Source organism: Lacerta agilis, chromosome 3, assembly GCF_009819535.1.
Source record: "Lacerta agilis isolate rLacAgi1 chromosome 3, rLacAgi1.pri, whole genome shotgun sequence".
In the NCBI taxonomy this organism is placed as follows: domain Eukaryota; kingdom Metazoa; phylum Chordata; class Lepidosauria; order Squamata; family Lacertidae; genus Lacerta; species Lacerta agilis.
In genome coordinates, this window is record NC_046314.1 from 36,072,376 (window position 1) to 36,316,168 (window position 243,793).

At 41.6% G+C, this 243,793-nt stretch overlaps 1 protein-coding gene across 1 annotated transcript; it reads right to left on the bottom strand.

Moving 5' to 3' along the window:
* Positions 1–135,891: 135,891 nt before the first annotated feature.
* COL12A1 (collagen type XII alpha 1 chain) lies at positions 135,892–241,036 on the bottom strand. The gene is given in 67 exon segments (XM_033143254.1): positions 135,892–136,947; positions 139,947–140,117; positions 140,999–141,067; positions 141,374–141,562; positions 141,881–141,947; positions 142,044–142,079; positions 147,338–147,409; positions 149,914–149,967; positions 151,386–151,439; positions 152,060–152,113; positions 152,703–152,798; positions 153,727–153,780; positions 155,104–155,190; positions 156,794–156,871; positions 157,998–158,147; positions 161,292–161,401; positions 162,570–162,712; positions 164,173–164,311; positions 164,434–164,472; positions 164,933–165,097; positions 165,664–165,807; positions 166,229–166,352; positions 167,322–167,461; positions 167,874–167,948; positions 168,902–169,048; positions 169,945–170,061; positions 170,402–170,548; positions 170,717–170,836; positions 171,237–171,366; positions 175,057–175,199; positions 175,429–175,558; positions 176,836–176,978; positions 177,707–177,836; positions 178,702–178,841; positions 180,114–180,243; positions 181,284–181,426; positions 182,417–182,437; positions 182,440–182,442; positions 182,560–182,692; positions 184,237–184,370; positions 186,250–186,379; positions 187,346–187,485; positions 188,945–189,074; positions 189,314–189,459; positions 190,449–190,578; positions 190,988–191,130; positions 191,961–192,107; positions 192,426–192,590; positions 193,354–193,473; positions 193,555–193,704; positions 197,186–197,307; positions 198,135–198,327; positions 200,232–200,498; positions 201,950–202,219; positions 215,066–215,338; positions 216,098–216,370; positions 218,131–218,406; positions 219,178–219,780; positions 220,715–221,005; positions 221,119–221,292; positions 221,764–221,928; positions 223,050–223,313; positions 224,700–224,756; positions 225,710–225,853; positions 226,562–226,678; positions 235,249–235,356; positions 240,967–241,036. Coding segments are annotated over 66 exon segments (9,366 nt in total). The 5' UTR covers positions 235,322–235,356; positions 240,967–241,036; the 3' UTR covers positions 135,892–136,765.
* Positions 241,037–243,793: the final 2,757 nt, after the last annotated feature.

The window sequence follows — 243,793 nt, forward strand, 5'->3', positions numbered from 1 at the left end:
CAGCTCTATCTCTTGACTCACACTTCAACTCCCCGCACTTAACTCTAACTTCCTCCTGCCCACACTTCAACTAACTTACTGTCCACTGGGAGGGGTGTTTTATACCCAGGCTAAGCCCGCCCCTGAGGGTTCTAACTGTCAGAACATTTAACCCCTACCTGGCATGAGGCTAGTTCTCCACATACCTCCCTCCTTTTTAGGTTTGTATCAGAGGAGTTACTAGCCAAAGTATCCCTCTGATACAAACAACATTTTTAAACATTAACATAAACAATACATTTTATAACTCTTACCTATATTACCTAGCTATGGCATAATATTACATCTTCAGTAAAAGTACATATAGTTGTGAACATTATATACAATAGTTCATGCAGCATAAGGTCTTTATTGCAGGAAAAACCGTAACTGTCCTTTAACCTTTGTCTTTGGGTCTTCATTATAAGGCGTCTGCGATGATGTTTAGGATCCTTTCACGCTCCTTATCGTCCTTAACCGTCGCAAGAAGTATCTTTCTCTGGGCACCAGTCTTTTCTCTGCCATACGTGATGGAATGTAAGCTGTCTTCCCCGGCCAGATGACACCGTCCCATTCCGATCTCTGCACTCGAGGCGTCTGTAACGATTGTGGATCCCAAGCTGGGTAGAGTCCTTGTTTCTCAGGGCCAACAGCGCTCTTAGTTCAACCTCTCCCTCCTTCAGGATCTCTGTTAAATGTTTAAGCTCGCGGACTTGTACACACATCTCCAGGTCATCATAAGCTGCATAAACACTGGTTGTCTGGCTTTTAAATGCACTGGGAACTATTTGCAGAAGTTTGTGGATATCTTCTGTTTTAGTCAGCTTGCTGAAGCTTTCTAGACAAGCGTGATCTCTTAATGAAAGTAGGCTAACAAGCTCTGATTGCTTATTGCTCATAGCAATCTCCCTTGTGGTCAGTTCATCTTTGGTCTGTAGTGATTTATTAGTTCCCACTTCGAGCAATTTTAAGATTACTTTTGTATGTCTTTGACGTGGTAGTCCTGTTAATGCTGTGTAACCACATTCATTTTGGACATTTATTTGTGTTGCATGAGCAGCAGGGTACCCATCCTCCCACCACACAATCTCTAGTGTAGGAAACACTTTCACTTTCATAGAAAGTCGATGGGACCCCATGCCAGCTATAACTTCTAGCACGTCTTTCTTTCTATCTTTCCAACTGATGAATGGTTTATCATAAATTTGACTAGTTGTTCTAACTGATCTCACAGATAGGTCACTGGTCACATTGCAAGTAGACACTCCTTTACCAATATCACAGGCTTTTTCAATAACGTGACTACTGTAGTCTAGATTGGGTTCATGGTTTAGTGACTGGGTTGGGTTTATCATATTCACCTGCATGACCCGCCTTCCTTCACCATGCTGAATTATATTGTTTATATCATTCATTTTTGAATTGATCTTACAAGGACCTTCCCATGTCAGTTGTAACTGGTAAGTATGGCACGTTCGACAAAATAACTTTATTTGCTTGCCCATCCCAGGCCAAAAGAAATTTTGGGACACCCTTTGTTTGGTTCTGGTGATTCCCAAGTGACCTCCAAAGATACTGCCATGTGCATGTTGTATTATCTTGGTTCTGAATTCAGTAGGTACTATCAGTTGCCTGTGGATCTCATTACCCCCTCTATTAGGCTTTAAAAGAATCTCCCTGTATAGCAACCCATTGTTGACTATAAACCGCTCCGGGCTTTCAGGGGTTAATACTGTATTCACGGCTGTGGCTTGAAAATATTTCTGTAAATCTGTATCTAGTTTTTGCTTGGCTGCAAAACTAGCTGCTTGACTATTTGTAACTGGCATTATACTTGTATCTTGTGTCAGTTCAGCAATTGTATCAGGCCTTTCCTCCTGAGGTAACTGTCGCAGTTTTTGTGCCCTAGTTATTACAAATGCACTCTGTACATGGTCAAGGAGATCCCACCCGATTAACATTGGAGCTGGGATTTCTGGTGAAACTGCTACTTGCCATTTTCCAGACCATTGTTTATATGTCAGATTAACTAATGCGACTGGCAAGATTTCTGGCTGTTTTGATATTCCTTTTAAACTGAGTGTTTTGCCTTTAATAAAGTCTTCTGGCTTTAACAAATCAGGATGTACAATACTAATCTGAGACCCTGTGTCTTTTAAGCCTTTATATGGTTTACCATTCACCCAAATTTCTTCTCCTGTTTTGTGTAATAGCATGTCATCTTGTTGAATTATATAGCACCTCACAACTTGGGCCTCTGGTAACTCATCAGCCTCTGACTGGGCCTCGGTTGTCGTGGCAACCATGTTGGCAGTTGGCTCTGTCTCCACCGTTTGGACACAATATGTCTGCTTCTGAAGGATATTATTTGCACTCCTAGTTCTGAGTTCAGCTCTACAGTCCACCTGCCGATGGCCTTTTCTCCCACATTGCCAGCAGGTTAATTCAGGCCTTTTACCCTCACTATATTTATTTACTTTTCCCTCAGTCCCCCCCGTTGTCATAGGCGTGTTATGGGGAACATTTTCATTGGCAGGAAAAATTTTCTTGGCAGTTTCTGTGGTAAACTTTGTGGGCTGTTGCATTCTCTTAAACTTATTTGTTTCCCACTGTTTGTCCTTATATTTTGGGGCATCATAAGCGTGTTCTCGGATTTCATTTATTTCATCTGCCAGATTAGCAGCTTCCAGGATGGTTTTAGGGCGTCTTTCTTTAATTAAATACTTCAGATGGGTATTAATCGTGTCATAAAATTGTTCTAATGCGAACACCTCTTTTATTTTCGCCACAGAATCAGCACCCTCCTGTTCTAGCCACTTGTTTAAATAATTTGTTGTTTTAGCTCCTAATTGAGCGAATGTTTCCTCACGCACCTTTTTTATTGTTCTAAACTTTTGTCTCAGTTGTTCTGCAGTAATTCCGAATCTAACATAAACCAACTGTTTAAATGCTTCAAAATCTTTAGATTGATCAGATGGCATTTGAGAATAAATCTCTGTTAATGTTCCACTAATACGCGCTCTCAGTATTTGCATTTTCTCCTCATCTTTTACTTCAAAATCTTCGCAAGCCCTCTCAAAAGAAATGATAAACGCTTCAGGATCGTCTTTATCTTTGAAGTCAGGGAATCTTTTTAAATCCACCCTGCTAGGATTTTGTGTGGAACTATTGTTGTTGTTTCTATTTTCTACAGCTGATAATTCAAGTCTTTTCATTTCTAGTAAATATTCTCTTTCTTCCCGTTCTCTTTCTCTCTCAATAGCTAAGGTCATTTCTTTCTCTTTCAGTTCTCTCTCTTTTGCCTCAGCTTGGAACTTTAATTCTCTCTCTTTCAGTGCCATTGCCTCCCTTTCTCTCTCTCTCTCAATATTTAATTCTCTCTCTTTTGCTTCAGCTTGTAATTTTAATTCTCTCTCTTTTGCTTCAGCTTGTAATTTTAATTCTCTCTCTTTTGCTTCAGCTTGTAATTTTTTCTCTCTTTCCTCAGCTTGCAATCTCATTTCTAATTCCTTCAGTTTATATTCTTGTTCTAGTTTCCATTTCTCAAATTCCTCTGAGGCTTTAAAACTCGTCCCCTCAGCAGGATTTTTGTTAACTGTTTCAGTACTGGTTTCTTCCATCTGGGAAACCCCATTTTCTTCTTCAGAGCTTTCTACTTGTGAGTCCCTAAGAGCTGTTTTAGTCTTTCTAGGTGGCATTTTCTAGTTATTTGGTGGTATTATTTCTGTACTTAAATCAAGGATGTTTCAGTTAAACTATTTCTTCAGGCTCAGTTTCCACAGTTTAGGTCCAAAGTCACGCCTAAAGTTACCTCAGTGCACTTTGTCCAGCGTACTTTTCCGACCTCTCACTATAAACCTTTCTGCCTGAAATAGTTTCAAACGCAAAGTATCTTTGTAACTCTCTCACAATCTCACAGTCTTAGGCGCTATCACACCACACCCTAGGGCCAGGTAATTCCTCTCTGAATTCCCCTTCTCCCTTTCCAGGTGTATGCGATCCCCTTCCTGACTAGATTGTAGAGTCTCACAGAAGTTTGCTTAAATCCTCTTTAAGCCTCACACTTCACACAATGCGTCACCCTTAAATCCTTCTTGTACCTTGGCACTTCTTGCCAACACTTTAGATCTTTGATCTCAATGTGACCACCACTTTAAGACTATCTTTCGTCCCGACGCTGCCACCACTTTAATGTCGCGGGCCCTTCGCCCTGTACAGCCCACCCCCGGACGTTTTACGGTCTATGAGTGCTGCACCAACGACAAACAGTCCCCCAGCTGCAGCCCTTCAGACTACTAGCTGGATCCTGCTTACTTCATTCACCACAGACGAGGATATTGTGAACTAAAAAGATGTTTATTGCGTACAAAGCTTGTGGTTGCTGATAAATAAAAGGTTGTTCAATAAGCTTAAAACAGTTGTCCTATACCGGCCTAATACCTCTAAAATGTTACCGGCCTAATACCTCTAATAGTAAACTAAATAGCAATAACAATGCGTTTCACAATCTCTTTATCCTCTCTGCTAACATCCACCTAAGACTCTAAACTCCCAGCTCTATCTCTTGACTCACACTTCAACTCCCCGCACTTAACTCTAACTTCCTCCTGCCCACACTTCAACTAACTTACTGTCCACTGGGAGGGGTGTTTTATACCCAGGCTAAGCCCGCCCCTGAGGGTTCTAACTGTCAGAACATTTAACCCCTACCTGGCATGAGGCTAGTTCTCCACAAGCCTGTCACAAACTAAACCAGGGGGAGCTCTCACATCACAAGAAAAAATATATAGTCAAATACTCAACAACCACAGTCTGTAAATTGAGAAATTGAAGAGAGACAGGTTAGCTTGCCAGGGGTAATATTTGAGGCAATCAGAGGAGTAAAAAACATAGGCCTTTTCCAGTTTATGCTAGAAAGGTTCTCTCACCTAAATTACAGATTTTAAAGCAATACTCTGAATCCTTCTGCTGTGGAATCACAGGGCACTGAAGCTATTTCACAAATATCACACTGCAGTCTGATGTGTTGCTCTACCTGTCCTGTGTCCAACATAATTTTTGTTTCAGATGTGGCCTTCTGCCTACACACAAGCTACAGGGACTCTTGTGTTCATGTTCCCAAATGTTAGCCAGCTTTTCCTTTTTCACTCCTGTGGACATTGCCGCCACCCTCCCACCTTTTGGAGTCAACAAGCTTTGGGGATATGCTTTGATTCCTTCAAAATCTCGCCAAGTTTGTACTGCTTTTTTACTGCGCAATATTTCAAAATCTCTCCCTGTTCCCTTTCTGTTCATACACCCAAACACATCTGCGAAAGTTATCTCCCATGTTCTATCCCAGGATATCATGATATTACTACTAAGTGAATACCCATTATTCACCTTGTTAAAACTAGCTCTTTATCCCTGTCTTCAATATTTTGGATCTCACCTCCCCCCTACCCCACATCAAACTGGACATGTGTGGTTTGGAAACTGCAAAAGCAATGTGGTGAAGAAAGCAGCGTATCTGTGAGGCCCAAGGAAGACAGATTGTTAGAACAATTTCCTCTTCTTTTTAATAGAATATTTAATAGCAAAACGTGCAGGGGCTGTACACAATTTAAAGCAAAGAAGGCCCTCAACAGCATGGTAGCAGGTCTGGCAGAATACGTAGCTGCCTAGAAAGACCCAATTCACTGCCCCTGCTGTTCATTGCTGTACAGGAAAATACAGTGAGGTACAGCTATTGTCATGGCAACCTTGCCTTTGGATTTGCTCTGAGGCAGCAGCCGGGACGTATCTCGGTTTTCAAAGCATTTTATTGCACTAATTATTTACAGAGCTACAAAGCGTGTCTGCATACTTCGGTTACAACCATCTCAACTACTTCCTTCCGGTTCCCACTTTTTCCAACACAATAATCTCCGGGTGTTCCGGAAGTGACGAGAAAACTTCTTCCGCTCTCTTTTGCTTCCCCCCCCCCTGTTTATTACTGACATCCGCACACCCCCTTTCTTCTGGCGATAGTTCTAAGAAAGGGCTGTCGTCATCGGACGTATCTGTGGAGATTAATGGGGTCGGTTCTCGATAGCCCGTTTCCCTCACTGTTCCTCCCCCCACACTCCCTTCCCGATCCAGGCTTGTCTCCGTGACAGCTATGTTAATGTAACATCTTTAGTGTAAAAGAAACCTGGAGCCCACACTGAGTCCTAATTTAATGCAATCTTACTTGCTGGAAAACTCAAATTTTGCGATGAAGCTTCTCATTGAAGTCTTTTTTGCTGAAACATATTGCATATGCTTGTATTTCTGATCTCTTATTAGGTGTTGTACAAGGGAATAATAATAATGAGAGTAGCCATATGCAAGTCATACTGAAACCCCGGGGCAACTCATGAATATAGATATGTATTTCAATAGATCTTCAGTAACGGAAAAGCAGGCACTGGAAAAGGTCAAAGGTGTAGCATGAGCAGAAACAGTGGTGACAAAGGCCTGTTTCATGTGTTTATTGATTCCCCATGTGGTTGCATGTAGATCTGTCACAGGGCTCATGAACCAATTTGGATGATGTGAAACCTTCAGTTGTGTGCGCCAGTGCTCCTATATATGAAGGACCACATCTCTCCATGTGAACCTACCTGGACCCTGAGACCATCCTCTAAGGCCCCTCCATAAGAGGCCCAGAGGGTGGTAACACAATAACAAACCTTTCCTGCAGTGGCTCCCCATTTGTGGAATGCTCTCCCCAAGGAGGTTCATGTGCCACCTTCATTATTACCTTCAGGCACCAGGCAAAAACGTTCCTCTTCAACCAGGCCTTTGACTGATTAACATCTTTTAAATGTGTTTATGGGAAGGGGTGGGGGAGAGGGAGGTTTATTACTTTGTGTTTTTGTTCTTGTTTTTATCATGTATTTTGTGTTTTTATATTGTATTTTAACGTTGAGAACTGTCCTGAGATCTACAGATGAAGGGTGGCATACAAATTAAATAAATAAAGTATAAGAGGTGGTTGGGTAGCTAAGCAACACTCCATCACTACAGCATTTTATATGAATTTGAAGATTATGTACCGATCCTCACCAAATTTGCAGCGTTGCAAGTTTGCAAATGTCAGAAATGCGGTTAAAACCACTTGTCCCTTGTTACATAATTTTACTACAGTTCTAGAATTCTGGAAAAAACAACAACCTGTAAAATAAAAAGCGGTGTCAAAAATGTGGATTCAATTGACACGGGGAACATTTGTTTGGAGATGTGACTGGCAACTACCACGATAAAGACTTTGAGTTAATGAAAGCCTGATTTTATGAAAAGACAATATGGAACTTTTGTCCCTTATTGTGAAATGTTTGGTAGTTAATTTGTTTTGATTTGTTACCTTTCCCATTCCCGGAGATCCTAGGTGATCAACTAAATCAGGATAAATAGGATCACTTTAACAGCTATGGTTAAATACTTTTCAACAGAGCAATCCTATGTCAATGTAAGGGAATTAATGATGCCAGTTCAGGGCTGGTGCAGTCTGGGAACCATTGTGTGTGTGTTTTTGTGTGTGTGTCATGGAGGAAGAAGGGTAGATCCTCTGACATCCTCTGACATCCTTGACACACCTAGTTTTAGCCAACACCACAGTGGGCTTCCCTCTCCACCATACGAGTGATCATTGCATAATTTCCAATGACTTCTCAGCTGCCTTTAGGATTGCTCCTTAAGGCTTGTTTATTTCAATGGGAAGGCTAAAACACTTACTCAGATTTCAGCCATTGACAACCATGGGGACTGGAAAATGCACAATTTAATTGGTATGTACAAATCAAACAGGTGTCATGTTCTCTGGCCATGATCTTCCATCCAGCTGATAGGTAGACTCGGAGGAAGGGGAGTCACCGCCTGGAGAGTCATTGTCCCCTACTCCCAGACTATCAGTAAGATGTGGACTTACTTAACACCTCCAGCTCAAAGGACACCCTTCCAATTTATCCCTCACTGTCTCCATGCTGAGGGAGTCGGCAGTTACAAAAGAGGGCAATGACACTTCAAAAGAAGAAAGAGATCCTCAGAGAGGGAGGGCTAATAAGTTCAGGCCAGGCAGCCTTCATAAACCCTCAGAATGAGTGCTGCGGACACAACAGCTTTTCCGGGATAAGTCCTTGCAAAAATTGCCTACCGTGAGCTCTTCAGGGTGCTGACAAACTGCCTTGCCTCACATCTGGCAGTGGTTACTGGATTAGAGTGCACTACCTGCTTTGTCTCAGTATGGCCTGCTCTTTGGAATATGGCTTCTGTCCGATCTGGTGTGCAGCTTGTGTCTCCTGGGAACCTAAGCCAGAACAAGAAAATAGTTTTCCATAGCTGAACCAATATATTGTCTAAGCTTTCGAGGGATATAGGTATTGGCACATTCCTGAAGGAACCTGAGTGATAGAGTCGCCCGCTTAGTAGCACATCCTTATTTTGTGCGGTGACAGTATCAAGGCACAGTCAGCTGTTACCAGCACTTGCACAGTGCAAAATGAACATGTTGATGTTACACACTGAAAATGGCATTTGAAACATGTTCTAGGCATGCATGCCAAAGGTATAAATCCCTTTACCTGAACAAATGGGTGGCTGTTTGATTTGTGCTGATACTATATGGCTGTTGTTAGATATCAAATGCTAACAAATGCTTTTAAAGTACACTGGATTTGTTTTTGCACTTGGATTACTTCATCCAAGACTGAGCCTTTAAAGCTTGATTAAAATCTTCCCCACACACCTTTATCCCAAACTGCAGGTATGGGGAACTTGTAACCTTCTAGATATTGTGAACTACAACCCCTATCAGCCCCAGCAAGCATGGCCAATGGTCAGAGATGCGGCAGTTGTAGTTCAGCAACATCGGGCAGGCCAAAGTTTTCCCCCAACTACTAAAATATGAAATGATGTCCCCTCAAAATGTGAAATGATGTCCCCTTAGCTAAAGCAGTGTGTATTAGGCCTTATGTCTTCAGAAGGTTTGCTGGCACGTAACATGGGCCAGGTCTCTTTTTATTAGTTGTCACCATTCATATACATCAATGGATGTATGATATTGCATCCAGACCCTCTTCTAAGAAGCTCTGGTGTTCCCAGGTGATCATTTAAATTAGTCCTGGACTCGCTGAGCTTTCTGATAACATAACTTCAGCTGATACTACAACACAGATTTTCCCAGACTTGATTATAATACAGTTCAAATGAATCACAAAACATTTTGCCTGCCACTCAGCTGCAGGTGAGAAAGCCCAGCAGTGCTAATAGGAGCTATTTCCCAGCACATAGCTGGGTAAGCAAAATCACAACCATCAACAGAACTTCAGAATAGAATATGTGACAGACATATTCTTCTTTAAAACACAAAGATCCCAGAAAATCAAAGTTGATTGTTTACTGAAATCTTGCATGACCTCAACTTGGAAGAATGGATTGCTTCACTTTCTAGGTAACTCTGTGATATGCAACTTCACTAAATACAATGGCTTTAAAGCAACCGTTAATCTTTTATGGAAAAAGTACACTATGAACTGTGGAATGCATTGAATCTGTTCTCTTTGAAACCTCATCTTTGTTCCTAGCAATTACCATCTGGTTCTGATTTTGGACCGGCTGATTCAGTGACGGAGGCTATCCGAGCTTCTGTACACAGGATGGTGTTGTGGTTGTTTATTTCCCCCCAACAGATCAACGGCTCTTTTTATTTTTTTATTTTTAAAGAAGTAAATAGAACTTAGTCAATTTAAGAGGGTATAAGGCAATCTGTCAAATGCCAACAGAAGCAGAAATAGAATCAAAGCAATCTTTTATAAAGCCCCAGTCAATGAGTGCACACATTTTACTTCTCTAATTCATGTGGCCTATAATCACAAGAAGTTCTTACACGGTAAATTTTGTTAATTTTTTGTGTGTGTGTTTTTTAAAAAAATCTGATGGCTCCCAGTCAATTCAGTTAGCATTTCAAAGTAAAGAGCAAAGTTTTGATTTCAAAACTGCACTGGAAGGTTAAACACACATTCATATATTGGAAGAGTTGCCCACATCAGTGATCTCCAAATCTTTGAGCCAGCTGGCTCTTCTTTCAGACTTCACATTGGCCTACATTGGATGGCTAAACGACAAGACTTCAGTGATTCCTTTACAAATTATAATTTCTTCATTGGTTTGGCTTAAGCTTCTCCTCTCCATCCACAAATTTATATTGTTTCAAAGGTTTCCCCACAAAGGATGTAGCAGACTGATCTGCAGGTGGCCTTTGCTTGTGGATTTATTGTTCTGTTGAAATGTCTACTTGATTGGTTTTAGCTAAATTTGAAACTGCCAAAAAAAAATGCATTCCACAATTTTTATGGTTTCCTTTCTTTTGCCTTCGGCATTGTTCTGCCCAAGGAAGAAAGCAGATTCTTTAAGTACTGTTTAAACACAGTAGTAGACTTTAAAATCCCATGATCAGCAGTTACTAAACCATATGGCAGGAGGAGGGGCTCAAGAGCCTTTTGGGGAGGAAATCACATCACTATGTTGAAATCATTTGGATGTAATACTAAACCATGGTTTAGCACGATGTGTACAAGACAGGAGATTGGAAGCATCTACCTTCCATGTTTAAAGTAGTCAGAGTTTGTTTTTATGTCTTTAAACTAGGATGGAGGACAGATCAGTCTGTTCCCAGTCCTTGTCATTTTTTTATATGTCCTTTCACAAGCACATTCCCTCCTCTTCCTGCATTAATCTGTCTATTTTTAAAAAAGAAATCTATATATTTAAATACATATTTTAAAATGCTTTCTTGAAAAATTTGCACTTCCAAACATACTTTGAGAAGAGAGCATGCATTTCCACATATTTAAATAGGCATTTTGACACATTTTCCAATAACTAGAATGCAAAATTCATAGAAATGTGAAATCTGCAAGATTACCACTTTATGAGCCTCACATTGGTCCAAAAGCTGTGGATCAGGTCAGTTCATAACAGAATTCACAAAGAGTATCCTTTCACCCTTAAGCATCCTGACTTTGGCTTATGGGGAAAAACACAATGGTTTTAAATGTATTCTTTCAAACTATTCCTCTGGTGTCTGTTCCTGGGTTGTACCAATATACCAAAGTTTAAACTAACTGAACTTCCCAAACCATGGCTAGTTTTAACTGGGAAGTGTATTCTTCCAAACTATTCCTCTGACAAGCACTAGAGGGAGAAAGGAGGTTAACTGTTATATCTAAACTAGGCCTATGCTCCTCAGAGCAGGCATTCCTCATGTGGCATTAAATCCTTCTCTCTGCCAAGATATAAGAGGTGGCACCATCATATGGAAGGAAGGAAGGCAGATGCACTGAAATTTTCTGATGCAGTTTGAGCTACAGGTGTGTGTGTGTGTGTGTGTGTGTGTGTGTGTGTGTGTGTGTGTGCTTGGAGGATCCAAGAAACACCACCATTGCCCAGAAAGTATGACCGTGATCCCTGAAATCTGACATACTGGGCAAAGGAGGGAACAACAGACTAGATTGCAACATTTGGCTTTTCAAGTGCAGGAAGTAAAATGCCTGCACTGTATTCTGGGATCCAGTTGCATGTGTGTGTGTGGGTCGGTGTGTGGGTGTGTGGGTGGGTGTATCCAGGAGAGCTGGTGCAGTGGGGTGGTGCTGTTGAGCTGCCCTCCTGATGCCAGCCTTACTGCTGCCCACCAGCACGGGGAGTGGGTGGGCAGAGGAGGGTAAGATTGGAGAAGCATGGACACACCAGCAGGAGTGCTGAATTGGCTCCACCAGTGTGCCCGTGCAGCCCTGACTTCACTCTCACCCTGCCCTGCTCATACACCATCCAGGTAAATGGCTTTGACACCTGTTTTGGAAGGGTAGCTTCACAGCTCTGCCCCACCATGCCACTCACTCCTGTGTATATCTGTTTTAGTAATAGTGAGTACCTTGAATATCAGTCCAGAAAACAACAGTGCCCTAAATACCAAAAATTGGGATATACTGCCCTAGAGCCAGTGTTTTTTTTTCTTCTTAGAAAATGTTTAGGGATACTCTCATATTCCTACTCATATTGAAATATTGCCCCTCAATGAGGCCAAACTTAGATTCGCAAAATGTTTAGGGGTATGCGTACCCCCGCGTAACCCCAGAAAAAAGCACTGCTTAGATCTATCTGTCATCTATCAATCATCTATCTATCTAGAAGCTCATGGTGGTTCCTTCTCCTCTCTCTTTATGTAGTTATATTTTTTACTCCAGGCTATAAAGATCTCCAGATTAAAATTACCTCCCTTATCATGCTTATTTGAAAATACTGTCACTCTGGCACATGTGTCAGCTTGGGAGACACTCCAAAGCCCACAGAGGTGAATGGAAACACTCCATTTGACTGCAGTGGGTTCCACTAGGTATTGCCATTGGTGAAGTCGTCCAACTGGCTTGTCTAGCGCACAGAGATCCCAAAGCTGTTATTAATCCTAAACTTGGTTGAAAACTAAACTAGTCAATAGCTGCATTCAAAAGCTATTTTAGGGAAGTTTGGACAGCAGCTATGAATTCACATATTGGGCAGGGAAGAATTCCATATAGATGGCTTTATTCCTCTAGAAGAGGAAAGAAAACCGAGGGGGAAATTCTTTGTACCAACAGAAAGTATATCTGCAACTCCCCCCAACCCCCAGGTAGTGATGTGCGAGTTACCCTCAGTCCAGATTTTAGAAGGATTGCAAATTTTGAGCGGCAACATTGGCTGTTTGGAGAAAAGTGAAGTTTGTTTCCCTGTCCAAGAGTTCTAAATTGGCCGACAATGTTTTGTGCATAGATGTGGGAGTCGTAGCACAAAGGGGGTGGAAGGTGGTGTGTTTTCTGCCTCAGCCTGTGAAGACAGCTTCTGAAGGCCTGACAAGAACCTGACAAGAATTCTAGCCTAGCATCGGGCAAAGTTTTCTTTTCTTCTGAGTCTTGTTTGAAGTTTTGTGATCATGCTTGCAGCTCACAAAAAGAAAGAGCTGGGTGGCCGATGGAGGTCATATCTTGATCAGATGCTGACAAGTCACAATTAGTTTGAATTAAATTGTAGAAAGACCTGCAGTCAGCATAACTTGGAACTTTAAGACAAAGAAGTGGTCTTGGGTATATGAGAGAGAGAGAGGGAGGGAGGGAGAGAGGGAGGGAGGGAGGGAGGGAAAGAAAGAAAGAATGAAGGGGGATGTTAATTGCTTTTCTTTTTTAAAAAAGCATTTCTATGCTTAATATTTCAAAAATCTAAATTCATACTAGATTACATGGGGTTCTAGGAAAGCAGATTAATACTGGGACTTTTGTTCCATATTTTAGGGAGTCTTGGGGGACAGTCCAAACCCAAGATCCACAACAAATAACAACAAAACAGGAAAAGCAAAGCAATATAAAATCCTCAGATATTACAACTAGAATCAGTGGCCTGACACAGCAGAGGCCTACATTGTATAATAAATTGCAATAATTAAAAATGGAATAAGCATTTCAGGGCATTGGAGTTTGACTTATAATGAAATGAAGTTTTGCCATATGGGAAAATTTGCATCCCAGTCCTCTTGTAATACATTATTCGCACTTTAGCAGCATCACTGGCCCCTGCATCTTTAACAGATAACTGACAAGCAGAATTTCAGCTGGTCTTCTTTTTTGCAGCATGCTGTGATTGTTAAATGCAACCCCTTTGGAATTCCTGCTTGTCCCACAGCTGTGAGTTGCAAACTTAGCAGAGTGAGACTGGGCAATCCAACCCTGCAAAAGGTGTTCCCCAAAACCTCGACTAATTTGTTTCTTTTTCTTGTTTACCTTTACCTGAACCCTTTTAAAAAAAATGTAACTGAGCTCGAATACAGCTAGGCCTTTCTTTTTCCACATTCCCATTAGTGAGCATTGTAAGAAATAGTGTTCCTTTGCCTTGCTTCTAGAGTTACCAGCTTTGGTGTTTTGGCTCTAGTTCAGTGCTTCAAACGGCATCCTGACATGCAAAAATAAAGTAGGTGAAGCGTTTCGAAGGACTTCCTCTCCGTGCCAAGAAAAAGTGGCTTCATTTATTAACAAGATGCTGTTAACAGCCTAGGAGCAGGGCCATTAACCTGTCGGTTCTGCCTGTACCACTGTTCAACCTTGTGACACAATTCCAAGCATTTTTCTGTATGCATGCTTTTTACAGAAATAGTCCCAGAGATAAAAACAGCTGGAGTCCAACAAGTTAAGAGTGGACCAGACCTCAGTCCTTGCTTGCTCTGCATGGAAAAGATCCCTCTCATTCTTCCATTGTAGGACAGCCTTTCCCAACCTGGTGCTCTTCATGTCCTGCTAGACAACAATTCCTGTCATCCCTGACTATTGGCCATGCTGGCTGGGCCTGATGGCAGCTGTAGGGAAGCAACAGGATGGGGAAGGGTGCTCTGCAAAGTGGAAAAAATCCTAGCTGTTGGCATTCAGAATGTTTTTTTTACCGGAATGCTCAAGACCGACATCTTCAAGATTCTCTGTGAAAAAGGCATTGATGAAGTCAAAACACTTCTCTCCCCCCCCCCTTCAAAACTGAGCTCTCTCTGACATTTAAATCATGGGCTTGGTAAAGCCAGAGCTCTGTAAATAAATAAGGCAAGCTTGATGTATCCCCCTACACACAGCATTTTCACAGGCAAGAATGTCAGAAAATGTGCCTAACTGGCTTATTCTGTTGGTAGTTCATGGAAAAATGATATGTAGATGGTTAGCATTCAATGCCAGGATCAACATGCTTTCTTTTCCTAGAAGCTGGAGATTTAAAGATCCCCCCCCCAATCAAATGGATTTATGCAAGGATTTATATATCCTGCAAAACTTGGCTTGACCTATATTATTCCTTACCCCACTTTGGAATTTTTTTTTTAAATACCCCCCTCAATCTGTCATAAAAACAGAAAAGATGGGCCTGCTTAATGAAATATAAAGAATTCATTGCTGCCATTTCTTGTTCCCACCTTTTATTTGCAGAATATTTAATTAGTATAATTAGCCAATGTTTCATAATGCTGCTTAATGTAAGGCCACCCAAACTTTGCCCGGCAGGCCCTTTTATGAACACAAATGACCTCTGAAAAAGAAGAAGCAAAAATACATATTGCCTCTGCAAAACCTGCAGGTGTTAAGGGGAGGAAGTGTTTGTAGGAAGAAAACAGCTTGTGGACAAATTAAGCTGCTGTATACTGACTGAAGCTATTGGTCCACCTAGCTTAGGGATGAGGAGCCCAGTACCCCTCCCTCATCCCATCAGGCACAGCTAGCATGGCCATTGGACAAGGTTGATGAGAGTTTTAGTCCAGAAACATCTGGAAGGCCACGGTTCCCCATCCCTCCTCTAGACCATTGCTCTCTGTGACAAGCAGCCACTCCTGACATAGCCGACAGTGAGGTAGGACTCACCTGACCTCCCTCTGAGTTGCCGTTGCATACTAGGGAGGGATGGTTCACACCTGCTGGTGGAGTGAATCCGGTGAATCTGCTTCCATGTTCACACCATACCAACCTCATTGCTGCCTCCCTCTTTTTGTCCTGGTATGCCTCAGTGACTCATCCAGAAGGAGGTCAGGTGAGCGGTGCAGCCCCATCATGGTGTCTGCCAGTGCATGGTGGTGTGAAGCGGAGATCTTCCCTAGTCCTGTAAATACATCTCACATTAGCAATATGAGCCAAGTGGAGTTGGAAATCCAATGTGCTTAATGCCTTAGGTAAAAAATGAGAATAAGTTCACACTGCAAAAATTGCTCAAGTTGCACAATAGAAAAACAATGTACCGGTACTTTCCTGCTTCCTACTTTCATTAATTTAGAATCAATTTAATGCATTTCATTTTAGCCGAGTTAGTTTCATTATAATGTAGGTAAAAATCACAAAAGATATTGGAGGACAGAGCTGCCCTGTGCTCCCTAAGCTAGCCCACTGCTCTCAGGGGCAGTAGAAGACATAATCCCTTTGCTAGTATTCAAGATAGATTGATTCAGATTCAATAAAGATTCAGCTGACACTAAAGTCTGTTTTCTGCTCATGGAACTGAAGGGAAGGGTGCCATCTTGTACTTTGCCTCAGGCAGCAAGCTGACTGGGCTGGTCGTGACTGTGGTTGCTGGAATCGCTGAACTATCTCTCCCACTTTTGGTTCCTGTTTTGACAGGAAAGTGTGTGGTGCATTTTGAAATAAATAAATAAATATGTCTCCTCACCCGCAAACTATTCCAATCGTTTCTGAGACTGACAGAAAAGCATGTTATAAATAATAAACACAAGATAGTTTAATCTTTAGGAACCGCCTAAGGAGCATAAACAACTGGCCAGCCATGTCAACAGATTGTCTCCCAACAAGTTTTTGTGGTAGGGGTTGTCACTGCATTTAACCGTAGAGAGGCAATCTAGTTATGAAGTCTCTGTTTGTGTGACTACATTGTGGTTGGGAGTGCTTGTGTGAGTATTCTGGGAGCGACGACAAAAACCAGCTCCGAGTTCACTGACGCTATAGCACCAAGTCCCATTACAAGTTAGGAAATGAGGAAGCAATATAACAGAACAACAGAGTTAGAGAGGGTCTAACTGGAGCAAGCTAATTGGATTTATTTTTCTAGTCAGCTTTTGGAGGAGAGGGAGAATTGGCAATCACTCTGCTGTTGCCCATGCTGTTGATGGGCGCCTCCTCTTCCACCCCTGCCAGAAAAGTTGCTTTCTGTTAGCAAAACCCTGTCCCCACCCCTTTGTTAATTTTTAGCCGATTATTGAGTACTCTGGTTAAAGTCCCAGATACTGAAAGAAGAATAAAAGTGCCCTAACAGGCACTGATTTGTTGCTTTTGGTGACTACATGAGAAATGAAAACAAATAAAGCTACTTGCTTTTCTAAAAGTAGCTCTCTTGTGGTGTTTGCGGTGGTTATTCCCCTTGTCCAGTTTCACTGAAATTCATGGTCTTTGCAGCAAGCAGTTCCAAACCCCTCCCCGCAATTCGCACTCAGGGGAGGAAGACTGCACAACTCATCCTGTATATCCTCTCAGACTTTTTTTTTTTTAAACACAACACAGAGAAACGCAATGTTCCCAAACTCAAGACTACAGTACATAGTTTGGTTACTTTGTCCATTAAGAATTATTGTTTTCCATTAGAGTCTATTACATTACAGTTGGTAATGGGTGACCACAATCTGTGGGCATTTCTTAGCTCTCCTTAACAACAACAGCATAGCTGTGTTCTCTGAAGCAATCTTTGAACAGCAGGAATAGTTGAGAACTGGTATAAATTATGAATGCTTTTGGCTCAACACCCAGGCCCTTTTCCCAATATAAGTCTTTTTTTATATATATAAAAAAAAAACCAGCCCCTTTTACAGTCACCTCAGAAATATTGCTATGTGCCATACGAATGTTCGTGTTTAATGTGCTTTCCTTTGTTTTAATATGGTTTTGCTAAAGTCCATAATGAAACACAGAGCAGCTGTTTACAGAAGGATACATTAGTGCCTCCATCCCAGGACGACTGCCACTGGCATTTCCATTTTGGCACGAATCTGCGAAAAACTGTATTTAGGAAATTTTAATTTAATAATTGATTCAATTAGGTTTCAAATTAGAATGGGGGCAGTGGTTGTTTTCCTTTTTTCCTCGAAATAGAACACACCTCTCCTGGCAGTTCAGCAAGCACCGAATAGAAGCCAGGCTTCATTTGGCGTACAGGCTTGAATCCATTACAAAGATGACCCAAGAGATTTCTGTTCAAGCCTTACCTCTTCCACAGAGCTGTTGTTCAGCACTGGGCAAGCCACTATCTCTTAGCTTCAGCTCATCTATAGATTGCACTCTACATCGCAGAGAGAACACAACAAGTGACAGAAAGCATACATTGGCAGCTACAGTCTTCAACAGACACATCCCCATTGGACGGCACTTTCTGCTAAGCACACGCAGAGCTGGAATCTTAATATATAATCTCTGTTAATATAAAATGTGGTCATCCCCAAATATTTTAGCTCTGGTGTGGCCATACCAGCATTTCCCTTTCAAAACCAACTTCTATGGCACATTAAGACATAAATGAACATTATTTTCCATGTTCCATGCAATAAGAACAAGACTAGAGCTTTTTCAAAAATCCTTTTTCTTGCTGTCCTGCTAAATAACTGAAGCAAGACAGGAAGCAGCATGTCTTGGGGTTGCTTTAGGGTAACCAATGAGGTGGTCTGCCACCACAACCACTTTGTATTTTATATAACACTAGCTGGCCTGGCCACGTGTTGCTGTGGGTTTTTTCTTTTCTTTTTAAAATTCTCCTGACCCCGAGAGTATTCTGTAAGCTCCTGTTTTCATTCTTCCCTGTCCCTTTAGGGCAGGGGTCAGCAACCTTTTTCACCCATGGGCCGGTCCACTTTCCCTCAGACCATGTGGTAGGCCGGACTATATTTTTTGGGGGGAAATGAACTAATTCCTATGCCCCACAAATAACCCAGAGATGCATTTTACATAAAAGAACGCATTCTACTCATGTAAAAACACCAGGCAGGCCCCACAAATAACCTAGAGATGCATTTTAAATAAAAGGACACATTCTACTCATGTAAAAACAGCATGGCGGCCATTTTAAGTGAGGGCACTGGGGTCCTTAAAGAGCATTCTCTCCCACCCTAGTCCCAAAATTACGCACCCCAGCGACACAATCCCCTCAGAGCTGGTCTTACTCAGTGCGACCTCTCAGGCATGCCTCCTGCTCTGGTTTTTTTTCCCTCGGCGCATGCGAAGCTGCGGCAGCCATTTTAGGTGAGGGCACTGGGGACCCCCCCACCCCCACCCCACCAAAAGCAAGTTCGCCTGGGCCACGTTTCCACTGAGCGGTTTGTGTCAGAAAGTCCTCAGGTGCTTACATATGGCAGTTATAAAATGGTGGACAGGGCATTGTTGCTCTGGGCAGGTCTGATGATGTCGGCGGGCAATCCGCCTTTCTATTGGATGCTGTTGGAGTCTTCATTCCTTTTGCTGGTGAGGTATAATAGGCGCGCCATTTTTTGCCTTTATTCTATATTTTAGGCATGACAGGTGTGGTTTTTTTTTTAATTTTTATGATGCCAGATCTTTCCTTGGTGGTCAAGTTACGCTTTGTCCTAATTTGATGCTGTTTGGTGCAGCGGTTACGGAGAACATTGGTGTCTGCCGCGCACACAATGAGAACATTTATATATATATAGATTTTGAATTTGCAATAGATTTGCTTTCCTTCATTCTGTTTCTCACTGAAAAATGTCACAAGGTGAATCATTATTATCCACATAGAGTACAATTCTATGCATGCCTCCTCAGGGCCTAAGTTCACATGATGCTAAGTGCATCACTCCCAGTCATGATGTGGTTAAAGAAAATGCACCTGAGGGCAATTTTAATTGGGGTACACAGCATGCAGGGCAGGGATGTTTACTGCCCCCACATCACAATAAGAATCTTCTGCACTGGTTCCAAGGGCACTACCTGCAACATGGCAGGGTTTTTTTCATTGAAATTGGAGTGAGGGCACCTCCCCCATGCTGCACTCCTAAATAAAATCACCTCATGCCTGTAGTTAAAAACAAGCCACAATGTGATTTGGCATGATTCAGTTAGCATCACAGGCAGGTAATTCCATGTAAGTGAGGATAGGATTGTAACCTTACAGTGGAATCCTACGCATGTTTTCTCATAAGTCCTACTGAGTCCAATGCAATTTACTTGCAGGTAAGTGTGTTTAGGATTTTACCCTTAATCTTCTCAGCTGCCAGCTCAGCACTTCATCTGAGTTGATCCCACAGCAGAAGAAGGAACTGAGTTCTCTCAACCAGATTGTGATGCACCTCTTGTTGCACTCTAGCTTTTCTGTTTCTAGCAGTGCTTATAACTTGTCTTTCAGTATAAAGTGGGTGGGGATTGTGTTGTAGAGAAGGGCTGGATATATTCAAGGCGGCTACATTCCAGCTCAGAATCCACCATGTCGGGTTACTGTTGCAGCTGTCTTGAATCAATAGTCAATATACCACCACTCTGTGCATTTACAAGTAACGCGTCACTGAAGTTCCTTCACACCTTTGACTGGTAGTGATGTGTCATTAGCATTGACTGCAATTTACCAGAAGGGCTGCTGCTTTTCAAAATGTCAGCCCAGTCTGTGGTGGGAGCTTTTTTTTTTTTAACAAATAAAAAAATTGTGCCTCGAGAAAGCTGAACTAAAAGAGATGCAGCTGTCCCTAACTCTGCAGACATAGTGCAATATCCCAAAGGAACACAAACATATATTTCATAGGGGCATGAGGTTTTTAAGAAAGCATCTTGTAAAATGGGAAGGTAGTTTCCAATCCATTATAAATTACTGGCCATCATTCACTAACCACAACATACAGTAGTTGTGTACATAAGACCAAGATTCTGTTCTCCGTCTCCTATTCACAAGAATCCAGACAACCACAAAAATTACTGAAATACTTAACGAGTCTTTTACTTGCATCACAACTGACTGGCTTGCCTCCTGTAAGTTTTTCATCTAAGTTCTGTGGTGGATTTGCTGGTCAGATTTTGAATGTCTTATCTGCTTGCATTGTCTCAGTGGCAACCCTTTTGAAAAAGGGCAGATGTAGACACAGCAAGAAACCTGTATTAATCCCAGATTATCTTTGATTTGCTGTCTGAAAGCATATACAGGTGTCCTCCAACTTGCGTTACGTTCCGAGCCCCTGGGGATAAGAATAAAAAACAAAAAAACCAGCTGGATAACTTATTAGATCCACCAGTCTTGTCCCCATATATCCCATAGTGCCATAGAATGAAGGTTACCCTCCCAAATGTGCTTTGGTGTCTCTTAGGTTTCATCCCTAGAACTGTGCATGTTCCTGACATCAGACTTGCAATTTTCAATCTGTGGTGCTTGAACCTGCAATGACTCACAACATATTGATATGCTTTCTCCATTTATCTCTCTTTTCCTACTAGAAAGGTGGAATTATTCAGTCTTTCATTTAAGTGAGATTTATGCATAGTTTTCAAATAAGGTTCTGCCCCTGAACCTTATATAGGTCCTGGAAGTCAGGGAAAACCTGGCTGCACTTCATCACCAGCGCATGATGTTCATTCATGTGTAAAATGGATAAATTTCTATTTTTACCCTATCCATTGTTAGTGATATTTAAAATATTAGGTAAAGTTTACAAACACGTTGCTGTTTGAAAGCATATACAAGTGTCTTCCAACTTGCATGGGGGTTACGTTCTGAGCCACTTCCAGGACTCAATAAAGTGAATATGGACCAATATGGAGAGTTAACAATTCATTTTTTATGCTATTATAGTTGCTTTTCAGAAGCTGTCACACGTTCATTGCTACCCTTTGTTAAGATCGTTTTAAGCTTCTTCTTTTTATGGATCTTTAATTGAGTTTCACATTATGAAGTAGTGGTAGCAGCAGTCCAGACTTGATGATTAGCATCTTGTGAAAAATCCTTCATGTATAATATATTAACTCAGTCCAGCCCTACGCAAAGTAATTTCCATTGAGTTCAATGGGGTCTCCTAGTATAGGACTGCATCCTAAATTATGAAACTTTTGGGCAGTTCAACTTCTTTAGTGAACAAATGCAGGTTTGGACCATGAGAATGATGTATGTGCTGCTCAACCTTTGGAACAAAATGTACGCCAGCCAAATGCTGTATGTTTTCTTTTCATTGTTTGCTTGACTCTCTCCTCTGCCCACTTCATGGATTAATATATTTTTCCTTCAAGTCATCTCTGGCTGTATCTTCTAAACTTGCTCAAGTCTAAAGATTGGGAAAAGAACCAGCTTTCTGTTCCCTTCATCAGTCTGATGTCTACATTAAGCAGGTGTTTCAAAGGACTGTGTTTACTGTGTGTGAATACAAGCAGTTGGCTAAAAACCTGGACTGTATTTCAATATGAATTAAGCTCCAAACCCTTTGTTGTGTTTTGTTCTAGGTTTTTATCCTGAAGGTCTGCACAAAGTTTGCTAACAAAACAGTTCTCATTTTGCCCCTTGAGAATAAACAGTTCCCACTGCTATTTGCCCACTAGAAACCAAGGACTCAGCTATATTAGTAAAAACACACACCCAAAAACAGTGAACTGAATGTGCTATAAACATGCAACACCAGATGGTGCCAGAGAGCAGGAAATTTTAAAATACGGTTTTCCATAGAGATTTTTTCTTTCGTTAAAGAGATCTAATTTCTGACTTATTTATAGTGGTTCTCTCTCCCCCGCCCCTGTGTGTTTAGATCTACCCCAAGTGAGATGCTTCTTGTGTTTAATAAGGAATTGCTGTTGAGTCCAGTAGAGCTGTGCTGTTACAAAACATAGCAATAGCATTTTCTTTCATTTGTGCTGTTGCTAGGCTTTGTAACAGCATAGCTGAACTGATTAGAGCAGGATATAAGACAGATATAAAAAAATGCTATGTTCTCCTTTTATGGAGTTCCCTGCATTTCATATATACTGTTATAGAAACAAAGAGATGGTGGTGGTTTGTTGGTATTGATTTGTAATGAAGCAATTGGCTCTTGCCAGGAATTGAACTTATAACTCTGTCCAGATAGCGTATCAGCTGACTGGTCATTTTCCACTTTGAACCTAAGGTCATTTGATCATTTTGAACCTTAAGGTCATGAGAGCTTCTCTGCTTTCTTTGGCTCCAGCCTCCCAGTAGCCCTTAGAAAAAAAAAGAATGGGGATGCAGCTACTGCTAAGCTGTTCAACTGCTCCAGTAAGATCCTATTCCTTGAACACATCCTGCCTGCTGCCTTGTTTGACTTGCTCTGCACCGACCCATTCCTTCCTGAACCTAATCAGCAACTATTCTGTCAGTTGTTACCAGTCTGCTTGCCCTGATCTCATTCCACTTGAGCCTATTCATTGGTCTCCGATTATTTGCCTTGTCCCCTAAAAAACTGACTGTTTGGACCTTTCACTGCTATCATTCCAAAATGAAGAGTAAGGGTGGCACATGGCACAGAAAGCTCCTTCTCCAGACAGTTCACACCAGGCAGGTTGGCACAATGATTGAAATGTGTGTTACCAGATGGTAGCTCAGAACTGCTACACAGTGCAAAACTAACTGGTCATCCTAGCACACATGTTTTCCTCTCCATCCATGGCCAGGAAGTGCCCTGGAGAAGCTCTTATGCAGGGCAAGATATTGGTAGCCATCTTTTGTTTCTAGCACCTGGGTATTTGGGACCATGGACTTAGTGCTTCTAGAGGGGCACTCCCTCTGTAGACGGCAATGTACTTGACTTCAAAATGTGATGAGCCAGTCCTGATGTGCTTAGGGATCCTCTTGCTCATTCTGCCAGGATGATATCTGCCCTCAAGTTCTGTCCTGACAGCAAGTGTGGTACCCTCTAGTGTGGCAATTCTATATTGAAAGCCAGACCCCAGAATGAGAAAGTATTAGTCCCATTAGTACAACATGCAGTATTCTTGCCTTCATAGAAGCACCAGCAAGGTAAAGAGGGAAGGAGAGAGAAAATTTGCTTCAGATTTTTTAATTTAAAAAGTCAAAAGACAGTGCTGTGCTTTTTATTTATTTTTTCAAAAAAAGCATAAACCTCTAACATTTGAGCCTGCAAATCCAACCACAGTGTGTCAAAGGGATTGCCAGCCCTGCTCATATAGGCTTCCTTTTTCTCCCTCATCCATGTGGTCCTAATTGACCCTTTGGCACGAAGTCTTCCTGAACTAGTTGTAGCATTTGCAGACTTTTACTCATCCACTAAGTTTTTAGATGGAAACTCTGTGTCTTTGTGCTTAAAAAAAATTGTGTGAAAACAAAAGGACATTGCTGAGGCTATTTTCAGCACTTACGGCAGACACTTTCCTATAGCATTCTCTTTTATTAGATATCACCAAGGGGCCAAGTTTACTTCTTGATTATGGACACACTGCTGTATCAAGTCTGGGCTCATGACCAAGCAGCTGATGGAAATCTAATTATTACATTGAACAGAATATAGGGGCCATGAGTAGTGCATGCTGGGAATGTAATTAGAAACATCCAGGCCATCGACTGAATGCTGTTTACTCTGTAAGCACAGTTTTTCACCCCTCTACTGCTTCATTTACAGCAGGGATGGGGGACCTGTGACTATCCATATGTTTGTTGGACTACAACCCCCATCAGCCCTCGCCAGCATAGCCACTGGCCAGGGATGGTGGGAGTTGTAGTCCAACAAGGAAGGTTTCAGGTTCCCCCTGCTTGATTTACAATGAAATCCTATGCATTGGAAGAAAATCCCCCCCCTCAGTGTTCAATGGGGCTTACTCCCTTGTAATTGCATTTAGGTCTGCAGCTTTCCTGCCCAGTATTGTGCTTCATTTTGCTGTGAGAGATCAGGAAATAACCTAATGCAGCTCATCAGATATATAATTACAATGTGGAGACAATTTATATAAAACTTGAATTTGTATTTATGGTATGTAATCTGAGCCTGGATAGTTAATTCCATTCAGCTGCTCTAAATAAATGGAACAGTTTAAAGATCTACCTGGGTTCGTGTCTTAAATCTCACACATTTCCTGTGCCAGTTGTTAGGGGGAAGCTTAGTTCAAATGTGCATGCCCCAAGGCTATATATGTAACCTAGCTTTGCTCTGAGCAATGAGAGTATTACTGTGGTGAATGGGGAAAGCCCTTATTGGATGGGTCAGCAATAATCCCAGCACATGCCACTCATAAGCAGGAGGATGCACCTTGCCCCAGTTTATTCCCAAAGTCAGCACCACATCTGAGGCAAGCAATAAATCAGCTAGTCAACTGCATAATAATATAGGAACTGGACTTTTATTGTTGTGGCACCTATCCTTTAGAATTCTGCCCCGTTACATCTTAGAAAGGTGCCGCCTGTTTTTGGCACCTGCTAAAGAGCTTCCTCTTCCAACAACTAAAGACCTTTACCAGTCTGAATCTGTATTGGAATTGTTTTAAAGATGTTTGCATTGTTTTATCACTTGTGTGTTTGCTGCCCTGGACTCCATTTGGAAGAAAGGGGAATATAGAAATTTAATACATAATAGCGTGAGGACATAATGAGCCGCTAGCAACCATTTCAGCACAGGCTTTTCTTGAAGCCACTATGCATTGAAAGGACAATAGGGAGGCTCTGAGAAGGACAGAACTTGCCATGAGGTAGAATAAGACCTCAGGCAGCAGGGACACAGAGTGGATGGAGTTGAGTGGGCCATCTTGCCTGCTCTGTGCCCTGACCTAGGCACAAACTCTGTGGGGCACCCACAAATTTTCAATGAAGGTAGCTGCCCTTCCCCCCAAGGTTCTACTCAGCGGCACGCACAGTTGCTTTAAAGCACATACTGTGCCTGGAAAGGTTAAGTTGAATAAGCTGAATTTTAGTATGTGAGGTCAGTTAAAAGGTTTTTAGAAGAATTCTGCTCTGTATTCTTCCAGGCCAAGAGTTCTATGTTGCACTAGTGAAACAGCATAAGACATGCAGGCTGATCAGGTCAAAGCACAGGCTTCATTAATTATCACTTTTGAAAGTTGGCCTGTACTAAACTCACAGTGATGATACCTTTGTTGAGTGCAATTTCCTGAATGCCTTTCCTCTGAAAGGGAGACAGCTAAGTCTGGAGTTGCATTCACCCATCTGGACCTGTACTGACGGAGTAACAAGATACTGTAGCTTTCTTTTTTAAGTCAGTGCAGAAAGTGCTTCCCGTGTCAAAAATACTTAAGACATAACAATACAGTAATTAAAAGTCCAAACTCTGTTAAAGGAAAGGTTATCCTAGAAGTAATCCAACACTTTTCAGTGTTTGCTTATATACTGTCGTCATTGGAAAAAAGGAAAGTCCTGCTGTGGACTCAAAGGTCCCACAGAATAACAGTGTGTTGTACCGTCTATAGGAAAACATTGGCTGAAGTGTGCCTACAAGTATTTACAATAGCCTAATATGGAATTGATTCAATGTAGCTTCTGATACGGCGCTCTACAGATGTTCCAATGAATACATGTGGGTCTGGGGCGTATTTCCTCTCTCGTGTTGCAGGCATGTCATGGGAAGCTGGAAGGAGAAAGGAAGGTGGTGGGAGGCGAGGAAGAGGAGAAATGGAGTTGGGTAGGTCAAATGGCACAATATATTGCCCTAGTTCTGAGCTTTTCAACCCATGGTTGTGCAGAGATAGCTGCACAGATACACCCATAGCTATCTCTGTGATTGCAATGTTTGGCCACATGAGTGTCAGGCTTCAGATGTCACATGTTGAGGTATCAGACTTTATGAACCAATTCTTGGTCTCCATGCTTGAGCTGCCTTGACTTGGCATGTCAGCATGTCAGACCAGTTGCACTATAAAACCTGAGTAAAGCTGAGTACAAGCTGTCCCTTAGGCAGCTAATGAAGTTAACGGTGTACATTTTTCTTCTTCCTCGTTTTATAGTGTGAATATAATCCTTAACAGACACATTATGAATTCAGCTGGCTTGCTTAATGGAACCCTGGAATGTTTTTGTAAACAATTTCAAAGGTGTTTGGGGTGGGGGTGGGGGGGTATTTTGTCATTTCAGTGATTACTTTTGACAGGGCCATCATGATGCTATGACTTTGACAGGAATCCACGTTCCTAAATGGCTAATCCCCTGTTCAGTCTTGGGATACAAAACATGTACAATGTAGTGTGCAACGCCTTTTTCTCTCTTCAATTGCAGCACTTCCTAAAACCGCAAATGAAATTGCCAAAATGTGGTGTGCCTCATCACACTGAGGGTGTTACTCTACAGAAGCACACAAGTTTGGGCTGTAAAGGCCCATGGTAGAGCACCAGCTCATTTCTCCTTACTATTGGGTTTCAGGTGGAAATTTCGTGAGCCAAGAGAAGCCCTTAAAGAAGATTATTTTAGAAGCACATTGTGGCCTTCGGTGTTCCAAAAAATGGCACGTTTGGGTTTTTAAATATTATCTCTTTTTTTGTTTACATTAATACAACAATAACAACAACAAAAAGAATATTAGGAGGTTGGCAGAAGCGAAAAGGGGACAAAGATTGGTCAGTCTTCATAGGTTTTGCTAATTTAAATTTGTATCTAATTTCTGTAGTTTGCCATATGTAGCTAGTTCATGTGTGGCAAGTGAGGATAGGTCATCGGTCAGTTGGTCAATTGCAAAGTTTATTTTCTAAGCATTTGTCCTCCAGTTGTATGCTAGTCATTTTAAATATAAGCAATTTTAAAAATATCTCTCTTGAAGTTATATATTCTATCACAGATCCTTCTTCTCTTTCTCTCTGTCCCTTCAGCCCCCCCATAAAATATTTGAGGGGGCCAGCCCCTCCCCAGATGATAAGCATTTCCATTTAAATGGTATGTGTGTGCCACGTCTTGTGGTTGATTATGTGTGGTAGGACTTACCTGGACCCCCCAATATTTTATTCAAGTTGGCACCCCTAACTTAAATGCTGGCCGTGCCTAACATGCAGTGTTGAAAACAGTGTTGGAATGATTTTAGATCTGACCTTAATATTCTTTCTCAGAATATTCTCATGGCAGTTATAATTTTTTCTCATGGAGAATATTGGGAAGGGTGTTAGCAGTCTCAGTGACATGGTTTATTCCATGAGTGGAAAGAGGAGATTGAAGGGGAAATAGCTTTAGAGAGCAAAGGGTGGTGTTTTCCTAACTCATTTTATCAGTGCAAGGATTACTACAAGCACAATGAGACTTCTCCCCCTCCCCTGCCACCCTGTGTACTGCTCCAGAGAATTGAGGAAGCACCTGGAACAGGTTTAGGGGGGACATGTGGAGGGAGGAGGGTGGAAGTCCTTGAGCTGAAGGGACCAAGACTAACTGCTACATTGAATACAACCGAAAGTGTTTTATCTGATCACCAGATCCAGAGGTCTACCAGTGCTCTGTGGTACATGAACACTGATCAACCCAAGGCATTCACATTCAGTAGAATTTGAAAAGAAAGTATTGCATACATTATGAAAATACATGAAGCCAGCAGGAACTCATTGGAACTCAGTTCCAGCAGCTGTCAGGTGGGCGCCATTGCCGTTCTAAGAGAACGAGGGAGGTGTTTGTGGGAAGTTCCAGCATCTCTTTTTCTAGAAAATGAACATTGCATGAAGCTATTCCTGAGATATACCTTCGCCTGCACAATGTTTTAACAGGAGAACCATGTGCACAACAGAGGTACTGTACATGGAAGAACCCTTTTAACTGGGGCTAGTGAGAGCAAGTATTTGTTCAATGTGCTAGACAAGATTCTTTATTATTATTATTATGCAACATTTTGTCTCTTTGTAAAACTCTCAAAGAGTCACGTAAGTTATCATGCGAAGAGGAAGGGAAAATCTGCTTGCTGGAAGATGTACAGCATATTTCTTTAAACTTATGCCAACTCAGTCTTTGCACTGAATGCTTATGTAGCCATTATGGATCTGGTCTTGGTGGAAGCAGTGACAAAGTTTAGCTTCACTAGTTAAATTTATGAGATGAATTTAAGAAAGATATTGTGAGATTCTTGCTAATCAAAAAGGTCTGAATAATTGCACTTATCTGCAAATGTTTCTGTTTTATGTCTAAGTATGTAATTAAGGTCCTGCAGTTCTTGTATACTTGTATGATTTTAGGATATGTGAGCACCATTTCTAGAGTAATTCTTGAAAATTATGATAGCTGTCACTGAAAATTCTAAAGCAGTACTGAAATTAAATATGTCAACAATTCAAGTTTCTGTTCAGAGAAAATCATGAGAATTCCAAAGTAATCTTCTTGCAGTAATTAAGGCAATATCAAATTGCTATCGAAATCCCTCTAGAAAAAGAGGTGCTGGAACTCACCATTAATGCCTACCTTGTTCTTTTATAATGGCAATGGCGCCCACTCAGGGGCGGAGGAAGGGGGATGCAGTGGGGGCAGGCCGCCCCGGGTGTCACCATGGGGCCTGCAGTGCGCCCGAGCCACGCATCTCTCCTGGGAGTGACGCGGTGGCTTGGGTGCCCGCAGGCTCCGCTGTACCCCAAATGGCCCGCCCACCACCTCCCCCTCAGCTGTAGGGCGGCTGAGTGGGAGGAGACAGGCAGACTCCTTGGAGGCCCCACGGAGCATCCTGCCCCAGCTCGCCCCGTCCCGTGGGCAGCTGGCCCTGCCCCTGGGTGCAGGGCACGCATGCTGCCCCAGGCACCCGATCGGCTTGCTACGTCACTGAGAGGTGCCAGAACTGAGTTCTGGTGAGTTCCAGCTGAAAAAAGCCTGCCTCCACTGCCAGGAAATATGGCCCCAATAAAAGACCCTAGTAAAAGAAAGAAAGAAAGAAAGAAAGAAAGAAAGAAAGAAAGAAGCAAAGAAGCTTCAAACTGAAAGTAGATTCTAGTAAAAGACCCTATAAATGACTCTAGAGGAAGGAAGGAAGGAAGGAAGGAAGGAAGGAAGGAAGGAAGGAAGGAAGGCTGTGAAATAAAAGAAATATACATTTTTGGAACTTCTGATATGGTGTTGTAGGGGCATTATGTAAGTGGAATGGATGCACTTGACCAGGGTAGATGAAAAGATCAGGAAACATATGGTTTCAATTATTTCAGTTGTGTTGCACTTATTTTATTTCTTAAAAACATATCTATACCGCCTTTCCTTCCAAAAAGGATCGAAGCAGTTTGCAACCAGTAAAATAGCAGAGATAATATAATCACAAATCATATCACTAAAAAATATCAATAAAACACACCAGTAAAATATTAACATCAGTGTCAGTAATCAGGGTGCTAAAAACTGGCATGAAAGGCCTAGGATTGCTTGAGTACAACAGATAAGAGAAATTATAAATATATTCATTTGTGAAATGGCCTAATGCTTTTGAACCTACCAAGTGGAAATCTAAAAATATATTCTAGTTGAACAGTGCACTCAGGAATAGTTTCTAACTTCCCAGGCATATCTAAAAATAGAGAGGAAATGCATATTCTAAAGTTCAAGCGTGACTTTATGTCTAGTCTTGCAATTTTTAAGAGAAATAAACACAGATGAATCTTTTCCTTCAGCTGCATGTTTGAGGTTTATATGAGCAAATTAAGCTATAAATATACCTTATTTAACCTCCATATCTTCTCCAGTGGAAAGTTGGTTGCTGCCACAACTATTCTTGCCACATTGTTCTGAAACTTTTTAAATTATAAGATTCCCTCCATTATTATTCCCTCTGTTATTGCACAGGGATTCCATTTTGTAGCTCTCGTGCATTAATAAGTCTATAAAAAGTCGCAGCAGAGATGGAAAAGCAGTTAAATATGCACTTTGATTTTCCAGTTTGTATAAGGCATGTTGGGAGTGCTCGTACTTCTCAATAAGAATTCTTTCCCCAGTGGACAGTGTGCTTGTGTTGTCATAAAGGAGAATAGAAAAGTGAGCACACACAACAAGTTCCACAATGGCATTCTACCCTCTTTAAGAAATAAGGAAAAAAAGCTTATTTTGGCATGATTTACAGATTTTCTAAAAACTGGCTATAGGTTGGAACCAGCTTTGCTCCCACAGGTGAAGGGGAGAAGAGAACTTTTGCTGATATTTCTTCCTATTATAGCTCCCAGCAATGCCTCTTGCTCTGCGTGGGAAGTACTGTTGGGAGTTGGAGGAGGAGGAACCAGAAAATACTACTGCTCCCTCCCTTCACCAGCGAGACCCCTCCACTGGCTCAAAAGCCTTTTGTAGACAGAATGACATCTTCTGTGTTCTGAATGTAATCAATTCCCATAATGCTTTCATTATAGGTAACTCAGTCTTTTGGGGACATTAACATATTTATTATGGCACAAGCTTTCATCGACCAGAGTCCAGCTGCATAAAGCGTTACCCTTAGTTGGGAGGTGTGTGTGTGTGTGTGTGTGTGTGTGTGTGTGATCCATTCTGGGAAAGAGAATGGAAATGGGGGCAAAATGGCTGTGAAATGCAATAAGTGACGTCTGTGGACTTTGCATGTTATGTTAATAGTGTGCAAGGTAATCTTGTTGCGGTTTTCTTAAAAATTAAATATGAGGCCTAAAGGGGAAATAATCATCAGCACTGCAGCCCATGGGAAGGTTTAAGACTTCCTTTCCCAGCCATGAGCTCAGTAAAAATCCTTCCCCAATTAGTCTTGAGGAAGAGGGGGCTTCCCATTGGTGTCACTGTGAGTTTTCTTTCTCCTTTAATGCTAATTAATGCAGTTTAAAAAAAACAAAACACCCTGATATTGTGCCTATTTTTATGCAGTGTGGGCATAGATTTTTATAATGAAGAATAGCTCAGGGAGAAATTCAATTTGGTTCACATTTTAGCAAGTCACCAAAAGAACACAGATGGAGTCCAGAGAGAAGAGAAATCCCAAGAAGTGGTGGGAACTGAATGAAAATAGTGTATAGTTCTCTGCTGTGCTTGCATCTTGGTTTTCTTCCTTGAATGTGTGGGGATAGGCAAAACAGTTCAATGTAAAATTGTGTATAACTCAGAGAAATTACACGGCAAAAGTACTTCTTAGTCTGTAGCCCTCTTCAAGTGTTTAGCCTAGACATGTGAGGCCAAAAGTGTGTAAAGGGATTGGTGCATGTATGTCAGACTCAACCTCTGAATGTATGGGAAATGTTTGGTTTTTGGTAAGTCCATTGACACTTGCCAAGATCAATTCTAAATGCTGCATAAATGTAAACCAGATCATTTTATTAGCACCATACTCAACACTAAACACTAGATGGGGAGCCAACACACTGGAAGTTGTGACATCAGTTCATTGGCTCTCTTCCAAGAGATGTTCTTTTAAATCTTAGTATAAAGCAGAAGATAGACCACTAGGCCCTTTATATTGGCAAATGGACTTACTGCTGAATGAGATAAATGAACAGAGAAGGAAAGGTAAGCCAAAAGCCATCTTCATGCTGCAGACCTTTTCTTCCTCATCTGGAATTTCCTGACCTGACAATGAATAGGGGATATCCAAGAAAGGCAGCAAGTCTCTGCTCATCTCCAACATTATTTGCCAACTAGTTTCCAATTTTTATATTTGTTTATTTAGTAAATATTGTAGGCTCAACAGAGCTTCAGACAGACATGCATTCATTTTCAGTTCCTTCCCCCTTCCCACAATTTCCAGTTGTGTTGTTTTAGGCGTATCTCTTCCCACCTATAATACTGCACAGAGGGTTCTCCCTTCCCCTTGTGTACCTTCCTGTTTCCCACAGCTGAATGTTGCCCCTGCATGAAGATCCATATAGGCATTTGCAACGTAAGAGGTAAAAGTTTCAGCTGTTCCTCTAAACAACCAGCACCCTGGACAACTTCCCAGAAATACTGGGTGGTATCATTAGACCTTCTCACTCCCTGCCCTACTAGATAGAAGTGATGGATTGCTGCTGTTAGCAAGGAGGGTGAAGAGAAAACATAAAATTCCTTAAAGAGGTGAGACATTGATCTCTTCCATAGAATTGTGTTCTATTTTACAGTGGTTGCCAGTGGAATCTGGTGGGAATAACCACAGGTAATTGTGCTTTGCCCAAATCCATTGTAGTATGCTTCTATAGGTTTATGTTGCAAGATACACAATAATAATGCTGTCCAGCTGTAGCATTTCCAAGCACATTTCAAAGTGTTGGTGCTGACCTTTAAAGCCCTAAACTACCTTGGCCCAGTATACGTGAAAGAGCGTCTCCACCCCCATCGCTTAGCCTGGAAACTGAGGTCCTCTGCCGAGGGTCTTCTGCTGGTTCCCTCATTGTGAGAAGCACAGTTACAGGGAAGCAGGCAGAGGACCTTCTTGGTGGTGGTGCCCTCCCTGTGGAATGCCCTCTCTTCAGATGTCAAGGAAATAAACAACTATCTGACTTTTAGAAGACATCTGAAGGCAGCCATGTTCAGGGAAGTTTTTAAGGACTGATGTTTTTATTATGTTTTTAGATACGTTGTAAGCTACCTCTGAGAGGGAACAATCAAACCACCCAACTTTGTCTGAAGGGGTGGTACGCACCTCCACTTGCCTTGTGATCTCATTCTTCTCTGGAACTTTCAGGTTCTACATGTCATGAAGTAGTGATCCTGTGAGCAAGTATCGCTGGGTGGCACCCCTCAGGCAGGTGGTAACAATTAGTCCCCAAAGTGGGAGCATGTGGTGGGGCTGGCTGGTTGCCAGCATTCCCCAACCCCTATAAATCTTTGAGTTAACCTGCTGGGGGAGGGAGAGAACACACTGTGTTTAGACTTGCTGTTTGATGTTCTGTAGCTGGTGCCAGAGAAAAAGCCAATAAAGCCTGGTAACCTGTTCAGTGCCTGCATGTAATTGATTAGTAGCTTGAAGGGAGGACTCTGGAGAGCGACCCCTTCCTTGACACTACATGCCCTGTAAGTAGTGTGTGTGTGTGTGTGTGTGTGTGTGTGTGTCATCAGTATTAGAGACAATTACAATATTCAAGCGGTAAATGTACACTTAGTTTGGATCCAAAGAAGCATGAGTAGTACTCTGTTCACACAATGGGGCTTTCTGGCATCTCTCTCTTTCTCTTTCTCTCTCTCTCTCTCTCTCTCTCTGCCTCTCTGTCTCTCTCTCATTGCAGCCTTCAAAAGCTACTCCTGAAGACTGAGGGAGTCTCTGGAGCAACTTGGGGTGGTGCTTGAGGGACCTGCAGCAGAACTGGGGAATAACAAAATGGAGGGGGAGCTGGTTTGCGAAAATGGAAGTGACTTTCTGCTCATGCAAGGCATTTGGATCCAAGCCCACATATATACAATATTAGTTAACCCCTGAAGATGTAGTATTTCCAGTAAGAACATCTTTTGAGAACATGCAGTGAATTCACTGATGTCTTGTGGACAGTGTAAGGTTATAAAACAAGAACATGGAGCAATTTTAGGCAACAGTCTGCAAACAGAAGAAAGGTAAAAATGGCTGACCCTTTGAAATTTCATTTGGTCAGTGGCCAAGATAGATACTTGGGATTAATATATTTCTAATCACTGAAGAGCTGACAAATTAATGGAGGATAAAGTTATCAATGGCCACTATGGGAGAACCATCTGGGCCAAATAAGAAAACCTGTTTCATATTGTCTGAAGGTTTGGAATAAGTTTAGATAAAATCTGAGCCTGTATATCTTTTCAGTTTCATCAATCAAAGCTCAATTCCTATTATATGGGGTTTTGAGTATTACAATTTTGACATGTTTTTTAAATGATTCATTATCTTTTTACTCTTTGTGTTTCTATTGCAGGTAAAGTAGATGTTGCACAAGAGGTTTTCTCCCCAGGATTCACACTAGAAGGGAAGAAGACTCAGAGGCAAGTAAAGCAAATCAGCACATCTGTATTGCTGTGCTTTTTGCACACGATGGAAAAGCTCAGACTCATATTAGCCAAGCTTTGAAGTTTCCCAAGTGCATTGCTTCAGCTGAGTCAATCTCTGAACTACTTCCGTGGTCTTTAGGGACAGCATTTCCTGATCTCTGTGGCTTCCCAAGTCACATAGCTGAGCAAAGCACATATAACCACAATTGTTGTAGCCAAACAAAAAAGCTTAACTGACTATTCTACTGTGCTTATTTTGTTGTGCTTTTCTTCTTTGAATCTGCACCCAGTCTGCAACATTTACTTAGCCCTGGGATTGTCATCCCCACATCCAAACTTTCCTTTCTGAATGAGTATCTGAAGCTTTTTCGTAAAGAGGGGCATAGGAAGCTGCATAATACTGAGTCAGACCATTAGTCCATCTAGCTCAGTATTGTCTGCACTGACTGGCAGCACCTCTCCAGGATTTCAGACAGGGTTCACTCCCAGCTGTACCTTAGATGTTGGGGATTGGACCAGGGTCCTTCTGCATAAACACAAAATGCTCTGCTGCTGAGCTATGAACAGAGCAAGACCACTGATTCTTCTAAGTTCAGTACTTCCTTCCAACTGGTGGTGGCAGCTCTCCAAGAACTGAGCAGAGATCTCCCCAGAAATACTGTGTAGTGAATCTGGCTTCCAAAAATGCAGACATTGGCCTCCCCCAATATATTTTAAACAAAACCAGGAACCAAAAGATAGATATACTAGTGAGCAAGAGTGACTAGCAAAGTGGACCAGTGCCTCACTCCTGATCCTAACGTCACTCTGACTTACCTGGATGGTGTGGGGGTAAGCAGAGCTTGTGAGGGGCAGTACCTGCTGAGCCAATTCTCACTTGCAATTCCTGCTCATAAGATAACCCCCACCCCAACATTGAGACATCTCTGATCACCGTTAACAGCTCAGATGTTTTGATGTACCAGACAAATCAAGTGTAACTTGAAAGAAGTATAAAATGTTCTCCCCCCTTTTTAGAATCTTACTCAAAGGAAGTGAGTGGAGGAAATGTATGAGTTCACCATCAGACAGCAGAGAAGGGGTAGCCATCTGGAAGCAGAAATGGTCGGTGGTGTTTCACCGTCACCCATGAAGGTTAGTTATGCACAGCCCTGTAGATGTTCGCTGTACAGATAGTACATGACGCACTGAAAAAAACTAACACAAAGCAGCTGCCAGAGCATAAACAGACTCTTTGAGTGATTGTTCCTTTTTCCCTGGGGAAAGGGCATGTTTGTTCTGGTTGGCATGGTCACAGTCTTCTCAGTGGCAATACCAATAGGTCTGAGCAGCACATGTTCTGTTCTGCCATTGGCCCTATCTCTTCCCCTTCCTTTGCCGCTGCTGAATTGTGTCAGTATGAGAAGTAGTGTGGATTGAAGGATGCAAACAAGGTCTGTGGAATCTGTGGGCACATTCCAGCTAAACACTTTGTATTGATTTCAGTGGGAGAGCAATGCACCTGCTTAATGGTTTCTCATTGAAATTGTGCTGAATTGTGTGCCCTTACGTGCAAATAGAAAGGCTCCAGTGTATGGGGAACACAACAATTCTGATTATAATATCATTGGTGGAATTTGTATTTGAATCACCTGCATTGGAATATTATTTATGAGAAAATGAAAGAGCAGCGAAAATGTCTCCTGCCTGCTGTTACCCAGAAGGTGTGGGGAGATGGGAACAAAAATGAGAAAACAAACCACATCAGTAAATGGGTTTGGAGATTCAGAACCTGAAATGAAAAAAACCAAATTGATGGCAGTTTGTAGGTGCTCCAGCTGTAACCGAATATCAACAGAAACACTTGGCTGCACATGTAGCACTATACCCCTGGGAAAATGTGGTTGTGAGTATCGTGTCAAAGAATGGTATATATTGCCTTCTGGGTAATATACTCCTGGCAGGATTTCTCTTCCTCTGTGAAGGGAAATCATGTTACCAAAAGTTCAAAGCTGCCAGCTATGAAAATGTCAACACGGTTCACAACTGGCACATGACAGATTTCAACCTCTTAAAATCAACGTACAGGTTATATTATGAACTCTGAAAATACATATGAAAACAGTAAAAGTACTGCTGCAGCAAACATACGATAGGTACTGACCTAGGAAAAATGTCTGCTCTGATGCTTTAACTACAGAATTTAAATGTGCAAAAGTCATTAAACTATTTGGTTTTTTTAAAATCTATTTTAGGATGAATTCTCAGTTCTTATATCTATCATATAGTTTCTTATGGTTCCATTCAGAGAATTCCCAGATTGGTCTCTATCCAAAAGCATATTTAATACTCAGGCTGTACTGAATTCTGTCCCATGTGGATCTCTTAGCCAAAAATAGCCATTTCTCTCTCTCTCTCTCTCTCTCTCTCTCTCTCTCTCTGTGTGTGTGTGTGTGTGTACGCATGCAAAAATATATCCAGAAAGTCCTTTGGTTGCAAGAATATTTACTTTAAAGAAATCTTGTCTGGTGTTCCAGTTGCTGCTGCAGCAGCATTATTCCCCACCTTCCAGTTACTGTTTCTATTGGCTTCCTGGCTGTAGCCACTGGCAGGTGGTAGTGTTCCTCTCCCACCTTCAGAATTAGTCACATGACGGGAACTAGCCAATAGGCGTCATATAGTGAATGCAACAATACATCACTAAGTAGCCAACCAGATTTGGTTACTATGGTGACATGACAAAAGATAAAGGCAAGGCTTTTGCCTTAATGCAGAGCTTTCCAAACTTTTCATGTTGGTGACATACTTTTTAGACATGCGTCATTTCATGACACAGTAATTCAGTTTTACTGACAAACCGGAGGTTAAACTAACCCCTTTCCAGTCCTGGGAGGAGCGTGGAGAGTGTTCACACGACACACCTACACACTGCAGCCAACACACTAATGTGTCATGACACAGAGTTTGGAAAGCTTTGCCTTAATGTGTAAGGGCAATGATTTATGGATTCATCAGATCAGTTCCAAACCAGCCAGACCCACTCAGGCTGCATATGCAGAATACATTTAAAGGACCCCCATCCAATAATCCTGGAAAATGTAGTTTGTTAAGGGTACTGGGAAGTGTAGCTCTGTGGGGGTAGACTATAGTTCCCAGAAATTGGGGGTTTGTGCTTTAAATGTATGGTGTTTCTACAGCTTCAGTGAATGGGTGAGAGCTACACTTCATTTAATTCTTCATTTCAAAAGACTCTGTCCTGATCTGGTGTGTTGTTGTTTTTGTTTAAAAAACCAAGCATTTATTAATATAAATTAATTTTGGACTTTTTATGTTGGTTTTAGTGATGGAGTAAGAATGCCTCCCAATATTTCAGGGCCTACAGTCAGATCATCAGTACCCCAACATATATCTTGTCTGGATTAAGATTCAATTTATTTACACAGACATTTGTTGTATAAATTTCCTGGGCTCCCTGGGATTAGAAGATGGAAATGAGAGATAAGAGCTAGGTATAATCATTGGGATGATGCCATCCCACCCCAAATCTCTGAATGACTTCAACCACTTGTTAGATGGGAGGCAAAAAAGGGAGACTTTCTGTGGCACCTCATAAATCAAAAGGCTACCAGATAATATTGATCTTTCAGTGCCTGATAAATGGAGACTTTTTCCCCATCAAAAACTTTTGAAAGAGTATTTTCTTAGAGTTTGCATAAAATTCACAGATTTTCACTCCTCCGAAACAGGGTAGACTGACATTTTATACATTGGATTAATGGTCTATTCCAAGTGGTGTGGTATAAAGTGTTTCCTTCTCCTATCATTCCAATAACTAATACATTGATACATCACAACACACACGTACTTAATACCGCAACACAGTTTCTTTTGCTGCCCCCTCTTTATTCTCCTCCATTCTCTCTTCCTTAATTTCCTTTCTGGTTATGGTACAGGCCCAAGTCCTACATCTCAGCCATATGCTTTCCACAAAGATCCTGTTCATCACTGCTAACTTCATGACCTGGGCAAACTGTCTTCAACCCTGACCTCTAATTCACACTGTAACCTTGAGACGCTCTGATTGCCTCAGTACCAAACTGATCTTCCTCCCATGTTCCTTACATGATCCCAATGCCAATCCTCCTGTCCCAGTTTAGAAATCCGAAACTCTGTCCCTATTGGACCTTTCTGATTGAGTTGGATTCCATCTCTACCTGCCTTTACACCAGTAGTTCTCAACCTTTCCTGATCCATGACCTACTTTTATTTTTTTTTAAAAGATTTTATTATTTTCCATATATAAACAAAAGAAAATACAAAAATACATAATAGGCAACAAACAATAAACAACAACAATAACAATGAGAATAACAATAAACAATAAACCTAAGAAAAAACACAAATACATAACTAAACATACACCTATCTCTATCTTCTTCTTAATTCTATCTTCTTTACATCCTTTTAGACTTCCCCCATTCCCCCCCTGCATTCAAAACCAATATATAATTTGGGTAGCTTTGTATCTTTTTCCATAAATCTTAACCTTGTCTCTCAATAAAATTTAAATTAATTAAACAAATATAGTTTCTCACTTAAACTCAATGTCTTTAGATACTCTTAAACATTCATAACATTTACATCTAAACTTCTTCTACACTATTTTGTCTAACATACACATGCTAAAGCCAATTCTACTAGCTAATTCTGCTCAAATATTCAATTTTACACATTTAACTAAATAATCCTTGAATTTCTTCCAATCCTGCGACACCTTCTCCTCCCTCTGGTCTCGGATTCTCGCGGTCAGTTCGGCGAGTTCCATAAAGTCCATTAGCTTCATCTGCCATTCTTCCACTGTCGGGATCTCTTCACCTTTCCAATTTCTTGCCAGTAAAATTCTAGCAGCTGTTGTGGCATACATAAAGAATACTCTATCCTGACTGGGTATCTCATCATTGGTCATGCTCAAAAGGAATGCCTCTGGTTTCTTACTAAAGGTAATTTTCATTACCTTCTTGAGTTCGTTATAAATCTTGTCCCAGAAAGCATTTACCCCTGGGCATGACCACCACATATGATAAAAGGTACCTTTCGTAGATTTACATTTCCAACACAAATTAGACATTGTAGGATTCATCTTTGCTATCTTAACTGGTGTTAGATACCATCTATAAAGCATTTTCAAAATATTTTCTCTTAAACTATTACAAGCTGTAAACTTGATACCTTTCTTCCACAATTTCTCCCAGTCATCCATCATAATGTTATGACCCACATCTTTTGCCCAATCTATCATTGTCGATTTAACCAGTTCATCTTTCGTATGCCACTCTAGCAACAAATTATACATCTTGGAAAGGTTTTTAGAGTTTGATTCAATCAGTTCTGTTTCCAGTTTTGATTTTTCCATTTGAAAACCAATTTTCTTGTCTGCTTTAAATATCTCATAAATCTGATGATATTGCAGCCAGTCGGTGACTTCTCTTTTTACCTGATCATAGCTTTTCAGCTTAATCAACTCCCCTTCTTGCTGCAATATATCTGCATATCTTAACCATCTTGCAGACATATTAGGTCTCTTGTATGCCTTGGCCTCCACAGGTGAAAGCCATCTAGGAGTTTTTCTCTCTAACAAATCTTTGTATCTTATCCAAACCTGATACAGGGCTTTTCTAATTATATGATTCTTAAAAGTCTTGTGAACTTTTACCTTATCGTACCAAAGATAAGCATGCCATCCGAACATGTTGTCAAAGCCTTCCAAGTCCAACACGTCAACATTTTCCAATTTAAACCAATCTTTTAACCAGCAAAAGGCCGCTGCTTCAAAGTAAATCTTTAAATCTGGCAGGGCAAAGCCTCCTCTCTCTTTAGAGTCTGTTAAGATCTTAAATTTGATTCTAGGCTTTTTTCCCTGCCATATGAATTTCGATAGGTCCCTTTGCCATATTTTGAAACAGTCCAATTTGTCCACTATTGGAATGGCTTGAAATAAAAACAGCATCCTTGGTAACACATTCATTTTAATGGCAGCTATTCTGCCCATCAATGAGAGTTTCAATCTTGTCCAAATCTCTAAATCTTTCTTTATCTCTGTCCACAATTTTTCATAATTGTCCTTGTATAGGTTCAGATTTTTTGCTGTAAGGTTAATACCTAGATATTTTACATTCTTAACAAAGTTGAGGCCAGTATGATCTTGTAGTTTTAGTATCTGTTCTGAGTTCATGTTTTTTGTCAATACTTTGGTTTTCTGTTTATTAAGTTTGAAGCCAGCTACACGTCCAAACGATTCAATTAATTCCAAAGCTTTGGGGACACTGCTTTCAGGTTCTTGTAGGGATAACATCAAATCATCCGCAAAGGCGCGTAGTTTGTATTCCTTCTCCCCCACCCTTATTCCTTTTATCTGTTTCTCCGTTCGTATCATATTTAGGAGGACCTCCAGGACCGTAATAAATAATAAAGGGGAGATAGGGCACCCCATGACCTACTTTTAAGCCCAAATAGGAGCTACTTGATTTTTTTGTCACCGTATGCTTCCCCCCCCCCCTGTTCTTTTTTGGGCCTCACTCATCTGTTGGCCACTGTTACACATCCACATTCCTTATTCCCTCTGTGACTTTAAATGAAATGGAAGAGAAGCTAGATTAGTGAAATGGAATGAAAGATATATGAAAGCATCTTTTGGATAATATCCAGTCTATGCACTTCAGACAAAGATGTCAAAATTGGGAAGAAGGGTTGTGCTGTGTTGAGAACCAATGAAATTAAAGATTATGAGGCTGTTTCATGCAGTATTAAAACTGATTCTTCAAATAAATTCTTCAATAATTGCCTTCGAAGAATTCTTATCCAGATATAATAAATTTGCGCCCTCCTTGTATCTCATAAAATCTCTGGACTGTGTTGACAACAATGCTAATATGGCTTAACAGAAAGAAGGTAACAGAATAAAAATTGCCAGAAAGTTTATTCTTAGCTAACGAACTACAGCAGATGCATTTAACCATTTAAAACTATTTTAACCTTGAACTGTTAACAAATTATGAAAACATGGTTTTTTATGTATTTCACATGAGTCATTTATGTTGCCTCAAGACAGGTAGAGGAATTTTTTTAATGCAATTCTATTAAAGTTCAGTCTTTTTCTCTTTTGCTTCTCATAATTTCCTTTATTTGCTTCATCTACCTTTCTATGTTGCAATCTTATACTCCCTGAGAGGGGTTCCCAGAGGCCATAATGTTTTTTTTTGGGGGGGGGGGTTGGAACTCCTGCTCTCCAAGGTCAGTGAGAAGTCCAGCCTAGGATAAAGAAATCTGACCTTATACACCTCTGTGAGGTTGCAGAAAGATATGCAGACAGTGCTCTTCTGATGGTGGAGACAACCATGGAGGTATGCTGGGAAATTCTGTGGATCCATAGGATCCCAAACCTTCCTTTTCTCCAGGCACCACCATTCCCATGAGAACTGGGAACAACCTTATTAGCCCTGGAGTTGGCATACTTTATCTCTTTTTGAAATCAGTGGGAAATAAGCTCTTTTTGAAAGTAAAAGCCCCCTGAACAATGAAGGAGGGGAGGCCTCACCACAACCTCTGTCTTGCCAGCATAAGCTGGCATGGTTCCTCCACCTTTGCTTCTCCCTCCTGCTCCAGAGCTCCACTGGATCACTCTTGTCCAAGAAAGTAATTTGGATTCTTCCAGTTCAACACTCAAGAAACTGTGGCCCTCCAGAGTTTTCAGGATTACAACTCCCATCACCCTGATCAATTTTTGTGCTGCCTGGGGCTGATTGGAGTTGGAATCCAACAACTTCTGGAATCCAACTACCTTCTTGTGGTAAAAACATTATTATTTTTGTTTATCATAACCTTTCACTAAGAAGCTTGGGGTGGCATGCATAGTGTTAGTAGAGAGTGGTTGGCAACAGCCAGCAGGGATCAATCTTCTTCTAATCCAAGTTCCTCAAGAAATGGGGGCAGAGGGCCATCCATCTATATGTCACCTGGCTATTCTTAGGGGAATGGCAGGATAATCCGATCAATCAGCCGTCGGTTTCTTATCTATCAACTTCAAAGAGATGTGTAAATATAAACGCAAAAACACAGAAATAATAGGTTGGTATTTTTGCTGGGATCAGCAATTAAGAATGTCAAAACCATATGACTGCAAGTGAATTCCAATACCAGGAATCTGTGTTTATGTGAAATTCATCAGGAAATGAACAAAGAGACAAAAGCTTTTCATATAATATTGGCTGTCTTGAAACACAGTGAAGTGCAATTCCAGATTACCCTTCATACCCTTTATTTAACCCGTTTGAATTAGATTTAAAAAGACGGAGGGGGTGGATTGTTTGTCAAGTGGATTATTTAAACTTTGCAGACTGGCTTCTTTTGCAAGTCAATAAAATAAACTTGCATCTCCTTCTAGAAGGGAAATTCCCCAGACTGCAATACCTTTACCAAATGTGTGTCGATTTATACCTGCCTTGCATTCTTAGTAGGGCAAGTAGTGACCAGTAATCTAATTAAAATGTCAAAGTGAGCAGTTCATTGCGTACATTCAGCTGGGCTGTGAAGAGAAGGGAATTCTATCTGTTCCATTACGAGGAGCTTTCATCACATACTTCCTTCCAAAGTAATTCCATTTGTTGGCTAGTAACCTTGCAGAAGAGAAAACAATTACAACCAAAGAATCACTTCTGTGTCCTGGCTGGTCTATTTATCTATTTGTAACAGGGTTATTCATCTGTCATTTCATCAGATTGTTTCCATCATAGTTGGACCTTCTTGATAGACATGTTTTATGCGTGTGTCCTTCTAAACCGCACCCTTTACACACACACTCCATTCCACTCCTCTCCACCAGATTGTCGCCGCCATGTGGGAAACATTTTATCGGCGTGTTCCTCAAAGTATCCAGCAAGAGAGGAGTAGTAAAAACATCTGAAAAATAATATTTCAAGTACTTTTGGAATTCAAGCAGCCTGAGGCTGGGACTCACATGGTCAGCCACTAGCTATCAGATGTGGGTGGGTAATCAAGTTACAAGAAAACATACTGCATGCATATCTGTGAAAATTGGCCTTTCGATTGCAGCTCATCCTCACTTAGGGAAGTTTCTAACTAGAAAATGGCCTATAAGCACCAAAAGTGTGTTCAATCAGGTTTTTACAATTAATAGATACTAACATCCATTCAGTCTCCCTTTTGCTTTATCTCATGAAGGCTTGTTCACAAATAGGGATGAGAGAGCCTGTCAGTTGTGGCTTCTCTCAGCTTCTCATTTATACAGTTTTAAATTTGGTTCTCTTTATTTCCACATCAGTTTGCATTTTTTAAAAGAAAAAACCCTAATAAATATTCATCAGCATTTTAGTGTGAATTTATTCTAGCAAACATGTTTTTGCGAAGCAATTTCCCCTACTGTAATGCATTTTTGTTATTTTCACCAATGCACACCTTACCACAGTATATGCATTTTTGTGCACATTACTTGGGTGAAGAATGGCACTGCAAATTTGGAGAAGTGTGAATTTTGAAAGATGGCTGTGTTTCGGTTTTCATATTGTTTCTGAATGTGAACTGAATGGAGTATTAATTCTGTCCCTGCATCCCTGCTCACAAAGGCCTACAGATCACTTGATAAAATAGCAAAACTCTGGAAGTGTCCTGTTCATACTTTGGAAATGACACCTTTAACACCTTTTGATTTTGCTCTCTTAAAATGGTCTAGCATCCTGCAAAGCTTTCTTTCTTCCTCTCCACTCCCATCTTAACCAATTGTGTGTATTTTTTTTTTTACTGTATCACATCTTTTCCCCATATGTTTATTTAAACAATTGCACTGAAGCACAGCTTTCATACTTTGATCCCAGCTTCCTTGCAGTCTTTTATTAGATTTTTTTTAAGGAGGCTTGAATGTAAGCTTCAATTGTTATTGTTAATTGCCAAGGCAATACATGTACCTCTATGCAGTGTAGACTGTCAAAGGTTCAAGTCACTTGGTTATGGCTAACATTTATGCAGCTCATCATTAGCCCTGTGACTTCCTGAAGGAGCTCATAGTTTAAAAACTACAGTAAACACCCCAGTGTTTACAGTGTTCAGAACTGTTGTGAGATCCCACAGAAAAAGCAGCTGAGCTGGAGACATGAGGTGAGGCTTAGAGTAAAGTTGCTGAACCAAGTCAGCCACCATTGTTTAAGTAAAAATGTTCAGACCATCTTAACCAAATAAAGCAGAAATGGCACAGAATACGTATGAATGAGTACATGCAAAATTGATTTAGATTGGCTATAGACTGACCTGCCCATCCCTTGTGTGGCCTCACAAATTGAAGTTGTACAGTGAGGGGAGTTTGCTACCTCAGTGAAAACTTGGCTATAGTTAAAATGGAGAGCCTTTTGTAGATTTTGTGAGTGCACAAAGGACAAAAGTATGTTTGCATTCTTTGCATTCATTTTGTGGCTTGACATTTAAGCATAATCCTTGAATCAGGGCGACTGTAATCTGGTGCATAACAATTTCACTTCCTTCCTGCACTGATTTTTCCCAGGACATAGGGTTGAAACTCTGTGTAGGTTTGAGATGCTGCTGTGTTGCTGAAGATCTAATCAGATTAATGTATTACCCATTGCTACTAGGATTTATTTTATGGACTTTGATCTTTTATTACAACATTGTTTCTTCAAAGGCATTGTTTCTTCAAATGCATTTCCCCACAAAATCACAACAAATACTTAGTCAAATAAGAGCACTTGGTGTTAAAAAATACAGGGCATATAGTGCCTTTTATTGGGTTCATTAATGTCCAAAATGCTGGAGGTGCGAGCTTTGGAGTCACATAAAACTCTATCAGATTTAAGTGTTCAAAGCAACAGTAATGAAAGTAAAAATAAATAAATTGAAATTCTATAAAAGAAGTCAGCATGAACTTTTTCATTATTCAGTAAGAAGCAATCAATTGTTCAACTTGCCTACTGATGTGTCCAATTTTATTTTACCTATATCAAATGCTAATTATATTCTGTTAACATTTGCAAAAGCAGAGCCATAATATTTTGTAGCTTCTGTTTTAAATGCAGTACAATAAACCAGAACAATGCTGATGAATTTTAATCAGCACCTTTTAAAAAATAATAATAACAATAACCACAGACTAATATGGGCACATGAAGAACTGAATTTAAACTTGGAAAAATGAGAAACAGAGAGCAACAAAAAATGACAAATTTGCCCTTCCCTCCTAGTGGGGATCTTTGTAAATCAAGGTGGGTGAAAGGGATGAGGCAGAGGAAAGGAAGTTGCCTTCCTCCATTTTTCAGATACCGCAAAAGGCTGCAGTTCTTTTCAGCATTTGTAATACCAGGAAAAATCCTGTGAATAGAGTTCTACATATGCAACAGGGCTATCCTGCATTCTGCTCTGTACTGCAGCTTTTTGCATTGCTTCAGAAGTCTTTCCTGATTATTGAGGGACCCTCCAGAATGTTGTGGGATATGGCATGGGAAGCACAGCAGGAGGAAGAGGAATTGCCACAAATCAGAGACCTCTCTTGTACAAACTAGGGTGTCTCCAGTATTAATATGTTTAAGGCTGCTGTCCTATAGCCATTCACCTTAGCATAAGTTGTCTTCTTCGGTGATCACTTGTAGCTGAGTAAGATTGTCTTCCATGAACACGGTCTTAACGGTGTGTCCATAGTTGACTGTGGAGGCCAATTCATGTCCTTCCACAGTGGGGACATAGGTTTCTGGGTGGGAGTTGATCAAACGTGCCTTCCTCTTAGCTTATTTCTCTCTTTCATCCTGAGTTTGAGGGTCTTCAAAGTCCATGACACCTTTGGTAAAGGCTCTTCTCTAACTGGAGCACTCATAGGCCAGTGTTTCCCAATTGTCAGTGTTTATACTATTTTTTTTTTTTTAAGATTTGCATTGAGAGTCTTTAAACCTCTTTTGTTGACCACCAGCATCACACTTTCCATTTTTAAGTTCAGAATAGAGTAGTTGCTTTGGAAGATGATAATCAGGCAACATGACCAGTTCAACGACGTTGATGTTGAAGAATCATTGCTTCGACATTGGTGATCTTTGCTTCTTCCAGTACACTGATATTAGTTCATATATAATGTAATTCCCCCCCCCCCCCGAGACACCATTGATGGAATCTTTTGAGAAGTTGGAAATGGTGTTTATAAGTGGTCCATGTTTCACAAGTGTACAGTAAGGTTGATAGTACAATAGCTTTGTAAACAAGCATTTTGGTTTCCCTGTGAGTAAGTAAGCCTCACTGGACTCAATAAAGGACTGTAGCTCAGTATTAGAGCACTAGGACTTTGCATGTGAAATCTGCTGGGTTCAGTTTCTGGCATCTCTGGATAGTACTTAATGATAACTCTGAACTCGGTGTGAAATCTTGTTCTGAAAGATAACTCAGAACTCTGTTTGAAATATTGGAGAATTGCTGCCACCCAATGTTGATAACTACCCTAGATGGACCAAAGACCTCACTTGAGATAACACCTGTTCCAAGTAGACATGTATAGGATTGCATTGTAAAGCTATTGTGACATGCTAACAGTTTGCCTGCAATGCACCTTTGCGCATAGCTCAAAACACGACAATAAAATTTGGGAGTCCCAAGGACTAAGGAAGAGTGCAAATGCCCTGGTTGCTTGTGGAATCATCATTTTATTTCATATGTTTTTAAGAAGACACTGTAGGCAAGGGGATATTTCGCTGAAGCTGGGCCTGTCTTTTTTTACTGAATGCCTTTACAAATATATTTTAGTTATCAAGACCTAACCCGCTGCTCACTCAGATATGGCATGCTGGAGAAAACTTGCAAAGAAGGATTCAGACTTCAGTGTAGATGTGGGACATTCAAGATGCTAAATATGCTTTGATTAGGAAATGGCACAGCAAGCAACAGTTTACGCTAACATAATTTTGTCTGGGTAGCACTGTTCATATCAAATTAGTAGTCATGGGAATTACACATCCAATTGCAGCCTTAATTTTTATTGGTCTAAGGAATAAGTTGAAACTTATTGAGCAGATGACTATTTAAAAAGAAGATGCTTTAGCCACACAAAGCAGACCTCCATTGTAAATCCATCCAGAAATAGTTACCATACAAGTCCCCAGTGTGTCATTTTCTTGCCGGCATGTGCTTTTTCAGACAATTATTGTTTGCATGCTATTCTGGAACACCAAAAGTTTATGAGCTGTGGCTAAATACGTCATCAAACTGTTAAAATGTCATTAATGGGGTTTTCTTTGAACAATGCAGTTCTGAAGCTTGCTCTTGGCTCATGGCAATGACCAGGATCTGCTTCGTTAGTGCAACATAATCAAGCGTGAAGTGGTGCCAGCAGAATTATGTGGCCATGTGTTGTCAATGCAGCACTGATGCTATGGCAGTGTGACATGCTGATAAAGCAACACCTTGGATCTAGACTCTGCTCCTGCCGATGGAAACATGGAAGTGACTTGTTCCAAATTCCCTTCCTCACTGCATCTCCTTGCACTCCACAAAATTGTGCTGCAGAGGGATGGGGGACTCTCCAAAAGCATGCAGGAGGTTGCACTAGGTTGTAGGGGGAAAGGAGAATCTGCCAAAGTCCCCCACCCCACTTGCTGCCTGTGGAACCTCCTGATTGGATCAATAACATTTTGTAGATGAAAGGAGCAGTTCCATTTGTGGAATGCCAAGTTTGAATCTCACCCAGTTATGGCACATTATTATGCACATCTATGCAGAAGGAAGGTAAGAATATAGGGTTTCAGCCGGAGCTCAGCTCTGGCACCTTTCAGATGGGCACCATTGCCATTCTAAGAGAACAAGGGAGAAGTTTATGGGGAGCTTCGGCACCTCTTTTTCTATAAACATAGTACTGGGATTCCAGCATAAAAGGATTATGACTCTGATCAATGTTTCAGAAGGTATTTTGTGCACTTTTTTGATTCCAGGACTGTACAGAGAAGGGTCCATTTCGAAGTATAGCTGTGTTTTGGATCATGTACCACTTTGAGAAGTGTTAATTAGGAAGTTTCTCATTAAAATGTTAACCAAACTGAAATTCTACTCCATCCGTGTGAGAACCAGCATGATTAACACTCAGGACTTGTGCTGTGAGCCTTCCACAGAGTCACCAGCAGCTTCCCAGAAGTAGGTGAAAATGACTTAGAACAGCCATGCGAAACACTACCAGGAGGCTGCTACGTGGTTTTGTCCCCAGGGACAAAAGGGAATAGTGTAAATGTTGCTATTCTAAAATATGTAAACATGCCCAAGGTGGACAGAAATGTCCTAACAAGCTGTCCAAGCCTTAAGAAAGTGGGCTTATAACAATGAACAAACCCTGCCAATGTTAGGTCCTTCTCCCTGAGAAGCTGCACTGAATTTAATGAGATACATACATGTGGATTAAGATCCCGAGTGACTAGTTTTCTGTCTTGTTGCATTTTATTGAGTTGTTCCGTAACTCAATCTCAACAAGGCAATTGTCCAGTGGGTGGCGAACAGCATGTTAACCTTTCTACAAGTAAAATATACCCCCAAGTCTCTTGCCTGTTATAAAGGCAGTTGATCTGGCTTGGTTCATTTTCCACTCAGCAGAATGTCATACATGGTTGAACTATAAGAAGCTGTGGAGGGGAGGGTGAAGAATGAGGAAAGCAGCCAATAAAAATCAAGTGAGGTTTACTCATTTTCCCAAAGAGATACTGCTGACCTGCCCTATTCAACTCAACAAGTCTCCTTTACAGTTCCCATCTGATTTCAGTACTGCATATGAATGAACAAATGTGTTATATCTTGCCACTAGAACGTTCATTTAAATAAACATGCAAGGGAGAGATAAATACTGGGCAATTGATTGCATACCATAAACTCACTGTTAAGTCATTTAACTGTTGTTTTGATAGGATGGTGTTCTGTCAAATCCTCGTGTTTATTCTTGGAAGAAATTTCATAGACTTTTCAAAATGGAGACGTATTTGATAGGAACATTACCATTCTTCATAGCCTACAAAAACAATAATTACAAGGAAGGATGCATACTTTGTTCCAGCCTTCAATTTCTTCAGCTGCTTTGCATCCCTTATTACCCAAGTGCATGGGTGCATGGATAAAACACTGCAAAACAGTCATCTTAAGGTGACACACTGCAAAAAAATTAAAATATTTATGTGCGATTACATGAGAGAGAGAGAGAGAGAGAGAGAGAGAGAGAGAGAGAGAGTTTTACAGGTGCACATGTGCTCCACAGTATAGGTAAGCCACAACTCATGAAATACCTTGATATAATTGTACATACATATTGGTTTTGTGGTCTTTTAATGCACACACAAACATTGGTGAAGCAGCACACAAAAAATAATCTTGTAATCACATGTACAATCAAATCAAATTTACTAATGTCTCCCATCTGCAACAGAACTTTCTTCCCCCATCCTCCTTCATGCATGCCCCTCCCCCTCCCCAAACCTGCTCCAGAGGGTAGAGGGACTCCTAGAACATATTTGGGGGTGCATTCAATTTCATAAGAACTAATCCTTGCATTGATGGAATGTTCGCCTGGCGTATCTTGGATTCCACCCAAGATTGGTTATTTTTTTGCTGTGTTTTGTCAATGTGCAGGTGTGCATTGGTAATGTGCAGTGGGGGAAGACATGGGTGAACTTATGACGTAGCCGCATGTGCCCAATGATTTGTATTAAATTTGGAAGAACAACAACAAACTAGAACAATGGAAAAATTCTAATACATCAGCCCTACTTCAGAAACGAGATTGGGCATTTTAGGACTTCAAACTCCAGGGAGAAATTCAAAGGCATTCCTGTTTTAAACAAGACTACAATTTTATCAATTTCTAGTGTGATTTATTTATTGCATTCTGTGCATGTTGAATGCCTTCTGTATAAAGTATCCTGCTAATTAATCTAAACGTACTACATATACAGGTATGCTTCCCCCCTCCCACATTTGCCTACCGTGATCTTATGATCATATTCTGAGTCCCCCACCAAATGAGGTGTAGTGAGTGGTTACTAGAGATAGGGTGCTATCACTGAAAAGTCCCTATCTAGAATGGCTTCCCCAGAGAATACTACCTTTCAGTTTTTGGGGCAGCAGAATTTTTAGTTTCCCAGGATTTTCAGTCTTTTGGTTTTAAATATGTGTTGTGACTTAGTGGCCCTTGGGATATTTCTGGAATTTTAAGACCTGTGAATCTTTGGTGCTGCCATGGGTTTGATTTATTGATGTTATCTTCTGTTGCTGGACTGATGCGGTATTAGATTTCATAGTTTTAGTTTCGTCCACAACAGTTTTTAACTTTTACTGTCAGCTGTCCAGAGAACTTTAGTTATGGGTGGCATATAAATAGTGTAAATAAAGAAATACGTCATGCAGAATGCTATTCAGAATTTATATTCCTATGCACATAATGGGAGGAATACTGTAATGGACTTCCTTTGCACCCCCATGCTGGTAATTGGAAATGAAACCGCATAATATTGTGCCATCCCTTGAAGTAATTTTCTTTGGATAGATGCACAATAATGCTCCAAACTCCAGGAGGCAGTGAAAGACAGGCGTGCCTTGCATGCTCTGGTCCATGGGGTCACGGAGAGTCGGACACAACTGAACGACTGAACAACAACAACAACAACAATGCTGTGGTGATTCACATAATGGCGCCTATAGAAAAGCAACAAGAGTGATACTCACCATATAATCTCAACACCATATTCTCTTCCTCCAAAATGCTGGAGTGGAATCCTAAACTGCTCAAAAACAAATAAATGCTACTTTGTTTTTCTCTTCTGCAGGTCATAAACAATGGGAACACTTGCAGTCAGTTAATTAGGTAAGTTAATAGTTACCCTATATATCTACTGTTGCGGGGGAGGGGAAGCACTCTCTTTACTTGTGCCATTTTAGTAATATATTCAATGCGATCGGGCTCTTACCAAACGAAACCTCCACGGTGTAAAGTGTTTTCCAACCTTCGCAGGGTTTTACCAAATTCACTTTAACTTTAAGGCAAGAATGAACTAAACTCATTTCCACCTTCATTTTCTTATCTTCCTTCTGGTATCATATATTGTTCACTCCCTAAGCAGGTATTGAAAGTATGCAAAGCCATTAGAGAACTTTTCAGAATATTAATGGCTTGTCAACACAGGGCCAAAATAAATGTACTGCTATCCATTATAAGTAATGAACACTGATCAAGAACTATTCTAGACGGCCAGAGATCAAAAACTGTAGCTAAAAACATAACCACAGAACAGGCTTGTGTGTATTCAAGCCTAGAGACACACACAGCCTATGGTAAACCATAGTTCAGGGTTGCTTGTCTGCTTTTGCTTTCTATTTACTCAGCAGCAACCTCTTGAGACAGAGCAACATCTCTAACAGTTCAGACGTTTGATGCCAATCCACAGTTAGCACAAATCATTGTTTGTAAATCCACTTATAACCATTGCTCCCTACATTGGTTTGCTGGTCCTTTGCAAATCATGGTTTGTCAATACAGACCTCACAGTGAACCATAGTTAAGGTTCCTTAACAATGATGTGATGTGATGTCTGAACTGGGTATGTTCTCATGACTCGACCATGCCCAATTACTTATTTGTACACTGAGGAGAATACTGGAAATTTCCACATGACTGGTGGAAATTCTTTATTATTTACTTATGCAAGTGGATGTATTTCCTGCCATATCCCAATAGTTAGAGGTTTGGCTACAACACTAAGATTAAAATTTGATTTAAAAAAACCCTAGCTACAATGCCTTTTGAAATACCAAAATACAATATGAGACTTACAATTACTTGCCGTTAAAAGCCAACTGCAAAGGAAATGTCTTGTAATGTTTCTTGACAATGCTAATTAAGTCCCATAGTTGGACAAGTTCCCTAAGAAAGAGAGGCTCCACCATGGAGAATATCTCTTGTCATGCTCTTGTGGAACAGATGACTTGTGGCAAATGACATCACCTAGAGGTTTTTACTGATTGATCTTTATCATGCTAAAGTAGACCATTAGAAGGAAAATCATCCCTTTGGCTTGGAGAAACACTTAACGACTTTACAGTTTATTGGACCAAAAATATTTTTCTCTTTGTCCATGATTTTGGGAGTACTATTTATGTTGATTTAAAGTTTCAAAAAGCTGATGGATGTAATTTAATGCTTAATGTCGGTTTAATGTTGCAGTGCTCATTTTACTGCAGATGACCTGTGTATTCTCTCTTAAGGGCCAGATTCAACTAAATAGTTCTGCTAGCAGAAGCCAGTGCAATGAGTCCCACTAGCATAATAGGGTTCCCCCCTTTTTTCCTTTGACCACCCAAAAATTGACTCAGGGTTTTGGGATAACCTTCATGGGGAGGAAGAGGGGAGATGGTTTTGCAGTGCAATGATAGTAATAGTGCAATGTTGAATTGCACCCTAAGTCCCCCTCCTGGTATTTGGAAGAACCATTTGTGCTACTGATATTATCATTATATACCAAGGAATGCACAGTGCCATGCATGAGGATTAATCAAAATACTAGCAAATTGGTTTCAGTGTGAGATGCACACTAGTCTTTTCTCTACAACATGTGTTCTTCAGAGCTAGTATCCTGATGACTTGAAAATGTATATGACCCACTCTGAGCCTTTAGCCTTTAGAACAGGGCAGGTTATAAATTTTTTTAAAAAAAGAATTACAGTAGTGCTGGTAAATGAGGCCAGTGAAATCCCTTTCATGAAACATGCCAATGGGAAAAAAGCCTGCCAAAATATACTATATAGCACAGTTTCTACCTCCTTAAAGACATTGTGCAGGACATTGATGAACACAAGCAGTGAGATCTCTTTTAAAGACATGCACAATTAGCATTAGTGGCATGAAAAACTGGATTAAGACAGTGAAGAAATGTATCATCCTACTTCCCCCTGTGGCTTGAATCCATAGAACTTGCACTTTCAAGCCAAGTGGCTGACATCATTACTCTGTCATTAATCCCTGGCTTGTGTTACAGACTTACAATGGAAATAAAACATTGTTCCAGAAAATAGTTGAGCATGCAGTGATCTAACCTTGAAGTTGTTTACCAATTAGACAGCTTTCCAATACTCAAGTACATGTGTGATTACCGGTAAATATCCCAGAAAGGAAGGCAAAAATGTAATAGTCATGCACAGAACTTAATACAGGAATGGGGGAAAGGTAAATATTTAATTGGATCATGGCCATGACATGTAAGATGGCTGGGGCAACCCAGTCAGATGGGTGGGGTATTATTATTATTATTATTATTATTATTATTATTATTAAATATTTATGATAATGACACCAAGCAAATTGAGGAGAAAAGAGAATGTGGCCAAGTTTCCTAACCCCTCCCCGCAAATATGTGTGTGTGTGTGTGTGTGTGTGTGTGTGTGTGTGTAATTAATAAACAAGAGACTCTTGTCTTAAACATCAAATAAAAGTCTATGTTTGATATAAACATTTTAAAGGGGGGCAACTAACCTCCCTTTACCCATATGCAGTTGTCATTTTCATCAGTCTTCCCCCAATGGATCCAAGGGTGCCTCTGTCTTCCTTGCTGTTTAATCTAGTATAATACCACTTTTTTACCTCTATCCTCAGCTAGCAGCCTCTCATAGAGTAAGGATATGGAACCTCTGTTCTGGAGGCCAAATGCAGCCCTCAGGACCATTCCAGGTCATGCCTGACCTGCACCGCACACCCCTCGCCCCTCACCTTCCTCCTTGAGTGCTGTTGCTTGCCTGGAATATGTACCTGAATTGATATAATGCCTCTTCCTTGTCTGGATTGAGAGGTGTGCATGTAGAAACATCTGAGCTACTGTAGTACTTTAGTACTGTACTTTAGATCTATCCAATTACTGCCCAGTTTTGAATCTTTCATACCTGGGTAAGGTGATTGAGAGAGCGGTTGCTGAACAGCTTGGTAGGTTTCTGGATGAAACATCGGCTTTGGATCCATTTCAGTCTGGTTTTCACCCTGGTTATGGGACCGAGACAGTGCTGGTCGCCCTAACAGACGATCTCCATAGACAGCTGGATCGAGGCGGGTCAGGACTGCTGTTTCTTCTAGATTTGTCAGCAGCCTTCGACATGGTCAATCACGAACTTTTGGACCACCGCCTTCCTGATGTGGGGATTCAGGGCACAGCCCAACAATGGCTGCGCTCCTTTATCTCAGGTTGAGGACAGAGGGTGGCGCTAGGGAAGGAGTTGTCGTTGTGGCATTCCTTGGTGTGTGGAATGCCACAGGGTGCAATCTTTCCCCCGATGCTTTTTAATATCTTTATGCGCCCCTTGTCCAGATTGTCTGGAACTTTGGGCTGTGCTGTCATCAATATGCAGATGACACCCAGCTTTATCTGCTGATGGACAGCCATCCTGACTCGGCCCCAGACACACTGACTAGATGCTTGGAAGCTGTGGTTGGATGGCTGCGTGGGAGCCGGTTGAAATGAAATCCTTTGCAGACAGAGGTCCTCTGGCTGGGTCGGGACGAAATGGGGTTGGGGGGCCAACTCCCATCTCTTGCGGGGGATCAATTAGTGCCAGTGCCCTCTGTCAAGAGCTTGGGTGTAACCTTTGATGCCTCCCTCTCTATGGAGGCGCAGGTTGCAGCTACAGCAAAGGTGGCATTTTTCCACCTCCATCGTATTAAGCAGTTGGTCCCTTACCTTTCTCTCCACAATCTGGCCACAGTGATCCATGCGATGGTCACCTCCAGGCTTGATTACTGTAATTTGCTCTACGCGGGGCTGCCCTTGAAGCTGACTCAGAAACTCCAGCGGGTACAGAATGCTGCGGTGAGACTCCTTATGGGGTCCTTGCCACAGGATCACATTCATCCAGTGCTTTACCAGCTGCACTGGCTCCCAGTGGAGTACAGGGTCAGGTTTAAGGTGCTGGTTTTTACCTTTAAAGCCCTATGTGGCCTAGGACCCTCGTACCTACGGAACCCCCTCTCCTGGTATGCCCCGCGGAGGACCTTAAGGTCCATAAATAACAACACTTTGTAAGTCCTGAGCCCCAAGGAGGTTAGATTAGCCTTAACCAGGGCCAGGGCCTTTTCAGCTCTGGCCCTGGCCTGGTGGAATGCCCTACCACAGGAGATCAGGGTCCTGTGGGATTTGACATCTTTCCGCAAGGCCTGCAAGATGGAGCTGTTCTGCCTGGCCTTTGGGATGGACTCAGTCTAACCCCCACAATCTTTTTTTTTTTTAATGGAACCCCTTATATGGGATTTTGTATATAAATTTTCCCTCGGCTCTTTTTGCTGGCCCATGTAGGTCCAGAATGGATAGTTGGCCCCAGTGAATATTTGACGTTTTCTCCCCTTATAGGCTACCACTAAAACGAGGCTGCATTTTAAGCTGTATTCTAACTTATATTTTAATCAACTGTTTGCTTTGTTTTGTTTTTAATGTTTTTACTGTATTTATATTCAGAGTTAGCCGCCCTCAGCCTGGTCTTGTCCGGGGAGGGCAGGGTATAAATAAAAATTTATTATTATTATTATTATTATTAGTAGTAGTAGTAGTAGTAGTAGAACCTGCTGTGCAAAGGTAAGAGTCACATCCATTGCTACACCCACCTTTGCCTCTGGCTGCACCCACTACTGGCATGTGGCCCCTGAAAGGGAATGCAGCTTTTGGACTGCAAAGGGTTCCCCACCCCTGCCCTAAAGAATCCAGTATTAAAGGATTGCTTGTCTCTATCCCAAGCATTATGAGATGAACTGCTTAGGAACTATGAGCACGATCCAGTGGAAAGTCCTGCCTCTTGCATAACTCCCGCCCATTAATATGGAGCATGCATAGAACACCTGCCTGGTGGACTGTGCTTCTAAAAACCCATCCATCTATTTAAATGGGCCTAAGAAGACATTCAGCTCCACTCTGCAAATCTTCGCACCACATAATTGTCCTTGTTTTAAAGATATTGACCTTGGGTGCATTTAAAAAAAAAAATAGCTCTCCAGGATGTTCTTTGAAAAGCAAACAATGGTTTGCTTTCATATCTGGAATCAGGATGTGATAATGGGGTTAATGGTGCATTGCTCCTGCTGTTATATAATTCAGTCAGATGGAACATCCAGTTGGTCTGTGAAAGGATAACCTGGTCCAAGGAGGAAATCATAGTGCTGGAAAATATCTCTAAGATTGTTGAATTCAATGCTTGTCATTATGGACAGAATTCACCTTATCTAAAGCATACCAACAAAATATGGTCTGAAGCTCAACATCAAAAAACTAACATCATGGCCACTGGTCCCATCACCTCCTGGCAGATAGAAGGGGAAGAAATGAAGGCAGTGAGAGATTTTACTTTATTTTTTTTTATTTTTTTAAACAGAATTTATTAGCATTTTCGTAATATAACACAAACCCAACCCCACACCTACAAATACAAAAACAAATACAAATACACATAATGTCAGGATTCTTCTTCTTATTTGTATATCTTACAAAAAAAAAAAATTCTACTTCTGAATCTTGACGTTAGACTTCCCCCGCCTTTTCACCTTTGGTTTTAAATCAATATACTATTTCCTTAACAACTTTTCTCTATAAAAAAATTAACTTTACTTAAAAATAACACAATTATCTTGATCTTTTTATTATAACCTAAATCTTAACCATATATTCTTATAACTAAACTTATTTCTTCTATCCTTTATCATGCTGCTTTTGACTTAAGATTCAATATCTCCTTACTTATTTAAAATAAACTTATAATTAACAGACTTCACACTCTGATTTCGGATACCATGACAGACCATTTGGATTATACATTTAATGCTTCAACCCACTCCCCCTCTGTCCATTGTCTTTTTCTGTCTTTCACCAGAACCGGATCTCCAATTATCTTCTTCTGAGTGTCCACAGATCCAGGCATTCACAACAAACCTAGCATCGAGCTTCAGGGTGTTCATCACTTCCTTTCTGGGCTCCTCCGTACCTTTGTACCATACTTCCTCTTCTTGTAGAAATCTTAATTCCATGTCCCTTGCCCCCGAGCTGCCACCTCGGAGTCTGGATATTATAAATTTTCCCGTTCCAGGGCTGCCACCCCCAGAAATCGGTTCCTCTTCCCGGAGTTGCCCAGCCATTTCGAACCATCCTTCAAGCACCCCTCCCAGCTCTTTGCCAAGGTTTGATTCCATTGTGTAAAACTTTTGAAAAGCCTCCTCTGTGGAAAGTGAGTCCTTTTTATTTATAATTCCACTCAAGACTTGCAGTTTCCGATTAAGCAGTTCCAGCTTCAAGACAGTGAGCATTTCCTCATCCTTTAAACCAGAGTTCAATACCAGTGCTAACACATAGTCCAGCATTTTAGAAGGGAGGGTGAGTGTCAGATTTCAGTTCCTGTCTCTTCCTTCCTTTGTTTCAATTTTTTCCCACGACAGTCCAAGTCGTCGCCATTTCTCCGAAGCCGGAGTATAAAGACCAAAACTTCAAATGGAGATATTTTTTCCCCAGTTAACCCCCGAAGGGAAATCTCAGCAGTCTCAGTTTTCAAATTCCAGATACTTTCTATCGATTGTTGTAGCAGCAGTCACTTAAACGGTTAATTTCTTTCCTCTCCCGAAGGGAGGGAGGCGGGCTGCCTTTCTTCTTTCCCCCAGATCGTTCCAAGAATACAAAGAGTCAATCAAATACTCACAGCCACTGGGTTCTTATCAGCTCGTTAAAGACAGGTAGAACTTAGACGCTCATCACAGGCTTTGTCGCCGCATTTACATCCCGGTTGGGGCATGTCCCCTATAGCCCGGCTCCGTCGTCCCTTCACCCCCACTCCCCCTTTACAGGGGGAGTGGGGGAAGGGTTCGGAGCCACAACGGGCACAGCCGGGGAGCCCAGGGTGCGGGACGCTCTTCCCGCACCCCAACCGGAGCCCCGCTTTGCGGTAGCAGGGCTCCTAACCCCCGGGATGGACTGGGTGCTTCGCAGCCGAAGCAGCCCACGACCACCCGCAATGGCGTCGCCGCCGGAAGTCGAGAGATTTTACTTTATTGGGCTCCATGATCACTGCAGATGGTGACAGCAGTCATGAAATTAACAGACGCCTGCTTCTTGGGAGAAAAACAATGGCAAACCTAGACAGCATCTTAAAAAGCAGAGATATCACCTTGCCGATAAAGGTCCGTATAGACAAAGGTTTTCCCAGTAGTGATGTATGGAAGTGAGAGCTGAACCATAAAGAAGACTGATCGCAGAAGAATTGATGCTTTTGGATTCTGGTGATGGAGGAGACTCTTGAGAGTCTCATGGACTCCAAAAAGATCAAACCTATCCAATCTTAAGGAAATCAGCCCTGAGTGCTCACTAGAAGGACATGTCCTGAAGCTGAAGATCATCAGAAGTCATTTATCTTATGTCAGAGCCAGTGTGGTGTAGTGGTTAAGAGTGGTAGACTCGTAATCTGGGGAACCGGGTTCGCGTCCCCGCTCCTCCACATGCAGCTGCTGGGTGACCTTGGGCTAGTCACACTTCTTTGAAGTCTCTCAGCCCCACTCACCTCACAGAGTGTTTGTTGTGGGGGAGGAAGGGAAATGAGAATGTTAGCCGCTTTGAGACTCCTTAGGGTAGTGATAAAGCGGGATATCAAATCCAAACTCTTCTTCTTCTTCGTCAAAGGTTGACTAGGCTAGAGTGATTGTGCTTATGCAAATGAAGAGACAGATGTGCATTTACCTAGATTCAAACCTTCTGGTGAATTTCTGCACCAGCAACAGGTTGTTTTGGCCTCTTCTTTCACATAAATCCAACTCAGAAAAGGACAAAAATGGGAGGGACTGAGCTAATAGACTGCCAGGCCTCTTGCGCTGAAGTCTTTATGATTTGTAATATTCTATGAGCCAAATCCAGATGGACTTAATTAAAAATTATTTCCACTGGTTTTATGAAAATGAGTCTGAAGAAGGATCAGAGAGAGAGAAAGGGAACAGCATAGTGGTCTTGAGGCAATGTATGCTCATAAGTGGGTCACCTTTCATGAACTTCCAAATTTCAGTGCATTGCCTCTTGATATGGTGTAGATTTTCTAACCAAAGTCCTAGCTCTGCAAAGCAGGATTGGACTCCATTCTGAAACTCCAATCCAATGATTGTTTTCTCCTGCTTGTAGCCATAGGCCATTGAAAAATTTAAAAAAAGATGAAGTGTGTGTTGCAAATCAGTAGGAGAGAAATCAGTAGATAGATAGATAGATAGATAGATAGATAGATAGATAGATAGATAGATAGAAAGATAGATAGAGGCCCACACCTGACCATACATTTTGAGCACTGTGCATCACAGATACCACCTGTCTGTCACTTGTGTACTGCAGGTACTAAACACATGAATGAGGATAAGATCACATGGAAATGAAAAAGTTAAAAGTTTTAGAAAGGAGAGCAAAGCATTCAGGAATTTAGGACTTGTATGAGTTGAGATGAACTCTTAATCTTCTTTAACTTGGAAAACATTGTGGGAACAGAGTGCCAAGATAGTGGCAAACAAAATAATGAATGGTTTTCTCTTTCACACAAGGCAACCAACTGTACCCAATGAATTTAAACCCATGCATTAAACACGAATCCACACCTAGGAAAAGGGTAGGAACCGAACCCAGCCATTTTAAGGCTGTCACACACCCAGGTTGCTTGTGGGGCCCACAGGAGCAGTCTGCAGCGTGGTGAACTTGCGATCCACTCATGGTAGCGCAGCAGGAAGAGATGCATTAGTCAGTAGGTGGGCTACTGATGGTGAGACCCTTACCACATGCCATGACCAACTCTGGCTGTAACCAGATGACGCTGTGGCCATTTTCAACCCATGATGGACTATGTGTGTTCATTGCTCCCACACAATACATCACTTGTCGCTTGGGGCACAATCAGAGGATACAAGTGCGTTACTTTTATTTCTTACTGAATAAGTGCATTCTGTCCAGAGGTCAAACTCAGCAAACTATCCAAAAATTTAATGTTGCTAATTTGAAATGTGGTCATGTGCATTTCGAAAGTCTATCACAGATTCCCATTCTTCCCAGTTCACTTTTCAAATATTATGACACCTTCTGAACTTGAAAGGAATTAACTTCCATTTCCTATTGCAAACTTTCTGCTTCCAGCTCAGCACACTTTAATTTGAGAGCGGGGGATGTATTGGCTAGAAGCAGCTTCTGAATCTGACACAGTAATTTCCTCTTTTTCCCCCTTTTCCCTTCACTCAAATGTCCATGTCTATCCAAGTTTTCATTAAAAGCATTCTTTCTGTTTACAGCACGGTACCATGACATTTAAATTTGTGTATGCGCGATGCCATCGAGACTGTTTTTCATTGCAAGTTTATTTACTCTCTCCAAGAGTTTGACATTTGAAGTGTTGACTTTTGTCAGTGGAAAAAAAATTAAAGGGAAATTGCTTGCAGGGTACCCACTGCTGCCTTTTAGTCATAGAAAACAGGCAGGAGCTGCTGCGATAATATGAAGTGGAATAAAAACCTTTTTATGGTTCAAAGGCACAAATTAGACCTTTCCCCCCTGATGTTCTGACATATGCTGAGAAAGACAAGCATCGTGTCATCTTATCCCGACCACTTTCTGTACTCTTAGAATTGAGCAACTTCAGTGACGAGCTGCCTGAGTGGCACAATGCAGCACATGTTCTCAAGCTAGAATGAATCACCAGTCAAAATGATACATGAGGCCAACTGAAATTAATGTGGTCTGTTCTTCCAGCAAGCATGACTGTTTTTGCAAAGTGTTCCATGGCGAATACACTTAAGTTTTCAGTAAATAGGGAAATCCTATTTACTGAAAGTCATGGCACAATAGTGAAGCTCCGTACATTCATTGTAAAAAAGGAAAAGAAAAAAGAAACATTTTCTTAATAACTAGATTTTCAAATGCAGAAAAGGTAACTCTCTCTGAGGATAAATTTTACATTAATATAATATAATATAATATAATATAATATAATATAATATAATATAATATAATATAATATAATATAATATAATTTATTATTTATACCCCGCCCATCTGGCCAGGCCTTCCCAGCCACTCTGGGCGGCTTCTAACAAAATATTACAATACAGTAGTCCATCAAACATTAAAAGCTTCCCTAAACAGGGATGCCTTCAGATATTTATTCAATTTTGATCCTCCCCTTCTTTCAAAAGGAGCCCAGGGCAGCAAACACATGAATAGTAAAAGGCATCATAAAAACATTCTAAAAATTTATCTCAGCTAGTGATTTCAGGGTTGTCAGGAACAGAATATCTCAGCTATCAAATGCCTGGATCATCCAGAATGTTTATAAATCACTCCTGAATTTAATAGTGAGGGATGCACCGGGCTAGAAAGGGCATTACACAAACAGAAGCAAGTTGATATTCCTGTGACGAGTTGGAATCCAGGAGTATCCACAGATTATGAACATTTTCTTTCAGGGGGAGTGCAACCCCTCCCAGAACAGGTCATGCACCTAATCCCCAGACATGGGAACTACCAACCCATAACATCCCCATCCCCATCTAGTCTATCACTGCTTCCAGACACCCATCCAACACCTTCACATCCTCTCCTGATTCTGATGGAATTGAGAGATTGATCAGCATGTTACCAGCACACTGATCACACCCTGCTCCATATCTTCGGATGACAGCCTCCAGCAGCTTTATATGGAAGTTAAAAAGCATAGGGGGCAGAATGCACAGCCCAAAAACTATGGAGCCAAGCAACTATCTCCTAGTACTACTTTCTGGTAGCAATCCTGCAGGTAGGAGCAGAAGACCAATCAACATAATACAGAGGAATTATGTGGTTAGGGAGATTCTGTTCACTTCTGTATGTCTGCTTTTCAGTATGTGGACCACATTTCGCCTTTGATCATTCCTTCTGTGTTTGACAATTTTTAAGATGCTCCCAGTAAATTTCTGCCAGTTGCTTTGCTCATCTGATTCATCCATTGTTTTATCATCTTTCTTCCAGAGAAAATATGTTTGTCCCAACATCTCAGTCTAATTCTTTCCCCAGCTCCCATTTACAGCCAGTTATTTCTAAGCTTCAAAAGCAACTGATTGCATCCACATCCTTTAATGTTACTGAAAAAGTGGTCAGGAGACAGCTTTCATAATGTTCAGGCATCTGAATCCACTTTATGAGGCACAACTGTGGAAGCTGATGAAAGTTAATACATCACTTAACTAAAAAGTTACTAGGGCATGGAGGACTGTGGGAATTTTTCCCAGTACAACTAAGATTTAGGAATAAACCAAATAACTAAAATGTCTATGATTATTTGCACTTTTCCCATCCAGCGCACACGTAAGGCACAGGAGCACACCATTGAACTATGGTTCGGGTCATATTGAAATAGTATGAAATAGCATGTGGTACAGAACTTTGACTTCCAACTGCATTCGTGTGTGTGTGTGTGTGTGTGTGTGTGTGTGTTTGTGTAGATAGATAGAAAATCTCCCTGTTCATAGAAAATGCAAATGCGTAAGTATGTTTGAGAACTGGGGGCTTGAGTTGTGAATTCCCTTCTGTGAACAAGATGAGCCTAATTCAAGCCAGGTAAAGGCCCCTTTGAACATGGTTTGACTTAAATTGGGACCCACACCCTGCTTCTACCATGATCTATATTGCCTGTTGTTCCCTCTCCTTTCCCAAGGTAATGTTTTTGGTTGTTGGGAGGTGGTGGTTTGGGAAGCGCTAACAGGCAATGGCAAACACCTAGCCAAACAGCAAAGGCCATGTGGAGCCTCACTTCAAGTAGTAAACACTGCCTGTTGTTTGAGTGTTCCAACGAGCATTTTAAAAAAGCTCCCGGATTTTGCCATAGCAAAATTGGTTTGCTTCTAAGGCACAAGGTACAGGACTCTTTGTTGTTATACCTGAAACATGCTAACGCATATTTCCCTCTGGAAAGTTGGTTTACTCTGTTGGCTATTTGGCAGTTAATGAAAACTTGATGCTCTCTGAATATTATTGAATCCAAGAATCATATCATTACTGTGTCGTAAAATTTACACTGGCTCCTCATTTTTCAAGACACTGAGCTTATGGTGTTTCTCTGGTTTACATCCCATGGCTGCAATCCTTGTTTAGACAGTTTTGACCTCTCACATTTGCTATTTGTGTTCATGGGTTCTTGCCACTAAAATCTACTTTAACCAGATGTCGCCGGTATGCATTAGGCCTTACCAACATGGTCATGGAAACTTCATTTCCAGCACGTTCACGGAGACCTCATTTTGCTCAATGTACCAAAACTCCCTTGGATCCCACAAAAAAAAAAAATCTCAGATCCCCACCCCAATGGCACTTGCTGCACTCCTATAACTTTCCATATTGGTTCATCGTTAGTAAGCTTCAGGGTGACTATATTCTCATTTTCTGAGCATCTCCCTAGCTCAGACAACTATCCCCAAACACAGTAAAGATATTCACTGTGGAAGGTTTCATAGCTCTGCCGTGCACCCCGTTTATTCCAGCCATTCCTTTTATGAAAATCATGACTTGCTTTGGGTGCAGTGGGCATCATCTAGTGACAAACACTATGGAAAATGGACTGATCATTGCTCTGCTGCATGCATGCTCAGCTAGTGTAGCACAGAGACTGAACTATGAATCACCTGAATCAGGAAACACCTGATTCAATTCTCATCTGTTCTATGAACTAGACAATCTTATAGGCAAGACACTCTCACTTAAACTTCAAAATCCCCAGTTCTGGAATAATGTAACAATAATAATAAAGACCTACTTTACAAGGCTGCTGTAGGAATTACAATATGATTGTGTTTGTGAAGCTAATGATTGTTATTCATTAAAATGCATGTTTGCTTGCAGTTGCATAGTGTGTGAAGGAGCCCTAAGATAGGTTTGGGTGCATGCGTGCCACTTATGGCAAGTTCACTGGCAAAGACTCTGTGTCAGGAGTAATGTTTGGTCCCCCACACTGAAGAACGAATGCCTAGAGTGACTTCAACTTGTGGAACACCATCAAACATCACCGCAGGGTTGCAGAGTGTTGCGAGCCAAAATAAAAAACAAAACTCGCAAACATGCAGAGCTTATCCACACATAATTTTGATAGCGTAAAGCCAAGGAACACATCAGCTATTGGCACCTTATGTGTTGTTCACATCCAGATGCTACTGAAAGCACCTGCTAAGCACATATTTGTTTCAGTGTCCATGGCCTGATTTATTTCTGATTGATGCACTGCACTAACTACAGCAGGGGTAGTTAACCTGTAGACCTCCAGATGTTGTGCAATAAACCCCATCATCCCTGAACAGGCTGATGGGAGCCCTGTAACATCTGGAAGGCCACATGCTGGCCAACTCTGAGCTACAGATTCATTTAACACCCATACAGTATCACATTTCTCAGAAAACAAACTCTAAAACCAATACTGAATTTGAACATGCAAAATTAAATTGAAGAATACTGAAAGTTGTGGAGCACTGGCCAACTGTCATCTATCCAAAATACTGGGAATTGTTCTATAGCTTCTGTTTCATCAAGCATATTCTTTTTAGTTATGGCTTGTGTTAGGAAAAGGGTCTTACAGATAAGTGTGGATTGCAGCTATTTAGAGATGCTATATAGAATTATAGAAATTCCTCATGATGGTGAGAAATTTTAGGCCCATGGGCCAAATGCAGCTTTCTTACAGACCTCAGGACTCTCCCCAGGCCATACCTGTCCCTGGCCACTCCCTTTCTTCCCAGGTCACACCTCCCCTCATCTTTACTGGCCATGAGTCTTTATCCCTATCTAGGGTTGGCATGTCCCATCAGAGGTGGTTTTAGGACAGCGTGGCCAGTTCCCCCACACTGGGTGCCGAGCAGAGAGGGCACCCAGTAAGCACTTGCCCGGCTATGGAAAGAAGGCACAAGGGCTCTGACAGGGTCATAGAACCCCCCCCCCTGCCACCTTTCCAAAGCCTAGTTAGCACGTGCACAGCTTTGAGAAGGAGGTAGAAGGCTCTAGGACCCTTTCAGAGCCCTCAAGGCATGAGAACTGGATGGAGGGGGAGGCAAATTTTGGCCTAGCTCAATGCACCATAGTACCAAAGTCTGCCCCTGGTCCCATTTTGCCGCTTGAGGTGAAACAGGAATTGCTGCCCTGTGCTGCCTACTGTGCCACCACCAATTTTGGGTGAGGTCAAAATTTCACAAGATCTCATCAGAAATTGGTGCTGGTGCCAGTGCCACTTTTCTGCCAGCTGGGGTGCAGCGGATGGTACACCAGAGCAGGTGCTGCCTCAGGGGCTTCCTCCAGCTGAGGTGGCGGCTTCAACCTGCCTCATGGCTGGGATGGGCCTGTCCCTAGTGTGAATGTGTACTTGAATTCTGAGAATGCTTCTTGCTTTCTTGGATGGAGAATAAAGTGTGGGTGGGTGTAGAAACAAGCCTACTGTCTAGAGCTAAAATTAACGTTTGTTGCTCCACGCTTCTTCTTCTGACCCTGTCCACCCCTGATATGTGGTCCCTGGAGGTTTGATTAGAAGGGAATGTGGCTCTCAGGCTGAAAAATATTTTCCTCCGCTTGCTTTGCTGCCATGGTCCTTATCTAAAGATGATTTCAGACTGTAAACAAGGATGGTTGTGTTAGATTTTTATTCCCACCCTTCCTCCCAAAAGTGTCCTGGGTGACCACACAGCATCTTAGTTTAACAACAACAACAAAAGCAACTCATACTTCTTGGGTAACGTGAGGAGGAAGAACTCAAGCACCTTCCCTACTGTGAGAGAAGCACACTTTGTGTACATAACTGAAGGTTATGCATTGCACCTGGGAGATACTTGATGTACTACTTCAAAGAAGTGATTTCCTTATTGCACTTGTTTGAATGTCACCACGCCTGGATGTCTGAAATTGTCCAAAGTTCACTCCTGAAATTGCACTCTATCCATTTCTGTTCATTATAATCGAAAGAGCCTTTTTCCTGTCAAATTTTGCCAATTATCCCTGTGAAGGCTTCCCTAGATAAGAAAACAGCAAGAGAAACTTTGGTGGTGAAACAAAAGTATCTCGTTGCATGTCGATATCCCGATCCCTCCCGTGAAATAAAGACACAAGACACCGTAAGTTAAGGTTAAATGGAGAATAAAAGGCCACAACTTTATTGGTTCCGGTTGTTGAGCGGTATTGGCTTTAGGCATTGGATCTAACTAGACTATATCCGACTCCAGTACGTCGTGCTGGCAGTCCAGGAAGGGTTAACCACTGTTGGGGTGAGCCCTTGCTGCTGCACATCAGCTAAGGACACACCCCGTGATCACCGATCCGGGGCGTGCCTTAGGCCCTCACCACCCACGGCTTCGGACACGGACACGCCCCCCGGACTTCTTTACGAAGTACCCTTCAGCGCTTGGGGGGAGGTGCTGGCCCGTCCTCCCCCCCCACATCCTGACCTTCCTGACCTTATCCAATGCCTAACCGCCAAACCAAAAGTTGTGACGAGTTGCTACGAGGTAGGCGAAAAAACCACAAGGCGGAGCCAATTTGCCAGGTGGAAAAATTCCTACCTGGCCCCTCAACGGCGACCAATCGTGATCCATAGCAAGGTCAATAAAACCTAACCTAAAAAAGGGGAGGGTGGGAAGGGAAAGCTGGAGCGTTTGGGAGCCAGGAGAAAAAGGGCGAGCTCTGGCTGCGTGCCCACTTAAGTGCAGTGGGCACGCCCTAGCCGGCTGCGCCGGTTGGCCAGCCAGCTGGGCACCGCACCCAGAGCTCGCCCAATAGTGTCGGGGGATGCTGGCATCCCCCGAGCACGTGTAGGGCTCGTGATTCACTGCAACCCCCCCTCCTCTCTAATGGCGGAAGGGGCTTTGCATGTCGATATCCCGATCCCTCCCGTGAAATAAAGACACAAGACACCGTAAGTTAAGGTTAAATGGAGAATAAAAGGCCACAACTTTATTGGTTCCGGTTGTTGAGCGGTATTGGCTTTAGGCATTGGATCTAACTAGACTATATCCGACTCCAGTACGTCGTGCTGGCAGTCCAGGAAGGGTTAACCACTGTTGGGGTGAGCCCTTGCTGCTGCACATCAGCTAAGGACACACCCCGTGATCACCGATCCGGGGCGTGCCTTAGGCCCTCACCACCCACGGCTTCGGACACGGACACGCCCCCCGGACTTCTTTACGAAGTACCCTTCAGCGCTTGGGGGGAGGTGCTGGCCCGTCCTCCCCCCCCACATCCTGACCTTCCTGACCTTATCCAATGCCTAACCGCCAATCGAGCCAAAACATTTGGCTCGCCGCCAATACCCTCACATCCGAAACCAATATCTAATTTCCCTGTAACCATTGTCTTATATCTAATATGACGTCCGCTAGCCACACATCGTTTCCTGCGTCAGAAAGGTGTACACCGTCATTCCTGTACAAAGCAGTCTCATTGAACTTTATAGCGGGGTGAGCGATGACCCGACCCCTCATTGCAACCACGCGGCGGGCCACCGCCTTATCCAGCAGCTTTCTGGCTCTGTTCACCGCAACCGGGCAACTGCAATCGCGCCAAACGCTCCGCTCCAGCAGCGAAGACCAGAAAATGGTCAAATTCGGATAAGCAGCCAACAGTCCATCAAAGTCCGAGAATATTTGCCATTGTAAGTCCACGCCTTTCCGATATGCCAAATCATTTTCGCCCAATTGCACCACCAAGGCGTCAGGTGGGCCGTGCGCTGCAGCTCTGGCTTGCACTGTGGGGAGGAACTCGTCCCAACGCATCCCCCTCCTGGTCAGCCAAGTGATGTCCGCCTGCGCAGGAAGCCCGAGATTACGACCCAAACCGCGGTGGAAGGCCCGGTCTCTGGCCCAGTGCACGATGCTGTGGCCCACTAACCAAATTCGCACGCGATGGCTACCTGGAAGAGGTGACAAGAGAGGTACTGAGAAAATGTGCTATCAGGGGAATGTGGAGCAGATTAAGCGTGTAAGTTGGAATAGGCTAAATAAGTGAGCAGGAGTCACTTGGTGTTACGTAAATAACCCTTGTATGCTTTAGACTTCCAGCGCCCCAAGTCTTTTATCCTCTCCACTGATAAACCCATGTGCATGGCTGTTGTAGCTGCGCCGATACGAAAGGAGTGTGCTGCGAACTTTGCTGGGGGAAGACCACAAGCTGCGACTGCCTTGCGCATCACCCTTGTAAACTGCAGGCGCGTCAGTGATGAGCCATCGTGATGTATAAGTAGCGGGCCCGGAGAAGGTGGTCTGAGCTGCAGGAAGCGGCGGGTGTCCTTTACTGGACACGGGCCCTTTAGACCCGTGGCTTGTAGGCGCATCCAAGCTCCGGACCCCTTCTGATCTGTTTTTGACTGCCGAATTAAGATCAAAATTTCGGAAGGAGATATTTTCAGGTCTTCAAGTCTGATACCCCGATTAGTTTGGTCCTCCCATACAACCTCGCCAATTCTGAGAGCTCCAAAGAATGCAATCGAATAGGCCGCAGAAAATAACCGAGCCTCAAATTTAGACCAGCAAATCTTCCTTAACTGCGAATGTATTTGTGACAATATATCAAATGTGATGGGTTGCCTGTCGTCTAATTTTGATGGCTGCAGCCTGCGCCAGCCCTCAAGAGCCTTCCTCACCACAAAGTCGGCGCAAGGGTCAATCGAGAAAAGTGTTTTACTAAAGAATGAAATAGCCGCCGATTGGATATTAAGAGTTCTGGCGGCTCGACCCGACCTCCACAAGTGCGATAGGTACTGCAAGACCTCCCGCTTGTTTGGGGGCGCTACCGGGCCTATGCCTGACGCCTTGACCCGGAAATTAATAAAATCAGCCCATGCTTTTTTATACGACTTTAGAGTGGAGGGGGCGACTGAAGCCGATACTCCCTTCAGGACGTCACACTCCCAAGGCTCCAGAGGTATTCCGGGAAAGGTTCCGGTAATTGCTGCGCCTCCGGTGCCAATAAGCGGAAGCGGTCCATCTGCAAACGAGATAAAGCGTCCGCGATATCGTTATTTAACCCTGGAATAAATCTAGCGCTGAAGCGGATGTTTAATTTCAGGCAGGTAAGAACAAAGGAGCGCAGCAGCGCTGAAACCCTAGGAGAGCGTGACGATTGCCTAGAGAGAACACCCACGACAGCCTGGTTGTCGGTCCAGAAGCATACCTGGTGGTTCCTAAGTTCGCTGGCCCACAGATGAACTGCCACTACAATTGGAAAAAACTCCAGAAAAGTGAGATCACGAGTGATCGGCTTGCCCTTCCAGTGCGATGGCCAAGGTTGGGCGCACCATTTCCCTCGGAAGTAAACCCCGAACCCCAATGAACCTGCTGCGTCGGATTGAACTTGAAAGTCGGACCGTAGCCTGATTGTGTCTTGCCACAGGGAAACCCCGTTAAAATCGTCTAGGAATTGCAACCAGTTTTGGAGATCAGCCTTCACCCCTTTATTAAGGCGCACCCTGTGATGGGGTTTTTTGAGGCCGGCGGATAGCCTGGCCAGTCTTGCGCAAAAGGGGCGACCTGGGGAAACCACTCGGCAGGCGAAATTCAAGTGACCTAATAGGGATTGTATTTGCTTGAGGGTGACTTTTCTCAGTGGTAGAAGCTCCTGTATTAACTCTTTTAGGGCTGTAAGTTTCTCTTTGGGCAATCGGGATGTCTGGGCGAAGGTGTCCAACTCTATCCCGAGGTAAGTGATGGTGGAGACCGGGCCCTCGGTCTTTCCTTTGGCTAGTGGGACGCCCAGTTCCTCAGATAATGACGCAAAAGCACTTAAAAGGTAGGCGCAGTCCCCGCTATTGGCGCTAGCCATGAACAAAAAGTCATCCAGGTAATGAGTGACCCCCTGTAGCCCGGTCCTGTAGCGCAGAGCCCATTCCAAGAAGGTACTGAAGGCCTCAAAGGCTGAACAGGCTACAGAACAACCCATTGGCATGGCTTTGTCAACAAAATATGCTTCTTTGAACCTAAAGCCTAGCCACTTGAAGTCCTGAGGGTGAACCGGTAAAAGGCGAAAGGCGGACTCTATGTCGCATTTTGCCAACAAGGCCCCTTTACCAAAACTGCGAATTAGCTTAATGGCTTGGTCAAAAGAAGCATACTTTACTGAGCACAACTCATGGGGGATTCCATCATTGACTGAGAGGCCCTTTGGGTGTGATAAATTGTGTATTAGCCGGTACTCTCCTGGTGTTTTCTTTGGAACTATACCCAGGGGGGATATGTGTAAGTCGTGCATGGGGGGGGGGTGGAGAATGGACCAGCTATTCTATGTGCTAAAATCTCTTTATTAATTTTCTTTAGCGCGACGTCAGGCATTTCCCTCACAGATTTTTGATTTGGTGGGTTCCGAGAGGTTGGGGGCTGTGCCACTGGAATCCTAAAACCTTGAGAAAACCCTTCCCATAAATACTTAGCTGCTTCCTTATTGGGATAGTTTGAAAGGAGTGATTTTAAGGGGGTGAGTTTTATAGGGGAGAAGGCGAGGTCCAAGGAGATGTTACTGGCGATTGGCTCCTGAGGCCTGGGATGGTCCAGAAGCACTTCTGGTACCTGCGTGGCCGCCACCCCTTCCCCCACGAAAGGACTGCTTCCCCTTGAAGCAAGAGGTGGAGGGGTGATTGCCCCAGCACCTGTCGCACTGATGAGCAAATTTACAGACGGGTCTTTTACACCACCCCTTATTATATTCCCAGCATACCTGAAGATGGGCTTCCTTTCTGTATTCTGTTTTTCCCGATTTATATGGGTCTGGTTGCTTCTTTTCCATGTAAGGGCCTACGTGCTCATTCCAGTAATTCTGGTCGACTAGGTCCCAACGTGTGGTAGCCAGGAGTGACGCATTTCTACGAAATGCCTCATCGTATGTTAGAGCTGCTGCTTCCCCCGCCTTCGCCCGCGCTTTTCTTATATGGGACAAATAGGCCAGGAGGTGCATGGCCCTCTTAGGGTAAGCAGCGACAACCACACCCATGAAAATCTGAAACCCATCTAACCAATTTTCGAACGTTCTCTCTACCCTGGGCTCCCTGTATTTCCGCCTCCCGTAAGTCCTCTTCCTTTCTCCCTTTGCGGTAACCTTAACCGGAGGAAGGAGGGTGAAGATATCAACATAATCCCCATTTAATATTTTTGTTCTTTTCTTATTAGTTAAGTGATTGCCCAGAATCACGTCGGATGACACAAAGGTGGAGGTTTTTACTTCTGGTACTAACGACCCCCCCTTCCACTCCAGAGTGCCGTTAAAGGTTTTTCTATGTGAATTGGCCCTCCTTTCGTGAGCCCACAAAGGAAGGCCAACCAAATCTTCACCCTCCCCCCAATAGCCTTCCATGGACGCGTCACTATCTGAATCGGAAGACGTACCTGACTCGTCCTCGGTCTCTGAGTGCTTACATTTTTTTGCCTTCTTGTGAGCACTCTTCTTAGACCTCTTCCTCCCCTTCCCGTCCTGACCTTGCTCTTGCTGGACCGAGGTCGTTGCCTCCTGAATAGATGCTGAGGTTGAAGGTCCTGACTGGACAGTTGTAGCTGCCGAGGCACGTTCCTGCAGATTAGCCGCAGTTGAAGATCCTGGAAGGGGAGCAGTTGTGAGAGCTGAAGAAGCTGCTGAAGGCTCTGGGCGGACAGCTGTAGCGGAAGCGTGCTCCTGCTCCTCCTCTTCTGAGGACGTTTCGGACAGCACCCTCTCCTGGGAAGCGGCCTCATTGGGCTGGGTTTCCCGAAAACAGCTAGGAACACCTGGGGAAGACTGAAGTACAACTGACTTAGATTGGTTAGAAGCGGATTCTGTGGCTGATGCTTGCGACCGGGTTGATACTCCCTGGGATTGCGAGCTGGCCGATTGCGAGGTGCTATGCAGAGAGGCCGAAGTCCCAGGACGCTCATCGTCATCGACTGCTGTATCCGGGATGCAGTCTGGTGTGCTCTGCGCGGGTAGCCCAGGAATGTTGGCATTCGGCTTAATCTGTTGATATAAACTATTAAAACCCGCTAGTAAATTCTCTAGCACCTGTGGAGAGATAGTGACTAGCGCCCCACCCTGTGGCTGCGGTGATACAGCCTTCTGCTTCCCTGAAGCAGCCTTCTGTTTACTTGAAGTAGCCTTCTGTTTACCCGAAGCAGCCTTCTGCTTACCTGAAGCAGTCTTCTGCTTATCTGCCGAGGGCTTGGCCGACTCCTGCTGCTTTCCCTTAGGGGCCATTGCACTTACCAAGATTGCGATGCTCCAATTCCTCGGGTTCAAACTCTTTTAGATCCTTTGCGCCTATTTATGTATTTTATATTTATTTATTTATTTATTTATTTATTTATTTATTTATTTATTTGTAACGTTAGAATTAAAAGTATTGGTTAAGGAAAGCTAAATTGAAGAAATTATGTGCTTGATTATTTAATTATCTAATTAGAAATACTATTATTATTCGTATCAACTATATTAATTGAAATTAATTCTACTGAATTTGCTATACTAATTAAAATTAATTAATTATAATTCTACTGAATTTGCATAAATTCCTTGCAGCAATGGTAGATGTTAATAGTTATAGCAGGACCCCCAAGAAATTGTAGGAAAATTGGTTGCGCAAAATTAAAACGCTAGGACTTTAGCTGAAATGAACGATCTTCACGATAGCCCCTTACCCCAATGATAGGGAGACTGTACGATTATGCTGCACAGCAAATAAACGCACCCACCAGGACCCTTCTTATCTGCCTGCTGGCCAAAGCCGCTGGTAAATTAGTGCCAGGGAAGGTAACGAGCTAACTTAAATTGAACTAATTTAAATCGAATTAGATTTAACACTTATGAAATCAAGCAAAACAATCGATTGCACGAAACAAATGCAGTATAATATCTTGCAACGCTGTTCTCCAATCTTGCCACCACCCAACCTGCGCAAAAGCACGCGTAAATCACTCAATAACGGTAACTGCTATCCCTCACTAAAGTAGAAATCAGGCAAAGCAATCGATTGCGCAAAACAAATGCAGTGTAATATCTCAATAACGGTAAACAAATGCAGTGTAATATCTCAATAACGGTAACTGCTATCCCCCACAAAAGTAGAAGAGGTGCGGCAGGCAAATGTGCTAGTCTGACTTAAAATGGCCGCTGCGGTGCAACCACGTGTCTCTAAAATTCAAAATGGCGGCTGTGGTGCGGCCACGTGGATTTTTAAAATGGCGGCGTGCCTGCAACAACAAAGGGAAGAGCAAACAAATTCAAAATCAACGGTAACCCAATTCCCCTGCAATAACCACCAATTTAGCTAATTCACTTCCTCAGACAGCAAATAACCAGTGGGAGTATTACCCCAGGGGAGAAAGCAACCAATCCGAAGGCAAAGATCCCCCCAACACTTTACCGATCGTCCCTGGCGATCCAGGGACGTGGCCACCAAACAGAGCGTGGGCTGTGGCAATCCCGCAACGAGGCTATCCCTTGGGGGGGAAACGGTTAGCCGCCTCGTCCAGCGGCTTCGGAGCAAAACCGGGCCAGCGACGTGTGGTGCCGCAAAGAGCGAGTCGCAGGAAGCACGTGGATCGAAGGGATGGCGAGGCGTCAGAAGAGCAAAGCGGCAGCGGCAGTAGGGGCGATAAAATTGAAACGGCACGGCGAAGCAGAAGGAGTCGGGAGGTTGCCGATTACCGCCGCCGTACAAGCCTCGCCACAAAAGCAATGCCCGGCGTGATTAACTGAGAGGCGGCTAAGCCAGGCGGAGGACGCAACTGCTGAGCGAGACAGCGAAGTGTGGCCGTGGAAGCTGCGCCGCGGCGAAGCCGAGGTCGGCGCGATCAGCTGTAAGGCGGCTAGGAGGAAGGAAGAAGGAAGCAGCTGGTGAACGGGAGCGAAGCGGAAACGCTGCTAGCGACGAGGCGCAGACTGCTGTGCGCAGGTCCCTTCGTCTCGTGATCGGCAGGGAAAAGAGAACCGAAAGCGGAGTCCCCCGGCGAGGAAAGGAGAACCGAAAGCGGAGTCCCCCGTCGTCTCCGAGCAGCAGCTCACGGATGAAGATCCCCCGACGCGCCTCGGAGAGCTAAGAAGGAAAGTTGGCGTTTAAAAACACCGTTTTTAAAGTGATTTCAGGTAAGGATTCCCGGGGCCTGGACCCAGCGGGAGAGATTTCAGCAGGGGCTTGCTCTGTAAAAGCAAGCGGGTCTTGATCCGACGAGGCGAGCGGGTCTTGATCCGTTGGAAGCGAGCGACGAAAAGCTGGAGCAAAAAGCTGGAGCGTTTGGGAGCCAGGAGAAAGAGGGCGAGCTCTGGCTGCGTGCCCACTTAAGTGCAGTGGGCACGCCCTAGCCGGCTGCGCCGGTTGGCCAGCCAGCTGGGCACCGCACCCAGAGCTCGCCCAATAGTGTCGGGGGATGCTGGCATCCCCCGAGCACGTGTAGGGCTCGTGATTCACTGCAACCCCCCCTCCTCTCTAATGGCGGAAGGGGCTTTGTAAAAAGAAAGAAGGGGAAAGAAGATCAAATGCCCCAAGAACTCTGTACTTAACACAACACTTTTGATGCCAAAGGGAATGTGTTAGGTCACTTCTTTCATCCAGCCTCTCTCCCCAGTTCTGCCTAGGCCAACTCCTTTTCAACACTTTCTTTGGTCAGTTCCTCACAAAAAATCCCTCTTTAGAAGGTGCAAAGCCAGTGAAGTCCTCTGGCTCTTATACCTCTCAGCTCACATAAGCAACATACACATTAGCAGTTTAAAACAGAGCATGGTAGTTTGCCCCCACTGCATTTCAAGTCACATTTGCATTTTGCTGTAAACACCAGAGAGGGGGCGGGGGCGTTATCACCTAATGCATATTACTTGCTTGGTTTCCCCAAATTTATGTGTGGTGGCTGTCTCAGGTGTTAATATCTCTGTTTAACTGAGAAGTGAATGTGGCTTACGTATTCCTTTTGATTGAAGCTGGTCTGAGGAAAAACGCAGCACACAGCAGCATTTCTCAAGAAACTACACGAAACTTTGCATCGTGGCAACATCATTTGTAAACAGATTCAAAAGCCAGCGGTAGGAGCACACTGGAGCCAGCGTAAACAGTAATGTGTACACAGCTTTAATTCACTCTTCAGTGACTTCAAAGTTTTACATTTACCTTACTTACTTTGAACTGCTTCTTAGAGAATAAATGGAGAGAGCCTCTGTTATTTGAGAGGCTAGTTTTATCCAGATACAAGTGTAGCCATACAATTGCTGCCTCTAATAGGCCTGATTCATACAACTGGTTTACCAAATCAGTTGATGGTAGTGTCAGAAATGCCCATTAAGTGTATGTAAGTTCTTGACCTCCTTTGACTTCAGTAACAACAAAAGTTATACACCAAACTCTATCCAGTGGATAAGAGGACGGTGGGAGGCTCCTTCAAGTGTGTAGATTCAGGACATCAAGTGCAGCCCCCGCTGGTCTGTGAAAAGGCAAAATTTAATCAGGTGGTGACATCCTCAAGTGCATGGATTGGCTACCTCAAGCTCTCCCCCAATGAAACAGCTACTCCCAAAACTTCACCAAACTCTATTGTTATCAGGTCTTTGTAACACTGGGACCACAAAGCTGGGTATATCTTTCCTTGGGAAAAGACAGTTAGTAGGCAATACAATAATCCTATTCAACAATTTGAAGGGATGTCATTTCAATGATAGAGCAAAGGTGGTTTTTGTTCCTCTAGAGGGTTGAACTGAACCAATAGGTTCAAATTACACCACAAAAAAATCAGACTAAACATTGAATGAATATCCTGGTGGTGTGAGCTGTTTAACAGTGAAACAGACAGCTTTGGAAGATAGCAGACTCTTCTCCGTTGGAGATTTTTAAGCAGAGGCTGGATGGCCAGCTCTCATGGATGCTTTAATAGTCAATTTCTATGGTGGCAGGACATCTGACTTGATGGTTTTTAAGGTCATCTCTATGATTAAAGATGCAGCGGTGCCGCAGGTCATAGCTTGGAGTTGGGAGGTTATATTATGTGTAATGCCTAGTTGTCTCCAATATATTCCCAAACCATTCTCAGAAGACACTGAATTTTGTTTCCATGACATATTACCTCTCTGTGAATAATGCATTTCAACACCCATGATTAAGGTAGTAAAAATGGAGGTTTTGGCATAAGAACTTCCAATCAGCTAAGCAAAATTGAATTTTCAGTAAATCAAATTAGAGAGACCTGTTAGTGTGCTGCAAGATTTCCATGTAATATCAAATCAGTCCCTTTGGTGCCATCATTTCAAGAATATTTTCACATGACTATAAATTTCCTGGGCATGCCCCTTAAAGCCCGTTCTAGCCAGCATGTTTGCCAAACTAAGCACTTCTCCTCCGCAGCCCACAAGCTTCAAACGATACAGGATAAAATAAGCCAACTCTCCTTTCCTGGCTTAAAAATAATCCACAAAAATCCTTCTGACAAACATTCTAGAACAGCAAGTGTCAGTCATCATTTCTTTCCAAGATTCTAAAGCCAAGCCAGAAGCAATGGAAAAAGTTGTTCCTTGTACTATGCTGATTAAGCAGACCCATTATGTTCCATCAGCAGCCCTAATAGAGATAATACATATCTGAAGTCAATTAATGGGGAGCTGTTAGTTTTGATCTCACCACGCAGGTATGCTATTGACTGCAAAATTATTTAAACAGCCATTTTTTAAAACCAAAGAATATCTTGATTACATCAAGGTTGGCAAAATAAGGTGAAAGATAATGTAGTCCTCAGGCTGCAGTTACTTAGGTAGTAAATAAGAGCTACTTGTGCATGCAGTGGCAAAAGTGTGGCTATTAAGAAGGCCGTATATGCAGCACTAGTTGAGGGTGGCTAGGAAATATCATTGCAGTTTTATTCACTGAATGCAAGGCATATACCGGTAGGTCAGACAGAACAAAGCCACAAATCCAGGTAAGGATCAGTCTGTACTCTAACTGAAATATAGGCACAGGTTGACCTATGGACCCTGCCTACACCAATATCTGAGGATGCTGTTTATACCTTCAAGCTATGAAGTCATTCAGAATCCCCCAAAGCTTCTCCACAAGTGCACCAATCCACTTGTCCCAGCTACGCTAAAATCCATGTCGAATGATAATTATGCTGCAAAATTTCCATGCACATCTGGGAGACATTCAGAATCCGTCAAACCAGCACCATTTAAGGTGCTTCTTAAAGTCTTCCCTTAATCTGGATAGGATGGCTAAGTTTCAAGTTGTTTATTGTTTATTGTTCAGCTCCATTGTTTTGCAAGTTGCCCTGACACTTTGGTGTAGGGCAACAAAATAAGCCAGAGGGAGGGAGGGAGGGAGGGAGAGAGAGAGAGATGTTTTGGGGAAGGGAAAGATATATATGTAATGCTTAGGATGGAATAGCTCTGAGTTAGAGGATCAAATCTCTGCCTGTGATTTGTAAATGGCAATTTATGCATGCAGATAAATTAGCGGTGCCTCTGGTTGGATCCAATGATGCCCCTATATAAAGCAGAAATTCTATGGGAGTTGATATGTTTCGTAGAGACAGCTTGTGTGGTGAGAGACTCACTAGAGATCAAACTGATAACGTCTCTATCTAGCCCTTCAGGAGTTTACAGAAGGATCAGAAACTGTTTGAATATCTGTGCTTTACATTCACTTCTGGTCTCTTATAAATAATATTTCACAGTCCAAAATATCTAGCCAGATTCAAATAGTTTTGGATTAGTTTAACAGAAGGGGCTATCTGGAACAATTCTGGCAAGCTCCCAGCAAGTAAGCATTATGATGTATTTCTTTAATTAAGAGGCTGTGTGCAACAGCTGTTGTAATCTTATTGGATCGGTAGTGTGGACATGCTTCACTGCCACCGCATGCTCTGCTGCTCTTCCTTCAAGCCATTTGCTTTCAGTAGATGCTGAGTTTTGTTCTCAGCACTTGATACATAACCCAGAGTATATTGGCTATAAGCAACCCCGTTACTCACAGCCCTCATTAGCGTGGTGTAAAAGATAAAATGCTTTCATTCCACCCACGGCAAAACCAGATTAGAATTTTGAGTTTGCAGCTTGAGGCCACGCAATTCACTTTTGCCAGTTATCTGACATACAGGTCATTCACTGGTGAATACTGCATGAAGAATTTACAACATTTCTAAAATAGCTCCAGAAGCATTGCAGAAATATCCCTATGTCGACAAAGCAATGGAATCTTGGAAATTGTGACATTAAAACAAGACTGAAAATAATCTTTGCTACAGAAAGCTCACTCTCAACCACTCCACCCACTCCTTAATGGCCAGAAAACCCCTGATGGATAGAAAAGTGTATGAGTTTTTCCTACATTTTTCATGGAAAATGCCAGGAAAATTTATACCTTCCACACTCAAACCACTGTTTTCACTTAGGCATGTGTATAAAACCCTAGGAAAGGAATAACTGCGTGTACATGCTTCTTTGAAAAGATGGCTCTTTTAATATCAATGTGATATGAAAGCAATTCAGGGAGATGATAACTCCAACATGAAGTCAATGCAGGACTGAACACATGTTGATGAGGGGAATGAAGCTTTATAAAAAAAAAACTGACGTGATGGACTGCTGTGACCTTTTGCTACTGCTAAACAAGGGTTTTGATGACGTAGGTGCACTAAACCATTTTTATTGAAGACATCTTGCATTGCTCTTGGCTCAGATTCATCTGTCTCCTAATGTGCAAGGTGCATTGTGACTTTTTCAAGTAAACTGCCTCCCCCTCCTCAAGCAGGAGCATTATATAAATGGGAATTTCATTTGAGATCAGTTGCAGCTCCTGGCTGCTTTCTTTCCTTTATGAGAACAGAGTATGGAGAGCAAGGGGAAGTCTATTTCTTAGCTGAAGTGAAATGAGGAAAAGTTGAAAAATTCCAGTTCCGTGGTCCGTATGCAAGACATGACCTCAAACAAGCAAGCCAAAATTTCAGTCCTCTAACTTGAGGTGTCATTTCACTAATAGGCAATATTTTTCACTCCAGGGTATCTAACACCCAGTGTAGTACTTTCCAGATGTTGTCAGACTCACCAGCCCCAGTCAGCATGAGCAATAGTCAAGGATGATAGGGATCACAGTCCAGCAACATCTTGACGGCACCACATTTACCATTCCTGATCTAACGCAAAATCTGAAGCCTGGATAACTGTGCACAGCTTTTAATAAAGCTGACTATTGAGTGTTATCCTGAACAACATGTTTCAGCCAAATTTACTCCCTTTCTTTGTTTTGGATATGACTACAACTTTCCCCCAAAGGCTGGCCAATTTCAACAAACATGTTTCAGCTCAGGAAGATGAAATGCTTTTAGCTATTCCTTTCAAGTTGGGGTTACTGCTATTAGCTTCAAACACACTTGCCTGGTTTCTTCACATTAGAGCCAGTGACCCAGAGTGAAATTTTAAATTTTTAAAAAATTACTCAAAGACACATTTTAGATTTTGGAACAACAGAAATTGCCAGAAGAAAAATGCTTGGCACCAACAATGGATGCAAATTCATCACGGTAATAATGTAGGCCGCTATATTTTATAGGGAAGGTGTGTATATCCGTATGTGAAATAAACCTTCATTCTGCTGTTTGCTTATGAGAAGTGGAAGTAGTTGAGTGCAAAGTGACACTGAGGAAATGAAGTACCTCGTGTTGGCGTCAACAAAGCCATAATCTCAAGTCATACGCAAATTATTAGAGGACACAATCAACAATTAATCTGTTCCTCATTCCACACCCTGCCAGCATGACAGCATCTGGTGACTTTTTGTTAGGTATAAAGGTAAAGGTAAACGGGCCCCTGACAGTTAAGTCCAGTCACGAACGACTCTGGGGTTATGGCGCTCATCTCGCTTTACAGGCCGAGGGTGTCCGCTCTGCAGATGTTTTTCTGGGTCATGTGGCCAGGATGACTAAGAAGCTTCTGGCACAATGGAACACCCGAGCATCACACAGAAACGCTGTTTACCTTCCCACCGGAGCGGTACCTATTTATATACTTGCACTTTGACGTGCTTTTGAACTGCTAGGTTGGCAGGAGCTCACCCCATTGCGGGGATTTGAACTGCCGACCTTCTGATCAGCAAGCCCAAGGCTCAGTGGTTTAGACCACAGTGCCTAGGTATAGTTTACATAACTATGTATATATATATATAGAAAGAGAGAGAGAGAGAGAGTTAGAGTTATATAGTAATATAGTTATATATAGGTATTGTTAACTAGGTATACCGGGGTAATTAAGCCAAACAAAGAAAACAAAACTGTGGATTGTGGGACATTACTGGAATTTCTAGATTGTCCCCCACCCATGAATTAGATGCAAAATATCCACTCAATAGAACCATCCCAAAATAGAACCATTTCTCAAAGCCAGTCTAAATGTCATTTGCACTGTGGAATCAACATTCTCTTGATGATGACCTGCCTGGAAGCAGAAATCTTTGTTGGAAACACTATGCAGTGTTTTCCCAAGTAAGTGTTGAGGGTGAGAAAACTCATTGTTCAGTTTTGCACTATGATGATACAACCTGAGACTGGGAAATCTACCATAGAATTATTGTGGCAATGTCTATGCTACTTTGTATGTAGCATAGAATGGTAATGAAAATCCTATTTCAACTTAGGTTATGATACTATTTTCACGGTTTCAGTTTAAAATATCCTTAAGTCACAAGAGTGCTAATATTTATTTAAAACACTTAGATCCCATCTTTTCTCAATGAGCCCAAGGTGGCTGCTGTGAGGGGTCGACTATAATTTCTGGGACCGTTTGGCGGAAGTCACGAGCTTTATATGTCCCTTAAATGTATGGTGTGGATGTGATCCCACAGTTTCTCTCTGGTGGTGTATTTAGCAGTAATTAATTTATATAGTAGGACAAATTCCATTTTCAAATTGCAGCTCGGAGCCATAAAAATGAATCCTTGGCTCATACAAACTATAAACATCCCTAAACTACTGCCTTAATTCCTGTTGCCATTATTAATGTTAGTGAAATAATAGAAATGATGCAAACAATTTATTTGTTGAATAAAATAGTGTTTCCAAAGTCTTTAGAACAAGAACAGTATCTGGATGGCACATATATTAATTCAAATGATCAATTGTGGTTGACATATGACCTGTTGATGGGAATTCAAAAGGAGTAGAATCGATAGAGGCTAAAGGGATTTATTAATAAATCAAACCCCAATGCTTTTCAAGGTGTTCTCTTCATTGTGGTGGACTTGTTTTTTTTAACAAAGCTGCCAATAACCAGTTCTTCTAAATGTATTTTAAGAGAATGGTAAAGGATCACACCATAAGAAGTTGATTATCCATATGCTAACTGTGACCAAAGCCACAGCAGCTCCATTTTGGAGGGAACTAGCTGGAGCAGTTATTTCTTATTGATACATATAACCTGAGAATCTCTAGAGGTCAAAAAGTAATGATAACTTTATTTCTGCCTGGTATTATTTTATTGTTTATGTTAATCATGCAGAACATAACCAAACACAAACCCATTTCATAAATGGCTGTGGATAATACAACAAACTAAGGTACAGGAAATGCAGATGATCCCCTTGGAAAATAAGGGATATCCATGTCAATTGGGTTTTTATTTTTATAATTTCTATTATATCAAAAGTTTGGAATGCATTCTGGATGTCTCTGGCCTCTCTCTGCTTTGATATTTTATACCTGTTTTCTGTGGTGATTTTGTTTTATGCTTGATTTTGCATTTTATTAAAAGAACAATAAAAGCTTCTAAAACATGGCCGAGTAAATCTTGCAAAAATATTTTAGGTTTGAAACAGTATTTTTGGCACTGAGTATAATAAGCTATTGAAGCAAGTAGACACAAATGTGGATGTGATTATGACCATCTCTCACTTTCTTTTCCCACTCCTATGCATTCAGGTTGAAATAGAGACCTGCCTTCACCACGTCTATGGTTGTACGCATATAGGAGTTTTTATTTGTGAATGGAAACTTTTGAAAGCAGGAATCCTGATAGTGCAAATATATTTTTGATGGCATACATGCAACTCTGTCCACAGTCACTTGAAACAGATTGATTGCAATTTCCTCCAACTTTTAACCTCTTTGCCTAACAAAAATAATAATGATGATGATGATACAGGAGAGTGTCAGCAGCTATTGCAAGTTTTATTCCACAAGGACAGCTGCAGGCTCACATTCTAAGGATATGGTGTTGACCCTTACAACACCATATCCTATTGCAGCCTTCCCAAACCTGGTGCCCCTTCCAGATGTTTTGGGCTATAAATCCCGTCAGCTCCAGCCAGCTCCATGCTGTAGTCCAAAACATGGGGCAAGCATGAGGTTGGGTTGCCGGTGAGCCCTATTGGCTCAAGTGGTGGTAGGCACTGGGTAAGCCTTGGTCTTGGATGGCGGGGAGGTTGTTGTCTCTGCCTGCCCTTCTGTGGGAAAGGGTATCCTGTTAAGAGGATCCGTGAGGAGTTGCTTCTGTCCGGATGCCCAGGCAGGGGCTAGGGCCATAGCACTCCTGTAACGGAGACTCCTCAGGGGTCCTATTTGATGTAAGTCATAGGATCCCCCGCTGCCACCAGGTTGGGTTGAGCCTAGAATACACTTCAAACAGACGGGCTGGAGTTAAAATGGTACACTCAATGCCTAAGCCAAAAGCGTCACATCTCTAATCAATAGAGTTGTGACCTATTGCATACATTCTTCACATACACTCATCGTACTGTCTGTTTATTTTATTATGTCGGGGGTGAGTGGGGTCACAGGGCCTTGGCACGCAAGGATATTGACAAGTTGGAACGTGTGCAGAGGAAGGTGACCAAGATGAGAAATGATATGAAAACCAATCCTTAGGAGGAACAATTGAGGAAGTTGGGAATGCTTAGCCTGGATAAGAGGAGACTGAGATGCAATATGATAGCCACCTTCAAATATCTAAAGGGTTGTCACATGGAAGATGGAACAAGCTTGTTTTCCTCTTGCTCCAAAGGGTAGAACATGAACCAATGGATTCAAGTTACCAGAAAGGCGATTCCAACATCAGGAACAACTTTCTGGTGATAAGAGCTGTTTGACAGAGGAACAGCCTCTCTCACAAGATGGTGGACTCTTCTTCCTTGGACATTTTAAAGCAGAGGTTGGATGGCCATCTGTCGTGGATGCTTCAGTTGAGATCCCTGCATTGCATCTAGTTTGACTAGATGACCCTCAGGGTCCCTTCCAGCTCTACAATTCTATGATTCACTGGAATTTAATCCCAAGTAAAGGGCATAAGGTTTATGCTGGAGTCCTAAAAGTTGCCTTGGAGTAATCCCCACTGAACACAGTGATACACCCAAATAAATATACACAGAATTGCACTATTAGGCTGCAATCTGATGCACACTTACATGGAAGTAAATCCCATGGAACATAGGAAGACTTACTTCTGAGTAAACGTGCCTAGGATTGCACTGTTTTTCTCTTGGTTGTACTAATCTCTTCCTCTCATGTTTTACTGGTTTCTGAAGCGGTCAAGTTTTGCAGTAAAGCAAAGCCAGCTTGCAAAAGTAGCATGAGGAAAATGAAGGCAAAGGTTGTGACCATTTCATCATTTTGGTAACTTAAAACAGAAGAGAAAATAGTGGAAGGATGAAAGGCTTTCATTTTGTTTCCTTCTGTTTGGTTTAGATCTTCAGCTCTATGTATTAAAAGTCCAGGAGGAAAATATTAAGGGGAATCTAAATGTTGGCTAAAAACCTGACACAGAATCACACTACAATGCATTCAAATTAGATTTCCGTGCAGCTGGAGAGAAATATTCTGAGATTTGAATAGGTTGGACTCCACTCTCCCCTTGATCAAAGACTGCACATTTGCCAAATAGTTGAAGCACTACTTGAAAGCTCCATCCAAGAGGCACATCATAAGCCCTTTCCAAGAGGCACATCATAACTGGTGATGTGTATATAAGTGTGTGTGTGTGTGTGTGTGTGTGTGTGTGTCCGTGTGTCCGTGTGTCCATTGTATCCATATTTTACTCAATTGCATGATATCGCAGACTGGCTGGACATAGAGGAATGGTGGAAGGCACCAGCTGGGTAGAGCAACTTACAGAGGAGAGTAATAATAATAACAATAAATTTTTATTTGTACCCCGCCCTCCGTGGCCAGAGCTGGGCACAGAGCAGCTAACATCATATAAATAATACAATATGCATAAAACAATCAATTGATTAAAATACACCCCAAAATTAATTCAAATAAATTAAAGTTAAAACTGGACAAATGACAATACTTAGGTTAAAATTGAAAGTGGTTAATACTCGCCAGGATCAACTGTTTCCACTGATATTATAAGGACCTGAGAGTAAGAATGGGAGAAGAGGCCTGTTTGTCTCGTCCCTAAGGAGGTAGGATAAATGTGATAAGGGTCACATTTAAATGCAAGCCTACCTGATCTGTACTTCCCAAAACAATATGTGAACCAAAACACAGCCATCCAACCATTTTGATGCAGCTTCCCAACCAGATAATGTGTACAAAAATGCACATACTAGAAGAAAGCGTACATAAATGCATGAAGTAGTGAAAATAGTATACAAAAATGCATTAAATTAGGGGGAATTGCTTGTAAAAAGATGTATATTAAGCAAAGTTACATTAAAATGTGCATGTTAGGAGAAATTGGCATTATAATGCTGGTGAATTTTTATGAGGACTTTGGAAAATGGAAAATGAAAAAAGACTGAAATGTGGAGAACATAATTTAGAAATTGAGAATATGAGAAACCATATCTGACACATTAGCCCATTTATCCTCATCCCTCTCGTATTTCTAATTGTGTGGGGGTGGGTGGGGTGGGGTGGGGTTTAAAATACCCGAATAGAATTCCTTTGTTCTTGTGTTTGAATATCAGAGGGAGAACCTAGGGCAAAAATAGAGCCAAGAGCTAGACGTGTGTGTGTGTGTGTGTGTGTGTGTGTGTGTGTGCTGAAAATCCAAGGAAGCATGAGGGTTTAACTATAAACTAGCCTTGAGTTCCACATAGACCTGATTATGAAAACATTCAGAATAGTTAAACCCCACCCCCATCCCATTCTAGGCAGCATTTTTCTGGGTTTGTTGGATGTCCTCTTACAATGTAACGATGCCATTGTCTAACTATCGAATATATACTCTGTATGATTTAACCAAGAGAAAAATGTTTTCGAATAATATTCCTCAGAGGAGAAATTGCCTCACTAAATCTACAGAGAGGGTGGGGTGCCTGGCTCCGTAAAATTATTGCAATAAACTGCTTCCTTTGATGAAACTGGGCTTGTTCCACAAGGCCCTCTAAATGGCGCAATGCCACTGGGGTCCCCTTGGGGATTCTCACAGCCAGCTCAGACACACTGAATAGAATGATAGTTGGGAGCAAAAGCCACCTGGAGAAGATAATTTGCAATACATATTATTGTGCTGAATATTGTACTTCTGACCCTGCCACACTGTTTGAGGGAATGCTTCCTGCTCTCTTTGTTTTGTCTGGCTTGTGGAATTCCTATGTAGTTATTGCTTGTCTCTGACAGCTTCAAATGTTTTGAATACATAATAGGGCAACGTTCTGTGGATGGTAGGGGTCCTATATTCAGCAATATCATGTGAAGTACGTCTTGGCTTATATCAGTAAACCGACACGGACATTGTACGTTTTGAGGGCTATATCCAATGTTAGCCATGAAATCAAAGAAGTCAAGTCTCATAATTTCAATGGCTCTACTCTGAGTATGGCTTAGCTGTCTCCATAACACTGTAAATGTTATCCGGCCTGCTCAAACCAAGTCCTTGCTATCCAAACTCATATTCTAATTCCCTGCCCCCCAAACCAGCATTTTTGTTTCGAACAATGGCAGCTCTCTGGCTCTAGCCATCATGTGGATACATGTGTGCAGATTATTTAATAAATAAATATGGAAGCACCACCAAATTTCTGTGTCCAAGTCTCTCCCCCCCACCCCTGTTTCAATAAAAAGAGCAGCAAATGTAAATCCCCTTTTCGTAGTACCAAACAAGTGAGTGACCATGGCTCAGTGGACTGACACTTGCCCTAGCCCATGACACCTGAGATATGTGTTTTCATGATTCACCCTATTCTTGTGACTGTAATCTGTTTTAGCTATTCTTAATTCAGAATTTTAAACTGTTGTAATCTGCCCTTTGAGCTGCTAGTGAAGGGTAGGTAATGCATGTAACAACAACAATAATATTTTTATTATTATTATTCATTTCATAAAATTCATTTACCACTTGGCTGTAAAAAAAAAAAAATCAAAGTGGTTTATGCTGCTGCTGCTGCTGCTAAATGTTTGCATGCAAGAGAATGCATATTGAAAACTGAAATGCTGACATTTTCAGGATGGGATCTAAGTAAACAGAACTAGGGAAAATCTCCAAACCCTGGGGAAGCAATGCCAGGCAGAGTAGGGATGGAAGAATCCGACAATTTTGGTTCTATTCGTTTTTTCATTTTCCAGTCTTAAATTCAGTTCTACAGGTTTCTTCAGCAATATGCTAATGTCATTTTTTTAAAAAATCCTCATGGGAATTCATCAGAATTTTAATACAAATTTTTCCAAATAAACACATTTTTGTCCACAATTTTGACTAAGGTATAAAATTTTGCATTTTATCCTATTAGAATACACTATGGCATGTTATTTCCACTGATGTGTTCATTTCTATACACATTTCCCCCCTAACATAGACTTTTTTGTAACCTCTGTTTAGTTGGATAACTTCAGTGCAAAATTCAGATTAGTGCACATTTTGAAAGAAAGCTGTTTCAGACCACGCACATTTGATAAACATGACTTTAAATGCAAAGTGAACTGAATTTGTCTCCCATCTCTAAGTCATAGTAAAGGATACTGAGCCAGACAGACCAGTCCTATGACTCATGAGGAAGGCACCCTCATATGTTCATAATCATTTTGCCATCCCTTTAGAAGTCTAGTGAAATGGGTGAATGCTCTGATGTAAATATATCTGCTTCTGAAATGCTGTCTAAAATGCATGAGGCTTACTCCCAAGTAAATGTGGTTAGTCCAAAAATGCAACCCACTTTGACAAAGATTAAACCCATAATTTCACAGCTGTCATCACCCCAAACCGAGGGGTGGCGGTGGAAGGGGACACACAGCAAAGCAAATATATCATATTCTCTGTCACTTTTTCTAAAATACTGAGAGTGAACATCTTGTTCAGAACTTCTTCCCCTTATACTACCCGCTCTCCAGCACATACTGTGCTCACAGTAAAAGAACAGACAAAAAGGGCACTTATATTGATGCACAGAATTTGCAAGCAGAGCCTGGATGTTTATTTTATTTTAGGAAGAGTTATACAAAAGGAAACTTTGAATTGTTTTTCCACCCCTGACTTCAAATGTGTGCTCTTTTGGAATGTTTTTTGAAAGTGCTAAGTGCAAGGTGCCAGATATTTCCATTTTCCTTTAACATAATCTCGTAAAATCGGACCAGCCATGTCCTTCTCTGTATTTCCAATAAAAATTCCACAAGAATTCACCGTTTTCGAAACTTTCACATTTATTTCCCATGCTAAACCTTGGAAAGAAGTTTTAATTAAGGGTCATCATCATAACCGTAGTTCATGAGGGGGTAACAGTAGGGAGCGGTTGTAGTGGAGGAACACAGTCTTCATTGTAATAAATACCCCCCCAACAAATGCCTATCCCTAGATCCATGCCTTTAAAATGCTGAGATCACACTCTGTACCAAAACAATGATACTCTAACCTATAAAGCCGTTCCTCATGTGCATTGAACTTACCTAGACAGCTAGGCTCTCTCTAACAAGGACTCTTAAATCAAATTTCCATGTTTTAAAATCACTTTTTGGAGCATATGCCAAGGATGGGTAGATTTCCGGGGGGGGGGGGATCCAAAGCTGCCTTTCTTGGCCAATGTCCAAGATACCTCGCAGCCCTGCTGTTCCCTCATATGTGAAGCATGTGCAGTCCACAAAAACCGCAAACTACAGAATGTGACCTCTACATGGGACAATAGGAAGTTCCACGCTGAGTCAGACCTGTAATCCAGTAAGTTCATCATGCCTTTTTGACAGCAGTGATCCTCTACATCATCCTGTTAGAGGAGATGAAAGGCATTCCTCTTTCTGCCATTAAACAGATTTTGAGTAATCTGCTCGATTAGTAGCTATCCTGATGCGAAGCACAAACCCAGATAATTGCCTTTTCCAGATAGGGTGGCATCGAGTACATAGACCTAAGGTGCAATCCATTGAACATTATGGTACTGTAATTAACATAATTAAGGCTGCAACCCTATACCCACTTACTTTGAAGCAAACTCCATTGAATTAAATGGTACATCTAAGTTGGGCTCTCCACTGTTTCGGCTTGTTTATTTTTGTTTAGTAGCATTTTTGGTAAATGGTATTTTTCATTTCACTGTTTATGAAAACTGTCCACAGAACCTGCTTAGGTGGATGCGAAGGAAAGAAAGACAGAAATACAGTCTAGGACTGCACTGCAAAACAGTAGTGAGATAAAATCATGACAGTCCTGGATTGAGACCTTGGTATTTTTTAGTGCCCTACAGTTTTAGAAGGGAACACTGTATTTGTTTAGGCTTAAAGACCACCTGACAGATAAGCCTCTGCATCTGTTTATTTACCTATGAAGGAAGCTTTGGCTGAATCAACAGGATGTATTACTATCCAAATAGAGCAAACTTTGTTTTATCAATTGGGTAAAGTAATTTAATTGTGATGTGCAAATACGTGTTTCTCCTCTTGGGAGGCAGCTTGTAGGGCTATATAGTAACCAGAGCTTTTTCTGCTGGAACTCGCTGGAACTCAGTTCTGGCACCTCTAAGGTGGGTGCCATTATAAGAGAACAAGGGAGGTGTTCGTGGTGAGTTCTGGCACCCCTTTTTCTAGAAAAACAGCACTGCTCATAGCCTATGTGAATGAGGGAGGGGGAAGGAAGCAGGGTTGGCACCAGGTTTGATAGCACCCTGGGAAAGGTGGCCTCTGATCCTCCAGGAACTACCAGTCCCTGCCCCCATCATAAGCATACCAAGAAGCTGCAGACAGCAGCAGGGGTGGGTATCCCATGTGCCTCTACAAAGAGCTTGTCGGCTGGCAGCTTCACATCTGCCAGCAGTATGAACTGGGCCTTATGAGTGCTGACTGTATAATAGGTAAAGGTAAAGGGACCCCTGACCATTAGGTCCAGTCATATCCGACTCTGGGGTTGTGGCGCTCATCTCGCGTTAATGGCCGAGGGAGCCAGCGTACAGCTTCCGGGTCATGTGGCCAACATGACAAAGCTGTTTCTGGCGAACCAGAGCAGCGCACGGAAACACTGTTTACCTTCCCGCCAGAGCAGTACCTATTTATCTACTTGAACTTTGACATGTTTTTGAACTGCTAGGTGGGCAGGAGCAACAGGAGTTCACCCCATCGCGGGGATTCGAACTGCCAACCTTCTGATCAGCAAGCCCTAGGCTCGTACTTGGAAAAGCTGATACCTTGTTTGGAGACAGCAGTCAAGATTGTCCTAACACCAGACAAAGACCTAAATTCCTGGTGCTTTTAATTTGGTTGCATTAAAATAAAAGGGAGATTCCTCATTTAATTTGTTCCATTATATTCTGTTTCACCATTGAAATCCTAGCCAGAAAACAAAGGCAATTTAAAGGCCACCAGGCTATAAAATATATTAGTAACTGAGTCATGTAATCAGTTAATGCCCTGGCATTTTCATGACTGTATTCCAGGCAGATGTTTCTACTATGCAACAGATCAGATAAAGTCTGACGTTTCACTCTTTCTTAATGCGCTGTTGTGCAATTAAAGCCTAAAAGAATCTAATACCTAATAAAAAAAGGAGCAGCATGGAAAAAGATGTCTTGTTTCAAAATGTTGTGGTCCGACTTAGCACTGTTGCTCAAATTAAGAATTGTACTGATAACAAGGGAAACAAGCACTAAAGACAGTGGAAAATAGTTTTTGAAACTGATACTCAATCTGTATGTGGTTCAGTGCAGTTGGCATCTTGTGTGAGATTCTGCATGTGCTCAGAGGATTTCTTGAGCCCTTTGATCTTACCCACTTCATTTCAACCACTGGGAATGCCTAAGTTTCAGCAAAGTGCTAACTTGGCCCAGTGAGAGGACTCGCCCTGCCTGGGAGCTGTTCGCTTTCCCCTCATACCTGGAAATGCATGGAAAACTTGGAGATGTGGGTAATCTTCAAATGGAAGCATGTGGAGGTGCATCTGTCCCTGTCCTACCTGTGAGCCGCCATCTCTTTTACCACTCCAGATTACATCCTGTGGGGCTCTGTGTTCAAAGCATATGTAATACCGCATTTGAATTTTAGAGACTTAAACCTTTATCCCAACTGGGGTATCTTTTCCAAATCACACACAGGCTTCACCTGTGCATTGAAAACCCACGCAGGGCAATTTGCAGTGATAGGCAGAGAAAGGGTTCTCCTTTTTTCCATTAAAAAGCCTAAATTAGAGATTCCTCCAGTGCCTTCCCACTCTGGAAACAACAGCAAGTGTTGTTGGGGGAAAATAATCCTGTTTATCTATCAAGTTTCACTCAGGATATTGCATAGCTGAATTCAGAATCCTTATAATTGTGGGGAACTTCAAACAAAGAAACTTATTTGTCTCTGTGTGATCACTTACATGACCTCACGGAGAACCTTGAGTGTAACTTAGCCATTTCATCATGCAGATCTTCAGTCACCAGCAGTTTGATGGGGGAAAGCAAGCCTTTCGCACGGTTTCTCCAGCCATATGCATCACCATTATTATAAAAAAGTGTGTTTTGTTTGTGGGAACTTGCCCTGTGAGTTGATAATGCAAATGGTCATTTTCATTAACTGAGCAATTATAACAGCATTCTCATACGTACTTCCTCTTTGGTTTGGTTTTTTCAGTCTCTTTAGCCTCAGTCACCTTTGCCCCGTTAGACCATTCTAAACAGTTGTCTCTTTGAATCCATTTACATCTTGAAGTCTGTTTTGAATTTACAATTGAATCTGTGCAGACTGTGCTTTCGTCTGCTCAGATTAAAATAATAATGAGAAGAAGCTTTACCTACAACATTTTAAGGTGTACTTTTCTGACAGCTAAATCCCTTCCAACTCTTTTTTTCCTAAACAGATTTATTTTAATAGTACCGAATGCCAGAAATCATCTCAAGGAAGTAATCTTCATTATCTGAAAAAGAAGAAGGGTGAACTAATTTATGCAAGGTATGTTTTGTTTTGTTTTAAATTAACTTGAAAAAGAACTTACCGGAGGAGCTTGGTTTTGTTTGTTTTTTAATTGAGATGCAAGCAAGCATTATTTACTGTGGGTTGTTGGGAAAATATTGGTATGATTGTAGTAACAAAAGTACCAATATCTCATTACATGATGGTGGTGGAGTGACATCAATTCTGGGCATGTGTCAGGGACTGGCAGAGCTCTGACGAGAATGTGACAGAGGCAGTAGGTCAGGGGATTGACCCAAGAGAATGGATACCAAATCCTGTGAGGGAGGAGTCCAGGCAGGGGATAAGAGGAATGGTCAGAGCCATCAGAGATGGGGTTGGGTGTGTAGGATACATCGAAGGAAGAGGCTGTTCAGGTGACGGACAGGCCAGTTGAATCCCCATCATCCCCTGCGACGACTTCTCAGACACTCATTGGACTATCTTAACCGATATCCTTGCCTATCTAATGATGTATTCTTTAACCTATTCTGAGCCATTTTTCATGAATAGTGTAGAGATCTTTGAGGTTATATGTCTGCCATTCTTCATAATTAATTTCTCAAACTCTGCTAAACCTCCTGTTTTCTGGTTGCCCACTAAGATATTCCCATAAAAGTGATCTACTCTGGAAATATTCGAACAAAGATAGATTTCCCCCTCAAAATATATTAACACAATGTTCTCTCCTAGACATTTAGACCCCTAGACTAGACCCCATTTATTCTTCTTTTCAACACAAAACATGTTCTGTCCTAGACATATTTACCCAGGACTAAGTCCCATTGAATTCTTCTGATGAGATGTATTTGAGCTGGTGCTGTTAGATTCAATTTGTTGCTGGTAGCAGGAATAAGGTTGCAGTCCAAAAGATACATGCTAGGGACTTGTGTTTAGGCTCGGGCTGCATGTCCCCTAAAAATGAAAGACGCCAGGGGCATACCTAGGGGTTGGCCAAGGGCACAGGCACAGGGGGCCACAAAAATCATGAAGAAAAAGGGAGAGAGCCTGTGATTGCCAAGAGCAGAAGGGGCTCAGATACAGCTCTTGGCCAAGGGTGCGAGGGAGCCTAGGTATGCCTCTGAAAGAAGCACAGCATAACTAGGTTGTAGGTTTATACTTGAACTCTAAAATAATGGGGGGGGGGGGAATTCCACCCAGTAGCACCTTAGAGACCAACTAAGATTGTTATTGGTATGAGCTTTTGTGTACACAAAAGCTCATACCAATAACAAACTTAGTTGGTCTCTAAGGTGCTGCTGGATGGATTTTTTTTTATTTTTTATTTTGTTTTGACTACGGCAGACCAACACCCTGTATCTAAAATAATGAGTTAATACAGTGGCTAAAACTTTGCTGGGGTTACATGTGGAATCCTTTTACAGACTGATTCTCAAACACCCGGGGGAAAGAAAGCAGCTGTAAAGTAGCTAAAGTTATTGAACGATTGAACTGATAGCTGAGACTTGACTGTGGGAGCAGACCATAAAAAGAGAAGCTGAGAGGATGGGAGGGCCTTTCACTCTTTTGCAGGCGCTACAGGCAGCTGGGAAGGCACCTCATATTGCTTTGAATTAAGAGAGACCTAGAAATGTCAGGGGCTGTTTCTACTTTATTAATTTCCCGAGGTTAAAACAGGAGTTTGTTTTTCTTCCATCTTAAGAAAACTGTCGCCCTGTTTCCCTTTAGGATGCTAGTCCTGTCAGAATGAGCATCATTAAACTGTACGGAGGGGGAAAGACCTTGAAGCTTTAAATAAACTAGGAACATAAGCTCATCAGCTTCCCCTAGCAATTTTCTTCTCTCTTTAACAGCACAATTATATGCATGCCTACTCTGATGTAATACTCACTGGGAATTCACTAGGGATTAGGTAGGGATGGGGCAGAAATTCAATTCAGTTGACATTTAAAAGCAAACCTGTCCAATCTGCACTTTCTTTCCAAGACAAGATGCAAGGGGTTCCCATACAGCGGGTTGATGTTGCCAGCCTTCATGTTCCGTTTGTGCATAAAGATGCATATGTAAGTGAAAACAACATACAAAATTTCACTAAATTAGGGGAAATTGCTTTGAAAAAATGTGCGTCGGGCAAAATTCCACACAGAAATATGCACATTAAGTTTTTGATTTGGAAATGTGGAGAGCTGATCTTAAGATTGGAAAGCTGGGGAAAACAGATTTGGTTCCCCGCTCCTGAGTAAATCTGTTTAGGATTGCAGCCTTCATTAACTAGGATTGCCATATTTTGAAGAGTCAAAAAGAGGACCCACTTGCTGACTTCTACTTTTAACTATGGATTGCTATGACGACTCTCGCTTTACATACCCATGAAAATGTGGCTGTGTCCTGGAAAAAGAGGACATATGGTAACCCTACTTTTTTTTTCATTGTTCAGTCTTTCTCTCAGTTTTATCTGGGGTGTAGTCACTAGCACATCACATAGAAGAGAAGAAAAGTGTTAGCCAGAAAAAGAGGATGAAAAAACTAGCACAGATTTGCATATAATTCACAGGTGCCACACACACACACACACACACACACACACTCAAATTCATATTGTTGTTGTTGTTCAGTCATTCAGTCGTGTCCGACTCTTCGTGACCCCATGGACCAGAGCACGCCAGGCACGCCTATCCTTCACTGCCTCTCGCAGTTTGGCCAAACTCATGTTAGTAGCTTCGAGAACACAGTCCAACCATCTCATCCTCTGTCGTCCCCTTCTCCTTGTCCTTGTGCAATACATTCATATAGAAGTGCAATATATGTCACCACAGTGCGGAAGCTTGTGATCAGGTCACCTGTGTGTCTGCTCAGTCAGCTGTCCAGGTATGAATTACGTAGGAGCAACTTCAAGATTGCTGCTCCCCATCCTATGGTTTCTTTCTTTAAACCAGACTTGAGCCAGGCAGCCATTCAAATGCAGGACCCCTTTCAATACAGAACTATCCTCTGAAAGCCCTTCAAAAGACAGGTGTATTGCATGTTCCTGCTCTACTTTTACCAAACCAGACTCCACTAACAACAAAGTAGTCATACCCAGCTCCAGACCACTGATGGTTTTGTCCTTTATCAGCTTTCCAAATGCAAACAGACTGAATTAGTCCTTCTATATAATGGCTGTATAATGGGCTGAACCTCTTAGTATAGGGCAGGGGTCCCCAAACTATGGCCCGGGGGCCAGATGTGGCCCAATCACCTTCTAAATGTGGCCCACGGTCGGTCTAGGAATCAGCGTGTTTTTACATGAGTAGAATGTGTGCTTTTATTTAAAATGCATCTCTGGGTTATTTGTGGGGCATAGGAATTCGTTCATATTCTTTTTCAAAATATAGTCTGGCCCCCCACAAGGTCTGAGGGACAGTGGACCAGCCCCCTGCTGAAAAAGTTTGCTGACCCCTGGTATAGGGCAACCACCACAAACCATATCAGTGTCAGCTGATTATCTCCAGAATACATTGTAGACTGGAATGTCCAGTGCTCCAAAGGTGGTCTTCTCTACAGATTACATTCATCCTCGAAGGGGGAGAATCCTCACAGGACCGGCCTTCAAGTGAGTGTTTATAATGAAGTAATGGCAAATAGATAAGACACAGGAAGGCATTTGTAATCTCTATGTATTGTTAGCATCCAGTCTCAGGTTTTGAGAAACTTTCTTTAAAAAAGGGTGAAGAAAGGATTCTGTAAGCATGCAGAAAGCAACAGGAATGAACCACTAGCTAGGACCAAGAAACAAAAGCATCTTAGAAATAGATGAGGTTAAGAATAGCTGTGTTACATCATTTTTTATACAATGTAGTAGTAGGAAATGGGAGGAAATGAGGCCTTGGGAGTGAGATAAATCACAGCCAGATTTGGTAGGAAATTCCTAGACAAGTAGCTTCTCAGAGAAAGTCTAGGAGAAGTCAGAGTTGTGTTCTGGTTTCAGTTTAAATCTAGGTGTAGAAAGAACAGAAGATAAAATGACAAAAGACATACTGTTAAGTGTGAATACAGCATAAACACAGGCAGGTATTAAGGAACTTAAAATGAAGCAAAAGGATTGCTTCTTAGGTTTTTTAAGTGAAACACAGATACTCATGTTTCTATCACACTATGGAAGCCATGGCAATGGAAGAGGCACCAACCATTCAAACTCTGTAGACTTTGCCTTAGAAAATGTTAGATGCTTACTTTAATTGCAGAATGAAAATGTGTAAAACAAGAGGGGTTAGGTGGCTAATTCTGAAATCCATACTATGGGCAACACCTGCATTAGACCACCCAAGTTGTGACAAAACAGTGAGCAGCTTTCAAGCTCTCCATAACTTTTCATTTGGCACATGAAAATTTGTAGTCCAACTACCTCTGGAGGGCACCAGCTTGGTGAAGGCTGGAATAGATGTTAAATGATGTGGGGGAAGCAGGAAAAGAGCCGTCTGATGTAGAAGCCCATGGGAGTAATTCAGTCTAGTGCTAACCAAGTCTCTCTGTCAGCACAAGAATTTCTGCTTGCCTTATGGAAAAATTTCCCCCTCTCCTCTCCTTCAGGAGGTTCTTCCAGCCAGTTTAGGGGGACATGAGAGGAGGAGGGGGAGCCCTGTTGTGCTAGCGGACATCCATGTGCAGGCTTCCATTAGGAGGGTCAGTTAGTTGAATCCGGCCCATGGAATCTGCACTAAATCATAGTCTAAAATTGGAACATGGAAGAAGCAAGCAGATGACTGGATTAGGTGCCAGATTTAGGCTGCCATTCTAATCCCACCTACCAGGGAGTAAGGCCCATTAAATCCAATTGGATTTACTTCTAAGCAGGCATGGGGTGCCTCCAGACTTTGAGGAAGAAATGCAAGTGCATACCAGGAAATTTAGTTTTGCACAATTAAAATGGCTTAAAACACTCTGTTGCCATAGCACAGTATATCCACTAAAAAAAAAGAAACCAAAGCAAAACATGGACTCTTCACAGTTAAAAAATTGAAGAAGAAAAACACTGAACAAGTTATTAACGGGAATACATATAAATACCCCATATGCACGTCAGGTTGGATGTTCATTGTCATATAATTGCCCTACAAACAAATCAGAATGAAACTGTAATAAAAACCAGGCATAGTCCAAAGGTACTAGCATTACATAGGATTCCTGTTTAATGGGTGATGGCATGAAGATGTACTTTGTGTCCCGAGGAAAGAAGCTATTTATCTAAGGAAATAATTTGGAAGAATATAAGCAGACAGAAACAGCTTATCTTGATAATGGCTGTATATCAAATAACATTAAAGGGTAACTCAGGTATTTGCCTGGCTTTACTTGCCAGTACTTGATCCTCAGATTCACATGTTTACAGTTTCTTCATCATTCTCTGTTTCTCTGTGTGGGAGCCAAAACCAACAACAGAAAGGAGTGATCTTACAGAGGTCTCAATAATTTTCTGTCAAATGTGAAGTACCTGGGAGGATTAGAAAAGGGAAAAGAGTATTTGTCACAATCATTTTCATTTAGAATAATAAGAAAACCCTTTGGCAGTCTGTTACTTATAGAGCAATCTAGAAATAACATATATTGAGGCATCTTAGTTCCCTTGACGGCTGATTGCATAAACTATATAAGGTAAAACAAACTAAATATATGTGTGTGTTTCTGCACATATATTTACTTAACGCAAGAACAAAATCATGGTTTGCATTCCAGATTTTAATTCACCAGGATAGTGAGAAGAGGAACTCATGAAGCTGAAATAAAGCTATCAATGGCTACTAGCCACGATGGTTACATTTCCCACCCAAACTCACGGGCACTATGCCTCCTGCTATATATTTTTATTTCTTCTATTTCTTACCCACCCTTTGGCATAAGGTCCCAGTGTGGGTAACAACAACAGTCACAGCCATAACAAAAGATAAGTGTAAAATCAGTTCAAAACAGTTCAATATCTATTTATCATCTATCTATTATCTATCTATCTATCTATCTATCTATCTATCTATCTCACAATCTGTCAACTACTTGAAGTATTCCCATATGTATCTGGTTGGCCACAGCACAAAGTAGGACCAGAGTGTGAGTGGGTGCTCTGGGGACAAGATGTGCAGCCCGGGGAGAGTTCCAAGGGCCAGATAGAAAGGACTGAAGGGCCGCATTTGCTCCCCAGACTTGAGGTTCCCCACCCATGAAGCACAGCATCTCCGACGGACGGCAGTTCAGGCTGTGCTTCGATACCTCCAGCATCCGACTGGCTGGGTGGGTGCTGGATGTGATCCCCTTCTTCTGACAGGGCTCGTCTTACGTTCTTACTGTTGACATGACATGAAATGCTTGGGTCAAGCAGACAGAAAAAGCAAAAAGCAAATGGAAAGCAAATGAGTATCCATAATGTGTCTGCAGGAGGACTCCTCATCGACAAGGGGGACTAACAGTTTGAGAATGGTTTGATTGCCCCCAGAGCTTGTGCAATCCTTTGAGTATATTGAAAGATGAAGCAGTTGAGAACAAAGCCAGGGCTGCTCCACTTCTGATAGGTCTAGAGGCTACCACCTCCCTCCCTGCTGGAAGGCATCCGTTGCACCAGCTGGAACCTCACCCCACTTAACCTGCCCAGAGATAAGGAGTGGTGCTAACCACAAGCCCATGGAACATGGAACAGGGTGTGTAGTTAGTTTACTGCTGCAAGCCAGCTGTGATTTAGACATAGGCACCTGCTGCTTGGGATGGAGAGAATCCAAGTAGTAGCCCATATTCACCCTTCCCTTCAGGGCGATTCCCCTTGACCTAAAGACAGCAAATTCTTGGGGTTAATGTTTCAGACTTTTTAGGCATGCAAGTCCTGATTGTAATCAGCAATATCTCTCTTTTCATCAAGCGGAGTATTAATTTTCTAAGAGTTTAACATCCCAAGTGGGCTAGGTTGAGCACATTGTTAACATTTTGTATTTCAGTATCAGTTTGCAATCAAAGCTCTGGGTTTTCTTCTCCATGCTTTAACTCACACCAGATTTGCACACTGTGCACCGCTAGCCACCCACTTAGAAAGAAAAGGAAACCCAAAACCAAATGGCACTGTTGCCAGGTGTTGACCATAAGCCATTAGTCATTGATGGAAAACTAGGTCAAGTGGTGGAGCACCTGATTTGCATGCAGAAGGTCCCCGGTTCAGTGCCTGGCATATCCGGTTCAAAAGGGTCAGGTAGTAAGATGGTATGATCTGTGCCTGAAATCCTGATGAGCCACGCAGGCACTCAAAGTGAATAATGTTGGGCTAGATCAGGAATAGGAAACCTTTTTCAGTCAAAGGACAATATTCCATTTGGGGAAACTTTCCAGGAACCACATGGCAGTGGTGACACTAGTTTCTACACTCTCTCACACACAAATGCATGTCATGGACTAGGTGGACACAGAGGAATGGTGGGAGGAACCAGTTGAGAAACCACCAAGGGAAGAAGGCTCAGAGCCCAGGGAGTGGTGGTAGTGGTACAACGATGAGTGATCAGATGGAGAAGACTGAGAAGAAGAGGTGTCAGAAGCTTAGGGGGTAACAGGGCTTAGTGAGCAGGAAGAGGCTGTGGCAGAGGGAAGTCCAGAATCAGTCAGAAGCTGAGATGGGAGGGTGGGAGGAGGGAGGCCAAGAAGAAGAGATTACTCTGGCTGATGAAGAGTCACAGGTGTCTCCTGCTCCTGCTGCAGCAAGCTCCCCTGCCTCCTGATCTCCCAGGCCTGACACTCCTGTGCAAAATGTTTTTTTTGTTGTTGTTAATAAAGAGTTAATGCCAACTTGTGGTTTACTGCTGGCTTGCTTCTGAGCTCTCTATGCTGCCAACCAGGCAAGCAAAGGGCACTCTCAGTGTTTAAGAATACATTCCAGCCTAGCAAAAACACTCAAGGAGGATGCAAAGCTGGTGAGGGATATTGCCTGGGGAGAAGGGGTATGGCCTTAGGAAAGTCCTGAGGGCCAGACAGACAGAGAGACTTGGAGGGCTGCATTTGGACCCCAGCCTTCAGGTTTCCAACCCCAGGCAGATGGATACATAGTGTGACATGCTATAGGAACAAGTCCTCTTCCTATGTTAACCTATGGTGGTGGGGTTAAGAGAATTGTAGCAATAAGGTGCCACTAATGAAAGCTTCTCCAGCATTTAATCCAAAAGGAACTGAGTCCTGCATCTTTCTGAACAGAGAAGTGTGCCTGCTCGGTGCCAGATGGGTGGCTGCAGCTGGCTAGAGCAGCGTTTAATTGTACAGACAGGCAGCTGAGACTGAATGTCCATGATTCACACTCAAGGCCTTCTAGTGAATCCAGGATTTAAACTCAGTCACCCTGATTGCAAGACAGCCAAGTGGAATTTGGAAATGCCTAGGCACTCTTCTTCATCGTAAAGGAAAAGGAAAAGGGAGAGGATGGCGAGAAATTTGGTTTTGGCCAGAGTAGCAGTAATAACATTCCACGAATGTGCTTCATACTTGCACCTCTGTTTGGGGATGCTCCTGAACATTATGAACCAAAATAAAGTGTGGCATGGCATTTGTTAGCTCTTATTTCCCTCCTCTGAAATCACTACAATTGATTCATTTTCATTTTGCATATTATGTTTTGTACATTCCGTCTAATGGGGCGGGGGGAGGAAGGTAATCTAAACCACAATTAAAATCTGGGTGGCTCATTGGCTCACTGTTCTTTCATCTATGTGCTCTGTGCATGGGGGAGGGGGAGAGGTATCAGAACTTAAAATGATTAAAACTTCATTGCGCGATAAGTACAAAGGCAATTGCAAATGAGTGCTTGCTTGCTGGCATCTGTGTAGCAACATGGTGAAGATGAAATCCTCCAGGAACCAAAATACTAATGGATTTTGTAACAAAAGAAAAAAAAATTCTTTCCAGTAGCACCTTAGAGACCAACTGAGTTTGTTCTTGGTATGAGCACACTTCTTCAGATAATGGATTTTGTGTTCTACCTGGGTTCGCCTAATTTCCTAATTTCCCCTTCTTATGTAAGATGCACTTTTTCGAAAGTGGCTCTATGGCTAGTCCTGTAAGCATGGGAAACTGCTTTATATTGAGTCAATTATTAGCCCTGTGTTATCTGTGTCTGGCAGCCACTATCCATGGTCTCTGGTAGAGGCCCACCTACCTGAGATCCCTTTAACTGGAGATTCCAGGGACTGAATTTTTAACCTGCATGAGAAGTATGGTCTGTCCTACCACTGAGTTAGGGTCACCTGTTCCCAGTCAGGATGATGGCAAATGAAGACACAATTAAGTTGGCCCACACACAACATCCGGTACCTAATTTTTAGTTAAAGTGAGAAAGTTAAGGGCAGCTCGCTCTCTCTCTAACCAAAACAGTATTTGCTGTCAAGGGAATTATTTCAATTTCAATTGTTTTGGGAACAATGTTACAATCATAAGTTTGACAAGCTGCATTTCTGAAAATAGACGTGTTTAATTTACTCTAGGATTCCCCCCCCCCGTGAGTTCTATTTCAATGGCCATTGACCAAAAAAAAAAAAGACTACGTAGGAATAGGAGAATGAGCATTCTAGCAATTAACAATCAATGGAGCCATTTCAAAAACCCACTAAAAGAAAACTGTTAATGAAAAGGACAGGTCCAATGTTGTGTCTGGCTTCAAACACTGCTATGCTCTATTTACAGGGTTCAGAAATCAGGTCTGTAACCTAAATTATCCTATTGAATGCATCTGCTATATATGTTCTGTTGCAAGGGAATCACAAAGACATTATGTTCTTTCCATTTCCTTCAAAATCACATTGTAGTAAATAAGAACCCTAGATAGCCTTCTGTCTCTGGTGAGAAGCAGTAAGTCACCTTTTAAGCTGTCAAGCAGAAGTGTTTGAAAACAATAAAAGCAGGAAGGACACCACTGAGAAACAGTTATGATTCCAGTTCAGCCCTGCTCTCACAAAATACTTTGAAACATTTGAGTGCTAGGGAGATCAGATTTACTCAATATTTATCAAATAAATCATTTCACCAGACACAGAACACTGGAGTCTTATTCACCATCCAATTTTTGCTATAGAATTGTATGATATATTGTTGCCATTAAATTGGCATTGGATGAATTGTCTGTATGCTTTCCCAAGACTCCTGGAACGGGGAAAAAGACCACCCCAATTTGTTCTAAATCATGCCTACATAAATCTATCTAAGAACAAGTGTGAGTACAGTTTGTACCAATGCAAAGATACCCAATGACACAACCTCACGGGACTTCCTATATCTTCCAAAGCCAAACACGTAGCTGTCAATTTAACATGATCCTGTGCATGTATGCTCAGAAGAAGTCCTCATTAAGGAAGAGTGTACCCCAAGTACAGTGGTACCTCGGTTCTCGAATGTAATCTGTTCCAGAAGCCCATTCGGCTTCCAAAATGTTCTAAAACTGAGGCGCGGCGTCCCATTGGTTTCAAGAGCTTCTTGCATTCAGCAAAAGCGACATCGCATGTTCGGGTTCCGAAAAATGTTCGAAAATGGAGCATTTACTTCCAGGTTTTCGGCATTTGAAAACTGAAACATACAACAACGGAGGTGCTCAGGAACCGAGGTACCACTGTATCTTAGAACTGGGAAAAGTGGCTGTGTTTTGGTTCAGATATTGTTTCCGGAAGTGCCGATTCAGTAGATCCAGAGTTGTGTGGCCCCAGAAGTGGATTATGAAAGTCCTTTCAATACACCTTAAGGGTGCAGCTCAGGTAGCGGGACTATGACAGGGCAGGTTGGAGGGCTATGTATGACACGCCTTCTGACCAGGGCAAGGATGACTTGTCCAAGGCAGATTGTGTTTAGTTTTCTCTTGTGCTGTTCTTTCCTGTTACTGAGATCTGGAACAATAAATGTGGACCTAATTCAATCGATATTTCTGTGGCTTTACTCTTTTCTATTCCAGAAGGCGGAAAAAAGGAGTCCCAGCTATCTGTGTTTTCATCCTCTTTCCTATCAGCACTAGTACAAATGTAGCACACACACACACACACAAACGTAATGGATTAGGTACAAAATGTTCCTTCAGAAAAGAATCAGAAGAAGCCAGAGACAGAGGAAGAATGTATGGAAAGTAGTCAAGGGGGGGAAAGAGAGGGAAATTTAATTTAAAAACCAAAGGTACCACTATAGAACAATGTAAACTACTTGGCGCTGAAGGATCTGGAACACATATGTATACTGTGGGGGTAAAAGCAACAACACAATGGAGCATTTTTGGGGTGTAAATCCAACAAAATTTGGGGAGGGAGTTCTTGTTTTTTCAGAAAATATACTCAATTTCCCCCTTCTGTGAATTCTTCATAAGCTATTGAACTATCAGACATAGCAGTAGGGACACTTTCAAATGACTCACAGATAGACATTTCTGACCTATGAGTCAGCTATTTGTTACTGGAATAAGTATTGATTCTGTGCCTAGCTGGGTTTTAGGAAGCCACTTACAATTCATTACAAAAGATATCATTGCTATGTTTATGGATCATCACGGTTTTTCACTTGGAAAAAAAATATCCCCCAGTGAAGACTCTGATTAGGTCAAGGAGTTGGAGTAGAATCTGTTCCCTTGACTTCAGCTGATCGAGCCACATTCTTGAGATTCAGCAACCTTTAATTGTTATTTTCAAAAAAGCATTTCATGCTTGTATTTCTCATGACTGGCTCCATTACAAGTTCTTGTGCATTCTTTCCAATAGGTTATTATCAATCTCTGGGACCAGGCACATTCGTTCTCTCCACGGTTGAGTGAGCCTTGGTTGGAACATTGGCTAAAGGTTACAAAATCACTGCTTTAGTACAACATCTTTGAGGAATTAAGGTCGCTTTCATGAATTTGTCAGCCTCCCTGGTTTTCTGCCTGTTTGTTTCATGTGACCAAACAAAGGTGTCTTCAGAAAGTTCTTGTTTTTAAGCGGTAACCACATGAAACAAACGTTTGGGACAAATTGTCCACTCAATTCATGTGTACGAAAGATGAAATTTCATTTCATTGTCCATGCGCTCCAGTCAGAATGGTGTGGGAGAAAGAAGATATAACAGCCCCCTTACACTGTAGTGTAGACTTAATATGCTTGTAGAAATTACTGTGGTGAATTCACTGGGGGGTTTTAAAGCAAAAAATGGAGTGCACTTTTAGAAGGTTCTACACAGTCTCATGAGGAGCAGCATCAGGTGATTACAACCAGCCCTTTACTTTTATTGTTACTGGTCATGATGGAATATATATTACCTCCTGTGTCGAAGAGGGTATGCCAGTCGCTGAGGGTCACGAGTGGAAGATCCAGGAGTGGCTCATCCAGTGGGACAGAGCTTCAGCAGTAGCCTTCCAGCAAGAGCATCACTGCCAATTACTGGGAGAGGCAAAGTGGCAGTGAGGTTGGGGTTGTATGGGTGCTGCAGCTCTACCCACTAGGCAAGCTGTTCCTGTGTTGCCCTCATTCCTGCTGGTGGTCTTCCTAAAACAGCGGTGGGAATCTTGGGAATGGAGACCAACTGTAATCCCTCCCCACCTCAGGCCTTGCTATTTGACTCTTGGAACTCTCCCAAGGTCACATCCCTCATGAGCCCAAGGTTGTTGTTGTTTTGCCTGTCTGGAATGTGTCCACTTGCTTGACTGGATGGAAAATAGAGAGGGGTGCATGAGTGTGCATAGCAACTACCGGTACATTACTGTATAAAGGGTTTTTTTTAATGTTCCATACAGTTTTGCTTCTGGTCCCATCTGCCATTGTCATGTGGCCTCCAAAAGGTTGCACAGAAGAGGCAACCCAGTCAGATGGGCAGAATAATAATAATAATAATAATAATAATAATAATAATAATAATAATAATAATAATGTGGCAATCAGACTGAACATAAGAAGAGCCTGCTGGATCAGGCCAAAGACCCATCTAGTCCAGCATCCTGTTCTCACAGTGGCCAACCGTATGCCTGTAGGAAAGCAGCGAGCAGAACATGAGCACTACAGCACTCTCCCCTCCTGTGGTTTCCAGCAACTGGTATTCAGGGATGCAGGTGGCGCTGTGGTCTAAATCCCTGAGCCTCTTGGGCTTGCCAATCCGAAGGGCGGCAGTTTGAATCCGCACGACCGGGTGAGCTCCCATTGCTCTATCCCAGCTCCTGCCAACCTGGCAGTTCGAAAGCACGCCAGTGCAAGTAGATAAATAGGTACTGCTGTGGTGGGAAGGTAAACGGCATTTCCATGTGCTCTGGCTTCTGTCGCAGTGTTCTGTTGCACCAGAAGCGGTTTAGTCATGTTGGCCACATGACCCGGAAAGCTGTCTGTGGACAAATGCCAGCTCCCTCGGCCTGAAAACTAGATGAGCGCTGCAACCCCATAGTCCCCTTTGACTGGAATTAACCGTCCAGGGGTCCTTTACCTTTCTTTACTGTGGCAATACAGCATAGCCATGGTGGCTGGTAGCCTTTGGTGGTCCTCTCCTCCATGGATTTGTTAAATCCTCTTTTAAAGCCATCCAAGCTGATGGCCATCACCGCCTCTTGGTGGAGTGAGTTCCAAAGTTTGACTATGTGCTGTGCTTTCTTAAAGAAAGAAGAAGTACTTTCTGAAATGGTTCAGTACCCCTGTCCTCACCCATGTGGGAACAGAATTCTAAACTAAAGCCAGCATTGGAAGCCTTCACTCCTTGCTGGAGAAGACAACTATTGTGAAACTCCTTTGCAATGCCATGCGCATGACATCTCTGCCCCCTTTTCATATAATCCAAGCCTTATGTTTCAGGATGGGAACAGTTATGTGGAAAGCCAATACATCTCCTCAACAGAAAACCTCCGTTCCAGGGAAATGAATCATGTTCCTTCCAGACTCACTAGGTGGCAGTCTTCACAGGGCTAAGAAAGCCAGCAAAGCTTACAACATGAAGGGAATCCGTAACCAACCAGGAGGCAGACACGAGTATTTGCCGAACAATCTCTATATTATAGTGGATAGCTCCAATTTCCAATATAAATCCCAACACTTGGAACATTGCACAGATACTCTGCTTCATCAGCAACTTTCAAGTTTCTACAGTCTTCCAAATGAATACTTTTCGCCACTATCCCTCATTCCTCCAAGAAAACATTCAACACTGTTTCTTCCAAAACACTAGTATCTCCGAAACACGCCTAGTTTGGAGGAGGCAAATTTATGGGGAATTACTTGGGAGACTCTAATGGCAATGCATGCATTGGACTTTTTTGTTTTAAAATTAATACAGTTTTTGTTACTCTTGTGTAACACCTAAGCATTAAAAGAAAAAATAGATAAAAAACAAATGAGAGTTGATATTCTCCCCACCCCACCCCCCAAAGCAGAAGCTTCCATTCTGCCCATTGTGAAACATGATACCTCTTTGGATAAGGCTGGTTACATTTGCTCTTGTGTTCTTAAGAATAATAGAATTGTACAGTTGGAAGTGACCATGAGGGTCATTTAGCCCAATCACCTGCAATTCAGGAATCTCAGCTAAAGCATCCAGGACAGGTGGCAATCCAACCTCTGCTTAAAAACCTACAATGAAGGAGAGTCCACCACCTTCCAAGGGACTCTATTCCACTGTCAAAAAGCTCTTCCATCAGAAAGTTCTCCCTGATTTACAAACTAAACTAAACTGGAAATACGTAGTGGAGGCCGAGAAGGAGTGACGAGAGGGGAGAGAAAACACAGCCTCCAGAGATGTTCCCTCAAGCTCCACCTACTAGTGTGGATTCCTGGCAGTGGAATAGCAATGTGTATTATGACTGAAAATGGGTGAAATATGTGAAAGCTAACTTGCCAAACACAAACACAGAAAATTCAGGTCTGAATTACGCATTTGCAGTATAAAGACTCGCATCTGGAAGCACTCCACATCTCAGTGAAATGACCTTGCAGATGGCAGCATACACCCAGTCTCATACTAGTTGCTCATCATGCATAGAGCATATCAGAGAATGAAAGGTCTTGGAGTTCTATGAAACAATTCACAACTCCCCCCTGCCCTGCAGATCTTATATATATATATATGTTCGCTCATGGTGTGTGGGTATGTATGAGAGAAAGAGGTTGATTTAAAAAGAAAAAGGTTGCGGGGCGGGGAGGTGGAGAGAAGCACCAGGAAATCAAGAGGCCTTTAAGGAAAACCATTTACAGCTGCTGACAACTCTGTGAGATTAGCTTATCCTCAACAAGTGAGAAATTTTCCAAACATTATCAGAATGAAAGAAGCTGTGAAATATCAGCATTGTGTTTTCTGTAACATTAGCTAAACGGAGGCCAGCATGTTCACATTCTGTTGGGTGCTCCTTCTTTCCTAATCAATCAATCAATCAATCAATCATGTTTCAACAGTTTGGACAGAAATTCTGGCTTTGCTTCTCCTCTATAGGAAGCATGAGCTTGTGGCAGACACTAGAAGGCAGGGAGTCCCTAAGAAAGTCTGCTCCTCCCAAGGTGTGCTTTCTACTTGGCAATGTTAAAGCTTTAACAGCCATTCCAGCTGGCTTCTATATATAGCAGGGATGGGGAACTTGTGGGCCTTCAGGTGTTGTTGGACTGCAACTCCCATAAGCCCTAGCCAGCATGGCCAATGGTCAGAAATGATGGAGGCTCAAAGCAGCACCATCTGGAGGGCACCACACTGACTACCCCTGATTTTTCTGAACGTAAATGCAAATAAGTTTATTGTTTTATTGCTTTGAAGCTCAGCACTTGACTCTTTCTTCAGCAGGCAAAGATATAGACATTGATACAGATGCATGCACACACTTTAGTTACACTCATCAGCATGTGGCTACACTTTGAGAATATACCGGTACATGTCTGCTCACTAGAACAGAGAGTTAATTTGCATACTTGGTCATACTATTTAAGTTTGCTCTGAAACTGTTTATCTGCTTCATTGCAGTAGCAACAGAACATCTTGATCCACGGTAATTAATTGCTGCAATGAATATTTGGGGTGGGTTTTTTGGCTTCAGAAACTCTCTTCTTCAATTAAAACCATGGTTCATTGTCAGTGAATAATTGCTCTCATATGTTATTATGGAAACAAGGCCCTTCTTCAAAGACTGCATGAGTGTTCCACAGAAGCATGAAAGATCACCAAAGTTGAGCATTACCTTGTCCTCTGTTGATGACATACCAGCATTTCAGCGAACAGTTTATTCTTTCTCTCTTTCATTAATGTCATCTCTTTGGCCCTGCCTCCCCTAAGCCTCTCCTGCTTGGCCTTCACATATTAATGTGCCGGATAACATTTTGGGGAAAGAATCCAGGGGATGTGCAGTGTGCTCGGAACAAATCCAGAGAAACTGAAAATGGGAAAGGTTCAGTCAAGTCATCTGTCTATAAGAGGCAGGTTGTTCTGGATGATGCAGAAAGGAACTTCATTGAGAACACATGTCTAGTCAAAATACATGTGATGGGGTGGGAAGGACTGAATGCAGGCACTCCATGAAAGGGCAAGCCATGGCAGGCAAACTCCAGGGATCATCTAAGGAACAAAGGATCCCGGGAAAGAGAAAACATGAGGTATGCACATGTATTAGGGTGGGATATTCCTCTAGTACTGTTGTGTTTGAGGAGCTTCCAAATGAATTACAGGTGGGAGGGTTGAGCCAGTAGTACATCTGAAGAGAGGAATCTGATGCAAGCAAACTGGTATCTGACTGTTTAGTCTTTCCATTAACCTGAGCTGCCTATTTTGTCACTATGGACATAAATAAGATAATGATATTTGAAAGTTAAGGCTGTCTTCACAAGTGAAGTTTAAATATTCAGCAACTTTGATTTCTGCTGCTCCAGAGGGCACGACTCAAGCCAATGGAAAGAAATTACAAGAGAAAGGATTTAGCCCAGCTATTGCTAACCTAGTGCCTTCCAGATGTTTTGGACTACAGCTCCCATAAGCCCCCGCCAGCACAGCATCTGGAGGCTGCAAGGCTGGCAAACGTTGATTTGGATTAAACATTAGGAGGAACTTCCTGATAGTACAAGCTGTTCAATGGTTGAACATTCTGCCTCAGAAAGTGGTGGGTTGCCCTTCATTAGAGCAATAGGTAGATCATCACTAGGTGCTGTGCTAGTGGATTTCCTGCATCAGAAGGGAATTCAGTGGAGAGAAACTCCAGCAATATTCACTGGTAGATCTCTGGCTGATTTGCAGTAGATTACTAAGGGTTTCTGATAATAAATAGTAAGGGGGGAAAGTTTCCCATCTAAATTAGGCTGCTGAAATGACATCCACACCATATTTTTAAAGCACATAACTTCCCTCAGAGAGCTACAATTCCCGGCACTCTTAACAAACTACAGTTCCTAGGATTCTTTGTGCTTTAAATGCATAGTGTGGATGCCATGGACATTTGATTGCAAGGACTCTGGACTCTGTTCAGCTACAATACTGAAAACAAATTCTGAGGCTCAGAATGTGCTCAAGGGCACCCTGTTCTTAATGCTAACTGTAAGTTAGGATTTCACTTACAGCTAAGTTTGGTAGACTCTGGGGTTCTAGATCTGATGAGCCTAAACTTTGTGCACTCCTGAACCACATGACCTTTGAAGTGCTGTGCTGTGGATTTATAATCTGTGAGCTCTTATGTTGATGCATAATTGTTGCACAGGCAGGAGAATGCCTATACGCCTTTTGGGGAGTGAAAACAAACAAGATGGACACTTTATTTTTGCTGAATACAAAGAAACTAGAGGAAGCACAGGGTGGTTTTTGTTTATTAGCACATGGAAACGAAATGTAGCATTTTAAACACCATAATCTTTTTCTTCTTCTTTTTCTAAAACCATATAAGTCAGCACATTTTATGAGCACGAGCAGGGAGGCCATAGAATATAATTATTTGTTATATTATTTTATGTAAATATTTGTGGAGTGTAACGTTGCATGGAATTTGACTGAGAAAGAGTAACCTAATAACTGTTTGCCTGCATTTCTTGGTTAAAAAGTAGATCTATGCCAACACTCAAAATGTAATATTGTAACTGGGTCAACCATATTTGTAGGATGGTGGCATACTGTGAAGTCCTGATTTCAACCTGCCACTGCCTTTTGGTTACAGTGAATATGGTAGGAGTGCCTTTCAGTTCAAACCAAGTTTTTTGAGTGTGGATAGACTGCTTCTCATTTGTTGGGTATGGTAGTCAGTGTTTGAAAATTAGTTTTAACTTGCTTGTATGAATGTGTCTGTTTGCTCCCTTGGCCAAAACCACAAATATATTAACCAACAGAAAATGGGCCTTTGGAATATCAGGAAGCAGAAAACAACCTGTTAGCCACTCAAATTGGGAAGCTAAACTGTCCAAGGAAGAGAACAAATGCCCATTTTGCTCCTGGACTTATATTCATGGACTTTGCTCAGCATCCCCTGACTTCCTGCTAACCGTTTCTCTTCATCAGTAGCAAACCTATTTAACAGCAGTGATAATAGACACATGGGATTCATTAAATGAGTAATACACATTGCTTTATGTGCCATTTCAGCCCTTTGGGAAGTCTATTCTTCATTCCTGAGAAGGATTTCCTTTCTTGGATAGGATTTCTCCATATCTAATGAACACCACAACATTATTTGAATTTATCAGAACACACAAGTATTGCCACTAGAACAATTTCCATTTTCAAGTTCCTTCAACTCAAGAGGTGGCTGAAATGCATTGAAATGAACAAACATGACCACCCAGCAAGACAGTGACAGTCTGCATCTAGTAACTCTTAGGTAATGTATAAGGTACAGTCATAGAAAAGACAATGACCCTCTAGATATAGATAAGGGCAAGTGTCAGGGAACAGGCAGCGCCCAGTGGTGTGGTGGTGCAGGGGCTGTCAATGGATAGAGAGCCCCAGCACCGCAGAGATAGCAGGGAGTGACAGGCAGGAAAGCAGCCCAGTGGAGAGGGGGCTGGGGGATGCTCCAGAGACCCAACACCCACTCAGCGGGCACAGACAAGAGGGAGCAATGACAGTTCTGTCACCCCAATTACATAGGGGTGTCAAACGTAAGGAGGGTAGGAGGAGAGTGGGGGTGCCCAAGTTCTTATGTTGGGGGTGCTCCCAAAAAGCGCCACTTCTGGGATCTGAAAGTGACTAAGCTGGTCACGGACTTTTGAGCTCTGCACTGTACATATCTGCACAATAAAACCTGTAAATATACGTGATCTGAGTCGAGCCTCTTTACTCGCGAGAAACCACAGCAGAACCCTAACAGCAAGCTTATTGGCTGCATGATGGAAGCCCATCTCTTTATTCAATACAGGTCAGCAAATGATTTGTTGTTTGCAACTATGTCACAGCTCAGGGCTGCAATAACTCAATGGCTACCTCTCCCCGTATAAACCAACCCAGACCCTGCATTCATTATCTGAGGCCTTCTTCATGTGCCCCCTCCATGAGAGGTCCAGAAGGTGGCAACATGAGAACAGGCCTTTTCTGTGGAGGCTCCGTGTTTGTGGAATGCTCTACCCAGGGAGGCTCGTCGGGCACCATTATTGTACATCTTTAGGCCCTGGGCAGAAACCTTCCTCTATAACAAGCTTTTAACTATCTGCGGCCTTTTAGAAGTGGGTGGGATGTTTTTAATGTATTTCTCTTTCCTCTTTCTCTTTTAAGGTATCTGTATGGGGTTTATTGTCTATTTGTTTGGTTGTAAGTGGCTTTGAGTTGTCCTGGGCAAGATAAAGTGATTGACAAATTTAATAAATAAATAATATCAATTAAAAGAGAAAAGCACCTGGATGATTTGAAACAATTGAGATAATAAACAAACAGCTTAGGTTGTCCCATAACTTAATAGTAAGGAGCAGTGGCGTAGTGTGGGTTGCCAGTGCCTGGGGTTGCACAGAGCAGGGAGGGAAACAGAGGGAGTATATATGCACATTCAACTGCCTAACAGCATCCACATCACCACACCCAGGATATCACAGCCACATAGATAAGAAAAGACCTTGTTCCATTGTCTGGAGAGGTTACTTCCTGGTTCACATGGAGAAGCCGTTTTCAACAGATCCCAATAACAAAAGTATGCACCTGTATTGAGGCAGCACCGGGTGTTGAAATTTGCCCTCCTAACAACTTTGCGCTCGGAGCAACTGCCCTTGTTCTCCCCTACACACACACCACACCACACCACACCACACCACACCACACCACACCACTGGTAAGGAGAAGTCAACCAGATATAGCTTCCTATGGGCATCTGGTTGAGCACTGTGAGAACAGAGTACTGGACCAGATGACTCAGCTGGCTCTTCTTAGTTCTTTTGCTAGAATGTCAGATAAGTCACTTCATAATATACAGTTGATGGATGTTCCTCTGTTTTCTCAAATTGCAGCACTTCAGTATGAAATGCAACTTACAACTGTCCTATGAGGGGGGAAATGAACATGGAAACACACTCTTCTAATGGCAAGAGGAAGCATAGTTCCTTTGAAGTGAACTGCATTGATTTCAGTGAGGCCTATTTTCACATAAATATGTTTAGGATTCTGCCTAGTAAAAACCATGTAGTTATGCCACATGCTAATTTCTGCTCTGCCCAAGAAACCTGTAGCAAAATAACTGTACAAAGCCAAAGGAGAAGGCATGGTTTTTCCAACATACCAGGTCCCTGAAAGTGAGACGTTGGCTTTTATTCTGCTATAGAAACTGCTGACCCTCTTGTCAGCAACTCATGGGTTCATTGGCAGACAATTTTGAGAAGGCTGTGAAGTCCAGGCACACAAAGCTTCTTGCCAGTTGGCTATTTTTCCAGCGTCACCCTTCCCTATATCTCTCCTGCCTTTCTCTTCCTTCCTGCTGTTTCTTGCAATATGAAGGTGTGTTGAAGAACTATAGAATGTGAGGACATGATTTACCAGCAAGTTGTTGGCAACAACCATGTGTATCCCATTTCACACAGGCTTTGGAGTAACTTGAGGAAGAATCTTGTATCTGGAGTTCGAGAGAAAGAGTTGTATAATGTCTGGACCTCAGTGTCACTTGGTTGTTGATTCATACTGAAGGCATGACAGTTGGAGAAAAGGTTGTTCCATTTGCATTTTAGATTGTCAGAACAGATCGGTTTGAGCTTGTGGGTAGATTTATTCCCACTAGCTGTAGTTATGTCAAGCAATAATGCACAGATTATCGATAGCATGGTTTGTTTCTATCCTGCTGTTTCTCCCAAACAAACCCAGGGTATTACATGAATACAATTAAAACAAAATAAAATACTTTAATTGTTTAAAAATGTTAAGAACATCTAAAAATATGTAGTGCTTGTATGTTCTGCAGAACATTATTGCCCCAAGCAATCTCAAATATATCCAAGACATGTAATACATTGACTACTGTCTCCTCTCAGGTAGCTTGCATGTTCACACATTCATGCTAAGCCATGATTTGGCTTCATGTGACATCTGAACCAGGTCACAGCCAAAGACTCTTCCTCTAGATGAAGAATTTCTCCTCGCAGTTGAAAGAAACTGGCGCTGTGTGCATCACTTCAGATGCTTAAAGCTTTTCTATTTTTGCAGGTTTTATCAGAAGGAGGAGTTATCCAAAGGCAGTATTTGTGTTGGCAATTTTTGAGCACTGCATTTTATCTATTTTATTTTCTTCTACATTTATGATGTTGTTCAAAGCTTAGTGGTTAAAAAATATTTCTAATAAATAATATTCCGGGGTGTGGGGAATAGGCTCTGGGGATTCATGCCCGTATTTCTTTTGCTTCTTTTCTTTAAGCCCCAGGCTGAAACAAAAATGTTGATTGTTATCTATTTTATAATTTTATGATATCCACTTGCTTTTAATGCCAATTTTACTGGTACCTTCTTACAAATATTTTATACTGTTTTATGTAAACTGCTTAGAGGCTGCTTTTTTATTTATTAAGCGGTATATCAGTCATGCTAAACAAAAGATATAAATGCTCAGTGTTTTCAAATGCACTCTTCATGGGGCATATATACACTTATACAGGGTGAGTCTTTAAAAAAGGCCCCGTGGAACATGTGTACTCTGTGTCCACGGGGCCTCTTTTAAAGGACTCACCCTGTACATACATTGTGCACACCCACATACCCACACACCAACACCCACACACATTACATAAGTAGCCCAACTGATGGGAAAGAGAATTCTCATACTGTGGTTCTTTCTTCTTTCCACTGTAATACATAAGTATACTAGAGTAATAGGGAGTAACCAGGAGCGGAATACCACAGGTGATATAATTCAGTGATGCTGGTCAATGACTAGATTTCTGTGAATGTTGCTTTCCATCCCACTGGTTACAGTTGACATGTAAATGATTGTGGAAGGAGTGACCACACTGCTTCATTCCACCACTAATAGCTGTTGTACCACTTGAACCTACTACTCACATCTTCAATGGTAGTTATTAGCTAATAACTACACTGCTGGAATTCCTGCAGTGCTGTAATTACCTCAAAACCAGCAGACGCGGCTGACATTACTTTCTCTTTTTCTTAATGCTCATATATTCCTAAGAGACTCAGCAATGACTTTCTCCTTTAGAAGGTGTTTAGTACTTAAAAATATTGATGAGCTGCAGAACATCATATTTTCCTTCTCCGTAAAAGGCCATTGTAACCGATGGACAAGACTGAGTGGAGGAATAGGCCCTGATGAAGTCAGGAACAGGGATGTAGCCGAGGGCTTTTATCAGAGCAGAAACAATGACATCATCTGCTGGAGCGCTAGAGGAACCGACTGACCCTCCTTGCTCTGGAAGTAATAATGAGAATTTTAGCTTTGTTTGTGACAGATTGGCATAAAAAGGTGAAACAAGGCTGGACTTACCATTAGATAAAAGGTGGCAGCCACTTTTGGCAGCAGACACTTGCAGGTACAGAGCAATGATGAGGTGCTGGAGGTAGGGCTGTGCATGCCATATAGCCTGCTCTGGAGCCCTAAGCAAGCCTGTTCTCAAAAGCAGTGGAGAATCATAGAATTGTAGAGTTGCAAGGGACCACAAGGGTAATCTAGTCCAACCCCCTGCAATGCAGGAATCTTTTGCCCAACGTGGGGCTCAAACCCACGACTCTGAGATTAAGAGTCTCGTGCTCTACCGATGTCACCGGCAATTAAGTAAGAAGATTCTGTTCCCATCTGACCAACCTACGTTTGTGGAATGTGGAGACATTTAGTCCTTTGCGTCAGTCTCCAAAATGATCAATTAAACAATTTGAAAACATACCATAAATAACATTTAAAAATAGTTATAAAAACAGGAAAAGAAAAGAGCTGAAGAACAGGGTGTAGTTCTTCCAATTGTACAAATACAAAATAAACACCAAAGGTAGAGTCTTGTGGATTCTTTGTTAAAATGTATTTCACAAGTTGAATCTGTGCAGCCATAAGCAAGCAGCACCGTCAGTGAATCTCCCTCACAAGAAACTATGCATAAGACTGAAACCATGCTGATTGTAATAACCTGGGTATTATGCTATATACAGCTGTTCTTTGGTGTGCCTAATAATGGATCAGCATGGAAGCATGCATCATTTACTCCTTGGAAGCATGGCTATGGGGGCTTTCATGGTACACTTATTGGGAAGACCTACTTCTCCAAATGCACCCAAATGCAATGCCGTGTCATCATGGCTCATTGTTCATCCAGCCATCTCCAGTGGTAATTTCTTAAGACCACTTAATAGATTGCCCTTTCTGGAGATTAATCTTCATGTCACAAAAAGGCCATGCAACTACCCACCCATGTACAAAGCCCTTCGAATACTACAGGCTTTTCCATTCATGTCCGTGACAGGAAAAGGGATGTGTTACCAGCCCCCAAGTCAGAATAAAAGCACTGAATACATGAGACCAGCTGCCAATAATATCAACTTGTACTTTTATTTGTGGTGGAAAAAGACATGGGACACAGAACTCTTTATTCCTGGGTTGTAAAAATACAGGCTCTGATCCAGCTACAGTTCACTGGAACACAGTCCTGCTGAACGCTATAGAATTTAAGTTAGCTATGACTACTGTTTTCCATTGGTTTCAATGGAGTTTAGTAAAAACTAGCTTTAGGTGGCTCATGGAAACATTCTCATCCTTGACACAATTAGAATTTCTAGGATCAAAACAAGTTCTAACTCCAATTCATGATTTTGAAATCAATCATCACCTGTGGTAACAAATAACTCTAGTTATTGTGTGTCCAACACGTGAAGGATGTTATTGTCAAATCAACACTGAAAGTTGGTGGTGGGGCCAGCACTCAAGAGTTCCCATCACATATTGTTTATCCCTGGATTCCCTGCTATCCGCACAGAGATATATGATTGAGTCTTACATTATGGTCCAAAAATCAGGGATAGGGAACTTTTTCTTTCCGAGAGTAACCTTCCTTTCTGGGCAATCTTCTGAGAGGGCCACATGCCAGTAGTGGGTGGGGCCTGAGGCAAAAATGAGTGAAGCCGCTTATGTCAATGTTAGCTCTGTACAGTAGGCCAGTTTCTACTCACTTTTACATACCCCTCTCTTGTGGGAATGGTGCATCCAAAATTTATTTTTTAAAAGGGTCAGACGACCTGGGGCAGCTTCCGCTCATACAATTACCATATCTCTCTTCTGCATCCAGAAAAGCAAGAGTCATTATAAGAGTTCTAGTCAGGCAGAAACATCCACGGAGCACCAGCGAAGCAGGACCAGTGAGGGATGTGGCCCAGGCAGATGGCTGTTTAGTGGAGTCACTCAGGTTGAGTCTGTGTAGCTCAGAGACTGCCTACATTTCCTCTCTGTCCCCCCCTCCTACCACCCAAAATCCTTTACTCTACATGCAAAGAATGGATCGTTTAGCATGAGCTAAAACCCTGAACTATAGTCCTTTTAAAACAGCTGCCCTAAGCAAAATCAGAGTTTCCTAGGTTACTTGGCTCAAATTTATTAAAACTGTATTTACTTTCTGCTCTCCAGCCTGGAGTAATCAGCTTCTGATGTGTTTGTTTTGCTAGGTATTGTGATTCCAAGAGCCAGGAAAACATCGAAGAACACTGTGGAAAAGGGAGATCCAAAGGGTTTCAAGCAAGTATACTTAACCAGGTATATATATATACATACAAAATGCCATCTGAACAGAAAGGAGTATGGCAAGTGAACAAAGGAGCTTGCAAATTAGGACAGTCCCAGCCTGTCCTGCGAATTTGTGGCAGGGGTCAGTGTACAGGAACCAGAGCAGCAGGACCCATCACCAGAGCCAGAGGGACCCAAACTCCATGGACATGGTAAGCTCTGAGGTGTAGGGAGCAGTGGGCAGGGCACTCCAAGAGGCTGAGGCAAGCTAGAGCCCACAGCCAGCTCCCTAGCTGGCCAGGTGGGGCTCGCTAGCCCTGGGAGGAGGTCTGTGATTCCTCATCTAGAGTAGGTTCAGAACAGGTGAGGGTCACCTGCCTCATCAAGCCCAGATGCTGCAATCAGCATGCAAGGTACAAAAGGGAAGCAGAGCTGGGGTGCTGTGTCTTCTCAACTGCTCCAGGATATCTGTGGGACTATGCTTTGGTTTGAACATGTGAATTGACTCTGGACTGGGAACTTGACATACTGACTTGCTACAGGTAGGCCAGGGGACATTTGTCCCAATTACTGTAGTTTCCTATTCTCTTGGTATTTCTGTGGTAATTTTTGCTATTTTTTCAGACTGCAAAGATTCCCAATGACATAGAACTTTTGACAAGCACTTCACTCAGTGAGATTTGTCAGTGTTTCAACAATACTTACAACCTACAAGATTAGTGAAAGATTAAGGGAGAGAAACTTTAAAAGTTGACAAATATCATTAATGGACCCTGCCCCCCTTTTGTTAAATACTCACCCCCAAAGAGGCTTGCCTGGAATCTACTGTATATTTAGTGCTAGGCACCTGGGTCTTTTAATATGATCTTAACATTTCTAATTTTAACCTCTGTTTAATCAGATGTCAATGAGTTTTAGCTTGCATTTGGGGGTTGAGTTTGTGTGTTGATGCTGAAACTTGTCTGCATCTAAACATTTGTCCTTTTCTCTCATTCTACCATTGAATAATTGCAAGCAGAATTACCGTATATACTTGAGTATAAGCCTAGTTTTTCAGCACACTTTTTGTGCTTTAAAAGCTGCCCTCGACTTATACTCAAGTCAACCATTCCTTAAGAAGTGTACAAGAACGGCGGTTCTTTACTCTCCCCAGGCAGCTGGTTCCATTCCTGAACTGCTCACATAAATGCAAACTTTAGACCCCAGAAGGCAGAAAGCCTATCAGTTAAGGAAGTATTAAAACCCCACAGGTGCTCACTTTCCCTGGCTCCTGCTTAAACAGGACAGGACCCCAGCCTTCTCTGTATAACACAAGGGAACATTGCGCTGTGAGTTAAACCACAGAGCCCTAGGGCTTGCTGATCAGAAGAATGGCGGTTCAAAACCCTGTGACGGGGTGAGCTCCACAGCAGCAAAGGAGGAAGAGGAAGGAGCAGCCCAAAGGGCTGCTTTGGGCTGCTCGTTCCTCCTCTACCACAGTGGCAAAGGTAAACCGGCTTATACTTGAGTCAATAAGCTTTCCCACATTTTTGTAGGGAAATTAGCTGCCTCGGCTTATATTTGGGTCGACTTATACTCGAGTATATACGGTATGCAGCTAATCTCTAATTGACAACCTGGAGTTTCTTTTGAAATATCCAGCCACTGAGATATTACTTTTAGATGTGTAACTTTATAATACACTATTATACTATATTTGAAGATAACCAGTTTCCTATATATTTTAACATACCTGTATATTAATTCTGCTTGCTTTCATCAGATTTGGTTTAGTCACATATTTTCAGATTTTAGTGGGTTTATTTTATAACCAGTCAATTTTGGTACGGATTTTAAATGATTAGTTAATGGAAGCATTGCAACATCAGTGTTTCAATGGATTTTGTAACTCGTAGATTCAGAATTTAGCCCAGTTGCACCTTCTGTTGATCTAATTAAGGTCATTAATGGTTCAATGCATATAACAAAAAAACAGTGCTGCTAGGGGAAACCCTGTCTTGTTCCTCTATTTACTTGAAAATAATTTGAGTGCTGATTGTTTATACATAATACAACACAGAGATTCTAGAGTTTTAACATAATCCTGAAACTGTTTACCAGTACTGTATCTAATTTCTGTAATGGGGAATATGAATACATTCATTGTATAAGATCAAATGCTTTTTCAGCATCAATGTCAAAATAAAACTTTTTGATTTTATTTTGACAACTTCATTGATTAAACATCTTTTATTTTCAAATAGTAAATGATCCATAATAAAGTCTGCCTAGTCTAGGCAGACTATGGAGACACTGTTTTCCTTATAAGCGTCACAGTTCCAGGTTTTGAAAGGGTACTCATGGTGTGAGGAAACCTTGCAATGAGCCTGCCCTACCCTGTTTCTCCTAAAATAAGACATAGCCATAAAATAAGCCATAGCAGGATTTCTATGCATTTGCGAAATATAAGCCGTTCCCCAAAAATAAGCCATACCCCGAAAATAAGCCACAGTGACGTCGTACCTCCCATTAAAACAGCCTGGGGAGGCGGGGCTATGCAGCGTACCGATGTGACACGGTTAAAATAAGACATCCCCTGAAAATAAGCCATACTGTGTTTTTTTGAGCAAAAAAATATATAAGACGGTGTCTTATTTTAGGAGAAACACGGTAATAGGAATCAGGAAAACTTCAATAGCTGTATTTATTTGAACAACAGAGCAGCTGCTCAGCATAGCAGCTAAGACTTGTTATATATGTAAAACTAAGGTTCCAACTACTTCCTACTGTGCTATGGAGGGAACCACACTCAGGCTGGACAGTGGAGTTTCTATTATAGACCAGACATGCTTCTTAAAGAGACAGGCCACATCCACTACACAGCACTGCTAAACACCTTGGAATTTTGTGCTCCTTGCTTCTTTTAGGAACACGAACTGCACTCATTTTTAAGTAATTTCCTTGCCTTTTTTCATTTATAATTTCTTACCCTTTCTGGAAAACAGCATGCAGGCTTCTAAAAATAATCATTGCAACTCTTTATAAACACAATGGTCTACCCACAGCTGTATTCATGGTTGACGACAAGTTCACTCCTCAAATACGTCATTACTTTTTGTTTAGCTTCTTGGTGGGCTGGACTTCAGCCTAATAATATGCAGGAGATTTTCCAGTTATGATTGCATCTAGTCTGTAATCAAGTGGACTGGTGAACAGTAAATTAAATGGGAACCAAAACAATTAGATTTTTTTTTTTTTAAAAAAAAAGTCCAGGCTCTCTGCATTTTTTCAAAAGGAAATGTTCCAGCTGGTCATTGATGTATGGGGGTTAGTTGCTGGGTTTGTTAGCTCCGGTTTGAGAATTACTGCTAACTTTATCATATGGCAAAAGCAATGGTATGTAATTTCCTGATTGTTGCAGATTTACATCCACATCCATACATTTAGAGCACAAGGCTTCCCTTCCTGGGAACTATAGTTTGGTAAGGCTGCTGAGTATTTTAGGGGTTTTTAAAGGGTGTAAACTGTAGTTCCCAGGATTTAAAGCCAAGTTTTTCATTTTTCAGATACTTACTAGCGGACTCTAATCCAGAGATCACTAGGAGTGTAGCTAAATTCTGTTACATCGCGTCAAGATTAAGACATGCCGTGACGTCAGCAAATATTAGAGATAAAGAGTCCACTTAATTCCCTTAGGAACAATTTTAAAGTGACCGATTGTTGAGAGATCTCACCAATTTTTAAAGTCTAAATGTGCTGAGTATAAAATTTAAATGTGATTTTAGTATATAGATGCTATTTATGAAACGAGTTGTTTTATTGATTTTCTGGTCTCTGACAGTAATAAAGGCTATTCATTCATTCATTTTTCATGTAACTGTGCTTTAAAGGTATGGTATGGATGTGACTGTAGTTCTGCAGAGTGCCAAGGGGATGTGCATTCCATTTCTCCTGCATGGACTCAGCCAGGGCTTAAATGATCTCCGTTCATCTTCAAGAATGCTGATTGGGCATCACTGTAATTGAGATAACTAAAGCACAAATCTGAGTAGCACTGGCACCTACAATAAATTGTGCAGGGTTAAACTAATAAAGGTGTATGAGCAGCCATTGCTTTCCTTGTAAGGTATATAGTTATATATTTGTAGTGCAAATTATTTTGAAGGAGCAAAGAGACAGTCCCTTAGGGAAGGAATAAGTGGTACACACTGCTTATTCAGAACCTAAAATATCTGTTTGTTTCAGATGAGTACAGGATCTAATTCTAGACGCCAAAGTGTCAAATACCCAGTCAAGTGAACGGAGGTCCACAGCCATTCCAACTTTCTAGTGCATTTGTTCATAAAGCTGTATTATATAAATACACACACACATATATCCCATACCCCATACTGAGGGCATGGGAATGTGTCAGGGATTGTACTTTGGGCCCTGAGAGTGTCTGAATGAAAGAGACCACACAAACCAAGAGTTCCATAAAACTAAAAAAAATTGTTGTAGCTTTGGTTTGTTTTGCTCACCAGTGGCTCAAACATGTGTCAGAAAGGACCGTTTGGTACAGCACAGGGTATAATTTTGCCTCTGGCATTTTCACTACACCACAAAAATGTTTTGTTTTTTTATGCTGAGCCAGGAAAAGACAAACCCAACAAAAGGAATGCCATGTAGCTGAAGATCTATTTTCCTGTCTATATAAGGATTTGATGGCAATTGAGGAATCAAGGCAATCTCTGAAAATGAACCTTTAGGAACATGACTTATCAATGTACCTTACACTCAACATATAATATATATAAATGGCAAAGCAATGTTATATGCTGTGATTATGCTTAACATCAAAGAAAATGTTAGTTAGCAACAGGTTGATGCTAAGTGGACATATACACATGACAATAATGTGCCAATGTGATTTTTTTTTATGTAGCCTCTGCAAAAAAGAATGAAAATGTGTTGCAAACTTATCAGCAGTTGTCTAACGACTCGATCAAGTCTTCCTGAGCCCAGTTACTCAAAACCCTTTAATACAAAGGTTGGAAACCTGTGGCCCATCAGGTGGTATGTTGTATTACAACACCCATTATCCTTGATCATTGGCCATGCTGGCTGGAGCTGATGAGAACTATAACCAAACCACATCTGGAGGGTCACAGCACAGGTTCTATACCTCTGCTTTAACAGGAGATGCAGAAGAACAGGTTGCAAGTAAAAACATCCACTACAGTTTAGAAGCAAAGGTGGTATTACTGTTTTTTTAAGTAATAAAGCTCCTTTACATTTGCCAAGACAAAATGTCCCTCCTCTTCTCCCCTAAAATGACTTTTCCAACATTTAGTCACCACAATACCACATGGCTATTTATAGCCCTTTCCATCTTAGAACTGCTGATTTCATCACTGAAAAATACACCACTAAGTTTTCCCGGCATTGATTTCTTTGCTTTCTACTTTCTCCAATAATAAAAAAGCTGTCTGTTATTCTGAATCTGTATGCCTAGAGATGCCCTGCTTTTTTTCTGGGAAAGGAAATGCTTCCTAGGAAAATGGGGATTATCAGCTCTGGACATATTGATTTTATTCTATTTAGAAGGGTTCTATCCCACCCTCTGGTCAAATGATCCGCAGGGAAGCTTGCAACAGACAGCAATTAAGACAGGTATATAAACATGTGCTTAATAATAATAATTTTATTATTTATACCCAGCTCATCTAGCTGGATTGCCCCAGCCACTCTGGGCGGCTTGTTCAAGTGTTTCACGGAACACAGGTACAAGTTGTCTCTACACATGTTTGTGTGCAAGAATATGCACAGGTTGCTGTGAACAGCTCAGCTATTGCATATGCAACTGCACCCCATTGCAAATCCACTTAATCCCGCAGTCCCTTGTTGGATCAAAGAGGCCATTTTTTCTTCTGTTCTGCAGTCTTGGAGTAACTGAAAGTTGGGAGCGGAGTATTTGTTTTTGTAGAGGAACAAGCTCCTTGCAGCTGCTGCTCCTCAGATTGATGGATGAGGCTAGACTGCTCTTCCTTTTGCCATGGCCTGGCAAGCAGATTGCACAGCTGCCCAGTAGCTTTTGTTCCCTTGACCAATGGTAGTGGTCAGAGTGTGCTTCCCTCCAGCTCTGCAGTCCCAGGTCAACATAGCAAACCTGCATGTGCCAAACACCAGGCATGCAGTGAGCCATGGGATCTTTGCCCATTGTCTGCAAAACTGATTCCGATTTGATGGGGTCATATCTGAGCCAAGGAAGACTTGGCACAATGTCAACAAAATAGCATCACGGCCTTAAGTACATATAAATAGGAGATCAAAAGGAAAATTCCTATTGATAAACCCTTCCTGGCAGGAATATGACTCAGGCACCCAAGAATATAGAAAGCAACCTCATAAATGCATGTGTAGGTTGCAGTACTTGGGAATGCAAAGAGCATTCAGTCTAGGGACTCGGCTATACAGCTGCAAACAAAATGTTTTAAGCATGTTTTGAGTGCAATGTGACACTAGATGGCGATGTTGAGCCTTATGGAAAATTCAATGTATTTTTAAAAATGCTTTTAAAAAAGCATTTTCAGAATGGTTTTTATATGTGTGTTGATTCCACCCAAGTCATCCATACCACAAACTCCCTAGAACAATATTGAGGAATGTTCCCTGAGCAGAAATCCAACTTGCTTTAGGAGCCGAGTTTCATGATACCCAGAACAAATTTTGCGCATATTTGGAGTAAACCGGAATGTGTGTGATATTTTAAGATGGACTGCTTTCATTATTCACCAGGTTTGTTGATACAGTATGGCTGCACTTGAGAATTATTCAGAACGGGGTGATGCTGCAGGTAGTGCATGGCAGTTCTCAATCGCCACAAAGCAGGAGGGACCTGCCCACACCATGGAATGATTGCCATGCTGGGCCTGAATAGAGGCTCTAGCAGCACTTTCTTCCCTATAATGCCGTTACATACATTATAAGTACAGTGGTACCTTGGTTTAAGAACAGCTTAGTTTATGAACAACTTGGATTAAGAATGCTGCAAACCCGAAAGTAGGTGTTTTGGTTTGTGAACGTTGCCCTGGAAGCAGAACACATTCCACTTCCTGTTGTGTTCTGTTTGTAAATTGAGTCCTCCGCTGCTATGGGAAAGCATGCCTTGGTTTAAGAACGCTTTGGTTTAAGAAGGGACTTCCGGAACAGATTAAGTTCGTAAACCAAGGTAACACTGTATTGAATAAGGGCGTAATCTCTATTGGGAGACGTTTTAAAATGATTGATCTAAGAGAGTAGCTAGGAAACATACAAATCACATTGGTACAGCAATGAAAAATAGGGTGAAAGAGGACAGATGCATACTGTCCAACATTCCTCAGATGAAAATAGGGACAGTTCTTCCTCCCACAAGTGCACACATGCCAGGCACCCACCAAAGTTGGGCTGAACCTGGTGCATGTGTAGCAAACTACAGTTCCCAGGATTCTTTTTTCCCTGAAATCCTTTATTATCATTATTATAGACATCCATCGATGTACTATCAGTTACATAAATTACAAATTTCCCATATTCCATATTTTCCATATTGTTTGAGGGGAAGCCATGACTAATAGGGCTTTAAATGTGTGGTGTGAATGTGGCCTAAGATTCAATTGCCATTATGACAGGAAGGGGAAGCTCCAGCTTCTCCTTTGCTTCAAGCAGCCAAATGTCTGGAGCCAGCCCTACTCTTACAGCAATGCTGTGCTGTAGCGGGAGGCAGTGATTTGTCCAAGGTCATACAATAAGCTTTCTGGCTAAAGTATTATTTAGTCTTTGGAAGCTCATGAAGAGCTATTTATGTCTAGGTATCTCACAACTGTATGTTCTTAACCAAAGAATTCAACAGCAGCCATTTAAACTCATTTGTGTGTGTGTGTTTCACTTTTTTAAAAAAAGCATTTTCTGTGGATTACTTTTTGAGCCCTCACACGCCTTCTGACAGGGCCGTCTTAAGCTTATCTAGCGCCCTGGTTCAAAGATTCCTCCGGCGCCCCCCCCCCCCTTTTCCAGAGTTGTCAACCCAGCCAGGACCATCTTTAGCATATGAGGTGTGGGGTGTAAAGATCCGCCCAGCACCCTCCCCACCATATACTCCTGCTACCCAGATGGCTCCAAAGGAGAAGCAGTAAGGAGCCCACGGGCTGAGGGATCGGCTAGAACTTTTTGCCAGACTCCCCAGGATGAGTCTGGAAGGTCAGACGATGCAGGAGCGGGGTTTAAGGGGAGGGAGGAAAGGAAAGCAAAAGTTATCGCCCGCCCCCCAAGCCAGCACGCTCTCTCTCTCAGCACAAAGAGGAGGAGGAGGCAGCTGTCAGTTGCTGCCGCGGCAAACGCTGAGCAACGGAAGGGGAAAGGACACGGCTGCTAATTCATTCCTAGCCGCGATCTGAGCAAACACAGCAACCGAAAACACAAGACAAGTGGGTGGGCAGTAAGACCCTGAGGCAGAGGCAGGAAAGCTGCACACTGCAGCTATGTGCAGGGGGAAGAGCTGTGTCTTAGAGGGAAGAGGGATCGGCCTCTCCGCTCGCCTCCCTCCCGCTCTGGCCGCCCCTCAGGAGGGGGGTGGGCGAGCGGGGGATGAGGGGCGTGGCGCTGGAGCGGCGCTGGGCTTTGCGCGCCTTTCCAGCGCTCCAGCTCGGGCTTGGGGAGGCGAGGGCAGCTGGCTTGCAATCCGCCCGCCGGCGCGCGAGCGCCCGCCCGCCCACCTGCGGGAGCGGGGGCGGGTTGGGGAGGGGGCGCCCGGTATGCCGACGGGCTCGCGGGGGCGCCCCTGGGGGGCCCAGCGCCCTGGCGCACCGCGCCACCAGCCCCTATGGATGAGACGGCTCTGCCTTCTGACTGATTTGATGGGAGCCTAAGAAAGCTGTATGACTCATGTCAGAACTTTTGAAAACCTAGGAGAATATTCATGCAATTTCTTTCTCTCCTTTTTTACGAGTTTACTATAAAAGGTGTGAGAACTCACTTGACTGGCAAGGTGTCAGATGTTGGAGGAGCCCATCTATATATATATTTTTAATAAAAACCTCCATGCACTTGAAAGAGCTTGAAAGCTTGACAAGCTGTAGTATGGGCTAGTGCAGCTCTGCAGAAAAAACGTTGTGTAAGATTATAGGAGTCAATTTTGTGTTTCCTGCCAATCCAAAAGGGAGAAATGGTGTAGGCTCGTGTTTTAAAAGATATGCTTACAATGTTTTTCTGCTCCAATAAACCAAAAGAGTGATGAGTGAATGAAAAATTAATCACTTTGTGTGTAATAAACTGGGTGACACTTCCACTAACACTTGGCCACCTTCTCCTTTTCCATTGAGTCATCACTGGCTAGAAAACTCTACTGAAACTTGAGAATTATACAGCACACCAGGAAACCAGAAGAAGATGAGCAGTTTTAGGGACCCTTGTTCTGCTAAATGCAGTCTGTGGGGGATGAGAGAACCGTATGACCACCTGCACCATTTTCTTGCATTTATAGTCTTTAATCAAGTCTTTAATTAAGATGTCTATCTCTCACACAAAGTGTACAGTGTTGAGATATACCACTCCGTGTTGGAGTATGCCAGCTTCACTACAGCAAAATCTGCCCCCACACCTCAGTATGTACAAAAGAAACAATCTCAGGTGCTTTATTTATTTACACATGACATAATAGTATGCTTCCATAGGAATATTCAGAGACCAGTGTAAAACAAAGATGTGATCCATTCATATTCACATTAGTGTCTTAAGATTGCTGCTCAGATACATAATGCCAGTGTATGAACTTCTCATCAGACCATCCAATATACAACTACAACTACTACTAGATTTATATGCTCCTTAATGCCAAAGTAGGCTTCTAATTGGTTTACAAGTGCACAAGCATAAATAAAATATGCAATGAAACAACCACATTAAAACAATACGAGAGATCGGCTAACACCAGGGCCATCTTACCCAAAGGCGCTAGGGGTGCAGGGCTCTCAGGGGCACCAGGCCGAGAGTCCGGGGCCCAAGAGTTGAGTCCGGAGAAGAGCCCACCTGTCAGTCAGAGGGCCGTGCTGGGCTCTTCTTTGCTGTGAGTTCGGGGTGGCCAAGCCAGCGAGACAAAGAGGCGCTCACCAGCTCCGCCCTCCTGCGCGCCTGGGACTGGGCAACCGGGGGGGTGCCGGACAGATCTTCACACCCCGGCGCCACATATGGCTAACACAATATACTCCCAGCGAGGGCACCGGCTCCTGGGGGCTGAGGCACTGTCGGGGACCCTGAACTTCTTTGAGGGGGGCAGGGCTCCTCAATGTTCACAGCCCCCCCCCCCGATGTCAGAATGTTGTGGGATGTCACGAGTGTAATGTCAGGACATTGTGTCCAGCCCCTCTGACTCCAAGAGTCCCTTTTTACCAGGGACAGTCAATGTTCCCTGATGCATCACTGCTCTCAATTTCTCACCTGTACCCACAATTAAGCTGGGCACACACACAACATCGGGTACCTAATTTTTAGTTAAAGTGAGAAAGTTAAGGGCAGTGCTCTCTCTCTCTCTCTCTCTCTCTCTCTCTCTCTCTCTCTCACACACACACACACACACACACACACACACACACCCCTCTCTTTCCTCTGCTTTGTGTTGGGGGGGTTAGTGACATTTTTGTTAGTCTGTGTTTCCAGCATTTTCATTCTTCAGGGTTTACCTGCTTCCCAGGGTCTCTAGAAGTTAAACCGGGGTTGGAGGATAGATTTGATTTAGTTTGCATTTCAAGATGAATCTAATTTTCACTTTCCAAAACAATAAATGAACGAAAACACAGCTTTGAAATTTGTATGTATCCAAATTTTGCAGTGAAGTTCACCAGCCAAGCAATCTGTACCATTTTTTTAAAATCATACAGTAGGGTATAATGTGCATATAAATGCATGTGTTAGTGAAAATAACATAAAAATGCATTATGTTAGTGGAAACAGTCTTGCAAAAATGAGTGTATTTGGGGAAAAGTGCAAACAAAAAGTGTCTATTGGGATAAATTCACACTAACATGCTGGTGAATTTTTATGAGGACTTTTCAAATAGTTGCAGATTGATGGGGAACTGAAATTAAGATTGGAAAAATGAGAAACAAAAACTGACATGTGCACCCATCCCTGTCTAGCACAAATGTAGGCAAAATGTGTGTCCAAGAACTTTAAGATGTTATGTAGTGTTCTGCCTGCCATTTCACATACAATGTCTGCTTACTAAGATAAAAATGGCCGCTTACAGCTTTCCTGGGTGGGCAGCAGTTGCGTCCTCTTGCGTTTGGCCGGCAGCCTGAGCACGTGAGTTTGGCCAGCTGTACTAATTGATCTGTAGTATGGTGTGATTCAAGCATTTGTTTTATTTATTTAATAAAGTTTATATAATTTAAAAAGCAACCATTAAGCAGTTTCCATAAAGCATAAAATATTTATTTTAAAATGATAAAATCAACTGACTTTAAAAAGTAGATAATAAAATATTTCTAATTTCATCTGTGAGATGCTGGAAGATACGTGCCAGTATGAACCCATGCCCCCTTCCCTGCACACTCAGACACTACTGTGCATACATATATCAAGTTTGCAGCCAAAACCCTTTCCTCTCAAACAGGAGTGAAATCTTAGGTCTGGTCATAAGTGCAGAGTTAGTTTCAGGGTGTGGGGAGGTAGGCTTATTGGCAGTATATAAAGCCAAATATAGCTCAAGTTTTGAAAAGTGTTCAGTGGGTAAAAGAATAAAGGCAACTGATCTCTCTCTCTCTTTTTAATGTGGTCATGGTAGGAATTACCTCATGAGTAAGTTTCTTTAACTCTGGGGACTGTCTCTTTTGTATAATTGCTCTAAAAGCTTGGTTTGTCTGTGCTGCAAGTGAAATCACAGTGCAGATGAGTCTATTGCATCCCAAAGTACCATGGATAAGATTAGGCACAGTGCCTCTCCAGTGTATACAAATAAGAAGAGAAATTGGGGGTATGGGTTCAGTTTGCCCAAAGATGAATTGATTCAAGCTGTTTGAGATATCCATAATCATTTGGAACTCTCTTACGTAGACTGTGCTCCTGAAAAACAGATATGCAAAACTGATTCACTGGAGAGATTCAAATTGGCACTGCAGGTGGAAGTCACATACAAAATAAAAATAAAACTCGTCTCATGAAAGGACTGACCCTGGAAATACTGCCCTTTGAGTAAGGGTATAATATATTCATCATGTAATAAATAAGGAATAAACACATGAATTTGTGACTGAAAGGGGAAAGGGCCCAGTCTTCTATTATTGTTTTTTTCTCATTTCAGTGATGTTGAGCAAAACCTTCTTCCATTGCAAATGGTGTAGAAATAGGATGCCTCTTATTGGCAAGGAAAGGTTGGCCATTCCTTGGCAAATCCTCTTTTGAAAGTCACATAAATCATTTGAGGCCCATAAAAAGCTGTCTTCCATGCCCAAAAGACATTCCTGTGGAAAGAATCACAGCATTTTATGCCATCAGGAAGGAGGATGACTCTGTTACTGTCCCGACTACATGTATTCTTTTGGATTAAGGGAGTTTTCCTGGTGCAGCCCTTTGAGTTAAATATATGGAGGAGTAAGTCAGGCTTCAGAGGTGGGAATGGAAGAACACAATGGTTTACAGTGAGATGATCAAAATATGAGTAATCATATTAGATTAAAGAAGACACCGCATCATATACCCAGTGAATCATCATTTCAGAACAGAAGGCTCTCTGTATAAATCGTTATATTTATGCAAGAAACTTTGTAGTAGCACCATAAGCACAGCTGGGATTACCATTTTCACTGGGTGATTCTTTTGTGACGGGGTGAGCCACTTCAAAGAATCCATTGTTTAAGAACACCCCTAGTTTAAGCCTCAATTCCAAACAAATTTGCAGGAAGTCATTGTGTTACCAACATATATCTGCACCTCAGATTTATTACCTATTCATGATTACTAATTCTTGGTGATTAAGACAAAAAGTACCACACTGAATTAATGAATTCTGAGTCAAATGCAACCGCCAGACCAAGATACTGCATCTGTGTGCATGCAATTACCTGTCTGAGACAGGATCTGTTTTCATGTCATGTAATGTTTGGCTTGCTATTTAAATAGGCTGCCCTGTTTTATGTTATCTAAGATGATAATTTAAATTCCATGCAGTTCTATCCTTACGGGAACACTTACTGTATCCTTGAAAGTTGCAATTATTTTCAGAACTAAATTGGAAACTTGAATGCATATCTCCATCCCCACCCCCCATATATCAGCCCTGGATTCCATGACTCTCCAGTATCACACCAACAGCAAAATCAGCTGGTAAAACTTTGACTGGATGGTTCCACTTCAGTTTGAGGATGGATATGTTGTCTGAATGCCCCCACTGAGGATGCATTTACCCGACAAGAAGCCCCTTTGAATATAATACAGCTCGATGCTGAGCAATTTATTTAAAAGTTAAAATTCTGCCCTGCTCTTCCAGTGCTCCTGTACCACTCAGAGCAGCTAAACTGGTTAGGACTGCACTGTTACAAATGCTTAACTTTTCCTGGATCAAGCTGCATTAAATCTGCTTGAGGGTAAAAGTGTGTCAACAGTGGTTCATAAACAACAGTAAGCCTCCATATGTCCGTTGCTTAGAATCAGAAGTGGTGAGTGTGTCATTGAATTCTTGTCATGCTTGCAGGCTTCCTATGGACATCTGGCTGGCAATTTGGGAGAACAGGATTGCTGGACTATAAGGGCCCTTATCTAGATCCAGCAGGGCTTTTCTTAAACTTAATGAAAAGCTGAGCAGCAGCTGCCTTCTCATCCATCCCATGCCTTTGTTTTGCAGAATCCCACCTTCTCCTGTTTCTGCCACAGAAGCACAGGAGCGAACAAACATAAGTTTGGCCCTCAGCATAGTTACCACACCTGCAAATCTGATGACGCTCCAACCATTTCCGACTATTATTTGGAGAAAAATTGATGTAGACAAATCCTCCTCCCCTCCTGCAAATCACCCTTTGGGTAAGTTCTGCAAGCTCTTACTAGTATCTGGATTGGGGCAATTATATCTGGCAAGAAACAGTTGATAATCCTCTTGTTTAGATGTAACAAAACATGACGGTGTTCGCACCCACTGCATTTCCATTGTTGGGTTTTTCATGTTTGCTTACAGGACCAAAATGTATACGTAGCCTCTACTTTGATGCATTGTTTCTCAAACCAGCTTCACACCAATTGGAGCCCTAAAGCCATTGGGGTAAAGACATTCCTGTGTTGATGTGAACAGCTGGCCCCCTGCAAAAAGGGGGCAGCAAAAAGGAAGAGCTATGAAAGAATTTTTTTTTTTTTTACTATGCTTAAAACCAATAAAATGAACACGCCCTCTGTCTTGAGCTGATCATGTTGCATTTTGCAAAGGTTAGATAGGGTGAGCAACTGACAGCTTAATACCACCTTCCATAAATAAGCAGGCAGGGATTGGGGTGGAGCTTTGCTCCTCCTCTTAATGCACTGGAAAAGGGGGTGGCTATTTAACGTGCTTATATTGACCAAAGGGATGGGAAGGGAATGTTCTACACCTGGAAAAAGGACTGCAGCCCGCAGCCCGGAAGCAAGTTGAAGCAACCTTGGACTTGGTTTTTGTAGATAGGCACCACCCTTTGCCCTGAGCGCTTGACTGCTCTATATCTCTTGCTCTCTGACAGGAAGAAGCCCTAGTGCCCTAGGGAAGAATTGTCAAATCACACTTGAATCAAATTGCTGCATCCTATAGTTGATGGAGCTGTTTAATCATACTGTAGTTTCTTTTATGGAAGTGAAGCTCTCTTTAAGAAATATATAGCCGATAGGTACTTCGGTTTCTGCAGCTGTTTGGCAGTGGTAGAAGAGAGAACATTTAGTCTGGTATAGAAGAGCACTGAGGCAGTGCTCACTCTTTTCTTACAGTACATGGAAGTAGAGGGATGAGCTGGAGATCCAGCTGCCTGTCAGCTTATTTTCTCACGTAGCCATGAGCTGCCATCCTCAACAGGGATAACGTGCTGCTACTTTGCTGTTGTTGCATCTGCTGTTGCATCTGACCCAACAGATCTAAATTGAGCAGGCGAAGCTTTTCATGGAAGACAGTGAAATAGTTGCACTGCTAGATTTCTATGTGCACATCTGCACATAGAATGCAGGAGCATTTGGGTTTTCTTAAGTGACAACCATAAATAGAATGGATTCCTCATGCACCGGCCTGCGTGGCGTCAGGAGACACAGCAGGGACTGCTGGGTCACACCAGCCTGCACAGCACTGGCAGATGCTGTGGGGGTCAGGGCAGCCTAGCACTGCAAACATTCTTCTGGAACTGCCATGTCAGAAGTAGGAAGAAGAGTGGTGACGTGGAGTTTTCCTTCTGCTTTTTGGTCCTGCGTATGAGCACCTGACTCATGCTACAGCGCGGAACCAAAAAAACACCCGTCTTTTAGTCCTGCTCTCTGGCACGGCCAGGTGTCAAAACGGAACACCCGGCATTGGAATCAGAATTCTGATTCTGTCAATCTGTGATGTCACGCTTAAAACAGGACACTTGGAGGGTATGAGTTCACCTGGTGAGATTTCCCCATGCATGCAAGGAGATAAGGGACTGTGATTGTATACAGAACGTTTCATATGAACTTTTCTGTATACAGAGGCAACTGGCAGCACTATGCTCATGCATCATTTGTTTCATGCTGCCATGATCATGGGAATAATTCCATCTACCGTATTTTTCTGTTTATAAGACCGAGGTTTTTTTACCCAATTTTTTAGGTTTAAAAACGTGGGTCGTCTTATCCACAGAATATAGCAATTAAATATATAAATATGGAACTTGCTCTAGCAGTCGCAGCTCCTGCCAGTGGCGAGTTGAGGGGCCTCCATAGTCTGCTTGTCTCCTCCCACTCTGCCCGCCCTACAGGCAGAGGCTAAGTGGGGGAGGCTGCGTGCAATCTGTTTTTTCTGCGCAGTGTCTTCGTGCGGCTCCATTTGTGTGCGGGCGGCACAACGTTACATAGGATGAGCACAAGGTACGATGTTTCACTGATGTTAAAGGCGCAGAGGAGGGATATTACTTCAATCGCTGCACTCCTCCTATGTAACGTTGTGCCACCTACACACAAATGGAGCCGCATGAAGACACCACATGGCCTCCCTCCCAGCTGTAGGGCAGGCAAAGTGGGAGGAGGCAAGTAGAATACTGTACGGAGACTCCGCGGGAAAGGCGAAAAGTGCTAAAAGTAATTGGAAAAAAAATTCACCACTCTTCCTCCCCCCCCCCAAAAAAAAGCTCAACTCTAGCCCCTCCCAAAGCTCAGCGATTGCTGGCAAGGGAAAAGGTGATAGGTGGCTTGTTAGACGCATGGGGCTGTTAGTCTCTGAGCTATCCTCCCCCCAAAAATTTCAACAAGTCAGGGCAATTTCCCCCATTTTCTTCATTTGGAGTCCCCAAAAATTGGGGGCATCCAATACATGGAAAAATACAGTATATCTGCATGTATAGTGCTTGGCTTAGATTCAAGCCAATGTTTCCCTGTGCAATTGTGTGGCTGAGAAGGCCAAAGAAGGACTATAGCCCGGTGGAAGAACATCTGCTTTGCAAACAGAAGGTGGCATGTTCAGTCACCAACATTTCCAGGTAGCGTTGGAAAACTTCCTGACACTATGGAGAGCTGCTGCCTGAGGAAACTATACCAAGCCAGTTGATTGTTGGCCTGAGTGGGTATAAACTGGGGTCCTGTTACTGCTTTTGTGTGTGTGGGAAATGGACAGGATTGAATGGGCCCTTAGTACTGTACCTAGAATAGCATTGCAGTATCATGAGAAGAGTGGTGGATACTCTAAAGGCAACATGAGTAGGGAGGAAAATCTGCAAAGCTAGGAATTTAAGTGTAACGTGACTCCACATGCCAAGATAAATCTAAAGAAATAGGTTAAATATTTCTTATGAGAAGAATTAGGAATGGGTGGGGCATACCAGAAACTTAACTTTACGCCCAAAAGTAATTTCACTGTTACGCTTTAGTTTCAAGAATATTTGGGAGTTCAGCACTTGCTATGTTGGTGACCATTTGGTGTGAGACAGAGTGGAAGATCTTGGCCCCAATCCAGAGATCTTCATAGGTTGCTTGCACATAAGGGTCTCTCCTAATATTTGGAAGAGAACCAGTTTCGTGGCCTACAGCTAAGGTGTAATTTGGCATGAAGCTCTCAGGTGTAACTGTGGGTTTTGATCACTACAAGATGAAACAAGAGCAGCAAAGGTATAAACCTCTAAATCATATTGGCGGAAACTGAGCAACAAGCCTTAGATGCTTATGTTTCAAATGAGTGACTCTGGCTAAAACTAAAGGCTACTAGTCTCAGTCTGGATAGCTCAGTTGGTTAGAGCGTGATGTTAATAGCAGCAAGGTTGCAGGTTTGATCCCTGTATGGGACAGCTGCATATTCCTGCATTGCAGAGGGTTGGACTAGATGATCCTTGGGATCACTTGTAACTCTGATTCTGCTTCACTACTCAAAGGCAGTATGCTGCTGAATACCCATTGTTAAAAAACACAGGAGGGGAAAATGCTCTTGTGCTTCAGTCCTGCTTGAAGGTTTCTCATAGACATCTGGTTGGCTGCTGTGAGAACAGGATTGGTCTGATTCAGAAACATCTTCTTATATTCTTATGTACCCAATTCAGCTGGAGCCACAAGTGCACAATAAGGAATGAATTGGGAACTGTGCGTGGAAAAGGGCACTCCATGCCTTTGATATAGGTGGATCCTTAGAAGGAAAGAGGGTCATGGCCAGCTCATCTTTCCAATTGGCTGACAGCACTCTCACATCTGATAGCTTCAACCATCAGTTGGGGGGCTAGGGATGATCAGGGAAACCTGCATGTCTCTGGAACAGTGCCCTGCTCAGATTTCATGGCTGCAGTACAAGGCACACTAGGCTTCAATGTGACACTTTGTCTTCATGCCCTTCTTCCTTTGGATAGGTGAAGAGTGGGCTGGGAAAAGGGCATGTGTAAGATGCAGTCAGTTAGAGCAGGAGTATTGTTGATAGCAAGTGTTGCTTGATATTATTTTCCTGATATAATTGATAGAAGTCATTTGTACTCAGTCTTCCCAACCCCCAGCCCTACATAGCGTCCAAAGCAATTCCATGATAGCTGGGCAACCTCTCTCAGATAAGCTTTCCTTTGTTAGTTATCACCCACAGTTCTTCCACTAACTCATATTCAACATATGGCCATGTATGTCTATTGATTGCAATGCCTGTACTCCAAGTAAGATGAACTCTGGATATCACTCCATAATTGAGAAAGGAGTCACGTTCCCATATGCCTACTGTATCCACTCCGCAGATACACACACACAATTTCATTTATAACCCACCTTTCCTCTAATAAGCTCCCCTTTCTCAATTTCACCCATCAAAGGATAGCTGTGTTTTGGGTTGTGTATTGGTTCAGGAAGTGTAAATTAGGTGGGCTTGCATGAAAATGAAAACTGAAACAAATTTGCCCCCCACTCCTAACAGAGAGGCACAATTTTTTTACTTGGAGATTCCATTTATCTGTCGTCACTAATAGCCACTGGTAGATCTATTCTGTTTAATTTTTTTTAAAAAAAATATCCAACACCACACCTTGTGGCAGTGAATTCCATAAGTTTGTGCTCTGTGTGCAGCAATGTAGCATTTCTTTGTGAAGACTGCCTATGAATCTGTCTAATCCTTTATAAAACTAGTCTCGGAGCATAAAGGAAAAGTGTAACCATTAAGGAAAAGCAGCTTCAAAGGGGGTAATTTTCAATGGCGATACAATGAAAAAGGGGGAAAGAGTTCAATCATTTACACGTTTGCCAGTTTTGTTTTTCACTTTTCACCTGCATGGGATTCTTTTCTAAAGACTAATGTCTTGGAAATCCTGGCTGCAGAAGTGGCAATGTGAGAGCTATTATTGTTGTACAGAGGCCATGGGTTCACAGTTTATGTGAAAAATGTACATGGCCTGAGTTTGGAACCACTGTCTTAATTCTATCATGGTTGGGGCCTCCATACAGCAGGGAAATGAAGTATTATACCATCAGAGTATGGAAACTACTGCTTGATATATAATGCTGACCTCAGCCTGTAACACGATCTAGTATTCATTGTTCAACATTCTAAACTGCAATGTGCTGCAAGTTTTATATGTAAAAAGGTTATTCTGAAAGTAGTTTAATGTTTCTGTTGATTTATTTCCCATGACAATAAAACCTCTGAAGGTTGGAAGCCTCCCAGCAATAATACTCACAGCCTATATAAATTTTCAGTAGTTTTATTGAAAAATGCCTCTTTTGTTTCAGAAATAAATAATATAAGGCAGTGAAATTCACAATTTGCAGTTAAAATATAAAAGCAGCAATTCTATATCCATAGTCTTGCAAACAATTTCCAACTGCTTTTTTTGATAACTACGAAACATTATATTCTGTGGGGGAGGGGAATCATACTAAATATACAACACAAACATGCAATTCCATCTCTGCAGGATTGACTGCAATTTGGCATAAATGTTAATGTCTCTAAAAGGAGATTTAAGCCATTTCTTTTTTTAAAAAAAACCTGTATCCAGTTGATACAATGATGTCAGCTACATTATTTAAGATTTGTGGTTGTTAAAGAGATGTATAAGAGCAGTATATGCCCTGCAAGATATGAGCAAGGATAGGAGAAACTGAACATGTCAAAAGCAGAGTTTTTGTTTCACTAGACTGCAGATTTGTCATGTGACTGAACTGTGAGTTAAGTAATGGATGAGGTGAAAAAGTGTAAAGCAAGCTCCATTGCTGAAGCATCCAGGCTTTAGATCGCTGGGAGCAGCTGTGTATGGTTTTCTTTCTTTTAATTTACTTAAAGATAATGCAGCCCTGTGGTAATTTTAATGCACTTGTTAAAGTTCTATGAAGCTGCTGCAAGCTCAGGTATTTTACAAGCATTGTAAGAGCGAGAATGAAATCTATGATAACGTTTTATTGCTATTCCCACATAAGCATGATAACCTCAGAAGAAGCAATGGAAACGGTGGTGGAGAAATAGGCACACCCAACCAATTCCCGATGAATCTACATATGTAAGAATAGCAACAACAAAAACCACCAACCAAAAAGAGGGAAAAGGTAAGGAAGTCAATCATTTATGGTTTTGTTTTTGCTTTTCTTGATAACGATCTTTTCCAGCGCATATGCTCGGGATATCCAGGTGAATGCATATCAGCTCCATAGTCCTCATATTCATCATCTCTTCTTTCTGATTCCACTGGTACTATGTAGGGGTCACTTTCAGGCGGATAAGGTCCACTTTCAGGTGCATATGGCTCTGGTTGAAAATAGTCGTCCGATTGAACATTATAGTTATCAAATGCCTTTGAATCTACAGATTATTTTTTAATTAAATATTTTCACTTTAGTAATTCTGGGATGTAAATCTATATGACCCTAAGTACATTTACTTGTAAACTGAGTTTTCATTAAAAAAAATCAACTTATTTCCAAGTAAATGATACTAAGCCAGTGATTACTGCAGGAATTCTATACACAAAGATTTTCCCTTCAAAAAAAAAGGAGCTGCTTGTGCAACTGCCTTTGCCCTTGAAGTGAATGAGAAAGGCTTCTTGTGCGAGATCGCCCTAACTATACACCAGAGCTCAGATACAGCCTAGCCCAATCATATTTACTCAAAAGTAAGTCTCCCTGAGTTCAAAGGAACTTCAATCCCAAGCAAGCAAGCACAAGTCTGCAACTTAGTCTCTAACATTAATTGTACACATAGTACATACAACCATTATTTTTAGTTTCTTTGGGGTTAAGGAGAAAAGGTATAAAAGAAACTTGATGAAAAATGTAATGTGAGTTTCAAAAATACAATGCTATAAAAAGAAAACTAATAGTGGGTCATATTCAACTAACTTTTATTCAGATTGGACCCATTACAATTAGTCAAGGCCATTAATTTCAGTAGGTCTACTTTGGATAAAAATTTGTTAATATGATGCCTTGAAACTTGGGGAACTTTCTAAAGAAGCATTTTAGGTTTCAGTACAGCTTAAGTCTTAACTAAGTTACATTAAAGCAATGGGAAAAGTTAATCACAACCAACTTCTTGTTGCAATGAAACCTCAACGCTGCTAACATCAATTGAATCAGACCTTGGCGCACAATTTATTAATCCTTTACATTAGTACTTAACTGAAAGCTAATTAAAGAAGTTGGCAGGTTGAGTCAAGAGAGGAAAACTCATACATGTATCATTGTTTTTGTTTCTTAAAAAGAGTTTTCTACTATGGCAGGCATCTACAAAAATTTATGACTAGTAGTGACCATATTCAGTAAATATTATTTCATGACAGTGTTCCTTATATTGGACTGAGTAATAGCTGTGCTGGAGAAATACCTAACACTGCAGGACGACCAGAAGCAAAAGTAATTGTGCTTTAAAGAAGATTATGTATACAAAAAAACCCCTATGCCCTGAATCAGATAAGATGATGATGAGAATGATGATGACAAGCACCAGAGAGAGGTTTCAACAAGTTTCAGAGTGGTTATGGCAGCACACAGTAAAAAGAAGCAGCAGCAGCAGCAGGCTTAAATGCGAAAGCATGATGGTAATGTTAACTAATTTTAGCAGACATGATCCCATACAAATCATTTACAAGCCACAATTAGTTTACTATTTACATTAAGTCATTTCTCTTTCATGAAGTTAAATGTATCATGGTCTTATATTCACTAGTTAGTAGTTTTATAAGTCTCCAATGCAACTGAGTCTTCTAGGGACTTTTTAGGTATGGGGTTGGAGAGAAAAGTAAGGATAGGAAGATGGACTTTCCCTCTCTGGCATTACCAACATCTTTGTCCTTTATCGTGTTCAAGAAGACTTGTTAGTAAGTATATAAAAAAAGAATCTCCCCATCTTATGGTGTTCAGTTAGCCATTATCTATGTGAAATATCCATACAGATTCACTTCCTAATAAGCACGTGCGCAAACATCTCAGAAACAGGATTTTCATTGTTTTCAAACTGTAAGCAGCACTGGCGACTTAGAAAATGTGTTAGCCGGAACCTGAAACAGGTCAAAGAGGATGTTAGTTTTCCAAGGTCGAACAGCTGTGCAAATATATATATATTCATTCAGCTAAATCCATCTATGGAGGGTTAAATTATATGCATATATCTATATATGTATACAAGGCTTCTCTTGGGAAGGAGAGCACTGCAATATTGTTTCCCGTTTATTTTTAATTCACGTTAATTGTTGATCTTGTGCAAGTTCTGCATGATTACTGTATAACATTTGTTTCATTCATTAGCTCAAAGTCCATGAATTTGTGTGTACATATATATATATATTCATTCATGTATACATGCACATTACGATAGTGGCAAACAACATATCAAGTTTATGAATTATAAGGTGCTACAGTGCACACAACAAACTATCAATACCGTGAGCCTGAACTCCTTTCTTGAGAGATTCCCTAGATTTATATGGCACACACAATTTTTGGACTCATCCCCTTCCCAGTTTACAGTGACTTTGCCAGCAATCCAATACACAGTTATCTGGGAGTAAGCACCAATGAGCTCAGTGGGGCTTACTTCAGAGTAGACACGTATAGGATTGCTTCATTGGTTCCCCAGTGGCCACAGCTATCCAGCATTTTTGTTCCTTTGGCAGTTCACTGTCTGAAACTTCTTCTTCTCAGAAGAAATGTGTGCCATTGAGTAATATAATCATAGATGCCATGGAATTTAACCCAACACAAAATTGTGCTATGGTGACTTTTTTCAGTTGTCTGCACTGTACCAAAGAATGGCATTTGGTCTTGAGATATTAGATTTCAGGTACTAATTTTGTATAGATAATCCCAACATTAACCAGAAAGAAAACAAAATGGCAAACAACTGTGTTCTTTTTACTTTAGATGGAGAGGTCAACCTTGTTCAGAAGAAGTAGTTTGATGGGAGGAGGAGCACAAGGAGAAGAAGAAGAAGAAGAAAATTGTCATTTAAATCCTTTAAGCAAAGATAATATTCTTCTAACACTATATTTATTAGAAATAAACTGCTTCTGAAAGGTAATATTTTTTCTCTTAACACAAAACACATATCAAACTGGGGCAGTTCAGTAAATACCAAAAAAAAGTACTTTTAATAGCACACTGAATTATTAGTTCTAGGCTGGTTCAGTTACGACTACTGAACAGTTGAGCTGGATTCAGTTCATTATACTAGGTCTCCTTCCACAAAGCAATTCAGATGGAACTGACATATCAATCAGGTACAAAATTAAGTTTAAGTTCTCAGTAACCTACCTGGATATCCTTGACCATTGTAAGCAATGCTAGCACACTGGGATGAATCACAGTATCCAGGAGGCCCGGGGGGACCTCTGATACCTGAGTTACCAGGACGGCCAGGTGGCCCAGGTGGTCCCCGTGAGCCTGTAGAACCTGGAGGGCCAACTCTGGATTCTCCTTGTGGACCTAATTTTAGAAGGAAAAGATAGATAATATATCTATATAATTCGACATGCAGCAGTCCGATAAAGTGACTGGCAAAACTGAAGTCTAGACTCAGCATATGGTTAAGAATGTTTCCATTTGGGTTCTACATATGGTGTCAATGAAGCAACCACAAGGAACCCAAGATGTAACTCATCATTAGTTGCTTCCCTAATTTTAAGGTCTTTATGCACAGAAAACTGCTGTGGCAAGATTTGAGCTTAGTGGTTTATATCCATCCTGTGTACTGTACAGGGATCTCATGGGGCCCTTCTGCATTAGACAAGCACACTAAATTTCAGTTAAAGTGTAGGGCTGCTTCAGTTCTGCTACCCTGCAGCTTTAGAATGGATGAGATCATGTGTGTGTTTTTTTTTTTTTTTTTTTGGAACAAGTTATATTCATGGTTAACAGAAATGTTGAGAGCTTTAACAAAGTGGAGCTAAAATTGGTTGCAAAATTCTTATGGATCTTGTAATGAAGAAAGGTATGTTTCAACTAGTAAATTAAAGACAGAAGCACCAAGACAGTCTGACTGCTCTTGCCAGGACATCGGTAAATGATCAAAATTGTACTGATAGAAAAAGTAACTGCATTCTATCCTAAATTGTAACTATACTATAGAGTAATTTACAACTGAAAGAGAGCGCAACAATTGCAAATAAAACCTAATGGTGAGTCAAAAGGCTAACATAACATTTTGTTTCCCCTGAAATAGGAGGGGGGAAATGTAAAATGTTTGGCTGGATACAAGCTAAAAAGACTTGGTGCTCATTTTGGTCAAATTTTAGTTGCATAAATAATAAAGCCTGTCAATATTATCTTTTACAGTTTTTTGCTGCCATGTGATGCAGAAAACTCACCTGGTGACCCAGGCAAACCTCGTGGCCCTTGTGATCCAATCCCTCTTTCACCTTTCTCTCCAGGTAGCCCTAAAGCACACATAAAAAGAAAAGGGAAACACTCCATGTAATTGTGAAAGTGATACTGAAGAAATAATTGTCTGTGCTTGTGAAGCATATAATTAACAGCACATTTTTAAATATTGCTCTTCTTCATCCATTGAACCACTTAGCATATGCAGGCCATTTTCAGACTAAAATATTCTGTTTGGTTTAAAGGCTGTCCTGTGGATGTTATTAGACTGAAGCATTAGCAAAGGATTCCTCTGCTTGACAGCAGCTGACTAGGATGACGAAACATACACACACATTTTATATATATATAGTACAACTCACCTCTTTCTCCAGCTGGCCCTTGCATGCCAGGTGAGCCTGGGAAGCCTGGCCTGCCCCCAGCCCCAGGTTCTCCTGGTGGCCCAGCAGGTCCAGGGGGCCCTGGTGGTCCTGATGGTCCTGGCTGGTTACGGTTTGAATAGTAATCATTTGGTATTTGATTCAGCCTCTGGTTAAACTGGGCCATATTGGCTTTGGAGAAATAAAACAAGATAATATAAGAATGCACAATACCATATTCTGTAAAGTGAAAAACAAAACAGAATACTGCTCCCTGGTGCCACAAAACCCCTTCCTGACTACTATTAGTTAATTTGGTACACAACTTTAGGCTAAGATTAACAAACAGTATAAACTCGTAAACAAATCCAACTAAATTCTACTCTTAGTAGACTGAAATTAATGAGCCTGACTAAGTCATGCCCATTAGCCTCAGTGGGTCTACTCTGAGTAGGATTAGCATTTAATACCACCCATAGGGTGTTGAACATATTTCAAAGCATTGTTTACCATTCATCATTTGTTCACAGACTTGTCTTGCAACAGCTCGCATCATATTCTGGGAAGCAATGTCTCCCTTAATAAAATAAACAGAACATGTATTAGACATGATGTGCTCTTTTGTAGGAGGCATAAGAAAATGCAAACAAATTCATTTTAAGGGTGCACTTACTCTGTCACCTTTATCGCCTTTTATTCCAGCTGGCCCCTGTAACAAATTAAACTCCATCAGAGTGCATCACAGAAAGAGGGAGGATTAACAGGATTGACTGCAAAAGTGTTTGCCAGGAACTCCAGGGCCAGAACGTGGAAGGTCAACCCATGAAAGTCAACTGTCTGCCTTATACTGAATCAGACCACTGGTCCATCTAACTCAGCGTCATCTAAGCAGACTGGCAGTAAATCTACAGGGTTTCAGGCAAGAGTCTTTCTTAGTCTTTCCTGTAGATGCCAGAACCTGGGCACTTCTACATGCACCACATTTTGTGTCCCAATAAGCTACAACTCCCTATCTCTAAGTTGCTATGGTGATTATTTTCATTCACTAGAATACATAGCCTTCATTTGGCCACCCCACCAACACTTTGGGTGCTTATCTATCCTTTTTAGATAGCAGTGCTAAGGAAGGAATCAGGCAGTATTAATGTTTCAGTGACTATGAACATCAGTCTGCAAAAAAAAAGGTCTCATTGGGACCATCAATAATAGCTTTCCAAGGATATTATAATATAAACCCATGAACAAGAACAACATAACCTATATTAATATTTTTATTGTATTCCTTACTGAAACATCTCCCAGCATGGCTTCTTAAGAAAAAAAAAAACATTATTTGATAATAAGTTGCCCTTATAATTTTTTTCATTAATTAGAATATGTAGCCGTGGGGGGTGGGGGTGGGGAGTCAAAAATAATTAAAAATTATATTATCTCCTGGTTAATTTCAATAAACATACTCAGTGCATTTAAGCTGTATATTTGGAGATATTAAAAAGTGCATGACAATTGTCACACAAATATATTTATTACCTATTTGAAACCAGTTAACGTTGTTTCATCTGTCAATAACATGGACTTCCCTTTTCAAATCATCCAAAAAGGAGGCTGTGTGGTCTGAACCCTTGGACTGTTATCAGAAAAATATTAACCCACTCTAGTAAATCTTAGTCATTTGAACAAGTTCTGCTAATCTTTCCAGAGGCACTTAATAATAGAGATGTTTCGCCCTATACCTTTAGTGCACCACCCACAGTAATGTCCTCCACTTTTGTTATACAATACTAAGCTGATTTGATGATGACAATAGATCAGCATCAATAATACCAGAACCTCAACTGCTGAATTTCCTTTAAATTCCCTTCCTTCTCCTTTCTGTGGGGACTCCAATTTTTGAAATAAATGATCAGAAATGTGTGGAAATTCTGGGCATTCAAATGAACAAATGAAAGAGAAATTGCTATTAAACCAAACACATTTTCACTGGTAAGCTCCTAGAGGTGAATCATTAGTTATTATGTAATCATGCTTAATATTCTGTTGTCACCAAAAGTAATCACCAAATCTGGTCACAAGTGGGTTCTTTAAAAATTTCTCACTGCATTCTCAAAATCCTTCAGTGACACACCAATAAATTACTCTGGAGGACTAGAGCATAACTGAATATGGCAACATTTCAACAATCTTGCACTGAGATAATGAACATTTAATTTGTGAAAGTGAGAAGTTTACACCAGGGATGATTTCAGATGTGCAGAACTTAGGGTCACGGTGACCCTGGGTGCTGCTGCCAAACATGCAAACGTCTGGTTGTTTACATATGGCTCAGATTATTTGTTACCCTCCAGGCTGCTTTCAGTGGAGCAACATCAACCACTCTTTTTGCAAATAAAGGGACCTTTAAACTCTTTATCTGAGTTGTCAAAGAAAGTGTAGGAAAGAAAAGGACTCTTCTAACTGAAGCTCAACATCAAAAAAACTAAGATCATGGCCACTGGTCCCATCAACTCCTGGCAAATAGAAGGTGAAGAAATGGAGGCAGTGAGAGATTTTACTTTCTTGGGCTCCATGATCTCTGCAGATGGTGACAGCAGTCACAAAATTAAAAGACGCCTGCTTCTTAGGAGGAAAGCAATGACAAACCTAGACAGCATCTTAAAAAGCAGAGACATCACTTTGCCGACAAAGGTCCGTATAGTTAAAGCTATGGTTTTCCCAGTAGTAGTTTATGGAAGTGAGAGCTGGACCATTAAGAAGGCTGATCGCCGAAGAATTGATGCTTTTGAATTATGGTGCTAGAGGAGACTGTTGAGAGTCCCATGGACTGCAAAAAGATCAAACATATCCATCCTTAAAGAAATCAGCCCTGAGTGCTCACTAGAAGGACAGATCCTGAAGTTGAGGCTCCAATACTTTGGCCACCTCATGAGAAGAGAAGACTCCCTGGAAAAGACCCTGATGTTGGGAAAGATGGAGGGCACAAGGAGAAGGGGACAACAGAGGATGAGATGGTTGGACAGTGTTCTCGAAGCGACTGGCATGAGTTTGGCCAAACTGCGGGAGGCAGTGGAGGATAGGGTGCCTGGAGTGCTCTGGTCCATGGAGTCACGAAGAGTCCAACACGACTGAACGACTGAACAACAACAACAACAACAACTCACTAAACCATCTACATCTCTTTTGGAGAGCAACATTGCTAGCAGCTGTACAGAGCTGCCACATGACCAGATCAGGCAAGTAATTTATGTCTTGTCTCGTCATTTTGACCAGCCTTACACAGAATATGATGTATCAACTGTCTTAGCCTGAGGCAGCATTTACTTTCCAGAAGTAAAGTCAACCACATGTGAGAAATGGATCCAAAGGCAGTTATAACATGGGAGTCCCTGGGAAGGCTGTTTAACTAATGTTTGTGTCTATGAAGTGTAGTTACATTATTTGTCCTTGTTCATTCTAAATACTTAAGAGGCACCATTGTTTGTTTAGATACTTCCTTCTTATTGAATTAGTCTATTGTGTTATAACTATCTTTGTCTAAAGAACAGGCTTTTCTTTTTGTAGGGTAATTAAAAAGCAAAAGCCCAAAGCGAGTAGGATATTGCTGCTGCTTCCACTATGTATGTATGTATGTATGTATGTATGTATGTCTTCTAAACATGCATACAAATCATTTTTCTCCTATCACCCACTTAGAAGTTTTTCTTCTCACCAACTTAGAATTCTCAAGAGATACTTAAAAATGCACTGATAGGCCAATGAACTCAGGAAAGCTCTCTGTTTTCACTATGGCCCAGAATTATCTAATCTTTTTTGCTGACATACTCATGTTGAAATGATTGCATAGTATCTGTGACCATGATATTATTCTCCCATGCTTGGCTTAAAAGTGCGTAATTTGGATCTTGTGATTCTTAGATGGTTACATTATCACAAGAAATATGTAAAGCTGTATGAGGAAATGCTGCTTTGGAACACAGCCATGCAGCTACAGGAAAAGTCTGAATGACCTTTAAAACTCTGCAGGCTACATTTGGCCCACCGCTTGCACATATGGGCTTAAGTTGCCACTTTGGCATTTCTTGATAGCATACATATAGGTGCTGAAAGCCCATCTGCCACATGAGTCTGACAAAACATCTGCACAGACTTTTTGCCAGATTCCTGCTGGGATCTCTTCTGAAAAGCTGAGGGACAGTATGTGGGAAAGTGGGACAACCAAAGCAAAACACTGCATTCTGAAAACATTATCTTTGGATAAAGGGAAACACATATATTTTAATAAATAAAAAAAATATTTATTTATTATTTCTACCCCGCCCATTTGGCTGGGTTTCCCCAGCCACTCTGGGCGGCTTCCAACAAAATATTAAAATACAGTAGTCCGTCGAACATTAAAAGCTTCCCTAAACAGGGCTACCTTCAGATGTCTTCTAAAAGTCTGGTGGTTGTTGTTCTCTTTGACATCTGGTGGGAGAGTGTTCCACAGGGTGGGTGCCACTAACGAGAAGGCCCTCTGCCTGGTTCCCTGTAACTTGGCTTCTTGCAGTGAGGGAACCGCAAGAAGGCCCTTGGCACGCTGGATTAATTCATTTTAATTAGAAGTTACAGGGAACCAGGCAGAGAGCCTTCTCGGCAGTGGCACCCTCTCTGTGGAACACCCTCCCATCATATGTCAAGGAGATAAAGAACTACACAACTTTCAGAAGACAGCCCTGTATCAGGAAGTTTAAATGTTTTATGTTTTATTATGTTTTCATATTTTGCTGGAAGCCACCCAGAGTGGCTGGGGAAACCCAGCCAGATGGGCAGGGTATAAATTCTTTCTAGCTGAGTCACTGCTGCATGTCAGTGGCAAGATTGGTGCGGTGCAAATGTGCTGGTGGAGCCAGTGCAGCACTCCTGCTGACTCACTTGCACTGTACTGACCTTGTTGCCACCTCAGTGACTTAGCTGGAGGGAGTTCAGACATGCAGTGCAGCTTCAACATACCATCCATTACTGATACCCAGAAATTTGAAGCAGTGATAATACTTCTCAAGATATACAGAGGTTTACCTGTAGTTATATCTGAAGTCACAGACAATTAAGCAGGCCAAGCCCTGTTGTTGTTGTTGTTGATGATGACGCTGGCCAGTTGGTAACCCAACCTGTTCCCTTACTAAGACAGCATTCATGTCCAGATAGAGGTGCAGTTGGGCCATGTATCTGACGGAAAGTACTCTGCACCACCAAGGCCACTTGAGCCTCAAGTGACAGCAATGGATCCAGAAGTACTTCCAAGCTATGTACCCACTCCTTCAGAGGAAGTACAACCCTTCATTGCCTCAAGGGTACTGATACAAGCTAAGATAATGAGAGAGAACCTTCCCATGCTGACCAGTGTAGTAGATGGAAACATTGCAATCTTTGGTACCAAATGCATAACTTTCTAATAGCAGCCTTGACAAAATCAGACAGATTGGCTCTGGCCATGCTGCTGGGACAATCTCTTGATCCCTCATCTGGTATCAGATTCTAGACAGAACCCACAACACAACACCGAGGCTCCACTGTAAACATTCAAACTTTTTCAAACCAACAAGCTCCCAGAATGCTACATATAAAAATTTCCACCTTAGGGAAGCACATCATACTTGACTGTGCTTAAAAAAGAATAATTCCAGTAATTCTGCTGATTTAGCTCTGAGATGTTTACATAGTGCAGAAATATAAGCCTTGGCATGTGTAGCTTCTGCTCTCTTTTTAGTGGAAAGCTCTGACCACAATTTCCAGACCTGACTTAAATTGCAAAAAAAGATGTGCTGTAAGGAGTGAAGTTGCTGAAAATTAGATTTAACATCTTAACTTTCAGATATTAGCTAGTTGTGCTGATAAGAATTTTCTCAGGCTCACATCACACCATGGTTATCTCAACCTTTGATGGTATCTTTAACAACAGATGCACTAAATGCCAATCTCTGATTATCTTACCGGAGAGCCACGATCTCCTGGTTTTCCTGGTTTTCCTGTTGGGCCAGCAACTCCGGGAACTCCTGGGGCACCCTGAAAAAATGTACATTGAAAAGGTATACTAAGGAGGACATAATAATAGTCTGTTAAATCCAACAAACATGATACTCACCAAATGCAGGGAATGCATGTGAAAACTTTTCCTGCTACTATTTGTTTTCATTTCCTCACTATCTGACACATCTTGTAACATAAACAGTGAGTCTCTGTTTTATTTCTTTAATGCTCTATGAACAAGTCAAGCTTGCATCTGGCAATAAAATTCTTTTTTTCTGGTCATCTCAACCCCCGTCCCACCACTGCCACCTGCCCAATCAGTACTGGTGAGGAAATGCTGAACTGGCTCTAGGTCCCAACAGATGTGGAAAGGTGAGACCAGGCTTCCTTAACCTCGGCCCTCCAGATATTTTTTGGCCTACAGCTCCCATGATCCCTAGCTAGCAGGACCAGTGGTCAGGGATGATGGGAATTGTAGTCTCAAAACATCTGGAGGGCCGAGGTTGAGGAAGCCTGGGTGAGACACTCAGTTGCTATAAAAAAGGAAGGAAATATCCAGGTATACAAAAAAAAAAAAGTTAATTAAGCCCAGTGTGTTTTGAACTAAGTTCAAAACCAATTTCAGTCTTGCTCTCTGAAATGTTTTGCAACAGTGTGAATTGGTTGATCCACGGTTTATCTGAGGAGTCTTACATGCTTTGAGCTCAATATATAATGTATATGTATATGTATGTACTGGATATGTCTATGTCTATATTTTGCACCTGGAATTTGGCATCCTTGGACATCTCTCTCTGCCCACTACCATCTTCTCTGTCAGTGCAGAGGGAGTCTCACAGTATCTCATCAGTACTCAGTTACCCTCCCAGGGAGCAAAGGATTGGTCTCTCACTTAATTAACAATTAGTATGGAAGTAATTAAATAGCATCTTAAAAGAAAATAATTTTTAATGCTTAGCCTATTGATTTTTCATGAAAAAGCATTTTCCTAGCAACCAGCAAACTTTCTTTTAACAGATTTTCCAAGCAGCAGCAAAACACTCACATCTTTCTAATCACATCAAAGGAACAAATTCCATAAGAGAAATTTTCAAGCCTCATAAAACATTATGAAGCTTCTAGTATTCCCAAAGCTTAACTGTACTCAAAACGATTTCCTTTTGACTATTTTCCAGCATAATGAACATGTGCAGACCACATTAGACGCAGCCAGATTTTTTTTCTTAATAAAACCTCCTGCATAATCTGTAGTCATCAAATCTTCTAACTGGATAACAAACAATACAGGATTGATAGGAATGGGACTTAGAATGCAAGAGGGGAGTCAAAAGGGCGCACATTTTGCCAGAGTGACATTACAGCAAAATTTTGGCACTGAATAATATGCAAAATTATATCAAACCAATTAGACCTGCAACAAAATGAAGTGTGCCAGCCAGCCAGCTATGACCTTTTCTAGGATACTCCTTTATATTATCCCTCCCCTGGTTTTTCTGTCCTCCCTCCCCTTCAAGAATCAGTCGGCATTCCATAGCCACTGAGCATGCTCAGTCATCATTGCGCTGGGGGCAGAGTTTCCCCTAACTAGGTTTTATTTCCTGAGTTTTTTGTATATGTACGAGCCCTACAGTTCATCCAAGCCTGTTGATACCACACACACACCTTCCTTGTGTTTATGTATGTGCATGCATGGTTGGTGCTGCTTTTGGCTACATAAGAGTCTACATTTAGATGATGCCTATATAATAGTATGTTGTGAGTGCTGTGAGCAGTGATTCCTCTGTTGCTCCATCTGATGATGATCTGCCCAGAAGGCAAGGCAGGCAGAGTGGAAGGGTTGGGTCAAGGCAATGGCATGGGAAAGACAGAAATGCCCAATCAGCTGCATGATAAAAGTTGTGGGGGGGAAGGAGGTGGTGTCAGAGGAGGATAATTGGAGCAGACCAGGGTAAAAAGGGGATGGGGGTCAAGACAAGGATATGAGGGATATAGGATATGGGTACAAGGGGAAAAGTAAAGGTAGCAGAGAAACAGAGAAAGCAAAGGCAGCAGAGAAATAAAACAAGGAAAAGGCAGCACAGAAGTGGGTAGCTGAAAAGCATTGCCTCAAATGAGCATCACCCAAAAGGGAAGGAAGACATGGTGAAGAGTTCTGGGTGGGGGAAACCATCTCGGTGGCAAGCTAAAAAGTGGTGTGGGGGGCGGTCCTTATACTACAGATCCATAAGCATTACTGTCCAGGTAAACTACTGTACCAAACCCACAGAGAGGCATGTTGACAAGAGTCCTGAACTTAGAATGAGTACAGGGCTCACCAAATGGTCTGAAGATCCTTGGAACCTTTAGGGTTTGGGGCAAAAGAGGTTACATAGTTGTATGATTTAACCTGCTTAGGTAGTTATTTGCTGGCACAAACAATGAGGAGGTAGAGGGAGAACCATAACAGCAAACTGACTTTTACAAAGCTAACCCCTCCCCAATGTCAAAGCCTGTAACTAAAGCCCCCCAGTTAGTCCACAAACAGTCAAGCTAACACTTACTAATGGTCCAGGGGGTCCTCTTGGTCCAGTTGGGCCATCTTTTCCAGTGAAACCCTAGTTGAAAAGTGAAAGTTTATATATTATTGTTAAGCTAATTCCATGATGACTGGTTTAGGCTAATGTCCATTAACGATTAATATATATGTTTAAAAGATATTGCCAGTCTAGGTGTGATTTAATTCTGTGCTTCAATTACACTAACATCAACTAGTTATCACGTGAATATATCAAGGCTTTTCTCTGATTAAGAATTCATGCTGAATACTAAAGCTCAATTACTTGTGAGTAACATCATTTTATTATGTGTTACACCTGACTCTGTTGTCCCTCTTTCTCCTGTTGTTTGCTTTCTCAAACTCAGCCTTTTTTGTTAGTTGGCAGGATTCACCTAACCAGCCTTCTCAATGGAAGCTCTCCAAGAATGTCTGCTTGCACAATGGAGCTTCACCCCACCCCCCAAAATGGCTAAGAATCATGAGCACTCATCCAAAATGTCAAACAAGAAAGAGAAATATTAACTCAGGGGTTGGCAACCTAAGGCCCATGGGCCAGATACAGCCCAATCGCCTTCTCAATCTGGCCCACGGATGGTCCGGGAATCAGCGTGTTTTTACATGAGTAGAATGTGTCCTTTTATTTAAAATGCATCTCTGGGTTATTTGTGGGGCATAGAAATTTGTTCACCCCCCCCCTTCAAAATATAGTCCAGCCCATCACATAGTCTGAGGGACAGCGGACCAGCCCATGGCTGAAAAAGGTTGCTGACCCCTGTATTAACTAGTCAAGAGTAGTGGTCATAGCTGTCATTTTAATTTCAAAGAGAAAGCACTATGCAATTTAGATAAACTACTCTCTTGATACTGTCCAGTTATTTCTAATTCTAAAACTTTACTGTTATTCTCTCAATCTAAACTTAGCCAGAGTCTTTACTCTGATGGTCTGCACAGTTTAACTTTTCACATACAATCAAAACCAACCTTAAGCATTTGGGTGATGGTGATTATTTTTTCCTCTTAACTGCTGCCTCCCACCCATCCATTAGGGATTCTTTTTGTAGGTTTGGCAAGCTCTCTCGATTCATTCACCCTAACCCTGTGAAGTCCTGCTGAGGAAGTTCTACCTTGTGCTATTCCTAAAGTCAAGCCAGGTGGCTTCTCCTTACACAATATTCTCTGATGAAAATAATTACCAAGTAGGAAAAATATGTGTCTATTGTTTATACACTGTCAAAGGGAGCAGTGTCATCCATATATTTATTTTGCCATGAGTACATAAAGAAGAAACACAATGTAAGTTAAAACACAGTTCATATACAAGCATTGAAATGGTGCCCCTCACTGGCTCACCTACTTTACTCAAAACTAGTAAACTTCCATGTAGGAAATTGTTGTGTAACTAGGAATCTTTGTCCATCAATGGCACAGCCCTAGACCTACTGTGATCATCAACAAATACAAAACAAAAATGCTTACCCTATCACCTGGAGGTCCCATTGGGCCAGGGGGCCCAGGTAAGCCTGGAGATCCCTACAGAAGAAGAAAAATATTAATCAGAGATAATTATTGAGTTATGCAATACAGGATACACATTTGAGAGTACCAACAAGCATAGACACAGAGGTGATCTGGTTGACACAGCTGACTTGGATTTCAAAAAGCTTGTGACAAGGTACATCACCAAAGACTCCTGAGTAAGCCTAGCAGCCATAAAGTAAAAGGAGAGGTCCTATTCTGGAGCAGGAATAGGTTAAGTAGAAAAAAGCAGAGAGTAGGAATTAAGGAACATCTACATCCAAATGAAGAGAGATAGAAAATGGATAGTGAGGTCTCTGAGCCTGAGAGTCTTTTTTCTTGTGTTGTCCAGTTTTCCTGGGACTTTGATGCCTTCTTTGTTTCCTTAAAACCTAGTCCCATTTCTCAGTACCAATTCACAACTGATACATGATGTTGATTTGCACCTATGTGGTCTTGTTTTATTATTTTGAACTTCAGTAGCATTTTGTCTCATCTGTTGAAGAGCAAGTGAAACTAAACAGAAACTTATGCATAGCAGGCTACAAGTGAGAACTTAATTTATGTTAGCACTTATGGGAAGTGTACAGCTTAAGTAGCATGACCATATTATTTTTTTAAAAAAGCAAACTTACTGAGCGACCAGGTAGTCCTGGCTCTCCAGCATCACCTTTCATCCCTTGACGACCCTAGGAGGAGGAAATACTGCAAGTTTTAGAAGGTGCCATTCATCATGCAAACTGAGCTGGGAAGACTTGGAGTGATTCCCCCTTGAATCCCAGCCCTACAGTGTACAGCCACCAGACATTCACCAGACTGGTGGGCTTCTGGGGAAGACTGGACTGCTTCTTACAGCCCCTTTGTCATTCTTTCCTTTCCTACACAGCCTGCAACACATGATTTAGTTTCTCAGAATACAGTGACATTTGATTGCGTAAGACCAACATGACTACCTACCTGTATCAGAAAATAGTTCAGAGAATGCCAGATAATTGCCTGACCTTTTGAAAGCATAAGAATTTATCTGAAAATGCAGAAAGGCATAGCAATGTTCCTTCTAAATCACCACAATAACATGGCTATTATTTTTTGTGTAATCTGCCAGTATTGCAATGCTTGTAAATATGATGTCATGTGTTAAAGCACTTATTTCCAGTATTTTCTACTATATGTGACGAAGAATGTCAAAACGCAATAGTTAAAGAGTATCCGAGAGCACTAAATATGGTACGCAGGCTATCTTGCTCTCTCCAAAAACTAGAATGCCTGTTTACTCACTGGTTCTCCTGTAATGGAAAGTCCATTTGGCCCCTGTGGTCCTGGTGGTCCTTGAGGGCCTCTAGGTCCTACATCTCCGTGAGCACCAGGTGGCCCCTTAAAGTAGAAAAAGAGAGAAACCCATTTCCAAGCCAGTCTTTTATTCTTCCAAAGTGGTTATCTTAAATGACATACATAAAAGATGGATTCACATAATATGTTTTCACAAGGTGACAGCATTTATAAAGGGCCTGTCTAGAAATCTGAGGGTTCCACTGTGTTTCGGCCCTCTGCCAAAACTCTTTTTTTTGTGCATTCAGAAACACTGGTAGCTATCAGCTGAGGTAAAACTTTGCCTTGCTGGTGAGCTTGTCACATTGTAGCAGCTTTATCAAAATATTATGCAGTTTAAAGGTGTGAAAGATGATAAGCCAAGAGTGTTGGCATTATTGCTTGGTGGCATGATTATTTGATACAAATATTGGTGCCTCCATTGTGATGTTGACAAATATTGCCTTAAGTTCCTCCACAAAATATATATGATGAACCAACTCCACATAACTTCCTGCAACAGGGAAGAACAATGCAGCAGAACTGACATCCTTTCTCTTATATCTTCCTTACATGTGTACTAATGATAGAAACTGAAGGCAATTGAAGGGAAGCAAAGTGAGATACAGATATTATAATTTCACATAAATGAGGTTGATTTCAGAAGGAAAACTGTCACAGAGTGAATTCCCAATATGATTACTACTCCCTGGTGATTGTGTCTATATTGTATAGATATTTGCAAACATGTTTCTTGCATTCACAGTATACTAAAAATGTAGCATATGATGTGGTCCTAATATATAGAACTAAATACAGATACTTAAACTTGCACCTTAAAAAAATTACGTGGTTAAAAGTCTTTTTTTAAAAACCCAAGGGAGGATACAAAACAGTTACAAAACAATCCTGTGTACGTCTGCTCAGGAGTAAGCCCCACCTAGTTCAATAAGACTTACATCCACATAAGTGTGTATTTTAGGCAGATACTCACAGAGGGCCCAGTTAAGCCTCTTTCGCCTCTTGGTCCCTTAGCACCTGGTCCTCCCTAAAATAAAAACATGCAAATAATGAATATAGATAGATGGATGGATGGATAGATAGATGGACAGACATGGAAGTCCAAAATCATATATGCATGCAAATATGACTTCTCACAAGTAGCTGAATGGGGAAGCAGAAGGTTCAGCATGGGCTCATTTAATGCACAAACTGCACACTGCACACTACAAGTCTATGATAAAAATACTAAAAACAACAAAGAAAGCTATGAAGTCTAGTTGTGTGCATAGATGTGGTTTTTTCACCAGACTTGGCAGTGATATTGTTGCCCAATGTACACACAGTGATTGTTGCCAGTGCATCAATACTTCTGTGAAGGTTTCAATAACACTTTAAGCAGTACCTAGAAAAGCCAATTTTAGTTCCCATTAGTACAACCAGCATTGCTGACATAGTCATGTGTACAGTTATTGTTGTAGGCATGTGTTGGGTAGTAACATCATCATGGTGACAAGAAGCACACCCCCATTGCACAAAAACAAAAGAAAATCCACATGCACACACTGCCTGGCTGTTTTTAAACATTTGCTAATAATTTTTAATACAGTAAAGAAATTGTGAATATATATCTCTTCATGCTGTGTGTCTATTATCATATAATTCTCTACAAATATAGTGTGGAAGTGTACCTGCTCCCACACAGTAATGTATCACTATTTCAAGAGAAAGATCTTACTTTTAAAAATACACTTTTAATTTGAATGGTGTACACTTCGCCTTCTGCAGCACATTCAACAAAAAAATTCTCTTTGTCCTTCCTTAAATTACCTCTTAGGAGTGAAATTAATCTGATCAGAAGTGTGATGATACAATCTCATCAGTTTCACCACTTGCTTGGTAGTAGTAGAAGTCACTGCAGTTAGGAAATAGCTTCCCCCCCCCCCTGCAACACTTCTTCTACCCACCTCCCCCAATACTTCTGTATAATTATCAACCACCAGGTCTCCTCATTTGGCTCACCAGCCCATTTTGGCCATATGCAGTGCTTTAGACTTGCCGCCAATCCAAATGCCGGGCTTCTGAAGTGCCGATGGTCAGGAGGACTTCAAAGTGACATACAGGGCTGTTTGCAAGGGACCCATTTCCTTACTCCTGTGCTAGAGCATCAACAGCCAAAAGCTGTTGCTACACTAATTCTGGTGCTGTAGCTAATTTGGCTCCCTGTGCTAGCATGAACAGAGAGGTTGTTGCCATCATCATTGACCTCTGCTTCCTGAAGTCATTGGAGTTCTATGGATTCCAGTTTGTTAATCTGAGGTACTCTACAGAGTTACATGTCTGGTAATCACAATACAATAATTTTGCTTACAGCCGGTCCTGGAGGTCCTGGAGGTCCCACGCTGTCTTGTGTGCATGTGCAAGCATTTGGTAATGATGGGCATTTTGCTTCATCCCTCTGAAAATTAAAGGACAAACACCTGTTATTTCCCTTGAATTTTTTTTAAAGGGTGATCACCAACAGAATGGTTTCAAATATGTATTTTAATTGCCTGTAGCATGTTTAAATTATATTTTTAAGGGCAGGCAGACAGACAGGAGAGAGAACTGAGACTCAAGGTTGTCTGGGAACCATGGTGACAGGTGTGAAAGTCTTGCTGCTTAGTCCCAAATGCACATTGTTCATGGATGGAGCAAAATACTCAGCAGATGTTTTGCTACACTTTTTATGACTTCCTATATTCTAGGACTTATCCTTAGGACTAAAAACAGATTTAGATAAATCGATTTACCCATACACAGTAATATACAGATATGAATTAAAGAAATTCAGGTTGCTTATGTGTGCCATAGGGGGTTTCTCTAAAGGTGCATCCAGAGTAGTAGTTTCCGTATAATCTGTGACTGATATGAGGGAAAATTCAATGCTGTCATCCTGCTTCTGAAACAGTTAATAATCCAACAGAAGTGTCTGATAGCAGAAGAGAAGGGGAAACAATATTCTCCAATCATTCTTTCCCCTAGAAGTCCCCTGTGCCACTTTCTAGGATGTTCCCAAGCCTCTGTAACAGATTTTCAGGACTGCTTGGGTTTCAGAAGGAAGGTAGTCTCAGAAAACCATTCTGAACAACAAAAAAGAGGACACATTTGCCAACTTTTACTTTTAACTATGGATTGCTATGATGACTCTACCAATGAAAGAGATGCCATGTCCTTGAACAAGAGGGCATGTGTCTACTCAGAGTAGACACTTTTCCCACTCATTTGGGAAGAGGGATATTGAGTTTTCTTAAACAAACATAAACTTTGGGGCAGAAGTCTAAAAGAAGTTGCAAGTCTCAAAATGGTACTGAAACAAAAAACGTGGAGAACTTTAAAAAGATAGTAAATTGCCCAGAATATTTTAGTAGATACATTTATTTGGGGTCAATTTGTTATTCTTGTAAGACATCATCTCTTTTTCATCTTTTCTCCTCCCTCTGGGCAGAAGCCACACAGTGTCCTCCACTTGACCATCGCTCAAACATTTTGCCTTCCTTATTTGAACTTTTCTTCCACCTTTAGCCCATTACAGATTAATGCAAATTCACCCTTCTGAGTTTTGCCTGCTAATTTACACTAGCAGTAACTAAAACATGACTATTTCACCATCCCATAGCCCAACTACCTCATTATTCCATCTCTAATTTGACTCACACATACACTCACTTAAAAAAAAAAATCCAACAGCATTTATGAGGATATGTATGAGCAGAATAGGGCAAATATAATGCTTATTTTAAAAATAAACCCTCAAATCTTGACATACGTATGGGAAATATATCTGTAAAGGATAAAATTGTACTGAAATGTGGCCTGACTGTGCCTAAGTTCAAAATAGCATTTATAATACGGCTCTAGTAAAGTATATGCATTCTTGCCCTCTGAGTCTCAGGATGATTCAGAGTCACATAAGCAATTTGTCATTCCCAACAGGGACCTTTCAAACATATTATTCCACATTGTCCTCTGTGTAGGACTGGCTCAGTTTGTTGACATGAGGCTTTAAAAATTATATTTACCCTAGAAGGAATGTCACAGCACCTATCTCTGCTAGTCCAAACGGCATTACATACAATGTCGAAGCTTTGGATCTCTAGCTGTAAGGCAAAAACACAAATGTTTCAAAAACATAGTCATGCAGGGCAATATTATGCAAGAATCATTTTTGCCATTCAGCCAAGGCAGTAAAAATGCTATTCAGCAATATCCCATTGATGGCTACAGCATAGGGCAACACTGAATAAATGGTCACTTAATTGCTTAGTTTGGATCACAGACATTTTTTACTAAGCACACATAAGATTTTTTTAATGCAATAAATGTCTTGCAGCTTTATATATTAGTACATAAAAATAGCAGTGGGAGAAAGTTGTTCAAATAATAGAAATATTTTCCCAGCCAAAGACTATGTGACTTTCATGACTGAGTCATGCTACTGTTGACTCATATGTTGAGGCTACTAGATCAGAAGGCCAACTTCTATTCTACGACAAATGTCATGGGAATATCTTCATTAAGCACACTGATGCATTGTGGGCTGTTTTGATGGAGGCCAGCAAACTCTAACTTGTTCATTTACATTTATATTTTGGTCGGAGAATCCTCCAGCCAACTTCTCAGAGCTACAGCTTTTGGTTCATATGGTAATTTTGACTGAAACTTATAATTTACATTGTAACAAGGAGCAACCAAGTTCATCCATCTTGGACTGAACCTTTATCCTAAATCCATATAAAAGGAACTGACTTCATGGCATAAAATTGGTCCAGAGCTAGGCAGATGAGTAGTTTTTGTGATACGTGATAGTGTCTTGTGTGTAATCCAAAGAGCATTATTTGGTGAAGTAGGGTATCACTATGAAAACTCATGCCACAATATATTTGTTTTTAAGATGCCACTTGAGTCTTGATTATCATTAAGTATACCCTAAACATTGTAAGTAAATAGGTACCACTCCGGTGGGAAGGTAAACGGCATTTCTGTGCGCTGCTCTGGTTCGCCAGAAGCGGCTTAGTCATGCTGGCCACATGACCTGGAAGCTGAATGCCGGCTCCCTCAGCCTATAGAGCGAGATGAGCGCCGCAACCCCAGAGTTGTACGTGACTGGACCTAACGGTCAGGGGTCCCTTTACCTTTAAACATTGTAAGTAGACTCTTAATAAAGATTTCAAAATATATTTTGCATGTGCTTGGAACTGATATAAAGTAAAGCTTGTTACTTACTGTTGCTGTTTTCCTGTCACCTTTCTGTAGTTTACCCAGTATTTCATAGCCATCAGTTGTGATATTTCCACCCTCTTTAATTGGTTTTTCCATTATTTCAAAGCAGTCAATGTAAATCTTAGCATTTGTGGGAGTTACAACAATATGAACCTGTGGAAAAATTATTAGAAACATAACTAAATGCATGTATGTTTTTAATACACCTTAGATTTGCTGTTTAAAGTTGTTAACTGTCTTGAAGGTATAGGGGCACTGATCTATGCATGGGTCCTCCACATGCAAGGGCTTCTTTACTAAGAAAGGCAACAGCTCCATATACAAAGTTTTTCTTGGGACTTAAAAGTGGGTGTCCAAGTAAGTTGGTGAGCATTGGTCCAGGCACTAAGGTCTGGATCAAGGTATGTAGTTATTTATACAAATGGTTGAGGTGGCTAAGACCAACTGTGACCATATGAGTAAAACATTCTCGTAAAATATAGATAAAAGAAGTGAGGGTGGGTTTGTTTTGTTTTTCTTGTCCCATAAGTTTATTTTTCCATTTTTCCTTTCCAAACAACAGTGGTTGCATTTGAACAAAATGGGCTCACACACTCCCCCCCTCCTCTAGCATGACCACAAGGAGATCAAAAGCTTCCACTTCTGTTCTGAGATTAACCACAGTTTAGTGTGTTGTCCAGACCCCAGACTGTAGTTAAATTTAACTATGGCTAATAAAAATAAGACTAGTTCATCAACTACTGCACCATGGTTTGAAGTCAGCATGTTTCCACTAACTATAGTTAATAATAATCAGTTGTCTAGATTTTGGCAACATGACAAAACTACAGTTAATCCAAAGTGGATGGGAAGGCTTCCAGATTCCTTCTCACAGCAAAGGTGCAGAAGCTGGGAGAGCACACAGGCATGGACAAAAGCTAAGCTCATTATTGTAATGTTAAATATTTTTGTGGTCCTTAAAATATGGTTTAGCGTTATTTCTGCAGCTGTCCAGTGTCTTGGATTTAGCTACAGCCAGTAGAAGTTCAAATGCACAAGAGTTCCAAACATCTCTCCCATTCATAGAAACTGGATGCAATAGATGGGATGGGGTGGAGAGGATAAGGTTCCTCATTTTTACAAGACTACACTGAGAACTTGAAACATTAGATTTACTTATTCGTAATTTTTTTTGGGGGGCCCACCACATACTAGGATTTCACAAAAGGTATACCAAGAGTTCCATTTTGCATCTCTCTTATCCAATGTAAATAATTTTAAAAAAATACTGTACTATACATCTTCATAGCTTTGTAACAGTTACAGTCTCCATACTGTTTGTTTTGTACACTTTGGAACGAAAGAATATCTAGCAGAGGTCTTGCTTGGATAAAAGGGATATGCTTCTGTTGGAATACATATATAACAAAATATCATGGGACAGGGCCAAAAGCTGAGTAATACATTTGGACCACAAATCCATGAGAAATGGAAATCCATTCCAGCGCTCTTCAGCTTTCAAACAGAAGTTTATTAAAGTTCCCTCCTCAATTGCTTGAAACCTCATCAAGGGTTTCCTGCCATTTTACCACTTCAAGATCTGGATCTGTATTTCAGTGCCCTTTTTGATAGTTTATTTGTAATTATAATGTCATTTCTATAGCTGCATTAAGTTATGTTTAGCAAGAAGAAAAACTGTATATCATAGATGTTTATATTTATGATTTCTTAAACATTATTGACAATTTCAAATAAAAAGTGAAACATCTGTTTATCCAGAATTAAATCCCATTACTTTAAATATTTGTTATTATATTATGTGGCACTAAATTGCTGCAAAAATGTGTGTAGTTGCATCTAAATAGCTATCCATGATGTTATATCTATATAGATCTGTCTATGTTTGTAGTCTGTTTATATAAAATATTTAATGCCTGCCCTTTATCAATGAAAGTGAGTATACTTTTTTCTGCTGGAAAGCTAAGGCAAAGGCTGAGGGCCAGCCTACATATTAGAGGCTAATTTCTTCTTCCATATTTTTTTAAGCAGCTGTGAGAAACTGAGGACTGGCTGAAGGGAGGAGCTACATAACCATTCCTGCCTCTGCTGTTCTGTGCAAAGTAACCCCAACCCAATACTTTTCTCCTGGGAAGGGAATAGATATGAGGACCTTATATCTCTTCCCCTGTGGTTGAGACAGTAGCTGTAGGGGGCAATTTTCAGCATGTAAAGAGCAGAAAGCAAAAGCATTAGGAGCTCTTCCCTTCTGTCAGCCATCTGCTCCCGGTTCCAGCTTCCTGTGTCAGCTTTCTTTCTTTCTTTAAAAAAAAAGTGCTGCAAGGGAGAGTAGGCTAATAGAACTTCCATCACATGTAGTTTGGTTCATAATGGCGAGGCAAGGAATTAAAACCATATGGTTCTATAAGAGTTCTTTGATACTGTTTTAATTACTGTATTACTAAGCCAACACTTTCCCAAAGAGTCTTGCTGGATTCATCCACTATCACTACAGCAATGCTACTCAACATCCAAAGCAAATTTTCCACAAGTAGCCAATATTACGTTAGCTATTTTTCATCGAGTGAATGTATAACACGTTAAATGAACACCACAAAAATGTTTCATATTTTGGAAGGGTTCAATCCAATTTTCAAAAGTTTGGCATATTCTTAATATTGGATATTTTTTAACATCAAAATTACCATACAAAATCTGTTGCAATTTTTTTTTCTCTTTTGCTGCAGCTGGGGAGGCCACTTATTTCATGTGCACACACACAAACAAATTCATTGCATAATTATCCAAACTCATGTGCTGAGTTGTGTTGCACATAATAAGCAGATGACAGAAAATATGGGGTGCTGGATGTTGTGAAGCACCCTAAGATCTATGGGTATAAACTTTGTTATGCAAATTTTAATCATCATCATTATCTATGCAGGAAGTGCAATTGTAGACCAGCTCTGAAGGTTCCTTCTCTTTAGCTTTGAAACATTCTTTCTAAGGAATTACCCAATCTCCTACTGATAACAAACAATACAATGCCATTGAGAAATCATAGCAGGCCCATATTATAGTATTTACCACCTTTTAGCTGTGATTCTGACCTCAGTTACTTGCAATCAAGCCCCATTGAACTGGACATATTCAACATGTAAATATTCAATCTACATTAACAGTATGAGCTCAAGAATATTTGCTTGAATTGACTTATAGATTATTATATCTATCTATATCTACTAACTAGCAAGTATGGTTTTTGTTCTCAAGTAAAACACTTTTGTTCATAACAATTTGCACACAATTGTCAGCATTTACCTTGTGGAAACTTCCATAAAAGAGTTTCTTAACTTCATCACCTTCAAATGTTACTGTCTGAACCTCTCCTCTTGTGTCCTTGTTAAAGAATGATAATACTTTGCTGGATGCTGTGGGAGAAAAAACATTTTATTGATTATATGCATGGTTAATTAGTTACAGTTTTATAACAATCCATGCCTCCAGTAACATATGCAGTCTAATTTGATTAAACTTGTCACAAGCAGCAAATAATGTATTACTTGGGCCAAATCATGAATGTTTATTATCCATTTGTCTCAGGTTTACTAATAAAAAATGAACAGAAACAATACCAGATTCATGGTCATTTCACATTGTAAAGTACATTATTTGATGTCTGGGGGCCCAAATAAATATCAACCTATAATAAAACTTTAAATGGATAGGACACAATAAAGCTCACTGGCATAGAATGCAAGCCAATTACTGGAGCACTTTGGGTAAGTACTCATTGAGATAAGCCAAACACTGTGTTAAAACACCTGGTGCCAATGCTTACTGCAGGTGGCTGAGAGATGAATGGCTTCTTGCAGTTCCCAACTTGCCAGGTTCCCTCCCTCAAAACTCACACACCACATAGAAGTAGCATGATTTATGGCAGTTTAACTCTGAAGGAAGATTATTCCAGTATAAAGATGAAAGCAAAACTTCCTGGTATTTGCTTATTCTTTTAACATGCCACCAGAATATGATGAACTAGAGAAACATCTGGCTTAGTTGACTGCTCACAAATGCTGACCAACAAACAATATATCTACTGCTGGAACTCTGTCTGGCCTTTGATTATGCCGATATAGGAGCATTGAATTAACATCCTTCTAGTTGGAGTACTTTGGTGAGCAGTATGTTCATTGCTAGAGTTTGCAAAGTATAATTTCAGATCATAAAAATGGCAAGATCTTTCTCAAAGTTAGTGGTTGAGCCATTCCTAAGAACTTCTATTTTTAAACCTCAGATTAAAGTATTTCCTGGACGATTTCATCCAAATAGAAGATTTCACAATCAGCTGCAGTTTTGCAAACACAGGGTCCAGGCAAATATTATGCAAATTGCACATAATTGTGCAAATTAGTTTCAGTCTACCTCAAAATTTTCTTCCCTGTTGATCTCTGGTACTGAACAAATATTGGATTACAACAAAAAATATTTCAATAATGTTCTGAGTTTGACAGATTGGGGAAGAAAGGATGGGAATTTAGCCATAAAGTTCCATTTAGAGATTCTATTCATACTATAAGCAGGGGAAATCATTCTTACGATCAAGAACAACTCCAACTTGTGGTTTGTAATCTCTGTCTGTTATCTGCCAAATTGCGAACGGCTCAGTGGGGGTGTCCGGGAGAAGGCGGAATAACAGTATGATAGTGTAAGCCTTTGGTAATCCATCTGGATGAATCTCCCTATTAAAGAAAGCATAGGTTACTGCTCAATGAAAATGCATGAAAAAGGCTAAAGAACTCCATAATGTTTCATCTGAAACACAGAAAACACTGTAGAAAAATGTCAACACACTGACATTTGCCTTACAAATTTCATAACAAAGTTGTGGTTCACTCAAGATCCAGAACACACAGACCTTTGCTCAGCAGCTGATTACTCGCTCCACTCAAACCTCACAAAGAATGATGTAGTGAAGAAGATTCAAAAAGAAATTCTGAGAGGGCTACTTTGCATTTAAGACTTAAAGAAGCTCTCAGTAGAAATGGAGGAAAGGCTTATTTAAACTTCCCGATATTCTTCAGTTTGCCTATTTGACTGCTTTTCATTCCCACTGGAATGAAAAGCATTATGAATCTGAACTGTTTGGGGAGGGTACATACCTTAATTTGATTCTTAATCATTCACTAGAACTATATTAAATTCTAATTTTTTGATAACCAAATGAGATAGCTATCCAGACCATAGACTGAGCCTATAAGGCAAGTGTGGGGAACTTTTGGCTCTTCAGATGTTGCTAAACTACAACTCCCATCAGCCCCAGCCCAGTTTCCCCATGCCTGCTGTAAGGGGTAAGAGGCAATGGTGACAGAAACTGCAATGTAATCTTCAGGGTCATTAAGCAACAGGACCCTCAGTATTTGACTGGAGAGGAGAAAGAGTAGCAGCAGAAATATTGTTGGGGAACTAGCTAGGAATAAGAGGCCAATAATGACTTTTGGGAGGCAATTCAAAAAGGAGAGCAACTCAGGGGGGGAATTAGATGTAAATAAAGCTATGAGTTCCTCTCACTTAGTACAATTTGCTGTGACTAATGTAGATTCAGAAGTTATTCATTAGAGATCCCTAATGCTAGGGTTCATACCTGAGACCTTCAAAATTATGTACTCCCCTCAAAAACTGTGGCTTTGTCTTGGCTATTTACAGAGCACTGGCATGTTTCTGTATGGCTTAGGAGCTTCAAACTATGCAACTGTTTTATTCTAATAAGCCTTCAGAATTCCTCTCCTATTGGCAAATGAGCTGGTGAGTCTGGGTGAAGAATATCTAGCAGCTAGCAATATACTGTATGGAACAACTACCATCATGCATCTATAGCTAAAATTTCCCCTACCACTAACCACTAATAGCCGAGTTTGAAACTGAATAATTGCAACAGATTTCAATTGCCATGTCAATAAAAGCCTGTATAGGGAATGAAGAAACAAAGCAGGCCTGGAAATACTAAACATTTTAAGCAGTAAGAAAAGTGGTACATTGTTTAAGAAAGTTGTTGCAGTTCCTTTTGAGCACATTTCTTAATGTTGCAGACTAAGCAAAATATATCCTCCTTTCATTCCAGAAAGTTATGTGTTCCATGTAACCACACACAGCCAACTTTCCCCAGTTAAAAAAAGAAAAGAAGAAAGGTAGCACAGCTTACATTGTGGGTTGGCTAACAAAGGCATTTTTATTAAGCCTGTATGCCACATAACTGGGGTAGGATCCTGACTGCAAGGAAACGCCTGGTACTGAAGCAAAATACTTCTCTGTTAAGTTGTAAGCTTCCAGCATCCTGAAGCCTGTATCACAAAGGAGAACATGTTTTTCATCATTATTATTGTTTTCCAAGAGAAAGACTTGTGGAATTTAGAAAATGTGAAGACACTTTACTAGGCTGGGATACTGGTATATAAATTCTTACCAGGAGAAGTGTACCCATCCAAGTACATGAGAGGGCAAGCTGAAACAGAAAAAGAAACACGTCAAATGAAATAATAAATGAGCCAGCAGCATTGTTGTTGGAAGGTGCACAGGGTTACTGCAAAATCTCCTCCTTTGGAAGTTTTCAGAGTGAGACTAGACAAGCTTATATATAACAGATGCTTTGCCTGGGATTCTAAGAGTTTCAGCATGCACCTAATAAGCTGTTGTATGTACATGGGGCTTTCTGTTGATATTCCCTTTCCAGTGCAGCCCATCTCACTGCATCAGAGGACAATCTGGACAGCCCTCTTCATTAAGAGCAGATTTCTGCAGAGGAGGCATGAGGGAATGTGCTAGAAAGGGTGGTACTGAAAAGAATGCATACAGGGGGTTGTATCTAATTGTGTCCCTCCACTCATGGAAGGCTCTTTGATCACTAGAATCCAATAGGTAAATTTATTCTAAAAAAAATTAGAGAGAAGTGGCATTTGACTTACTTGAGGTAGCTGTCTCACAAATAAAGGTGATGAGGTTATCCTCAATTTTTTCAAAAGCATCAAAGTCATCAACTATAAAGACATGGCGTTCACTGGGTTTGCTGGCAATCTTGGCCAGTTCGTGGTAATCAACATCAGCCACACCAACAACAAAGACACTGAAACCTGCAAATGTAGTATTGATTGAGTTAGTAAGCAATCTGTTATGTGGGGATGGCATAACAGATCTCAAGGGAGACATGTAAAGTGTGTACGTTTATTGTTTCCTTTTTTTAGAAAGGAAAACATCATATCCTGGAGAGGTGACTAAATCTGTGGTGCATGGGCATCAGAAAGGCAGGTAGATATTTCAATAAATAAATAAATAAATAAATAAATAAATAAATAAATAAATGTTCATATAAAAAGCTTACTGTACATGTACAACAGAGTTTACCCAGGATGAAATCCAACACTACTTGAACAGATTTCCACTTGTTCTACATGGCTTCCCCTTCCTCCCAAATCTTCTTCAAAGGATCCCCTGATGTGCAAGTGGAAATCTGCCCTCCTTGCACTGGATTCAGTCCACTGCAAAGTGATACTGGATAAAGTGGTTTACAGATATCAGACTCTTAAATGTTCACTGATTATTTGAACTGTGTATATTACAGCATTCCTAACAATACAGAATCTGACAAAGTTAGCGGAATTATGGTTGTATGAAGTTATGGCACGTAAAAGCAACTTACCAGAATGTTGTATGACAGCTGCAGCTTTCCTCACTTCATCCTGTGATCGGCCATCAGTTACAACAACAAGTACCTTGGGAACTCCTTTCCTCATACCACTTTCCCATGTCAAGACCTTATCTTTGATAAATGTAAGTGCTTTGCCTGCAGATGGTGAAACAAAATTCATTGTGGGGATCAAACAAAAATGATAATCTTAGTAGCACACACATTAACATTGGAATGAAATTAAAAGGTTGTATCTAACCAAGTTATACTCAAAGCTGACCGACAGAAATTAATGTGCCTAAGTTAGTCATGTCCATTATTTTCAGTGGCTGAACTCTGGACTCAGCTATACAGCTGCAAATAAAATGTTTTAAGTGTGTTGTAAAGTGCATGGTGAGCTATGGCAAATTCAATATATTTTTCCCAAAAAATTTTTTAAAGCACTTTCACCTTTTTTTCCTATGTGTCTAGATTCCATCTCTGAGTAGGACTGACATTTTATACAACCCCAGTTCTGTGAAGCATAGAGACCATGTTTGTTTTTTTAAAAACTGAACTCAAATCCTCCCACAGGTACCTGTTTTTGTGTTCCCTCCTCTATACCGAATATTCTGAATTGCTCCTAGTGCTTGTGCTTTATCATCATATGTATTCAAATGGAACTCAGACTTTGGATCATCACTGTATTGCACCAAAGAAACCTGAAACAGAAAATTAAATCTGGCATTATTGGGATGAATGCTCCAACAATGCAATTTTGTTCAATACCACGGGGGGGGGGGGGTTTACAGGAGATGTTAATGAAGGATTTGGCACATATAAGAATGAGCTAGTCCATGATTTGGAAGATGTGGGTGTGGTAGCGAGTTAAACAGTCTGCATCACATACAGGCTTACCTGCTTATTGGCAGTTACTACATGCATGTGGTGAAAGGGTTTTTCAAATAGCCAAGCTGTCATTTGCAAGGTACGGTTTTTACAATCTAACAAGCATTTCACCATACTACAAAGTAAAGGAAGCAGACACACACCACATTGCTGAAAATCAGGCCACCCAAACTTTGAATGTCTTGCAAGTGGGAAAAACCATAAGAGCCAACCCACCAAGGACAGGGTGGCAATTTGTCCAAGGTAGAAGGGCGTAAAGGGCAAAATGTAGCAAAATATTGTAGACCTATGCTACTCTTTTAAAGAATATTCAGTCCTATGAGGGTCAGAGTCAGTTTTGCCTCAAGCTAGCCAGTTTTGCCATTTGTTGAGGGTGGGGAAAGTGAAGGTCTAGTGAATTGACTAATGCAAGGATAACAAATGTGGTACCCTGCAGATACTGAGGACTGCAACTCCCATCATCTCAGACTACTGGCAATGGTGACTGGGGCTTATGGCCATTAGGGAAGCATAGGTGTCTCCCTCTTACTGTATCTTCTTCCCCGGAATCAGCAAAATGCCCATCAGTGAGCTGGAGAACACCTACGATCCACTCTTTCATGGTTATGGAAAGGGGATGATGCAATCCATAGTGCAAGCGTGAAGACAGAATCTGGAAGCATGGGCTATAGACTGAATCACTTTTCTAGCTTTGGCTGAAATTGAAATCTAGCAGCTTCTTTTAAGAATCTTTAGAGTATTGGTTTCTCTTGTTTATTACTAGACAGGAAGATTAGACAAACCTGAATTCCAGCAGGGTTAATTAGGTCAAAGGCTCCAACTGTATTAAAAATGAATTTCAGAACTTTATGGAAATTGTCGTCTCCAATACTCCAGGAAGCATCAGTCAAGAAGACTATATCTGCTTTGGCACCCTTGCATACTGAAAAGTTAATTGGATTCAGTTAAGTCATTTGACACATACAGAATAATTAAGGACACTGAGATGATAATTTGAAGAATAGCATGTATCAAGCTTTTCAATATAACATATAGAATACATCTAAAAAAAACCATTTTCCCCATTGGAATTTATGAAAAATACATTCAAAGGCTCAAATGCACCAAACATGTTTGTAGAACTCAGACTAAGAACACAAACATGAATGCTTTGGAAACATGAAAGACAAGGGAATATATGGGAAGAGTCAAATACAGTTTTAAGCAGAACTTACTTCTCTGTTCATGAGTGCCCTAAATTATAGTAACATCAGAGCCTTTAGTCAACAGTACTCTCAAAGCCCTGCTTTCATAGACATGGCAGAAAGAAGATAAATACTTTTACAAGCACCTACCATCTCGAGCAGGTGGGATTGTTGGAGGAGGAGGGGGAGTTGGTGGCCGAGTTGGTGGTTCTGTTGGCTTGATTACTAAAACAAAAATATTGAATTAAAATATTTTACATATTCAATATTCTTAACTTTTTGAGTTGCAATTAGTAATATCCACTGCAGAGAAATACAATTGATAGAAGTTCATTTGGCTGCAACTTAACTGACATGTCCATCTTTAAGAAAATAAACTTCTATTGTTCTTCGTATGCACGCAGAGAGATAAGAGAGCTGGTGTTTTAAATCATTTGTAATTCACCTTTTGTACCTAAAGAACTCTAATCATCCCCCCTGGGACTGCTAAATCCTGGCAGGAGGTCAAGAAGTGCCAAGCACCTGGCTGGCAACAATATATGGTTGGTGAAAGATTTTGAGACATTGTGACTAAAAGGCAGCAAGAGAAGGTTAGAATCCAAAAGTTTTAGGATCCCACCCCCATGGAAAAGATATCTGTTGCCCAATTCATGCATGAAATCTCACAAATAGGAAACAAAGGAAAACTAGGTGCTGCCTGATAGCTCAGTCAATAGAACATTAGACTCTTAATTTCAGGGTCTTGGGTTCAAGCCCCAAGTTGGGCAAAAGATTTCTACAGGGGGACTAGATCAGTGTTTTTCAACCACTGTTCCGCGGCACACTAGTGTGCCGCGAGATGTTGCCTGGTGTGCCGTGGGAAATTACTTTATATATAGTCAATATAGGCACAGAGTTATATTTTTTAACATTTTCTAATGGTGGTGTGCCTCGTGATTTTTTTCATGAAACAAGTGTGCCTTTGCCCAAAAAAGGTTGAAAAACACTGGACTAGATGACCCTCGGGGTCCCTCCCAACTACAATTCTAGGATTCCATGATTCCTTAAAAATACTACAATGTTTTTACAAGCTCAAGAATGATACTATCTCCAAGCACAATTACTTTGACCACATTCATCCAGCATACTTTAAATCTACATTACCACCACTACCACTCTTATTGTTATCTGCCACCTACATGTTCGTTCTCTTGTAGACACCGGAGGCCCCTCGAGGTTTGGAGTCTGAACAAACACTGTAGCATCATACTCTGTGTCTGGTGAAAGGCCAGTGAAACAGTGACTGGTTTCTGTTCCACGCACTGTAATTTCTTGCCCTCTGGATCCTGAAAATAAGTAAAATAATGACTTTAAAATGCTCAGAACATAGAAGCTTATGAATGTTTTCTGAATGGCTGAAAGCGGAAAACTAAAGTACATATAGCAAAGAAGGGAATGGTTGCTTCAATGGAATGTTCTGCTTAGCTTCCAGAACTTTTGGAAGAAAGTTTGGAGCATCTGGATTGCAGGCGAGTACATAACAGTGCCAGGATATGAAAAGGGAAAGGTGTGGGACAACTGATCTCCATAACAACAGAGAAGGATGCTTAGCAGGCAACATGCTTCGAGATTTAAGTTCAGTCCTGCCTTTGATCTGCCCTAGTGTTTCTTAATGTCCACATGTACCACATTTGTGAAAAATAAAAGGAATGGGGATTTTTTTTTAAAAAAACTTCTTGTTTTGTAGTAGAGACACAGTGGAAGTAGCTGTGCTATAAAATTATATATTCATATCCTGCAACAAACAGGAGGGGCATATGTAATAATAGGAAAGAGATATTATCCATACTACTCAGCTACTAAACTCAATATTATTTAAATGAAGGACAACTATGGAACAGCCTGAGGCAGAATATGTTGAAAGGAGGGGAACAAGAGGAGCATAACACTTCCTATAAGCAATCAAACACTGGTACTATTTTATGGAAAGCTAAAGGTATTTGCTCCAAGTGTTCCTGCTGCCTCCAGCCTTTCAATGATCAAGATCTCTAATGAGATCATCATTTAACAACCCATTTGTTAAAGTTATCCATCTTTAGAGGAACCTAGGAATGCAAGAAATGACAGTAGGGATCTGTGAGAGGCACAGTGACGGGAGAATCCTTGCTCTTCAAGGTTTAGGTGGAAATGTGTTACAGCCTTCACATTAATTGCATGCAAAACCCAATAAATATATATTTACCATCAGCTGGATTTAGCTTCAGTCTGTAAGAAGTAGCTGCCCGATGAGCTGTCCATTTGATGCAGAAAGTGTCCCATCCCACATTATAACTTGTTAGGTCAGTGACATTTAAGTACACTGCAAAGCATGAAAGAAAAATTTCCATGAACAACAAGATGAAAGCTAAAAGCAAATTATGAACCTATGACAAATGTATCTGCATCCCTAACATAAAGCACAAGATAGCAGAATGGTGTTAGGTCCCCACACAGTAGCCAAGAACTGCACATTTCCTGAACAATGCCATGTTTCTCTGAAAGCCCAGCGTAATCCTCCAACACTACCTGTCCCATGGGGTAGGCAAGCTCTAACCGATGGAACCTTCCATCTGAGGTTATTTTTCTCACATCTACTAGCCCAGAAAAGGTTCCTCTGTATTAATATACAGTGAAACCAAAAGCATGAAAAGTAGTCTTACATGTAGTGCCTTGATCGACCAGAGGTGCACTGAGTCCAGAATCATACTGAGCATAAACATTTACATCATAGGAAGTACTAGGAGACAGGTTGTGCAATGTATATGAAGTCACATCTCCAACAAACACCTCCATGGGCTCATTGGTACCTTAAAAGAAAAAAATGAATTTTCATTTGCCTTAATGAGAGCAGATCTCCAAGAGCTCAGAGAGATGACTCATTTTCACATTCATATCAGTCACATTCTCATAGTGTATAAAATGAACCAATATTAAATAATGTCAAGTATACTTGAATATCTTAAGCTCAGCCTTACCAACAGGTTTGTAGACAATTTTGTACCCAAGAACAGGAGATGGTGAAGGATCCCAGGCAACTCTGAACCGTGTGTACCATTCATCTGAAATGCGTATATTCTGAGGTGAAAGCAACCCAACTGAAAGACAAAAATTGAGTATAAAGTTAGAATGCAGAATGGTAGCATAAAATGTTATTTCTATGCCTGTATGACATCTAGCAGACTGGGTTCCTGGCAGATGAATGGATTGGACAGTGATAGTGATTAGATAACCCGAGGTGTTCACAAAGATCCAGGTTATGGCTGTAATTCTGCCATGTCTCTGTGTTGGGACATTCAATCTTTCCCTATGTAGACACATAGCATTTTATGTTGCATGTGCAAATATTTGAGGAACACTGAGATAGGATTTCAAATGAAGGTCCATTTGGCAAATATCAACCATGGCAACAACTACCACTACTTCTGGGGGGCGGGACAGTTAAGGACCATTTGACCTCAGTTGTTTGCATATTATTTAACAGCACATCGGATGTACCTGTTTTTCCATTTCCTGTCAACTGTCCACCATCTCCATCTTCATAAACTGCCACAACGGTAATTTTGTAGGGTGTATCTGACTGCAAAGGCTGTAGCAATACATTATTTCTTCTGCCAGGCACTGTTGTCTGGAACATAATGGGAATCAAGTAAATGTTGTTGAACTGTAAATTGCTCAAAGCTGTAGTAGTACAACTTGGAGTTCTACTCCACAATGAATAAGCAGCTATGCTTTTATTCATAGGTTCCACAAAGCCCATGAGCAAGGTTCCACTCACACAAAACACTGCTGCTGAGGGAAGGGGTACATGGCATTCTTTTATCCCCCATATCTCTTGAAGCTCCTTGTACAGTAGGTGGCACAGGGGGAAATGGAGAACATCATTTCTGTCATCCCCAGCCTTCACTAGCAGAAGGATCTGATCCTATCATGAATGAAGGGCAGTTCTGGATCCAAACCAATGCATGAGCAGGGGGGATAGAAAACATTTTCACTGTAATATTTATATAGGGGTGTGTGTGTGTGTGAGAGAGAGAGAGAAAGAGAGAGAGAGAGAGAGATTAGAAAAGAAAAGAAATAGAAATGAAAATAAAGTAAAAAGAACACAATAGGAATGGATGAGGAGCACATGGATTTATAATAAACATTTTTTAAAATAATAATTTCTGCCCCATCAAAATTAGGCTGCCTAGGGTAATAGATGGGACATTAATTTATGATATTTATATTTTAAAATGCCATTGTAATGTGGATAAAGTGATGTTTGTTACCAATGGGATTTTTTTTTTAAGAGCAGCATCTGGCAACACTCAAGCATATTGCCAAACATGTCTGGCACACGTCCAGGAAACCAAAGCCTTTCTTTTAAGAATAGCCCAACATCCATTTATATGAACAAACTGCATGTGGGGGAAGGTACTACTATTGTACATGCACATTTGGAGAAAGAATGGCAAAATAGCAACTAGCAGAGAGTGGCAGCAGACCAGAAAACCCTTTTGGATGGTGCAGTGAGCCTCCAATGTATGTAACAACTACAGTTTCTTTTGGCATGTGAAAATAACAGGACTGTGTAGAAAAATCAGGATACAGCCTGCAACCAGGGGCTGATGCAGGAAGAGAATGCAGAAGTACAGTAGAACCAACTAGTTATGTCCTGTACACATGTGACTAAGCCCTGCTTAGTTCCATACTCAGATCACTTTCCTAGATCTGCACCTTTGTTAGAAAAACAGCAGGTGTGGGAGGAAAATGCATGTTTTAAGGACTGGGGAGTTGTGACAGTAAACTATTCACCAGTTTGGAAGTATTCAAATACTATCCACCAGTATTCAAAGTGGAAGGGGGGATTGAATTCACAAACTCTGTTCCTTCATCCCTTCCAACTAGATAATCACACTACCATGGCTGTACTGTACTGTCTTGACTGGCAGCAGGGAAGGGTAGCAGACAAGCAGCTGATGGGACTATCTGTGGATCAAGTCTAGTAACTGCATTTTGTAAATTGTTTCCTTCAAAATATATCTAAGACAATGGTTTGAAGAATAAGTGACAACTCTTGTCCTTAGCTGTTTGTCTGAATGGAAACAGAATGACAGAGAATGTGAGGACCATATCTCTGCTTCTGGTGAGAAACTGGTGGTCTGGAATAACTCCATCCAATTCAGTAGAACTGAATTACACAAGCATTTGATCTAAAATGTGTAAGACAGAGACAGCCTTGGAAGAAAGTAGGGCTGTATACATACTCCCATTAGTTCTGCATTCTCTGTACTCCCAACAGTAGTTTGGGAAGCACTGTACACATGATAGCCAAAGTCCATATATATCCTAGATCTATCCTGTTGCTTCTTATGAAATACTGAGTTTTGACACACTCCAAATCAGCTTTGATCAGAACTGAGAACAAGACCCAACCTAGCTACAATTTAAGACAGTAATGTGTACACAGCCCAGATGAGAAAAGATGAGAATTGCGGAGGGTGAAGGGTGGGAACCATCATAAGTAATATTTAAATCTGATGCTTAAAATGTCCTCTGGGTAGTTCATATTTATTTCTTCATGTTTCTGGGAAGTTTTGTTATTAATTTCCCCCCCCCCCCCAGTGAGTGAAATTCCCATAGTGAAATGGAGAGCACCATTTCTTTATTGCATGAACACCATTTTCAGTACAATGTGCTTTCCGTATAATGCTAAGTTGTAGCATAACATATTATCATTCAGAAGTAACTAACCATCATGAACAATTAGGTGGTATTTTAATGGGCTGAACTAAGTTTCCACAGAAGTCAGAAGAAGTCATGCCATCAACCTCCCTATGGGGAAATAATTTGGCTGCACTGTGCATCTCTAAGAGAATTCTGCAGACATTCACCAAAGTTGTGCTGCCAAATAAGGAGAAGGAAGTTCACTTGCAAATTTTAAAAATCTTGGCAGAACTCCAAAAAAAAAAAAAAGATCAATGCTGCAGACTGCCAATACCACTCATAATAGTAGAAGAAGAAGAAGAAGAAGAGTTTGGATTTGATATCCCGCTTTTTACTACCCAAAGGAGTCTCAAAGCGGCTAACATTCTCCTTTCCCTTCCTCCCCCACAACAAACACTCTGTGAGGTGAGTGGGGCTGAGAGACTTCAGAGAAGTGTGACTAGCCCAAGGTCACCCAGCAGCTGCATGTGGAGGAGTGCAGACACGAACCCGGTTCCCCAGATTACGAGTCTGTCGCTCTTAACCACTACACCAAACTGGCTCTCAGATACATGATGGTCATTAGACACAGATGACAATTAAGATTGCTGTCTATTGATCTCCCCAACTTCATAGAGCAGGCTCACAGAAATATGTAGCTCCACAAAAGAGGAATGTGTACTGTAAGCCCAGTTAGAAATTGTCAAAGGGAACCAAGGTTATACTTAAGATACAATCCAACACAGAGTTCAGCAAACTTAAGTCCATTAGTATCAATGATCTTAAACATGTCAAAAGACCTAGTGTATGCTTAAATCTGCATTGGGTTGTACCAAAAAGCTCTGTACAGACAAATGTTGCTCAGAATAAAGTTTACCACTTGCTGCTAAGGAAGTACTAATTTCATTTCAGTAGTCTGGTATCTATGCAAAAATATAGAAAGAGGAGGGAGGAGCTTTGCTACACCAGAAGAAACCTGTGCATTTATTTTTCTAACTAATGAGGAAATGTTTAGAAAGGGGAAAGAGTGTACTCTGTCCAAAGGAGGACACATTTTGGGAGGGGGAAATATTCTTGAAAGGGTGTGCCTTTACTGTGGGTGGGCAAGGACTACTGAGCTCAGGCCTGGTGCTCAAAACAGACTCAAAGGTTTGGCATTCTTGAATTCTTTTGCACATCGCTCTGGTGGATGGATCTTATGGCTTCGGTAAAAAACAACAACAAAGTAGATCCCTCCTAGTTTTGCTTTTGTAGCACCACTAAAGCCTGTCAAATATCAGGGATATCCCCAGGAAAAATGAAATAATAAATGTGTACACTGAAGGGTAAAGAAAACACCATCTCCAAAGATAGCTATTGTCTGTACACAGACTATACACACTATGGTTTGGTTAATTGCACATGCTCATATTTTTGCAAACAGCAGACAAGTAATGTATTTTACAATCCATCAATACCTATGAGACAGGAAAATGCAAGCTTACAAAGTAGAACAAAACGGTTCAATAGGAATGTGAACATGCAGAATCCCCGATAAACTGACTTCCTCCAGAAGCTAAAGCCAAAAATACTTAAAATGAAGAAAATAAGCTGTGATATATTTCTAACATGCCTTCATGAGAACACTTACATATTCATCTATGGGATCTCCAACCGTGGGAGAATATATGATTCTGTATTGCTGCACAGGTCCATCAGCATGTTCCCATTGAACGGAAAGGCTGTTTGTAGTAGGATTAAAGACTCTCATGTTCCTGGGCCCACTGCGAGGCACTAAAAGAAAAAGAAGAGATAAATAAGAGCACAAAATGAAGTGGAATTTGGAAAACTGAAGTGTAAAAAGTAATCCTCCTCCCTGCAACAGCTTATCTGCAGAAAATAGCTTATCTGCAGACCTAATGCAGAAAAGTGACAACTGAAGAATACTGGCAGACCTTGCAGAGGATAATAACTCATAGCATACAACTATATCTTAGCAATAAAACATGAGTTTTCTGCTTACATGTCCTTCCCTGTCCAGGACTTGGATCTCCTTCTCCATCAGCATACAAAGCAACAACATTGACAGAATAGGGCGTATCAGGAATCAGACGCTCTAGTAAAATATTGCGGGTGTTGCTTGGTACCACAACCTAGAAAGAAAGCAATACTGAAGTTTAAACCATTGTTTTCTTTTAAATTTTAAAAAAATCTGAGCTTGATAGTATGAGAAGAAAGCTTCTTGAGCTCTTCACAAACAATCTTGCTCTTAGACAACTTTTCTTACACTTGAATGCTTTTTTGTTGTTGCTGCTGTATTTTTTGAATGAACAAAGAGAAGGGATTTTTTTTAAAAAATGAAATCCTTCCCTTAATTTCTCAGACTAAATTAACCAGGGCCAGATTTGAAGTAGCACCCTGGCAAAGTGCGCTCTGGCTGTCCTCTTCTCAAACCAGTGCCCACCCACCAGTGGACTTATTTGCTGCCTGTTGACAGCAGCAACAAGCAGAGCTGTGATCTGCTTGCCACTTAATTTTCCACAGTACCACAGGCCACCACTATGTTGGGGACTTTCTGGCAATCTACACAGTAAGCTGTTTTTACACACTATGGCTCTTGTATGGAGCCGGCATCATGCAGAAGCATTTCTCGCCATCCTTTATAAGGCAGCTATAATGTATGAAGTTGCCAATTTATAAATCATAGAATCATACAGTTGTAGAGTTGGAAGGGAAAATGAGAATCATCTAGTCCAACCCCCTACAATGCAAGAGTCTTTTTCCCAACATGGGCGTTAACCACAACCCTGAGATTAAGAGTCTCATGCTGTATGGACTGAGCTATCCCAGCTGTCATCTATCCCTAACCTGATGACCTCCAGATGTTTTGGACACCAACTCTCTTCAGCTCCAGAAACAACTGGAAGGCACCAGGTTGGCGAAAGGCAATACAACAGGGTATCCGCTGAATACTGAGAATCTGTAGCATTTTAAGAGGGAAAATGTATTCTTTAATCTTAAATTCGTATAAGAGAAAGTTACCCCCGACCATGCAGCAAGTTCAGTGCATGTTATAGTTTGGGGTGCAGCCAAGCAGTCGTCTGAGAGAGTTATTAGGTGGTGAAATTGGTTTGCTTCCCAAAATAAGCTGACTAACTTTCCTCCCAGATTTCAACAAAGGTTGAAAATGAAACTGGCAGTTAGAAATTTAATGTTTTCTAACAAATGATACTGACCTTGCATTTGGTCTACTGATGTTTACAGTTAAATTAAAATATGTGCAGCAAATATAGAATGACATTCAGAGAAGTAGGATGGAATAGGACACTTTATATAGATATTTATGTTTTCACCAGAAATAAATCATTGTAGTATGCCTTTATACCCAATAATTTATATATGGAAAGGCCCAGGAGGTTAAATTACTTACAGATTCTGATGGCCGTGTGCCAACCAATGGAGCATAGACAACTCTGTATTGCTGCACTGGTCCTGGTGCAGGTTCCCATTGGACATTAAGGCTGTTTGTTGTTGGGTTGTAAACTTGGATGCCTCTTGCTGTTCCTCTCATTACTGAATCAAAAATAATGTAAGATAGTTTTGGACTAAATAATAACTCCTTAGTTGCAGAGCCTGGTAGCAGGAAAGAGCGGCTATAAAATGAATGGATTATTCTAAGAATGCTGTTGCCAAGGGGTGGGGAATCAGTGGACTTCAGATGTTGTTGGGATTCCAACTACTATCGGCTCAAACTAGCATGGTCAATGTTCAAGGATGGTGGGATCTTGAGTCCAGCAACATCTGGAAGGCTAGAAGTTCTCCAATACTGTATTTTCTCTTTAACACCACAGTTAATTGGAAATAAGTTCCATCAAATAAAATTGCATTTACTTCCAAGTAAACATGGATAGGATTGGGATGTAAAATAGTGTAATCCTATAGACATTTAACCTGGGAGTACATCCCACTGAACTACACAGACACAAATAAGATTGCATTGAAAATTCGTAACATGGTGGCAGAGACCTTATCACTCAGAGGGATCTATATTCATGTTCTTATTCTACTCTGTATTAGAGAATTGGAAAATACCCTTTCACATGTCCCTGTCCATAGAGAGAAGTGTGTGCAAAAGGGCCTCAAAGGGTTGCCTCTTAACTATCTGTACAATAGTATAATATGGTGCAGTTAGCTAAGTTAATTAAAATAAGCGGGTTGAAGTAGCTCAGCACTGAATTGTGGCTCAAAGCCCAATGCCTCAATATTTTATGAAGAAGAAGAAAAAACATAGTGCTACTTACAAGTTTTCCCATTGTCAGATGCTCGCCCTCCATCACCTTCTGGGTAAACAGGAATCACAGTTACTTTGTACTGTGTGTCAGGCTGGAGATTTCTTAGAACTGCATAATTTGTGTTGCCTGGAACAGTTGCCTGTTGGGTTACAAAAGGGAAAAAGGCAGAGGGAATGGTTTTATTGGGGTATTTTCCACCATGTAAGAACTGATCTTCATGTTCAAAGGACAACAAGACGAGCCAGCTAAGCCCAGCAGTTCCATCAACCAATGCATTGTTTGGATCCTGCAAATCAGCGGTTCCACCAACCAACACATTGCTTGGATCCTGCAATCGACCACAGTGGTTTGAAACCCGCGGGTGCTGCCTGGTTGTGTTGTTGTTGCTGCTGCTGCTGCTGTTTAAGGACAACAAGAAACCTTCCTAGAATTATGAAAGTTCAGCATGCAACAGCAGCAACTCGCCAAGTGAGGCGGAATCGCTACCTGGCAGGTGGGTCACTGTTGCTTATTGGAAGGGAGAGGGGCATGGTATTGGGGAGCCTGGTGTACTGCAAATGCTCCAGCAGAGCAAATCTGGGAACCCTGCCAGTGTGTCTGCCCCACTCTAAACTTCCCCAACTCCTTCCTGATAAGCAAAAGGAATTCACCCACCAGGAGGCTAGAGCAGTAGCTCTGCCCAGTCCAGCAAGCTGTTTCCTGCATACAGTGAAAGGGTTGCTGCATGTTTTAATCTGCCCAGTCAGATGTCAACAATAAGGATTGTGCCCTAGCTTTCTCCCTGGCTTGCCATTGTTCTATGCTCATAGAGTAGGAGTCAAACATATGAACTCCTCACCTGTACGCTTAAGTAGTATAGTCCCAAGAGGGTTGTACCATGCACAATTTTCTGAATGGAAAATTCAGCTCTAAGTGGTGCCCCAGCCCAAGTATGAAACCACCTCTACCAAAAACAGGTGCAAGTTCAGGGTAAGTATGAAATATACAGAAGTAAAAAGGCATACCAGTTCATCTGCACCTCCCGCCACTGGTGCATAAAACAATTTGTACTGACGAGGGTTCCCTTCAGCATGATCCCATCGAACATTCAATGTGCTGGTAGTTGGATCATAGACTCTGAGGTTCTTCACAGTGTTGAGAGGTTCTGAGATAAACAGAATGCATTGTCAGGCTCAGAGAATCTTACTATTGTGCATCATGCTGCCTTCTTATGTGAGTGGCTATGCCTAGCCTTGGTCAGTGACAAGTAAAACTTTGTCCAACAACTACTCTTTGGACTTACAAACGCTTGCAAGATTAATCTAGTCTGCCATACTTGAGCAAAAAGGGAGTTGAAAAATAGGGGATGCAGTTCCTTGCTGCTGCTTTGACTCACAGGGAGGCTTAGGAAGGAAAGAACAGCTATTCATCCTTCCAGCCCAGCAGTCAGCCTGACCTGCTGCTCATGGCATGACTGAGTTGCCACTTGTCTTGTGCCTTCGCTCTCAAGGGATGGAGCAAATGTGAATTGTAGAGTTGGAAGGAACCCTGAGGATCATCTACTCTAACTGTCCCATATGGGGATCAAACCTGTGACCCTGGCATTATCAGCTCCACACTCTAACCAACTGAGCTATCCAGTTGTAAAATACTGATGTAACTCCGTAATGCAGATATGGGGATAGAGAGGGAAGGATTTGTCAGTTTCAGTTCTCTCTGTTTCTCACTTTTCCCAACTTAAATTCCACATTTTGCAGAAACTTGTGCTCATTTGGTTGTTTGTTTTTAAATCCCTCATGAAGTTCATCAACATTTTAGTGAAAAATTCTCTTAATAAATACATTTTATATGCATTTTGATTAATGTACACATTTTTGCAAACAATAATCCTTACTGCATTTTTAATGTTTTTTTCACTAATGCATTTATTTTTATTCACACTTTCCACAATATATGCATTTTGGTAAAATATGCATTTTGGTATTCAGCAGTCCAAACCTGGAAAAATAAGTCTGGAAGGATGCACCACAGATGAGTAAGAATTGTGTGATGATTGTGCAATAATAATTAAAAAATCATCCTGAAAGTCTGTCTGTCTCTCTCTCTCTCTCTCTCTCTCTCTCTCTCTCTTACACACAAACAAAAAGAAATGCTGCCAAACTTATAAGATAAGGATTACAGATATTTTCAATGTGAAATTATATATAATTATCAATATAAAATAAGACATGAAAAAAGAAGAAGATATTTTCACTTTCAGAGCAAGTTTTGGTATTTCTAAAAAAAAAAAGTGGTGTGTGTGTATGCGCGCGCGCTCGTGCACACAAAGAAATGAATATCAACAAACTAAAAGTCAAGCCTGCCAACTTTTTAAGTGATTTAGCATTACTCTTGCATAATTCTTCATAAATGAGAAAACCAAAGTTGTTTTACTTACTGGTTTTGCCACTGCCTGTCATTCGTCCCCCTTCACCTTCTGCATATATGGATGAAACTGTAACACTATAACGTGTCTCAGGTTGCAGCTTCTGCAGTACAACACTGTTCTGCCTCCCTCCTACTGTGGTCTAAAAAACAATGGAACGAAATGTAAACTGAAGGAGCAGGAAGCTAAATTCCAAAGATGCTGAAAGGATACAGTTTGTATATACTACAAGTATACAAGTTTCTGTTTTCCAGACAATACTGTCTGCCTAAGTCAATAGGCAGTTTGACTTTTCCTTCAGTGGATTAAAGAAAAAATACCAGAACTCCATTAGTCATTTGTTAAACCCATGTGAATAAAATATTAAATGTTGAATGATCTGAGCTCTTTATGGATCATCTTTCTTATTTCTACACATTGAGTACAGATCTCCAAGTCCTCAATCTACAGCTAAAGGGCATATAAGGCCAATTCTGCTACCCAAAGAAAATTAACCTTAATGTTTATTGGAACAGCAAAACATGATGATTCCCACATTGTCCCATGATCTAAATGCTTTGCCTATGGGCTCCAAAGAAATATCTTTGGCTTCCGTTGTGGCCAGTTGGACAGATATTGTCAGCATTTACAAAGACCAGACGCAACAAAGTTCCTGCATAAAAAGCATTTTCATAAAGAGAAAAGCATGTACAAGTAATAAATGAACAAGTAATATAAACACACTAGGAAGCTGTGAATACACACAGCAAAATAAGAATACAAGAGTCCTGTTGGAGCAGAACAAATGCCGACCATATTACATACAACTGTGACACATGACAATTTAAAATAATCTGCATGCTTTTTCACCATGGTATGTCAGAAAGCTGCGGTGTTTGAAAAGAGCCTTTGGACAGAACACCCCAGTAAAAAACAATCCCTGGCAACTGTTTGTTCTGCAGGCTCTGAGAAACTGTTATTTGCCAGATTACATCTGAAAGACCACCATGAGTCATCTTGTGGGTTCTACTTATACAGGAAACAAATCCACTTTCTTTGGTTTTGTAATATAAATACTTTTCTGCAGAACTGTAGAACATGAAAACAAAACTATCTGACAAGCTCATGTTTTCAAAAGCAGATATTTGTTCAGGAGCGCAATGCTGCTTTTCCCCATTAGAGAATAGTTTCAGAGTTGGTTACCGATTGTTCAGCACCATCGCCAGTTGTAGGTCGATAGGTGATCCTGTACCGCTGCACTCGTCCAATGGCAGGATCCCATTTGACAGTCAGGCTATTGGATGTTGCATTGTATACCTGAAGGTTTCTTGGGGGACCCGTTGGAGCTGAAATAAATTTATTAAAGGGTTGTTTAGCAAAGAGATATAACAAACAACATATAATGAGTCATTCTACATGACATTACTGAAAATCAGCAGCAGCAGCATTACCTTGGAATGACAATACACATATAGGGGCCTGCTGAGAACAATAAAATCCACCCAGCTGCAGTCTGCGAACAAATGCTGGCTCCCTCGGCCAGTAAAGTGAGATGAGTGCTGCAACCCGAGTTGTTCGCGCCTGGACTTAACTGTCAGGGGTCATTTACCTTTTTTTAAATATCAGAATGACTTAACGGTATATAAGAAGGGGCAAAGGAGAATTGAATGGAAATGTTGCATGGAGCTAAACATGATTAATAGGGAGTAGAACATCACCAAATATACAAAAGCTGCTATTAATTCACCAAGTTGTCACTTTTTTTTAAAGCCACCCTATCCTTTGTATGAGTGGAAAGTACCTCAGTGGACATAGGTTAGTGGCAGCAACATTTTTCTTCTGGCTGCATCGCCTCAAACCACACACCCTCTGAAAAGCCTGCTGAAGTTCAGGCAAACCTCCAGAGCAACACCCCACAACGCATGACAGAAACTCAAGAAGGGACAAAGCCTGTGTACACACAGCAATACTTTCAGCAGTAGAGATTAAGGCAGTGGTGTCTTCCCAGTAGTGATGGTGAACTTGGGGCGGGGGCGACAAAGTGGCAGTGGTGAATTGGGGGAACTCTAGGATGGCAGAAGCTCCACAGGTGTATGCACTGCCACCACCCCAGAGGTCACCCACCTCATCTCCACCTCACCCTGACTAGCTAAGTGCTGCCACTGCCGGAATGACACCATTGCCTCTGCCTCTCTCCCCTTTTATGAGTCACCACTAAGTATACTGTATAGAAACATTGGCTTCTCTGCATCCTGGCTTGACTTGGACTAGCTCTGTCTTATAGTATCTGTATAATCCTCATATATAAAATGTTATTAATGAATTCAAGCTCTTACCTGCTGTTGTCAGAGGCACCTCGGCACTATAGGAGGGGAGAGAAACACAAACAGGGCAAGTTTGCATTAAAAACATGTCTTTCATTTGAATACTATTGTTACAAATTATAATCCATGTATGAATGCATTTCAGAATTTCTTACATGTGGTCTCACTGCCAATCAGCTCATCACTCTCTGATTCATCGGGATAAATTGCAGTAACTCCAATCTCATAGAGTGTGTCTGGGTTCAAATTTTCAAAAACTAGAGTATTTTCATCACCATTAAGTATTGTCTTTGGAAGTGACAGGGGGTGAGGGGAAAGAAAGAAAGTTAATCATTGAGGCAATATATTTAACAATTAACATTTTTCATGAACTAGAACAGATCTTTTAAGTTATTAAATACAGAAATCAATCAAAGGTGATTTATAGGGAGAGGTTGTTATGTCCTTGAAAAATTAAGCCAACATTTTGGATAAATCTACAAACCCTATGTCTTTCAGAGCAAGGAGACCATCATCCTATGAAGTATTAGTCTCCCCCCACCTCTGCCAATGGCCACTTTATGACACAAAGCTTTCCATAAACTACACTGAGGGAAATAGGCTGTGTATGAACAGACTCCAGCTTCTGCTTCAGTTTAGTCATAAAGAAACCACAAGCTCAGGTTCATACATAACACTAAGCCAGCCACTCTGTCATTTGTTTCCCCATTATCAAAAGAGAGCGAGTAAGATGGGGAGTGTTTGAGCTGCATGCACCAGTACACAGCTTGTCCACCGGCTAATTTATCCAACCATGATTTTATGGTCAGCTTTATGTGATAATGAACCATTTTATATGGGCAGTGACAACTGTGGGATAAACCAGCCTCATATAACCAACATGCTTAACTCTAAGTAATGCATGAAGGGGTTAAGAAGAGTAAGCTGTTCTGCCAGGCTTAGCTAAGTCACACCTCTTCACCCTTGGAGGAACAGTTACCAAACTCTTTGCTCTTTTTTTCTCCCACCACGTGAATTCTAGTAAGGATGTCGAAGCTAGATGCTCCAAACTTAGATCACATGGCTTTAGCAAGCCATCGTTGTGGTTTCTATACAAATAATTTATAAACATTTTACTTACTTTTTGAAACTAAGTTGTATTGCCTTCTTTTCTTGCTACTGCATGAAAAAGTGCATGAATCTGACCTTTGAAGAGTTTTTAAGTAAACCATTTTTAACTTACCAAACTTGTGGGCTCTTTCTATACTAAAGGAAGTGGGTAACTTTGGAAGCGATTTAGAAGGGGATATTTTAAAGATCTAACAGCCTATACTTCCATGCTTTACTTTGCTGCATGTTCTGTGATTTTAAATCTCTGCTGGGGATCATTCACTTTACCTCCCTCCAAGTGAGTTCCTGCTGCACACTGAAATGGAGAGGGTGAGGGAAGAGGTGGCAGTAACATCAGCACATAGCAGCAACTCAGGCAGAGGGTGGTTAAGTGAGCAGTGCAACTCCACCATACTATCCACTAAAATTGATCACCAAATGGACCATTGCACAAAAAGTGCAATACTATCCCTGAGAACTCACTAACTGGATAAAGAGCAAGATGGGGTCCCAGGAGGCAATATTAACTGAGCTAATCTATAGTTGCAAGGAGGAGAACATATGCAGTCACTTTGTATACAAAAGGATTCAATGTGTCCTCCAGACTTAATGAAGAAACCGGTTCCCCTAGGTATCAAAAGTTTAGAAAAAACAGTGGCCATTTTAACATTTCCAGCAAACAGCATTAAAAACACAAAAAGGGTTTAAAGTGATTGATTTTGGGGTTATTGAAAAATTCTTACCTGTAGCTTCTCTTCACCAGGTGGTCCCCATTCTACTCTGTAGAGAGCTACATCAGGTGCTCCATGGTCCCAAGTACCTCTGAAACTTGTCTTGGTACTTGATCAGTTCTTAGATTTGTGTGCTGGTACTGGTACTGTCAGGAAGGAAAAAGGAAGGGAGAAATTGCCTCACAAGAGAAAAAAAACCTTGCAACTAAACATCACTAGAAATGCAAGGTTATATGCAGAGACTAATCCACCTCATAAGACGTTTGGGGTTTGGACACAAACCACATGGGGAAAGTATAGAACAGTTTACATGCCACAGAGCCTAGGGCTTGCTGATCAGAAGGTCGGCGGTTCGAATCCCCGCAATGGGGTGAGCTCCCGTTGCTCGGTCCCAGCTCCTGCCCACCTAGCAGTTTGAAAGCACATCAAAGTGCAAGTAGATAAATAGGTACCGCTCCGGCGGGAAGGCGTTTCCGAGCGCTGCTCTGGTTCACCAGAAGCGGCTTAGTCATGCTGGCCACATGACCCAGAAGCTGTACACCAGCTCCCTCAGCCAGTAATGCGAGATGAGAGCCGCAACCCCAGAGTTGGACATGACTGGACCTAATGGTCAGGGGTCCCTTTACCTTTTTTACTCATACGGTGAAATCCTTAATTTCTCTAGAACAGCACGGATTCTTTTACTACAGTAGGATTGTCAGGCTACATCTGCCATGGCCAGAATCAGAATATGGCAAGACCGGATATCTGCCTGGGGCTTATGGATAGTTGAGGAGTTCAACAAGCCCATTTTCACTCAAACTACAATGCATGGAAACAGGAGTTTTAACACCTCTCATTTATCTTCCATAGCACATTTCTCTATCTGTTCAACATCTTTCCCCCACCCCTTGCTTGTGCCAGTGATGAAGTCTGTATTCATATCTTAACTGCTTCCAGCCAGGCGTGGTCACAGATATGCCATCATAGCGATTTTTATCTATAAAGATTGTATGTGGATATAAGCTGTCTCCACAACATGCTTCCTTTATAAACTTAGTGGTGCACTACAGATAAGTACTGGAACAATCCTACCCCAGTGAACTCTGTTAAGGTGGGTGTGCAGGGGCTTGGTGTACATGGACTGACAGTGTCCACAGTGTTCTGTCTGGGATATGGCCAATTCTATGTTGTCCCCTTTGGCCCTTTTCTCTGCCTTTATGAAACCTCTTCAGGTTTCTGGTTCTTGCCTATGTTATGGTCATTATTTGTGTTGCTGCTTTTCCCATACTGCACATCTAACTTTGTGTTTTCTTTCCCTGTGTTCCTCATGAGTCCTAAATACCAGACCTCCAAGTGATCTGGGGTGCAAAAGTTCATGCCAGGTGTGCCCTACAAAATGTCCTCCCACTGTTATGTGAGTCTGCCATGCCTGTGGGCAGTGACATGAACTGGCAAATGAAAAAGGTGATCCTTTGCAGCTCTCTCCTTGAGAACCAAAGGTACTATTCACAACAATATACCTGAGGAAAGCTGTACCAAAGTCATTGCAGTGGGCATTATGCCAATCTTGATGCTGTGCCAGAGAAGCTAATTAATCACTTCTACAATGCAATTTCTAGCAGTGTGCCTGATAGGAGCTATTGCCAGGGATACTGTCTGGATTTGAATCCATGATCTCATTGGGGGATACAGTTCCTATGTTAATGGCAGTATGCTTGTTGCTGCCCAATTTGTGGTTGCTACATATACTGTAGAGGTGGGAGCTGCTGCTTTATCTTTTCATGTTTTCCTTCTGGCACCTGCTACCTAGGATGATGATTAGGAGAACAACCTAAGTCTCCTCCTCTAGAGTCATTCTGGTCTAGGCTCTTTACAAAACTCAACATTTTAAACCCTACATTTCTTTAAGAAACTAACACAGCTATGGAGAATCTTCGGTACTCCAGATGTTGCCAAACTACAATTCCTATCATCCTTGGCCATGCTTGCTGGGTTCTCCACACCTGATCTAAGAAAACCTATTAAGCAAGAGAGCTGACTTACAAGTGGTGCCTTCTGCAGCTACTGGCATAGATGGTCCTTCGTCATATACTGCAACGAGCTCAACATTATAGAGTGTTTTTGAAAAAAGATCGGGGAGAACTGTGCTGGTCTGAGAGGGATCCAATTCCAGCTAGACATGAACGAAAGAGATTTATTAAAATGCTGCTTTCCTCCTTACAACATCACTTTCATACTTTTGTTTTCTATGTGGTAGTTCAGCAGTATCCTCACAAAGCTATTCTTGGTGGATAGATATCACTGAAGACTTGTGGTGAACTTTGTACTAATCTGTTTATTTACAAATGAACAGCATCAAAGTGTGTTAACCTGAATATATTTTCTTTGATCCTTCTCCATGTTCTAGGGCCATCTTCCCCAATGGCTGAAGCTAACAGGAGTTATTGTCCAAAAACATATGGAGGGACCAAGCTAGGGAAGGCTGCTATAAGGACAAAGCCCTGAACTCTTCCCAACCTTCAATTTAATGAGTGCTCGTGATGGTGCTTTCTGCCAAGCTGCTTCACCAGTCTTGCTGTGGTACAATATTCACAACCGTTCAGCCCTGTATCCTCAAAAAGCTTGCTTCACATAGCTTTTTTCTATATTCCTTGGTCACTTTTTATTTATTATTATTTTTAATTATTCCGTTTGCAACCAAAGCACACATGCTAGCCATTTACAGGTAGGTAGCCGTGTTGGTCTGCCATAGTCGAAACAAAATAAAAAATAAAACAATTCCTTCCAGTAGCACCTTAAAGACCAACTAAGAACAAACTTAGTTGGTCTTTAAGGTGCTATTGGAAGGAATTGTTTTATTTTTTATTTTGTTTCAATGCTAGCCATTGTCACTCTTCTACCACTTGTATTTATGACATAAGAATCCTGCGGCTTAGCAGTGCTAACTTCTAAGAGAACAGCCCATATATGTTGGTTCTGTACCACTGAAACCAAAGAATCTAAATTTGTTTAAGAGGGGAAATAATTTTACATATCAGGAACTCAGGCATCTGATTGCTCCTTAATAACACTGCTGCAGGTGGTCATGCTTTAACACTCCACTTAAGCTATCTTCACATATTAGCTAAAATTCACCTACCTCTTTCACGTCATCTTCCCCAGCTGCTTTGTATCTCAATATGTATTTCCGAACTTTCCCTGGAGCACGTTCCCAAATAACTCTCATGCTGCTGTGAGTAATATCTCTTACCATTATGCTTTTTGCTCCACTTAAAGGTACTGTTGAATAATCAGACATATCGGCAAGAATATTAAATGCCATCCTTCCAAACAGGTTTATATTTTGGCAAAATTTATCTTTAAATCTCCTAGTCCATGTAGCTCTTACATTCATATTAAAAAATGAATTGAAGTGAGAACGCCACCTTTCAAACAGATTTTACAAGTTATTGAAACAATATGTAAACCAGAAAAACATGCTTACGGAAGGTAAAAATAGTCAAGTATATATACAATAAGAAATGGTTATTCTAATAAAAACCTTCAATTCTCCAGAGGGAAAAAAAACTATCATCTATTCCTAATATGCCTTATGCCTGTGCTATATGAACAGGCAAATCCAAAAGCTTCCCAATGGAGAATAACATGGTATGTGCCTTTTTCAGAACATCTTTGGAGAGTGATTGTCTTTTAGCAGCCAAGTTCCAAGCACTGTATGGCTACAGTAGCACTATCACGTTTTATGTATTAGTGGAAGGGTTTAGTGACAATAATCCAAGCTCCTAGAATGTGTCTAAATAACTGAGTAATGGTATAACTATGCAGTGGTGGAGCTTCATGCTACAGCACCGGGGGGGGGGCGGATAACAGGAGGGGGCGGGGCTAGCGCGCATCCCAGGGGCAGGGCACATTGCCTGCAGGGGTGTGGTGTGTGTCCTGGGGGCGTGGCACACCGCCTGCAGGGGCATGGCACCCAGCGCAGGCGGGAGAGCAGCCGCCATGGCACCCCACCTGGATCACACTGCCAGGGGCGGTGCGCTCCCCCCACACTCCTCTTCCTCCGCCAGTGTAACTTATGTACAGGCAACACCTCACTTACCCAGGGTTAACATTCTGGCCCTCCACATCCATAAGTAAAATGTGCATAAGTGGGGAGAACCCTGTAGAGTCCTCATGGCGCATGAGGAGGCCCTCCCCAGAGCCCAATAAGGACATCCTCTTTGGGCTCTGTTGGGAGTCTCTTCATGAGTCAGAGGAACAGCAGGACTTTGTTGAGAGTGCTGATCCTTCCTGCCTAACAACTGAGGTACGGCAAAGCAGCTCTTTCCTGTGTGTCAGCTTTTAGGTGGGGAGCCTCAACAAAGCCCTGCTGCGCTTCCAGCTTATGAGCAGACCCTCCCCAGGGCCCAGAGGGCATCCTTGTTGGGCTCCAGGGAGGGCCCCTCATGAGCTGGAGGGGACTGCTGAGCCTCCCCTCCTAAAGGCTAGTGCACAGGAAAGTGGCTGTTGCTGTTGCGCTACCCGAAAAGTCAGCTTTTAGGCAAGAAGGCTCAGCAGCCTCAACAAAGTCACGCGGCACATCCAGTTCATGAGAGCTGTGCATGTGCACAGTCATGCGCAAGTGGAAAGTGAGAAGTTGTGCCTGTACACAAATCACAGTATACATTTAATATACTGAGGCACGGCATTACTAAACCAAGAGGAGGTAGATGTAAAACAAGCAAGATATTATTCCTACAGGTGACTTCCTGAGTGGTGAGTGGATCACTGATGAGGTCACCAAAAGTTGAATGAATTGTTAATGTGTATTCAGTGTTGGGAATCAGGTCAACCAGCTGTACATCATTCACTGATGCTCCAACACGCATCTGGAAAAACAGAAAAAGAAACAAGGAAGTTTAGAAGAAGCCATTAGAAAGAAAAACAAAATGCTTGGGCCTTTACACTGTTTTAAAAATATCAGTTTCCATGTTTAATAATGTATTTACAACTTCCTGACTAATATATATATTTGTATATAACTTTCCAATCAAGCTACTTTTACTGCTTTAGCATATAGAAACAAATCCAGGTTCTCTCTGTCTCTCTTTCTTAAATTTGTTGTTACCTGTTTCTCTGTTGCTGGTATTGTGGCATTGACAGGTTCATATAGCAGCACATAGCCAGTAGCTCCACTGACAGGTTCCCATCGCACGCGCATTGTTGTTGAGGTGATGTCATATGCATTCAAGTTTCTGACTGAAGGGATTGGCACTGCAGAACCATAAATGTGATTCACATCAGTTATTTGTGTCCATAAACATATTTTACGTCTTCATTTTTGAAAACATGTTTGAACTTTCAGCTTTCAGATGGGGAGTAGCTTTTAGTTATTGTATTCTTTTTGCAGTAAACCAGGCCTGCACAACTTATAACCAACTAGTTTGAAAACAGCCCACCAGCTGTACATACTGACCCAACAGGGCTTAAGAAACCTCCTGTTTCTACAGTATCCCAGGGTTTGTAAGAACAGGGGAGATGTTAGGTACTTGGCAGGTTCTAATGCATAGCTAACAGTCTGAACTTAGGTTAGTGGGTCACAAACTGTACATGACTTTCGGTGAACAGTGTTTTAATCCTATGAGAGCATAATACACATAACTGTCTGGGATAGTTTCTCTCATCTGTTCTGGACTTAATCTACACAATCACAACCCCAAATTGGTAAATCTGAAATGTATATTGACAAAGCTGAATCACACTCTCAGGGTCACCCAGCTTGATTGGCACTCATCCTTTTTTAACTCTACCCTCCGGACTGAAGAACCAAAAGTCTCCTGTCATATTGCTTATAATATCATAGAATGTTAAGTACCCAATGTTCTCTTTCTCATCTTAGGCTCCTTCTTCAATATACGTTTAAAGTAGTGTCATACCACTTTAATCAGTCATGGCTTCCCCCCAAAGAATCCTGGGGACTGGAGTTTGTTAAGGGGGCTGAGACTTGTTAGGAGAACCCCTATTCCCCTCACAGAGATACAGTTCCCAGAGTGAATCATTTTGTTGTTCAGTAAGGTAATGTCTATCTACAAGGAGGTTGCAATTTTTAAAAATATCCATATACCGGTAGGTTTTTTATATGCTTGGAGTTCTCATCTCCACTCCATATTCCCACAAATATTCTATGCAGAACTTTGTTTTAAAAACAGTTTGGAAGTTTATGAATTATTACATATCTTAATTTAATTTGAATTGACACTTACAAGTCGTATCGTCGCCCTCTAGAGGTATGCTACTGGTACCTTCTACCACAGAAAATACATTCACAACATACTTTGTTTCGGGCTTGAGGCCAGTCAGAACTGTAGTCGTCTCCGAACGACTTACAAAGACCTGCATGAAAACAGGAAACGGGAGACATAATTGTGCATAAATCTATCTACTGCTATTTTTATCTCTGCTCTTGGCCCTGAACAAAAACAACTTCTAGTAAAGACACTCACACAGGACATTCACTGCCTTCACTGGTTCCAATTTAAAAGAGGTAGAGCTGGGTATCATCCGCATACTGGTGAACACCCAGTCCAAACCACCCGATGATCTCTCCCAGCTCTACCTCATATAGATATTGAAAAGCGTGGGGGAGAAGACAGAGCCCTGAGGCACCCCACAACATTCATCCCCCAGCACGACTTTCTGGACACGGCCCAGGAGGAAGGAGCGAGCCAAAATCACTGCAGGAGAAGCCAGTGGTATACACAAACATAAATTAAAATAATAAAATTGGATGTCCAGTTCTGACCTCCTTTCGTGGGCCTCCAGTTGCAGGATAATATTCAACCCTGTATCTATCAACACTCTCAGTAGGTGCTGTCCATGATACTCTGAAGGAATAAGGTGTCTCCTCAGAGGTTTTTAGATTGGTTGGTGGTAGTGCCAAATCAGCTGTGATGAAAAAAAAGGAACAGTACTATAAAATCTTCATTAGGAGGGTTACCAAAGAAGGAAATGCAAAACAATAATATACATCAACTCAACTTGTTTTTACTTAAGTATTGGTTCTATTTACTTACTGAACTGAAATGTATATGATTCATATGCATAAAATAATTTATAGTAAGATATGGTGCATTCTTTAATCTGTGGTAATCACACTTGAGATGTTATGGCAAACCTAAGTCCATGCACTGAGAAGCTGCAGCCAATAAAATCTTCAGAGCAAAAAAAACCAATTGATGTGCAAAAATCACAAATGACATGCTGAGGGCATGTTATTTCATATATTTTCTTCTGTGCAGGACTTGTTTTAACATTTGAATTTACCCTTTTATCTTGTTAAATAAGGTGCCAACAGATGCTCATGAGTATCTCTGTCTTAAAACGGCTATGGAATATTTTTTCCTTCCAAGGAACTTTTCTCTTATTACTTTGTGATGTCATCAGTGTAGTACAACTCCTTCCTAGACTGTGAAACTAAACACTGGCGACTTGGGTCATGTGGGAGAAGTCCAACCTATGACTTGTTCTCACTCAGCATTTCCCCATTCACAGAAAATGTGGTAATGCTGGCATGTGTGAAGGGCTGCCATGCTGCTACTTCTCACATGATCCAGAGCTTCAGATGTTACCTCAGAGCTGCAGAAAGCAGATGGGCTTTAACAGCTAGCACACCATGGGGGTAATGCAAAAACAAAGTTCCAATTAAGTAATTTAGGAAAATTCATCATATAAAAGGTAAAAAGAAGTTGAAAACAAAACTGGAAAGAGAAACATACCTGGACCTTTTACACTATTGCATAAATTATTAGTGAGGTCATCAATAATCGTAACAAGGAGGGCAAAATCTCCAACATTGTAAACATGAATGTTATCGGGGTCTGTTGCAATCTGCTTCAGTTCATTTTCATCAGCATTTTTGATACCTTAAAGGGTCACAAAAATAAACATTTTAAAATAACCTAGGCATGTTCATTAGACTGTTTCCCAATTCAACATTAGCAGTGGCAAAGTTTCTATCAGTGGCTGCAAGAACCAATGATCCCTATTTCTAAGTCTGAACAAAATGCTTGTGTAACCTGAAGGAAGACTGTCCAAATTGCGTATTGCTTTGTATCGTTTTGATGGGTCTCTGGACCGTAATAAAGATTGTTGATGTTGTTTCCCAATTAATATAAAGGAGAATGAGTGATTTAGTTTTCCAACCAACTTCTATATTTCCCACCCCTCCACATAATACTCACCAACAGCATACAGCTCCACTCCCAAATCTCTCAGTGACTGAGATGGCACAACTATATCATCTTGTGATTTGCCATCTGTGATGAGGACACCAATTTTGCGAGCTCCAGGCCTCATGCCAGCTTCTACCTTAAAGTTGTTGCTTAAGATGAACTTCAAAGCATCCCCTGAAATCACAGCACACACAGGTACCCATTATTCATTAGCCATGGATTCCAGCATAGAGGCTAGACTTCCCTAAAGTAGGATAGGTACCTTCATTAAGAGACACATAAGCTTTGCCCTAAGTAATTACTTCATTGCAGCTGTTATGGTTACTACTCATAGGTAAAGGACCCCTGGATGGTTAAGTCCAGTTAAACTTGACTATAGGGTGTGGTACTCATCTCGCTACAGGCTGAGGGAGCCAGCGTTTGTCTACAGCTTTCTGAGTCACGTGGCCAGCATGACATTGCGCTTCTGGTGCAATGGGCCACTGTGACAAGTGTCAGAGCACACGGAAACATTGTTTATTTTCCTGCAACAGTGGTACCTATTTATCTACTTGCACTGGTGAGACAACTTTCTGCCTGGTAACCATAGACTACCCTCCTAGTTTGGAGATCACTTATACAGGGTAAGATTATGCAGTGATGCTCCCTGTGAGATGTCTGTAGCACAGACATTTTTGTTGTTGTTGTTCCTTAAGGGCTACTATAGGGGACTGAAGGTCTTGGCTGAGGAAATTGGGGAAGCCTTCTGAAGAGATTCTGTGGAGTGTTGTTTGAAGAGACTGAGTAGCAGCAGATAAACTGAGGAGATTAAAGAAACACTTATTTGTCCACTCTATAAAGTCAGCATAATATATTCAAAACAAAAAATCTTTTCAGACCATATAACATTGTATTAATTTCCCCGGTGTACCTTATGAGGAATTCAGCAGAATGTTACCTGTGAGGGTGTTCCCTCCTTTATAAGGCAAGTTGGTAACAGCATCCAGCAAACTCTGTTTGGTTTTGTGTGCATTGAGGTTCCATTCTGTTCTAGGAGATCCACTATACTGTGCAAGAGCTGGGAGAGAAATATAACTTAGTTGCAAAAGGTCTCAAAACAGCAACACCTCCAAATTATTTCAGGACATTCAAGGCTTACCAATCTGCACTTTGTCAGGACCAATGTCAAATACTTCAACAATGCGACCAATGAAGCTTCTGATTGTTTTAAAATTTTGCCGACCAATGCTCCACGAGCCATCCACCAGCAACACAATATCTGCTTCTACTTTGGTTTTGCATTCCAGGCCTGTCACAGCAATCAAAATACAAGTGTGTTAGTTGCAGCAAATGAACAGCTGTTTTCTATCCTATCCTCTTTTACATTGTCCAGCATGCATGGCTTAAGTAACTGACTAGTGTTCTTCTATATACATTGGAACTTAGTGCTACCAATAACACTTCCGAGATTATGTAATATTAATATTTGCTTTAAAAGATGTGCTGTGGAGCATATTTTGGTGAACACTGCCCATAACACTGACACGATCTATTAGAATATTACTTAGCCTGGGCCCAAGTGCAGTGAGAATCAACACAGCTAAATTATTGAACAACTAAATAAACTTAAGTTAGGTAGCCAATGACAACGACTACTTCAAAATTGTACATCTTCTCCAGTTAAATATGTGTGAGCATTGATAAAATCTGAGGACTGTTAAACAAGAATTTTTAAGAAATTAGTCCATATGCTTAATATGTGGAGATAAATGATAAAATTAATTTTATACTGTTTTGTGGTCTGTTAATGAAGATGGTGCAGACTTTTACACATTTAACACAACAAGGGAAAGAACACAACACATATAAGGTACAGAAACACACATAAACACAAAAGAATCAGAAGTGACAAAAACAAACATTTATACAAAGTTTTAAATGCTTCAGAGAGAAAGTAAATAAAATATTGGGGACCGTCCACTTGTAGGATAAAAATAAGAACTGCTTTCTACATGCTGAAAATCACAGTGTTTAAATGATCCTTTCATTAGCCGTTTGAATAGGTGTATGTGTGCTGTTCCTCCTTTTTTCCTCTGGAGATCATGTTACCAGCAGCAAAACCTTCTGGCTTCATGCCATCATAGCTTCTGGTCTTTACATGGAAGAAATCCCACTGAGTAAAATCAGGCACACTCATCAGAGTGATTTCATCTATGTTCCACATTATTGATCCAAAACTGTAGATTCATGAATAGAACTATTCCAGGTACCTGAGGATTTAAAAGCATGATCCTCTTCTGCATAGAAAATACAACACTAGTCTTTAATCAACACAATCATAAATCATGAAATAGGGTATATATTAAAGTTCATGCACTTGCTAACACTGTTCAGGATTCAAATAGCCTTGTTTGAGAGGAGGGGACCAGAAAGGCCCCGATAATTGTGAATGCAAAGCAACACACACGGTGTCTGGAGTCTGGCCTTAATTTTAAACATTGGAAATAACAATGCTATCAAATCTTTTGTAAATTTAGTCTCCAACCAGAATGCCATGGCAGAAAGTCTATATGTTTTAATACAATACATGCAGCATATGGATTTTTATGAGCACAATTTTCCATAAAGGCTGCCACTTCACCTCATTTATTTAAAAAAGAAAGAAAGAAAAGCATCTTAGGTTGTAGGGAATAACTGCAGGAATAAAGGGAAATTGCAATGATATAAACAGGGTATTATCCTGCCAACATTGGGAACTTTTTAAGGCGCACTTATTTCAATGGGAGAGAGTTAAGTATGGGTAATGCTCAACTACATTTTACTCAAAGCGGACCCACTGAGATTGACATAAGTCATGTTCATGCATTCCAATTAGCCTACTCTAAGTAAAACTTAGTCAAATAGCAGCCCATATGCTTAACTGTCCCCTAAGAATAAATAAGACTGAAAAAATGCCTAATTTTAGCCAGACTGTACCTATAGAGTTGGATCCAAGGGTTCCCTCCTGTGAAGGATGGACTTTTCCACCTCAAAAGTATTCTTTCCTCCATAAGAATGGAACACAGTATAACTCAGTATAAGTGACTTTAGTGGAACTATTTTATAGTGTTGCACTGAACCCTGCATTTCTTTCACTCCCTTCAAAGGAGGAATTCATTTTTCTGCCTCTTTTGCAGGGAGCAAGAGAACTTTACAGAAATAAAAAAATAAAATCATAGGATGGAGGTGAGGACTGCATTTAGCTTATCATGTCAGTCAGGAGGCCAATGGGTCTTGTCTATTGTTGTTGCTGCGCTTGCTGCTTCGCATTGAGAGGCTTTAAGGAAGTCCTACACTCACTTGTACTGGCATTGCAGTGGGCTTTAACAAACTGCCTTCCAGCCTGCTATGTAACCATGCAACAGCACACAGTCAGATTTTGATTATATATATTTTATTTTACTTATATACCACTTAATGCCAGAATGGGCTGAGATGTTTACAAAGTACTTACACACACACACACACACACACACACACACGCACACGCAAGAGCTGCTAGGCTGAAAGGCTGCTTGCAAAAAGCCCTGCAAATGAGCGGGGGCGGGGGCCTTTCCTAACACTGCCAGATGCAATCCCTGCTGCTACACACACATACATGCCTGTCCTATGAATTTTGTTCAAGTTTCACTTTTTGAAAATACATTCATGCCCACCCACACCCTCTTGAGGGGAGGCACTGTGAAATTTCAGCACATTGTTCATTTTCTATATGGAGGAGTTAACTACTATTTCCCATTTCACTTGCAGCATTATATACCGTACCTCCTGACAATGTTTCAGTTTTGGCCAGTGAATTATTGTACAGTGCGGTCCTATGCACGCTTACTCAGAAGCTGCACTGTGTGCACTGGGGTTTACTCCCTAGTAAATGTATTTAAGATTGCACTATCAAGCAGATACAGTGCAGAAACAGTCCTGGATCCAAAGAACTGAAGAAAGTAATTCCAGATGTCCATGTTTGCTTCGAATTTTTCAAACACTTGCCATAGAGTAAACCTCTTGAAAATTTGGGGAATGTTCAAACATGGTATGTTATTCACCACAGAGGTCAAAGAAAAATGTTTTTTTTAAATTCAATGGGTGAAGTCATTAGACACATATAAAATAACTGTTTGGATCCTGGCCAAATTTTACTCACCCTAAACCAGGAATAGGCAAACAGCCCTCCAGATGTTTTGGGACTACAACTCCCATCATCCCTGACCATTGGTCCTGTTAGCTAGGGATGATGGGAGTTGTAGTCCCAGAACATCTGGAGGGCCGAGTTTGCCTATGCCTGCCCTAAATTCTCTGAAAGGTTTCAAAATCCTTCCCACAGCATTTTCTAATTTCCAGAGAAAAGGACAGTGGTGGCACCATATGGACTGTTCATTGACTCCATATAATGCTGTTGTGTGTGTGTGTGTGTGAAAAGTGTATTTGACAATGCATGAGTAACTGTATAAATCTGCATAGTTATAATGTGAAATGGGGCAATAATCATTTAAAAGTCTTCAAGAACAAGAGAGAGCCTTTTCATAAAGATGGAAACTAACGGGGAGGGAAGTTATCTTTAAAAATGGTCACTAAAGACCAAGGAGTGGTCTTCATGAAAAGCAGCCTTTTCGTTTTGCAATTACTCCTGCAAGTAAATAACTGTATCAGTTAATTATGTTGAAAACAGTTTGCTTTGCCAGTTTTATAAAAGTAAAGATCTACAGCTAGAATATCTAATCAAGAAATAGGCTTCTCATTAAAACCATATTTACCTTCAGGTAAAAAGGGCACCTCAGCAGTATCTGAAAGGGTAGTCATTTCTTCTCCAATCAGTGGTGCACTTTCACCTCCTTCAAACATTCCAAAAACATTGACTTTGTAGGAAGTGCCTGCCCTGCATGATTTAAATGCATATATGTAGCAAATTAGGCTGTGAATGGATGGCTCACTTTGACACCTTTATAGATTTATTCACTCTGTTTTTATCCTGCCATTTCTCAAAGGAGCTCAGGGCAGAATACATGGCTCCCTCCCTACTGATTTTATCCTAAGAAGGATATGAGGTGGGTTAGGCTGGCCCAAGATCTTTGAAAAAGCTTTGTGGCCAAATGTGAATTGGAACTTGGGTCTTCTTGATCATAGTTCATAAACACTAACCACTAAACTACAATGATTCTCCCTGTCATGGATTTTTAAGGCAGGGTAAGTCTTTAGGAGCTGAAATCTAAAGCTTTCTTTTTCCACAGTGAACTCACAGGAACTCATTTCTGGCACCTCTCAGTTGAGTGCCATTGCCATTCTAAGAGAACAAGGGAGGTGTTCATTGTGAGTATACCAGCACCTCTTTTTCTAGAAAAATGGCACTGAGTAAGAAACTATTACTGAAGCAAGAGATTGGTCCTTACAACTGAGTATCTATAGCTATAATGGCTATATCTCCTAGCTTTGAGCCAAGTTTGACCATCAAGACAGCTAACAACTACTTCAGAAACAGCAGAAGGGTTTTACAAGCTTTCTTGTGGGTCATATTTTAATTCATTTATTTGAATAGTATATCTACCATGACTCTCTGCCTTTGGCAACTAATGAAATAGACTTTAAAAAATAAACATAGGATGGTATAATTGGTATTATATGCTGAAAGATACGCAGTTGACTGAAAAATACCTATTGGGGGGGGGGAGAAATACTGATAAGGAAGGAAATTATGAGTGGCAATACCTGAGCTCCTCCAATACAACAGTGTTGTCATATGGCCCAACTATTAATTCTCCAAGGCGCCTGCTTTCTCCAGTTGGATGGAAAGTTACTTTATAACCCCTCACTTCACCGGGGGCTGGCTCCCAGGTTACGCGGAAACTTGACATCGTAGAATCAGAAGTGTGCAGATTTCTGGGAGGTTTAAATGGGGAAGCTGCAACAGTCAAACAACACCCAAGAAATTAGGTGTTTGCTATATTCAACCATAAAACCCTCATTTCAGTTTTTTTAAAAAGTGAATGCATTATAGCACCTGTATGCTTTGCCCTAACAGCCCAAGAAAATTGGTTCCAAGGAGCTGAGGGATCCTCCAGAACAGGGTAGAATGTGGCATAAGAGGAAGGAGATACTGTATGGTAAAAAATCCCCTCCCTTCCTCTTCTGTTACCAGATCCCTCTACTGGATCAAAAGCCCTTGCATATGCACAATATTACCAAATGGATTCCACCATAGGTCCCCCCCCCCCACACACACATTATGATTGTTAAATGAGCAAATCTATGGAGATGGTGCTATCACTATAGCTGCTATAAGGGATTACTTAAAAAGTTGTGTACATTTTAGGTTTTCATTGAAATGTCACAGACTATCTCTTACATTCTATACTTCAGATGAAGTGTGCTCTAATCTGTAAACTTTTATGTTTTCTGTTCACCTGTAAGATGCCACAAAACTCTCAACCGTTCTAATTTTTGAAGCAATCCAGATGACCTAATCATTGCCATGCCAAGAGAAACAGGAGCAGAGAACCAGTCTCTAAAACTCCAAACCATTTAGAGCACCTTAAGGCTAGTTAACACTCATCACCAATTTTGCACTGTATCTGGAAACTGGCAAGCAGTGCAGCCAACGCAGATTAAAGAACACTGGAATAATATACTACTGGTTTAACAAGCAATAGATTCCTTCCTGAGCCAATTTTTCCTAGTGGGTTGAATGCTATCTCATTTGCAGTTTGTTTGTTTTTTAGCTAAAAGGGCAGCAATCTAATCTCAAAGAGCAAAAGCCAAGGATTCTAGTAGGGGGTGAAACAGGCACCTTCTTGCTTTTTACACTTGCTAAACTCAGAGTCTTAGGGGAGAAGATAATGTGAGCCCACTTCCTGGATCACTGATAGCAAGACATAATTATAACATCCTTTCAAACCACTGTTACTGCAAAAGGCCGCTCTATTAATAGCTGCTATGATGATTCGTAATTGGAGCCTCTGAAAGAAGAGCATCAAACCTAGCTCTCTAGTGGAAAGCCATTTAAAAATATTTATTCTACTTTGGCTGGAGCAGCCTCAATAGAAGTTTAACATAAACGCCGCTTAATTTCTAAGATCAGAGGTGTGAGGGTTCAAGACCCTGTGGAAGTTGCTCCGTAAAATACTTTCTTTTTTTTTTCTCCAGGTGTGTGTTAAGGGCTTGTTACCAGGAGAACCTGCTCAAGTTATCTATCCTTTATTCATAATTTATACATATTCCATTGTGGTGCCCTGGAACTGAAAATGTTCCTGAGATTAAGTGTTACCGAATAATTCTGGCTCAAACTGAAAGCTTTGCGCACCACTAAAACTCCATACAAAACAGTTAGAAATCCAAGTAGGTAATTTCAAATTGCCAAACAGTCAAGCAGCTTCCCATATGGCTAAACAAGGCATGCAGGAAGCAGTACTTTAAAAAGAGGTATAAAACTGCTTGAAAACGTGTGCCAAAATAATCCCATATAAATTCCCTGTTTGCTCTTTGTGCCACTTTGCTAATCTCCCTATCTGTCACAGGTCTTAACCAAGAATTAACACAGATCAGCAGAATCTTTGTGTGGTTTGCAGGAGACAAGTGGCTTATACCACATCTGACAAGGTTGGCCCTCCCATGTCACCTTGGGAGCAGATAGGGAGCGTGTTTAAAAACAGCTAGAGTAATATTTTAAACACACAAACAGATGACAAAATATGACATCTTAAACTAACACAGTCTTTGGCAGCCTTGCTAATGCTCATACATGTTGCAGGAATGAATTTACACACACACACACCCCTCTACATTCATGCAGCATAGAAATCAATGTACCTGTTGTTCCTTCGCCTTGTCTGTGTTTTCCTTCACCAGTTTTATACATTGGAATGACAGAGATGTCGTAAGTGGTCAGTGGCTGGAGCCGTTTCAGGACGGTGGTGGTGGAGGAAGGCGGCACTTTTGCAACCATTTGTCTTCCTCCTCTACGGGGCCTGTAAACAACACGGTAGCTGACAACTTTTCCAGGTGCAGGCTGCCAAGTAACTCTCATGGTGGTCTCTTTCTCTTCATCCACTCTCACGGTCCTAGAGCTAGGAGACACTTTTCAGTGTAAAATAAAATGAAAGCAAACATATTGGGGTGGGTTTTTTTGTTTTGTTTTTGGTGAAACTTAACTTGACATATAAACTGCAGCTACGACCCTCTATAATATTGCAGGTATGCACACGTCCAGCTTCTCTCCCACAAAGTTTGGGATTTTGAACTTTTGGAAAACTGCAAACTTCCTTCCAGATTAGCACTGCTTTATACTGCCTCGGTAGCTCAGTAGAGCATGAGACTCTTAACCTTAGGGTCATGGGTTCAAGCCCTACATTGGACAAAAGATTCCTGCATTGCAGGGGATTGGACTAAATGACCCTTGTGGTCCCTTCTAACTCTACAACGCTATGATTCTATGCCATGATTCTATACTATCTCCCCATGTGAAAGTTGGTAAATATCCCTTTAAGAGCAAAAATTTCTCAAATTTGGGAAATGTGCTCTCAATATTTAGAAAATCCAACTGCTCCTCCATATTTGCATTTGGCTCTGGAAAGACCAGGCCTTCTTGGCTTCTCACAACCACAGAATCTTCACCCATATATAATTAAAATGCTGCAGCAATGGCTCTCAGTGCTTTGAACAAACAGTTCCAGGTTCACACAGGGTATACTGTTTCCCTGCAACTTTGGAATTTCTGCTTTTATGCCACACTAAATGCTGCTTCCCATTTCCTGTTGGTTCATTCAGCACAATAAAAGAAGCCATAGCAGGTGGCTCTATTAAATTACTACAGCACTGCTGGGCAAGTCAACTCCTCCTGCATGTCTTTAATGTTTGATGGTGCAGCAGCAAAGTTGGCACAAACTTGAACTTTCCAACCCATAGGTTCTGGAATGGGATGAATGGAAGCAAGCAAAGGGAACAATTCTCTGCTGTCATGAATGCAAGAACTGTCTGATAAAAGAAGGGGGTAGCCCACCTACACTCCATCTGCTAATCTCATTGAACTATGCCCACAATCAAACCTCAGTTCAAGTTTTAAGACAAAAATCTATGGAAACACTTCTGAGACGCTAATGTCCTTTTCGACAAATCCTTGAATTAGAACTCAACTAGGCAACATGGATTGCTTCATATTCTAAACTTGGGTGCAAATTCTCCAAGTTCAGAATTATAGTAAAACTAATAATTAGGTATTTAAGAACTAAATAGACAGGGCGCAATTCCAGCAGGTCCTGCCTTTTTTAATCCTAGTATGGTCCCTACCAATATTAGGTGCATTGGGTAAATCACTATTGCAAACTTACCTGTATAATTGCACATGCTCTATTTCTCTTCCCCCTGCAAGTCCCCAAAATCTGCTCTGTGGGTTTGGGGGAACCCACAAGCACAGATTGGGAGATGCAGGGTGGCACTACACTAGATATTTCCCATTAACGTTAAATTACAAATTACAATAAAATGAGAAGTTTTGAATCTTTGGACCAGTGATTCTATATTCTATCTACCTTCAGTTGTAGCTTCTCCATCTAAAGGAGCTCCTTCTCCACTTCTGTAAGAAGCCAAGACTGAAATTTTATATCTGGTCTCAGGCTGAAGGTTTTCCAGTACAGTGTTTATTACATTTCCAGGAACGGTTTTCTCTCCAGACTGATCATCATAAAGTGATTTCCATATAATTCTGTACTGGTTAACTGATCCTGGAGCTGCTGTCCATGAAACTCCAATAGTAGTATCAGTTATGTCTCTGGTAACCAAGTCACGAGGGGAGCCACGTTCTGCAAGGGAGAAATGCAAGAAATGTAGATTAAAATGCAGTAAATAAATGCTGCAATAAACCAAGAACAGTCAAGGCCATGAAATAAAATAAAACACAACAAAACTGATGCATATAAAATACATTCATTCATTTAGAAGTCGAATTCCAGGTGCCTGAAGTCAAGAGAAAACTTTTGCACACACTAAATGAATATACATAATGTAATTTAGCTATACATTGGGCCGAAGTCCATTTTAACTACTTTCCTGATCTCAAAGCAGTTTTGCTTCAAAATGGGGATGTAAATCTAGTGACTCTCACAGATACTACAATAAATTATTGTTCTGAAATAAAACATACAAACTGTCTGAATTACTTAGTACAAATAATTTGGCACATCTCTATTATGAAGATCATAGACTTTGAAACTCCATTGCCATTTTCAAAAATAGCAGATAGTTCAGTTCACATTGGGTGGTATCAAATAAACAACAACAACAACAATTCTATTATTTATACCCCGCCAACCTGGCTGGGTTTTCCCAGCTGCTCTGGGAGGCCTCCAGCACATGCACAAACAAAGTAAGACGTCAAACATTAAAAACTTCCTGATACAAGGCTGACTTCAGATGTCTATTAAAAGTTGTGTAAATGTTTTGTGAGTGCACATCTCCCCCGCAGACCCCAATACATCCTCAAAATCTGCTCCAGATGGTCTGCAGTGGGGAGGAGCATATGGGGAAGTCCTGTTACGCTAGCAGAAATCCAATCCACTAATGTATGGACAGCATTGGATACAATCCATTTTATTTTAATTTTTACTTAACATGACACTGTGAACCTGCTGTCAGTTATGGGGATAGCTACTTATTACCATTGATCATTTCCTATGCTTCACTTCCAACAAGGGCAGATTTAGGGCTGTGTGTGAGTGATGTGCATGCACTGGGCACTGAGTTGAGGGGACATCATCTCAAAGCCCAGTAACAAGGTGTTGGGCTTTGGGAAAGAGGAGTGAGGCTCTGACAGGGTACTAGAGTCCTCCCACCTCCTTTGCAAAGTCTAGTTAGTGCTTTTCCAGCTTTGCCTGACTGCAACCCCAGGAGAACAACCTTCCTGGAAGAGTGAAAAGTGCTGGATTTCAAAAGAAACACACAATTATTTTTTTGCTGGTTTTTACTTTCTTCTGTAAAGCTTCAGCTCTCAAAATATGGCTTTTTCATTCAAAAAAAATGACTTCAATGCAAATGGAAAAATTTGGGGAAATTGTGTTGATATAATGTACAGATGTCTCAAAATAAATGGCTTTTCTTTCTATATTTTAATGTAATATGAATACATAGGCCACTTTACATTGGCTACTTTACTTCAAGCCTCTGCCATAGTGTGCCTTCAGGATTAAACTATCTGCAGATATAACAATATTTCAACAATTAACTATGGAAATCTGGATGACTACACCTATACACTGGACATACTGCAAAAATAATTGTATGTTTGAAACAATTATCCACTGAACTAGGATATGTACAATTAGACAGAAGAAAGTGATTTATTTCCATTGAAGTATAATATATGTCAAATATAATAATAATAATAATAATAATAATAATAATAATAATAATTCAGGAGTCCTAAGATGTTCTGTGGTTTTTAAAATACCATGTTTTTGTTGAATGAACTATTACTGTGAGTTTCCAAGCAAGCCACAAGGGCTAAGTGGAAAATGCTGGCCTCAGATAACTGGGAACTGCTGGCCAGACACCTTTCCTAACAAAGTTGACTTGCTTTGCAAGTCAAATGATACATTTATGAAAAACATATTGAATAGAAGCCTGATGCTAAACACATTTTACATGGAAATAAATATCGCCATAAATTCCAACTAAATAAAACCTGCAGCATTGTGCAACATGACTTCCCCCAGCTCCTCCCCTGAACACAGTCCCAAATCTGCTACAAGGGGCAAGGGCATAGTGTGGGGAGGGCCAGGAGGCATAGTCCCAGTCACCTCCATGCAGGGATCCCCACCATGCCTACCACCGGGGGTCTCTGGGCCCCAGAGCCTGGCACATTTTTTTTTTATTCATCATAACTCGCTAGCCCCTTCACCTATGCTTCTGACATTTTGCAGGTTACTTTCCTAGAGGCACTTCTATGGTGCATATTGGCTAGGACCGATGGAAACTGGAGTCCAACAACATAAGGCAGGTCACATATTCCCCACCCTGAAGTACATCATTTTCATTGCTACCCATAAAACCACAGGAAGGGAAGTAATCTTTTAATCTTCCACCAGAAAAAGAACAACTTCAAAGGTACCTATCAAAAAATAATAATACAAAACCCTGGATCTATTTCTCTGTAACTTGGCAAGTTTTTGACCAAGGGGTACTGCTGTGGTGTGTGTTATTTATACATACAAAATGCCCATAAAACAAGAATGGGTAGGGTAAATTAATCCTTTTTTAACTATCTCAAAACTGTAATGGTTGATCCTTACAGTAAAACCACAGAAGCCATTATTCTGAAATGTGACAGGATTCAGCACTTCAAAAGTAAAATAAAATAAAAAATAAAAGAGGCTACTGTGCCTGCAAATTTTATTCAATTCTGCCAAAATTAAAGTTTTTTAAAAATGTTCTTTAAACAAAAGCAAAGGTCCAGCATAAAATTCCCTGAACCTATTTGTCTCTACTTTAGCTGACTTTCTATAATCAGGAGGGACTACAATGCCTGTAAATTTCATCCAATTCTGTCAAAATGAAAAAAAGCCTGTAGTCTTTCTTTCAATTCCCCATACGAGTGAATTGTAGCAGCATAAAGTTTTGATTTTCCAAACTGGGATTCAGTTGCAGATCATCAGCTGAACTGAATCTAGCAGCTTTATGAAACACCAACTTGAGGTCTGAACCAAGTCTTGTGGTCAGCGCACACTAATGTATTCACCAGTATTCTTTTCTTCTGAAGAGTTCTTATTCCTTAGAAACATGCCAGATGTTTCCATCCTTGCCATTAGTGTTCCAAGGAAATCTGAGATGCACTGTGAGACTGAGGCAAAGACATATCAGAATTTGCTCCAGAATGAAACAGTCCAGTTATAGGCAGGCATCAACCACTGAGAGCATATTACATTGATTCTGAAGCAGTTCCAGTGGATCCCAGTTAGATTCGCTTATGTGCAAATCATCAAATGAGGATCTGCTCTTACTACCACAACCTTCAGAGGTGAAGTTGCCAAATATGAGGAGCAGGGCTGTTTAAGTTGCACAACATATTGTTTTGAATGCACAACTTACAATGTTATATCAAGCTCACTCTTTCATTGTTTGTGTTTTGTTTTACCAAGATCACAAAAACCTTTCTGTTTCAGGGGACTTTTGATCCAACTGACTGGTTTTCTCCCATTATGTTGTTGGTTTTCAGGCTTAGACACAGTGGTGTCAGTTCACTACAGAATAGAATTCACAAGTACAATGACTTCCTTCCTCACCACCCCAGTATTCTCTGGAGCTCCAATGAGGCAAAATTGCCATGGGGTGGGGTCTATCTTGGCTGAAACATTAGCATATACTTTTGAAATATAGATAAGTGATAGAATTCACAAGCGTTATCAACATGACAAGCTATTCCTTTGTGATGCAAGCAAAAAGGCCAAGACCTACTATTAGCATTGAGTCAATGTGTCAAATCACTCCAGGAGCAGTCAAAGTCTCCATCATCCATGCACTAGAAATCATTAACATTTCATCTGTGTCACAGCATGGGTACATTAAAATATGGAAAATATGTTGAGCACTTCATAAAGGCCTTGCTGCAGCTAGATGCGAATGTTTCCAAAATTCCATATCCACGGTTTCCACCTTACCCAGCCACAAACAATAACTTTCTTTAAGTACGGGTAGTTTCCCTATTGTAGGCTTCCCTATTCTAGTGATCTTCTTATCACTAGGTGGGCAGTATCTGTATCTATACAAGCCTCAGAAACCACAGAAATTTACAAGTGAATCTTCTAACAGGGCTTCCTCTGTTCTCCCTGCACAACTCCATGCCTCTTCTCCCAGAGATCGTTCTCTTACTATGTACATTCCATACATTTAAAGTACCCCCCTCCAATTCTCAGCACCATTACCAAACCATAGTTCCCAGGATGTGAGTGCTTTTAATGTGTTTTAAATGTATGGTTTGTAGTATGCAGACAGTATCCCTTCCAGCCCCACCTGGCTCACACTTCCCTTTCATTCAAGGCACAATCCTTGAGAGTAAGCCACATTAAATATAGTGGGATTTATGTCTGAGTAGACATGCCTAGGAATTGTACTATTAATCTCCATATGAACATCATTTCCGCCAACAGCACAAAATAGGGTCATTGGAATGAATTGGGCAAATTAATTTACTGCAAATCCGTTTTTATACATTAGCTTTCCTGACACTGCAGCCTGTAACTGGCTAACCACGGAAATTAATGGAGATGATTAACTTAACTCCATTAATTTCAGTCCGGCAAATGCAATGCTTAGTCTTGGTGAACCTGCTTCAACCACAAATGCAATGATCAACATTATCTCCTTAGCAGGACTACAACAAGACAAGGAGGAACTGTATACCTGGCACCTCTGGCTGATGCCCTCAATCTAGGAAGAAGGAAGTTAAAATAGAAAGGGATGTGAAGTATCCACAAGAAGCTATGGGGAAAAGGAAGAAGCATTACAACATTGATTCCTAGCACTGACAAATGGATAGGAGGCACTCTGCCTTCTGGTCCAATCAAAGTGCTTCCTGGAAAGGTGCCAGGGAGGATGTTCTGCATCCTCTGGAAACAATGTGTACCTTTCATGGTGAGTAGAGGCTGCCCATAATAATAATTGTGGAATTAAGACAGAAGAGAAGAAGTCTGGTCCAGAACCTCAATTTATTCATTATCATTCTGCTGGCTAGGGTCATGTAGGTCACATGGAAATGCCTCCATTTCCTTACCACATGAAATTCCAGCAGTTATGCAATGTGCCTTTCTATTCTAGAGGCATTTGTAAGAAGCCGTAACACTTTTATGCAGAATGGATCACTTTCCTCTTTGCCGATTTGTTTTTTCCTAGAAACATGCATTCCCACAGAAAGGACAAGTGACGTGATTGTTTGACAATTGGCAAAAGTCTCTTGAAAATGTCAGTATCCAAAAAAACTTAAGTATGCAAATTTAAATAATGCATGAGACCGCACTAAAACTCCTAAGCAGACCAGAGTCTCTTTGTGTGGTGCAAGCCCTTTGCGACTCAAAACATGTACGTAACGTTCCTATGTTATGCTAAAAACTTCATTGTAAGAAATGTCACTGTGCTGGTACCGATTCAATCTGTAGGAGGTCCACACATCTTCTAGAACATTTTAATTAACTGTGAGAATATCAGAAGAATAGAGAATCTAGAGATAGATAACTCTCTACAATTAAAAAGGCATGCTGCAAAAAAATCTGTAACTAAAACCATAAAATATGATGAGATCTTTTGCAAAAGAGTAGTCTTTGAGCGTTGCAGTTTTCACAGTTTATCTCTTTAAAAGAAGGCATTGGATGAATAAATCATATTCAGTTTTATGAGGAAAAGGAAGAATTATCCAATATTTACTGACAGATGCATTGGACTCTTATAACTTTGCTAAACTGAGTTTTGTAATCTCAGAAGGCTAAATGCTTTGCAAAAGGTAGTCTACATCATCTCCTGGAATAAACTGGCTCAAACACATCAACTTTACCTACAAAAACTACACTGTGCATTAATTTCAATTCAAAACATAATGCAGTTGTTCACAAAACAAGTATAAAATGTTTGGGTGCTTGTTCTGCTGACTTACTTTGAATGACATGGAGTACTTTAAATGGTAAATTAGTTCCTCTGCTTTGATCAGTTTATTCTGAGGCCTGATATCCAATATTTGTAATATCTTTATGACAATGTTGGAATATTATTTTTAGACATAGGTCAAGCTGTCCTGTTTCAAAGAATGGTTATGCAAATTACAGTTAACAGTACCTATAGTTTCTGTCAGAAGTCCCCCCCCAAAAAAATTGCAGTAGTAGTAGTAATAATAATAATAATAATAATAATTCCTATATTCTGTTAAATTAATCTATTTAACAGATTAGTATACAGCATGTTCTTGTCATTTGACATTAATACCTCAAGGCAACAAGTTAGCTCTTGCCAGAACTGCTCTTACCACCTCCTCTCCATGGGAAAAACAGATTAGAAAAACAGTAGCTCTCAGAAAAAGTTGATTGTTAGCCATCTACTGGGTTCCATTCATTACATTGCGTGTTTATCATTATGTTTTATTTCTAGTGTATGACCCATGGTTTTGGCTCAGGTTATGAAAAAAGGGGGAAATGGAAAACTCCAAGGGAGGTTGGGGCATAGGAAGGAGAATGATGAGGTGAAATATTCCAATTCATTTTTTAAGCTAACGATGCCAAAATGTGAAATTGATCCAGCACCAACAATTGCAAGGAAAAGCAGTAAGTAGCTTTGAAGAAAACCAATATGGTATTATATGGCAGTGCATCTGCCATATAATAACAATTCTATGTTCCATTTCAGGATGAAATCTTAATATTGGTTACATGAAGGATGTGTGTCAGGTACAATGTAGTCCTCTGGTGGACTATTGGCCAATTTCTGGTAGACCAGGGTTTCCCAAATTTGGGTCTCCAGCTGTTTTGGGCTACAACTCCCATCATTCCTAGCTAGCAGGACCAGTGGTTAGGGATGATGGGAACTGTAATCCAAAACAGCTGGAGACCCAACTTTGGGAAACCCTATGGTAGAGCTTCTAGCTAGCACTTGCTGGTTACTGGGATTTCTGCAAAGAGTGTTGAACTCTATGAACTTTAATCCGATTTCCAGCATGAGGCATCCCTTACGTCAGTGGTTTTCATCCAGTGTGCAGTGGCACCCTGGGGTGCCTTTAACACTGGCCTCTGTCCCTCTATCCTTCCCTCCCTCCTCTGATGCCCTCTTGCGTCTCTGCCTCCCAAAGGTTTACAGAGCTGTTGGTTGCAGCAGACCAGGCTACAAGCTCCCCAGGTGAATGGTGTCTCTGGGGCTGAGTAGGTTGTGCTTCCCAGGCCCCTGTGGGGCAGTGTGAGGAGGCACCTCTCTGTGGGGCAGTGGGGGCAGCTCAGAGACCAGGGGCAGCAGCAGCAGCAGCAGCTGTCCGGAGGACTCCCAAGGGGAGAGGAGAGGTGGCTGAGTGAACACTCCACAAGGGAGAGTGTTCAAAAAAGGGTGAGAGGCTGCCAGCTCTTCAGGCAAGGGGTGACATAACTGGGCCCCACAGGGGTACCGCAAAAAGAATGTAATTGGTCAAGGGAGCCACAGACTCAAAAAGTTAGAAAACGCCTGCCTTACGTTATTAAGCAAGAAGGTACACTCAGAATCACTTAACATAGTTATGCCTTAACTATTAACAGACCCTGAGAACACACTCTTTATACATTTAAAACACATTACTTTTAGCAGCTCCTAACTCCCAGACAGTGAGCAGCTTCCAGGAAACAGAATATTATTGGGCTGGGGAACAAAGTTACATTAGGGCCTAGGTGAGTAGACAAAGAACGCAGACATACACACCAAGTCCCATACTATGAGGTGGATTTAGAAGCGCTATAGAGTAAGTTTGTGTGTGACTCTGTGAGGTCAGTACAGAGATCTAAAAGTTCATCTGCTGTAACATGGATCACTCTTACAAAGTTATGCATCGTTTGTCCATGAAGCCAGACTGCCAGGGACACCGTTTCAGGTTTCAATAGTGAAGAGTGAAGAGTTTTCAGTGTTGGGAAAGACAAGATGCATAGCTAGTTAGGAACATAAGCAACTAGGTAGCTAGAAATGTGACGTTGTGCAACAATGGCCTCTGGGGAATTACGGCATTCCAACCAGTCACCTTCCACTAAACTAAACTTATGTTAATGAATTATGGCAGTGGGAGGTATCCAACAAACCAATTCCATTAGCACAGACTTTTGACTGTACACTGGATCATCCTTTCCTTCCACATTACCTAAACAGAGAGGAAGTTGTATTGCACAAACAGAAATCCTTGCACTAACAGAACTGGTTCACTGGATACTGCCCAGTGTTTTCCACCAGTTGGGCTTGAGCCACTTTCAGATGGGCCTCAGTAGCACAGCTTGCACATTGTCTCCTCATAGGCCTCTAGCCATGTCATAGCTTTCCAGCTGGACCAGTGCCAGTGCCAATAACTCCTGCTTGCTAAGAAAAGATGACTGAGACAGATAAGTTTGATGGGAGAAGGAAAGAGAAAAGGCCACAGCAGGTACTGAAGGAAAATTAAAAGCGAAAGATAAGTATTTATTAATAATAAATAATTAAGCAAGCAAAGTGGAGATATAAAGGAAGGTGATAAGACTCTGCATCTCTTATTCATGGGATGGACATTTACAGATCAGAATTTGAAAAAAGGAACTGCACTGTCAAAAAAAGAGAACAAGAGGACAAACTTGCATAAATTTGCACATACTAATAAGTATAGAAATAACTTAGAAATAATTGCAAACACAATACAGGTACATCTCACAATACATCTCACCATGGTAGGGAAGATTGTGCCTTGATGACTTGTGTACTTGCTCAGTCCACAGTCCAGTCCAGCTGATGGGCAGCTTTATGGTACTTTATCTCCCTTCTTATGGCTCTTTCTCTCTAAACCAGAATTGGAATGGACAGTCCTTTAAACAAAAGACTGTCTTCTGAAAAATAGGACATGTGTCCATCCCACTTATAAGTTTCCATTAAGTTACCAAGCTAGGAGTAACTGTTATTTTTCTTATGTTATTTCTTATCACTAAGGGTTTTTTAATTGGCCCTTTGTGAAAATCCATCCTATTTTAGTACTTTCTGCTTTCCACCCCTTGTTCTTTCAAGACGATCCTTATAACTTGGTTCTCTTGCACACAATAAGCCTACAATTCTTTCATCCCACCCATTGAAGCCAGCTTGTTCTAAGAGTATACAGGGTGGGCTGGGGAGAAAACCAGCTCTATTTCTGTGCTATTAATTGTAATCATCATGCCCAGTTCAAAATGTCGTCATGTCTCCTCTGGCACTCCAATTTTATCATATATATTTTTGATATTTTGTTTTTTATGTGCTCAGCCAGAGCTCTGTTCACTTTTCATCATAAAACAATCCAGAAGCAAAAGCTTCTCAAGAGCTCCAAAAATTCAGCTACAACATATTTGCATAGCTTTCTTATCCAGCTGAAGAATAAACACATTCCAGAGGATGAACATTCTAAAAACAATTCATATAAATTACAGAATTCATCACCATCCGCCACTGAAAGAGGCAAGTGGGGATTTCCAAGTTATATTTTGATAATGGATAAGTTCACACAATATGTGAGATTTAAGTTTGAAAGATGGAAGCCATCTACAGACCCAAATATATGTAGGATGTATACTTCATTATGCTTTATGCCTTATCCACAGAGCTGAATAGTTATGTATAAACCCAGATAAAAAAATTGTAGAATTGGAGGGAGAAGGGAGGGTTTTGATTGGGGTCATATTAATGATTATATTAAAAAGTTAACATGTAGCAGCTGGGTGTTTGTTTATTTTAATCAGTATTTAAGGAATAAATGATTAGGGCATCAAGGATTTTTTTATGCATTCCCTTGAACTCTTGGCCTGACTCTTCTGTTTAAATTAGTGTGTTGTTTTAATCGGATTTCTTTCTTTGGTATTTTAGTGGGATTGTTTTATTGTGTGTTTTAGAAGAGCTGCTTCCAGAAAAGAACATCGGAAACTATGCACCCTAGACATGGAAGTGCATTGTGCATGTGCAAAGGCCTCTTTGGATTCAATTTATGAATATATTAGGAGTAAATAAGTTTGTTCACTACTTTCTTTGATATGATATGGCAGATTTTTATTGGCACTCTTAATCCCCCCTAATACAAAGTATATCCTTATTTCTCGATACTGCTGCAATTCCTGTTTCTCTGCATTCCTCTCCCTGGTTGGGGGAGGGGGCATGTGGAAGCATCTGTAGGGGAGTGTCTGCATAGCACTTCGCCCCATAAAATGGGATTGTAATAAACAGCCATTCATAAGCAACTATGGAATTCGCTCCCAGAAGTAGTAGTGATAGCCACCAACTGGGATGCTTTTAAAGGAGGATTAAGCAAATTCTTGGAGGATAAGGCTATGAACAGCTGCTAGCTATGATGGGTATGTTCTACCTCCATTGTGGAAGGCAGCACTTGCTTGCTAGGAAACATACGGTAAGTAGGGAGAGAGCTGTTGCACTCAGGTCCTGCTTGTGGGCTTCCCGTATACATACTGTATGGTTGGCCATTATTAAAGGAGGATGCTGGGTTACATAGGCCTTTGGCTTGATCCAGCATGTAATGCTGTATGTAAAGCATTGCATAATCTTTATTATGTAAATGGCCGCACCCCTGTGTGTGAGAGTGAGAATCCAAGAACTTCAGAAGAGGAGCCAGCCGTCTGCCATTGCCTGCTTCCCAGAGGGATGCCTGAACTATTCTTCTCTCCTTGCAGGATTGAAGCCCTTGCTGAACAGTCCCTCCTGCTCCACCCCCAGCTGAACTGCGTCATCTAGCTGGGTTGATGACATAAAAGCCAGGCTGCAGTGGGGGCAAGCACACCATTGGCAGGGGTGAAACCAGCAGGGGGAACCACAAAGGGAAGTTTCCTGTTGCCTTGGCAGGCAATTCTGCTGAAGTGTTGGTGGATCTGTATAATGGAGAAATGACCAGGGTGGTGGACACAATCGCTCCTTAGCACCCCCTCTCATGAGGTGGAGTCAAACCAGCCCCCTGGTTCTCTGGGGAGCTGGTAACAATGAAACATGTGAGGCAGTGACTACAGCAAAGTTGGCGGAAAACTCAGGATGGGTACGACCAGGGCTTTTTTAAAGCTGGAACTCACTGGAACTCAATTCTGTTTTCAGGAGGGCACCACTGCCATTCTATGAGAATAAGGGAAGAGTTCATTGTGAGTTCTGGCACCTCTTTTTCTAGAAAAATAGCACTGGATACGACGAAGACAAGCTAGAGCCTCTTTGAAGACCTACTCTGTGGCACTGTGAGCAGTAAAAAAAATAAATCTCTCAACCCTCCAGAGCATATTTGGTAAAGGCGTAGGACATGCATAGTGGGAGGAGGGGTGGAAGCCCCATTTTGCAAGCACGTGTGCATTTTTGTAAGCATTATTTGGTTGGAGAACTCATCACAAAATTTGGACAAGTGTGAATTTCAAAGGATGGGTGTGTTTTAGTTTTCCTGTTGTTTCAGAATGTGTGGATTTGATAGATTTGTCTCTAAATGCAAAAATTTCTCCCCCATCCCTAGTGAGGATACAAAGAGAGATAGGATATTGCTCATGATTTCTGATGGAATTAATATATATATATATTTATAAATAGCCTGCAAAATGTCTGGGATCACCATGGGATAGCACTGTAAAAAACCACTTCTCTTTGCACACCAGGCTATATCCTTCACAAGCAGAAACATTTCATTCTGAAAGGGAACTGCAAACAAAGCCTCCCTTTTGCTGGCATAGGATCACAGAGGATTAGGTTCTAACTCACTCTACCAATCTATGGCACACTTCTGATTTGAAAAGCTCCGCACGTTTTGTTTTTAAAATTCTGACATGATTCATGTGCCAGTACACTACCTGACATTGTGCATATCATTAGCACTGAAAATATTATCACTGAGAACTCACTTCCTGAGTGGTAACCTGCATCCCACAGTACAATGATTCATTATCATTTTATTTCTGACACCTTACTAACAAAAACAAAAACACACACAGATTCAGAGTACCACTGCAAAGCTGTGTTGGCAAACAGTGGAAGCAAAGAGAAATAAAGCTGTTCATTGTGTTGTACAATGACAAGCAGAGCCATACACCCCACTGTGGGGTAAAAGCATAGCAATGTTGTTGTTGTTGTTGTTCAGTCGTTCAGTCGTGTCCGACTCTTCGTGACCCCATGGACCAGAGCACGCATAGCAATATAAACATATAAAACAGCCTTTATGTCTTAGCATGGTTTCATCTAGCCCAATCTTGTACACTCTACCTGGCAGCCCCCCGCCAGGTTTATCCATTTCTCCTCCAGGCCTTTTAGGGGACTTATGCATGCAACAGCCAGGGGAGATGAAGGGGACCTTACACATCTAAAACACACTCTGCTACTTAGCTATGGCCCCTTCCCCCCAACTGTGCCCCTGCTTTTCCCCAGAAACATAGCTTTGCCTTGGAAACAGACCTAGGACTGATTCACAATCAGTGGAAGAATGTATCCAGACAGTGAAATGCTAAGAATGTGTCCAATTTCAGTACAGTCGTACCTTGGAAGTCGAACAAAATCTGTTCTATATGTCCATTCGACTTCCAAAATGTTTGGAAACCAAAGCACAACTTCTGATTGGCTGCTGGAAGCTCCTGCAGCCAATTGGAAGCCACAGAAGCCCCGTCGAACATTCAGGTTCCAATGAACGTTTGCAAACCAGAACACTCACTTCCGGGTCTGTGGGGTTCAGGAGCCAAAACGTCTGAGTACCAAGGGGTTTAGGATCCAAGGTACGACTGTAGTGTTTTTCAGCCGTATGTCCACATTAATGGTTATACAGAAAGGTTGTATAAAAACCACTGAAAATGACTATGGCAAAAAAATAAAAATAAAAATCCTACGTCTCCACATGTCATAATCCAAAAGGGATATCTGTTCACAAGTATATCTTCAGTACCAACCACCACCACCAGCAGCAGCAGCAGCAGCAAGGTATGTGATTCAGCTGTTTTTACCTTCAAGAGTGACTCCTTGTCCAGGGAGAGTTTCGCCTGCTCCAGATGCATACAACGCAGCCACAGACAAATCGTATCTTGTTCCTGGCTCCAGGTCTCCGAGAACTGTACTGGTGGTAGTTCCACTTATGGTCACTTCCTTAGTTTCACCTCCTGTTGCTGGAGTATACGTCACAAAGTATCGCTGTACTTTGCCAGGTGCTGGACTCCAAGATAATCTCAACGAGGATGTTGTAGCATCAGAAACCTTCAAGTCTCTTGGTCTTCCCAAAACTGCACATGATTAAAAAAAGAAGAACATTAGAAACAGACAAAGAACTTTCTTGCAATAATAATTAGCCATCTTTAAGGCCCCCTGTGAAATATCTGTGATGTAAACTATTAATCACAGCTAACATTTAGGAAAGCAATCAATCAACACAGGGTAGCATTTAAATATGGGCAGCCAAGTCAGGACAACAACCTCCTGAAGCAGGCTGATAAAGCAGGGGGTTGCTTTTTAGCTGAGTGAAAGCAGAGCAACATGTGCATTTTTGACAGGAGTGAAATGCAAATGAAATGGAATGGAATCTGAGAGATGGGGGGGGGGGAAATGTGCCTCAAATGGCTAGACAGGGATGGGGAACCTGTGGCCCTCCAGATGTTCACAACTCCTATCAGCCCCAGAAAGCATGGTCCACGTCAAAGATCATGGGAGTTTGGAGTCCAAACAAACCTGAAGGACCACAGATTCCCCACCCCTGCCCTAGACAAAGAACATAGTCGGTTGAGGCTTTCCTGCCATGGTAAGAATTGCTAGACACACTCTTTTTCAATGTGGGGAGGTCAGCTTCGGCCCACTTCACACACTGAAGTTTTAAATACAATGGTCTAATATATACCAAGTGCCAAAACACCCTGAATCACAGAGATACATGCACAATGGAGCCAGCTGGGTTTACTATTGCTTCCTATCATATTTAAATGTCACAGCAACACTTCTGCTGTTGAGTTCTGTGTGAAAACCCAAAAACCATTACATTGACGGCTTACCTTCCTCAGTTTTTCCATGTCCATTCAGTGGCTTTCCAGCCCCAGACTGGTACTCAGCAGTAACAGAGACTTCATATCTTGTATCTTGTTTCAGATTCTGTAGTGTCGTTGCTCTTTCATTTGCTGAGACCGTCACTTGTCTTCTCTCACCACCAGCAACTGGCCTGTAAGCAATCCTGTATCTGAGAACACTGCCTGGAGCAGGGGACCACCCAACCTTGAAGCTATCTGTTGTCTCATCTGTTACTCTTAGGTTTCTTGGTGATCCCCTGACTATAAAAGAAATAAAACAAAGCACAAATGAAATGGTTTTAACTTGTTGTTTTTATTGTTTTTCATACATATTTATCTGACTTGGTTTTTATGATTTGTTACTTATATTTTATTGCTGTTTTGTTGAATTGCATCTGGTCAGATTTAATATTTATACCCTGCTTTTCTATTAAAATAATCTCAAAGCAGATTACACAATACTAAGCAACAAAAATGTAACACACAACATTTTTTATGTTGGTGCTTTGAACACCATTGGGTGGAAAGGTAGGATCCAAATTTTACCAATAAATAAATTTAATTTTAAGTCAGATTATCTCATTGGGTGAGGGGGGGTAGTACTATCGGTATATTAAGTTAAGCCTTTCAACCAGGGCTGGGATACAGAGGATTCTGCACATACTGTTCCTCGACATCATTTGAGATTCTACCCAAAAAATAGCACAATAAAACCACTACTTTATACATCAATGGTATTATCAAATAGTATTATCAATATGCAGGAGGAATGACAAGGAAAAGGCATTGGCAGGAAAGTTTTCTATTCCTTTTGCACCTTTTGATTGGAATACCCTTAACTCTCCGTCATTACCGCCAACTGCAAGTATTCTGTCAATAGGACCTGCCATTCATTTATAGTAGGAATTTTATCGCTTTTCCAATTTCTTGCGATCAAAAATCTGGCCGCTACAGTTGTGTACATAAAAAGGGATCTAATATCTTTTTTAAATTTCTGATGGCAATATTCCTAAGAGGAAAACCTCTGGGTTTTTTTCTTAAATGAAAGTTTGAATAATTTTTTTTATTCATTATGGATCTTATCCCAATATTCTTTGATGACCAGGCACTCCCACCACATATGTATGTAAGATCCTGTTCCATCTTTACACCTCCAGCACTTGGATGATTGGTTTTTATACATTTTTGCAAGCTTTGCCGGGGTGAGGTGCCGCCACCTATATTGCATCTTCATGATGTTTCCCCTCAAATTACAACATGCCGTGAACTTAATATCCTCTTTCTATAACCTCTCCCACTGGTCCAGGTACATGTTATATCCTAGATCTTGGGCCCATTTTACCATAGCACCTTTCACCGTTTCCTCTTTAACCTTCCATTCCAGGAGTAGATTATAGATTCTTGAAATATGTTTTCCTCTGAATTGAATTTTTCTCAAATCTTGAAGTTTCTTTAGCTAGACCTTACATTTTATCTAATTTTAATCTTTCATTTATCTGAAAATATTGCAGCCCGCCTGTTAAATAATTGCTGATTTCTTTAATTTTAACATTATTGTTTTTCTCTTCTAATAATACTCTATATATGGCTCAGTCACCTTGCATATTTTTCTTTTTGACCGCCATTGCTTCTGTTGGAGAGGTCCACAGAGGAATCTTTGGTGCTAATATCCACTTATATTTAGTCCAGATTTTATATAGCGATTTTCTTATAATGTGATTCAAAAATCCTCTGTGGACCTTAACCTTTTCATATATTAGATATGCGTGCCACCCAAATCGGTTTCCAAACCCCTCCAGGTCAAGCATATCTGTATTCTTCAAGATAATCCATTCTTTTAACCATACTAGCCTGGCAGAGGCATGATATAATTCCAATTCCAGTAGGGCAAAGCCTCCCCTCTCCCTTTGCTCTATCAATATTTGGTGCTTTATCCTTGGTTTCCTTCCACTCCAGATAAATCTGGCTATATCTTTAAAGCAATTCATTCCCCCCAATATGAGGGTGGTTTGGAACAATACCTTCTAAAGTTGTTTCTTCCCCATTCAAAGGAGGTCCATCGCCATCTTCATATTCTGAAATCACACTGACGGTGTATGTGGTTTGTGGTAGTAAATTGGTAAGAACTGTACTAGTAAGCGGAGCTGGTACAGAAACAAAGTATTCATCTTCGCCAATAGCCACCTTATACTTGACAAGGTAAGATAAAACACCAGGTCCTGCTGGAGACCAGCTCGTTTTGAAGCTGTCAGATGTCACTTCTGAAAACTTCAGATCCCTTGCTCCCAAGTGAATTGCTGAAAATAAGCACATAGTGAACAACTGAAGGCTTTAGAAAATGTCTTTTCAGTTTCCAGTAAGATGTATAAACACAATTGGTTGCTATATATACAGAAACATCTTGATTTAACAGGCTGTCACAGAGGAACCTGTGGCCTCCATATGTTTCTGGATAATCACTCCCATTATTCCTCTTAATTGGCCATGACAGGTGTAGCTGATGGAAACTACAGCCAAACACTTAGAAACCCACAGGTTCCCCACTCCTAGCCTAAAAGCCTACTGGGGGAGGGGGCAGAGCTGGGGAGACGATAAAGCTATCATTGGCTAGCCATGGGGGCTATGCTTTGCATCCACAGCTGGAGGCTGTAATGCTCCTGAATAAGTGGAATTGAGAGTATGGAGTGATGTGCTATGCATAAGAGGAGTGTGATTGTTGAGTTGGGTGTGTTTGGTTTTGTGTACATTGATAATTTTCATGACTGCATTATAGGAGCAGTTCTGCAATATACATGGGATTGTCTAATGATATTGCATTTTGATGCTGTATTTTGACTTTTTTGCATGATTTCTTTTAATGGTTCTTATTTTACTTACTAGCATTGTTTTGAGATATTTATCATTGCATAATTATGTTTCACTAAATTAGTAGTATCAATGTCTAGTTCAGAATTAGTACTGTGCTTTTTATATTCAATTTTTAGAGTTTTCTGTTTAAACTTGCATACCATTTCATATCTCATCAACCAATATTAAATTAAAAATTCTGCACAGCAAGAGCGACTCACCTTTCTTCCTAATTGCCTCAAGTTCCTGTTCAATTCGTAAGCAGATAGCCCGTGTAAGCTCAAACGATATCCTTTGAAAAGCGTCAAAATCTTCCACTGTGTACACATGGGTTTCTGTAGGCTCTGAAGCAATTGCTTCCAACTCTGACCGTACTGCATCTTTAACACCAACTGCAAATATTTCCACTTCTGTATTTCTTAGTTTGTCAGCAGGATCTTTAAAGGCGTCTGATGATTTCCCATCAGTAATAAGAATCATGACCCTTGGGACATTTGGTCTTGCACCTCTGCTTTGAACAAAGACTTTTTCCCTTACAAAAGTCATTGCTTTGCCTGTGTTTGTAGATCCACCTCTGTAGGGGAAGGTGTGAATAGCATGAAGTACATCTTCAATTCTAGAGTATCTGTTCAAAGTGAATTCTGTATGAGGATCCCTGCTGTATTGAACAAGGCTGATTTGGACTTTTGCTGGTGAAACATCAAAGCTTTTAACCAACACTTCCAAAAATGCTCTTACTTTAACAAAATTGGCGATGCCAATACTGTAAGAGCCATCAACCAGAAGCACAATATCAGCTTTTATATCCACACCTTCTGAGCATTCTGTGTAAAGGAAAAAAGGGGGGAGAACACTTAGCATTTATATATATATTTAGCACTTCAGAGTGTTCAAAGCATTACATACCACCATCATCAATTATTCCTATATTTCAGGGGTGGTGGTGAGGCTGAGAGATAGCAGCTTGTCTCTTGTGTTCACAGGGGTGGCAAGATTTGAACAAGAGATTCACATTCTATGAGCCACTATACTAACTACATGAGCTACACTATACTAACTACATGAGCTACACTATACTAACTACATATCACCTACTAAATAGGCCAGGCTTCCTCAAACGTTGCCCTCCAGCTGTTTTGGAACTACATTTCCCATCATCCCTGACCACTGGTCCTGTTAGCTAGGGATGATTGTAGTTGTAGTCCCAAAACAGCTGGAGGGCGGAGTGTGGGGATGCCTGAAATAGGCAGTCATACAGCTTTTGGGTGAATGTACACTTTGGGGTGGAGGTTCCTGGTATGAATAATAGTCTAGTACATAGGCCTTATTTCCCATGCCATTTATGCAACAAGTTAGATGATGGCAAACAGAAGTTAGCTTTCTAATATTGCACGGTGGGGAAGCAGAGAGGCTGAACTGGTCCGAGATCTGCTAAATCACAAGCCAGCTCCACTGCCATGAGTTGACAGCTTCAGGCCCAACCATATCTTACTAGGTATTGATATCATGTAAAATATGCTTAGGTAAGTATGTATACGATATGAGCCTTTGTCCTTAATTTATTTCTCTCTTTGCATTTTAGTTAAATAGAAGCCCATATTTTTGCCTTGCAACAGCAGTCCCCAAAGCGTTTCTAAAATACATAGTTAAAAATAAAATTATATTTTATGTCTTTTACATCAACTATCTTTTCCCAAGAATGCTTTGCTTTTATGCAATTCAAACATGATTGTGCAATCTTAGTAGCCAATAACTTACCCACTTGAACTTTTACTGCCTGCGTTTTTTCCATAATAGTCACTGCCTCACTGGGAGTCAGTCTTTTCATCGCATACACATTGATTTGGTATTCAGTGTCTGGTGAAAGGTCTTTTACATTAAAAGCAGTAGTCTGAGGTCCTACGCTCAATGAATATTGCTTGGCACCAGCTATCATTGGAATGAGGTCCACCTTGTAGCCAGTTATTTCACTAGGAGATGGATGCCAAGTGATTCTAATGGATCTTGACGAGACTTGCGTGGCTACCAGGTTTGAGGCAGGCTCTATAACTGAAAAAAATTAAAAACAAAAGATCCAGTTGGACCTCAAGAGCAAGGAGATGAAGTGCTTGACTATCTACACAAGTAGTCTAGTTCTTGTGAAACTTTAAAATGTTCCTTACCTTCTTCTCCACTGACCAGTTCACCCAATTGTTCATCAACACCTGAGCACACCTGTGAGATTATTTCATTCTGTATATTCACAATGCCATCAAAGTTGGCCACATTAAAAACATGAGTCAATGAGGGCTGAGAGGCAATTAACTTCAGCTCTTTGGCATCCGCAGCTTTGATTCCTTCAAAAGAAGAAAGTAACAATATGTGGACAAGTTTGCCAGTGATACACCAATGCTGCAGATAGCATTTTACCTACCCAGGCACCAACATCACCAGCTAATGTTGAGTGTCCCCCACAATATGAGATTCAGAGGGCCTTTTCAGCAGAGAACCCCACTCCTGGTTGTAGAACAACCTCCCTAGAGAGCTTCACATAGTGAATTCTTTTATATCCTTTAATTGGCAGGCACAAGCTGTCAACTTTCCCTTTTTTTTGCAGGAAATTCCCTTATTCCAGAGCCGTTTCCCATTGCAAAAAAAGGAAAAGTTGACAGCTATGGCCATTTCCCAATGCAAAAAAAGAAGGTTGACAGCTCTGCATATTTTCCCCAAACTATTTCCCAGGTCTTTTAACACCATTTTAATATCATTCCATAATATTTGTGTGAGCATTGTACTAATACTTTAATTGTTGCAGAAAATTGACATACCCAAAGAAAACACTTCAACTCCTATGCCCTGAAGTTCTCTTGCAGGGATTTCTACTTCATCTTGAGATTTTCCGTCCGTTATGACGACTGCCACTTTAGGAAAGCCTTTTCTTGCTCCAGCAGATTCAATGAATGTATTCTTAATCAGATAATCTATTGCTTCTCCTGAAATTTGGAAAATAGGTTGTGATTTACAAATCCACAGATGTTCCAAGTTTAGATGAAATTCAAAATTTGTAAAATCAAGAAGGCAGCACAATCAATGAAGAAAAATTATAAGCTCTTGAAACTCATCCATGCTTTCAGCTCTGTGTCCAGCCCAAAATGGCAAGGCAAATTGGGTTGATTCTTATGATGTTTTCATATGTCCATGTTGGATTGCACCATTAATGATGCATCTTGAGCTGAATCAGACCCCTTAAAGCTCTGTGACACTGCATTTTGCTGTTAAATTAAAGCAATCACTGCATTTGTTTAAAAAAAAACTGACTAGGGAAACACCCTGAATGGGGAGGAAGTGTAGAGTGCAGTGCATGGGTAGAGAGGTCACGCGATATTTTCATGTTGAAGAGCAAGTCTTGGTTTTAATCAAAGTGATTATTTCTCCAGGGCACTCAAACCACAATAATTTGGGGGAGGAGTGTTAGCATCCTTTCTGTTTTCTAACAAAATTTAAAATAAACACTACAATAAAATTGTTTTCATTCTTCTGTTTTTCTATACTCACACAAGTGATTTCTATTTTACCCAACTACCAAATGATAATGAGAGAACCACTGCAGCTATCATTATAATAATTCTCAGGCTTCGTCCCCTCAGAAGGGGAAACCATGCCTACCAACTGTCTCTAATTCTGGCAGAAAAAGAAAAAAAGGTAGTTTTTAAAATAACAATATATATATTAAGGGTTCCCTGCACACACAAAAAACCTGGATGGGTCTGCCTATCGCTTGGCAGATTAATAATAATAATAATAATAATAATAATAATAATAATAATTTATACCCCACCCATCTGGCTGGGTTTCCCCAGAAAGTCTGGGCAGCTTCCAACAAAATCTTTTGCCTGCAATTTTCATCCATCAGTTTCTATATTCCTATTATAGTCAATTGGAGGGAATGTGAGCTTCAGATTTAACAGAACTGATTTGGACCCAAATAACAAGTCAAATTAGAAAAACAATGAGAGCATCCAAAACAGATCAGGTTGCTTTCCAACATTACTGACACAAGGTGAATTTTGAGAATGGTGCATCCCTGATTACTATAGTATTTAAAAGTGCATACCTGTCATTGTATTGCCTCCTTTGTATGGTATTCTTTTTATTGCCTCAATGAGATCTCTCTTTTTGAAATACTGATTTAAGTTGAACTCAGTCCTTGTATCAGAGCTGTACTGAACTATTCCAACTCTTGTCTTATCTTCTCCAATATCAAAGGCCGACACAAGGGTAACGATGAAATCCAAGATGTATTTAAAGTTATTTCTGCCCACACTCCAAGACCCATCCACAAGAAAAACTAGATCTGTAACAGCACTGAGGGAACATTCTGAAATATAATTTTATCAAAATTAATGATCATTGCCATACACCCACACAAGTAATGTAGCATTATAACTCAATACAAAGAAATATAGAGACAATTTTCACCACCTCCCACACTGACTAGAAGGGGCAGATTTTCAGAGGAAGAATCCACATATTTCCTCTCCTTCCACAAGCAGGAGATTCCATAAGTGAAACTCTACCCACAGGATCTCTGGATCCAAACTATAATATGTATAAAGCCCCTTACTATACAGGCAAGATATGACTAAAAATAAATTGTTTGTTGGCACTTCACAGTTAGAATCAGATTCTTGTTCATTACAGGAACCATAATGAGGTCCTCTGTGTGGGATGTTAGCATCCAAAATGCATACTGGTATGTAAAGGGTTAATTTCAAGAGCTGTAGAACTCTATGACATCATACACTCTGTGGCAGTTATGGCAGTTGGTACAGTTATGGCAGTTGGTAGAGCAATCTTAACAGTTAGAGCAGCAGGTATGAAATGTTCTGCTGCTGTCTGCCTCAGAGTTAGTTAGTCTGTAACAGTTTAATCCAGTGATGGCCAAACTTGGCCCTCCAACTGTTTTGGGACTACAATTCCCATCATCCCTAACCACTGGTCCTGTTAGCTAGGGATGATGGGAGCTGTAGTCCCAAAACAGCTGGAGGGCCAATTTTGGCCATCACTGGTTTAATCTATATAAAATGTTTTAGCAACTTAAGTATCACCCATCTGCATTGTTTATTTTAATCTGCAACTGCAACTACACTAAGTAAAAGTTACGTGTTATTTAAACATAAACATTCTCTTTATTTAGAGAGTGTGTCTTGTGTAGTTTTTATAGGAGGGGGGAAATAAAATTAATTAAAAGGTTCAAATGACCCAAGACTGTCTTCCACATACTCTGCAAATGGGAACTAGAGTCTAATTCCCACACTCTGAACCAAAATTTAAATGGTTGGAAACCTTGAGGAATAAAACAAAGGCTGATAAGCTCACCAGGCTAAATTAACTTTTGTCCATAAATAGAGAAAGGAAGATCAAAAGAGAAAAGGAAAATGAAGACTTTAAGGTGTCTAGAGGACAGGAAACAAAAGCTTGCAAAAATAAGTAAGTAAGTAAGTAAGTAAGTAAATGTTTTCCTCCTTAGCTACCAGACCTAGCAGTCAGCACAAGGGGTGATACAGACTAGTGTCTGTAATACAGTGATTGGGACAGGGTGCAACTAAACACTATTTTCCCTGTCCAGTAGACATACCTATTGAGAAAATGGAAAGGAAGAATTTGCACAGCTCAATGGGCAACTGGCGGTGCTGACTTAGAAAGAACTGTCTCACGCTCCTAATGTCATTTTAAGTTATTTTAAATGGACAAAGTAACTTACTTTGTAACTGAACTTCTTCGATTTTCTTTTCTGTTGTTACTAAACCACCTGTTTGAACTGGAACAACAAAATAACATAGGATTAAGAAGTATCCCATATCACTGATAAACTGTGAGAATCTAAGGATGTGCTGGGAGAGTATGTAAATAGGGCCAAAAAACATTTGGGCTTCTCCAATGATTCACATCCCATTATTCTCCTTCAAATTCAGAAATGATAGGTGCACATTTATTACAAACTTAGTTATTCTCTAAGGTGCTACTGGAAGGAATTTTTTATTTTAATTTATTACAAAAGTCACCATGTGGAGAAAGCCTAGCAAAGTCATAGCGAGGGTGGGTTTTGATAACCCCATTTATCTGATAACCTCATTGCAAGTGACAGTTTTCTTGCATGCCTTCAGGTTTTTGAAATGTTATTATGGAGGTGGGGGGGGGGGAATGATGGGTGCTCCAGGTGAATGTTGCTCATTACATGACAGAGGCCTGGGCTTTCTTTTTACCCACCTTAAAAAGGTAAAGGTACCCCTGACTGTTAGGTCCAGTTGCGAATGACTCTGGGGTTGCGTGCTCATCTCACTCTATAGGCTGAGGGAGCCGGCGTTTGTCCGCAGACAGCTTCTAGGTCATGTGGCCAGCATGACTAAGTCGCTTCCGGCGAACCAGAGCAGCACATGGAAATGCCGTTTACCTTTACCTTACCTATTTATCTACTTGCATTTGACGTGCCTTAGCATATGCTTAATTTTCATTGAGACAATGGGGGCAGGAAACTGTGCCCAAACTCAAAGGGTAATACCAGGGTCATAGAACCATAGAACTGTAGAGCTGGAAGGGACTCAAGGGTCATCTAGTCCAACCCCCTGCAATGCAGGTATCTCAGCTAAAGCACTGATGACAGGTGGCCATCCAACCTCTGCTTAAAAACCTCCAAGGAAGGAGAGTCCACAACCTCTCAAGGGAGACCTTTGTGACTCTCTGGATAAATCTAAATCAATAATGTGAACTTACTTGTAAGTTGTCCAGAGACAGATATGCTCTCTTCTCTGTCATCATATGAACTTATTGTTACAATGTATTCAGTATCGGGTGTAAGGTCTGTTAATAAAGTTTGGGTAGCACTATGTGCTAGGGTAAATTCTCTAGTAGGTCCATCTGCAACACAATATATGTAGAACAATAAACACGTCATAGTAGCAATGTTTCATTCAAAACAAGAAAAGAGAGCTTTTACCTATATAACAACGGAAGGAATGAGGGAACTTTATGGTCACTTCTTTTCCTGACACAGGTATAGTAGTATGTCCACAGTACAGTGGCCCAGCAGAAAGTGGCTGAATTGCACTGATATCAGAGTGTGACCCTGGAGGCAAAGCTGTCATGGCCCTTCTGCCTACTACCCAGCTACTCTAATGGCAGTTACCCCTGCCATGTTCTATCGCATTCAGCAGGGTTCCCCAAACTGGGGAGTGGCACCGCCACAGTGGGAACATGATCAGGAGGAGGCCTTCCCCAGCACCTCACAGCTTCAGTGGCTGCCACTCCTCTTTTCTCATGCTCAAGAGGAGCCTGCCTTTGATGCTGCGCTTGGCTAGGTGATTTTGCTAGTGGGGGCTTAGGCTTGTGCTAAGGAATATTAAGAGGGCTGATGACGCCTCCGCCCCCTAGAGTTAGTGCACCTGCCAGGAAACCATGCTGAACATGATTACTGGGCATCATTAGGAAAAATTACAGCTGTCCCTGGTATGTATTTTCATATTGTATTCGGACATACCCCCCAAAAAAATCAGCTAGGAAAAATGAATGAAATAGAGCAAAAATGCATTATTTGAGGTTTCAGCTTATTAGAACGCCAAAACTTACCAGCTTCAGGTGTCACTGTTATCCTGTAACCTTCTATTGCATCAGATGATCTTGTCCATGACATTTGAACAGTATGTTCATCTATAATTTTAAAATTCAAGTCTGATGGCGGATTAACTGCAAAAGATTTACACCAAGCAAGAGTGTGTTTAAAAGTTGAACAAATGAACATTTTGTTAAATTTAAAAAATGTATGTTAAGCAAAGCTTGCTAAGATATGTCTTTGCATAAATTTGTTTCCAACACATATAAGGATATGCTGTTGGCAAAGGGAGGATACAAGCTGATGGAATATGACAAAACACATCAAAGAGAATACACATTACAGAGGACAGCACAGAACATTTGTTTCTTGAATTGCCAAGTCATTCAAGAATGGCCAGCAAAATCAAGCACAATAGAAAACACATTTGGATACATGTACAATGAGTTCACAGATAATAACCACATATGCAAACATTTCACATAACAATTAAAAGAATGTTTTTAACATGCTGGGTGCATTTCGTAGAAGCATGCCAAATCACAACCTGCATACAACACCATGAGATCACTTGACAGTAACACAATAATCCCTTTCAATAAGACATCAAAGAATTTATCGGTCTTTTTAAAAATGGTCTCTGCACATTTGAAACTTTTTTATAAAATAAAAGCTTGGCAGAGAAAAAGAGAAATATGTATTTTGGAATGTGGTAAAGATTTGAGCGGTTCAGAGCTCAATTTATATCATACACATATGTATATATGCATATATTTGTTCTTGGAGTTTAACCCCTCAGTTCAAAAAAGCTGCCCGAGTGGCTTATCTTGCATCTGCTTCTACATAAAATTGGGAATGAAGGGGTTAACAAATTAGAAATTATTACCTGTCATATTTGAACTAGTATGTATAACTTTTTATTTAAAAAACCCCCACACATTTTCTGTTTACACCACCTTTGCTATACTAATTCCTGAGGTGTAAACATTTTTGTTTCTCTTTCATCATGTCCCCTTTGCAGCAGGTGTATCCATACTAAAGAATGGCATTTTAACACAAAATGCCAGTATGGCGTTTACACAACAACAATGGTTAATTATGGAAAGACAACATCAAGGTATATTTATAGACATTTATTTACAGAATGTATGGGGGGGACAAGGAAAAGGTCATCAGTGATCCAAACGAATGACTGCAAATAAATTTGTGGGAGCTAATGAGACGATGAACGGAACAGTACAGAAAGGAACAGTTTACATACGCTATCTTGCAGCATCATGCATGTATGTATATGAAAAGTCAATTTTATTATTTTGGTTTAGCTTCCCAAAATGGACGGAAGCTTCCATGTACAAGGATCATTACGCAAAGACGTTTCATAGTAATATTTTATAATGATATTCTCGTGGTTAAACTGTTCATGCTGAGTCATGCAGGATTTTACTGATTCACTGTCAGTGCATGGTAGGCGTTCTATAAATAACTATTTAAACAAGTCTAACAAAGGCAGATGAAATTCAGCTGTACTTTCCTTTAATACCTCAGATTGTTTGGCAAGCATTGTGAATGAGCCATATCTTGTGGTTTTCTTGGAAGATGTCCATTTTTACTTAATTTGGCCTTTTTAATTTTATTTTATTTTTAAACCCAATTTAATGAAAAGTGGGCCTCTGAGCAAACAACGACAAAATGTTAACTACTTCCAGGAAGATAATTCACTCATCACCTATGGCACTGCAGTTCCGTTGACCACATAAGCACTTCATCGGTGAGCATTGCAAGTGATTCACAACTTTAAAAAAAGCATAATAAAATTTGATTCAATTATATGTGGGGGAGTTTGAGGTCTTGAATAAATATTGAATGTCTTTTAATGTATGGTCATTTCCAATGAAAATGGGATAATATGGCTTTGTGCTGTTGCTGTAGTAGATATAGTAGTACTAGAATACATGTTATTTTTTCCTATTGTCCATACACAGGCAGTGAGATTAGAATATTAATCTGCATGTACAATTGACTCTTCATTCTGTTTAAGCCAGTCACACTTCTGCAGTCAAAACTTAAAGCATACATTTATATACTGTACCAAAGTCATGCAATAGATGTTAATAGTAGGATGCACAACAATTTAAAGAATACCATTATAAAATATTGTTTCCATAGCAATGGCTCAGGACAAATTTAATGCAAAGGCAGAGACAACTGACCTGAGCATGCTCTTTTTTAAATAATCAGTACATGGGGAAAAAATAGCACCACCAACCTTGAAGGTAAATTGACCTGAAGCAGCAGAGGTCTTAGGCTGTAACTGCTGAGGGACAGCAGCAGCCCACCTTGATGATATCCAAATGACCGGATTCCAGATAAACTGAAAAAACTAACTGTGGGGAAAAGTCTTTAACATTTCAAAAGACTGTAATTTGCTTCGTGAAAACTCAAATGTGGCACTTGGCATATATATATATATATATATATATATATATATATATATATATATATATATATATAGCGTGAACATCACTTCTAACTCTCATATGAGATCATCTGTTTGTTTGTAGCAAATTCAACGGCGCAATTATTATTTACTTCCATAGGAGTCCATTAACAAACTTTATCATACATGAGTTTATTCCAAAGAAATTCAAAGTTCAATAACCAAGCTCAATAGGTCTTACTTGCAAGTTAAGTGTGATGGGATTGCAATCTATACTTCTGGTAGATTTGGACAAAGGGCACACTTTTTTAAAAAAAAAATTACTTCTTCGTCAATGAATCTAGAACCTATTGGCTTCTCACAAAAAGGCAGGCTTGCAGCCTCTGGCTAGGATCCAAAGAACCATGCAACTATTTCTGTGCAACTAAAAGATCTTCTATTTCTCAAACAGCATTCCCCTATGCATCATACCAAGCCACTTTTGAAACAGGGTGATGTTTCTAAAGCAGTTTTTGATGCGGCATAGGTAGTCTGCTTCTGGTTTTTCAGAAGCCCACTAGACATGCACAAGCCCTTCATCATGCATAAAGTGATTTGTCGGATCCAAACCTGTCTTTTAACTTCACTACTACGGATGATTAAGGAAATTTCAAAATAGTGAAATTAAATAATATACTAATAAAATATAGTATTATATCTGCCAATTTAATTACTTTTTTATTGTGAAGAGTCTTCTGAGTCCTTCCTGACTGTCTGATTGTTTCTAGTCAAATAGCTGTACCAGTGTATAAAATACACTGAAAAAAGGAGCCCACAATGCAATCCTGCACGTGACTACTCTGAAGCAAGTCCCACAGAGCTCAAGGAAACTTACAGGTGAAACTCGAAAAATTAGAATATCTTGGAAAAGTCCATTTATGTAAGCAACTGTTTTAATTAGCTACTGGAGTTTGATATATGAGATAGACTCATGACATTCAAAGCGAGATATGTCAAGCCTTTATTTGTTATAATTGTGATGATTATGGCGTACAGCTGATGAAAACCCCAAAGTTGAAATTGTTAATTTGGGGTTCTCATCAGCTGTATGCCATAATCATCACAATTATAACAAATAAAGGCTTAACATATCTCGCTTTGCATGTCATGAGTCTATCTCATATATTAGTTTCACCTTTTAAGTCGAATTACTGAAAGAAATTAACCTTTCCACGATATTCTAATTTTTCGAGTTTCACCTGTATTCCCAGGTTCAGTTCTCTCACAGATTATTCTATACCACTGAAAGTATTGTGGTAAAGCCAAGAACAGGGGTATGATTTATATTGTTTTCTGCATATTTCTCTCATTAAAATAAATATAAGCAATAGGTAGTCATTATACTGATCAAGTTCACACAACTGTTAGCATTGTAAACATACGCTGACTAGTTAAGATCAGGAACACAAACCCTTCATGAGGTTGTCTATTTCTCATATTGGTTTGGGTATCAAATGCAATAAAAATTAATCAAAAGACAACATTTTTACAGGTGACACTATCTGGCTACTCCCTGTGAATATCTAACGAGATAGGAAAGCAATATTTAAAAGAAGGCTAGACTCAAGCTACCAAGCCATGAAAGAAATGTATAGTGGATTATGCCCATGTCGTGTGTGTATGTGTGTTTTTATATATAATATTTAAGGAATAAGGAATAGTTAATTTGCTATATAGCACCTATGTAGTTGTATACTGGCTTACTTCTTAACATGCCCCCAGTAGCGCAATGGGTCCTTGCCTCTGGCTGTTAATCAGAAAGTTGGTGGTTCGAGACCACCCAGGGACACCTGTAGGCAGTATTCCTGCACTGTAGGGGGTGGGACTAGATGACCATTGGGGGTCCCTTCCAACATTGCAATTCTATGATTCCCCCAGCAGGTGAGTTGCTGCTACTTACCAGGAGGAAGAGGGGAAGGCATCAAGAAAGGTAACTTACTACCTTGGTTCAGCCAGCGCATCTACCCTTCCCCAACCTCACCACCATCTTGCCCCTCCCCTCCCAGTAGCCAGCAGCAACTCACCTGCTGAGAAGTCAGGTAAGTACCCCTGCCTTCGGGTTCTATACTCTATATGATCAGAGCTCTAAATCAAAGAGGAAACCTATACATGAAGAGCACAGCTTTGGACATCCTCCCCTAAAACACAGACAGCTGAGGAGGTGGTAGGGTCATGACAGTGGGGGAAGGGCCAGCAGTCAGAGACCCACTCATGGAGGTTTATCTTAAATTTATCAACACTCTGAAAAACTGTTCAGTGCCTGGGCTGTGCCAAGTCATATTTCAGGTGAAAACTCACATGGTGGAATATTCCCCCCATGGAGGAAAAAATAATATTCCAATTTACAGAAACCAAACCCTGGCAGAGGGGCCCCACTGATAATCATCAGATTTGAGGGGGATAATGGCACCTACTGTCGCCCCACTGTCCCAAATTAGGAAGAAAAGAGCTCAGAAAAAGCTGCTTCTTACTTCTTATGCTTCCCCTCCCCCCTGTGTGTGGCTTTCAGAGGGAGAGAGTGGTGTTATTGGCTGATGTTCTAATGCTAGATTAGTATCCCAATCTGCAGGCACACCAAAAGGCACAGAACTGCACAGAAGGATATGGTCATGCTCGCCTGAATAACCCAGGGGTTGGTTCTGCATTGGGGGTAGAAAGAACTGTAATTCTAGAACAGGGGCTGAGGGTGCTGAAAACATTTCAAAATTAATTACTGCCTTGTAGAAACAAGTAAACCAGTCTGGATTTAGCTGGGAGGGTTTACACCTTTTTTAAAAACAAATTACAGTGCTTTGGGCTTGTAGGAGATACATCTAAAACAGCAAGCTTCTTTCAGTTTTATACCCATTTAACAGACATGGTCCCTCCACACCAAGAATTACAGTATCTAGGGTTCCTTTGGGGGAAAGAACTGCTTTAAAACCAGTCTGTAGCAGGGCAAAAAAACACAAAACACAACCCAATGTCTGTGTTGTTTATGAGATACCAATATTTTGGTTTCGTTGCAACCTATAATAAAAACAGGAGCCAGCTAGAAGCTGAAAAGCAGTAATCATTTCAGATCTGCATGCAAAAAAGAAGAAGAAGACCAAACCACCTACACTGGACTAGTCTCAATGACTTCTGTGGTCAGTGTTTTGGGAATTGTGGCCTTAAGTTAGAACCAACCATAAGTACAAGTCAGACATTTGAGGTCATGTATGGATTGGAATGTTGGTTTGGATTTCGACACATTCAGTTAAACCACATCTTATCCTTCAACACAGATTTCCAAAGGCTCCCAAGCAACTTGAACGAGATAGATAAATGTTACCCTCATACATACTTGATACATATCCCATCAGAGCGGCACACGCTACTCCCAAGTTGCACGCATTCAGTTTGTACTCTTGCATGCCGTGACAGCATCATGGTGCTATGTCCACAAGTAGTCCTTTACTTTGTGTCTTCGGCTGTAGCCAGGATAATGTTATGGAGCTGAAGTCTCCACCAGGACCTCCCGCAACAGATCCAATGGGGAAGTGGCACAGCACGACCACCACCTTCCTCCATGGAATATTAAGAAAGAATGGAGCACGCAAAAAGGTCTGAAATCTACTTCAGTGTATCAAAGGCTTGTCTTGAAACGCATCCACAATGAGAGGCCACATGTGCCCCTCACCAGGATTTGTAAACATACCGTATTGCCTAAATGCAGTTTACCCTAAGTCTCTTCTTAACCTAATGTATTTTTTTCTTTAAACACTCTTTATGGGCACTGCCAGGATAAATATGCTGCACATAGATTGCTAGAGGCTGCATCCTTGAAATTTCATTCATGTCATTTATTGAGCACCATCAATGAAGATAGTACTTTACAGCACAAGCACACAGTAGAAAAGGATAGGTCCAGGCCCCAGGGTGTATGCAGGGGGAGGAATCTAATAGTAGGGAGAAAACAGAAGCAGCAGAGTTTTGGATAGTGGTGATGGCACCGAGATGTGACAAGGCAAGGCTAGAGAGAAGGGTGCAGTTGTCAACAAGAGAGGTGACCAAAGTTTAAGCAGACTTGAAGCTTCCAAAGTTGGATGCAGCAAATTACAATCTATACAGAATAAGATCCTGGAAAAGTCCCATCAGCACAAATCCACAGTGCTGGCAATATTAGTTACTACCTCCCTCTGGGTGCAGCAGCAACAGTACATAGGTCCCCCCCCCCAGCTATGTCGATTAAGAACAGATATGCAAAAATTCTCATATATGTATAAGAATCAAGAGGGTCCATTCAAGTTACCAGATTACATTTCTACTCTTGTATGAAAATTTATGAGCATTCAGTGCTGCTCACTACAATGCTAACTGTGTGGTTAACAAATCTCAAGGAAGAGTTTTGAGTGGAAGAATGTGATGGATGAGTAAGGAAAGGTTTTCTTTGCTCTGTTTCTATTTCCCTAGCCAGCAATTGTTTGCTGTGCACATGTTTTATCTGAATACCCCCTCCTTCACAGCAGCAAAGCATGGGGGGAGGGCTTTCCCTCCTCTCCTCTCCTTTGGGCCAAAGGTGGGGAACCTGTTACCCTCCAGCTGTTGTTGGTTTACAACTCCCACCATCTTTGACCACTGGCCATGTAGCTTGGGCTGTTGGGAGTTGGGAATCCAGCAAAATCTGAAGGGCTCCAAGTTCCCTATCCCAGCTTTAGGTAGATTGTGGACTGTTCACCGCTGGTGTTGCCACTGAAAAGGAATAATAATAATAATAATAATAATAATAATAATAATAATAATAATCTCAGAGGTTGAAAGGAGAGAAGGGAAAACCCTTCACCCATTTAAAGTATGTTATGTGTTATGTTATGTGTGATGGCAGCACGGGGATGAGGAACCTATTGCACTCCAGATGTTGCTGGACTTCCACCATATGGAGAGCCAGAGGTTAGCCCCAGGACAGTGGATATGCCAGGGGTCATTCAGCGCTGCCAGAGATGAGAAAGGGAAATCCCAGGTTAGAGGTTTTCTTCCTCCCTTATGAGCACACATTCTAAACCAGGACTGAGAACTCTGAGGCTCTGGCATGAAGATTCCAAGTTACTAATCTGACAACACTTACTGTGAGGACTACAACCAGCCCTGTCCATAGACTCAAGGAGCCACTTGCCTCGGGTGGCAGTGTGAGAGAGACATCAGAACGGCATGCACACACCCTCCCTCATAAGCCCAAGGCCCTCCTGGGCCATCAGAATGTGACCATTTGCATGCTTTCTGAGTTCCTGGCGCCAGCAGCTACCTGGCCAGGCACTTTTGCATGACCTCGTGAGGTTTGGGATCGATTCTCTGCAGCAGCTGCAGTAAACAGCCATTGCCAGCACTGGGGAACAATAGCCCAGAGTTTCCCAAACTTGGGTCTCCAGCTGTTTTTGGATTACAATTCCCATCATCCCTAACCACTGGTCCTGCTGGCTAGGGATGATGGGAGTTGGGTCACCAGCTGTTGCTGGACTACAAGTTGGGGAAAACCTGCAATAGCTTTATCCCAGACAGCAAAACAGCTTTGACGTGCCTTGCTGAAGGCCAGTCTCCTCTGTGTGAGAATGAATGGCAGGAATGTCATGTTAATTCTAGGGATCCCGTTATAGCTCCCTACACAGGAGCAAGTGCGGTGCCCCACATGTTCGACTCATTAGGAAAGACTTCCCACCTTCCTCACCTCCATCTACCCCCACCAACATTCAGACAAAGATGCACAGGTAGCCAGATTCTGTTGGAGTACTTTATTTCATAAAGGGTTTGTTTTTTTAAGAAGAGAAAGGGGGGAGGGGAACTGTGCATGTTTCTATTATGTATTCACAGTACAAAGCAAAGCAATTAAGCATCAGGAGGGTGTGTGCGAACGCTCCAGGGTTTCTCTGGCTTATTAAGGAGAAGGTTCAAGTTTGTACAGGTGTCCTCCTTCTCCCGGAAGGGAGGGAAAGAGGAAAGGAGGCCACGGGAGGGCAGAGGCCAGCTTCTGGTTGCAAGGGGACATCCAGTGTGGACAGCACACTGGGAAGACAACAGAGAAGAGGAAGGAGAGTGGAGCTACTCAGCTGGAGTTGCTCCCTGGAAGTAAACAAACCACAGAAAGGAAGGAGAGGGAGGGAGGGAGAGTTAAGGGGGTATTGGTGAAGCACTCACACTTAGAGAGAAATTGTTTCCTTCTTTAATTCTGCACCATCACTTTTTTTCCAAGGAATAAAGGAAGGAATGACTTACCTTCAGCCTCTGTCACACAGAGGAGAAGAGCTGCACACAGGGCAGCAACTGCTGCAGGGAGCCTCGTCTTCATTGCTGTCGGTTTGGATCACAACCACATGAATGAATCTATTGGAAGAAAAAAAATCAGCACACATTTATTTAAGTAGTTTAAATGGATGAAGAGAAGAAATCACATAGCACCAGAAGGGAAGCTGCTGAGCACTGAGAAGGTACTATGCACCTCTGTTCTTAGCTCTCTTTTTTAACCCAGTGTTATATATAAGATATGGATCATATCTCTATTTGAAAGTGCTTTAATGATCAGCTGGGGGTTTTCCCCTGCTTCATGCACACTGCATACTATGTTCCCTTTGGATATGCATAATACCTTGCCAGCTAGAGCCAAACTAGAAGATATACACTGTATTAGCTATGCATCCATGCCCGTAAGTGCAGGGAATTTTCACTAGAACTGGGGGCAGGGGGAACAATCCAAGATGGCTATGTATGCCTTTGAATACCAGCTCTGGGAATCCCTATTGAGGAGAGTGCTGTTGCCCTCGGGTCGTCCATCTGGGCTTCCTATAAACACCTGGTTGGCCACTGTGAAAACAAGACGTTGGACTAGAAGGGCCTTTGATATGATGTAGCAGGACTCTGGAGGGAGTAGGTATCTATCCCCAAGCTTCAGTTCCCATCTAGATTGGGATGCCATATCTTCAATTTGCATTGGCAGTGGGGTGGGGTGGGGAAAATTCCTGTCCTTCCAATTTGCCTGTTCATCCCATCTGATCATCTTCTGGCAGTGCAAAACCATCGTCCATGTCAATTTCATGCAGAAGTATTTGAAATGACCAGTTAGTGGCAGAAGGGAGAAGGTCTGCTGAAAGTTACATGAATTGTTTTCCAGCTATGCAATGGTGGATTTAGGGGAGCATGACCGGTTTGGGGAGCCTCGGTACCACTGCAGTGGATGCTGCAGGGGACCCCAGAATGATTATTTAGAATGGAGCGTGAGAAGAGAAGGGGCACTGAATTTTGGTGTCACACAGGGCGCAGCTGAAATTTAAGTCCACAAAGTGTGCCACTGAGCTACGTGATGAATGATTAATAGATAAACTCCTGGACAGATCAGAGGCCAGCAATGTATGGTTCAAGGGCCAGATTTCATACAGGTGGGGAGAGCCAGGAAGGAGAGGAGGAGGAAAATATGGAGTGAAGCTGAAACAGACTGAGTGAGGAAAGAAAGTCTTCTTTAAGTATTAAGTTCAGGCTTTTTGGCAAGAGTAACCTGTCCCTCCCTGGCAGCCTTGTAGGTGGTAGGAAGATGGAGAGACAGAGAGAGAAGGAAGTATCAGAAAGAAAGAGAAGAAATGAGACAAAAAGGAGAGAAAGGTGGACCCCACCCAGTTTTGGCTCTGGCCATGCCCACTTCTGGTTTTTCCCACCACAACCCCAATCCTCCTAACAAATTATCTCCAGAGAAATGTAGTCTTTGGCAGGAAAAGGATCTGTAGCCCTCAGTGTTGAGAAAGACAGGCATCCTTTAGGAAGCGGTATAGGAGGGCTAGAGCATATCCTTAGGAGGCAAGGGGGTCTGAAAGCAGGATTTGGTGCTTGTTTGTTTTTCCTTTTCCCTTCCACTTCCCTTCTCTTTCAAAAGCTTTGCCCACTAGAATGGTTGGAGGGTAGTTCATTCTTAGGGAGGCAGAAGTGTGTGGGCAAAAATGTCTAGCTTATAAAATGCAATGCCTGTTAAAAGAGAGTGACCAAAGAGGCTATTAAATGGAAGACACATCCTCCCAAGCGTACACAACTTCTGCTTTTTTTAAAGAAGTGCTTTGCAACTGACACCAATATCCCAGAAAAACTGGCATGCAACTTCCTGGCATGGTCATCTATAGATTTTCTTTTTAAAAAAACAGACACGAGGGCATTTAAAGCAGCATTTTTTGCCCTTCACACATGCACACCAACAACAGGAGAGATAACCAAAAGCACTTCAACTGGCATGCATGAAATCTGTGGTCTTGGAAGTGGTGGGGGATTCCATCTGCATCCTCCTTCCTACCCCTGACCCAGAGCAAATGCAGAGGCCAGCCGTGAGTTCCAGCAACTGCTAATTCACAAGTTTCTTCTCTCTCCCAGCCTTCCCCTTCATGGGCTCCAATTCAGCTGGGAATTTTATTTGGCTCCTTTTTCGTAACTGTTGAAGCACTTAAGGATGACTTTAGAAGTCTAGGGTAATTTGGAAACTGCAATAAAAACACTCTGCCTACAAATATGCAGCTCCTTGATCCTGTCCCCCTCCCCGCCCCCGCCTGCCTGCAATAAGGTCTGAAACAAATTATACACAAGGGGATGTAACATACCAATGAAACCCAACGCCTATGTCTAGCACCCCTCTGACGTAGCAGCTTGATTGAGGGGGGGGTGTTCACACAGATGCAGAGAAAGGAAGAGAACTCTAAAAACACAGGATGGAGGTGAGCAACAGAAGATGTATTTGGTCTAGAAATATGCAGTTGGCTGCAAATCTACAAACCACTTAACTCTACTTATTCCTTTGAACAGTTATGAAAGAACTCATTAACTAGCCCTACTTATTGTTAACGGAGCATTCTGTGCGTATTCTAAGCAAGCAAGAGAAATGTGCGGAATTCAGTAAAGGGCGTGGAATTCAGAAGCTTTACAAATCTCAGATTTCACTTTTAACCCCCCCAAAAAGTGGTTGGCGGGGTGTTGTTTTGGCTGAAAACACAGATGCAAAACTGTGGGTCCCGTGGTCTGATAAAATCTCCTAAACTGAGGAGAAGGGAGAGAAAGCCTTAATAGGATGTCAAGTAGCCAAGGTACACTGCATTGCTCTTCCCTGCATTCAGCAAAACATATTTTCAAAGTAAGAAAATCTATGCAAATATTACATTTGTGTGATTTATGCCGATTGTGGAACTCAGAATTTTGCACTGAGGCAGAACATACTGTATACTAAAAAGGGTTTTGGGGGGTATGGGGGAGTTAAGTGATGCTTTTCCTTGTCAATACTTGATTTATCAATCTAATGTAGGCTGGGTGGCACCTGCAACACATTTACCACATTATAAATGTTTAAAAGGAGCAGTAAAATGTATTTTTTACCATCAAAGAGATTTTTTGTAGTTCCTCTATGGTGGGGGGAAAGCTATATGGGTGATTTTAAGAAATCTACTTGCTTAAGACTTGGGAGTTCGGGGGATCCAGCACAGACTCTAAATCCACAGTGATCAATGCTGCAGTCCAGTGCACACTTCCTTGGGAATAAGTCCTGTCCATAGGATCAGGTTGGCAGTGTGCCCAACTCTGCATTTAACTGTAGCCTTCCTACTGGGCCTTGAGCCAAAGTTCAATGTCATGATAGGCAAATCTAGTTAAGTTTAATGATCCTGTAGAGTTTTCAGAGCATCCTTGTCTTCACTCTGAAGCAATACAAGGGAGCCAATAAAGGGGGGGGGGCGGTTGAGTGGTATAAACTCCTGAAACTTTCGCGCACAAGTCTAGACTAAAAGACTCTTACATAGCCCAAAATGAGAAGCGGAGACGTTTGTAGCCCGTATAAACGAAGCATCCGAGATCTGGTGTGTTTAAAAAAAGGGGGGGAACCCCAACAGCAACTTCTAAGTTCAGCATTTCGTTTACCAAGTCCCGCGAGAAGGAAAGGCGCGAGTAATTAAGCAATAGACTTGAATCACTTATACCTCTGCCAAGTCCAAACCACAAAGCAAAACAGTTGGCGTAAATCATTAGGCGATTAACAGCTCAGGAGGAAGAAATAGTTTCTGGGCTATGGAAAGAGATGTTTTGTTTTGTTTTGTTTTGTTTTCTTAACACACACAGCCAGAAGGTAGGCTACGTTTAATCGCTATGCGAAACTGACAAGACTCGACAATACTTTCCCAGTTCCTGCCCGAGACCTGACGCTCAACAGAAGCTCACACGCAGCAGAAGCGCCTGCTCAATGGATGCTTTTAGTTCTTTTGCCTTCCACTTGCTTCTAACTTTTTGTTGCTTTTCCTGTATGGCTTAATGGTTTCATATTGTTGTAAACCGCTGTGATATAGTTTTTACGATACAGCGGTATATAAATATACCCCCACCCACCCCAATATACACACATGCGGTGATAATGCAACCGAGAATTCCTCGCTTCTGTAGCGGCCAGCCAACGTGAGCGATCTTGTTCGTTGCTCTTCTCGCTGCCTACCTGCATGCATGCATGCATGCACACGCTCTCCTCTCCAGTGCTCCACACGTGAGCGCGTCTGCTCCACACGTGAGCGCGCCGGTGCGCTTCCAGAAGGCATTTAAAGCAGGGAGCTCGAAGGAGGACGCGGAGAAGCGCTGCTTCTGTCCAGGGTGTTTTGTCTGAGCTTCCAGCGCCACCTGCCGGGCAGAAGCAGCAACGCAGCCACTCGCCCCCCAAAGAAATCCGAGCTGAGCCAAAGCGTTATAAGGATATATATTCCGAGCGCCCCCAACCCGCTCCGGCCGCTCCTTCCAGACTGGAGTTCCTACCACCACCAACACCCTTCGAAAACGTTTCTCTTTTTAAATTGGCCAAAACGCTTATCCGATCGCTTAGCAACACTTTCCCCGACTTTTCTGCTTTCCACTGCACAATTTATGAGCTGCCCTTCTTGAGTTGGCAGCAGCCAAGAAACGCCGCCGCTCTGAATTTATTTCAGTTTATTTGCAGTCACCCAGACCTTGAGAAAAAAAGAAGAAGAAAAAGCAGATCTCTTTTCAGACGCGTCGATCCCCGGCCAGAGAATCGTTTCGCACACAATGAAAACAAAACGCAATCTTGCACAGCTCTAGAACACACACAAAAACTCTTGAGTCCCAAACCTGCTGAAACGAGCAAACGTGAGCGATTGCCCCCACAACAAAACTACCGACTGGAAAGGAGAAACTTACATATAAGGAGCTGTTGCACAGCCAGAGAAGGCGCGGGACGAGGGGGGCAAAGAAAGAGCTTCCGACGCCAAGCCAGTGTGAAGCAGTTGCGACCAGGGGTTTCCCTTGCCCACGTAGATAGGGATTCCTTGCCCACCCCCAACTCCCAATCAGCTTGATAAAAATGGGGCGCAGGAACTAAAGATCCCCAAGGACAAACGATGCGCACTTTTCTTTTTAAACGCCACTATTCTAAGCAATCGCCAACGGAGAGGAAAAGGCAGCAAACCAGTACAGTAATTATTTGTGTGTGCAGCCCTTTTCAGAGCCCAGAGCTGCAGAAGCAACAGCTGATGATAAGCCGTCGGATGCCACGCTGGTCTTTGATTTCCTCCACCTTCCCTCCCACCTGAATCATCTGCCACTTTATGGGGAAAGCTGACCAGAGACCCTCGACGACCTCCTGCCATCAAATCCGATTCCACCGAGGACATCGCCTCCCCCCCCCCGCCCCCCCATAAAATCCACGCTTCCACCGCAGGGAGCCCGTGCGCTCCGGCTCGCGCACACGCCTGCCCGCACCGCCAGCCCCGGCGCACCAGCAGCGCCTTTCGCCTGGGGCGCCTTTGCGCGCGGGCAGCCCGGCTGCTGCTGCTGCGAGGGCTCGGCCGGCACGAGGCGAGAAAGGGCTCCCTCTCCGCCGCGCGCGCACAGACCTAGGGTGGCAGGGCTGGCAGGGAGGGCGGCGGAGCCGGCTTCAGGAAGGAGGCAGCGGCGGCAGCGGAAGAAAAAGCTCCCGGGCACCTTGAGGCAGGGCGCGGCCAGAGGCAGGAGCGGTGGCGTCGTCGAGAGGAGCGGCTGCTGCTGCTGCTGCTGCTGTTGCTGCTAAGGCGGCGGCTGGGCTGCGAGGGGTCTCTCCGTCCGGGACGCCTCGCCTTCTCCGAGTGGGAAGAGCCTCTCGCCAAGCGCGCTCCTTAAGAGAGGGCTGCTCCCAACTCCGCGCTCGCCTCTCGTAAGCGGTTACGAAACGGCGGCGGGAAAAGGTGGACGGCTGCCACGGGATGATCTAGGCGCTCCTTTCCTCTCCCCTCTCCTCGCTAGTAGGGGAAGAGCGAGCAGCGCCCGCTCGCCTGCTGGGAAAGGGGCGCATACCTCGCCGCATTCCTGAGGCATGAGGAGTCCCGCGCGAGCGCAGCAACAGCCCCCGCCGCGGAAGGGCTCGCGGGGGAGGGGGGCAAGGAGGGGGGAGGAGAGGGGGGAGGGGGCGGTGAGGGGGCAGTAGCCGCCCAGCCAAGAACACACGTAGCTGCTGCTCTCCGGGCTCCCCGCGCCCGAGCCAAGCAGCAGCCGCGCGGCAGTGGCTTCTGGCTGAGGCCGGGGCCGGATGGGAGTAGAGGACGCCGAGGACAGAGAAGCAGCCAGCCGCTGCGGACCTCCGGGGAGGCAGGCGACGGGGGGGGGGGAGAGAATGTCCCCGAATCGCCGAAAGGAAAGATGTGGTTTTCATTGAGAGGAGTCTGAAGTGGAAATACTCGCGGGAAACTGAAGTAACCCTGAATTTCTTCCGTGGGAGCATTATTATATTTCTTTGCGAGGGAATTATTTCGTGTGGCGAGCTCACGCATTCGGGAGTTAAGGGGTGTGAGACACGCGCTTTTCTAGAAAGTCCAAAGTCTCATTGGGCATTCAGAAGTTCTGCAAACTCGCGGGTGCGAAATTGAGTGAAAAGCAGTCATCTGTACTTGGTGAGCGGGCAGTCCCAAGCGCACAGGATTGCATCCCCTGGTGTTGGGGAGAGGGGGGAACCCCCTCATTCAAGTGTGAAATTTGGTGGGAACCCAGAGAATGCTGTACTCATGCGGGGAAATTAAACGTTGAGGAGAGCCCTGAGGAGAAACCAAAACGCAAGGGGTTTTCTTATCTCCGGTTTTGACGCCGCCCTCTTTCACACGTTGCACACCCATTTCTAACCAATGTATTTTAATCCTCCTTCTGCAAGGTCGCCCCTCACTCACCCACCCTTGAAGTCATCACTTATAAAAAAATGAACACAACTCAGGAAGCGGCTGCCCAGTGCGTTTCTTTGGCTAAAACTGGCGCGCTTCACAACCCAGCTCCAGCTGAAGTCCTTGGATTCCTGTCGACTTGCAAGTCCCACTAGGGAGGGAGCGGGGCTCCCACCCGGCTTAAATCTTCATTTAGTTTAGTTTGAGGCGGAAGGAGAAGGAAGGAGTAGCAGGAATGCAACGTCCAAGTTTGACCAACCATCATTTCATCAGACCCTGGAATGTGGCGCTTCGCCTCCAGCGCCTTTCCTCTGAGGGGGAGCGCGCTTCTGCTCGCCAGCACGCGGGTAGCACGGGATTTTAGCGGGAAAGGCAGGACGGTGCCTGACAAGAGGAGCAGCGCCACGAAGCTCGACATTCGTGGAAATTTTGGGGGGAAGCCTTTCGAGAGCGTTTCTAGTCATCAGCTCAGCAAAACCCACTGTGCAACCCAGTCAGATGGGCGGGGTACAAATAATAAAATCACTACTACTACTACTACTACTACTACTACTTGACAACCCAGCCTGCAATTTTTACAGCCCACTGGGGAGGGGGTCTTTCCTTCCACAGCAAAGCATTAGAAAAACCAAAAAAGTCTCGTCCTCAAAAAAAAAGCTGCCTCACACCGAATCAGTCCGTCTGGTTCAGTATTGCTTCCACTAACTGGCAGCGGCTCTCTGTGGGTTCCGACAAAGGACATTTCCCAGGCCGACCTGGAAATGCTGGGGATTGAATCTGGGGCCTGCAGAACAGATGCTCTGCCGCTCAGCTACGACGCTTCCGCTTTGTTAAGTCTCCAGAGGGGCGCCTTTGAGCCTCCCGGCCTGTGCGCGCCCGCGCGAGAGAGCGCTACCAAAACTAGGTCTTTGACCTGGGTGAAATAAAGCCTAGTTTGGCCCCTGCCCAAAGTATCCCTAGACATATACAATGTGCCACTGAAAGGAAAGGTTGAAGAGAAAAAAGGTTGCCGCTGTGTCCCCCTGTTGGAACAAGGCAACTGTCACCCCGAGGGGGAAGTGGTGAGAAAGGAAGAGGTGAAGGGAGTCGAGCGCTTTGAGAACTCCTTGGCTTCCGCCCGCTTCTGTCCGAGGATTTATCCCCGTAGAGGCAACCGGAAAAGTGGACAGTATCAACCACCTCCTACTTCCACCAACAGGACGCCTAGCTGGGACCCAGCGGCCTGCGGTTAGACTGCTCCACTGAAGAACCTTTAACGCAGCCGCTCTTTTTTTCGAGGTAGAAAAGCCATGATTAGGACCGCACCGGAAGACAGAGCGGCAGCAGTTGCCTCGACGGTCCGTGAAAAAACCAAAGTGAACAGCTATGCTTTTTGAGAACACTGCAGAACTATCATCGACAAGCTGGTCTACGGGCCCCAGCCTTCTCTGAAGCCAAGGTCTAGCTCTCCTGGCTTTTTTTCAGACTGCGAGCTGAGGGCTCAGCCTGACTGAGACCGGACATTCGCGTGTGCTCCCTGCTCATAGAAAACGAGGGCGTAAGGGCGCGGGGAATACTAGGAACACTTATCCCTGCCCTCTAGCGTTCTGTGTGCAGGGCTCCATCCATTGACTTGATGATGGACA